This window comes from Thalassophryne amazonica, chromosome 7, assembly GCF_902500255.1.
Source record: "Thalassophryne amazonica chromosome 7, fThaAma1.1, whole genome shotgun sequence".
NCBI classification, from domain to species: domain Eukaryota; kingdom Metazoa; phylum Chordata; class Actinopteri; order Batrachoidiformes; family Batrachoididae; genus Thalassophryne; species Thalassophryne amazonica.
In genome coordinates, this window is record NC_047109.1 from 86,882,690 (window position 1) to 87,155,499 (window position 272,810).

At 42.6% G+C, this 272,810-nt stretch overlaps 2 protein-coding genes across 2 annotated transcripts; one reads left to right on the forward strand and one right to left on the reverse strand.

The window, feature by feature from the left end:
- The first annotated feature begins 12,078 nt into the window (after positions 1–12,078).
- itga8 (integrin, alpha 8) lies at positions 12,079–181,193 on the forward strand. Its single transcript, XM_034174930.1, has 30 exons — positions 12,079–12,592; positions 12,847–12,977; positions 27,785–27,885; positions 34,691–34,814; positions 45,654–45,715; positions 46,093–46,138; positions 57,757–57,882; positions 57,981–58,025; positions 70,324–70,367; positions 74,310–74,366; positions 75,794–75,846; positions 75,921–76,126; positions 97,394–97,591; positions 117,038–117,083; positions 123,236–123,343; positions 134,388–134,443; positions 139,642–139,799; positions 139,897–140,028; positions 140,491–140,558; positions 140,878–141,025; positions 142,430–142,522; positions 159,821–159,900; positions 163,274–163,354; positions 163,907–164,012; positions 166,679–166,837; positions 174,381–174,497; positions 174,591–174,704; positions 176,810–176,911; positions 179,107–179,229; positions 179,325–181,193. The coding sequence occupies exons 1-30, from the start codon at positions 12,399–12,401 to the stop codon at positions 179,412–179,414; spliced, it is 3,168 nt and encodes a 1,055-aa protein (XP_034030821.1). The 5' UTR covers positions 12,079–12,398; the 3' UTR covers positions 179,415–181,193.
- A 19,288-nt stretch (positions 181,194–200,481) lies between these two features.
- LOC117514459 (ataxin-1-like) lies at positions 200,482–222,438 on the reverse strand. The gene is given in 5 exon segments (XM_034174931.1): positions 200,482–201,961; positions 209,194–209,561; positions 209,564–209,605; positions 209,608–211,223; positions 222,112–222,438. Coding segments are annotated over 4 exon segments (2,421 nt in total). The 5' UTR covers positions 210,980–211,223; positions 222,112–222,438; the 3' UTR covers positions 200,482–201,322.
- Positions 222,439–272,810: the final 50,372 nt, after the last annotated feature.

A 272,810-nucleotide genomic window follows, 5' to 3' on the forward strand; every position in this document is an offset into this window, starting at 1 on the left:
TAAGCCTCAGTGTTGAGGATCCCAGTCACTGGAAATGGCCAAGGGGACACCCATGTTTCGCCTGCTGCGGCAGATAGATGGTTATTTTCGAGAGGTGGTGATGGACAGATTACTTAAGTGACTCCATCCATTACCCAAGGTGGTTCTGTAATGTGGTAGATATGAAACCAGTGCATACTTCCCCGTAGTGTTCAGAATAATAGTAGTGCTATGTGACCAAAAAGATTAATCCAGGTTTTAAGTATATTTCTTATTGTTACATGGGAAATAAGGTACCAGTAGATTCTTACAAATCCAACAAGACCAAGCATTCATGATACGCACACTCTTAAGGCTATGAAATTGGGCTATTAGTAAAAAAAAAAAAGTAGAAAAGGGGGTGTTCACAATAATAGTAGTGTGGCATTCATTCAGTGAGTTTTTCAATTTTGTGGAACAAGAATCAGGTGTCCCCTATTTAAGGATGAAGCCAGCACCTGTTGAACATGCTTTTCTCTTTGAAAGCCTGAGGAAAATGGGATGTTCAAGACATTGTTCAGAAGAACAGCATAGTTTGATTAAAAAGTTGATTGGAGAGGGGAAAACCTATACGCAGGTGCAAAAAATTATAGGCTGTTCATCTACAATGATCTCCAATGCTTTAAAATGGACAAAAAAAAACACGCGTGGAAAAATACGGAAAACAACCATCAAAATGGATAGAATAACCAGAATGGCAAAGGCTCACCCATGGATCAGCTCCAGGATGATCAAAGACAGTCTGGAGTTACCTGTAAGTGCTGTGATAGTTAGAAGACGCCTGTGTGAAGCTAATTTATTTGCAAGAATCCCCCACAAAGTCCCTCTGTTAAATAAAAGACATGTGCAGAAGAGGTTACAATTTGCCAAAGAACACATCAACTGGCCTAAAGAGAAATGGAGGAATATTTTGTGGACTGATGAGAGTAAAATTGTTCTTTTTGGGTCCAAGGGCCGCAGACAGTTTGTGAGACGACCCCCAAACTCTGAATTCAAGCCACAGTTCACAGTGAAGACAGTGAAGCATGGGGGTGCAAGCATCATGATATTGGGCATGTTTCTCCTATTATGATGTTACGCCTATATCGCATACCAGGTATCAGGGATCAGTTTGGATATGTCAAGATACTTGAAGAGGTCATGTTGCCTTATGCTAAAGAGGTTTAGTGATTCACAGTATTGCTAAAAAAGCAGTTTGAACATAATAGTTTTAAGTTTTGTAGCGTCACAGCAGATGCTACTATTATTGTGAACACCCCCTTTTCTACTCTTTTTTTTTTTTTTACTAAAAGCCCAATAGTTCATAGCCTTAAGAGTGTGCATATCATGAATGCTTGGTCGTGTTGGATTTGTGGTAATCTACTGAATCTACTGGTACCTTGTTTCCCATGTAACAATAAGAAATATACTCAAAACCTGGATTGATCTTTTAATCACATAGCACTACTATTATTCTGAACACTACTGTAATACAGGTGCTTGAGATCATGCAGATAAATATCTTGTCCAACACACAGACGGATATTCTGACCAGGAATTGAACCCAGGTCTTCATATTGAAGCCCTAGCCTTATCCCACTGCGGAACGGCTTGGCTTTTAGCATTGTTCAAGTAATCAGTACTTAAAGAAATAAAAGAATATGCTGTACCATGTGATGTGACAGATTTACGACACAGAATTACTAGCAGAGCCTCTTGTGATGGACTCAAAAATCACTTTTTTGGCCACTTCCAACCCATCTCATTGCCATTTGTTGAATTTTACTGAAAGAAAAAAAATCTTGCTATTTTGGTATACATGCACCTTGGATTGAATAGCTCATCCAAAACAGCAGTGTGTCTGACGTAAATAGACGTCCACCTCTGCACTAAGTGTTGGAGTATTGACTTGTTGTGTATCATAGAAGGGATGTGACACTGTGTTTATCAGACTGTGTGTAAAAACAGGAGATAGTCAATGCATCAATCAATCAATTTTTTATATAGCGCCAAATCACAACAAACAGTTGCCCCAAGGCGCTTTATATTGTAAGCAGGCCATACAATAATTAGTAAAACCCCAACGGTCAAAACGACCCCCTGTGAGCAAGCACTTGGCTACAGTGGGAAGGAAAAACTCCCTTTTAACAGGAAGAAACCTCCAGCAGAACCAGGCTCAGGGAGGGGCAGTCTTCTGCTGGGACTGGTTGGGGCTGAGGGAGAGAACCAGGAAAAAGACATGCTGTGGAGGGGAGCAGAGATCGATCACTAATGATTAAATGCAGAGTGGTGCATACAGAGCAAAAAGAGAAAGAAACAGTGCATCATGGGAACCCCCCAGCAGTCTATGTCTATAGCAGCATAACTAAGGGATGGTTCAGGGTCACCTGATCCAGCCCTAACTATAAGCTTTAGCAAAAAGGAAAGTTTTAAGCCTAATCTTAAAAGTAGAGAGGGTGTCTGTCTCCCTGATCTGAATTGGGAGCTGGTTCCACAGGAGAGGAGCCTGAAAGCTGAAGGCTCTGCCTCCCATTCTACTCTTACAAACCCTAGGAACTACAAGTAAGCCTGCAGTCTGAGAGCGAAGCGCTCTATTGGGGTGATATGGTACTACGAGGTCCCTAAGATAAGATGGGACCTGATTATTCAAAACCTTATAAGTAAGAAGAAGAATTTTAAATTCTATTCTAGAATTAACAGGAAGCCAATGAAGAGAGGCCAATATGGGTGAGATATGCTCTCTCCTTCTAGTCCCCGTCAGTACTCTAGCTGCAGCATTTTGAATTAACTGAAGGCTTTTTAGGGAACTTTTAGGACAACCTGATAATAATGAATTACAATAGTCCAGCCTAGAGGAAATAAATGCATGAATTAGTTTTTCAGCATCACTCTGAGACAAGACCTTTCTGATTTTAGAGATATTGCGTAAATGCAAAAAAGCAGTCCTACATATTTGTTTAATATGCGCTTTGAATGACATATCCTGATCAAAAATGACTCCAAGATTTCTCACAGTATTACTAGAGGTCAGGGTAATGCCATCCAGAGTAAGGATCTGGTTAGACACCATGTTTCTAAGATTTGTGGGGCCAAGTACAATAACTTCAGTTTTATCTGAGTTTAAAAGCAGGAAATTAGAGGTCATCCATGTCTTTATGTCTGTAAGACAATCCTGCAGTTTAGCTAATTGGTGTGTGTCCTCTGGCTTCATGGATAGATAAAGCTGGGTATCATCTGCGTAACAATGAAAATTTAAGCAATACCGTCTAATAATACTGCCTAAGGGAAGCATGTATAAAGTGAATAAATTGGTCCTAGCACAGAACCTTGTGTAACTCCATAATTAACTTTAGTCTGTGAAGAAGATTCCCCATTTACATGAACAAATTGTAATCTATTAGACAAATATGATTCAAACCACCGCAGCGCAGTGCCTTTAATACCTATGGCATGCTCTAATCTCTGTAATAAAATGTTTATGGTCAACAGTATCAAAAGCAGCACTGAGGTCTAACAGAACAAGCACAGAGATGAGTCCACTGTCCGAGGCCATAAGAAGATCATTTGTAACCTTCACTAATGCTGTTTCGGTACGATGATGAATTCTAAAAACCTGACTGAAACTCTTCAAATAGACCATTCCTCTGCAGATGATCAGTTAGCTGTTTTACCAACTACCCTTTCAAGAATTTTTGAGAGAAAAGGAAGGTTGGAGATTGGCCTATAATTAGCTAAGATAGCTGGGTCAAGTGATGGCTTTTTAAGTAATGGTTTATTACTGCCACCATTAAAAGCCTGTGGTACATAGCCAACTAACAAAGATAGATTGATCATATTAAGATCGAAGCATTAAATAATGGTAAGGCTTCCTTGAGCAGCCTGGTAGGAATGGGTCTAATAAACATGTTTATGGTTTGGATGAAGTACTAATGAAAATAACTCAGACAGAACAATCGGAGAGAAAGAGTCTAACCAATACCGGCATCACTGAAAGCAGCCAAAGATAACGATACGTCTTTGGGATGGTTATGAGTAATTTTTTCTCTAATAGTTAAAATTTGTTAGCAAAGAAAGTCATGAAGTCATTACTAGTTAAAGTTAATGGAATACAGTGCTGAAAAGAAACCTGTGGTTGTTCTATTTTTCTTCAATTAGTGATGATAGAAAGATGTCCTAGCTTTAACGGAGGGCTTTTTATAGAGCACAGACTCTTTTTTCCAGGCTAAGTGAAGATCTTCTAAATTAGTGAGACGCCATTTCTCTCCAACTTACGGGTTATCTGCTTTAAGCTACGAGTTTGTGAGTTATACCACGGAGTCAGACACTTCTGGTTTAAAGCTCTCTTTTTCAGAGGAGCTACAGCATCCAAAGTTGTCTTCAATGAGGAGGTAAAACTACTGACGAGATACTCTATCTCCCTTACAGAGTTTAGGTAGCTACTCTGCACTGTGTTGGTATATGCATTAGAGAACATAAAGAAGGAATCATATCCTTAAACCTAGTTACAGCGCTTTCTGAAAGACTTCTAGTGTAATGAAACTTATTCCCCACTGCTGGGTAGTCCATCAGAGTAAATGTAAATGTTATTAAGAAATGATCAGACAGAAGGGAGTTTTCAGGGAATAACTGTTAAGTCTTCTATTTCCATACCATAAGTCAGAACAAGATCTAAGATATGATTAAAGTGGTGGGTGGACTCATTTACTTTTTGAGCAAAGCCATAGAGTCTAATAATAGATTAAATGCAGTGTTGAGGCTGTCATTCTCAGCATCTGTGTGGATGTTAAAATCGCCCACTATAATTAGCTTATCTGAGCTAAGCACTAAGTCAGACAAAAGGTCTGAAAATTACACAGAGAAACTCACAGTAACGACCAGGTGGACGATAGATAATAACAAATAAAACTGGTTTTTGGGGACTTCCAATTTGGATGGACAAGACTAAGAGACAAGCTTTCAAATGAATTAAAGCTCTGTCTGGGTTTTGGATTAATTAATAAGCTGGAATGGAAGATTGCTTCTATCCTCCGCCTCGGCCCGTGCTACGAGCATTCTGACAGTTAGTGTGACTCGGGGGTGTTGACTCATTTAAACTAACATATCATCCTGCTGTAACCAGGTTCTGTTAGGCAGAATAAATCATATGTTGATCAATTATTATATCATTTACCAACAGGGACTTAGAAGAGAGAGACCTAATGTTTAATAGACCACCTTTAACTGTTTTAGTCTGTGGTGCAGTTGAAGGTGCTATATTATTTTTTCTTTTTGAATTTTTATGCTTAAATAGATTTTTGCTGGTTATTGGTAGTCTGGGAGCAGGCACCGTCTCTACGGGGATGGGGTAATGAGGGGATGGCAGGGGGAGAGAAGCTGCAGACAGGTGTGTAAGACTACAACTCTGCTTCCTGGTCCCAACCCTGGATAGTCACGGTTTGGAGGATTTAAGAAAATTGGCCAGATTTCTAGAAATGAGAGCTGCTCCATCCAAAGTGGGATGGATGCCGTCTCTCCTAACAAGACCAGGTTTTCCCCAGAAGCTTTGCCAATTATCTATGAAGCCCACCTCATTTTTTGGACACCACTCAGACAGCCAGCAATTCAAGGAGAACATGCGGCTAAACATGTCCTCCCGGTCCGATTGGGGAGGGGCCCAGAGAAAACTACAGAGTCCGACATTGTTTTTGCAAAGTTACACACCGATTTAATGTTAATTTTAGTGACCTCCGATTGGCGTAACCGGGTGTCATTACTGCCGACGTGAATTACAATCTTACCAAATTTACGCTTAGCCTTAGCCAGCAGTTTTCATATTTCCTTCAATGTCGCCTGCTCTGGCCCCCGGAAGACAATTGACTATGGTTGCTGGTGTCGCTAACTTCACATTTCTCAAAACAGAGTCGCCAATAGCCAGAGTTTGATCCTCGGCGGGTGTGTCGCCGAGTGGGGAAAAACGGTTAGAGATGTGAACGGGTTGGCGGTGTACACGGGGCTTCTGTTTAGGGCTACGCTTCCTCCTCACAGTCACCCAGTCGGCCTGCTTTCCCGGCTGCTCGGGATCTGCCAGGGGGGAACTAACGGCAGCTATGCTACCTTGGTCCGCACCGACTACAGGGGCCTGGCTAGCTGTAGAATTTTCCACGGTGCGGAGCCGAGTCTCCAATTCGCCCAGCCTGGCCTCCAAAGCTACGATAAGCTACACTTATTACAAGTACCATTACTGCTAAAGGAGGCCGAGGAATAACTAAACATTTCACACCCAGAGCAGAAAAGTGCGGGAGAGACAGGAGAAGCCGCCATGCTAAATCGGCTAAGAGCTAGTAGCTACGCTAAGCTAGCGGATTCCTAAAAACACGCAAAGTGAATAATGTGTAAATAATTTAGAGGTGATTCAGCAGAAGGAGTGCTTTAGTTAAGGCACGTAAAGATTACACTGGGAAACAAATCGTAATCTAGATAACTAGATCAATCTAACTGCACAGATTAAACAGCTAACAGATACAGAAAAACACCGCTGTGCTCCAGAACAGGAAGTGATACAATACCGCAGTGAGAGCCAACCACCAGTAGAGGCCACATAAGTGGACACTGTGTCTGACGTGCTGCTATATATAAAGTGATAAACCCAGAAAGGTCTGTGATTATAGATAAGCAGCAGACTGAGAGGACCCCAGCAGCGCATGTGTGTATTCCAGGTAGATTTCTGTGAGTTTTATTGGCTGTAAAACTCAAGACAGTGATAACAGATGGATGTTCAGCATACACACGCTGAAACTGAGCTGTGTTAAATCACAAGTTACCTGGTGTATGGCGGTGTAGCAGTCTCACGAAAGCCAAATGGTTGGAAAGAGCAGATACATGTTTGCTACCTCTCCATCACCCCTCGGCATCTTTTCCTTCTGAGAAAAAAAAAATCTGCCCCTGCATGCTTGTGATTTATGACGTTTTTTTAATGTCCATTTTTGGTTTAGTAGAAGAAACTGAGAAAGAACAGCCCCTTGTCTTTACAGAATCTACATTTTCTCTTATTCAGTCTCACATACAGATCACATTTAAACTGATACATAAGACAATGTAAAACACCCGCTTCAAAAAGAAGGGCACTCTGAGAGCTCATTCCTCTGCCAATGCCCCAAAGTCCACATTAATTTAAGACCCAATCCTTAGTCCGCTGTAGTCGGCCTCCCCAGTCTGAAAATATAGTTTTGTCCACCAGATCCAGAACATTACCTGGGTTTTGTTCAAAGTGAGAATCATGGGATCCTCAACACTCAAACTTGACCCTACTTGTCAGCTTAATCCTGATTGTTCTACTTTACCACTGATTGCTGACCTCTGCTCCTGATCCTAATCTGTGATACTGAATACTCACCTTGGATCCTGATCATGATCTCTCTCTGTGCTCTTGATCCAGATCTTTGATCCTGAACACTCAATTTAGAATTTTTTGACTACCTCGGTGACTTCCGCTGGGGTGATGGCACTAGATCCATCCGAGTCGTCCATCCCTGCCTCCTTGACAGAGGACATGGCAGTAGGGTTGAGGAGATCCTCAAAATGTTTTTTCCACCACTTGGTGATATTCTCAGTCCAGTTTAGCAGCTCTCCTCCTCTGCTGAACACAGCCTAGGCTTAGAACTGCCTCCCTTTCCTGAGGTGCCTGACAGTTTGACAGAACCACTTTGAGGCTGACCAAAACTCTTTGTCCATGGCCTCTCCGAACTCTGAATGTCTGTATGTTACATATAAGTTTGAGCCTGTTGCACAGACTGGGTAAGTGGACCCAATTGATGTGTCTCAGAAAGCCAGCAGTCTGTGTCATACAGACGTCCATATTTGAACTATGGACGTCTGTATGACAAGTACAACAAAAGGTAAGGTGCACTATATTTCACAGTGCAAATATAAACCTGTGTGAACCGCACACAGACTTGAAAGGTCTGGAGAAAAAAATAAACATAAAATTTCATCACCAAACTGTTGAGACTTTTGAGCTGTTTAAAATGAAACCTCATCCATATGTAACTAAAAATAAGATTTCTATTTTTTTTTTTTTTTAACATCAGAAGACCTTTTTCAAACAAGGACAGTGTGATTTGGATGCTATTTAAACCATTTCATCCTGAATAGAAAAACTTAAAAGCCAGCTTATCACAAAACTGTAAAAGAACAAATCCTTACATGTATGAAGCCAAATCTTTCTGGCAGGTCACGGTTGTTCACCATTTCTCATTTTCAACACTAATTTGTCTCCCTCATGCCTGGTTCTCATCTACGCTTTCCTGACAGCAAATCCACTCCAGGTCCACACTGAGTTTAATTCATTAATACACCAGTGAACAGCACTTTTGAGAGTTTGGACAGAGCCTGACAAGTTGTGCTCGTACATAGACACACCAAGTTTTTGGTAAAGATGAAAGTGAGTGAATGGCTAAAATAAACAAAAACCCAAAACTGACCATTACAGACTGATTATTCATTTATTTTCTACTGCTTATTCCATTTGGGTCACAGGGGAGGTGGGGCCAATCCCACCTATGCCTTCCCGAGCCATAATTATGATATTAAGTCACATTTTGACTTTACAAGTTAATTTACAAAAAAAAAAAGGCAAAATGACATATTTCTAAGTTCTAAAATCAGAGTCAAAATTGTTGGGAACTCTTCTTTCCCAAGTACGTTATTCAGAATATGTTGAGAAATAAATGCAGCTGAATAAGTTTTGTGCTGTAGAAAAGGGGGGCAGCAGAAAACCTGAACAATAATGACATAATAGAAGCATAAAATGGATACTCGATACAACTAGAGATCTGTTTATAAGGTCACAAAATGACCGACGGGTCAAATGAGGGACAATGACAAGATGGCGTAGATGGAGGAGGTTAGAGCCTTGACTTCCTGGTGTGCACCACAGCCTTGGCACTCAAGGGAGCTGCAAGATCATCACGAATTCCATCCATCCCAGCCATTGGCTGTTAGCTATGTTTCCATCAGATAGAACATACCAGATCTTCCTGTCAAGAACCTGTATCTACTCCTAGGCTATTAGATCCCTGAATGTTAGCTGCAGTAAAATATAAGGATTGACCATTATTCTCACAAAATGTTCATACATTTTGTGTATATGTATGTATAATGTCACTGCTGTCTATGCTGCATGCAAGTTAGAAAAAAGTGATGCCCTGCATTCCCAAAGAGTTCTAAGTTGGCTTCATCTACTCATACAGTATTATTCCAGAAATGCTGTGGCTGGAAGGTTTTTCATAAAAATTCACCAGTATTTTCTAAGGTTCTTTCAACAGTGGAGTGTTCATTAGCCTACACTCATGGAGTCCTAATTGGTTTAGGGTTCAGTGGTACTGGATAAAAACCACTCCAGACTGGTTCATGTCAGCCTGGGACTCTATCGATGTCCTGCAATCTGCACCAACCGTTGGACGCTTCTCATCTTGAGTTTCTTGTACCACATCTTACAAACATATTAGCAGGTTCATAGTGAAACTTCTTGGAACCATAATGAACAGAGATTAAGATCCAGGCTTTCAATGTCTTGCTGCATTCAGGCATCAGAAGTGTCTCTGTTTACAGGGAAAATCTTGAACTTTTACAGATGTTCACTTATCCTAGCAGTGACATTCATACACTGTAAACCCAAACAAGTTATAGCAGAACTCAAAAATAGGGCAATCAATTACTGCAAAATTACTGAGTTAAACTTAAAAGTCAATTGTTCCCAGGACTTAAAAGTTTTGATTACATGCTACTTTTACCTCATGATTACAATCACTGTAAATGCTAACATACAAATGAATTAAGTATAAGTGAACCAAACTCAGTTTTCATCAACCTGTTATGAACACTCATTTTAAATAAGTAAGTAATACTTTGAGACTGGAAGACCTGCTTTACTTGATGTTTCCCATTTAAGACAAATTAGAAAAAATTATTTTTCATATCCAGTGTCCTTTGGGGCATTCTTTCAGACATGTGCAGATCTGCCTCACTTACTTTGCGCATTCCCCCCCCACACACGTCCATGGTGAGGCCGTGTTTGGACCACCAGTGCTCTCTCCAACCTGTTTTTCTGGAAGCTGGAATTAGTTTGGTTTATAAATCAAACCATAAGTCAAAACTGCTTTGCTTTTAATGTCCTATGCGACACACCAGTACTGTTCCATGTTGAAAGTAAAGGACTTGTCCTTACAGCAGTGGGCAGAGCGCTCAAAGACAGAAGCTCTGACTTGTTTGTGTTGGATTTGTGATCGCCTTTGTTTTTCCTCAGAAGTGTCAGAGGTGCTTAAACGCAAAAATGGCTTGTGTAGCTGATAGTGTACCGAAGTCAATACTAAAAGTTAGCGGTTAGCTGTAGCTTCAAGAAAATTAAATTGACCTGAATATGAAGGATGAACAAAACTAAAGAGAATTACGCTGTCATTTGTGTACTGGATGCTCACAGTAAATAAGTTACTGTAATCTAATTTATTTGACTACTGTAAACTCAAAATAAACAAGTTACTATAATCTAGGTTTTTAAGTTTATTTGAGTACTGCAAACTCAAAAGGAATAAGTTACTATAATATAATTTATTTAAGTTCATTTGAGTACAGAGAACTAACAAAAAATTAGTTAATCAAATCTAATGTATCTAAGTTAACATAAATTACTTTTTTAAGGCAATGACTTTGCATATTTTTTTTAAAGTCAACTTATTATATTTTGCAGTGATAAAGGTGTTCATGAAGTAAAAGTAAGCCCATTCAGCTGCTCCCTTGTTTTTCACAAGGGGTCACAGCAGATCCGAGGTGGATCTGAATATTGAGCTGGAACAAGCTTCACACCGGATGCAACTCCACATTACATGGAGAAATGTGGCGGAGGTGCGGTTTGAACTGGGAACCTTCTGCACTGAAACCAAGCGCACTAACCACTTGGCCATCACCTCTGCTAAAGGGTTCATTAAGTCAACTCAAATATTTTTATATATAATTACTTTATTCTTTTAAGTTGTGCTTAAGTTATGCTTTGAATTTTTGCCTACTCAATATGCAATTAGTTCAAGTCAATCAAAAATTCTGAGTTTAATTTACTCAAAAAGCAAGCCCATGATACACAAACTTTAAATATTTAAGTAAGTAGAACATCTTAAAACTTTGAGTTTACACTACATAATCTTTTTAATTCATTTGAACATTTGGGTTTACAGTGTACCTCTAGGTCCTCATGCTCTGAAATTGGGAGATGTCTGGGAAAAGCTTATGGAGCTATGGGGTTACTGGACCAAGGTGTTTGGTGAAGCTGATATCTTTACAGGAGAACAAAAGGCCAATAAGTCTTTAGAGCCCTGGTGCTTCCTGTATTACTGTATGATTATCAGTTTTGGATGCAGTGACCTAAGACAATGAGTGGATAGAGCTGGAATGATCTGGTGTCAAACAACTGGTTGCAGTATACTAATATGAAGAGCATCACTTGTATTATGAGGAAAGATCAGCTGCAACATCTGACCAGAACTGATTTATATGAGATGAAAAGTATAAATTTTCTTGTCTTATTACTATAACTTAGAAATTCCAAACTTTGATTTCATTTTTACTTTTTCTAGTTTTGACTGGTTTATTATTTTCCACATCATCTCGTAATTTGTTGTATTTATTTATTTGCGTGGTAACTTAAATGAGGTTCCATAACTTATTTGACTAGTTGTTGTTTTTTGTTTGTTTTGTTTTTTTTTCCACTTCAGGCTGCAGCTCGGAGTTTTTAAGGGGGAGCGCGTGAAACAGCGCCCAAACGCGCACAGTCCACATAATAATTACTGACACAACTCCAAGTGATTACGGAAGGAAACGCAGCCTCGCTTTAACTGCGTGGTTGAGTAAACTGGCGGCCAATAAAATGTAAAAGCTTCTTTGATTTTCGTTTGCGTGCGTACGCGCCAAACACCGGCTAAATTTCCACAACTTCACACATCAGCTGTAAAGGCCACTTTTACATCATGCATTTATGTAACATCCCTCCTCCCCCAGCTTAAAATCATCCAAATCACCAGCGCGAACTTGTTGGTGCCATAAATGGCACAGGTTTGGTGACGCACTAGCGCGTGGCGCGCACAGATGTGGTCTGTGTGCCACCTCTTTTAAGTGTAGGGGATAACGTTTAGGGCGGGTGCGCCTCCTCTGTGATCGTGGCTGAGGTTCTGGACAGACCTGGTGGTTGGAGGTGTCTGGAGACTGTTTCGGGGCGCGCGCGCAAACAGAGCGCAAAGATTCATTGACGGACTTTACGCGGGCTCACACCTCACCTGCGAGAAGGGATCTACTTCTACATCATCCTCTCCCCCGTCTCTCCCATTCTCCCTGTGTCTCACACTGTGGGAGCAGTGCGTAGCGCGCTTTTCTTTGGGATGGAGCGCGCCTGGGACTGTGCGTCCTCTTTTGGGATGTTCACTGTCGGGGTCCTGGCGGTTCTGTGGTCGCTACTAACCGGCGTTTGGAGTTTTAATCTTTACGCAGAACATCCTGCTGTTTACCGGGGACCTGATGGAAGTTATTTTGGTTATTCCTTGGATTTCTACCAAGCAACTCCTAACAACAACACGTGAGTGCATCATGATCAGATCTCTGCAGAAAAAAAAGTCGAATTCCACTCCAAATTTACCTGTACTCTCTCTTAACTCTCAAAAACAACGAGATAAAAGTGATTGGAGCCTAATGTGGCTGAAAAATTCCACAAATTTAACTAGATCATCTCTCAGAGGAGGGAAACTGAAACAGAAACGCAAGGGACTGTGTGTTGCAGACACTGTATATGTACATGCATGCTTCTGTTGGATGTCTCTTCTTTGCTGCCAGGCTCAGTGTGTTGGTGGGGGCTCCAAAGGCGAACACCTCCCAGCCGGGCATTGTGGAGGCTGGTGCTGTCTATTACTGCCCCTGGCCTGGACAAGCAGACAGCTGCAGACAGATACCTTTTGACAATTCCAGTAAGTTGCATGAGGTATTTGTACTTTTTTATTGTCATATCCTGGAACATTGAGCATCCTATGAGTATGTTTACTGAAACCCCTTATAAAAAGTTTTGTATTATTATGGAAAATTCAGATCAACATTTAACAGCTATTTTAAGATGTATACAATATTATATTTAAGTGAACAAAATGCAAGAGGTTTTGCTTTGCTGACATCTCAGTGCAGCTTTTGGAGCAGTGGCGGCTTCAGATGTTTTGTTTGGGGCATGATATTTGGTGTTGAGGTAACAGACACGTTTACACTCATTGGCCACTTTATTAAGTACACCTTGCTAGTACTGGGTTGGACTCCCTTTTGCCTTCAGAGCTGCCTTAATTTTTCATGGCATAGATTCAACAAGGTGTTGGAAACATTCCTCAGAGATGTTTAGAGCATAAAGACAAGCAGTCGACATTCTACCAGTCTGCTCATTCTCCTCTGACGTTTGACATCAACAAGGTATTTTTATCCACACAACTGTCACTGCTGGATGTCTTCTTTATTAACCCTAGAAATGGATGTGCATGAAAATCCTAGATCAGTAGTTTCTGAAATATTCCGTCCAGCCCGTTTGGCACCAGCAACCATGTCACTTAAATCCCCTTTCTTCCCGATTCTAAGGCTCAGTTTGAACTTTAGCAAGTCAACTTCACCACATCTAGATGTCTAAATGCATTGAGTTGCTGCCATGTGATTGACTGTTTAGCTATTTGTGTTAGCAAGCAATTGAACAGGTGTACCTAATAAAGTGGCCAGTGAGTGTATATAGTGTCTATCTAACAGAAGCCAACAGGTGCTGTGCAGTGAGTTATCCTCACTCCCAAACACTAATATATTTTCAAGCAACAGACACTTGAACCCTTAAATTATAGCCTTGTTACAGAATCCAATTCCTATGCCTAAGGTTGTGAGTTCACATTTCGTGTAGGACAGACATAATGCACATTCCACCAACTACACACATTGTGCTAATTCACGCACACAGTACACAACAGACGGAACTAACAATACTTGTGATTTGTTTTTTCTTTTCCAAACTGGACTCAAATTTACCATCTCAGTCTTGGAAAGCAAACACTTTACAAGCAGGCTTAAGTCCAAGACCCTGTATATCTCTACTTCGTGTGTTGATAGAGAGTGATGTGTAACTCACTGCACAACACCCGCTGGCTACCCTTACATTAGGAACCATTGTGGGAAAAATGACAACATTCACCTATCTGACGGGATATGAATGCAAAAAATTTAAAATTTCATGAGACTATCAGGCAGAACAGTAGCTAACAACAAATAACCGGATAGAAGCTGCTAAACTTTAGGTGGTGCTGTTCTCTTTCACCAGGTTGTGGTTCCTGGATATAGTTGTTTGACAAGTCGATTGTTAATATTTATTCATGATAATGTGTTTGTCACTCATAGTCCTACACTGGACTTGATCTCACAATATCAGGCATGACAGGTCCATAGCGTTTACTGCTAGTACATCGGAGAGTTAGGGACTGATGATTTTTAATTCACTTCACATCACTGTACATGCTGGCTACCATTACACTCATGTCAAAGCAAATGGAATAGCAAATTAAATGTATGACAATAAATAAATAAATAAATCAAATCTAGTGACATATATATATATATATATATTGTAACTCCTCACTTGGGGGAGGAGTAACAGGAAGACAGAGGAGGGGAATGAGAGGAACAGTAGTAGCCAGTAAATCAATAGTGATCAGTATGTCTGGTATTTATTTGTGCATTTATATTTGTATTTGCAATTTTTTTTTTGTGCTTCTTACCCTGTGTGCTGCTATACAATGCTGCTGGCACCTCAATTTCCCAGAGGGAGTCTTCCCAAGGGATTAATAAAGTTCTATCTAATCTAATCTCTAATTTAATGTAAACAGTATCTCATGGTTGCTGTGGTAACTGGGAGCACTATAATCCTGAATTAGTTTGAGAATGTGAGAAACTGTGGCTGAACACATAGAAATTTGAATTGCTATTGACGCTTTCCTAGTGGGACTCCTGAAACTATCACTGGGAGTACTGGGGGCTAGAACCCCATCATTCCCAACTCTTGAACTGCCTATGGTTTGGAGTGAGTTTCACAACTTGGGGGTTTGGTAAAACTGTACAAAGGTTGGCACATGGGTCTGTGCATGCAACAGATAGATAAGACATGTGGGTCTCATCAGCATCATTTAACTAAGATGCTTGTGGCGTTACCTCATTATTTTAATATAGTAAGAGCCTGCTCTTGTTTTTATATGCAATATCTCTCATGCACAGTTTTTCCCCCATGTAGGAAGTGTGGGTTAAAGAGATGGCAGTAAAGAGAGGGAACCTGTGAGAAACACAAAGACAGGAGGGGGGTAAAGTGTGTGCACATGGGAATTTAGCTCCCCTTCTTTGGAAGGGAAGGGGAATGGGTGAAGTCTGTTTTTTATTAGAGCTTGAAAATTCATCCTTGTCTGCTAGTTTCCCCTCATCTCTCAAATTGATTTGTTACCATCTTCCTCCCATACAAGTTCGGAGCAACAGTTAAATTTGCAGACGTCGCTGTTGGACACATATAAACAGAAAGTCAGCTGATTGGTGACGAGAAGATGTGTTAATGATCTCAGTGATGCTGATGCGTGAATGAAACCGCTGCTGGTCAGATGATCAGTGTTCCGACTGAACAGCGATTTTTGAAGAAGACGATAAACCTCTGAAATGAGAAGGACTTTCTTGGTCTTTCCTTTGAACAAACTAATTGCAAGTTATTTCTCACGTGTTTGGTTTAATTTAAGGTTTGGGGGTCAGAGGGGTGTAAACAGAAGAACAAAGGCCTGTATGCAGTCTGAGACACACACATGCAGTTCACTCTGGGCCAATAACACGGGACAGAATAGCACGTGTGTGTGTGTGCATGCGTGTGTGTACTGCACTGGTTATTATCCATGCATGTGGCTCATTATGTGCGTGTACCTGTATAGGCACGGTTACAGTGACATTAGACAGATGTGTCACATTATGACTGTGTTGTTGGAGTTCAGACGTGGGTTGACATGGCAACAATGGACACATGACAGATTGCGCAGCAGAACGTAGCAGAGAAATATGATTCATCTTGTACTTGTTTATTAATTTCAACAAGCCAGAAAGTTATACATGCATGAAAAGAATTTAGAAACACACACACACACACACACACACACACACAAAATTATGTTCGCTTTAATTTAAACATTTGTCCTGAATATAATTGTGGTGTCATGGTGTCATATGCTACTCTGGAACCACCCCTAAACCCAAACAGTTCAACTGTCAACCCCACTGAGGTCCTTAGACTGGGTCTCATTAACATAAGATCACTGTCCTCAAAATCATTGTTGATCAATGATCTAATTATTGATCATCACTTAGATATGATTGGGCTATGTGAAACCTGGCTTAAACCTACAGCTGTCTTCCCCTTAAAGGAGGCCTGCCCACCAGCATATACATTTACTCACGTGCTTCATGATGCGAAGCAAGGCGGGGGTGTTGCTCTTATTTATAAATCTAGGTTTAGCTTATTAGCTGTTGGGGGTTACAAATATAACTTGTTTGAGCATCTGATTCTCCGCTCTGCTCAGGATATGACACATTGCCAATGTCAGAAGAATAAAAATCAGTCGTGTTACTTTGTCACTGTACGAGGGCTGTCCGTAAAGTATAGGTCCTTTTTATTTTTTTCAAAAACTATATGGATTTCATTCATATGTTTTTACGTCAGACATGCTTGAACCCTCGTGCGCATGCGTGAGTTTTTCCATGCCTGTCGGTGACGTCATTCGCCCTGTGAGCACTCCTTGTGGGAGGAGTCGTCCAGCCCCTCGTCGGAATTCCTTTGTCTGAGAAGTTGCTGAGAGACTGGCGCTTTGTTTGATCAAAATTTTTTCTAAACCTGTGAGACACATCGAAGTGGACACTGTTCGAAAAATTAAGCTGGTTTTCAGTGAAAATTTTAACAGCTGATGAGAGATTTTGAGGTGATTCTGTCGCTTTAAGGACTTTTCACGGTGCGAGACGTCGCGCTGCGCTCTCAGGCAGCGTCATCAGCCTGTTTCAAGCTTAAAACCTCCACATTTCAGGCTCTATTGATCCAGGACGTCGTGAGAGAACAGAGAAGTTTCAGAAGAAGTCGGTTTCAGCATTTTATCTGGATATTCCACTGTTAAAGGAGATTTTTTTAATGAAAGACGTGCAGGCGGATTGCAGCGTCGGCTCGCAGCCGCCGCGACGCTCCGCCACAGGAAAAACACCTCCGTGTTGATAACCATTTGTAAAATCCAGTTGGCTTTTGATGGCTTTCAGTGGAGTGAGTATATGAGAAATTGTTTATCAGCTGGAGATGTTCCAACTTGTCCTCAAGGCTTCCAACAGAGGTGTTTTTCCTGTGGCGGAGCGTCGCGGCGGCTGCGAGCCGACGCTGCAATCCGCCTGCACGTCTTTCATTAAAAAAATCTCCTTTAACAGTGGAATATCCGGATAAAATGCTGAAACCGACTTCTTCTGAAACTTCTCTGTTCTCTCACGATGTCCTGGATCAATAAAGCCTGAAATGTGGAGGTTTTAAGCTTGAAACAGGCTGATGACGCCGCCTGAGAGCGCTGCGCGACGTCTCGCACCGTGAAAAGTCCTTAAAGCGACAGAATCACCTCAAAATCTCTCATCAGCTGTTAAAATTTTCACTGAAGACCAGCTTAATTTTTCGAACCATGTCCACTTCGATGTGTCTCACAGGTTTAGAAAAAATTTTGATCAAACAAAGCGCCAGTCTCTCAGCAACTTCTCAGACAAAGGAATTCCGACGAGGGGCTGGACGACTCCTCCCACAAGGAGTGCTCACAGGCGAATGACATCACCGACAGGCGTGGAAAAACTCACGCATGCGCACGAGGGTTCAAGCATGTCTGACGTAAAAACATATGAATGAAATCCATATAGTTTTAGAAAAAAATAAAAAGGACCTATACTTTACGGACAGCCCTCGTATATAGGCCTCCTGGCCCACATTCTGAATTCTTAGATGAATTTGGTGCGTTCATCTCTAACTTGTCAACGAGTGTAGATAACATTCTGATCATTGGTGACTTTAACATTCATATAAATAAGCCTTCTGATCCCCTCTGCAAATCATTTATGGAAATTGTGGATGCATTAGGATTTCAGCAATGCATTCGGGATTCGACGCACATTAGTGGAAATACCCTGGATCTGGTTCTCGCACGTGGTATTGCTGTCACGAATACTGACATCATGCCTCTTACATCTGTGGTGTCTGATCACTCACTTATTAAATTTACAGTTTTGCTGCCGTGTTTAGTGGAATAACAACCTTATATCTCATTACGGCGGTGCATTAACTCCTCAACTAAGACTGAACTCGAAGCTAGACTGCCTGATGTCTTAGCTTCACATTTAACAAATACACAGTCAGTAGACAGACTTGTGGCTAGTTTAAACTCAGTGCTCAAAACTCGACATGATTGCACCATCTGTGTTAAAACCACGCTCCCCAAATCACAGTCATCTTGGTTCAATGATTATCTGCGTGACCTCAAGCATAAAGCAAGAGGTCTAGAACGGAAATGGCGTCGTTCAAAATTAGAAGTATTTCACCTTGCGTGGCGTGATGCTATCTTAGACTATAAGCATGCATTATTGGCTATAAAGTGGACCTACTACTCTGATTTGATCAACAAAAACAAGCATAACTCAAAGTTCTTGTTCAACACGGTGGCAACACGTATTCATGGTCAACCACCTGTAGTTCGCTCTCCTTTTACAACACAAGATTTCCTGGATTACTTTGGGAAGAAAATAGAAGACATCAGGTTAAACATATCCCGGCATGCCTTAACCCAGTCACTACACCCTGCTATTGAGGTGGGCGCCACTACTGAGGTATTACCTAGATTTACAGAATTTGATAGTATCTCACTAGGCATGCTGACAAAACTCGTAATGTCAACAAAAAGCACAACCTGTTTATTTGATCCTATACCAACAAAACTGTTTAAGGACCTGTGGCCCACTCTTGGGCTGACTGTGCTGGAAATGATTAATCTTTCTTTAACTTCTGGATCTGTTCCTAAATGTTTCAAATCTGCAGTGATTAAACCATTACTTAAGAAACCTAATTTTGACCCTAGTGTATTGAGAAACTATCGGCCGATATCAAATCTATAATTTTTCTCTAAAATTCTGGAAAAAGTGGGTTTACGGCAGCTCATAGACTATCTTACTGAGAATAATCTCTTTGAGCCACTGCAGTCTGCTTTTAGAAAATATCATTCCACAGAGATGGCTCTCACTAAAGTGGTGAATGATCTTCTGCTTACAGTGGATTCGGACACCACTATGGTTCTGTTGCTGTTAGATCTCAGTGCTGCAGTTGATACAGTGGATCATCATATTCTACTTGATAGGCTGGAAAATCATTTTGGGATTACTGGGAGTGTCCTTGCATGGCTGACGTCATACTTCACCAGTTGTTCTCACTGTGTTTTGTACAGTAACACTACCTCTAACCTTAGTGACATGAAATCTGGGGTTCCACAGGGGTCTGTCTTAGGGCCCCTGCTTTCTCCCTTTATATAGCACCCCTTGGGCACATATTGCGGCGTTTTGGGATTACCTTTCACTGCTATGCAGATGATACTCAGTTATACATGCCGATAACTGCTGGTAATCTCATTCACATCCTTAGAAGATTGCCTTGGAGCAGTGAGAAGCTGGATGTCTAAAACGTCCTACTTTTAAACTCTGATAAGACTGAAATGATGGTTCTTGGTCCAGTGAGACATCGGCATCAATTTGACCAGTTAACACTCAGCCTCAGCTCGTGTGTCATACATCACACTGACAAAGTGAGGAACCTTGGGGTAATTTTTGATCCTTCATTGTCCTTTGGCCTCCACATTAGAAAGATTACGAGGACTGCTTTCTTCCACCTGCGAAATATAGGAACGATTCATCCCATCCTGTCTATGGCTGATGCTGAGACTCTGATCCATGCATTTATCTCTTCTAGATTGGACTACGGCAATGTTCTATTTTCTGGTTTACCGCAGTCTGTAGCATCTCTTCACTGGCTTCCTGTCCCAGTGAGATCAGATTTTAAGGTTCTGCTACTAACCTATAAAATTATTCATGGACTGGCACCTCCCTACCTAGCTGACCTAATTAAACCTTACGTACCGGCCCGGGCTTTACGTTCTCAGGGTGCAGGACTACTTTGTGTCCCTAAGGTGAATGATGATGATACCCAGCTTTATCTATACCGCAGATGATACCCAGCTTTATCTATCCATGAAGCCAGAGGACACACACCAATTAGCTAAACTGCAGGATTGTCTTACAGACATAAAGACATGGATGACCTCTAATTTCCTGCTTTTAAACTCAGATAAAACTGAAGTTATTGTACTTGGCCCCACAAATCTTAGAAAACATGGTGTCTAACCAGATCCTTACTCTGGATGGCATTACCCTGACCTCTAGTAATACTGTGAGAAATCTTGGAGTCATTTTTGATCAGGATATGTCATTCAAAGCGCATATTAAACAAATATGTAGGACTGCTTTTTTGCATTTACGCAATATCTCTAAAATCAGAAAGGTCTTGTCTCAGAGTGATGCTGAAAAACTAATTCATGCATTTATTTCCTCTAGGCTGGACTATTGTAATTCATTATTATCAGGTTGTCCTAAAAGTTCCCTAAAAAGCCTTCAGTTAATTCAAAATGCTGCAGCTAGAGTACTGACGGGGACTAGAAGGAGAGAGCATATCTCACCCATATTGGCCTCTCTTCATTGGCTTCCTGTTAATTCTAGAATAGAATTTAAAATTCTTCTTCTTACTTATAAGGTTTTGAATAATCAGGTCCCATCTTATCTTAGGGACCTCGTAGTACCATATCACCCCAATAGAGCACTTCGCTCTCAGACTGCAGGCTTACTTGTAGTTCCTAGGGTTTGTAAGAGTAGAATGGGAGGCAGAGCCTTCAGCTTTCAGGCTCCTCTCCTGTGGAACCAGCTCCCAATTCAGATCAGGGAGACAGACACCCTCTCTACTTTTAAGATTAGGCTTAAAACTTTCCTTTTTGCTAAAGCTTATAGTTAGGGCTGGATCAGGTGACCCTGGACCATCCCTTAGTTATGCTGCTATAGACGTAGACTGCTGGGGGGGTTCCCATGATGCACTGTTTCTTTCTCTTTTGCTCTGTATGCACCCCTCTGCATTTAATCATTAGTGATCGATCTCTGCTCCCCTCCACAGCATGTCTTTTCCTGGTTCTCCTCCCTCAGCCCCAACCAGTGCCAGCAGAAGACTGCCCCTCCCTGAGCCTGGTTCTGCTGGAGGTTCTTCCTGTTAAAGGGAGTTTTTCCTTCCCACTGTAGCCAAGTGCTTGCTCACAGGGGGTCGTTTTTGACCATTGGGGTTTTACATAATTATTGTATGGCCTTGCCTTACAATATAAAGCGCCTTGGGGCAACTGTTTGTTGTGATTTGGCGCTATATAAAAAAATTGATTGATTGATTGATTGATTGAATAAGAAGTCTGCGGGTCACAGAGCTTTCTCTTATCATGCCCCTGTTCTGTGGAATGATCTCCCTGCATCAATAAAACAGTCAGATTCTGTGGAGATTTTGAAGTCCAGACTTAAGACACACTTATTTTCCCTTTCATATGGCTAGCATACTGGTACAGTTTTGTTTTATGCTTTTTACTCTTTTAATTCATTTTATTAGTAATTGGAACGGGCTGCGGCCTCAACTTTACCTAAATTCTGTCTTTTAGTGAAGTTTAGGGCTAGTGGCTGGCGATCACCTTAGTATTTCTCTGTTTTTCTTGATGTTTAATGCTGACAAATTATACAGTATTTTTTGCCTTTCTGATGCCTGATTCTGTTTTTCTCTCTGTTTAAGGTGCAGCTCCATCCAGAGGTGGGAGTTGTATTTGTGTTGGTGACCCTCCTGTCCTGTGCGCCAATAGCATTTCTTTTATATTCGTCCGTGAATTGGTCTGTGAATTGTTCTGTAATTTATGTTTGTAGCATGGCCCAAGCAGAGGGTCACCTCTTTGAGTCTGGTCTGCTTGAGGTTTTTCCTTACCACTGTTGCTCTGGGGTTGGTAAGGTTAGACCTTACCTGTGTGAAGCACTTTGAGGCAACTCTGTTGTGATTTGGCACTATATAAATGAAAATAAATTGAAATTGAAAAAAAATGGAGAAAAACAGTAAGTTCTCCATGTGATGTTTATTGATCTGGAGTTAGCTTATGATCAGGTGCCACGTCAGAATGTTAGGATGGGTACGAGGAAGAAAGCAGCACCACATGAATGTGGGGGCGAGGAACTGGGCTAGAAGTCATCTCAGAGCAGCAGACAAGATTCCAGTGTGAGTAGGTGCATGTGCACCAGGGATCTTCTTTATTCCCTTACTGATCTGATTATCTCTGTCACAGGGGTTATGCTTTATCTCAGTTGTGTATCAGCAAGATATTTCAAAAAAATAACTTATTCTCATGAAACATAAGCAAATAAAAATCAATAGAAATGGCGTGTGTGTGTGTGTGTGGGGGGGGTGGTGCTGTTATTCTTACTGTTATTCTTTGTTATTCTAACCATTACCTTAACTGTGAAATGCATATTGTGCATGTGCATGAGCATGAAAATTGGTTGGCTTATGCACACATTTTTCAAAAGATATCACATGAACCACTACATAACAATACACAGCAAAAAACAGATGAGCAGACTAAAATGAAGTTTGGTGGAGAGGCAGAACTTTTGTCAAGGAAATGATGGTTCAACATTGAACTAGTTTCACACACACAATAATTCATTAATTTTTTTTTACAAAAATAATCTCTGCCCTGCATTTCAATGTTATTTGCTGTTTGGTAAGACAGAGCTCCCACCTGAAACTTCGACCTAGTTAATCCTTGGTTAAGCCCTAAAGCCTATGGTTATTGTCTTGATTTCACTATACTTTAAGAAAATGCCTTCTTAAGGTCTTAAGGTGTAATGCATATGTGTTGCATCTCAATATGTTCAGAACAATCTTAGCTTTCTGAATGTGAGACATACATTTGTCTGGAACACTACATATAGATACTGAACAGGACACAGGGATAGTGTCATCAAGGCCCCGAGGGTTAAGGACAGATAAACAAGAGGTCTGTTGGACATTGGAAAATATTTATGCTCTTTCAGTTCCCAAGAGTTAAAGATGTGTTGACATCTTCGACTGAATTAAAGTGGCTTGTAGAAATAAGCATCAGTCAGAACCAGACCAAACACAGAGAGCTGGCTACAGAATTAATTCCTGTCTTACTGTATGGTTGTGAGACTTGGATGCTAACCAGTGAATGAAGGTAATGACTGGAAGTCTGCAGTACTAGATCTCTTTAGAGGATCCTTTGGTGCTACTGGAATGACTTCGTGTTAAGAAAGTAGTTACTTGGGGACACTCAGACAAGGAGTATTGTGAGGGAATGTCAACTATGAGACTTTGTCCATGCGGTCTGTGTCTCTGTACATGATCCATCATGCAGGTGCCTCTGTGTTGAAGACCCCAATGGCTGAAGAAGCCCAAGGGGTCACTCATGTTTCACCTGGCTGCGATTGATTGATGATTACTTTGAAGAGGTGCATATGTACTGATTGTTTTCTGTCTGGGTGGTTGCCATCCAGGACCCAAGATGGTACTGTGATGTGGTGGATGTGTTTAGGCACAACATCAAGCCATGCTGCCAGATTTAATTTGACTTACAGTTTAGATGGAACAATTAGAAGTGTGTATCAAGACAGCTGTGTGTTAAAGAATTAAGGTGAGGGTTAAAGTTTGGGTTTATAAGGTAGTCGTAAGTTTTATGTGGTATGTTTACCACTGTATTACATCACCTTTCCTTCTAACAACACCCAATAAGCATTTGGGAACTGAGGACACTAATTGTTGAAGCTTTGTAGGTGGAATTGTCGTATTTTGCACTTCATAATGCGCCACACATTTTCAGTGGCCGACAGGTCTGGACTGCAGGCAGGCCAGTCTCATAACCGCACTCTTTTACTACGAAGCCACGCTGTTGTAACACGTGCAAAATGTGGCTTGGCATTGTCTTGCTGAAATAAGCAGCAAGGTCCCTGAAAAAGACGTTGCTTGGATGGCAGCATGTGTTGCTCCAAAACCTGGATGTACCTTTCAGTATTGATGGTGCCATCACAGATGTGTAAGTTGCCCATGCCATGGGCACTAACACACCCCCATACCATCACAGATGCTGGCTTTTGAGCTTTGCACTGGTAACAATCTGGATGGTCTCTTTCCTCTTGTGTCGGTCACGGGAATTCAGTGTTGGTTTTTGGCCTTGCCGCTTACGTATAGAAAATTCTCCAGATTCTCTGAATCTTCTGATTATATTATGGACTGTAGATGATGAAATCCCTAAATTCCTTGCAATTGAACATTGAGAAACATTGTTCTTAAACTTGTGGACTATTTTTTCACGCAGTTGTTCACAAAGTGGTGATCCTCAACCCATCTTTGCTTGTGAACGGCTGAGCCTTTTGGGGATGCTCCTTTTAGAACCCCAATTCCAATGAAGTTGGGACGTTGTGTAAAATGTAAATAACAACAGAATACAATGATTTGCAAATCCTCTTCAACCTATATTGAATTGAATACACCACAAAGACAAGATATTTAATGTTCAAACTGATAAACTTTATTGTTTTTGTGCAAATATTTGTTCATTTTGAAATGGATGCCTACAACACATTTTAAAAAAGTTGGGTCAGTGGTATGTTTACTACTGTGTTAAATCACCTTTCCTTCTAACAACACTCAATAAGTGTTTGGGAACTGAGGACACTCATGATTGGGTATAAAAGGAGCATCCCCAAAAGTCTCAGCCGTTCACAAGCAAAGATGGGGCGAGGATCACCACTTTGTGAACAACTGCATGAAAAAAATAGGCCAACAGTTTAAGAACAATGTTTCTCAATGTTCAATTGCAAGGAATTTAGGGATTCCATCATCTACAGTCCATAATATAATCAGAAAATTCAGAGAATCTGGAGAACTTTCTATATTTAAGCGGCAAGGCCGAAAACCAACACTCACTGCACATGACTTTCAATCACTCAGGTGGCACTGCTTTAAAAACCGACATCATTGTGTAAAGGATCTTACCGCGTGGGCTCAGAACACTTCAGAAAACCATTGTCAGTTAAGACAGTTCGTCGCTTCATCTACAAGTGCAAGTTAAAACTCTACCATGCAAAGTGAAATCCATACATCAACAACATCCAGAAATGCCGCCGCCTTCTCTGGGGCTGAGCTCATTTGAAATTGACAGACGCCAGGTGGAAAAGTGTGCTGTGGTCTGATGAGTCCACATTTCAAATTGTTTTTGGAAATCATAGACGTCATGTCCTCTGGACAAAAGAGGAAAAAGACCATCCAGATTGTTACCAGACCAATGTTCAAAACCCAGCATCTGTGATGGTATGGGGGTGTGTTAGTGCCCATGACATGGGCAACTTACACATTTGTGATGGCACCATCACTGCTGAAAGGTACATCCAGGTTTTGGAGCAACACATGCTGCCATCCAAGCAACGTCTTTTTCAGGGACCTTGCTGCTTATTTCAGCAAGACAATGCCAAGCCACATTCTGCACGTGTTACAACAGCATGGCTTTGTAGTAAAAGAGTGCGGGTACTAGACTGACCTGCCTGCAGTCCAAACCTGTCGCCCATTGAAAATGTGTGGCGCATTATGAAGCACAACAGACAACGAAGACCCCAACCCCAACAACTGAAGTCGTACATTAAGCAAGAATGGGAAAGAATTCCATCTACAAAGCTTCAACAATTAGTGTCCTCAGTTCCCAAATGCTTATTGAGTGTTGTTAGAAGGAAAGGTGATGTAACACAGTGGTAAACATACCACTGTCCCAGCTTTTTTGAAACATATTGCAGGCATCTATTTAAAAATTAGCAAATATTTGCACAAAAACAATAAAGTTTATAAGTTTGAACATTAAATATCTTGTCTTTGTGGTGTATTCAATTGAATATAGGTTGAAGAGGATTTGCGAATCATTGTATTCTGTTTTTATTTACATTTTACACAACGTCCTAGATTCATTGGAATTGGGGCTGTATACCCACTCATGACACTCACAATTAGTGTCCTCAGTTCCCAAATGCTTATTGTGTGTTGTTAGAAGGAAAGGTGATGTAACACAGTGGTAAACATACCACTGTCCCAGCTTTTTTGAAATGTGTTGCAGGCATCCATTTCAAAATGAGCAAATATTTGCACAAGAACAATAAAGTTTATCAGTTTGAACATTAAATATCGTCTTTGTAGTGTAGTCAGTTGAATATAGGTTGAAGAGGATTTGCAAATCGTTGTATTCTGTTTTTATTTGCATTTCACACAACGTCCCAACTTCATTGGAATTGGGGTTGTAAATATTGATGTATTTTTCTGTTGGGGTGCCCAAATTTATGCACCTGCCCAATTTTGTTTAAAGAATTATTGCACACTTTCTGTACATAATAGAACCTTCATTTCACTTCTCAAGTATCAGTGTGTTTGTCTGCTATATGATATATTTAACTGAAATTTCTGATGCAAACAACCAATGATTTTAAAGGAAAATCATGAAAATTATCAAGGGTGCCCAAATGTTTACATACAACTGTACCTGCCACAGCTTGGTGAAATGTGACGTCCCCTTGGCCTTTTCTCCAACTGCTGGAGTCCTCCAAACTCAAGACACCTGTGTGCTGTATCAAGGTCACAAGGTCACCTTAGGTCACTGGATGCTAACCAGTGAACTCAGGTGATGACTGGATGTCTTTGATACTAGGTCCCTTTGGAGGATCCTTGGGTAACACTGGAATGACTTTGTTTCAAACGAGAGGTTAGTTAGAGAGACTAAGATGAGGAGTATTGCTTTCATTCTGAGGTAACGTCAGCTTTAACATTTTGGCCATGTGGTGCGTTTCTCTATCCAGGAAAAACACAGGTCATTAAACAATAAATAGGTTTATGTGATTTGAAAATTTGATGAGAAGAGCTGATGAATATGTCTGGATAAATATCGATGCATCGTTCCCACATGCATGTGGGAAAAGATGAAGAAAGAAGAAAAATATTCCACAAGCAGTTTTAACTGGAGACAATTGTTGAAGTTGCTTTGAGGAGGGAAAAATATATGTGTATTAAAAAAACAAAAAAACTGTAAATCTGCCTTTATGTCTGTGTCGTGCGTTTTGCGTACATGCATTCATGTCAAAGGAAGACACGGCTTCACGCTTATAAATAAACCCTCCTTCCATACATGTATTCACATGCACAGTCACGCCAAATGTTCACACTGTGCATGTGTGTGTGTGTGTGTGCATGTGTGTGTGTTTGTAGTTTCAGGCTAAAGAGCTTGTCTCTAAAGTGTTGTTCTGTTTTATGGGAAAGGCTCTGACAGAAAAACAGCACCGTCCTGACAAATGTCTCTTTGTGGGGGGCGGGGCAGTGCTGTTTTGATGTTTGTTATTGGCCTGTTAAAGACAATTTTGTTTGTTCTTGCATATTAAGGACAAATGCTTTCCAGCCACATGAGCTGCAGGCCTGGATCCTCATGACCACAGTCAGTCAGCTTTTACTGGCAGCACTATAAAACATCTCTTTCATTCTTTATTTCCTGTGTGTGTTTTTTCCTCTTTGTCTCTTCAGATAACAGAATGCTGAAGGTAAACGGCACCAGAGAGCCTCTGGAGTTTAAGTCTCACCAGTGGTTTGGCGCTTCGGTCAGGACTCACAAAGGAAAAGTGGTGGTGGGTGAACATTATTCCTAGGCTTTGGAAAGACTATCATCTTGTAAACCTCCCATTTAAAATGGCATATAATGAGGATTAATGGATTAAAATTCAGTTAATTTTAATGGAGCAGAACAATACAAAAAGTTGGTTTTGTATATGTAATACCTCATATAGCTGCCTGCCATCTGCTGGACATGCATGGGATTGTTGTAAACAATAATCTTATCATCACATGCATAATGGAAATTAAGAGCAGGAGTAGCTGCAGTTACATGTTGCTTGAAATTTGCTAGATTGTCTAAAAACATCTAGGGTTGCTTGCTTATACGGTAGCAAAAAGGTGTCACATCATTTTCAATTTAAGAGAACACTAGCAACTGAAGAAAATATTTACAAATATAAAATAAATGCAAAATACAAAATGGAATATAATGAGGATTAATGGATTAAAATTCAGTTAACTTTAATGGAGCAGAACAATACAAAAAGTAGGTTTGTTTTGCGTATGTAATACCTCGTATAGCTGTCTGTCATCTGCTGGACATGCATGGGATTGTTGTAGACAATAATCTTATCATCACATGCATAGTGGAAATTAGGAGCAGGTGTAGCTGCAGTTACATGTTGCTTGAAATTGGCTAGTTTGTCTAAAAACGTCTAGGGTTGCTTGCTTATACGGTAGCTAAAAGGTGCCACAACATTTTCAATTTAAGAGAACACTAGCAACTGAAGAAAACATTTACAAATACAAATATGAATATAATATATAACAAACAAAAATATATATAATAATATAATGTATATAAAAAATACATACATAAACTGCATCTATTTGCATTTTTAAAAAGTTGCAAACAGGGAATACAAATATATATGCAACACTTTAATTTGTTATGTCTGCCGCAAATTCACATAACACGTGCAAGCCCAGAAATATTTGCAAAGTTTCATCACGCAGTGGAAGTATTCACAACACAAACAGACCTTTCCTCCTGGAGGACTTAAACTATCTTCTGCTCTTCAGTGCACTGCAAATAAAATAAAAAAAAAAAACAGGGAAATATAGCTACAGTAGCATAAGAGTAAAATAATGACTTGATCTCACCCATATTGGCCTCTCTTCATTGGCTTCCTGTTAATTCTAGAATAGAATTTAAAATTCTTCTTCTTACTTATAAGGTTTTGAATAATCAGGTCCCATCTTATCTTAGGGACCTCATAGTACCATATCACCCCAATAGAGCGCTTCGCTCTCAGACTGCAGGCTTACTTGTAGTTCCTAGGGTTTGTAAGAGTAGAATGGGAGGCAGAGCCTTCAGCTTTCAGGCTCCTCTCCTGTGGAACCAGCTCCCAATTCGGATCAGGGAGACAGACACCCTCTCTACTTTTAAGATTAGGCTTAAAACTTTCCTTTTTGCTAAAGCTTATAGTTAGCGCTGGATCAGGTGACCCTGAACCATCCCTTAGTTATGCTGCTATAGACTTAGACTGCTGGGGGGTTCCCATGATGCACTGAGTGTTTCTTTCTCTTTTTGCTCTGTATGCACCACTCTGCATTTAATCATTAGTGATCGATCTCTGCTCCCCTCTACAGCATGTCTTTTTCCTGGTTCTCTCCCTCAGCCCCAACCAGTCCCAGCAGAAGACTGCCCCTCCCTGAGCCTGGTTCTGCTGGAGGTTTCTTCCTGTTAAAAGGGAGTTTTTCCTTCCCACTGTCGCCAAGTGCTTGCTCACAGGGGGTCGTTTTGACCGTTGGGGTTTTTACGTAATTATTGTATGGCCTTGCCTTACAATATAAAGCGCCTTGGGGCAACTGTTTGTTGTGATTTGGCGCAATATAAATAAAATTGATTGATTGATTGACTTGGTAAGGTTACACCTTACTTGTGCGAAGTGCCTTGAGGCAGCTTTGTTGTGATTTGGTGCTGTATACAAGAAATAAATTGAAAATAAATTGAAATTGAAATGAATAACATAAATAAATAAACTTACTCAGCTCTGCTGACTAAGTAGAGATGAAGAGCGGCGTGCAGTAATGCATTGGATCATCCGTCAGTTTAAGTCCTCTGTGAAGAAGCCAGTGTTCATGTTGTGAGTACTTCCATTGTGTTGTGTTGTGAAGATTTGCAAATCGTTTTTGTGTTTGGATGCATTGTGTGAATTTGCACCAGACAGTAAGTGATATGTTGTGTGGGCCGCTGAAGAGGAGGTACTGCTGGCCCACCACCACCAGAGGGCGCCCTGCCTGGAGTGCGGGCTCCAGGCACCAGAGGGCGCTGCCGCCTTATGGGAGTAGCCTGGGTGACAGCTGTCACCCATCACCAGACACAGCTGTTCCACTCAGCACAGAGGTATATCAGGAGGACGGCGTCTCCACCTCAGTGCCGAGATATCGCCTAAGACTGAGGTAATATTCTCTGCATTTATATTCTGAACAACCAGCTAAACTTGTTAAACCTTTTCAGGACTGTTGACTACTGATAGCTTCATTGCTTGGATAAGTACTCACCTTCCTGCTGTACTTTGACAAGAGGTGGAGGCGGCTTCTCCCCTCTCCGTTACTGGGTGCGGTCGCATCCACACCTGTGTGTTGTTGCTCTCTCCCGCCAGCAGTACCGGATCCGACGAGCGGAGGCAGTGGCCACCTGGGAATTTGGGACTTGGCGGTTCCAGTATTTCCAGGGTCCAGGGTGGGCCAAAATATTCACGTGGGACACACCCACATTGCTACACGACTCCCAGTCACGATCCTGTTTGAGGATTCAACCCTGAAGGCCCCAGCACTGGTGGACACGGGCTCTGAGGGGAATCTGCTTGACAGTAGATGGGCCAGGGAGATAGGGCTCCCTCTGGTGGCTCTTACCTCGCCTGTGCAGGTTCGGGCGCTAGATGGCTCCCTACTCCCACCAATCACACATAAGACACCTCCAGTAACTCTGGTGGTGTCAGGTAACCACCGGGAGGTGATCGAGTTCTTTGTGACTCAGGCCACCTCCCGTGTGGTTTTGGGGTTTCCATGGATGCTAAAGCACAATCCCCGGATCGATTGGCCGTCCGGGGTAGTGGTTCAGTGGAGCGAAACCTGCCATCGGGAGTGTCTAGGTTCCTCGGTTCCTCCCGGCTCCCAAGCTAAGGAGGAGGTCCGAGTCCCGCCCAATCTGAAGGCGGTGCCGGCGGAGTACCATGACCTCGCTGACGTGTTCAGCAAGGATCTGGCTCTCACGCTTCCTCCCCACCGCCCGTATGATTGTGCCATTGATTTGGTTCCAGGCAGTGAGTTTCCGTCCAGTAGGCTGTACAACCTCTCATGGCCGGAGCGTGAATCAATGGAGACCTACATCCGGGACTCATTAGCTGCCGGGTTGATCCGGAATTCCACCTCTCCGATGGGTGCTGGTTTCTTTTTTGTGGGTAAAAAGGATGGCGGGCTTCGTCCATGCATTGATTATAGGGGGTTGAACGAAATCACGGTTCGCAATCGATACCCGTTTCCCCTGTTGGATTCGGTGTTCACCCCCTTGCATGGAGCCAATATCTTCACCAAACTTGATCTTAGGAATGCGTATCATTTGGTTCGGATCCGGAAGGGAGACGAATGGAAGACGGCATTTAACACCCCGTTGGGCCATTTTGAGTACCTGGTCATGCCGTTCGGTCTCACTAATGCTCCCGCGACCTTCCAAGCGTTGGTAAACGATGTCCTGCGGGACTTCCTGCACCGGTTCGTCTTCGTGTATCTGGACGATATACTCATCTTTTCCCCGGATCCTGAGACTCATGTCCGGCATGTCCGTCAGGTTCTGCAGCGGTTGTTGGAGAACCGCCTGTTTGTGAAGGGCGAGAAGTGTGAATTCCACTGCACTTCTTTGTCCTTCCTGGGGTTTATAATCTCCTCTAACTCCGTCGCCCCTGATCCGGCCAAGGTTGCGGCGGTGAGAGATTGGCCCCAACCTACAAGCCGTAGGAAGCTGCAACAGTTCCTCGGTTTTGCTAATTTCTACAGGAGGTTCATTAAGGGCTATAGTCAGGTAGTTAGCCCCCTGACAGCCCTGACCTCACCAAAAGTCCCCTTCACCTGGTCGGATCGGTGCGAAGCCGCGTTCAAGGAGTTGAAACGGCGCTTCTCGTCTGCACCAGTTCTGGTGCAGCCCGATCCTAGCCGCCAGTTAGTGGTTGAAGTGGATGCCTCGGACTCAGGGATAGGAGCGGTGCTCTCCCAGAGCGGGAAGACCGATAAGGTCCTTCACCCGTGTGCCTATTTTTCTCGCAGGTTGACCCCCGCTGAACGGAACTATGACGTCGGCAATCGGGAACTCCTTGCTGTGAAAGAGGCCCTCGAAGAGTGGAGACATCTGTTGGAGGGAACAGCCGTGCCATTCACGGTTTTCACTGACCATCGGAACCTGGAGTATATCAGGACCGCCAAGCGGCTGAACCCCAGGCAAGCCCGCTGGTCACTGTTCTTTGGCCGTTTTGACTTCCGGATTACCTACCGTCCCGGGACCAAGAATCAGAGGTCGGATGCATTGTCCCGGGTGCACGAAGACGAAGTCAAAACGGAACCGTCGGATCCCCTGGATCCCATCATCCCGGAGTCCGCTATCGTGGCCGCCCTCACCTGGGGCGTGGAGAAGACCGTCCGGGAGGCCCTGACCCGTGTCCCGGACCCCGGAAACGGACCAAAAACAGACTATACGTCCCACCAGAGGCTAGGGCTGCAGTCCACTGCCCGTGCCTCATCGCCCCTGGTCCCACATCGGTCTGGACTTCGTCACGGGTCTCCCGCCGTCCCAGGGAAACACCGTCGTCTTCACGATAGTGGACCGTTTCTCCAAGGCGGCCCACTTCGTGGCCCTCCCGAAGCTCCCAACGGCCCAGGAGACAGCGGACCTCCTGGTCCACCACGTCGTCCGTCTGCATGGCATACCATCAGACATCGTCTCCGATCGCGGCCCCCAGTTCACCTCACACGTCTGGAGGAGCTTCTGCCGGGAACTGGGGGCCACGGTCAGCCTCTCGTCTGGGTACCACCCCCAGACCAACGGGCAGGCAGAGCGGGCGAATCAGGAACTGGAGCAGACACTTCGCTGTGTGACAGCCGCGCACCCGACGGCCTGGAGTACCCACCTGGCCTGGATCGAGTACGCCCACAACAGCCAAGTGTCATCAGCCACCGGCCTCTCCCCGTTTGAGGTGTGCTTGGGGTATCAGCCCCCCTTGTTTCCGGTGGTTGAGGGAGAGGTCGGTGTGCCCTCGGTCCAGGCCCACCTACGGAAGTGCCGTCGGGTGTGGCGTGCCGCCCGCTCTGCCTTGTTGCAGGCCCGGACGAGGGCGAAGAAACATGCAGACCGGCGGCGAGCCCCGGCCCCCAAGTATCGTCCTGGGCAGGAGGTCTGGTTGTCCACCAAGGACATTCCTCTACAGGTTGACTCACCGAAACTCCAAGAACGGTACATCGGACCGTATAAGATCCTCAAGGTCATCAACCCCGCCGCAGTGAGGCTCCAGCTTCCGGCCTCACTGCGGATCCATCCAGTTTTTCATGTTTCCCGGATCAAGCCCCTTCACACCTCACCCCTCTGCACCCCGGGTCCGGCGCCGCCTCCTGCCCGGATCATCGACGGAGCACCGGCTTGGACTGTCCGCCGGCTCCTTGATGTCCGTCGGATGGGCCGGGGTTTTCAGTATCTGGTGGACTGGGAGGGGTACGGACCCGAGGAGCGCTCCTGGGTGAAGAAGGGTTTCATCCTGGACCCGGCCCTCCTGGCCGACTTCTACCGTCGCCATCCGGACAAGCCCGGTCGTGCGCCAGGAGGCGCCCGTTGAGGGGGGGGTCCTGTTGTGTGGGCCGCTGAAGAGGAGGTACTGCTGGCCCACCACCACCAGAGGGCGCCCTGCCTGGAGTGCGGGCTCCAGGCACCAGAGGGCGCTGCCGCCTTATGGGAGTAGCCTGGGTGACAGCTGTCACCCATCACCAGACACAGCTGTTCCACTCAGCACAGAGGTATATCAGGAGGACGGCGTCTCCACCTCAGTGCCGAGATATCGCCTAAGACTGAGGTAATATTCTCTGCATTTATATTCTGAACAACCAGCTAAACTTGTTAAACCTTTTCAGGACTGTTGACTACTGATAGCTTCATTGCTTGGATAAGTACTCACCTTCCTGCTGTACTTTGACAAGAGGTGGAGGCGGCTTCTCCCCTCTCCGTTACTGGGTGCGGTCGCATCCACACCTGTGTGTTGTTGCTCTCTCCCGCCAGCAGTACCGGATCCGACGAGCGGAGGCAGTGGCCACCTGGGAATTCGGGACTTGGCGGTTCCAGTATTTCCAGGGTTCGGTGGCAGAGGAGATCTGGGTGGTTCCGGTTCGACTGAGACGGACGTCTCCTACCTTCGAGCCTGCCCACACGACACCAGCGGATTCGACCCCAAATTGTGATTGTTGTATTTATTGTGCTCGTTTCACAATAGTAAACCTTGTTATTTACCTTCTCCATTGTCCGTTCATTGCGCCCCCTGTTGTGGGTCCGTGTTCCTACACTTTCACATGATATTTCTGTTTTTTGTTTTTTTTTTGTTTTTTAATTTGTAAGATGTGTTTTGATGCAGCTCCCTGTTTTGTAATTGATACAAATGGGTTTTTTTTTTTCCAGCATTTGTGATTATTTTGTGTTTTTGCTGGTATTGTGGCCCCTATCGGGTGCCATATGTTCATCACCTACAAGTTGAAATGCTGTACCAATTTTGCATGATTTGCTTTTGAACAAATGTCATTCCCCCTAAATGCCACCTGTGTTGGTTCTAATTTGTCACGTAGGCATGTGCTCCTCTGTACCACTGGCGGACAGTGAAAGTGAGTGGGGAGAAGGATCCAGTGGGGACCTGCTATGTAGCCGTCCAGAACTTCAGTGCTTACGCAGAGTACTCACCCTGCAGGACTAGTGAGTCCCCACAGACCTACTCTGTTTCAGGATGCTTTCAATGCAACTGGGTTTGGTTCAGACTTTCTGACTTTTCTGTTTCATCCAAGAGGTGCGACAAAACAAGCAATTTTTTGGGTCAAACCAAAAAAAAAAAAAAAAATGGCAGGGCCCTTTGTTCTACCCAGTGCAAAACAGTGCATATTGCATCAATGTCTTAGTGCCAGTTTCCACCCAATGCAGTTGCCTTTCTTTAAATAGCAAGTCCCCGTGGACTTATATGTGTGTTCGTGGGTGTGCTGGCCCATTGCTCTCACAAGATATCTGAAAGTGATTGCACCATAGCTCACCAAAATTCTGGTCTAAAGTCCAATACACAATATTTCTGCTAATTAAGGAGTGCAGTTTTTATATCCGTCTTACATAGGTGGGTTCATGACATGTGTACACTCTGACTTACACATAAGGATGCACACTGACACATCACATCTGTTTTCCAAGAATGCTCCCTGTGAATTTGAAGACCCTGGCAGTAATAGGACTGGAGTTATGCTGAGCACAGACGGACAGACAGACACAAGGCTTTCACAATACCTAATGGCCATGTTTTGGCCTCGGGTAAAAAAGAACAAAGTAAACACACACAAAAGGTTACCAATGCTGGTTTGTACCATAGTTTTACACAAGCTTTCTTACTTCCAAGATGTGGTTGGACACATTAGGGTGTAGGTGCAGTGTGGGTGGGGTCTTCGTCTAGAGACTGGGTGGGTGGAGGAGAAGGAGGAGCTACATGAGGTGGAGCTCTGGTGGTTGATGGTTGTTCTCACTCGTGTGCTTTGATGCTTTGCACACTGAATCTTTTCCCCACCAGAAAACCTCTCACTACTGAGTTTTTTCACATTATGATTCCCACTGGACCTGGAACCTAAAGGCAATGACAAGTGACACTCTGATTGGTTTATTTCATGTTATGTCTGAAACCTGCCCATGACTAAATGACTAAGAACAAAACAAAAAAGTTAACCTTCGGGTATGAAATCATCTATAATTTCCATATACACACATTTTACATGCAGCCGAAACAAAAGAACTGATCTATTTTTGTCAGTCTGTCTGTTTGTTTTTCCTACTGTTATGTTCCTGTTTTTGTACTGCACTGATTTATCTTGTTTTGTTGTGTTTACCTTCAAGTTTCCTCTCATGACACACAGTAACATGAAGCAGTAGAGCGCGATACGGAGAAAAGGATGCTATCAGGTGCCCCATTGTATACAGAACATCAAACCCAGTCCTTATCGTCCACTCTTAAATCTGATCTGCATAAATATGCCTCACTGTTTGTTCACACATTCATATTCACATTTTGCACTTTCATGTTTACCCTCTGCTGCAGGGTGATACAAGGGTGACATTTAATCTAAATACTCACATTGTTAAAACACAGGTCTCAGTGAAGCAGAATGATTTCTTGATCTGGTATCATTTTTTTAACTGATTTTTATGAATTCCATATTTTCATCTATAATTCACAACTTATGTATATAATTCATTCATTATGTACACTGACAGTACATGCATGTCGTTATGGTCCATTAAACTTCATTAAACTTTAATCCTCAGGGTGCCTGAACATATGGTGTTCACACACACACACACACACACACACACACACACACACACACACACACACACACACACACACACACACACACACACACACACAAAGCTAAATGCAGTAATTTAGACCCATACACAACAAATAGGCTCTGCATTTCTCCTGTGATATACAAATCACAACAATTTTTTTTTCTAATTTTCCTAATTTTATGTAATGTCAGTGTAATTTGCTTTATCCGATGGAAGTCATGCTCTTTGCACTCTTAAGTGCTGCATTCAAGAAAACAATTTTCAACACTTAGCAAGAGCAATCAGTGATCTACACACACACACACACACACACACACGCACGCACGCACGCACGCACGCACGCACACACATGCACACACACACACACGTACCAATACAGTTATTAGTAACTAATGGCTGTGTTCCTCACGTCAGAATGTCAGAAGTACTCCAGGGGTCCAAATTACTAGTTTTTTTATTATCAAATAATTGTTAAGTTATTTTATTGATTAACATTTTCCCAGATCACCTTTAAATTGCTTGTTTGTTGTTGACCTGCACTTCAAAAGTGCTTTAACACAGAGGAAAGCACTAAATTTTCCAACTTAAGAAGTGATGACAAGTCAAAGACAAATGAATGAAGCTTTAATCCATCATTAATTTGGACTACAAAGCAAAAGTTTTGGGTGCTTTTATTGCACCCAATGCCTATAAAATTCTTTACGGACTGGCACCTCCCTACCTAGCTGACCTAATTAAACCCTATGTACCGGCCTGGCTCTGCGTTCTCAGGGTGCAGGAATACTTTGTGTCCCTAGGGTGAATAAAAAGTCTGTGTTGTGTGTGGGCCGCTGAAGAGGAGGTACTGCTGGCCCATCACCACCAGAGGGCGCCCTGCCTGGAGTGCGGGCTCCAGGCACCAGAGGGCGCCGCCGCCTGATGAGAGCTGCCAGGGTGACAGCTGTCACCCATTACTGGACACAGCTGACTTCACTCAGTACGGAGGTATATCAGCAGGACAGCGTCTCCACCTCAGTGCCGAGATATCACCTTGAGTTTAAGGTAATCACCTCTGCAACATATATCTGTGTTCAGATAAGTACTCACCTTTCCTGCTTCAGTGTGACAAGAGGTGGAGGCGGCTTTGCCCCTCTCATCTACCGGGTGCGGTCGCATCCCACCCTGTGTGTTTGTGTTCTTTCCCGCCAGCAGTACCGGATCCGACGAGCGGAGGCAGTGGCCACCTGGGAATTCGGGACTTGGCGGTTCCAGTACTTCTGGGTTTCGGTGGCAGAGGAGATCTGGGTGGTTCCGGTTCAACTAGGACGGACGTCTCCTACCTTCGGGCCTGCCCACAAGACACCAGCAGATTTCGGCTTACATTTCCAAATTGCTAATTGTTGTATCAGTTGTGCTATTTTCACAACAGTAAAACTTGTTCTTACTTTTCTCCATTGTCCGTTCATTGCGCCCCCTGTTGTGGGTCCGTGTACCTACACTTTCACAACAGGATATCTCGGCCAGCGTCATGGATCCCGAGGGGCGTCAACCGGCTGTTGAACGGCCACTGGAAGACCAAGACGTGGCGGAGGCTTCGGGAGGGGTAATCGGTGAGTTGCAGCGGATCCTCACCGCTTTCACCTCTCGGATCGATTTAATGACCGAGCAACACGTTCTCCTAAACCGCAGGGTGGAGGCTCTCGCCGCACAAGTGGAGGCACGCCCTTCGGGCGCCGCTGCGGCTCTCCCTCCCGAGGACCCTGCGCGCGAAAGTAACGTTCCACTGGTCGTTCAACGGTCCCTCCCTCCGTCCCCAGAAGCATACATAAGCCCTCCAGAACCGTACGGAGGCTGTGTGGAGACGTGCACGGACTTTCTTATGCAGTGTTCGCTCGTCTTCGCTCAGCGTCCCGTGATGTACGCGACGGATGCTAGCAAAGTAGCTTATGTGATAAACCTGCTTCGCGGGGAGGCACGCGCTTGGGCTACAGCGCTCTGGGAGCAGAATTCTCGGCTCCTTCATACTTACGATGGGTTTGTACGGGAGCTCAGAACGGTGTTCGATCATCCCAACAGAGGAGAGTCCACTTCAACCGCACTACTGTCCATGCGACAGGGACGTCGGAGCGCAGCTGCCTATGCAGTCGCCTTTCGCATCGCGGCGGCGAGATCCGGCTGGAATAGCACTGCCCTCCGCGCTGCCTTTGTAAACGGACTGTCTCTGGTCCTAAAAGAGCACCTGGTGGCTAAGGACGAACCGCGAGATTTAGATGGGCTCATTGATCTAGTCATACGACTCGACAACCGGTTAGAAGAACGCCGTCGGGAATGAGGCGAAGGGCGTGGCCAGGCAGCGTCGTCCCTCTCCCTTCCGGGTCCGATCGAGCTCCGCCCTCCCCACGCTCCTCTGTTCCTGCGCTCCGTGCGCTTACGGCTCCCCCTGCTGACGAAGCTATGGACACGAGCAGGGCAACATTTAGGGCACCTGGAGCACAAAGGAGGCGGGCCCACGGAGCTTGTTATGTTTGTGGCTCGAGTGAGCATATGGCAAACGACTGCCCCGAGCGGTTAAACTCCAACGCCCGCCCTTAGAGACTGGGCCAGGGGTGGGCCAAAACATTCACGTGGGACACACCCACATTGCTACACGACTCCCAGTCACAATCCTGTATGAGGATTCAACCCTGAAGGCCCCAGCACTGGTGGACACGGGCTCTGAGGGGAATCTGCTTGACAGCAGATGGGCCAGGGAGATAGGGCTCCCTCTGGTGGCTCTTACCTCGCCTGTGCAGGTTCGAGCACTAGATGGCTCCCTACTCCCACCAATCACGCATAAGACACCTCCAGTAACTCTGGTGGTGTCAGGTAACCACCGGGAGGTGATCGAGTTCTTCCTGACTCAGGCCACCTCCCGTGTGGTTTTAGGGTTTCCATGGATGCTTAAGCACAATCCCCGGATTGATTGGCCATCCGGGGTAGTGGTGCAGTGGAGCGAAACCTGCCATCGGGAGTGTCTCGGTTCCTCGGTTCCTCCCGGCTCCCAAGCTAAGGAGGAGGTCCGAGTCCCGCCCAATCTGAAGGCGGTGCCAGCGGAGTACCATGACCTCGCTGACGTGTTCAGCAAGGATCTGGCTCTCACGCTTCCTCCCCACCGCCCGTACGATTGTGCCATTGATTTGGTTCCAGGCAGTGAGTTCCCGTCCAGTAGGCTGTACAACCTCTCACGGCCGGAACGCGAATCAATGGAGACCTACATCCGGGACTCATTAGCCGCCGGGTTGATCCGGAATTCCACCTCACCGATGGGCGCAGGTTTCTTTTTTGTGGGTAAAAAAGATGGCGGACTTCGTCCATGCATTGATTACAGGGGGTTGAACGAGATCACGGTCCGCAACCGATACCCGTTGCCCTTGTTGGATTCAGTGTTCACCCCCTTGCATGGAGCCAAGATTTTCACCAAGCTGGATCTTAGGAATGCGTATCATTTGGTTCGGATTCGGAAGGGAGACGAATGGAAGACGGCATTTAACACCCCCTTAGGTCATTTTGAGTACCTGGTCATGCCGTTCGGTCTCACTAATGCTCCCGCGACCTTCCAAGCGTTGGTAAACGATGTCTTGCGGGACTTCCTGCACCGGTTCGTCTTCGTATATCTAGACGATATACTCATCTTTTCCCCGGATCCTGAGACTCATGTCCGGCATGTCCGTCAGGTCCTGCAGCGGTTGTTGGAGAACCGTCTGTTTGTGAAGGGCGAGAAGTGTGAGTTCCACCGCACTTCTTTGTCCTTCCTGGGGTTTATCATCTCCTCTAACTCCGTCGCCCCGGATCCGGCCAAGGTTGCGGCGGTGAGAGATTGGCCCCAACCCACAAGCCGTAGGAAGCTGCAACAGTTCCTCGGCTTTGCTAATTTCTATAGGAGGTTCATTAAGGGCTACAGTCAGGTAGTTAGCCCCCTGACAGCCCTGACCTCTCCAAAAGTTCCCTTCACCTGGTCGGACCGGTGCGAGGCCGCGTTCAAGGAGTTGAAACGGCGCTTCTCGTCTGCACCAGTTCTGGTGCAGCCCGATCCTAGCCGCCAGTTAGTGGTTGAAGTGGATGCCTCGGACTCAGGGATAGGAGCGGTGCTCTCCCAGAGCGGGAAGACCGATAAGGTCCTTCACCCGTGTGCCTATTTCTCTCGCAGGTTGACCCCCGCTGAACGGAATTATGACGTCGGCAATCGGGAACTCCTTGCTGTGAAAGAGGCCCTCGAAGAGTGGAGACATCTGTTGGAGGGAACAGCCGTGCCATTCACGGTTTTCACTGACCATCGGAACCTGGAGTACATCAGGACCGCTAAGCGTCTGAACCCCAGGCAAGCCCGCTGGTCACTGTTCTTTGGCCGTTTTGACTTCCGGATTACCTACCGCCCCGGGACCAAGAATCAAAGATCGGACGCATTGTCCCGGGTGCACGAGGATGAAGTCAAAACGGAACCGTCGGATTCCCCGGATCCCATCATCCCGGAGTCCGCTATCGTGGCCACCCTCACCTGGGACGTGGAGAAGACCGTCCGGGAGGCCCTGACCCGTGTCCCGGACCCCGGAAACGGACCAAAGGACAAACTATACGTCCCACCAGAGGCTAGGGCTGCAGTCCTGGACTTCTGTCACGGTTCTAAGCTCTCCTGTCACCCAGGGGTGCGAAGGACCGTGACAGTCGTCCGGCAACTCTTCTGGTGGGCATCCCTGGAGGCCGACGTCCGGGACTACATCCAGGCCTGTACCACCTGCGCCAGGGGCAAGGCTGACCACAAGAAGACCTCAGGGCAGCTACAGCCACTGCCCGTGCCTCATCGCCCCTGGTCCCATATCGGCCTGGACTTCGTCACGGGTCTCCCGCCGTCCCAGGGAAACACCGTCGTCTTCACGATAGTGGACCGTTTCTCCAAGGCGGCCCACTTCGTGGCCCTCCCGAAGCTTCCAACGGCCCAGGAGACAGCGGACCTCCTGGTCCACCACGTCGTCCGTCTGCATGGCATCCCATCAGACATCGTCTCCGATCGCGGTCCCCAGTTCACCTCACACGTCTGGAGGAGTTTCTGCCGGGAACTGGGGGCCACGGTCAGCCTCTCGTCTGGGTATCACCCCCAGACCAACGGGCAAGCAGAGCGGGCGAATCAGGAATTGGAGCAGACACTACGCTGTGTGACAGCCGCGCACCCGACGGCCTGGAGTACCCACCTGGCCTGGATCGAGTACGCTCACAACAGCCAAGTGTCATCTGCCACCAGCCTCTCCCCGTTTGAGGTGTGCTTGGGGTATCAGCCCCCCTTGTTTCCGGTGGTCGAGGGAGAGGTCGGTGTGCCCTCGGTCCAGGCCCACCTACGGAGGTGCCGTCGGGTGTGGCATGCCGCCCGCTCTGCCTTGTTGAAGGCCCGGACGAGGGCGAAGACACATGCAGACCGGCGGCGGGCCCCGGCTCCCACGTATCGTCCTGGGCAGGAAGTGTGGTTGTCCACCAAGGACATTCCCCTTCAAGTGGACTCCCCCAAGCTCCAAGAACGATACATCGGTCCCTTTAAAATCCGCAAAATCATCAATCCCGCCGCAGTGAGGCTTCAGCTGCCGGCCTCGCTGCGGATTCACCCAGTGTTCCATGTCTCCCGGATAAAGCCCCATCACACCTCACCCCTCTGCACCCCGGGTCCGGCACCACCTCCTGCCCGGATCATCGACGGGGAACCGGCTTGGACCGTGCGTCGGCTCCTCGATGTCCGTCGAATGGGCTGGGGTCTTCAGTACCTGGTGGACTGGGAGGGGTACGGCCCCGAGGAACGCTCCTGGGTGAAGAGGAGCTTCATCCTGGACCCGGCCCTCCTGGCCGACTTTTACCGTCGCCATCCGGAGAAGCCCGGTCGTGCGCCAGGAGGCGCCCGTTGAGGGGGGGGTCCTGTTGTGTGTGGGCCGCTGAAGAGGAGGTACTGCTGGCCCATCACCACCAGAGGGCGCCCTGCCTGGAGTGCGGGCTCCAGGCACCAGAGGGCGCCGCCGCCTGATGAGAGCTGCCAGGGTGACAGCTGTCACCCATTACTGGACACAGCTGACTTCACTCAGTACGGAGGTATATCAGCAGGACAGCGTCTCCACCTCAGTGCCGAGATATCACCTTGAGTTTAAGGTAATCACCTCTGCAACATATATCTGTGTTCAGATAAGTACTCACCTTTCCTGCTTCAGTGTGACAAGAGGTGGAGGCGGCTTTGCCCCTCTCATCTACCGGGTGCGGTCGCATCCCACCCTGTGTGTTTGTGTTCTTTCCCGCCAGCAGTACCGGATCCGACGAGCGGAGGCAGTGGCCACCTGGGAATTCGGGACTTGGCGGTTCCAGTACTTCTGGGTTTCGGTGGCAGAGGAGATCTGGGTGGTTCCGGTTCAACTAGGACGGACGTCTCCTACCTTCGGGCCTGCCCACAAGACACCAGCAGATTTCGGCTTACATCTCCAAATTGCTAATTGTTGTATCAGTTGTGCTATTTTCACAACAGTAAAACTTGTTCTTACTTTTCTCCATTGTCCGTTCATTGCGCCCCCTGTTGTGGGTCCGTGTACCTACACTTTCACAACAGTCTGCGGGTCATAGAGCTTTCTCTTATCATCCCCCTGATCTGTGGAATGATCTCCCTGCATCAATAAAACTAATATGCTGCACCTCCAAACCCATATTTTTCATTGTTCCTTGAAAGCATGCCAATTACTCCCGATGTTCCCAATTAGCTTGAGGCTCCCCTGCAGCTTCAAAGCATCTATTATCATGTCACTTTTCATAGTTTGATTTACTTCATATAGTTTGTGACTCACCGCAGATTTTTGTTTATTCAGTTGTTTCAGCAACCTTTTCTTCATCTTGATCTACATCTTCTTCCACAGTTAGTGTTTTGCAGTCTGTTAGTGCATTATACACTGACTGGACAGGAGTGTGTACTACTACCTTTTCTTCCATCTTACCACATGTTTAACTGACGTCTAGTGGTCAGAATTCATCCATAACAAAAGCAATCTGAGATTTCTGATGTCTGCCAGTCCGGATCACCTCCAAAATTCAGTGGAGTCTTCCATGCCCAAATATCTATCTGTGGTGCAAATTTGGTGAGAATTTGTGAAGTTATCAGTTTATCAAAATCTGTGCATTAGTTTTGACGTAATCCTGCTAACAGACAAATAACTAAATAAATAAATATGTCAGAGCAGAGCTGTTCACTTGTAAAGCACATACAATGTACTGACTTTAATGTACTTGCCATGTGCAAATATAATATCGAGGAAAATGCAAGTATCAGACTGGGATTCGGATTGGCAGATACTCAACATGACATGACCAGACGTGGTTAATACTGGATTCACTGAGTTCACTCAGTGAGATGCCTGAATAGTTGAACTAATGAGAATCAGCTGGTTTAGTGGGTGAATGGAACAAATATGCGGTAGGACTTTTAGTTATGGAAGCGAGGGTTACCCACCTCTGGACATGAATAGGATTGGAATCGGTAGCAGAAAGGAAAAAAGGTAATAGAGCATTTCTAAATTGCAATATCATGCAGTTTAGAAATTTGTCAATTAATGTCCCTTTTAATTCCAATTTTTAATTAAATATTCACTCACTCACACTCATCTTCAACTGAATACCTGGGATGAGGCCGTGGGGGTGAAGTATTCAATCAATTAATTAATTTAATTCATTCATTTTCTATATTAGTTTATTCTAATTTAGAGTCATGGAGGAGCTGGAGCCTATACCAGTGGTCACTGGGTGAGAGGGGGTATATCCTGGGCAGGACCACAGTCTATCATAGATAGACAGGGGCACATACAGACAAACACATTCTCACTCATGATAAATGGACTGCATTTATATAGCACTTTTCCATCTGCATCAGACGCTCAAAGCGCTTTACAAATAATGCCTCACATTCACCCCGATGTGGGGTGCTGCCATACAAGGCTACACACCGGGAGCAATAGGGGATTAAAGACCTTGTCCAAGGGCCCTAGTGATTTTCCAATCAGGCTGGGATTTGAACCGCGGACCTTCTGGTCTCAAGCCCAACGCCTTAACCACTCGACCATCACCTCCCCTAAATTGATGATCAATGATCAATTTAGAGTCACCAGTTCATCTAACACGCATGTCTTTGGAAGTGGGAGGAAGCCGGAGCATCTGGAGACAACCCATGCAAATACAGGGAGACCATGCAAACCCCACACAGAGCGAGTCAGTGGGGAAGGCGATCCCAGGACCTTCTTGCTGTGAGACAACAGTGCTAACCCCTACAGCCCACCAGATACATATGTCAAAACATATTAAAGCAAAAAAAAATAAAATAAAATAAAATAATAATAATAATAATTGGTTCCATGTCTCTTTGTCAAGAAATACTTAGGGCCCCTTCACACATAGTGCAAATTTGGTTGAACAGTACATGAAGTGCACATGAAGCAGTAATAGCATGCAAAATGTGTGAATAGCATGCAAAATGTGTGAAATCATAGCTGCCTCCAACGCCTTGTACAGCAACATCTAACACCGCTTGCATGGCACTTAGAAAATGTGTGGCCATTCGCACTATTAACACGACAACATTCAGCAGATAATCACTGTCGAGCTGGATGTGAAATTTGTCTAAGTGCCCCAATGACTGTGGCTTTGCAAACAGACACAGTGACACATTGGTGTGTGCGCTGAACTGACAGGGGGTGTGGCCACTGACAGGAGCAACTGTGGAGATCTGTGGTTCTGGACGTCACGGCTGGAGAACAAGTACTGTGTTTGGACAGACATGAACAAACAAATGTCCACTGTGACGCGCGTGTGTCTGCTTGCTGTCATCATGTGGATATACATAAAAACATATATTGCTGTTGCAATGGGCTGCAGCAAGTGTGCACACACCGGGCACATTAAGAGGCTACCCCAGGTGAAACAGACCATCAGATCATAACACGTGGTGGGCGATCTGAATGTCACGTCACCCACGTGAGCTCTGTTCCACATGACACGGTGTCTGTCCTGCGGCACGCCGTCCACAAGACACGTGTGTCGGGCAGGACACACACACGGAGCCGGCTGTACACGCCACCAACAGATGTGGACATGAAAAGAGCACACTGCTTCTGTGTAAGGTTTAACAGTAAGAGTCTTAATAGAATATTTCACTCTGATCAAGTTTTTGTTATTTTCCTCTGTGTGTTCCAGACAATCCAGATCCAGAGGGACAGGGTTTCTGCCAGGCTGGCTTCAGTGTAGATTTCACCAAGGTAACGATAAAAGCAACAACCGCACATTGTCACCATAGTAGCCAGCTATCCTCTCTCAAAACGCTAGTGGAGATGTTCCTACAGACACACAACACTCTATGGAGATTTATAGACGCGGGGAAGAAGATGACAGTTTGTCCCAAGAGGAGCCTCTAGTCCTAATTTGACCTTTAACCTCTGGACACAACAGACCAACCGCACATTCTTTAAAGGCATAGTCAGAGTGATCTTTGACCTCTGTCTGATGGTTCACCTCAGTCCTTGAGTACAGGAAGCCGTCGTTCTCCACAGGAAGTCAAGAAGTAAAAGAGTGCGTGCATAAATCTAGATTGGATTTTGTCAAGGCTCATCCAAATCTCTTTTTTTTGGTCTTCTAGGATGGAATGCTGGTCGTAGGTGGACCTGGAAGCTTCTACTGGCAAGGTAACTGTCTAAATGTGTTATTTGGTCTGTTTTATGATGTCATAGATGGAAAGCTCTTCAAATGGGAAGCAAAGTGGAGATGAATTGAACAGAAACACAAACATACGTGCAGACGCACACCATCCAGAGCTGACGTTTCATCCCTCGAGTCCAATGGATAAAATGGAAAGAAATGTGTCGCTTTTGTCTCCTTTTCCCCGCTCATTCCTCTCGCACCCGTCTCTGTCTGTAACAGTGTAACAGGAAGTGGGTGTTTAGGCTTCGTAATGAGCTGATCGCAGGGTAATGGAGCGTGGAGGAGCTGCCTCTCTGCCACACACACAAAAAAAAACTCAGAGTGACGGAATGTGTTTGGATGAGAGAAAGGGGTTGAAGGCTGCAGGGTGCAAAGGACAGCGGGCTGACAGAAAGAGGACGGTGGGCGTGAAAGAGGAGATGATAGAAATATGTGGCAGCAGGGACACGGAAAGATGGAAGGGAGTGAGTGTGATGGATTCCTGCTCAATAAAAGCAGCTTATAAAGCTGTGCAGTGATCAAATCACACAAAAGAGGCACCGTTCCCACATAGGGACAGAGTGTCTTAGGGGAGTTCTGGAGACAATTAGTTTGAAGTGTAGCATAATTCCCAAAGGTTCCGTGTTTAGATGTGTTTACTTTCTAACTGGAGAGGCAAATGTGGCGAAAATGTAAAAAAATTTAAGTCAACTAACTGCACAGATTTTTTTTTTTGAGTTGGTACAACTGAAGACCATTGGTTGAATCAACTTAGATTTCTATGTTTAATGAATGGCCCTGTCACACCTTGACGATTTAGCCAGCATATGCTAATTGCATTTAGCTCATTGCATTAAAAACTCTGGCATAAGTCTAATAAGTTAAGGGTACATTTTTTTAAGTTAAGAGCACGATGAAGCACGCTGAAGCTTGCTGATGTACGTCCTAATAGGATGAGCTCCTTGAAAAATTTTGGGCATACTAAAAATTTTCAACGCATGCCAGCGTGTGACTTATACGTCCCGAACATGCGGGACATACGTTGTAGGTACGTTATGTGATTGTTGGCATATGTTTCTTGCAATTTACTCATAAGTTTAAATACATCCATTAATGCTGGCCATGAATGGCTGAAGCCTGCAGTCCTCATGCAGACAGGCTGTTTCATTCACACACGGAGTAAATCTGACCTGTTCATTTCAGTCCAACTCACCATCACAGGCAGACATGAATCCACATAAAGCTCCTGATTTTTGAAAATGACGTCTGAAAATACTTTAATTCGTGGCTGGAAACGTAGCGTTTTAAAGCAAGTCCCTCTGTGGGTTTTCTTCCCCCGGTGCATTTCTCATGCCGGTGTTGTGCTCTGAACACACAGAAGTGCTGTGATGATTTAAACTTTTAAAGCGCCGTCGCTGTCGGTGTGATCATCAGACGACCTCATCGATCAATCAGGGTGATCACACCTGATTAAAGCGCTGTAACTCTTTAAAACGCCATCGCTGTGGTGTGATCCTCAAATGACCTCAAATGATCAATCAGGTGTGGTCACACACCTGATTGGAAACGGGCAGAAACGGGTGGAAACGGGCTGTTGGCATACAGTAGTTAACCGTCAGTGTGTGACAGGTGCATTAGTTTATTAGACGTGCGCCACTGTATGCCAGCATTTTTGATATGGTTGACATAAGCAGGCTAAATTGTCAAGGTGTGACAGAGCGTTAAGACTGTGATTCAGGCCACTAACTCAAGTCACATTAAAACATCGTTAGTAATTAGGCTTGACTCATTTTAGATTGTGCTGTATGTAAGAAGCACAGATTTCCACAAAGAGTAAATGCACTGCAATAATTATAATAACAACAATAACAATAATAACTTGGAATATCAGAACTTGCATGGATTTCTACATGTAAAAACTGATTTTGTGTCTGAAAGAGCATCTGGTGTAAAACTCCAAATTCCAATGCGGCTCTCTGCCAGATCTGCTGTGGCAATGCTTGAGTAACTAGGGCATCCAAAAGTGATTAAACAAACAAAAAAGCTTAACATAATAAAACGTCTATCCACAAAAATAAAACAAAATTCTAAATAAACCAATAAAAGCTGTGAAAACATAAAAAAAATCAGCAACTTGTTACATAGACATTTTACTAACATCTTAATAATCTTGTTAAGTTGAATGAACTCAAAAATGATTGTAGCCAGTTACCTTGAGTTTTAAAGTTTTCTAAACTTTTTATACATTGAATGGTGCCTGTACAGCTACAAATACATTTTTTCCTGAACCTTCAAATTGCATATGATTTACTCCATATACTGCACAGCAGGTGGCTTTGTGGCATAATTACTTTTGCATCCCCCTTCATAATATTAAATATTATATATTATAATATTATATAATAATAATAATAATAATAACAATAATATAATAAAAATATAATAATATTATAATAATATTATATATATATATATATATTTTTTTTTTTTGTCTTCGAACAAACACATAATTTCAAGTTTAACAAGTTTATTATTGTAAGTACCCTGAATTTGTGATTGTTCTGGTTCAAAACTAAGATGCAGGTTTCCAGTGACTTCCCAGACTCGGCCATCAGAAGCGCATCTGTGTCCAGTGAAAGTGTCAAACTGGTAGAGACATTCATTTATTTTGGCAGTGGCATTTATATCTGTTGGTCCTTGACCTTTGAGATTAAAAGATGCCTGGGAAGAGCTTATAGAGTCATGAGGTGTTTAGTGATTCTGATAACTTTGCAGGACAACGTCCAAGTATTTATGGTCTAGTTGCTTCCTATGTTACTGTATGACACCAGTGACCGAAGACAACAACTGAATGTCCTTAGAACTAGGTCTATTCAGAGGATCCTAAGGTACTACTGGAATGGCTTTGTTTCATATGAGTTTCTTGCATTTTGGTGATGAGGCCCATTTCTCTGGCCATATTTCAAGCACCCACCTCTTTCAGTGTTGAGGACCCTGGCAACTGGAAAAGACAAAAGGGTTCCCAAGTGTGGGTTGGCTGCTGAGGCATCCAGGACCCAGTGCAATTTTGTAGTGTGGAGGACCTAAATCTGACCTGAACTTCAGCTTGTGAGGTGATTTCAATCATAGTTCGAAGTTGGTCAAACCTAAAATATTAGTTAACGTACTGTAACAACGTGCCCTAACTAACGTCCTTAGTGCTGAATGAATTGAAAAAGGTTGTGCAGCTGCAGGTTGCAAGCTAATTTTTTACTTTTCTCATCTTTTATTTTTTACAGTGTAGACCCTGTCTCATTTTCACAAAGAAAAAAGTAAACTGGAATAAAATAGGAAAATCTGCACGTCAAAACTGCAACTCAGATTATTGGTTTTACCTGTATTCATGTATTCGCACACAGAATTATACATGTATAGCTCTGTGTGTAGTTAATAGATGCTCCGGCATAGAAAAGACACACCAGACTAATGCATGGCTCCCTTTTTCTGTTTAACTATGCCCTCTGTCTGGTGAGGCTGGCTGCCTCCAGTTAAAACACTTCCTCCAAATGTTTATAAAAGCACTCAGGCTGGATTTTATGGTCTCTAATATACAACGATTATCTTCAGCCTTTTCGAAAGAGTCATTATAAGAAAGTTCCTCTATATACAACCCTGTTATCTCTGGGTGTAAAGGACACTTGAAATTAGTGGCAGTGGCATAAGAGATAAACAGTACAGTCTCATTAGTCAAATGGAGGCTTAATAACGAGTTGATATATTTCCTTCAGACAGATAAACTCACAGCACAGAGTCAGGGGGATGGATAGGGGGTGAGAGAGAGGAGTGGTAATTGTCCTCCTCACACATTAAATAAGGATTTATGGGAGGCTTAGAGCAGGCACAGATAAAATCATTTGTTTGTTTGACCTCTTGTTCGCCAGCAGAGGAAGGGTGCTGTTTCTGTGTGCCACCTATCATTTAGAAACCTCACTGTCGAGCGAATGCACGTTTGCTGATGACTTTTTGTATGACACGTTTTGGCTGGTCCTCACTGCTTCAAAGTGCTCCAGAGGGCTGTTTGGGGGTTTTAGTACTTGTTTGTAAGGTTAATTTTAGGGTATGGGTTGCGATTAGGCATTTTAAGGTTAGGCTCGAGAATAATGTTCTCTGTTTCCAGAGCTACTGTCTGTTTCAGGGCGGAGGTGCAGAGGTTCCACATTGTGCTCAGAAAATGTGTAAAAGTTCCTTTTTTCCACCGTCGATCTGTTTTTTGAATCAGAGGGGGGAGTACAAAGATTTAGAATCAGCATGTTTCAGCCTCTTTCGTGTCTTTTGTCAGCGGTTACAGTTGTGTGTAAAATTGTGTAACCCTGCGCAAATTACATGTTTTATTTTTATGATATCAAATCAAATTTCTAAAAGCTGGACTTCTATATACAAGCCCAAATCAGAAAAAAGTTGAGGCATTATGGAAAAAGCAGATAAAAAAAAATCTGCAGTGATTCTTACAATAAATTTGACTTCTGTTACATTGCAGATAGTATGAACCCAAGATATTTGTGTTTTGTGTCATCGAATTCATTCCATTTGTTAATATGCATCCATTCCCATATTTCAGGCCTGCAACACATTAAAAAACTGGCATGGAAGTAATTTAGAGCTAGTAATGAGGTAATAAATATTTTATAATGATATTACTACAAACAGGTGACTCAACAAGTGATTTTAATCATGATTTGGTACAAGAACAACATCAATGAAAGTGTTGGGGAGGTGTCGTAACACGGACCCGCAACAGGGGGCGCAAATGAACGGACAATGGATAAGACAAAGAGTAACAATTTAATGTTGTGAAACGCACAACTGAATACAGACAAAGATAATACCAATTGAACACAAGGTGACGTGCGGGCAGGCTCGAAGATAGGAGACCTCTGGCGATCGGAGAGCCGGGACCCACACAGCTTCCACCACCAACGGCCTGAAGAACACCGGAGCCGCCAAGTCCTGAGTCCCCAGGTGGTCACCGTCTTCTGTTGCAGACCCTGGTACTGCTGGCAGAAGATGAAAAAACAGTTAATGGTGAGTGTGTATCCACACACCCAGTAATCCTTTTTCTACAGATCTTCAAGGAGGGAAAACCTCCACCTCCAGACACAATTTCACCCGTGCAGCTCCTGTTAGTCTCTTTCCTGGATGGAGTAAGAGGCGAAGAACGTCGCACTCCCACTATCCGCCAATCCAGCTTCAGACTCAATCCACAGGAATACGGCTGCACACAGAACAATGTTAGATACAACAATAATTCAGCAGAGAAGGTTACCTTCACGGTAGTTGATTTCTCGGCGAGGAGGTGGAGTAATGATCCGGCTTTTGTAGAGATGCAGGTGATTGGTGACAGCTGGTGTAAATGAGTGACAGCTGTCACTCTCTGTCTCGGTGCCCTCTCATGCTTGAAGCCCGCACTCCAAGCAGGGCGCCGACTGGTGGTGGTGGGCCAGCAGTACCTCCTCTTCAGCGGCCCACACAACAGGACCCCCCCCTCAGGCCCGACCAGGCTTGTCCGGGTGTCAGCGGTAGAAATCGGCCAGGAGGGCCGGGTCCAGGATGAAGCTCCTCTTCACCCAGGAGCGTTCTTCGGGTCCGTACCCCTCCCAGTCCACCAGATATTGAAAACCCCGGCCCTTCCGACGGACGTCCAGGAGCCGACGAACAGTCCATGCCGGCTCCCCGTCGATGATACGGGCAGGAGGTGGTACAGGTCCAGGAGTGCAGAGTGGTGAGGCGTGGTATGGTTTTAGCCTGGAGACATGAAACACTGGGTGAATCCGCAGTGAAGCTGGGAGTTTCAGCTTCACTGCGGCCAGGCTGAGGATCTTGATTATTGGGAAAGGTCCGATGAACCGGTCTTTGAGTTTTTGTGATTCAACCTGCAGTGGGATGTCCTTAGTTGATAACCACACCTCCTGCCCAGGCTGGTAAGTAGGGGCCGGGGAATGCCGGCGATCTGCATGGGCCTTAGCCCTCGTCCGGGCCTGCAACAGGGCAGAACGGGCGGTCCGCCACACCCGGCGGCACCTCCGCAGGTGGGCCTGGACCAAGGGGACCCCAACCTCTCCCTCCACAAGTGGAAACAATGGGGGCTGATACCCCAAACACGCCTCGAAAGGGGAGAGGCCGGTAGCAGATGAGACTTGGCTATTGTGGGCGTACTCGATCCAGGCCAGATGGTCACTCCAAGCCGCCGGATGCGCGGAGGTTACGCAGCGGAGGGCCTGTTCCAACTCCTGGTTCGCCCGCTCTGCCTGGCCGTTCGTCTGTGGGTGATACCTGGACGAGAGACTCACGGTGGCCCCCAGTTCCTTACAAAAACTCCTCCAGACCTGCGAGGAGAACTGGGGACCACGATCCGAAACGATGTCCGATGGTATCCCATGCAGACGCACGACGTGATGGACCAGGAGGTCTGCTGTCTCCTGGGCCGTCGGGAGCTTCGGGAGGGCCACGAAGTGGGCCGCCTTGGAGAACCGGTCCACTATCGTGAGGATGACTGTGTTGCCCTGGGATGGCGGGAGGCCTGTGACGAAGTCCAGGCCGATGTGAGACCAGGGGCGATGAGGCACAGGCAGGGGCTGGAGGAGGCCCCTGATCTTGTGGTGATCCGCCTTGCCCCTAGCACAGGTGGTGCAGGCCTGGACATAGTCCCGGACGTCGGCTTCCAGTGATGCCCACCAGAAGCGCTGCTGGACTACTGCCACGGTCCTACGCACTCCGGGATGACAGGAGAGCTTGGATCCGTGGCAGAAGTCCAAGATGGCAGCCCTGGCTTCTGGTGGGACGTAAAGTCTGTTCTTAGGACTGTTCCCCGGGTCTGGGTTCCTTGCCAGGGCCTCCCGGACGGTCTTCTCCACGTCCCATGTGAGGGTGGCCACGACAGTGGACTCGGGAACGATGGTCTCGATGGGGTCTGACAACTCAGCCTTGGCTTCCTCTTCGTGCACCCGGGACAGTGCGTCGGATCATTGGTTCCTAGTCCCGGGACGGTAGGTGATCCGGAAGTCAAAGCGTCCGAAGAACAGGGACCAGCGGGCTTGCCTGGGGTTCAGCCGCTTGGCGGTCCGGATGTACTCCAGGTTCCGATGGTCCGTGAAAACTGTGAAAGGCACCATAGCTCCCTCCAACAGGTGTCTCCACTCTTCAAGAGCCTCCTTCACCGCGAGGAGTTCCCGATTGCCCACGTCATAGTTACGTTCAGCGGGGGTCACCCTGCGGGAAAAGTAGGCACATGGATGGAGAACCTTGTTGGACTCCCCGCTCTGGGACAGAACGGCTCCTATCCCTGAGTCAGAGGCGTCCACCTCCACTATGAACTGGCGAGTAGGATCAGGCTGCACCAGAACTGGTGCAGACGAAAACTGGCGTTTCAACTCCCTAAACGCGGCTTCGCACCGATCCGTCCAGGTGAAGGGGACTTTAGTGGAGGTCAGGGCAGTCAGGGGGCTAACAACCTGACTGTAACCTTTAATGAACCTCTGGTAGAAATTTGCAAAGCCGAGGAACTGATGCAGCTTCCTACGGCTTGTTGGTTGGGGCCAATCTCTCACCGCCGCAACCTTGGCCGGATCCGGGGCGACAGAGTTGGAGGAGATGATGAACCCCAGGAAGGACAAAGAAGTGCGATGGAACTCACACTTCTCGCCCTTCACAAACAACCGGTTTTCTAGTAACCGCTGCAGGACCTGACGTACATGCTGGACATGAGTCTCAGGGTCCGGAGAAAAGATGAGTATATCATCCAGATATACGAAGACAAACCGGTGCAGGAAGTCCCGAAAGACGTCATTAACCAATGCTTGGAACGTCGCGGGGGCATTAGTGAGGCCGAACGGCATGACCAGGTACTCAAAATGACCTAACGGGGTGTTAAATGCCGTCTTCCATTCGTCTCCCTTCCGGATCCGAACCAGGTGGTACACATTCCTAAGATCTAGTTTGGTGAACATTTTGGCTCCATGCAGGGGCGTGAACACCGAATCTAACAGGGGCAACGGGTATCGATTGCGAACCGTATTCTCGTTCAGCCCTCTGTAGTCAATGCATGGACGGAGTCCACCGTCTTTTTTACCCACAAAAAAGAAACCCGCACCCATCGGGGAGGTGGAGTTCCGAATCAACCCGGCGGCTAAGGAGTCCCGGATGTAGGTCTCCATCGATTCGCGTTCCGGACGTGAGAGGTTGTACAATCTACTGGACGGGTACTCAGTGCCCGGAATCAAATCGATGGCAAATCGTACGGTCGGTGCGGGGGAAGAGTGAGTGCCAGATCTTTGCTGAAGACGTCAGCAAGATCGTGGTACACCTCGGGCACCGCCGTCAGATTGGGGGGGACTTTGACCTACTCTTTAGCTGTGATTCCGGGTGGAACCGAGGATCCAAGACACTCCCGGTGGCAGGTTTCGCTCCACTGCGTCACCACCCCAGATGGCCAATCAATCCGGGGATTGTGCTTCACCATCCATGGAAATCCCAGAATCACTCGGGAGGTAGAAGGTGTCACAAAAAACACGATCTCCTCCCTGTGATTCCCAGACACAACCAAGGTCACTGGCTGTGTCTGATGTGTAATTAACGGGAGTAGAGTGCCATCTAGTGCTCGCACCTTCAATGGTGAAGGCAGAGCCACCAGAGGAAGCCCTACTTCCTTGGCCCATGTGCTATCCAGCAGATTCCCTTCTGACCCCGTGTCTACCAGTGCTGGGGCGTGAAGGGTTAAATCCCCACTCAGGATTGTTACTGGGATTCGTGCAGATTTATGGGTTTTCCCCGTATACATATTATGACCCACCCTTAACCCAGTTCCTAAGGATGGGCGTTGGAGTTTGATCGTTTGGGGCAGTCTTTTAACCTGTGCTCACAAGAGCCACAGAAAAAACACTCCCCGCGGGCCAGCCTCCTTTGTCTGATATTTGATTTTAATTTGGCCCTGCTCATGTCCATAGCTTCGTCAGCAGGGGGAGCTGTTGCCACACGGAGCCCTCTGGCAGTGGATCGTGGGGAAGACGACACCCTTTCGGACCCGGAGGAGAGAGGGACGGCTTGAGCCCAACCACGCCCCCCGGCCTGCTCCCGACGGTGTTCATTCAACCGGTTGTCTAAGCGTATAACCAAATTGATAAGCCCGTCGAAGTCTTGCGGTTCCTCCTTAGCCAGTAAATGCTCCTTCAGAACTGGAGACAGTCCGTTTATGAAGGCGGCGCGGAGCGCAACATTATTCCAGCCGGACCTTGCAGCCGCGATGTGGAAGTCGACTGCATAATCAGCTGCGCTTCGGCGCCCCTGTCTCATTGACAGCAGCACGCTCGAGGCGGTCTCGCCTCTGTTGGGATGATCAAACACCTGTTTGAATTCCCATACAAACCCAGCGTATGACGTCAGGAGCCACGAATTCTGTTCCCAAAGCGCCGTAGCCCAGGCGCGTGCCTCACCTCGAAGCAAATTAATCACATAAGCCACCCGGCTGGCATCTGATGCGTACATAACTGGACGCTGTGCAAAAACGAGCGAACACTGCATTAAGAAGTCTGCGCACGTTTCGACACAGCCTCCGTACGGTTCTGGAGGGCTTATGTAAGCTTCAGGGGACAGTGGGGGGGTTTGTTGAACGGCCAGTGGAACGTCTATCTGTGGCCCAGAGCCAGCAGGAGGAGTCACTGCAGCAGCACTCGAGTCGCGCGCTTCCACTCTGGCGGTGAGAGCCTCCACCCTCCAATTGAGGACTGCATTCTGCTCGGTTACCAGATTTAACTGAGCAGTGAAAGCGGTAAGGATTTGCTGCAGATCACTTACCACGCCTCCTGCTGACGCCTGCGCTCCTTGTTCTCCCATTGGCTGTTCAAGCTGTGGTTGACGCCCCTCGGGATCCATGACGAATGGCCGAGAAATCCTGTTGGGGAGGTGTCGTAACACGGACCCGCAACAGGGGGCGCAAATGAACGGACAATGGATAAGACAAAGAGTAACAATTTAATGTTGTGAAACGCACAACTGAATACAGACAAAGATAATGCCAACTGAACACAAGGTGACGTGCGGGCAGGCTCGAAGATAGGAGACCTCTGGGGATCGGAGAGCCGGGACCCACACAGCTTCCACCACCAACGGCCTGAAGAACACCGGAGCCGCCAAGTCCTGAGTCCCCAGGTGGTCACCGTCTTCTGTTGCAGACCCTGGTACTGCTGGCAGAAGATGAAAAAACAGTTAATGGTGAGTGTGTATCCACACACCCAGTAATCCTTTTTCTACAGATCTTCAAGGAGGGAAAACCTCCACCTCCAGACACAATTTCACCCGTGCAGCTCCTGTTAGTCTTTTTCCTGGATGGAGTAAGAGGCGAAGAACGTCGCACTCCCACTATCCACCAATCCAGCTTCAGACTCAATCCACAGGAATACGGCTGCACACAGAACAATGTTAGATACAACGATAATTCAGCAGAGAAGGTTACCTTCACAGTAGTTGATTTCTCGGCGAGGAGGTGGAGTAATGATCCGGCTTTTGTAGAGATGCAGGTGATTGGTGACAGCTGGTGTAAATGAGTGACAGCTGTCACTCTCTGTCTCGGCGCCCTCTCATGCTTGAAGCCCGCACTCCAAGCAGGGCGCCGACTGGTGGTGGTGGGCCAGCAGTACCTCCTCTTCAGCGGCCCACACAACAGAAAGGCTAAGTGTTTCTATGAGGAGCAAAGCTGGACAGAGGATCTCCAGTTTACCAACAAATACTTGAGACAGTTATTGAAATATTTAAAAAACAATGTTCGTCAAAGAAAGCCCAGAAGGGATTTGAATATTTCTCTCTTTGCAGTGCATAATATCAATAAATGATTCAAGGAATCTGGAGGGATTTCGGTGTGTAACAGGCAAGGTCACAAGCCTAAGCTGAACACCCATGATCTCCAATCCCTCAGAGAGTACTGCATCAAGAGCTGTCATTCATGAATAGGTGATATAACCACAGGGACAAGGGATTCCTTTGGGAAACTTTTGCTAAGTGCTACAATATGGAATTACATTCATAAATGGCACTTAAGACTTTGGTGTACTAAAAAGAAGCCTCATGGTAACTTTGTCCGGAAGTGGTATTGACGTATCTAGGCTCAGAGGCATCTGGGTTGGACGATCACACAATGAAAACATGCACTACAGTCAGACAAATCAATATTCCAGATCTTTCTTGAAAGAAACTGGTGCCATGGGCTCCAGACCAAAGAGGGCAAAAACAGACATCCAGACTTTCATCAGCAATAAGTCCAAAAGCCAGGATCTGTCATGGCATGGGGTTGTGTCAATGCATTGGCAAAGCTAACTGACACTTCTGCGATGACATCATTCATGCAGAAGTGTCAGGTCTGCAGTCAGTTCAGTTTGATTTCTAAGAAATCAAAATCTAACTGATTTTGCATTTGATCAAATTCATTAGGACACCTTCACTGCATTTTTTTTTTCCAATTTTTCCTTGCACACCTGGTTAGATGCTCCTGACTGGCTAAATCAGGAGGGTATATAGCAGGGGAAAATGCAGAAAAGGGGCTCCACCAAGATCATGATTAGGAACCACTGCATTATGTCAATTCTGGTTGTCCACACAGGTCAGGTGATGACAACAGGCATTGCAGAGATACTGAATGGCTACTCTTTGAAGGCAGTGCTGAGACGGATTCCAGGAGAGAAACACACCAGTGCTGCTGAAGACACACACGATGACAGCTACCTTGGTACTGGACACACACAGGCGTGCATGCTCTAGAGAACATAACATTTTACACAAGAATTACGTACTTTATGTGATCGTGTGAAACTGGCTTTCCACCAGGTTACTCTGTGACAGTGGGAGAGTTTACAGGCGACTCAGAACAAGGTGAGAAATGCAAAGATTCATTCCACATCTCGATACCTGGTGCCCACAGAAAGTCCCTCACCAACATTAGGGTCCTTACCTTCATGGTGTGGTGTAAATGTGTGGAACAAATTTGTTTTGGGTGTTTGCAAGTTCTTTTTGCTATCTAGATTGCTCATTGTCACAGGCACGTACTTGCTGGTGCACGGCAGGGTTTTTTCTGGTGGTGATGGTGGTGGTGGGGTTATTCTCAGTTTTATCCCACTCCACCTCCATGTTTTCCTCCTTTGTGGAGAACTGTTGTTTTCTGGTTGTGTCCATTTCCTTGGAGCAACCTTGTGGTTTCTCTGTGTGGTTTTAGTGTCCCCTCGTCACTCCTGTGTCCTTTCCTGTGTGAGAGTTGTGACAGAGTGAAAGATTTAGAGTGACAGTATCTGGATCTGACCTCTGAAGCAATAATGAGAACTGTCTGTGTATGTCTGGGTCATGACCTCGAGGGGACAGGTCTTCATTAAGCACTGATAAAAGGGATTTCCTCTTCTCTTTTGTATCTGAAAAGAGACAGACTCTATAGATTCTTTAAGTTTCCACAAATCTGGAATTCCTTATAGCTTTTAAATATTAGGTGGAGTGAGTGACAGGAATGTCTCACTGCATCACTGTGGTAAAGATACGCAACTGGAAAGTTTCCAGTGAGTACTCCAAGGAGATATCACTGTCCAAAATACATCATGCAAGTTACAACTAACCTTATTTCATATTTGCTAGTCTTTATTTATGTTGGCCTTTTCTTCATCTTTATAAACACTACAAGTTTCACTATCATTTTGATTAACAACTTTAATGAACCTAATTTTTCACTTTCTAATTATGCAAAAGAAAGTAAATTACCAGCAAGACATGTGTCAACATGCTACAAGTTTGTTCATAATGCAAAATGTTATAAAAGCAATTTCTTTAAGATTTAATACCAATAAAAATGAAACTAGATAGCTATAGTTGAAGGTATAAGTTTGCATTCACCTTGCCTAAAAAGTTTAAAAGACAGTTTTCTCCAACTTGACAAATTTTATGTCACCAAACACTTTGTGTGTTAAGTCATTTAGAATGCCTACTTCAGTTCCATATAAAGGTATTTAAAAATAATTGTTTCAAGACTAATATCTTTAAAATTATATTCAGTATGTTACATTTACACTGGGCTACCAGTTTACACATACTAAGTTGACTGGCTTTCCAAAGAGTTTGGAAGATTGCAGAAGATTGGAGAAATGTATTTAATTAATTTGACAAACTTTTAATTTACTAATTGGCATAAATTCATGGGTTAAATTAGCCAAGGATTCTGAAGCAAAATTTTGGCTTTTCACATGTGTTTCCACTTAAGGAGTCATCTCAAAAAGCTTCTTGATATCACATGCAACCATTACAGAGCTGCCAACCATCCGCATTTGGCGGTATTTACCCCCATGTCCTGTGTCCTGCATGAGTGTGTGTGGGACGCCCATTAGTCCCGCAGTTATGTTGTCTGGGCCCCTAGTTACACTTCGCACCGTTGGCGCCCGTGGCCATGCATGGGTGTCCCGCATTGGTACAGTCAAATGTTGGCAGGTAGGCTATTATACAAAACTAATAAAAGCCATACAGACTTTACATGATAGGAGAAACAGGTTCAAATTAACAAGGAATTTAATGAACCTTTCTTCCAAAGTGCCTCACTGTCATCCTGCAGCTCTGTTCACTATTGAGTCATTACAAGTCAACTGATGAGAGGCTTGGACCTAAAGAAAAAAGGTTCAAAATAGGTATTTCTGTTATCCGTAATTGGTTCTATCTGGTAACTCAGTGGTTCTAACTGGTTTGAATGCCGAGCAGTTGGTATAGGAGTTGGACTATATGTAGACTTGGGTTTGAGTTATAAATGAGTACGAGCACTGGCTGAAAAAGTAACCTATGATGGACTCACCTCCCTTACAGGGGAAGTCGGAGACTGTCATTTCCTTGTGACTACATTATGTGGGGATCATCACCCATACCAATGGGCCTCAGAGACTGTATAGAACTTACTTCTCTTTTTCTCTTGCCAAAGAAACCAGCATGACCTGCCATGGCAGAGACAAAGTGTAAATAAATTAAAACTCAGTGTTTTGCTCAAACTAAGGCAAAGCTCCTTTCTCATTTTATATCTTTTTTCTTCAAATACAGCCACTGCACATGCACTGTGCACCACGTGCACCACATCCAGCTTGTCCTTCATTGAAGAACTTCATAATTTCCTGACTGTCAGAGTCTCCTTGTTAATTCCCTTTTAGTGGTATTTTTATGGGACAACATTGGGTTTACATGCCCCCGCCTCCATCCCCACAAAGACCCTGAACCCCTTCAGGCACAACACGTCGCGGAGTCCTAAGGTTTTAAGAGGTTACACATGCTTGTTGATGGGTTTTGGTGTTACACATGCCTGTTGATGTAGTGGTGTGAAGCTTGTTTATTCCATCTTGGGTTGGGATTTAGACCTAAAACCCAACCCGGGTCTAAAATCTGGTTTTGCCAGGATGCCAGCCAAAACCGGTCTAAAACCTGTCTTAGCCAGTTTAATGCATCTAAAACAGGCAAAAACCTACAAAGCCCTTGGTGAAAACCACTGAAATCCTGGTATGAACTTGCATTTAAATGTCATATATTGACTCCGTACCCCTTATTCAGTGTATTACTATCTGGACCTGTTGTTTGATAACTGTAGATTGATTTACAGGCTTGTCATAATGAGGCCAGAACTTAGATAATAGGGCAGTAACATTTGTTTGGTTGCAAAGTATGGAGAATTTGGGTTATGGGGAGGGAGAAAAAAAATTTGCAATATAAATAACATGCAAATTGATTGATAACACTTGTTTGAGAATGTTTTGTTAAACCCTTTTTATACAAGTAATGCAATCACATCATAATCACCAACATTCCAATTTGATTTATTACCAGTGCGATTTGTAAGAAATCACCAATTGAAAATTGTAATGCTAAATGATAATAGCAATATATACAGTGGGGGAAATAAGTATTTGATCCACTGTCAATTTTGCAGGTTTTTCCACCTACAAAGAATATAGGGGTCTGTAATTTTTATTGTAGGTACACTTCAACTGTGAGAGACAGAATCACATTGTATGATTTTTAAATAATTAATTAGCATTTTATTGCATGAAATAAGTATTTGATCGCCTACCAACCAGCAAGAATTCTGGCTCTCACAGACCTGTTAATTTTTCTTTAAGAAGCCCTCTAATTCTGCACTCTTTACCTGTATTAATTGCACCTGTTTGAGCTCGTTACTGTTGTGAAAGTGTAGGAACACGGACCCACAACAGGGGGCGCAAATGAACGGACAATGGAGGAAGTCAAATAACAAAGCTTTACTGTTGTGAAACTCGCACAACAAACACAACAGATTACAATTTCGGGAACAAGCCGAATTCCAATGGTGTCGTGTGGGCAGGCTCGAAGGTAGGAGACGTCTGTCCAAGTCGAACCGGAACCACTCGATTTCCACCGCCACCGAACCCCGGGAATACTGGAGCCGCCAAGTCCCGAACTCCCAGGTGACCACTGCCTCCGCTTGTCGGATCTGGTACTGCTGGCGAGGAACAAAAACAGTCAGAGGTGGGTGCGTTGCACCCAGCAACACGGACGGTGGTAACACCACCTCCCCCTCTCGTCAAGTAAACACTGAAGTGCAGGAGTGTGAGTACTTATCCAACACTGTCTCCTGCTGCTCTTCTCTCTCTCTGTATAAAGGCAAAAAGTATTCAAGGTTGATATAGTCGGCTGGATACGTTACCTCCTCGGTAGAGACAATATCTCGGCAATGAGGTGGAGATGCCGTACTGCTGATATACCCCTCTGATGATTGCTGTCAGCTGTCTCAGGTGATGGGTGACAGCTGTCACCCTGGCTGCTCCTGTGAGGCGGCAGCACCCTCTGGTGCCTGGAGCCCGCACTCCAGGCAGGGCGCCCTCTGGTGGTAGTGGGCCAGCAGTACCTCCTCTTCAGCGGCCCACACAACAGGACCCCCCCCTCAACGGGCGCCTCCTGGCGCTCGACCGGGCTTGTCCGGGTGGCGGCGGTAGAAGTCGGCCAGGAGGGCCGGGTCCAGGATGAAGCTCCTCTTCACCCAGGAGCGTTCTTCGGGACCGTACCCCTCCCAGTCCACCAGATATTGAAAGCCCCGGCCCATCCGTCGGACATCCAAAAGCCGGAGCACAGTCCAAGCCGGCTCGCCATCGATGATCCGGGCAGGAGGTGGTGCCGGACCGGGTGTACATAGGGGCGAGGTGTGATGGGGCTTGATCTTCGACACGTGGAACACTGGATGGATCCGCAGTGAGGCCGGAAGCTGAAGCCTCACTGCGGCGGGATTGATGACCTTGAGGATCTTGAAAGGACCTATGTATCTATCTTGCAATTTTGGGGAGGCCACTTGTAGTGGGATGTCCTTGGTGGACAACCACACTTCCTGCCCGGGACGATACGTAGGGGCCGGGGTTCGCCGACGGTCTGCATGGGCCTTTGTCCTCATCCGGGCCTTCAGCAAAGCAGAGCGGGCGGCACGCCACACCCGACGGCACTTCCGTAGGTGGGCCTGGACCAAGGGCACACCGACCTCTCCCTCAACCACCGGAAACAACGGGGGCTGATACCCCAAACACACCTCAAAGGGGGAGAGGCCGGTGGCTGACGACACTTGGCTGTTGTGGGCGTACTCGATCCAGGCCAGATGGGTACTCCAGGCCGCCGGGTGCGCGGCTGTCACGCAGCGCAGGGTCTGCTCCATCTCTTGATTGGCCCGCTCTGCTTGCCCGTTGGTTTGGGGGTGGTATCCGGACGAGAGACTGACCATGGCCCCCAGAAGCTCCTCCAGACATGCGAGGAGAACTGGGGACCGCGATCGGAGACGATGTCTGATGGAATCCCATGCAGCCGGACGACGTGGTGGACCAGGAGGTCTGCCGTCTCCTGGGCTGTTGGGAGCTTCAGGAGGGCCACGAAGTGGGCCGCCTTAGAGAATCGGTCCACTGTCGTGAGGATGACGGTGTTTCCCTGGGACGGCGGGAGGCCCGTGACAAAATCCAGGCCGATGTGGGACCAGGGGCGATGAGGCACGGGCAGCGGCTGTAGCAGTCCCGGAGCCTTGCGATGGTCGGCCTTGCCCCTGGCGCAGGTGGTACAGGCCTGGATATAATCCCGGACGTCGGCCTCCAGGGACGCCCACCAGAAGCGCTGCCGGACAACTACCACGGTTCTTCGCACCCCTGGATGACAGGAGAGCTTAGAGCCGTGACAGAAGTCCAGGACTGCAGCCCTAGCTTCTGGTGGGAGGTAAAGTCTGTTCTTCGGTCCAGTCCCGGGGTCCGGGCTTCGTGCCAGGGCCTCCTGGACGGTTCTCTCTACGTCCCAGGTGAGGGTGGCCACGATAGTGGACTCCGGGATGATGGGTTCCGGTGGATCCGACAACTCCGTTTTGACTTCGTCTTCGTGTACCCGGGACAAGGCATCCGATCTCTGGTTGTTGGTCCCTGGCCGGTAGGTGATGCGGAAGTCAAAACGGCCGAAGAACAGTGACCAGCGGGCTTGCCTGGGATTCAGCCGCTTGGCGGTCCTGATATACTCCAGGTTCCGGTGGTCAGTGAAAACCATGAATGGCACAGACGTTCCCTCCAACAGATGTCTCCACTCTTCAAGAGCCTCTTTCACCGCAAGGAGCTCTCGATTGCCGACGTCATAGTTCCGTTCGGCCGGGGTCAACCTGCGGGAAAAATAGGCACACGGATGAAGGACCTTATCGGTCTTCCCGCTCTGGGACAGCACAGCTCCTATCCCTGAGTCCGAGGCGTCCACTTCAACCACTAACTGGTGACTAGGATCGGGCTGCACCAGAACGGGTGCAGACGAGAAGCGCCGTTTCAACTCCTTGAACGCGGCATTCCAACGATCCGACCAGGTGAAGGGGACTTTTGGTGAGGTCAGGGCTGTCAGGGGGCTAACTACCTGACTGTAGCCCTTAATGAACCTCCTGTAGAAATTAGCAAAGCCGAGGAACTGTTGCAGCTTCCTACGGCTTGTGGGTTGGGGCCAGTCTCTCACCGCCGCAACCTTGGCCGGATCAGGAGCGATGGAGTTGGGGGAGATGATGAACCCCAGGAAGGACAAAGAGATGCGGTGAAACTCACACTTCTCGCCCTTAACAAACAGCCGGTTCTCCAATAACCGCTGCAGGACCTGACGTACATGTCGAACATGGGTCTCAGGATCCGGAGAAAAGATGAGTATGTCGTCAAGATATACGAAGACGAATCGGTGCAGGAAGTCCCGCAAGACATCATTAACCAATGCTTGGAACGTCGCGGGAGCGTTTGTAAGACCGAACGGCATGACCAGGTACTCAAAATGACCTAACGGGGTGTTAAATGCCGTCTTCCACTCGTCTCCCTTCCGGATCCGAACCAGGTGATACGCATTCCTAAGATCAAGCTTGGTGAATATCTTAGCTCCATGCAGGGGCGTGAACACCGAATCCAACAAGGGTAAGGGGTATCGGTTACGAACCGTGATTTCGTTCAGCCCCCTGTAATCGATGCATGGACGTAATCCGCCATCCTTTTTCCCCACAAAAAAGAAACCCGCACCCATCGGGGAGGTGGAATTCCGGATCAACCCTGCAGCCAAAGAGTCCCGGATGTAGGTCTCCATTGATTCGCGTTCAGGTCGTGAGAGGTTGTACAGCCTACTGGACGGGAACTCAACACCTGGAACCAAATCAATGGCACAATCATATGGGCGGTGCGGGGGAAGGGTGAGCGCCAGATCCTTGCTAAACACCTCCGCAAGGTCATGGTACTGCACCGGAACCATCCCTAGATTGGGCGGGGCTCTGACCTCCTCCTTGGCCTGGGAACCGGGAGGAACCGAGGAACCTAAACATACCCGATGGCAGGTCTCGCTCCACTGAACCACTACCCCGGATGGCCAATCGATCCGGGGATTGTGTTTCAACATCCAAGGGAACCCTAAAATCACACAGGAGGTGGCCGGAGTCACAAAAAACTCGATCTCCTCCCGGTGATTCCCCGACACCACCAGAGTTACTGGTGGTGTCTTGTGAGTGATTGGAGGGAGTAGGGAGCCATCTAGCGCCCGTACCTGCACAGGCGAGGTAAGCGCCACCAGAGGGAACCCTATCTCCCTGGCCCATTTGCTGTCTAGCAAATTCCCTTCTGAGCCCGTGTCCACCAGTGCTGGGGCCTTCAGGGTTAAATCCTCATACAGGATGGTAACTGGGAGTCGTGTGGCAATGTGGGTGTGTCCCACGTGAATGTCTCAGCCCACCCCTAGCCCAGTTTCTAGGGGCGGGCGTTGGTGTTTAACCGCTCGGGGCAGTCTCTTAATTGATGCTCAATCGAGCCACAAACAAAACACGCCCCGTGGGCCAGCCTCCTTTGTGTAACCAGTGCCCTAAATGTTGCCCTACTCGTGTCCATAGCTTCGTCAGCAGGGGGGGCTGTAACCGCACGGAGCGCAGGGGCCGTGGAGCGTGGGGAGGGTGGAACGCGGTCGGAACCGGAAGGGAGAGGGACGACGCGTGCCCGGCCACGCCCTTCGTCTCGTTCCCGACGGCGCTCTTCTAACCGATTGTCTAATCGTATGACAAGATCGATGAGCCCATCTAAATCCCGCGGTTCGTCCTTAGCCACCAGGTGCTCCTTGAGGACCAACGACAGTCCGTTTACAAAGGCGGCGCGGAGGGCAGTGCTATTCCAGCCGGACCTCGCAGCCGCGATGCGGAAGTCGACTGCGTAGGCAGCTGCGCTCCGGTGCCCCTGTCTCATTGACAGCAGCACGGCTGAAGCGGTCTCTCCTCTATTTGGGTGATCGAACACTGTTCTGAACTCCCTCACAAACCCATCATATGTCTGAAGGAGCCGTGAATTTTGCTCCCAGAGCGCTGTAGCCCAAGCACGTGCCTCACCACGAAGCAGATTTATCACATAAGCTACTTTGCTAGCGTCGGTCGCGTACATGACGGGACGCTGTGCGAAGACGAGCGAACACTGCATAAGGAAAGCCGCGCACGTCTCCACACAGCCTCCGTACGGCTCTGGGGGGCTTATGTATGCTTCAGGGGAAGGTGGGAGGGGTCGTTGAACGACCAGTGGAACGTCACTGTTACACACAGGGTCGACGGGAGGGAGAGCCGCAGCGGCGCCCGGAGGGCGCGCTTCCACCTGCGCGGCGAGAGCCTCCACCCTGCGGTTCAGTAGGACGTTCTGCTCGGTCATCAAATCCAACCGAGTCGTGAAAGTGGTGAGGATCCGCTGCAACTCACCGATCACCCCTCCTGCGGACGCCTGTGCGCCCTGTTCTTCCATTGGCCGTTCAACAGCCGGTTGACGCCCCTCGGGATCCATGACGCTGGCCGAGATATCCTGTTGTGAAAGTGTAGGAACACGGACCCACAACAGGGGGCGCAAATGAACGGACAATGGAGGAAGTCAAATAACAAAGCTTTACTGTTGTGAAACTCGCACAAGAAACACAACAGATTACAATTTCGGGAACAAGCCGAATTCCAATGGTGTCGTGTGGGCAGGCTCGAAGGTAGGAGACGTCTGTCCAAGTCGAACCGGATCCACTCGATTTCCACCGCCACCGAACCCCGGGAATACTGGAGCCGCCAAGTCCCGAACTCCCAGGTGACCACTGCCTCCGCTTGTCGGATCTGGTACTGCTGGCGAGGAACAAAAACAGTCAGAGGTGGGTGCGCTGCACCCAGCAACACGGACGGTGGTAACACCACCTCCCCCTCTCGTCAAGTAAACACTGAAGTGCAGGAGTGTGAGTACTTATCCAACACTGTCTCCTGCTGCTCTTCTCTCTCTCTGTATAAAGGCAAAAAGTATTCAAGGTTGATATAGTCGGCTGGATACGTTACCTCCTCGGTAGAGACGATATCTCGGCAATGAGGTGGAGATGCCGTCCTGCTGATATACCCCTCTGATGATTGCTGTCAGCTGTCTCAGGTGATGGGTGACAGCTGTCACCCTGGCTGCTCCTGTGAGGCGGCAGCGCCCTCTGGTGCCTGGAGCCCGCACTCCAGGCAGGGCGCCCTCTGGTGGTGGTGGGCCAGCAGTATCTCCTCTTCAGCGGCCCACACAACAGTTACCTGTATAAAAGATACCTGTCCACACACTCAATCAATCACACTCCAACCTGTCCACCATGACCAAGACCAAAGAGCTGTCTAAGGACACCAGGGACAAAACTGTAGACCTGCACAAGGCTGGGATGGGCTACAGGACAATAAGCAGCCAGCTTGGTGAGAAGACAACTGTTGGCGCAATTATTAGAAAATGGAAGAAACACAATATGACTGTCAATCTCCCTTGGTCTGGGATTCCATGCAAGATCTCACTTCGTGGGGTAAGGATGATTCTGAGAAAGCTCAGAACTACACAGGAGGACCTGGTCAATGACCTGAGGAGAGCTGGGACCACAGTCACAAAGATTACATTAGTAATACACAGTGCTGTCATGGTTTAAAATCCTGCAGGGCAGCAAGGTCCCCCGGCTCAAGCCAGCACATGTCCAGGCCCGTTTGAAGTTCACCAGTGACCATCTGGATGATCCAGAGGAGGCATGGGAGAAGCTCATGTGTTTTGGAAACAACTCCACTTGCCATGTTTAGAGGATGAGAACAACCCCAAGAAAACCATCCCAACCATGAAGCATGGGGGTGGAAACATCATACTCTGGGGGTGCTCTTCTGCAAAGGGGACAGGACCACTGCACCATATTGAAGGGAGGATGGATTTGCAAGATTTTGACAAACAACCTCCTTCTCTCAGTAAGAGCATTGAAGATGGGTTGTGACTGGGTCTTCCAGCATGACAATGACCCCAAACACACAGCCAGGGCAACTAAGGAGGGGCTCCATAAGAAGCATTTCAAAGTCTTGGAGTGGCCTGGCCAGTCTCCAGACATGAACTCAATAGAAAATCTTTGGAGGGAGCTGAAACTCCAAACCTGAAAGATCTGGAGAAGATTTGTATGGAGGAGTGGACCAAAATCCCTGTTGTGGTGTGAAAACGTGGTCAAGAACTACAGGAAACATCTGACCTCTGTAATGGCAACAAATGTCTCTGTACCAGTTGTTAAGGACTGTTTTTATAGGGGGTTAAATACTTATTTCATGCAATAAAATGCAAATTAAATATTTAAAAATCATACAATGTGATTTTCTGGATTTTTATTTTATTTTTTTTAGATTCTGTCTCTCACAGTTGAAGTGTACCTACGATAAAAAATACAGACCTCTCCATTCTTTGTAGGTGGGAAAACATACAAAATTGACAGTGGATCAAATACTTATATCCCCACTGTATACTCAAGGTGTATCATAGCAGATGTGTCTGCTCTATGTAACCAAGTGAAACTGATTTTTGTCATCCAATTAACCTATGTTTATAACCAGATCAAACAACGACAACTCTTTTAATGTAGGTGTTAAAGTAAAATGACAGACCAATTTTGTTTTTCACACCTTTTGAAGTAGCTCCCCCAGAATGCAATCAAAGAAAGTTGAGTTTTGACACCTCTTTTGAAGTAGGTGTAAGAAACTTATAGACAAGACTTCCGGACACTTTCATAATCTTTTCCACAATTATATTGTGCCCCATTATGTTTTTACCACATACTGAAAAATAGAGAGTTCCTAAATAGGTGCATCTAAAAATAATTGAATATCATGAAAAAGTTCAATATTTTTTGTCAAATATTTTAGAGAGTGAAACTTTTACACATTCTAGTTTCAGTACATATAAACTAAATTATAAATCCTTTTTAAACTGATCTTCTGTAATATTCTACTTTGAGATATGCATTTTTTTTTTTTTTTTGAGCTGTGGCTGTAATTATCAAAATTAAATAAAAAAATATTTAAACATTTAGGGAATAACCCTGTTGTGTCTGATGATTTGCGGACATTCATGCTGGAATTTATAGTCGCAATTTGAGTTTTAATGGTGACGCGTTAGCTGAACCGGTAAAAAGGAGTTAAAAAGGACTGTAATCCAGCGTGAACGTCCGCAAATCATCAGACACAACAGGGTTATTCCTATTCTAATCCAGTTCCATCGTTTGCACAGTTTATTTTTCTGTAAGTAATTAGTCCGTTGTGAAAGAGTGTGGCCGGCTCGTCAAAGCTTACCGTAGCAATAGCATCTTCATGTGAGCAGACCCACACATCCATCTCGTCAGTTGCATTGAGTTAGTGGAAAGTGTCCACAAGTGTCTTCTGGACAACTGTCACTTCAGCAGTCTTCCCCATGATTGTGATTGTGCGTACTGAACCAGATTTGAAAGATTCATGGTATTCATATTGCATAAATAAAATATTCTAATATTGTGAGATATACATTTTCTATTTTTTGGATCTGTAGGCCATAATTATCAAAATTATGTTCAAAAAATGATTGAAACATTTTACTTTCTATGCAATGAAATTAGAATATGGAAAATTTTCACTGTGTGAAATACCTGACAAAAAATGTTGAACTTTTTCACAATATTCAAATTTTCTGAGATGCACCTGCCATACGTATGCGGGTCTGCATGTGTTGTTGGTACATTACCAGGCTTACAGAATTTTAGAATATTTAAGTATTCTCATGTGATTATTTTTAGTTAGGTTGCAAATCTATGTTTTTTTCATTTTAGACACATTTTGTGTTTTCACCATCAAAAACAGTCTAAAACCTGTTTTCAGCAGGATAATTTTTTCCAGGTTTTAACTGTGATGCATCTAAAATATCCCAACTCTGCCTCCAACCCTCTTCACAGTAGCAAATTTGTTCTAACTGGGAGTTCTGAGTGAACATGGGGCTGAGAAATGTGGTATATAACCATGTGATTGAGCCTGTCATGTTGGACTGGAGTACGGGAAGCAATGGAGGAGTGTGTGTGTGTGTGTGTGTGTGGGGTCGCCTCTCTCTCTCTCTCTCTCTCTCTCTCTCTCTCTCTCTCTCTCTCTCTCTCTCTCTCCCTCTCAATCTCTCTCGGTGGGTGTCTGATATCATCCCCATAAGTCCACCACAGTCATCAATCACTAACGTGTTGACATCATCTGAGCAGCCCAGTCACTCGGTGTATTCTCAGCAGCGCTGTCAGGGTGGGCTGGGTAACGGTTTAGCCTCTGCTGAATGCTTTCTAACACTCTCATACATGCACACACACTAATTTATATCTTTTTCTTTGTTATCATGTTCTCAAGAACTGATCGCTGGAGTCCCAAGAGGAGCACAAAACTTTGGATATGTGAGTGTGGAGACACATAGACACACATGTCAGACCAAAGCACAAAGAATTATGTTTCACACCAAACTGTTACACCCTGAAAGAGATTTTGAGCCATGTTCAGTGATAAAGATCATGGAAAACCGCATAAAACTGCTTGCATGATCACTCCGTGTTTGTGTGTCCGCCACTTTGTGGTTATAGAGTAGATATAATAATGTAGGTAACACAAATAACTGTGTACTGCAGATGTACTTCAGCAACTCAACAATTTTCACCTCCCTCACCTTTAATATCACTTCGCATGGGTGCCCACTGGGTGCTACGCTTCCTCATACTTCCAAAGGCATGCAAGTTAGGTGAATTCTAACTCTAAATTGACGGTAGATGGGAGTGAGAATGTGTTTGTCTGTATACATGTGGTCCTTTGATAGACTGACAGCCTGTCCAGGATGTACCCCACCTCTCACCAAATGGCCGCTGCTGGAACAGGCTCATACAGCCGTATATGAGTACTAAAGTCCACAGTCACACTGAGATGCGTGCCAGTAAGGAGGCGTGGTCGCCATTTTCTAATTGGGCAACTCGCTGGCCAGCGTGCACCAACACTCATAGATCATGTCAAGAAACAGCTGAAAAATGCCGGTAAAGCTGTGCATGTTGGCACTGCCACAACCAGAGGAAGACAGGAGACAACATTTCCTTCCATAAGTAGTTTTGGTTATTCTTGTTACTTTTTCTATTATCTCCAAAGACATGCAGGTTAGGTGAATTGGAAACTTTATAACTGTCCAAGTCTCCCTTGTAAAAGAGATCTCAATCTCAATGGGACTAACCTGGTTAAATGAAGGTTAAATTAAATTAAAAAATTAGAGCTGAAACTTGTCTCACGAGCGTTGTGCAGTGGAGAATGCATTTGGAATTGTCTGAAAGGTACTTATTTATAACATATATATTATAAGGGATTGGTAAAACAGTTGCATTTTCATTCCTTCTTATGAGTTAGATAAAGTATGTGTAAAATTATGTTTATTATAGCTGTAACATCTCGTCATAATCATTCAGATGTGCTGCGATTATGTTGAGATCTTACATCTATAATAAATATAATTTTACAGATACATTATCTAACTCATAAGAAGGAATGAAAATGCAACTGTTTTACCAATCCAGTACTATATATATTATAAATAAGTACCTTTCAGACTAATCCAAATGCATTCTCTGCTACATGATGTGCATGAAACATTGTAGCTGCAGATAATTTCTCTGTGATTCTGACAGTGATGACAGATGGTTTCATCAGCCAAATTCTGAGAACAAATGCGTCATCGGATACGAAATTATTATTTTATTTTATATAGTGCGGCGTCAAGCAGGACAAAAGCGGGTTGCATTGGCACAACAAATTGTGCAGGAGTGCGGGGATCAAATTTGTCAAGGTGGCTTAACTTGTTTGGATTATGATATCTTCAACTTCGACTTCTGTACCTTGATATTGCCTGGCCGTGCCTGGAAGAAAATGTGACTCATGAATGATCATCCGCAAAGGAACTGATTGAAGCTGGAAAAGATCATATCCGTGTAAACTTTCAACACTAATACTTTGGAGTGTGTGGGTGTGAGGGTAAGTTTAGTACTTTCCTTACATAATTTAACCCTCTGGGGCCAACGCTGTCATATACGACGGCTGAGACCAAGCTTTACTAAATTATAAATAACTTTTTAATGATATGAGATAGAAACTTACTTTTTTTTTTGCTGAAAAGTTAACTCCGCGGACTTTCGAGCCACCATCCACCATCTTTGTACTCCCCATAGAAACTGTGTGATGATGTGAGCAATGTGAGTGTCCAATCAGAATTGGTTCACCGTCACATGGCTTTTCAAAATCCAATCGTAGGGCAGATTCACCTCATGTGACACACCAAAGATTGTTTTTAGGAGGGATGTGTTACCAGTTGGCCTGTTTGAATAGCCCCCTGGCTGCTCCAATGCGCCCTGCACCATTACGCAGACCAGAAGTGAAAGTGAGCAGACGGAGCAGGCGGAGAGCCTCTCATAGAATCTCACGTGCTCAAACAGTGTGTGAGTATCCGGATTGCTCAACTGCTTTTCCTGTGCATGTTACTGGACAAGCCTGTGGCAAGTTCTCTCACTCCAGCGTAAAGCACTGTTTACCATATCAATGGAGCGAGGGGGGAGGGGCTGCTTCTCAAACTGAATGAGCCTCGAAGTGTGAATGTTGTTTTCAGAGCAGGAGAGAACAAACACACAGTCAACTTCATAGTAGAAGTTTGTGATGTGACCTTTGTGTAATAGCAGACAGAAATTGCTTTGAGATGAAGACAAACAAAACGCATAGACGCATTTTGTATATATTGTTCAAAATGTGCATTTGTGTTTATTGTTTGAACCTTTTTGTTGTACAGTTTTTCACACAAGAGCCCAAATTACCTTTATAAAGTGTCAAAACAGTTGTTTATTATAGTTTGCTGTGTGTTTTGAATAAATGTGTGTGGAAAATTATTTTCTGCTTTACTTTTTCCTTTCTTATTTCTGATTGTAAACCTTTATTACACTTATAAAACACAACTATAGCATATATATTTTGAAAGTACAGGTTGTCCTGAAAAAAAGAGACATATACTTGATTGTGGGATGCAGGGAGAGCTGTTAACAGCAATAATAAAACATTTATACCAGGCGAGTGAACTGTCCAAAAAAATCCCCTCGGACCCCAGAGGGTTAATGTAAATTAATTTTACTGACTCAATATCCAGAACAGTATTTTAACACATATTTTGCAGGCTTTTTTCCATGTGTGGTTACTCGCGTATTTACGTCCGCATTGAAATGCACAAGAAACATTTCACATGTGGGCACTTCATCAATATTCTGCCTGGTGTGAAAATGGCAGCTCGTTCTCCATGAAGGGACATTTGTGTTAAGTAGGCAGCATTGGGACTGCAGACTCTAGTACTCATATACGGCTCTATGGACAGGCTCCAGTCCTCATGTGACCCTTAACTGGTTCAGAGAATCAAAGAATTGGTGTATTATTTCAGACAAGTTCTTCTCTGGTTTTACATATGTACAGATATACTGCATTTTCTCATGTTCTCTGTGAGAACGTGTCCTCAGGCCTGACTGTGTCAAATCCTCCATAATGACACTCAGCTTCCGTTCCATGTGGAGGGGAGTGACCCTACCTAACCCCGTCATTCCTCCTCTACACACTCCTGATCCCTAACCCTGACCTGCAGTGGAATCCACAGGACACGTAACATTGTGCAAGCTGCGTCTGTGCATGTTTTTGTGCTAATGCTCTTTCCTGACCCATGTGGGCAGTTTGGCTCAGTGTTATGTGAGATGCAGGAAGACCGTGTTGGAGGTTTCAGGCCAGATTAGCTTTAAATAATGATCAGGTGCCTGCTGCAACCAAACTGAAAGCTCAGAGCAAAGGGGAGTTGGTGTGAAGTTAATGACGTCTTGTATCTTTGGACATCTGTGTGTGTGTCTGTTTTAGTGAGTCTGCTCCAGTCTAGTTTGTCTTTGGACATCTGTGATTGGGTCAACGTGTATCCTCCTGCATGTGTGTACGTGTAGCCCCCGGGTGTCTCCATGTGGTTGTTATTTTAGATCTTATGAAAGAATTCTCAGCACCCCCCCCCCCCCACCCCCACCCCCACCACATGTCTCCCCCACGACTGGGGTTAGGATGGGGGGAAAGCGAGGAAGATGAGGGGGAAAATGGTACAGGCACAAAGAGGGTGATGTTTGGGGGGGGGAGGCCGTACTTAGAACGAGGTTTCAGTTAAATAAAAGCTTTCACGTGTGGTTTTGGAGTTTTTTTTATGTGCCTGTTTCACAGATTGTTTAGTAATGTGTACTCTTGAGTGCTACGAGGACAAACGCTAACCATTTTTGTCATGTTGTTTGTTATTTGTGATGTTATTTCAGGTCGTGATGATCAACTCCACCAATCTGACCTTCATCCAGAACTTCACAGGAGAGCAGGTAGAACTCTGTGAGATTCAGTGTTGCCACAGTTACTTTGAAAAAGTTATCCAATTACTGATTACTGATTACTCCTTGAAAAAGTAACTTAGTTACTTTACTGATTACTCAATTGTAAAAGTAACTAAGTTAGATTACTTTTTTAGTTACTTTCCCCAGCTGCCGACAACAACCCACGTCAACATGACAATGATACCTGTTTTGCCAAAACTCACTTTATAGTCACCCTTTCTTGACTTCAATGAAAATAAATACTTGTTTTATAAAAAGTAAAATAAAGACCTCTTTCTTGACCTTATATTTAACTGTTGACAGCACTGTAACAGTAAAACTTGCAATTTCAAACCTACATTTTTTATAAATGTAACTATTCTAACATTTTTCTAACATTTAAATTCTCTCTAAACATTTTACTTGTCGAAATTATTATTATTTTAAGCAATATTAGTAGTTGTAGTAAAAAACGGCTTCAAAACTGGACCTTTAATCTAGGGGTGTTGTGGGGGGGGCACATCCCTGCCCCACGCCCCCATTCCATCTGGATTCACCCCTGCTTTGGCGTTTGAGCACAAAGAATGGATAACATTTATTTATGCAGAAAACAGGACCAGATTTACAGGTAAGAAAGTTTTATTGCGTTTTCACATCATGTGGTCCTCAGAAAGAGAGTTTAGGTGCATTTGAGTGGAAAATAGTGTTAGTTGTTGACGCGTCGCGGAGGATCAGCTGTTTTTAACGAGACGATACGGAGCAGCCCAGAATTCTAAATAAAGGAGGGAAAAAAGTATAAAAATGTCTCACCTGCTCAGTGCTGGTGTGCTGATCACCGTGCTTTAAGATGCGAGGACGAGTCGAGCAGCTGCAAAAAACCGTGGATGAAAAGCTCACAGCTCGCTTAAAGTGACCAAGTTTAATGCTGCTATCAACCCACAATGCAAAATAATAGTAACGCACAGTGACATGGAGAAGTAACTTTAATCTGATTACTGTTTTGGAAAGATTAACGCGTTAGATTACTCGTTACTAAAAAAAAGTGGTCAGATTAGAGTAACGCGTTACCGGCATCACTGGTGAGATTCTAGTGGTTTCCTGGACTTCAAGTACCCTGATGAGTTACATCTGCTATCTGCCAGCTCTTGATTAGATGAACCCACCTGACTGAGCTAAATAACTGTGGATGTACCAAAAATGGAATATACACAGTTTTGGAAAAATGTAAAGATCAGGACCATCATTTGTCAAACTGTGTGGAGAAAAGGTTTTGTGGGGGGTATTATCTTGCAATATTGCAGCTTGGGTGTTTTTTAAAAGTATTTTTTATTGTTTTTGAAAGTGATGGATGTAATTAAAATGAAATAAATTATCCAGTCCTTGTATTTCTCTCATGAGTACTGAGAAAGCTCTTTGATGTTGCATCTGTCCCTCAGATGGCTTCCTATTTTGGCTACTCAGTGGCGGTCACTGACCTGAACGGCGACGGGTAAGTAGAAAAAATCAACCCATCTGCTGCCCTGTTGTCATTCTGAACATTAAAACTTTACTTTGTGTCTCCAGGATGGATGATGTGCTGGTTGGAGCTCCACTCTACATGGAGAGAGAGATGGAGAGCAAACCCAGAGAGGTGGGAAGAGTGTACCTGTACATCCAGACCGCCCCGCTCACCTTCTCCACACCTGTACCCCTCACCGGAACACACACATTTGGACGATTTGGCACGGCCATTGCACCGCTTGGAGATGTCAACCAGGATGGATACAATGGTATGCCAAAAGGGTGAGACAGAGGATGGGAGCAGAAAATGAAAAAGAATTGGAAAGGCACTCATTAGAGCGTATTGCTCTGCAAAAGTCCAAAATATTTAACATACAACTCCTTACACATAGTACCTGACAACAGCATAGTGACCAAGCAGTTAGTGCGCTTGTTTCCAGAGCAGAAGGTTCCTGGTTCAAGGCCACCCCTGTCCACTCTCCATGTAATGTGGAGTGGCATCAGGAAGTGCATCTGTAGTAAAACCTGTGCCAAGTCAACAAGCAAATCCATGTTGGATCTACTGTGGCATCCTCACGTGAAAAGGGGAGAAGCTGAAAGAACTTAGATCATATTTAATGCAAAACTGCACTTTTTCACAATTTTTGTGGGTGTGAAATATGCTTGTCTATTTTATAAGCATTTGTCTATTTTAATTCAACATCAGGTAGTTGCCAAAAAAAAATACATGTTGCAAATTGAGAAAATACTTGTAAACAAAAGAACACAAATCAAACCAACAGCATTTACAACAACAATGGATAATGTATCTGCAGCAAATTCACACAATGCACACAACGGAGCTCTATTTATCTTTGGACAGACCTGGTCTGAGCAGTGTGATCGTCACATCACTAATGCCCTTACATTCAATGTAGAAATTTTACGCTTCAAGACCACCTGTGCCCATTCTCCATGTACTGTGGAGTTGTATCAGGAAGGGCATCCGGTGTAAAACCTGTGCCAAATCAACCAGCAGATAGACACAAACACACACTCACCTTCAACCACTTAGTCCAATTAAGGGTCGCGGGGGGCTGGAGTCTATCCCAGCAGTCATAGAGTGTGATGCAGGGTACACCCAGGACAGGATGCCAGCCCGTCACAGGGCCACATATAGACAAACAAACACATTCACAGAGAACCCACGCAAACACAGGGAGAACATACAAACTCCACACAGAAGATCTACAGGTGGGACACGAACCCATGACCTTCTCGTGTGAGGCAACAGTGCTAACCACTAAGTCAGTGTGCTGCCCTCAGCAGATACACATACCAACCAAAAAGGGAGAAGCTGAAAGAACCTACATAGTACATACCCATCATCCCAGCCGAGTTGGTAACTTCATTGATACTAGCTTCCAGTTCCCCAAAACTTTACCTTGGAAAGGATGTATTTAGGTCATGCACTTGAATCAAAGTTTTTTTGTGGTGTTATCAGGTTTGTTTTTTCGTTTTTGTTTTTTTTTTCAACTTTTTCCATTTCTGAATTCTTTTTCAGATAATGTTCACAGAACATTGGTTATCTCTGCTATGCACAATTTGTCTTTGCTTTTTGGTACTTGGTTTCAGACTGATACATGAAAGATAGACAAACAAGCATAAAATTGGAACCTCCATCCAATTTCGGTAGTGTTTTGGTAATGAGAGTGATTGAGGCACTTTTGATTGAGATATAATGCAAAATGTACACCAAATGGGCTTTTCAATAGTAAGTCCTTTCGGCTGCTCCCTTGTTTGCACTCGGGGTCGCCACAGCAAATCCGAGGTGGATCTGCATGTTGAAATGGCACAGGTTTTACGCCGGATGCCCTTCCTGACGCAACTCCACATTACATGGAGAAATGTGGCAGGGGTGGGATTTGAACCCGGAACCTTCTGCACTGAAACCAAGCGCATTAACCACTTGGCCACCACCCCTGCTACCAAATGGGCTTTTCAATATTTAATTCAAATGTCCACAAAATCCACAATCCTGATAAGATCCGAATCAAACTTTGTCGGGCGATAGTGAGTGCCAGTCTGAACCTCAGTTTCAAATATGAGAGTGATTGGGGCACATTTGATTAAGATGTAATGTAAAATATACATTAAATGGGGGTTTCAATGTTAAATTTAAATGGCCACAAAATCTGTAATCTGGATCAGATCCAGATCAAACTTTGTCAGTCAATAAAGGACAACATCCTACATAATGCTTTCAAATATGAAATGAATTTGATCTTTTTTGGTAGAGTTATGAGCTTTTGAAAAATCCAGTCAATGTTAAACACAAAGATTTTTCCAAATTTCCAAGATTTTTCCTGACTTTGACCTTTGACCTATGACCTTAAAAATTGAATCAGGATATAAATCTTCAGGAAAAATATAATGATATCTGAAAAATTGTGGGCTCCAGGCTGTTAAAAACAAACAAGTGGGTGAAAACACTGTTACTCTTAAGCAAGCTGTATTTTTGTGTTTTATTATTACATTGATGCATTGATCAGTCTGTCAGTAAAAGTCCTCGGACCAGAAATGTGTTTTTGTGTTGCTTTTATTGCTGCCCTGTGGCGGCTATTTGCAGTGCACCTCTTTATGCATGCATTTTGTGAATTTGCCGCAAACACGTTATTAATATATTCTTGCACCACTGCAGGTTACCGTTGTTGGTGTTTGCAAGCATTTCCTCAATTTGCAAGATATTTTTGTTGTAAATAACTGTCTGTGAATTGATGCAGGTGTTTTTGTAATTGCTATCATTGTGTTAATTTGGAAATATTGTGGCCTCTCTTGGCCACAATAGTTTTGGAATGATCCTGTGAACAACCAAGCGTTACAGAAAAAGTTGAGAATATGTAAAAACTCCAGGTAACTGGCTCCATAGGTGTTTTTGAGTTTACTCAACCTACAGACACAATCTCAAAAATTGCCTTGAGTGTTTTTTTTAACGGTGCAGATCTTGTTTAAAGTGAGAGAAAAATCAATAGAATAGGAGAGACACATCTTTTTCTGTTTCCCAGACATTTTGTTTCAGAATGAGGAAATCCTACCAGAAGTTCCCGCTTTAGTAAAAAAAAAAAACTAAAGCAATCAGGAAGTGTGGCCTGGAAATGCTGTCTGTGTGAACTTATTTCCTCCTCTGATGATGGAGGATAAGCATATCTGTGTATGTTGGGGTTATTTTTAACTCTCCAGATGGGAGATAAAATCATTTGGGAATTTCAGTCCTGCAGGCCGGAATTCATTTGTCTCTCTGTCTGTTTGATCCTCACGTTGATTGGACAAAAACACAAACAGTGCAGCCTGGAGCCCAAATGCTCCGGCCTGTTGCCTTCAAAATGAATGTAGAAGTACATCTGGACCTCTCGTGATATCAGTCAGTCTGCAGCTTGCGTTTTATTTATTTATGAACAGTGTGTTAATGTGTGTGTTTGCAGTTATTTCCCATCTTGCACTGTTAAAGCCTTTAAGCACCGGATCAATAAACAGTCGATCAATACTGAAGCTTCCTGCAGTGCAGAAACATAGATCTCATCAGGGTGTCCCTGAGGATCTGCTAGAAGGTCTGAGAGGGGGGCGGACATGCAGAGTGAAAACTTTTTCACAGTAAATCTAATCAGTGCACATTCACGTCTGCTGCATGGTTTCATGATTCAGCATGAAATTATAAAGTCTCCATGGAAACAGTGTGATCAGTGTGCTAATATTAAACGTTTGCACGGGTCCACCTGCGTGTAATCACTGACGGATCGATGACGCCGAGCCTCGGCCGTCTCACATAGCAGAGGTCTCCTCACTCCATTTTCAAATGCTTCAAAATAATCAGAACCTGGCTCGTCTTCTGTAGTCGCTGTGATTTTGTTGAGTATCGGCTGATAAAAACTGAAAACCAGGCAAAATGCTTTCTACGGTTCATAACCCAAAAACAGATTTTTGGACTGCTTGTAAAGTCTGATTTTGGTGTTAAATCATTTTCAAAATATAAAAGAGTTATTCTTTTTCACGTCTGCATTGGAGTACCACATGTCGAAAGAGCAGCGTTCAGCTGTGATTGTTTGCATTGTTTGAAGTTTATGCTGAGCTTCTGTGAGGGCAACGCCAGAAATTCCAACCAGTTTCAAAAAAATGTTTAAAGGATCCAAGAGAAACGGATCCTGAAATAATTTATGTCATAGGTTTGTTCTCTCACTTCTGGTTATTGAGATACAACAAGGGGCTATTTAATTGAGGTCAAAGGTCAAAAGTAGCATTTCTGGTCATTTTCGGGGGGCGGGGGACAAATGTTCAAATGGAGCAAATGGAAAGTTTGGGTTGCAGAGCAAATTTAGGTACAAAAAAAAAAAAAAAAGACCGAATAGTGATTGAGTTGTGTAGATTTTGCATTACCACGGTGACGCAGTTTCTGACTTTGTACACTCACCGGCCACTTTATTAGGTACACCTTGCTAGTACTGGGTTGGATTCCCTTTTGCCTTCAGAACTGCCTCAGTTCTTGGTGACATATATTCAATAAGGTGTTGGAAACAGTCCTCAGAGATGTTGCTCCATATTGACATGACAGCATCACACAGTCGCCCATTCAACCAGTCTGCTCGGGACCTCTGACATCAACAAGGCCTTTTCGTCACTGGATATCTTCTCTTTTTCGGACCATTCTCTGTAAACCCCAGAGATGTTTGTGTGTGAAAATCCCAGTAGATCAGCAGTTTTTGAAATACTCAGACCAACCCATCTGGCACCAACAACCATACCACGTTCAAAGTCACTTAAATCCCCTTTCTTCCTCATTCTGATGCTCAGTTTGAACTTCAGCAAGTCATCTTCACCTTGTCTAGATGCCTAAATGCATTGAGTTGCTGCCATGTGATTGGATTGCTAATAAGCAATCAAACAGCTGTACCTAATAAAGTGACCATTGAGTGTATAATCAGGTTTAGAACCAGAGTCTGTAAATATACTGGACAAATCTTCTGTGATGTCACCCATAGCTTTTCTGAAGAGACACAAAAAAGCCGTTTTGTAGCTCAAAAAATGCTGCTCTGGGTGTCGCCTTGTTGGCAGTGCCAACGCCTCCTACATCCCATTTCATCTATAAATGGGTAAAAGATGGAGTGAGGGCGAGATCTTGGGTGACCTGGGTGGAATTCCCCGAATTCCCACTGTAGGTAGTCAGGAAATGTTGTGGAATCCCCGGTGACTTCATGGGGAAACACCAGTAAATAAGTAAAACATATGGCTGAATGAATCTTGTACAGCGAAAAGACTAAAAGTGTCCGTTTTATGGTACAGATCACTATGTAGCACTGTAATATCTCAGCAAAATGTACAGTGGGTACTTTTTACTAATTGCCACTTTTCTTTAGAAATAAACAAGAATTATTAGCAAGAATGGTGAAGAATGGGCCTTCTCTCATATATTCTCATCCAACTTCTTTCTCTGAATGTTCATTTGGAATTTGTTAGCTGTCATTATGCAAATTTGTGGGCCAGTGTAACTGCTCAGAAAATGTGGTTGTAGTAACAGGCTTCATATAATTCCATAGATTTGTTTTTGAGGAGGGTCTGTGCGTGACTCCTGCAGTTTATTTAATTTAAAATTGGCTCGTGGATGTTTTGAAATGTTGTCAGTCAGTTGTGACTTTCTGTTGTCTTCACTCTCAGTTTTTGTCTGTCACAGTCTCCTGTCATGTTGATCTCAGTGATCACACTGGGTGTTTCTCCGGCTGTTTGCTGCACTGTGTGGGATGCTGAGAAATACGGTGCATCCGGAAAGTATTCACAGCGCTTCACTTTTTCTACATTTTATGTTACAGCCTTATTGCAAAATGGAGTAAATTCATTTTCCCCCTCACAATTCTACTCACAACACCCTATAATGACAACATGAAAAAGTTTTTTTTAATATGTTAAAAATTAAAAATTATGAAATTACATGTACATAAGAATTCACATCCTTCGCTCAATACTTTGATGCATCTTTAGCAGCAATTACAGCCTCAAGTCTTCTTGAATATGATGCCATCAGGTTGGATGCAGAGCGTCGATGCACAGCCATATTCAGATCTCTCCAGAGATGTTCAATCAGATTCAGGTCTGAGCTCTGGCTGGGCCACTCAGGGACATTCACAGAGTTGTCCTGAAGCCACTTCTTTGATATCTTGGCTGTGTGCCTATGGTCATTGTCCTGCTGAAAGATGAACTGTCACTCCAGTCTGAGGTCAAGAGTGCTCTGGAGCTGATTTTCATCCAGGATGTCCCTGCCACTGAAAAACATCCCCACAGCATGATGCTGGCACCACCATGCTTCACTGTAGGGATGGTGCCTGGTTTCCTTCAGACATGATGCCTGGCATTCACATCAAAGTGTTAAATCTTTGTCTCATCAGACCAGAGAATTTTGTTTCCCATGGTCTGAGAGTCCTTCAGGTGTATTTTGGCAAACTCCAGGCTGGCTGTCATTTGCCATTTACTAAGGCGTGGCTTCCATCTGGTCACTCTACCATACAGGCCTGATTGGTGGATCGCTGCAGAGATGGTTGTCCTTCTGGAAGGTTCTCCTCTCTCCACAGAGGAATGCTGGAGCTCTGACAGTGTGACCACTGGGATCTTGGTCACCTCCCTGACGAAGGCCCTTCTCCCCAATTGCTCAGTTTAGATGGGCAGCCAGCTCTAGGAAGAATCTTGGTGGATCCAAACTTCTTCCATTTACGGATGATGGAGGCCACTGTGCTCATTGGGACATTCAAAGTTTCTGTACTCTTCCCCAGATTTGTGCCTCAAGACATTCCTGTCTTGGAGGTCTTTTTTTTTTTTTTTTTTTTTTTTATAAATTTGAAAAAATCTTTTTTCACATTGTCATTGGAAAGGGAAGTCTTGGGTCCCCTGCCGGAGCTGTTGCCCCTGCAACCTGATCACGGATAAGCAGTCGAAGTTGAGTGAGTGACATTGTCATTATGGGGTACTGTGTATAGAATTTTAGGGAAAAAAATGAATTTGATCCATTTTGAAACAAGGCTGTAACTTAAAAATGTGAAAAAACTGAAGTGCTGTGAATACTTTCTGGATGTACTGTACACGAGTGACTTTCAGATTATCTGGGACAGTTTTTATCTTTTATTTTAATTTATTTTTTTAACATAGCTATTTATCTGCATACGCATACAAATGCATATAGACATACAGACATCACTCGTATGCACTTGTATACACACATGGTTGCATTTATCTGCTCTACCCCACAATCTGCTTCATGTGGAACTAGTTGTTTAGGCTGGGGTGAGGTGGGGGGGGGGGGGGTGTCCCAGAGACAAACAGGATGTCTAGAGGTGTTTGGACAGTTACTTTAGTGCAGGACAGTGCATTCGAGGCCAAAGGTTAAATAATGAAGCATGAATCTTTACAACTCAAATTAGGTGCTCCAGCTCAGTTTCTAACCTGGTGGCTCTGGACCCTCTGCTCTGCATACTTTCACGGATCTGATTAGTTAATAACGAGCAGGTGTCCTTCAAGAGTTGGCACGTTCCAGTTCCTGATTGGATGTATACACCTGCTTTACTTTTAGGTGTGAGTAAAGCAGAGGACAGGGGTCCTGAGGACAGTAAAATGCAGGACAGGGAGCCGTTCCCATGGGTTGGGAAACCCTCTGTGTGTGGGCCTGCTGTTCTGTGACTGCAGACCTGCTTGTCTGACTAAGTTGTTGAGACAAAAACAGACTTGTTGCTATGACACCCTCATAGCCTACCATCCAGTGTTTTGCCATTTCAAGCCGTAGAGTGAGAGTTACCCCACAGGTACCAATGCACAACGCAGAAATAAGTAGGAGATAGAGCTATGACATCACGTGCGCAGGCAAAATGTAACTGGATGGGTCAAAAAAAAAAAAAAAGGAAATATTTTTTTAAATAAATTTTTTTCCAAGCTCGGTGGCATAGCAGTTACCACTGTTACCTCATAGCACAAAGGTCATGGGTTGTCGCATCTCACGGGGTCTTCTTGTGTGGACATTGTGTTTGTGTGGGTTTCTTCTATAGCTCCAAAATGATGCAGTTTAGTTTGAACAATGACTATAAATCGATAACATAATGACGATATAATCAGTTTATGATGTTTTTGGTGCATTTCCAGAGAAAACAAAATGTGACTTCAGAGATCTTTTTAAGTATTGTTTTAGTCATAAAATGTGCCTAGAGGTGGAGACACCGAGAAAATACCTAAATTTACAGAACTAAGCAAACTTTGCTTTCTTTTTGTCTTTCTTTTAGCTGTTTCAACCAAAAAAAAAAAAAAGAAAAGAAGTATTTTAAAAAAGTCTTTTTAACCTCCAACAAGAGGATCAGTTTATTGCCAGCTGTCTATCTGATTGTCAGTATTTCTCAAAAGGATATAAGCAGAGTTCAGTGAAAGTTGGTGCAGAGGTAGGCTGTAGAGCAGAGGTCTTCACCTCAGTCCAGAAAGGGTCACGAGGGTGCAGGTGATTTCACTGATTAACTGATTCCATCTGCTCAAATCACCTGGATTAATGGGTGGTTGCAAAGAAAACCTGCACCCTCACAGCCCCTTCTGGAATGAGTTGAAGACCTCTGCTATAGAGCTCATACATGTTGTCATGGATGTTGGTCATGCACGTAGGTGCCTCAGTGTTGAGGATTCCTGTGGCTGGAGAAGGTCAAGCGTACGCCCATTTTCATGTGGCCCCAGCAGATGTTACTTTCTAGAGGTGGGGATGCTCTGCTTGTCTGCCTTGGTGGTTGCCATCTAGGACACTGAATGCTCTGTGGTGAGGTGGATGTGTCCATGCATGGCACCGACGCATGCCCCCAGAGAGACTTGAGTTTACTTGATCTTGGTCGTGCAATGACTGTTGTTGTTGATATGATTGATTGCTATTCTTTGACCCTGAGTATTTTCGTCCTGCTTACAGGACAAAAATGATCAATGATTAAGATCGAAGATGAGGACCAAGGTTCAGCAATCAAGATCAAAGCTGAGTTTCAGGATCAAAGATTGGAATAACAAAAGTGATCAGGAACAAACATCATGATCAGCTTTCAGAAGGAAAGGGGAGCAATCAGAATCCTATGACTGGTGATATCCCGAGGTGCACTGGTCTGTTTTCACATAATGACCTGGATCTGATGGACAAAAATGCAGTTTTGGACAGGGGTGGCTACCTAGAGTGGACTTTGGAATGGAATTTGGTTTGGGGCTCAGTTTAAACTTAAGTGGACTTTAGGCCATTGGCAGATTTACATTCTTTGGCTGCCATTCTAATAAACCATGTTTTTGTTTTTCATAGAGTGTCCTCACCCAAAACAAACCCCAAAGATCATTCATGCAAGTACCATATTATTACCTGTAGTTACATTTTAAAGTTAGTAATCCACAACTTCTATTGACCATGTAAAAAGAAAGAGGACATCTCTTTCACACTTGATGACTTCATTCTGGTTTAACCATAACCACTCATAGCGTTGGCATGCAGACCTTCTTGTTGCACATCACGTGCACTAACTAGTACGCCACTGTGCTCTTACCACTATTAGAGATATGCTTACATTCATTTTCATTCATTCTCTGCCACTTAACCAGGACCGGGTTGCAGTGGCAGCAGACCAAGCAGTTCATTCCACATTTCCCTATCCTTGACCAAGTCCTCTAACTCTTCCTGGGGGATCCTGAGGCGTTTCCAAGCCAGCTGGGAAGCATCATCCCTCCAACGTGTCCTGGGTGTTCCCCGGGGCCTCCACCAAGTTGGACGTGCCTGGAAGACCTACATAAGGAGACGACCAGTGGGCATCCTCACAAAATGCGCCAGCCACCTTTTCTAGCTCCTTTTCATGTGAAGAAGCATTAGCTCTACTTTGACTTCCCCCTGGTTATTCATGCCTCTCACCTCGTCCCTGAGTATAAGCCCATATACCAGACAAAAGAACGTCATTTCTGCACTTGTATCTGGGACCTTGTTCTTTCAATCATTACCCAAAGCTCATTACCACAGGTGAAGATAGGAGTGTACATCAAGAGCCTCACCTTCTGGCTCAGCTGTTTCTTCATCACCATCCTTCACTGTGTACGCACAACCTCAGATGCAGTTCCAGTCTGTCTGTTGATCTCACGTGCCATCTTACTGGCACTCATGAACAAGAACCCAAGATACTTGGAGCAGTAACTCTCCCCTGATCCAGAGGAAACAATCCACCCTGGTCTCAGATTTGGAGGTGCTGATCCTCATCTCACTCAGGTCAGTGTCTGAAGCCAACAGAACCACAGCATCCACAAAAAGCAGATATGTAATTCTGAGGTCACTGAAGTGGACACCCTCCAATCCCTGACTGTGCCTTGAAATCCTATCCATGAAAATCACGACCATTATTGTTCTAAAGCACAACCCTGGCGGAATCCAACCCCCTTCAGGAACAGGTCTGTAGAGACAGCTACCACTTTGGACATACATGCAGAGACTGGATCATGCGTTGTATCAGTCCTGGTACCCCATACTACCACAGCACCCCCAACCCCCACACCAAGACACCCTGGGGGACTCAGTTGTACACCTTTTCCAAGTACACAAAGCACATGTAGACTTGTTGGCCAAACTCCCAAGCCCCCCTCCAATATCTGTGCAGGGGTAAAGAGTTGGTCCACTGTTTCACAACCAGGACAGGACCCCTATTGCTCCTAATTTTGGGCTAAGTCTCCTCTCGAATATCCTGGCATAGGCTTTCCTAGGGAGGCTGAGTGAGACGTTTGATTCTTCTACGACAGGGGTGGCCAAGTTCGGTCCTCGAGAGCCACATTCCCGACACTCTTAGTTGTCTCCCTGCTCCAACACACCTGAATCCAATGAAAGGCTCATTAAAAGTCTGCTAACAAGTCTTTCATTGGATTCAGGTGTGTTGGAGCAGGGAGACTACTAAGAGTGTCAGGAATGTGGCTCTCGAGGACCGAACTTGGCCACCCCTGTTCTACGAGGTCTGTTAGAAAAGTAACGGACCTTTTTATTTTTTGCAAAAACTATAAGGATTTGAATCATGTGTGATTGCATCAGCCAATCTTGAACCTTCGTGTGCATGCGTGAGTTTTTTCACGCCTGTCGGTTGCGTCATTCGCCTGTGAGCACGCCTTGTGGGAGGAGTGGTCCAGCCCCCTCATCGGATTTTCATTGTCAGGAAATTGGCTGATCGACTGCCGCTTTGCTTCATCAAAATTTTTTCAGAAAGTGTGAGAGACAGCCAAGTGGAAACCATTTGGAAAATTCAGATGGCTTTCGGTGAAGATCTAATGGGGATCACACAGATTAAGGACAATTACAACTGGATTAAAGACGGCCCACAGCGGCGGAGGGCACGCCGCACACCGAGCGGCGATCGACAGGCTCAAAAGACCAGATCATTTCCAAAGTGAACGCTTTGTTGATCCGGGACATCGTCTGACTACCAGATAAATGGCAAAACAGCTGGACATAGCACTTTTTCGGCACATTCCACTGTTACAGGAGTTTTTGTAATGGAAAGAGGAGCGGAGAAATTCTCCACGGAGCCGCTCATGGCGCGGGACGAAAGCACCTCCGTGTTGGTCTCACAGAACAAGCCCTAACATGCCCAGCTCTTGCACCATTCAGAAAATTCTAACGGCTTTCTGTGGCTTTTCAATCGTGTGACTATCCGAGAAATTGTGGACGAGCTGCAGTGGTGTCAAAAATACACACAATTGTTACTTAAGTAGAAGTATAGATACTGCAGTTTAAAAACACTGGTAAAAGTTGAAGTATCAACTTGACCTCTTTACTCAAGTAAAAGTGAAAAAGTATGTGCTCCAAAACCTACTTAAAGTATAAAAGTATAAAGTAACCTTAAAAAAAAAAAAGGTAGATGCCACGATATGAATTGAAAGCTTAATTTAAAAACTGATTTGTTCTACATGTGGCCCAAGACCCAAAACACAAAATTACTCCCCAACACCACCTGCACGAAAATGTTTCAATTCTAGAAGCTCTGAAATGCAATCTGAGACTATTCCAGACAATAAACTGCAGTGAGTGCTGCATCCATTTAGTGAGAAAAAAAACAACTTATTCAGATTCATTTCAGTAGTATTCTGCTCTTACTAGGATGCAGCAGTTTTCTAGTTTGGCAGATAGTTCTGGAGGAAATCACTGAAGAAATTAACACATTGACAATATGGTTTGACCGAAACAAACTGTCATTAAACTTAAATAAGACAGGAAACACTTATTTATTTCTGTATGTATGTATGTATGTATGTACGAGGTCTGTCCGTAAAGTATCGTACCTTTTTATTTTTTTCAAAAACTATATGGATTTCATTCATATGTTTTTACGTCAGACATGCTTGAACCCTCGTGCGCATGCGTGAGTTTTTCCACGCCTGTCGGTGACGTCATTCGCCTGTGAGCACGCCTTGTGGAAGGAGTGGTCCCGCCCCCTCGTCGGATTTTCATTGTCTGGAAATGGCGGAATGAAAAGGACTTTTTTTCCATCAGAATTTTTTCAGAAGCTGTTAGAGACTGGCACCTGGAAACCATTCGAAAAATTTATCTGGCTTTCAGTGAAAATTTTACGGGCTTCACAGAGAATAAGGACTTTAACTACAGGGTTAAGGACCCCTTTAAAGGACGGTTGGTGCGCCGCGCTGCGAGCTGCGACGATGCGGCACAAACCACTGGATCATTTCTAAGCTGATGGCTCTGTGGATATGAGACCGTCGTGTGCTCTTTCTCTGGTTATCACAAGACCTGGACATCAGCCATTTTCCGGCAGATTTCACTTTTAACAAGAGATTTTGTCATGGAAAGCCGAGACAAAGGAACACCTCCGTTTCGGCGTGTTAGAGGACAAGTTGGGACATGTCCAGCTCTCCACAAGTTCTTTTATACTCACTCGACTGGTAAGCACTGAAAGCCGAGATAGACATGTCCCAACTTGTCCTCTAACACGCCGAAACGGAGGTGTTCCTTTGTCTCGCTTCATCAGCGAATCGGTCGTGACGCGCGAGGAATAGAAAGTACAGATACTTGTGTGAAAATGTAATAAGTAGAAGTCAGAAGTAGGCAGAAAAATAAGTAATGGAGTAAAGTATAGATACCTAAAAAGTGTACTTAAGTACAGTAACGAAGTATTTGTACTTCGTTACTTGACACCTCTGACGAGCTGGACATGCCACAACATGTCCTGTGAGGCTTCATCACGACGTTGCTTTTTGTTCTGTGCCCTGTGCCTCCGTCCCGATGCGCGAAGTCCTCCGCACGTCTTTTCATGCCGAAAAACTCCTGTAACAGTGGAATGTGCCGTTCATTTCCAAAGTAAACGCTTTGTTGATCCGGGACGTCGTCTGACTATCAGAGAAATGGCAGAAGAGTTGGACATCAGCACTTTTTCGGCATGAAAAGACGTGCGGAGGAATTCGCGCATCAGGACAGAGGCACAGGGCACAGAACAAAAAGCAACTCCGTGATGAAGCCTCACAGGACATGTTGTGGCATGTCCAGGTCGTCCACAATTTCTCGGATAGTCACACGACTGAAAAGCCACCGAAAGCTATCAGAATCTTTCGAATGGTGCAAGAGCTGTGCATGTTAGGGCTTGTCCTGTGAGACCAACACGGAGGTGCTTTCGTCTCGCGCCATGAACGGCTCCGTGGCGAATTTCTCCGCTCCTCTTTCCATTACAAAAACTCCTGTAACAGTGGAATGTGCTGAAAAGTGCTATGTCCAGCTGTCTTGCCATTTATCTGGTAGTCAGACAACGTCCCGGATTAACAAAGCGTTCACTTTGGAAATGATCTGGTCTTTTGAGCCTGTCGATCGCTGCTCGGTGCGCGACGTGCCATCCGCCGCTGTGGGCCGTCTTTAATCCAGTTGTAATTGTCCTTAATCTGTGTGATCCCCATTAGATCTTCACCGAAAGCCATCTGTCTCTCACACTTTCTGAAAAAATTTTGATGAAGCAAAGCGGCAGTCGATCAGCCAATTTCCTGACAATGAAAATCCGACGAGGGGCCTGGACCACTCCTCCCACAAGGCATGCTCACAGGCGAATGACGCAACCAACAGGCGTGAAAAAACTCACGCATGCGCACGAAGGTTCAAGCTTGGCTGATGCAATCACACATGATTCAAATCCATATAGTTTTTGCAAAAAATAAAAAGGTCCGTTACTTTTCTAACAGACCTCGTATAGTTGGAACGCAATCTCCAGTCCCCCTTTTTTTAAAGATGGGAACTGCCATCAGATAGAGTACAACAGATAGAGTACTTATTCAAATAAGTTCATATCATGTGTGTAGGTAATGAAGATTATCTTCCTTGTGCTCAACAGTATAGTGGTGCACCAGTAGCACATCTAAGTGGACAACATGGGGGATCAGAGGTGAGCACACTTTCCTCACAGAAGGTCTGGGGTTTGATTCCACCCATTCCCAGTTTCTCTATGTATGGAGTTTGTATGTTCACCCCATGTCTCTGTGGGTTTTCTCCGAGCACTCTGGATTCTTCCCATCATCAGAACATGCATATTTGGGTCTGCTCTTTTCTCTGCAGTTGGATTGTGTCTAACTGTAATTAAGATGGATTAAATGCAGAGGACAAATTTCTTGTATCTGCAATGACAATAACAGACCTTCTGAAGCAGGAAGCAACTGTGCAACAAGAACAGGCCAGTTTGAAAGCCATCTGTGTTATATTTTGTGCTGGGAAGCACGTCTTTATGAAACATGAATAAGAACCATCCCTGTGGGTCATATTGGAGAAACAACAAATGACTTATATCATTGTACGTATGATTGAAGAATTTCTTGGTTTCTTGTTTTTTGTTGTTGTTGTTGGTTTTAGTGCAAAATACAATTACGCATAATATCTTTTCCAAAAACACAGCGGTCATTTGACTGTTGAACACAGCTGGTTCAGTGATTTTTTTTTTCAGTAACTGGATGTTCCTATTGGCTAATAATCTTTCCAGACAGTGCGGCGGTATCATTATATCATGACTGACATGGAACTGCTGCTCATTTTGCTGGACTATGACCCAAAAGCTTTGATTCTTTTCCATCTTGGACAACACTGTTTTAACAGTGTTTTTTGGCCACTGGGCTCTTATTGTTCAGTGTGTGCAACAGACATTCTCATTCCACCCAGCAGGTCTTGATGGTTTGTTTGTAGGGGTGCACATAACTGGTACTCATCGTGTTCGTGTGTGCTAAACATCATTGATGCACAGCAGAGGGAAACACTTTTCCTACAATCTGTCATTGCTTCCCTCTTATGAAGCACTTTCCTTGTGTTTTCTGCTGCACATCATTTATTTTTACCATGCACAAGCACCATGAGTACCAGTTATGTGCATGCCTATAGTTGTTCAAAGCAAAGAGAGCCTTCACATACAGGTTGATTTCAACATGGCGATCTGAGCTTACACACCTTGGTCAGTATTTTATGAGTTAAATTGGAATGTGTTTTCAGACCAGTTGTGAGGAGTTTCTAATTCGAACTGCAAGCAAGGCAGTTTCCTATAAAATAGTAACGAGGTAAGTCACAAAGTGTGGGTGTGGCTTGTACTCTTTGATAAAATGACAGTGAACCAGCAACTTTCCATGGCTTGGTATTGAAAAACAATCTTTTTATAAGCAGAATTCTACTATAAATTAAAAAATAAAAAGGAATAAAATACCTGATTTTGTTTTTGCTGCAGTTAACTTTCCCGCATCCTTTTGAAACTCACTTGGTGCTGGTTCTGGCCAACACGGGCCAGAGCTCTGAAGCTTGGTTTCCAAACGAGTACTGTCAAAGAACTCAGCTGGACAATTTCAGGATTAATACCTGGAGTTGTGTTCAGCAACAGGAAACTGAAGAACTCTGGAACTGCTTGTAGTTATAAAAGAGTCCAGAACACTTTTAATAGTAACCTTATATGCCAAGACTGGTAATTCATCTGCTAATGAGTGAGCGAAAATAGAAAGAGTCTCTGATATGAGGAATGGTCCCATAGCTACAGGCTTTCTGCCAACAAACATGTCACACAGGCTCACTCTGGGGTTACTGTTGGCAGTGATGGCAAAGTCGCACAGACAGTAACCCATATAGGCACTACGTAACATCATTCCCCCTTCAGGCTCCATATCAGTTTTATATGGGTAGTGCAAAGTTTATCTTTCCCACAGAAAATGTACATCAGTGTGCTTTCGGACAGCACTTTTTTCCATTCGATCCCCAATTTTTATTCTTTGTAAGTAGGTTAGCAGCTCTTTGTTGGGGCCTACATGTGAGCAGCAAACATCACAAGTGCATTATGAGGCAGAAAGTGGGTCATGATTAAATGTAATTTAACTTTATGGAGATGATACCAGCAAATTATGCTATGTGGGGTCAATGGGGCCCACTGTGGCCTGAAATGGGGACCCCTTTGGCAGCCAACACTGAGCTCACTATTGGTGCAAAAATGAAAAACTACAGTGGGGTCCAAAAGGTGATGCCCAATGTTGGGCTAATTTCATCTACAGTTAACTCCATGGAGTTACTCCACTCGGCTCCACACTGGGTCTATTCAGCCCTACTCTCTGTGACCAGTATGGGGCAGCCCACACCAAATCCAATTTATTTAATTTTCATTTATATAGTGCCAAATCACAATAAAGTTGTCTCAATCCACACTGAAGGGTGCCTTTTAGTGGCTCCATCTGGACTCTGCAAAGTGGCACACATTCATCTCTTGGAGTAGCCATGTGTGGGTTGGTAATATTTCAGCCCGCATTGGGCCTACATGAGCCACAATTGCTTTGGTGGCTGTGGTTATCTTCAAAAAAATGAAAATTACATTTACTTGCTGTCATGACCCACTTTCAGCCTCACAATGCACTGATTATGTTTTTGTCCTGTATTGCCCACATCAGTGGCGGCTGGCCCATAGGGGGCGCTCGGGCGCTGCCCTCCTAGATGTGGAGGGGAAAAGTCATAATATATATTTAAAAAGTATTATCAATGTCAGTTTTACTTAATAGTATGTACATGTAATATGAATGATTAAAACAACACTTCCTCCAACTGACTCTCATTCAACAGTGCATTTCCACCGACAGAAGCAGAGAACGTATCATTCCTCGTCTTGGGCGATCATTCAAAGCGCCCTTGAAGTGCAGCGAAATAACCAATTGTATGTAGTTGCTAGGGAAAATTAATAAATATTTGGCAAATCAACATTGCCAAAATTAATGGCTTTGGGGCGCCGGAATTTTAGCCCTTGCTACAAAAATGCGGGAACGTTAGATTGCTACAGTCAGTGATATACGTGACGCTGCAGCTGCTGCTGTCAGTCAGTCAGTCAGGAAGAGATGATGGTGACGACGACGTTTGGGTTATATTTATTTATTTTTATTTTGTCTCCGTGTGTTTTGCTGGAGTAAGTTGAAGAACTCTTCGGAGGTTTAAAACGGGACAAAACATCAAATCAATGACACCAAATTTTGGCGGGGATCCTTTTGGAGGCGCATGGAGGTGCACACATCAGATCTTTCTCGTGGTTTAATGACAATTGCACATCCCGGTTGGAGGAGAGTTTGTCTGACTCGACATAAACCGTGTCAGGCTTCATTCACACTTTCAGCGTGCACACGTCACGGAGGCTGCTGATCTGCGCTCTTTACTGCGGGGTGGAAAGGAGCGCATCCACCTCTGCCAGCTGCAGACTGACTCCTCTGGATCCACTTCAGCTCAGGTGAGCTGACGAGCTGCTCGGATTTATTCCCGAATGTTGCTCCTGGTGTGGAAACAAGGATGAAAATTTAAGATAAAACGAATGAGTGATGTTTTTTTTTGTTTGTTTTAGGGGGTCAAAGCTGTGATCTTTATTGGGACAGCAGACCAGTTATAATGGTAATAGGGGAGGCCGGGGCTGTTTGTAACAATGTTCAAAGCTGCAGCCATGCTGGTATTTTGATTTCACTTTACACGTTATGAGTTCACAGAAGTGAAATATTCTTTGGAGTATTCCACACTCTAAAACAAATTATTTGCTCAGTTTAAAAACAAAACAAAACCCTAAATAGAAATTTACATTTTTTTAAAGAAATTCTAACTCAGCCACTGAGTACACACAAGACACTTATAGTAAGACAAACCCAAGTTTAACAACGCATTTAATTAAATGGTTTTGTAAACTTAATTTGCTTTGTCCTCTACACTGTTAATTAATTTTAACCAATTTAATTTAAAGGTTTTGGTGTTATTAGTTAGTCAAGTTATTTAATTTAAGTTTTTCAAGCTTCTTTAGTTTGCCTCCATTCCACTCAGTAATGTTCATGCAAAATGTTACCTTAATTTTCTCTTGCTCTCTCTCTCTCACACACACACACACACACTCTCTCTCTCTCTCTCACACACTCTCTCTCTCACACTCTCTCTCTCACACCACTCTCTCTCTCTCACACTCTCTCACACTCACACACTCTCTCTCTCACTCTCACACACACTCTCTCTCTCTGTCTCTCTCACACACGAACACTTTCTCTCTCTCTCTCTCTCTCTCACACACACACACACACACAAACATTCTCTCTCTCTCTCTCTCACTCACTCACACACACACACACACACACATTTTCTCTCTCTCTCGCTCACTCACACACACACACACACACACACACACACACACACAAACATTTTCTCTCTCTCACTCTGAAGGTGGTGTGAACATTGTTGTATGTACATAATGTTCTTTTGTCAATTGAAGAATTTTTCCATATTTTGAAAGAGTGTAAATTTGGTGATATTTTCTATTTTGTTAAGGTCGGTGTCATTGTGAACCCCAGGATCTGTTTGTCTGAAGATAATGGCAGTTCAGTACAGATTGGTGTACTACACTCAACAAAAATATAAACGCAACACTTTTGGTTTTGCTCCCATTTTGTATGAGATGAACTCAAAGACCTAAAACTTTTTCCACATACACAATATCACCATTTCCCTCAAATATTGTTCACAAACCAGCCTAAATCTGTGATAGTGAGCACTTCTTCTTTGCTGAGATAATCCATCCCACCTCACAGGTGTGCCATATCAAGATGCTGATTAGACACCATGATTAGTGCACAGGTGTGCCTTAGACTGCCCACAATAAAAGGCCACTCTGAAAGGTGCAGTTTTGTTTTATTTGGGGGGGATACCAGTCAGTATCTGGTGTGACCAGCATTTGCCTCATGCAGTGCAACACATCTCCTTCGCATAGAGTTGATCAGGTTGTCAATTGTGGCCTGTGGAATGTTGGTCCACTCCTCTTCAATGGCTGTGCGAAGTTGCTGGATATTGGCAGGAACTGGTACACGCTGTCATATACGCCGGTCCAGAGCATCCCAAACATGCTCAATGGGTGACATGTCCGGTGAGTATGCCGGCCATGCAAGAACTGGGACATTTTCAGCTTCCAAGAATTGTGTACAGATCCTTGCAACATGGGGCCGTGCATTATCCTGCTGCAACATGAGGTGATGTTCTTGGATGTATGGCACAACAATGGGCCTCAGGATCTCGTCACGGTATCTCTGTGCATTTAAAAAAATGCCATCAATAAAATGCACCTGTGTTCTTCGTCCATAACAGACACCTGCCCATACCATAACCCCACCGCCACCATGGGCCACTCGATCCACAACATTGACATCAGAAAACCGCTCACCCACACAACGCCACACACGCTGTCTGCCATCTGCCCTGAACAGTGTGAACCGGGATTCATCCGTGAAGAGAACACCTCTCCAACGTGCCAAACGGCAGCGAATGTGAGCATTTGCCCACTCAAGTCGGTTACGACGACAAACTGGAGTCAGGTTGAGACCCCGATGAGGACGACGAGCATGCAGACGAGCTTCCCTGAGACGGTTTCTGACAGTTTGTGCAGAAATTCTTTGGTTATGCAAACCGATTGTTTCAGCAGCTGTCCGAGTGGCTGGTCTCAGACGATCTTGGAGGTGAACATGCTGGATGTGGAGGTCCTGGGCTGGTGTGGTTACACGTGGTCTGCGGTTGTGAGGCTGGTTGGATGTACTGCCAAATTCTCTGAAACGTCTTTGGAGACGGCTTATGGTAGAGAAATGAACATTCAATACACGAGCAACAGCTCTGGTTAACATTCCTGCTGTCAGTATGCCAATTGCACGCTCCCTCAAATCTTGCGACATCTGTGGCATTGTGCTGTGTGATAAAACTGCACCTTTCAGAGTGGCCTTTTATTGAGGGCAGTCTAAGGCACACCTGTGCACTAATCATGGTGTCTAATCAGCATCTTGATATGGCACACCTGTGAGGTGGGATGGATTATCTCAGCAAAGGAGAAGTGCTCACTATCACAGATTTAGACTGGTTTGTGAACAATATTTGAGGGAAATGGTGATATTGTGTATGTGGAAAAAGTTTTAGATCTTTGAGTTCATCTCATACAAAATGGGAGCAAAACCAAAAGTGTTGCGTTTATATTTTTGTTGAGTGTATGTGTGTAATTGGTGTCAAATGGTGAAATGTTCTTTGCTCAAGAACTTGAGTGTTGTATTTGATACTGTTCCTTTCCAAAGTAGAAATGGGACCTAATACAGCTGTAAATGGTTAACTTTATCTGTAAAACTGCTGATTTTGGGAAGGACATGAAATGATTATTGTGGAATTGTAGTAATTTTCTGACTGTTCACTTGAATGCCTGTACTGGACAAGGCAAGGGAATCTATTGGCACAGCAGCCCCACCAAGACTGTTTTTTACCAGCCGCCACTGGCCCACATGTAGGCTCAGTATGCTCTACGACAGGACCCCCAGTGCGATACCCTACATAGCTGATGTTACAGCCCAGTCTCACGTTTTTTTTCATCGTTCCGTCATGAAATGATTCAAATTTTCGTGACGGGGTTTTTTTTTAACTCACTATTACTAACCCTAACCCTACCCCAACCCTAACCTTAACCATCACCTAACCCTACTCCTTCCCCTAACTCTAACCATAACCACCCAACCCCCCGCTGCACGTTTAATTATGTGCACCCGTCACAGAATGAATTAGAATAAATTTGTGCTCCCATGACGAAACTTTTACACTTTTTGTGACAATATGACGAACCAATAGATTAATGTATATTTTGTGCTGCTGAATCACAACATGTCGTGAGACTGGGTTGGATATTATGACCTACTCTCAGCCTCACGATGCATGTGCCACTTTTTGTATTGTGAAAAATGTGTGATAGCTCTGTGTTAGTTGGTGTTGTGGTGTAGGTGTTCCATCCCTCTCTCCCACTGTGTACTGTGATAGACCCCTGAGACCTTCAACAGGATAAGCAGGTATAGCTATCGGATGGACAGATGAAAGCAAAGCGGTAAAAAAACATGTTGACATGCTCCATCGCCAAGCTGTTTTCCATCCCTTCTACCTTCATGTTTTTTTTTTTTTTTTTTTTTTTTGCTTCTGTCCCAAAGGGGCTTTAACTGAGCTGATATCTAAACCACCCTTTTGTGTCATCCTTTAGACGTGGCAATTGGCTGTCCATTTGGAGGAGAAGACCGTTTCGGCAGAGTGTTGATCTACAACGGGAACAAACATGTGACTACATACGGCCTGATGTTAAGCCAAGAGCTGAGAGCAACATGGACCCCAAGAGGCATTTTGCCTGGATACGGATTTACTCTTAGAGGAGGCCAGGACCTAGACAGCAACCAGTACCCTGGTAAAAACTCCATGTTTTTCTTTTTGGCTACAATGCCAGTTTACAATCCAAGTTCTTCAACTATCCTCTAAATGTCTCTCCTTTTGGCCCTCCCTTGACCTCCACATTTCATTGAACCCTTCCACTATTTTCTCCATGTTCTTCTGCACTGGGTTCCTCCTCTTCTCTGGTAAACTCATCAGCCAGGAGAAGGGGGTATAAGGACGAGTTCCAGTGGAATGCTGTTGTGTCCTTTCTTTTGGGATTTACGGCACTCAAGGAGGAGTGAAAATAAGATGAAGAGTAGGAAAGTAAAAGAAGAAAGTACAGTGAGTTATCTTTATGTTTAGTCTGCCTGTCAAACATTCGTGCCACAGCCCACACTTTAAAAAATGTAAACGCACCAGCATTCAATCAAACTCTTACTGGCCTTCAGTGGTAAATATATATTGTGGCTCTTTTCTGCTGCATAGTACCTTCTCAAATCAACTCTACTTAATTCTAATCATGTTTGTTAGGAGGTGCGTCTTCTTCCACTGCCGATTGTAGTATCCCTAATGCATCATAGCAATGCCTCATGAAACTGCAGTGATGTCATCGAAAGAAGAAGAGCGGGACACACACTAATCCATGAATAGCTTAGATTCGTATTGATTGTCCCCTACAGTTCAGCACGCAGATGAGCTGTGGATTAATTGCAAAGTTTACAAAATACAGATTTATTGACAAGGTGACATGTTTTGGGCAAATCTCAATCCTGAGATGCAGTGATATCAAAGAAATTGTGCATTCACATGAATAGAGCAACATAAAAACAGACAACTCCTTCAACAGGGTCCTCTGATAGGCAGTGATACATGCGTCAAAGCAGCGTGATGCAGACTGGCACAAGTATGGAAAGAATCACTTTGAAATATCAGGAGGTGAGGACAGAGTGCATGTCACATTTTTCCTGTGCGATGTTGAGTGTGGGCAGAGCTGAAGTGACTGGGAGTCCACCGTTAGACTCCCTTCTGCTTGGCTAATAGAAAACAAATTCAGGTTTGTTTAGAATGTCTTTTGTCTCCAAACAATTATAACACTGTGGTATTGACTGTTCTCTCTGACCAATCAGTAATTGCCGGTGTTTTCACAACACATGTTGGCATCACCTCAGCTTTCTTTGAACCACAACAGAACTGATACCAAAAACAGGAACAAGGGCCAGGTGCGAGATATCAGGTTTGGCCAATGGAAAAGCAAAAAAGTTAGGTAGAGGTGAGTCAAGTTGAGTAGGTACCATGCATTGGAAAAAAAACACCATTAGTAACATCAATATGCAGACCAGAAGTGAGAGTGATGGTGAACCATTCTCTCAGCATCATACTATAATTTGAGAAACGTGTGTGTGTGTGTGTGTAAAATTGTACTTCTTTGAGGTGAGGTGCTTCACCAATTTCCACCAAACTTGCTACATGCATGGAGGTTGCCCCCAAATATCCCCTAAAAGGGTTTTTTTTTTGACAAAAATTAATGTCATTGGGGTCAAAGGTCAAAATTAATATTCTTTCACTCCGATGTCTACAAAGGGTGTGTTCTGGAATTGCGCAGGCAACATCTAATTTGCCAAAGGTCAATTATTGGCATCAATATTATTGGGACAAGGGTCAAAATTAAAGTTTTTTTCCTTCACTCCAATTAACACCAAACATGGCACACAAATGGATGTGGATCTGTAATTTCCCAGGTGAGGTGAAACTTGTCACACTTGTCACTGGGGTCAAAAGTAAAAATGTTTATTTTTTTATTCACTCCAATTTGCTTCAAACTTGGTACACATGTCCAGGATTGTCCAACAAGGTCAAATTTGCCAAAGGGCACTCATTTGGGTCAAGGTCATGTCTTCCTTTCTGTTTGTTGGCTTACTCCTCCCAGGTTATTTTGCTGATTTCTACCAAACTTGATATGTCAGTGAAGGTTGGGCCCAAAATTGCTGTCAAATATTTGATTTTGGCAAAGGTGAAGGAATCAGATTTTGGCAAAATGTGACACACACTTAGGTGGATTCCAGAACTGTCAAGGTCAGTGAGAGTTTAGTCATTAGGGTGAAGGTCAAGGTCAGTTGTGCCAAATATCAGATTGCTGTTGCTCTTACTGTCTTCATGGCCTTAAGCAGTATTACTGAGTCAGAAAACAAGGCAAAGCTGTAAAAACAATTTTTTTTTTTTTTTTTTTTTTGCTACCTTCATTTCTTCCTAATTTGGAGTCAGTCTGCTGTCAAATTTATTCTGGCTTCATGCTTCCAGAGTATTAACATGAAAATAAGAATCTGTTTAGTTTTTCTTTCCTCCTTGCCCCCACTCCATTTCTCCCTTTCTTTTTCATTCCACTGTAATAACAGTTTTGTTCATTCCTCAAGCACAGTACCTCAGCATGTGCGCACGCACACACACACACACACACACACACACACACACACACACACACACACACACACACACACACACACACACACACACACGTAATGGAGAATGTGCGTAGAGCGTGTGCCATGCTCGAGGTCACATATTTCGACACTGTACAGATTCAGTGCAAAACAGAGACCCTGGTATATAAACGTTGCACAGTAAGATGGGCACACGTGCAGGAGGAGGAAGCTCATGGGTGGCAGAGCCACTGTCTCAACACGTGCAGCACCAGTGCCGTCTGTCATTACTCAGATTGGCTGACGGAAGTGCGCCACGCACACGCGGTGTGTCATTAGCAACGTAGTAAAGTCGCACTGTTCAAAGGAGCCAGAGATGTTTGATCAGCGTTACGAGAGGACTGCTGGAGCCACAGCACGCTCCAGTCGGTGTCATTAGAGACATGACACACATGACAGGAAGGACAGTGTGAAGATCACAAGCTTGAACAGCATCTTTTGCTCTTTTTACTCTCATGTCAAGATTTTAGACAGTATCAGTGTGTCAAAAACATCAAATAAATCTAAATGGAAATATGCAAATATTGCTATTCAGTCCCCCATCACCAATAAAGTCAAAATGCGATACAGAGATGCATTCAGGCAGTGCGTCTCTCAAACATTAACATAACTTGAAGACAGTTAATAAGAATAAAAATAAAGTTTATTTTCCATTTGCACTAGCACATTTAAGTATAAGCACATTGGAATTCTGAAAAAGACACAAACCAGAATACAGAAAACACAAAAGTAAAATAACCACAAAAAACCCACAAAAGTAGAATAAACACAATATACGTCGTATAGATATATGTGCAAACCAACTCTGATTTGAAAAAAACAGAGTAGCTAGTTCCTTGCAAGGATGCATTTGCAGTTTGGCCCATCATTGCAAACGTATTGTTAAATATTGCACGTTTAGTCTATGCAGTGTTGCACATAGTAAATTTACGATATGTCAGATTTTATTGCACACGCTGGTTTTAGGTTAGAATGAGGTACTTCCTTCCCTCTTTGATGTCCTGTGCCAGTAGTCTGACAGCGGCTAGAAAGAAGCTGCTGTGGAGATGATTCCTGTGAGCAATAACGCTCACTGGCCTGCAGTGTCTCAGGCTGTAGCCTGAATCTATCCACTGAAACAGAGAATGAGCTGAGTGATATTTGTCCTTGACAATGATCTGTGCTTTCCTCCAGCAGCACTGGGTGTATATTGTGAGTTTTATTCTTATCCTCATGTGGTTATATAGGCTGTGACATGTACACAGTGTGTGACATATTTTGGGCTGTTTTTTTTTGTTTGTTTTTTGTGGTTATATTTGGCTGTTTCTCAGATGTGTTCTCAAAGGCTGGAAATGAATCAGATCATATTGGAGTCACAGATATTTTAGAGCTTCATATATTCGAGTTTTTAAAAGTTTCTTAAAAGTTTTTTAAAAGTAAAAGTCTATTGTTTCCCAATTTGGATCCATCTTCTTGTTAGATGGTGCAAGTCAGCAGTGTTGCCACAGTTACTTTGAAAAAGTAATCCAATTACTGATTACTGATTACTCCTTGAAAAAGTAACTTAGTTACTTTACTGATTACTCAATTGTAAAAGTAACTGTTAGATTACTAGTTACTTTTTAGTTACTTTCCCCAGCTGCCGACAACAACCCTCTGCCACCTCAACATGACAATGATACTTGTTTTGCCAAAACTCACTTTATAGTCACCTTTTCTTGACTTCAGCGAAAATAAATACTTGTTTTATAAAAAGTAAAATAAAGACCTCTTTCTTGACCTCATATTTAACTGTTGACAGCACTGTAACAGTAAAACCTGCAATTTCTAACCTACATTGTTTATAAATATAACTGTTAAATTCTTTTTTAACATTTTTCTAACATTTAAATTCTCTCTAAACATTTTAATTGTCGAAATTATTATTGTTATAAGTAGTATTAGTAGTTGTAGTAAAAAAAAGGCTTCAAAACTGGACCTTTAATCTAGAGGTGTTGTGGGGGAGGGGGGCACATCCCTGCCCCACGCCCCCATTCCATCTGGATTCGCCCCTGCTTTGGCGTTTGAGCACAAAGAATGGATAACATTTATTTATGCAGAAAACATGACCAGATTTACAGGTAAGAATGTTTTGTTGTGTTTTCACATCATGTGGTCCTCAGAAAGAGAGTTTAGGTGCATTTGAGTGGAAAATAGTGTTAGTTGTTGACGCGTCGCGGAGGATCAGCTGTTTTTAGCAAGTAGATACGGAACAGCTCAGCTCAGAATTCTAAATAAAGGAGAAAAAAAGCATAAAAATGTCTTTGTAAAGCTCAGTGCAGGTGTGCTGTTGTCACCCTGCTTTAAGAGGTGACGAGTCGTAGCTGCTGCAGAAAACCGCGGATGAAAGCTCACAGCTCGCTTAAAGTGGGCAGTGCAGTCGAACCCCGACCTCCTGCCCACAGACCAAGTTTAATGCTGCTATCGACCCACAATGCAAAAATAATAGTAACGCACAGTGACTTGGAGAAGTAACTTTAATCTGATTACTGATTTGGAAAGATTAACGTGTTAGATTACTCGTTACTAAAAAAAAAAGTGGTTGGATTAGAGGCATCACTGCAAGTCAGGCAGATTTCCCCCAAGTCATGTGATTGACAAGAGGTGGTATCAGCTGCCTCTTTTTCATATTAGCCAAAACAAAAAAACAACAAAAAAACCCAAAACAAAACCCAACTCCATCTGGCCTTCTCTATACATGTCCATCAAAACGTCTCACACAAATATGGAATCTGAAGTGCTCCTTATTGACATAAAACCACATCCCTTATGTATCATAACAGTTCAGTTCCAACAAAAAGCAATATTTTTGTTCTTGGTTATAATTGCAAAAGCTTCAGGCACCATACTATTTTTCATAACTTGTTTTATTCATCAGTGGGTCAAGAAAAAAACTGTCCAAACATTCATCTTCCAAAAGTTACATGTAACTATTTTCTGTTTTGTTGTTGTTGTTTTTTTTTTAAGGATTCAAAAGAATTTTATTGTCATATGCACAAAGGAACATGTTCCCTGCACAATGAAATGTGATTACTGCATTTAACCCATCCATTATTCTTGTTGTTGTTGTTGTTGATGTTGTTGTTTTGATTAATGAATTAAAAGGTTACAAATTTCATTTGTAAAATTAAAAGTAACTGATTTAATTAATCTACTGGCAGGTGAACACAAACCAAACCAATCATGGCTTCCAGTGATAGAAATTGCTGGAGAATGCCTTTAAAAAAACCTGTGAAGGTGAAATATTGTCATATATTTTAATTGTATCTTCATTATTTTTTGCACAGTAGTGCATTTTGGCATTTAATAGCTATCATTTGGAAATGAAAAAAAAAGGTTGAAGAAGCAAACACATTTAGTTCAGGAATCAAAATAACACCAACATCACATGACATTGACTACTCAAAAGCAACACTGCAGAACAAACAACTGTAGATATTAAAGTGCGAGAAGGCTGCCGATATGGAAATGAAGTTTCACTGATGCAGTGGAAGCTGGGAAACATAATGTGACTCAGGCTGAAGACTAGAGTTAACGTTAGGCTCGGCTGTGTGTAAGTGAAAGGAGGTCAGATTGCCTTGGGGTGTATTTAGCTTCAACCAAAGGGTCAAATGTCAAAAACTACTAATGTTTTTTACCTGTCACTCACATCAGCTTGAAATTACACACATAGAGTGACGACAGAGTCTGTATCCTCAGTGGTGGCCATTTGAGAAGCAGGAATAAAATATATTACTGCACTCACTTTATTATTTATTTATTTATTTGTATTTGTGTTTTCTGAATTTGCTAATGTTGGCTTCATTTGGAAGTATTCTGCCCTCTCTTGGCCACAGAAAAAATGGCTGTTGTTGGTTTAGGACACTACATTATAAGGGATGCAATCTTGCTTTTATTTTAAAAGATAGTTATATATATCTTAAGTGATATGTCACATTTGGCAGTAGCATGGTTCAAATTATAGGGAGTAACTGAAACTTTGACACTTTGAACCCCCCTCCCCAAACACACACACACACACACACACACACACACACACACACACACACACACACACACACACACACACACACACACACACACACACACACACACACACACACACACACACACACACTCAAAAGAGGTTAAAACAATGGTTTGGAGGGTTCAAAATAATTATATATATATATATGATACATTTAATATTGTTTCAGACAACTCTAAAGCGGGCTATACCATTTCTTAACTTTATAGTTGAATGTCTTGTGTGCCTGCCTTGCAGTGGCTAATGTAGGAAGCTAAAGGATACCATTGTAGGTTAAAGTTGTAGGTATCTAGCTTCTTTAGTACACTTTCTTACCTTTGGAGCTTCCAAATTAGACTGTTAACTGTCTATAGATGAAGACTATTGTTAGCTAGTTTCTAAATTTTGCCTGAAATTGTAGCAAAGCTAACTAACATTAGCCAAAAATACCTAGCAATTCAATTACCTAACGTTAACTTATATTAGGTATGAACCCTCTGACTAGTACAAGTAGTAGTTCTGAGACAGTACTGTCCAGTTTGTTTGTTTTTTTTATTGTTTTTGTTGGGGTTTTTTTTTGCATGGTAATAGCCAGCTTTCATACACAGACCACTGAGGAAATCCACTGTTGATGTCATATATCGAGAATAGGTGACAGGTTTCCAAAGCGGGTTGTAAGTGTACATCCACTTCAAATCAATTACTCGAAGCTTTATTGCTCCATTTGGTGCCCACGCCTCTAAAATCCAGTAGATATAAATGAAAACCAATGAATAACAACAATAATCGATAGCAAACATGAATATATTGGACCACATTAAAGAAAATGGCCTTAATATATTGAGAACTGGTACTGCCATGCTACAAAACATTCACAGTGTCTCGCTGTTGTATTAAAATATTTACCACAATGCAGTTATTTAATAAGTGTCTCTCAAAGGTACACAGTAATTTAGAAGTCGTCCATTTCACTCTGAAACTGGCTGATTTTTTAATGAGTGCCTTTGATCTTTGACCTTTAATCAGTGGGACTGGTTGCCTCCAGACAATCAGGCACTCAGAGCAGGCAGCCAGTGATAACTTGACAGTCTGTCAAATCCCTGGAAGGATGGTGTGTTTTCACAGCCAAGGACAGACACGTTACCAAGATTACCCTCTAATGTACCTGCGAGTGTGCCTGTGTACGCACAGCAAGTTCACATCTACGGCGGGACCGTGCATTTGTGTGCGTGAGGAAATGGGATTGACTTGGAAGGAAAGTGGGGTGTTTGATTTAACCCGAGGTGCAGCCATGTGCATACACGAATATACACACTTAACCCCAAATGCGCCCTTTCCTCAAATCAGCCTCATGTTATGCAGCGGTTCTGAGCACAAACAGTTGAGGCTGAGAAAACCGCTGCGTGAACCACATACATACCATGCCAGAAGTGAAGTTAGGCTTCTGGGTTACTCTGCTCCATCCCTGAGATGGACTGAAGGATTTTAAAATGTGGAATGTGGTGGTGTAAACGTTCTCTCCCAGAGCACACCTCACTCCTGATGGATTTCACAGACTGCATTTTAAAGTCCAAATATGTGACCATCCCCAGTTACTGTTCTGCTCCGGTTTGCACATCTCTACTTGAAATTCTTGAGTCCAGGTCCTTTGTCGTTACAGATTTTTACAAAATATTCCCATTGCGACACCACCCCCATCCCCCCAACCCCCTGCCTTTCCCCATGGGAAAAAGGACAAGGTCTAAATGTTTAATGCTGTGGTTACAGGGGGAATCAGTGACTGCAGCTAAAGGCAGAAACAGATGTGCCAGTTTCAGATTCAATTAGTGCTCTTTTCTTTAAATGCACGAGGCAAGAATGATGCACTGATACTGTCTAAACTACAAAAGCAAGACCTGTACCACAGTCGGGTTGTATAAAATCTGTTTTTAGCCATCTTTAGTATATGTATTTTATCTTTACATTTTAATCATCTTCAAAGTTCTGCAATTCTATCACTGTGCACATAGAAACGTGTGTGTTCTGTGTGACACACCCACTAAACAGGTGTGTGTTCTGTGTGACACACCCACTAAACAGGTGTGTGCTCTGTGTGACACACCCACTAAGCAGGTGTGTGTTCTGTGTGACAGTCCCACTAAACAGGTGTGTGCTTTGTGTGACACACCCACTAAACAGGTATGTGCTCTGTGTGACACACCCACTAAACAGGTGTGTGTTCTGTGTGACACGCCCACTAAGCAGGTGTGTGTTCTGTGTGACAGTCCCACTAAACAGGTGTGTGCTTTGTGTGACACACCCACTAAACAGGTGTGTGCTCTGTGTGACAGTCCCACTAAACAGGTGTGTGCTCTGTGTGACACACACACTAAACAGGTGTGTGCTTTGTGTGACAGTCCCACTAAACAGGTGTGTGCTTTGTGTCACACACCCACTAAGCAGGTGTGTGTTCTGTGTGACAGTCCCACTAAACAGGTGTGTGCTTTGTGTGACACACCCACTAAACAGGTGTGTGCTCTGTGTGACACAAACACTAAGCAGGTGGGTGCTCTGTGTGACACATCCACTAAGCAGGTGTGTGCTCTGTGTGACACACCCACTAACAGGTGTGTGCTCTGTGTGACAGTCCCACTAAACAGGTATGTGTTCTGTGTGACAGTCCCACTAAACAGGTGTGTGTTCTGTGAGACACGCCCACTAAGCAGGTGTATGTTCTGTGTGACACACCCACTAAACAGGTGTTTGTTCTGTGTGACACACCCATTAAACAGGTGTGCGCTTTGTGTGAAATGCGCAATAAACAGGTATGTGTTCTGTGTGACACACCCACTAAACAGGTGTGTGTTCTCTGTGACAGTCCCACTAAACAGGTGTGTGCTCTGTGAGACACAACCACTAAACAAGTGTGTGCTTTGTGTGAAACGCACAATAAACAGGTGTGTGTTCTGTGTGACAGTCCCACTAAACAGGTGTGTGTTCTGTGTGACAGTCCCTCTAAACAGGTGTGTGCTTTGTGTGACACACCCACTAAACAGGTGTGTGCTCTGTGTGACACACCCACTAAACAGGTGTGTGTTCTGTGTGACAGTCCCACTAAACAGGTGTGTGCTTTGTGTGACACACCCACTGAACAGGTGTGTGCTCTGTGTGACACACCCACTAAGCAGGTGTGTGCTCTGTGTGACACACCCACTAAACAGGTGTGTTCTGTGTGACACACCCACTAAACAGGTGTGTGCTCTGTGTGACACACCCACTAAGCAGGTGTGTGTTCTGTGTGACAGTCCCACTAAACAGGTGTGTGCTTTGTGTGACACACCCACTAAACAGGTGTGTGCTCTGTGTGACACACCCACTAAACAGGTGTGTGTTCTGTGTGACACACCCACTAAGCAGGTGTGTGCTCTGTGTGACACACCCACTAAGCAGGTGTGTGTTCTGTGTGACAGTCCCACTACACAGGTGTGTGCTTTGTGTGACACACCCACTAAGCAGGTGGGTGCTCTGTGTGACAGTCCCACTAAACAGGTGTGTGTTCTGTGAGACACGCCCACTAAGCAGGTGTATGTTCTGTGTGACACACCCATTAAACAGGTGTGCACTTTGTGTGAAATGCGCAATAAACAGGTATGTGTTCTGTGTGACACACCCACTAAACAGGTGTGTGTTCTGTGTGACAGTCCCACTAAACAGGTGTGTGCTCTGTGAGACACAACCACTAAACAAGTGTGTGCTTTGTGTGAAATGCACAATAAACAGGTGTGTGTTCTGTGTGACAGTCCCACTAAACAGGTGTGTGCTTTGTGTGACACACCCACTAAACAGGTGTGTGCTCTGTGTGACACACCCACTAAACAAGTGTGTGCTTTGTGTGAAACGCACAATAAACAGGTGTGTGTTCTGTGTGACAGTCCCACTAAACAGGTGTGTGTTCTGTGTGACAGTCCCACTAAACAGGTGTGTGCTTTGTGTGACACACCCACTGAACAGGTGTGTGCTTTGTGTAACACACCCACTAAACAGGTGTGTGTTCTGTGTAACACACCCGCTAAGCAGGTGTGTGCTCTGTGTGACACACCCACTAAACAGGTGTGTGCTCTGTGTGACACACCCACTGAACAGGTGTGCGCTTTGTGTGAAACACGCAATAAACAGGTATGTGCTCTGTGTGACACACCCACTAAACAGGTGTGCGCTTTGTGTGAAACACGCAATAAACAGGTATGTGTTCTGTGTGAAACACCCACTAAACAGGTGTGTGCTTTGTGTGAAACACGCAATAAACAGGTATGTGTTCTGTGTGAAACACCCACTAAACAGGTGTGTGCTTTGTGTGACAGTCCCACTAAACAGGTGTGTGCTCTGTGAGATGCGCCCCCTGAGCTGGTATAGGATCTGTGTTACACACTTTCTTTGCCAGGCTGTGTTCTTTGAGACACAGCCACTGAGATGATGAGTGCTGTGTGTAAGCTAAATATAGTGCATCTATTGAATTATTTTAGGCCAAAAGTAAATTAGAATTTTAGCTACATTCTGAAAATGCTTCATTATAATACATCAAGTTTAGCTCTGTTTTAAAATATTATCACATGGCCACAGAATTGGACCCAATTTAATGTAGTTTCACTTATTTGTGTGTGGTAACTGATGTGAGTCAACACAGTTTGTATATTTAAAGTGCAGAAAGTTTGTGTTTCATTACATTTTTGTCCAAAATGTTATCTAAAAGTCTCACAATTCATGATTCCTTTCTTTTAAATGTGAATTACAGTGTAATGCCAATAGTACATCTTAGTGTTAGCTGACCTAGATCTGTGATTAATAGATCCTCTTGTAAAAACAAAACATTAAATACATCTTTTTAGAGCAATTTTCCTTTTCTTTTACAGTGAAACACATGGTAAAAGATCTGGGGCTTTTATTGGTAAAATCCCAACAAAATTGTTGTTTTCCAAGTCAGTGTTTGAAAGTTCATATATTAAAACTTTCAGAGTAAAAGTGCTACCACTCTGAAATCCTTTTGCTGTGAAACACACTGATGACCAAATACCACATGGAACATTACAACAACCTACTAAATTCTTACATCCACATCTTTATGTCAGTAAAAACCAACATTTAATGGTTTACTTGAGGACAGGCTTAACTTGTTTTCCAAGATCCATGATAATTTTGTCATGGCTTTGTGTACTCTTTCAAACAAACCAACCCAACAATAAACAGTTGCCACTGAAAACATTACTTCTGTGCTGGATGCAACATTCTTAAGGTGGTAAACACTTGTGCCTCACAGCAAGAATATCCTGGGTTCAAGCCCATCCGTGCCCTTTATCCTTGTACATCTGGAGTTACATCAGTGAGGGCAAAAAACGTCTGCCAAATCAAGATGCAGATCCCAACGTATCTGCTCTGATGACTCCATGCCAGTAGGAGCAGCCAAAACAAAGAATAAACTTCCACAAACGTCACCCTACATTTGGTTAGAGCAACATATCCCACTGATCCCCTCTCAGTGGCGGCCCCAGAGGATTTATTTTTTCTTGGTGGGGCAAGGTAGAGTTTGATCTTTAGAATGGTCAGGTGACAGAATTTGTTACAACTGTGCAAATATGCATTTTAAAGTTAATTTCAAGTGGCTACTACATAGTGCACAAAGGGAATCAAGATTATGTAATCAGATTACCAAAATGTAAGACTGTAATCAGGCCAGATTACATGGGAAAAATGGTTAATCACATTATAGTTACACTGTCAAAGAATACTTGATTACATTTTGATTATTAAAATATGGTCATTTAAAATTGAGGAAACCTTATTCAACGGTCCAGTGTTAATAACTCAATCTTCAACCAGCACTCTGTCTTGTTTTTAAAGATCCTAAAAACAAGATGGAAGACTCGATTAGCAGCAGTCTGTCTGCGCTACATGAAAAAAAAAACAAGAAATATCGCCATCGCCATTTCTACATCGCCATTTCTACTCACTCACTTATCTTCAGCCACTTACTCCAATTAAGGGTTATGGGGGAGGGGGGCGCTATCCCAGCAGTCATAGGGCATAAGGCGGGGTACACCCTGGACAGGACACCAATGTGTCACAGGGCCACATATAGACAAACACACACAAACAAACAAACACATTCAAACCCGCATGCACAATTTAAAGTTTCCAGTCCACTTAACCTGCATGTTTTTGGATGTGGGAAGAAGAACCGAAGAGAACCCACGCAAACACGGGGAGAACATGCAAACCCCACACAGAAAGGCCACAGGTGGGAATCGATCCCATGATCTTCTTGCTGTGAGGCAACAGTGCTAACCACTAAGCCACTGTGCTGCCCTTGACATCATTTTGAGTTTAAAAATGTCTTCCACAAGAATGTAAATGTTGAGTCCGATTTGTATTATTTATTTTTAGAAAAAAACTTTTTTTCAGGTGAATGAATGAAAGAGATATGTTTTGCGATACTTTGTTTTAATTTATAATTGAATTGATCATTTGTGATAAGATAAAGAGAAAAAGAATATTTGTGGTTGTGTGTATTTGTTTTATTTTTCTTTATTTTTTGTATTATGTGTTACTTTGTTATTATAGTGGAAATTACAAAAAAAAATGGGCATGTAATCTATTTTGACTAACTGATTACATTTCAAAGTCACAACTGCTTTATTAATTCACATACAGTACATAATAGATACAACTAACATTAGCAATTTACTAAATTAACAATGCCACCTGTTGGTTTATCATCGAAGTATCATGGGAAAGTATCAACATAGGAAACCAGGAAGTGGGTGATCCACTGCATTGCAACATGTTTACAGTGTACGGTAAACATAAACAACTGACCACTGTGACTCCAGCAAATTATTTGGACAATTTCCACGTCTTTTGATAAATTATGTGATAGTTTTCATTTGTGAATTGGCTCAATGCCCAGTCATTGCATATCTACTTACTCTTTGTCGTCTTTACAACACACACTAATGTTGACGATGAAACTGCAAGTACCTCTCATGAGTGACCGATAGTGCATTCTTTAACATCATAGAAGTTACCTTATCATGTAGCTGACAGGACACAAAGAAGAAGTTTGGAATATTTTAGAATATGCCAAATACCAATGCGGACCTGACTGTATCCGCTGTGGCAATCCCAAACAAAAAGGGGAGCAAGCAAAAGGACAGCAACAGCGTTGGAATATTTTAGAGACATGGGGATGGACATGTTGTTTGTCTAGGTGGTTGGTACAGAGTACCCAAAGCATTTTCATGGTGTCTTGGATGTCGAAAAGCACATTGCCAGTGCATGGTCCCAGGCTTGACTTGAATATTTAGGAAAACACACAGGAAAAACAATTTTTAAATATAATGCAATGCTAAAATACCCTCGGCTGTATCAGCATCCCAGTGCAAACTATATATATATATATATATATATATATATATATATATATATATATATATACACTCAACAAAAATATAAACGCAACACTTTTGGTTTTGCTCCCATTTTGTATGAGATGAACTCAAAGATCTAAAACTTTTTCCACATACACAATATCACCATTTCCCTCAAATATTGTTCACAAACCAGTCTAAATCTGTGATAGTGAGCACTTCTCCTTTGCTGAGATAATCCATCCCACCTCACAGGTGTGCCATACCAAGATGCTGATTAGACACCATGATTAGTGCACAGGTGTGCCTTAGACTGCCCACAATAAAAGGCCACTCTGAAAGGTGCAGTTTTATCACACAGCACAATGCCACAGATGTCACAAGATTTGAGGGAGCGTGCAATTGGCATGCTGACAGCAGGAATGTCAACCAGAGCTGTTGCTCGTGTATTGAATGTTCATGTCTCTACCATAAGCCGTCTCCAAAGTCGTTTCAGAGAATTTGGCAGTACATCCAACCAGCCTCACAACCGCAGACCACGTGTAACCACACCAGCCCAGGACCTCCACATCCAGCATGTTCACCTCCAAGATTGTCTGAGACCAGCCACTCGGACAGCTGCTGAAACAATCGGTTTGCATAACCAAAGAATTTCTGCACAAACTGTCAGAAACCGTCTCAGGGAAGCTCATCTGCATGCTCGTCGTCCTCATCGGGGTCTCGACCTGACTCCAGTTCATCGTCGTGACCGACTTGAGTGGGCAAATGCTCACATTCGCTGGTGTTTGGCACGTTGGAGAGGTGTTCTCTTCACGAATGATGCAAAGGAGATGTGTTGCACTGCATGAGGCAAATGGTGGTCCCACCAGATACTGACTGGTATCCCCCCCAGTAAAACAAAACTGCACCTTTCAGAGTGGCCTTTTATTGTGGACAGTCTAAGGCACACCTGTGCACTAATCATGGTGTCTAATCAGCATCTTGATATGGCACACCTGTGAGGTGGGATGGATTATCACAGCAAAGGAGAAGTGCTCACTATCACAGATTTAGACTGGTTTGTGAACAATATTTGAGGGAAATGGTGATATTGTGTATGTGGAAAAAGTTTTAGATCTTTGAGTTCATCTCATACAAAATGGGAGCAAAACCAAAAGTGTTGCGTTTATATTTTTGTTGAGTATATATATATATATATATATATATATATATATATATATATATATATATATATATATATATATATATATATATATATATATATATAGTGAGGAAAATAAGTATTTGAACACACTGTGATTGTGCAAGTTCTCCCACTTAGAAATCATGGAGGGGTCTGAAAATTTCATCTTAGGTGCATGTCCACTGTGAGAGACATAATCCAACAGAAAAAAAATCCGGAAATCACAATGTATGATTTTTTTAAAATAATTTATTTGTATGTTATTGCTGCAAATAAGTATTTGAACACCTATGAAAATCAAAGTTAATATTTGGTACAGTAGTCTTTGTTTGCAATTACAGAGGTCAAACGTTTCCTGTAGTTTTTCACCAGGTTTGCACACACTGCAGCAGGGATTTTGGTCCACTCCTCCATACAGATCCTCTCCAAATCTTTCAGGTTTGGAGTTTCAGCTCCCTCCAAAGATTTTCTATTAAGTTAAGGTCTGGAGACTGGCCAGGCCACTCCAGGACCTTGAAATGCTTCTTACAGAGCCCCTCCTTAGTTGCCCTGGCTGTGTGTTTGGAGTCATTGTCATGCTTGACCCCATCCATCCTCCCTTCAATACGGTGCAATCATCCTGTCCCCTTTGCAGAAGAGCACCCCCAGAGTATGATGTTTCCACCCCATGCTTCATGGTTGGGATGGTTTTCTTGGGGTTGTTCTCATCCTCTAAACATGGTAAGTGGAGTTGATTGCAAAAAGCTCTATTCTGGTCTCATCTGACCACATGACCTTCTCCCATGCCTCCTCTGGATCATCCAGATGGTCAGTGGTGAACTTGAAAAAAGCCTGGACATGTGCTGGCTTGAGCAGGGGGACCTTGCTGCCCTGCAGGATTTTAAACCATGACAGCATCATGTGTTACTGGTGGTCCCAGCTCTCTTCAGGTCATTGACCAGGTCCTCCTGTGTAGTTTTGAGCTTTCTCAGAATCATCTGTACCCCGCAAAGTGAGATCTTGCATGGAATCCCAGACCGAGGGAGATTGACAGTCATCTTGTGTTTCTTCCACTTTCTAATAAATAATCATAACAGTTGTCTTCTACCAAGCTGCTTGCCTGTTGTCCTGTAGTCCATCCCAGCCTTGTGCAGGTCTACAGTTTTGTCCCTGATGTCCTTAGACAGCTGTTTGGTCTTGGCTATGGTGGACAGGTGTGATTGATTGAGTGTGTGAACAGGTGTCTTTTATATAGGTAACAAGTTCAAACAGGTGCAATTAATACAGGTAAAGAGTGCAGAATAAGAGGGCTTCTTAAAGAAAAATTAACAGGTCTGTGTGAGCCAGAATTCTTGCTGGTTGGGAGGGGATCAAATACTTATTTGCAGCAGTAACATACAAATATATTATTTAAAAAATCATAAATTGTGATCTCCGGATTTTTTTTTTTTTTTAGATTATGTCTCTCACAGTGGACATGCACCTAAAATGAAAATTTCACACCCCTCCATGATTTCTAAGTGGGATAACTTGCAAAATTGCAGGGTGTTCTATTACTTATTTTCCTCACTGTGTGTATATATATACAAAAGCCAACAGCTCCTTTGGCAGACTGTACAAATGAGTTTGGAACAACAAAAACTTGAAGAACAAGACAAAGATCCGTGTCTACTGGGCTGTTCTTCTCACCACCCTTCTCTATGGCTCAGAGATCTGGGTGACCTATCGCAGTCACATCCGACTCCTCAAGCGTTTCCACCAGCGCTGTCTCCATCCACTCCATCCTCAACATTCACTGGAGTGACGTCATCACAAACGTTGAAGTTCTGGAGCAGGCTGGGATCCCCAGCATCGAAGCAATACTATTGAAATAACAGCTTCGATGGGCAGGTCATGTCTCCAGAATGGAGAACCATCGCCTACTGAAGATTGTACTGTATGGCAAACTCTCCACTGGCCGTAGAGAGAGAGAGGTGCCCCAAGAAATGATACAAGGATTGCCTCAAGAAGTCCCTCAGCGCATGCCATGTTGACCACCAGTGTTGGTCAGACCTGGCTGCAGACCGTGGTACCTGGCACCACTCGATCCACCAAGCTGTCACTGAATTTGAAGAGGACAGGAAGAATGCACTCAAGGTCAAGCGTGCCTTGCAGTTGAAGCTGAAGGTTTCGGAGGCCGGTGAATATTCTTAATTCATAATTGGGAATATTCTTAATTCATAATTGGGATTTGGCTGTGTGAGTGAAACTGTAAAAAGTGTTTTTCACTGCTCGGCTGCAACACTACAGGCTATCTAGCATCAAGGTCAATTGCCCACTGTTTACCTCCAGAGGAATTTATCCAGGCTCTGGTGAGATTATTCAGCTCCATTCTTATGTCAACCCACAAGGACAATAAACTGACAGACTTACACATGGACCGAAGCATGCTCCAGTTTTCTCCTCTTACCTCTTGTCCTGCCCCTCCGTCCCTGTGGCAGGCCTCCGTCTTCCCAAGCTGGTCAGGCGGCATGACTTGACAGTTGCAGTGGCTACAAACACACTCACATCGCCTCAATTGGGAAACGGACTGTTTCAAGTTTAGGGCACATAAACAGTGTCAAATGTATATGTGTTGTCCTAATTCTGATGTGTGCCATTATTACGGTAAACAAGTAATAATTGTAGATCAATTGCTGTTGTATGTGGAATGTGATTGCGGAAATCTCGTTGTTGTAATGACAATGATAATAAAAGCTATCTATCTATCTATTTAGACAGGCCATATTTTGGCCTCCAAACTACACAGCTAACAACAAATAACAGTGAGACTCTTCTGCTTCAGTTTGGGGTTATTTCTGAATGCTGGGCTCTCGTCCTACTGTTTGTTATTACACCAGCTTCTGCTTCTTGACTGGAGTTGTTTGTCAAGGAAACAATACATTTTATTCAATCAGTGCAGCCATGGCATCTGTGTCATCTAATCTGCCCTAGCAACCAGTACTTTTGGCTACAAATAAAGAATCACCATAGCATTAAGTGTAGTAGCAATTGCTAAACACTTGTCCAGAGAGCGAGAGAGAGAGACAAAAAAATAGTTTCAAAACAGGCAAAAATGCAATGAAATTTATCTGTCAGTAATGTTTTTTTATATAGGGCCAGGAATGGATCCATAAAAGTCAAAGTCAAAGCCAGTATTAACCAGTATTAGCTCTGCTAGTGGTGGATAGGTCAGTGTCAGTTAATCTAACTAGTCAGTGTGTCTTAAAAATAAGTCGTCCAAGTTGTTGCCTTTCTAAGCATTTGAGTAGTAATGCTCGAACCTGGAGGTCTGTGAAACACGGAGCGTCGCTGAGGGAATAACGCCCCACATAACTCCCTCGTCCTACTCGCATACAAAAGCAAATGAATTCATGAAAAATAAATATATTATGTGAAGTTATGTGAATGGCCTGACTTCAATCAGTTGACCCCAGTGCAGTGCATAAACAATATCCCGTGGAAAACATAAAATTTCAAATGTGGTAAATATAAATTTTCTAGTGGGATTATGGTTCTTTCCATCCCCGCCTCCCAACCCCCAGTGCCGCTGAGTTCGTCACTTCCTCCTATTCTTCTTTTCGGCGTCTGGCACTGGTGTCTTGTATCCATTAAGCCGCCATCCACATTTTCAGATTGTTTTAATCAGAACTTGTTCATGTGCACTTCTGTGTCTTTGCATGGTTTTCTTTGGTATGTGTCCCATGACCACAACCATTAAATAACGCCTCTATTTTAATCTCAGAGACCAATTAAAAGTGTGTGTTCATCACAAAAAGCCATGAAAACAAATAAAATCACATATAGATGAGAGCGCTTACTGCTTACAATTAGGAGCTTCTGAGAAATGTTGTTGTTTAGCGAAATGTGACTGGAGCGATGTGATTCATAACGGCCCTGGAATGCACGGTTGGATCTTACAGCGGGTACACACATACGAGCACACGTACACAACACATACATTAATGCATGTTCTGTTTATTCATTTAGTCTGAAACGGGTCAAGTGGAAAGAGCAAAGCATGGTGCTATGCACCAGAAATTCAATGCAACATCACTGTGTGTGTGTGTGTGTGTGTGTGTGTGTGTGTGTGTGTGTGTGTGTGTGTGTGTGTGTGTGTGGTGTGTGTGTGTGTGTGTGTGTGTGTGTGTGTGTGTGTGTGTGTGTGTGTGTGTGTGTGTGTGTGTGTGTGTGTGTGTGTATACATTTGTGTATATTAAATGAGAGAAGGCTGCATTTGATGAAGATTGCTGGAGACCTTGAAATCAGTCCCATCTGTGGCATTCTTTGAAGCTCTTTATTTCCCCCCCCCCCCCCCTCTCTCTCTCTCTCTCTCTCTCTCTCTCTCTCTCTCTCTCTCTCTCTCTCTCTCTCTCTCCCTCTCTCTGTCTTTCCCCAGATCTGATAGTGGGGGCGTTTGGTGTGAGTGAAGTGTCCGTGTACAGGTAAGAATGTGGTCTATGCTCCTTGTGTTTTGTAAAAATTAAAAGAGAAATGTACATTTGAATTTGACATAAATTGTTGTGATTTTGTTCTTCTTTCTGTCACCACCAATACATTTGAAAGTTGTTTTCATTATCAATGAATTTGATCACAGGGAGGTATTCCTTGTCATTGTGTTGGGTAAGGTCTAGACCAGATCTGGGCAAACTGCAGCCCGGGGGCCACATGCAGCCCTTTGCATGTCTCTGTCCGGCTGTCATGAGGTCTGATTATTATTACATATATTAAAAATGTCAAGCTTGTGTGTTGCAAATCATTAGAGAGGTTTATTTAGGTATATTTAAATATTTACATATTATTACAATAATAAAAATTACCTATAAAAGCTATTAAATAGGTAATTTTTTGTAAAATTTGTAATGGGAGACAGCTGAGTTATCGATGGTGTGGCCCTCGGACATAATTCAGGTTCCCTATGTGGCCCCTTGTAAAAATTAATTGCCCACCCCTGGTCTAGACCACCCTGGTCCGAGCAGCTCCAAAGATTGCATAAGTTTGCACGAGGTTTGTCTTCTCTGAGACTGTCAAAATTAGAAGTGTAAATGTTATGTAAAAGTCATAATCAATCCATCCATTTTCTGAAAAAAAGACTGAGCCCTCAAGCTTGTACATGCATGCATGTGATGAGATGTTAAATCTATCATAAACATGCTTTTACAGCTGCTCATAAGAAGGAATGACATGCAACTGTTTTACCAAGCCATTACAATATAAATATTACAAATAATTACCTTTTAGACTGTTCCAAATACATTCTTCACCTCATGAAGCGCAGGAGAGAGAAAGAGAGGACGAAGTGCACAAAAGTGCGGAGCCAAAATGCATGTCAGAGCACTTTAAGAATCAATGACTGTCCATGGACAGGACACCCATTGACTGCAGATGACCCATTTACAGCTGGGTGGACTGGGACAATGCAGATTAACTGTCTTGTCCAAGGACAGACACAAGTAATTTGACCGTGAATTGATCCCAGGTCTACATATCAGTAGCCCAACTCTCAATAATCTACCTGCTCTGCAGCGTGAAACACTTTGGGATCTGATTTGAACTGACAGCGTGTGATTTCATGAAACATTTAATTTTGTCTGACACACCACTGCTGTAATAAAATATTTAATCAATTTCCCAATGAAAATAATTCCCAGTGGAACTTTCTGCAGCTTTTAAGGGTTATGATTGAATGGTTGTTTTATGATTTTTCCTCTGTGAGTTCTCTACTTTATGAAATCAGAAACACAGTATATGTCATTATATGCAGTAGGACAAACTCCAAACTGACAATGATGTTTACAAAAAAATGTATTTAATTTATTGCTGCTAAATAATTCATCATTTTACATAATACTAAATGTTAGTATACTCAAAAAAGTAAATGAGTTGGGTTGTGCATTTTCTATTAACCTTTTGTTTTCAGTTCACAATACATTTGTGTTAATCTAAAAAATCTGGTAAATTCATTTAGTTAGATGAACTTAATATTTTTTCTTTGAATTAGCTTAATCCAATTTTGCGGAACCTGCAGACAAATTAGATTTAATTGAAGTCAGCGTTCAGTTTTTTTAGCATATTTAGTTCATTTCATGATTAAATAATTTATTGTCAGAATTCTGTACCTTTTAATCTTGAGGTTATACAGTACGCTGTTGCTTTATATATGATGCTATGATGTGCTAATTAGGATTCTGTCAAAGCTCAGACATACTCAGTAAGGGGCCAAATGTGGAGATTTTAATATAAACCACAAAGTCCACCAGCTGGTTTCACTAATTAACACTTAAGTTGAGAGGAGTTCATCAGTACAAATTACTTGCTGATGCCATTTGAATGAAACAGTGTGTGTACAGTGGTGATACCTGCAAACCCCCACGCCTGCAAAAAATGAAAAAAAAAAAGTAAATTGCAAAAGGCTAAGGCATATGTACACTTAAAAAATAACAGTAAGTTAACTTACTGTGCCAGATCAGGCCCGGATCCAGACCGGTTTGGACCGATGCAGTTGCATCGGTCAAATTCTTTTACACATCGTTCGTCATCGGTAAAAAAAAAAAAAAAAAAATTGAATAATCGCTAATAGTGCCGAATGTGTCCCAGTGGTGAACACAACTTTTCTGTGGTTTTAATGTCAACCTATTGTCCGTAAATTATGCGGATTTTTCAGAGTCATATGGACGTACAAATAAAGTCGGATATTCAGGGTTTGGTCTGCAGCAGGTCTGTAATCAACTGTTTCTGCAGCGCGACTCCACTTTGAAGCATAAACCGTTGAAGCAATGCTTCGATCCACTAGCTCGTTGGTTCTTTGATTCGCTGCTCTTCAGAAGCGGTAAGTCTGCTTCTTAACCCCTCTCAAAGCCATTAAAATATCATGAGTCACTTTTGTGTGGATTAAAGTCACTAACTGGGACTCTTGTCTTGTTGCCCTCAAGAAAAGAGAATCGTCCTCCGTTCCATTGTCAGAGGCTTCAAACGCAGCGCCGCTCACTGCTGAGACAGGGTCCAGTCGTAATAACTTCAAAACGAATTGCCGCTTTAAATAAAATGATACCTCTTTCCAAACATTGTAATACAGACAAAAAACTACAATAGACTAAAACGTTTTTTTTTCCTCCCAAAATTAAACGTGCTGTATTTCTTTACAAATTCCTGACATACAGCACAGCTATAAGAGCTCAGCTCAGATGTATGGAAAGACATTCATGCCAATAATGTCTGAAAGGAAATGCTTTTGACAAAACTACAGATTTTGTTTATTCCTATTTATGTCCAGAGATCAAGGATCCACCATGTACAGTTTATTATGTCCAGAGTTTAAGGATCCAATGACCAATTTCATATTTATTTACTTTAAGACTCAATAAAATGTTCAATTTCAATTCAATTTCAATTTAATCAGCTTATAAAGTGCCAAATCACAACAAAGTCTAAATATACTAAAACAAATACATCACAATTGTACACATATCACAATTGTGATATGTGTACAATTGTGATGTATTTGTTTTAGTATATTTAGTCATGGACATGATGCATATTGTTACCTGCTGGACTGTTTCTAATTTTGCATGAATGTCTTCTGTGAACTGTCTGTATCTCAATATATTTTTATTAAGAACATATGCAGTCATATTTTTATTGATTAAAAAAAACATATATAGATTCAGGTATAATTGAAATATTTTGGCAATAAATTGAATCCTGTTTACAGTCAGTTTTTGTTATAATGTTGTTTTTTTAGGACATCATATTTATACAAATAAGAAGTGTTCACTATGGTCCATGAAGTACTATATTATAAATATATTAAAAGAAGTGTGACAGTGTATGTTGCACACGAATAAAAGAATGAAGATTATTGAATAACAAGACGTGTACGATTTTTATTTTATCATTGGGCAAAAATGCATCTGTCAGATTTTCACCCTGGATCCAGCCCTGCAGATACATTACACTGAAAAAGAACCAACTTTAAAAAAGCTTTACAATTGGTAAAACCTGAATGAATTAAATTGTTTGAACTTGTTTGAACTCACCAACACTAAGTTGGTGAGTTAGAGTGCATCTAGAGTTGATCTAACTTACAAACATAAACCTTTTCTCTCAAAAAGTCTTGAAAGGGTAGTTGTAAAACAGCTAACTGATCATCTGCAGAGGAATGGTCTATTTGAAGAGTTTCAGTTAGGTTTTAGAATTCATCATAGTACAGAAACAGCATTAGTGAAGGTTACAAATGATCTTCTTATGGCCTCAGACAGTGGACTCATCTCTGTGCTTGTTCTGTTAGACCTCAGTGCTGCTTTTGATACTGTTGACCATAAAATTTTATTACAGAGATTAGAGCATGCCATAGGTATTAAAGGCACTGCGCTGCGGTGGTTTGAATCATATTTATCTAATAGATTACAATTTGTTCATGTAAATGGGGAATCTTCTTCACAGACTAAGGTTAATTATGGAGTTCCACAAGGTTCTGTGCTAGGACCAATTTTATTCACTTTATACATGCTTCCCTTAGGCAGTATTATTAGACGGCATTGCTTAAATTTTCATTGTTACGCAGATGATACCCAGCTTTATCTATCCATGAAGCCAGAGGACACACACCAATTAGCTAAACTGCAGGATTGTCTTACAGACATAAAGACATGGATGACCTCTAATTTCCTGCTTTTAAACTCAGATAAAACTGAAGTTATTGTACTTGGCCCCACAAATCTTAGAAACATGGTGTCTAACCAGATCCTTACTCTGGATGGCATTACCCTGACCTCTAGTAATACTGTGAGAAATCTTGGAGTCATTTTTGATCAGGATATGTCATTCAAAGCACATATTAAACAAATATGTAGGACTGCTTTTTTGCAATTACACAATATCTCTAAAATTAGAAAGGTCTTGTCTCAGAGTGATGCTGAAAAACTAATTCATGCATTTATTTCCTCTAGGCTGGACTATTGTAATTCATTATTATCAGGTTGTCCTAAAAGTTCCCTGAAAAGCCTTCAGTTAATTCAAAATGCTGCAGCTAGAGTACTGACACGGACTAGAAGGAGAGAGCATATCTCACCCATATTGGCCTCTTTTCATTGGCTTCCTGTTAATTCTAGAATAGAATTTAAAATTCTTCTTCTTACTTATAAGGTTTTGAATAATCAGGTCCCATCTTATCTTAGGGACCTCATAGTACCATATCACCCCAATAGAGCGCTTCGCTCTCAGACTGCAGGCTTACTTGTAGTTCCTAGGGTTTGTAAGAGTAGAATGGGAGGCAGAGCCTTCAGCTTTCAGGCTCCTCTCCTGTGGAACCAGCTCCCAATTCAGATCAGGGAGACAGACAGATCTAAAAGAGAGTAGGCTACTCACTAGGTGTTCAAAGGAAACAGTTATTTATTTATATATGTATTTATTTATTTTCATTGTTACATGGTTTTATCTTTTCTGTTGTGTTTGTTTCATTAGGTTCTTTTTGTCTCTTTCTCTAAAAATTGTATTGTAACATTATTAGTCTATTATTATTGACTATTATTGTCTATTATGTAGACTATTGTTGTTGCTATTATTAATCTATAAATAAAAATAAATTAAAAAAATTACAATTTGACTCTTTGACGACAACGAAAGCTGAGCCATTAATTATACAGAAAACAAATCAACACAAACGTGTTGATGCGAACAGCTTAATGCTAACTTTAACATTGAAAACACCATAGACATGCTAACGCGTTAGCATCGGTCCCGTTTTTAAGTTATAAAATACATCTATCAACTATTTCAGAAGACCATAACAGGTCGGTTTAACATAAAAATATTAAATATTACTCACAGACTTATGCTCTTCAGGGTTTTAGTGGGGAAAAATTAGGATAAAGCGAAATTAAACAATGAAGCACTGCTTTGATCTGCGAATCACTGCTTCGATTGGTTCAAGGTTCAAAGCAAAGCCGTGCTGCAGAAAAGTTGATTACAGACCCGTTGCAGGTCTGAAATCAATGTAGAGAAATTATCATTTTCCTGACAAACACCCCCCAAGTGCACAACTGCAAAAAAGCCTATCAGACATGCCTCATGACAAATCGGCCTGACTTGGTTGCAGTCACTAGTTGTCTCTGGGTGAAAACACGACTTTTTCATGTGTGTGTGTGTGTGTGTGTGTGTGTGTGTGTGTGTGTGTGTGTGTGTTTTGTGTTTTTTTTTTTTGGTAACGAGTAACGGCATGGCGCATAGAAAACGTATCGGAGTAGAAGTATGCAATTAACGTCGGAAATGTAGTGAAGTAAAAGTGAAAGTAAGTGAATTTAAAAAACTCAAGTAAAGTACAAAGTCTCCCAAAACGTACTTAAGTACAGTAGTGAAGTATTTTTACTTCGTTACTATACAACACTGGGTTTTACCAATTGTAACGCTTTTTTAAGTTGGTTCAGCAATTCCCTTTTTTCGGTGTACATCATATTATTCATTGTTATTTACTGTTATGTTGTGTGTGTGTGTGTGTGTGTGTGTGTGTGTGTGTGTGTGTGTGTGTGTGCGTGCGTGCGTGTGTGTGTGTGTGTGTGTGTGTGCGTGTGTGTGTGTGTGTGTGTGTGTGTGTGTGTAGGGCCCGAGCTGTTGTGTCTGTAGATGCTGAAATGATCCTGACTCCCCAAATCCTGAATCCTGACGACCGGCAGTGTCTCCTGCCTTACACAAACACAATGGTCACCTGGTAAGTGCACACACACACACACACACACACACACACACACACACACACACACACACACACACACACACACACACACATCATCTGTTGACTCAGATTTAAGTTTGTTTAACACTAATCTACTAAGTATGTTTTATGTAATTCAGTGATTATTATTGTGTGAATGGATTCAGTTTCATTCCATTGGTTTGAGTTTGGAGATGAACTAATCAGGTTTTACAGTGTCTCCGTGTGGGCTCACCACGTGCGTGGAGTCTGTATGGGTCTGGTGCGCTGGTCTCTTGGCAGTGGACAGGGGCAAATGTACACACAGATTGATGGTCAGTTATGGAACTTAACCCCCAAAAATATGATTTAATAAACACACGAATGGAGGTTAGCTGTTAGCTTGTGCTTCAGACTCAGGAGAGGGGGCGTGCTCAGGCTTTTATTGTCACACGTGGTTTATGTATTAATGAGCTTATCGTGAATCAGTGCGGGCGGGGCTCTCAGCATGGCGACGCCCAGGAAAGAGGGTCATTTCAGCTTTTCCAGGTCTCTGTAGAAAACCAGTGGGTGATGTCAAACAGGCTCTGTGCAATATATATATATAAACTGTGTGATTCAGAATCAAAGATGGGGGGGATGTTCAGCCTTCATCGGTCTTGTGAGTGTGAGCTCCACCTCTTTATCCAAATATCGGTTGGTCATTTTGATTTCTTAGAAGCTTGAACTTCAAACATAAAAAGTAAGACCCTTCGGCTGTTCTCTTGTTTTCACTCAGGGTCGCCACCACTAAGGTTGGGTAGGATTACTTTGAAATGTAATCCAAAAGTAATCAGATTGCAAGTAATCCAAATGTATGTACATACATACATGTAATCCACATGTATTCTTTCAAAGTAATCCTACCCAACCTTACCATCGCAAATCCAAGATGGACCTGCAAGTTGAATTGGCACAACTTTTACACCGGGTACCCTTCCTGACTAACTCCACATTAAGTAAATCCCTTCGGCCGCTCCCTTGTTTGCACTTGGGGTCGCCACTGCAAATCCAAGGTGGATCTGTATGTTGGATTGGCACAAGTTTTATGCCAGATGCCCTTCCTGACTCAACTCCACATTACATGGACAAATGTGGCAGGGGTGGGATTTGAACCGGGAACCTTCCACACTGAAACCAAGTACATTAACCACCTGGCCGCCACCCCTACCTTTGAACTTTAAGCATGATTTATAAAAAAGGATAAAAGCATACTTTCACCTGAGCTCACAGATGCATCTCCAACGTGCTTGCAGAAGTTGAAAAATAAGTTTTTAAAAGGGGAGATTACAGACTTTTTTGATAGGAGCAGAATAGCACTCCATCATGTAACTTTTTTTCTTCTAGATTTTTTTAAACTATGGTCAGATGGGACCATGGACTGCCGCTAGCTTCCTCTTTTTCTGTCTTCCATCATTACGGTAGTGTCAGTCCAAAAGCAAATGTCTCCAACCAATTTACAGCACACTGGTTTAATGAAGGCATTACACCAAAGGTACTTAATTAAAAGCGTAGATTACTGACTCAAAAAAATTACACGAGTATGAATATAGACACAGATTTTAAAAAGGAACATGAAAAGTGCTTATTCCTATAAAAAAAAGCAATTTATTACTTGTTTTCTTTACTTGTAGTGTGTTACCACACCCCCTAACGTGGACACATAATCCAGCCAGTTTGTGCACCACGCACTGGTTTTACTGAGATTTCACACCATGTAAACAGTAATATGACAAAGGTAACATGTGACATGCTTGCCTTCAAGATAGGACCCCAAGTGGTTTGCATACTGATGCTGACGGACCTAGGGCCTGATACTGAATCACAGACCCGGCTTTGGAGACTTTGTAAATGTACCAGAAGCTAAATAGATCCTAGTCTTACATAAACACGACACTAATGAGCTCTGCTGTTGCACAGACCACGGGTTTCGTGTGAGAAATCCTGCTGCTTATAAGATATCGTAAAATGGCCTGCTGTATAAATACGTTCATATTATAACACACAAATTACGTGCAATTTGCCGGCTGTGACAAATATTTCATTCTTATGTCCTGGACTCCTGCTGTTAGCTGTGGTTTTCATTCATATCTACAATAATTGAGCTCCACACTGAAAAAAACCCCACAAAGTTCTCACATAACCTGAATGTTTCCATTTTTGGGACTCTGCAATTAATCTGAAAGGGTATAATGTTATTTTGATTATATTATTGCTCCGGTGGGTATTGGTCTGGCTTTGAACCACCTGGGGGTGAGCTGTTTGAGGAAAACGGCTCACGCTGCTTCGCCACGCTGTATTGTTGATCCAAAGTGGACTCACTGGAGGACTATTTGAACAGGAGACGTGTGCCTGGTGAGCAGCTATCAAGTGTCTGTGTTTGTGTGTAATAGTGTGTGAGTGTTGGCAGTGTCTAAAAAGAACATAGGGTTTTGGACAGACTGACTGAAAGCACTGAACTGTGGAATTCTGTCAAAACACCACTTGGTTTGTTTAAACAAACCACCCTAAATTATGGCGAGAAGAACAGAATGGGATGGGATAGAACACAGAGTCAAGGGGTCGCGTCGTGCAAAATGTGTTTTTATCCACTTTGTACCGTTAAATGCGGTCAGGAGTCATGTTGAACATCCTCAAGCTGTTACGATTCTGTGACTGTGGATGTGGACATTCTCCCGCTGTAAGCAAAATTTAGGCCTGAAACACCTTAAGTTTGTACACAGTAAATGGAGCAGAGTTAAAATAACTCTACTACAGTTAATCTCAACACTTTCAGGGTGTGTATACAATGCATGAATCCATACAACACACAACATCCACACAACAAATTCAACTGTTTAAAAAATGTGTATAATGTATATGGGTCCATACCCAAAAGTGTTATTTCAACACTTTTTAAATTTAACACTTTTTAAAAGTGTGAATGCTGCATATGAATCTACACCCTGCAGTGTTATTTCAACAGTTTTAAAAGTGTAGTGTATATGGGTCCATACCCAACAGTGTTTTTAAATACTTTTTAAAAGTGTTTGAAAGGGTGTGTATGAATCTACACCCTGCAGTGTTATTTCAACAGTTTTAAATGTGTGTATAGTGTATATGGGTCTATACCCAACAGTGTTATTTAAATACTTTTTAAAAGTGTTTGAGTAATGTGTATGAATCCACACCCTATAGTGTTATTTCAGCAGTTTTAAAACTGTGTGTATTGTATCCAGGTTAACACTCTGTAGTGTTATTTCAGCAGTTTTAAATGTGTATATAGTGTATATGGGTCTATACCCAACAGTGTTATTTAAATACGTTTTAAAAGTGTTTGAATACTGTATATGAATCCACACCCTGTAGTGTTATTTCAGCAGTTTTAAAACTGTGTGTATTGTATCCAGGTTAACACTCTGTAGTGTTATTTCAGCAGTTTTAAATGTGTATATAGTGTATATGGGTCTATACCCAACAGTGTTATTTAAATACTTTTTAAAAGTGTTTGAATACTGTATATGAATCCACACCCTGTAGTGTTATTTCAGCAGTTTTAAAACTGTGTGTATTGTATCCAGGTTAACACTCTGTAGTGTTATTTCAGCAATTTTAAAAGTGTGTATAGTGTATATGGGTCTATACCCAACAGTGTTATTTAAACACGTTAGCACTGTTAACACTGTAAATAGCATACATTATCTCTGCAGAGTTTGGATTTAACTCTGACAAGTGTTAAAATTATCAGTCACTCACTGACATCTCAGTGCTGCCATGCGACACAATGCGCTCAAATGCAAAAAGAGAGCACCCTGAGGATTTAGGACTTGGCTAAAAGTCACGTTATCGTTACCTTACCCTCCCACATTTTTCCTGTCTGACTGAGGGACTGAACCTATGACCCTCTGGTTATAAGTCCACTTTCCTAACTTCTTGAATATGACGTTAATGTTTTTTTTGTTTTGTTTTGGGTTCTTTTTTTTTGACAATATAATTCAAAGATCCATTCAGTTAATGTAAGAAGTAGCAGGTGCAAACTAGAGGCTGAGTGATGTTCATAGTTGAAAGGTGGTATCATCATCAGGATTCATCATCAAATCAACACTGACAGTGTTGACAAAAATGACTTTAACTCCCAATTTTGACAGTTGTATTTCCAAATGTATTTCCAACTACAGATAGAGGTGAAATAATACTCTAATATTCCATTTTTCATTAATAATAGAATTCTTTGTGTGCACTTGGTCCATTCAGACCTCAGCAGTGAAACAGAATAAGTCCTAATTAGTATTTGACCAGGAGACCGCTTGGGAACACCAGGGACTATGTGTGTTTCAACACAAGGAGCAGCAGTTGCAGCACCCGGTGTATAACTTGTGCCAAATCCCAATGCAGATCTGCACTGGATCTGCTATGGTGCCTCTGAGCAACCGGAATTAAATTCCCTGTGTATGATCACTGATGTCTGGATCTGGGTTCCTGCTTATTCTGTGCTCATTTGATGCAAATGCATTACAACAGCACCCAGGTTTTTCCAGAGCCACGAAATATTAAACACATCCTCTTATCATCTTAGGCCACTCACTGGATATAGCACTCAGTTCTCATAACATAAGACCCTAAACAATTAGACATTCATGCATTTGTAAATATATTGGCATTACTACACATCTCTTTCTGGATGAGTCAACCTCATAGACTGAAACATGAATGTCAAAGTTGAGATCAATGAATCTCTCAACAATTTTGACAAATTCGCCACATACAGACACACTGCTGATGACAATCCAGAAAGTCATTGGAAGCTTTATTTTTAGCCTTGATTCTGGAGAGGCATAAATCCAGGCATGATGACCAATGAATCAGCTTCTCAGGAATCAGGGCATCCACTGATTCTCCACAGATCACAGCATCAGCAACAAAGTGAACCTTTCTTCACAGGAAAAAGCACCTCAGTCACTGGTCCCCAACGACTTCCATGCAAAAATTCAAGAGAGGAGTCAGAACACATCCCTGAGGACGGCCAAAATTCACTGGGGGGACTCACTCTGTGCCTCCACTCCACCCAGCTCTTATACGTACTACTACCTGTGTATAATGCGGCTGTGATGTTCACCAACTTAGTGGACATTCACCAAATTCTCATGCTGTCGCGCGAAGCAATCCAATCAACAGAATCACTGTTTTTGCAAAAATTAGCACACATTGCTAAGAAATACTGGCGATATTCAGACCTGCATTTTATGAATCTCTGCAGAGCTGTTACGGCATATATTGTTACCATTATATATTGTCACTGATGACAATACATGCTGACATTCACAACACAAATTGAAATCAAATTCAAAAGAAGTTTATTTTTCCATGAGGGAACTCCATTTGTGGCCAAGACAACCTGGTTTCACGGCAAGTCGTGATTCAGCAGCACGAAATATACATTAATATATTGGTTTGTGATATTGTGACGAAAAGCGCCTCATTTTCGTCACGGCAGCATGAATTCATTCTAATTCATTCCGTCATGGCTGCACGAAATTAAAAGTGAATTTGGGGGGGGGGGGGTGTGTGGTTATAGTTAGGGTTGGGGTAGGAGTAGGGTTAGTAATAGTGAGTTAAAAAAAAACCCGTCATGAAAATTTGACTCATTTCGTCATGAAAAGAAAAAAAAAGTGAGACTGGGCTGTTTATTTATTTATTTTGATAACAGAAAACATTTTTTAAAAACTATCCATTATCTGATTTTCTTTATTGTTTTTAAATTCAAATCACAATTCAAATACCTGTGTGGAAATCAGTTTTCTTTATTTTGGCTTGATTTTTTTTTGTTTGTTTTTTATTTTTATTGTGAACAGATACTCTGCAGAGTTCTACCCACATCACCTCTGCAGGAACACACATAAAGTGAAACGTAGCAGATGTCAGAGTGATATTTAAAGCTGTACAGCCTTTGGGTGTTTTTAAGATTTAAGTCAGAAAAATAATTTTCTTTGGTACCACTGTAATTTTATTTCTTAGCATTTAGGGATTCATAATATGATATTGCTAATATGGTCAAAATTTGCACTGTCCATAAACAATTTAGAATTTCTACCCCTGAAGGGGAGAAAAATGAAGCGATTAGACGCCATGACCTACATTTGGTAGCAATGTCATAGATCACATGGGGGTGGGGGCCGCTTCCTCTGATCTACATGAGGAATACTGGGAAGGACACAGTGACCAATCAGAGTAAAGAAAGGCTGCTTGCTTGAACAAAATTAACTGAGCTGGAGGAAAAGACTCCAAAACAGTTGATTTATTTATATGTTTCCCATATCTTTTGTGAAAGTTAATGAGAAATAAACACTTCTAAATCTAAAAACACTGCTTTTGAAACCAGATAACACCTCTGAAGTGATTTACAAGACATCTTACAAATGTTAGCGTGCACACCCCGGGAACGCACATCAAGCAAGTGGGTCAGATCACAGATAATCTTAAAACCTCAGGCACGCGCAGACGTGCTTCATCCTGCAGTCTGTCTGCAAGATGGTGTAAGAAGTAAAAAAATAATAATAATTCGCTGTGGAATTCCCCCAGGTAAATATGTTATTTTCATTAAAATGAGCTGTAATTTTGCAACATGTTACAAACATAAACCTACATTATAATGCTTAGATTGGATGCTTTAAGGCAAAGTGCAGCTTTGAACCAATGTAACCTAATTACCAACAATAATAAATTATAAAAGCCTAGAGTTTATGAATGTTCACAGTGATTTGACTGAGAATTCTAGATGCACTTGTAAGCGGATGCTTTTCAGGTATTGATCTGTGTGTTTTTAAGTATTTCTGAATGTTTATGAGTTCAATGGTACGAATATTTCAATTAAATATTCATTCCATTGAAAGAATGTAAAAACATTAATTATTTGTTTTATGTGACGGTTAAAGTACATCCTTGTCATTTGATATTTTATTATTTTATAAACAACAGAAAAGGGACTTACATTTTGGTGTTCCACTGCTGCTAAAGTCCAAATTGTGATGTGTAGTCCAGTGACGCTGTGCACTGACTTCAGACTTTCATAAAAAAAAGAAAAAAAAAAGACTTTGTGTAGTTCCTCAGTCCAGCCAAAAATCACGTCAGCTTTTCATCCTAACAGTTCTTCATGCATCCAGATGGCTTACAGCGGAGTGGATTTTATTTGTGTATGTGTGTGTGTTACAAGCATAAGCAGCGTCAGTTAGCACAATCAAATCGTCGTCTCGGTAGAATCATTGTCCCCCACGCACACGCACAACCAGCTCGGCGCTTGTTCACATGTGTACTACCAAAGAAAGACTGTGCACATCCTCAGTGCACCAAAAAAAAAAAAATCACGTCAGAAATTAGTCCAGCTTTTCATTCTAACTTCCTGCTAACAGCCTCCAGACAGTGCAGTGGATTTGTTTTGTGTGTGAGTGTGCGCGTGCGTTGTGTGTGTGTGTGTGTGTGTGCGCGTGTGTGTGTGCACGCGTGTGTGTGTGCGCGCACGTATGTGTGTGTGGGCACACGCGTACATATGCATGCACGTCCATATGCGAGTAAAGGTGCGTGCATGTGTGTGTGTGTATGCGTGCGTGCATGCGTGCATGCGCACACACGTACGTGTGCAGAGTGCAATGGTACCAAACGTATGGAACCAAATTTGCACTCTAAATGCAATGCAACACAAATGGGACGAATTAATCCATGTCATGTGACATACAAAGCACCAATCAAATGACAAGGATCCACTCAGCCGTTATATAAAATACATGCCGTTTCTCAGGCATGGATTCAGACTGCTTTTGACACTGAGCAGCAAGGAACTGAGATTGACCTTTGCAAGCACCTTGCCCAGGTCAAAGAGTGGAGTAATACCTTTGTACTTGTTCCAATCAGGTGATCACTCCGTCCTTTCCACAGAGGGGTAACAAGTCGTTTTTTAGGGAGGGAAATAAATTTTTAGCTATTCAGATGTGTCTTTGCAGTGTCTAGAGGCTTCAGAGGGGAATGTTGGAAAATAAGGCCCGGCTCTTAATGACCAGCCATAAATTGGACACCATTAGTCACTAAGCCAATGCTAGGTCTTGCAAGAAAGGCTTTATGTGCGAATGTTTGCCGGAAGGGCAACCCTGTTTCTGGTTGGTGAACCACAGATGCGTTTTTGGGGAAAATTACATACAGTAATGACTAACCAAGAGCCTGAACTGTTGTCAGTAAAACGCAGGTCATTTCCACGCTGTGTACTTAACTTTGACCCACGGTGCTTATTACAGTTACACATGAACACACCCACATGCTGACAGAGAACATATTAAACATGCATGAAACCATCTGAGGAGTTCGAAATGACTTCAGGGAATGACTTGAACGAGCCAGACCTATAGTTTATCCAACACACACACACACACACACACACCCGCACACACATTTACGATCCAGAAACACTAGCTTATCATTACTGTGTCATCTAATGGAGGTCCTAATTATTAACAAACACAACCGGCGTGCACAACATCTGCATCCTTGAGTTGTTAGGGCACGTGGAATGAAAGCAAACAAGAATCATCTGAAGTCATTTATCTCGTGCCTGTTGTATAGTCGTCAGTGTTAAATCTGTGAGCGTGTTTGCATTTTAGTATATTAATAGTGCACGACTCCATGTGCGGGGGAGTCCACTTCCTGTTCCTGATTAGAGACACGATAACGCACACGCCTGCACACATGAGTAGCGTGTAAATAAACACAAATAGAGGAAACTCACAAATGTTTCCAGTCTCCCATGTCTGTGTGTCCAGTGGATTGGATCATACAGTCCTTAGCGGGATTTGCCTCTGCCCTGTAAAGTACAGGAAGGAATTAATGCCTTGCTTATGAGCACTGGTTAGAATGGTGTCAACTAGCCGTGTAAAGATTCAATCAACAAAGGTGTCAAATTTGTATCTACGATTGAGTGCAAGTCATTTGATACATCTATAAAAGCTCTAGAATTAGAATGTTCAGTTGCATAATGGTTTGATAGTCAGCTGATAACTTTGACTTTGATAAAGCTGCATTTGAAAACATTAAATGCATGTTCTTACCCACATTGTTGGCCTTACTGTAAACATTCACAGCTTACCAGTCCATGATGTTATCCTGCCCTGACCATTTAATGTGCATGATTGTAAACAAATGTACCTTGAATACTATAAATGGATAAATCTTCCATTTAAATGTTGGCACTTGTTCACTGTATGTATTTTCTCATAAGCAACAGGTTACATTTGCAGAAACCAATCGACCCAGTAATGGCAGAAATTCGACAGTTACATTGTTACCTCGACGTGATGCATTTGACTGCTTACGGTGGAGAGCATAACGAGATGCTGTCACGCTAACTCGGGTTGACACTAATTGTGGACGATGCCAGCATCCTCATTCTGATCATGTGCAATGGATGTACATATTTAAAGAATGTAAATCCAAAATCCACAGCAAGAAGGTCATGGGATCGCTTCCCACCTGGTCCCTTCCATGTGGAGTTTGCATGCACTCCCCATGTTTGCATAGGAGTCCTTCCGGGTGCTCTGTCTTCCTTCCGCTTCCAAAGACACATTAGGTGAAGTGGTGACTCTAAATTGGCTGTAGGTGTGCATGTGTGTGTGAATGTGTTCTTCCATCTATATGTGACCCTGTTATAGACCTGCGCCCTGTCCAGGGTGTATACCGCCACATGCCCTATGACTGCTGGGATCCCCCTCCCCCTTCTTGATTGGAGTAAGCATGTATAGAAAATGAATACCATACCAACTTTATTTATAAGGCACTTCATCACAACTGCTGCTGACACAAAGTGCTGTACACTAAATCATCCATTAAAATATCCATTTAAATAAATTAATATTAAATACAATTTAAGCAGGGGTGGTGGCCAAGTGGTTAATGCGCTTGGTTTCAGTTCAGAAGGTTCCAGGTTCAAATCCCATCCCTGCCACATTTCTCCACGTAATGTGAAGTTGCGTCAGGAAGGGCATGCAGCGTAAAACTTGTGCCAATTCAACATGCAGATCCACCTTGGATTTGCTGTGGTGACCCCAAGTGCAAACAAGGGAGCAGCCGAAGGGACTTACTTTAATATTAAATACAATTTAAAATTAAGTCTCGCTGGGACTGAAAGCCAAGGAGAACAAATAGGTTTTTAAACAAACTTTAAAAATGGGCAGTGAAGGGGCCTCTCTAACATACAAGGGCAAGCTGTTCCTTAATTTCGGAGCAGCAATAGAGAAGGTCCTGTCCCCTCTAAGCTTTCTTCTGGATCTCAGTACTTCTAGGAGCAGCTGGTCAGCTGACCTGAGAAACCGACACGGTCGATCAGGATGCAGAAGCTCAGAGAGGAAAGGCGGGCCAACAATGTGAAGAGATTTAAAAATGAATATAAGCATTCTAAAAATGTGCCCTAAAATATACAGGCATATTCATGTACAAGTATGTATAAATCCAACAGACCTTTTTTTTTTTCAGTGCCCTCTGTTGACATAATGTATATCGTTTGTGGTTAGATTCCCTATCAGACTGGAAAATCACTACCATACCTTGGACAAGGTTCTTAATTCCTAAATTACACCCAATGTGCAGTTAAGCACCGTGCATGGCAGCACACTGACGTGTGTGTGTGTGTGTGTGTGTGTGGTTTGGGGTGAATGTGAGGCATCATTGTAAAGTGCTCTTGTGTGTAAAAGCACTACAGAAATGCAGTCAATGTACCATTTAATGCCAGATCTCAAACTGGTTGAAATCCAATTTGAGCAATTTTCGGGACAACACAGAATGCTCAAGACATCAACAGAATAATGAGGACGTCAGATGAAATGCTTGTGTTGCTTTATATGGAACAGTGCAGTACTACAATGTCACATTTTGTGCATTTTGCAGCATTAATGCAAGAGAATTTCAACAGAAATGGGAAAGTAGTTTTTGTCTGAATACTGGTGTGTTTTTTTGCCACGTATTATTTTAATTATTTGTTGTCTCCTTCTCTGCATTTTCCTCTGTTTAGTCTGAAGGTGGATGTGTGTGCGATGGTGAGCGGTGTCGGCATCCCCAGCTCTGTAGGTAAGCAGCTGTGCATATTGAGGAGGAGGAGGGGATGGAACAGCACAGTGTGTGTGTGTGTGTGTGTGTGTGTGTGTGTGTGTGTGTGTGTGTGTGTGTGTGTGTGTGTGTGTGTGTGTGTGTGTGTGTGTGTGTGTGTGTGTGTGTGTGTGTGTGTGTGTGTGTGTGTGTGTGTGTGTAACAGCTGATTTGTCCCACAGCTCATCAGGGGGTTTTTTTCTCTCTGCTGTTCTGCTGCACTCATCAGAGCGATGAACAAAGAAAGGGCGGGCACAGCAGACACACAGGGCAGACAGGTGTAATGTGCTTTATTTCTGCTCTGCAGAACACACACAGACTTCTTAAAGCTACAGTGTGTAGGATTTAGATAGATAGATAGATAGATAGATAGATAGATAGATAGATAGATAGATAGATACGCTAAACATACATACGCTAAACTTTAAGACAATCCGTCATCCAAATTGAGGCAATGTGAGTAGGGGGTAGCCGCAGCAGTATCCTGCACAGCCGTGAGCTCGGGGGGAGTGGCAGGGTGGAGGCAACGTGGGGGTGGGGGTATGTGCGTCATGTGCGCAGATGAGATGAGTTTGTATCAGTTTCAGAAAGATAAGAGGGGCAGCCAAATAGTTCACCAAGGCCGTAGAGATTCTTCTGGAGGAAAACAGCGGGGCGTTTTCACCTTCGGAAGCTGATAAGCCTGCCATGTTTAGGGTTAAGCAGAGAAACACCATTTACAGCTCCTCTGACCGACCAAATCCAATTTATGAGTATTCCCTGGTCTCTGACATCTTCCTTTGCAAGGCATACATTTGCTCCAAGATGTTTTCCCAACTTACATCTGAGTTGAAGGGTTAACGCAGTCTGAGACTGTATTGCCTTGCCCACTCATTAATCATGACGGACAGGTGAGGGGACTTGTTTCTGGTAGCAGCCGTCTTGCCGATTCTCCAGTAGGTCAGGGCAGCACATAAACCAATAAGCACCAGCCCTCCCACTATAAAACCAAATATAAATAAATCTTTGATGTCCTCCACAGAGTGGTACCAAGCACGTAATGCGGCACTTCTCCCAGGCGTCGAGAACATAGCCTGTAGGGTAGGTTCCATCTGGGCACGCAGGGTCCCCCAGCCCTGATTTCCTTGTTGAAAAAATGGTGTCAATAACATTCAGAGACCAGCTGATCAATTCCATCATTAATCCAAATATAGTTTGAAGAATTCACAGTCCGGTGAAGTAAGGACTTTGAAGGTTGGAGCAGAGATAGACGAGAGAGGAGGAGATGCGACTGCCCTCACCAGATCCCACGCTACTGTTGCTTTTTTATCAGAAACAGCTTCATAACCATTTGTTCATTCATGTGTAATTACCTTTAACAACAAACCAATTGGTGCGTTTTCATGAGCTTAAAATGAACCCTTCATACCTACTTCAGAGCGGGCCCCCTCATGCAGGCTGCCATGATGCAGTGAGGTACAAACTTCCTCTGCCATTCACATTTTGCAGCACAGCTGGAAAACTGAAGGAAAAAGAAGAAGAATCAGTTGTCACTCCCCTGTACACTGCTGGTTGATGGTGATGGTACAATGCCATCCAGATCCTTACTCTGGATGGCATTACCCTGAGCTCTAGTAATACTGTGAGAAATCTTGGAGTCATTTTTGATCAGGATATGTCATTCAAAGCGCATATTAAACAAATATGTAGGACTGCTTTTTTGCATTTACGCAATATCTCTAAAATCAGAAAGGTCTTGTCTCAGAGTGATGCTGAAAAACTAATTCATGCATTTATTTCCTCTAGGCTGGACTATTGTAATTCATTATTATCAGGTTGTCCTAAAAGTTCCCTAAAAAGCATTCAGTTAATTCAAAATGCTGCAGCTAGAGTACTGACGGGGACTAGAAGGAGAGAGCATATCTCACCCATATTGGCCTCTCTTCATTGGCTTCCTGTTAATTCTAGAATAGAATTTAAAATTCTTCTTCTTACTTATAAGGTTTTGAATAATCAGGTCCCATCTTATCTTAGGGACCTCGTAGTACCATATCACCCCAATAGAGCGCTTCGCTCTCAGACTGCAGGCTTACTTGTAGTTCCTAGGGTTTGTAAGAGTAGAATGGGAGGCAGAGCCTTCAGCTTTCAGGCTCCTCTCCTGTGGAACCAGCTCCCAATTCAGATCAGGGAGACAGACACCCTCTCTACTTTTAAGATTAGGCTTAAAACTTTCCTTTTTGCTAAAGCTTATAGTTAGGGCTGGATCAGGTGACCCTGAACCATCCCTTAGTTATGCTGCTATAGACGTAGACTGCTGGGGGGTTCCCATGATGCATTGTTTCTTTCTCTTTTTGCTCTGTATGCACCACTCTACATTTAATCATTAGTGATCGATCTCTGCTCCCCTCCACAGCATGTCTTTTTCCTGGTTCTCTCCCTCAGCCCCAACCAGTCCCAGCAGAAGACTGCCCCTCCCTGAGCCTGGTTCTGCTGGAGGTTTCTTCCTGTTAAAAGGGAGTTTTTCCTTCCCACTGTAGCCAAGTGCTTGCTCACAGGGGGTCGTTTTGACCGTTGGGGTTTTACATAATTATTGTATGGCCTTACCTTACAATATAAAGCGCCTTGGGGCAACTGTTTGTTGTGATTTGGCGCTATATAAAAAAATTGATTGATTGATTGGTTGCTAGTTCAGGCTAACACATTTGAGAACACTAATTTTTGCAGGATCATACATATTGTTTATCAGAAGCGAAGGCAAGGGAGCAAGAATCCCCTTCACCAAAGAAGCAAAAACATGAAGGGAAACAAAATCATAACTGGTGCTGCAACCTCACCACTAGATGACATTAAATTCTACATACTGTATATGCTTTCAAAAGCACAGGAAGGAGACAGACTGTGTGGTGAAAGCAACCTCTGCCAATGAAGTTGGGAGGAGCTTATGTTTTCACTCCTGTTTGTTTCTTTGTTAACAGCATGGAGCCCACAATTTTTCATATACCTGTTGTGAAAGTGTAGTGACACGGACCCACAACAGGGGGCGTAAATGAACGGACAATGAAAGAGTCAAATATGAACACTTTACTGTTGTGAATGAGCACAACACAGAGGAATGTGAAATTTTACAGTCAATCACTAGGGTGACGTGTGGGCAGGCTCGAGGATAGAAGACGTCTGTCCTGAGATGAACCGGAACCACACGATTTCCTCCGCCACCGAACCCGGGGAATACTGGAGCCGCCAAGTCCCGAGTCCCCAGGTGGCCACCGTCTTCGAAGGTCGGATCTGGTACTGCTGGCAGGGAGCAGAGACAATAAGATATGGGTGTGTGCACACCCAGTAGCAACAATGGTGGGAATTCCACCTCCACCTCTAACACACACTCGTGCAGCTCCTGTCTACCCACCTATCTGGTAGAGGTGTGCAGCGATGCCGTCGCTGGTCACACCGAACGCCGATCTCACAGATAAGGAACACTTCAGGAAAACGGCTGCAAAACAGAGTTCAGACTGATACACAGTTCACTTTCAAGGCTGAGAATACTACCTGAACGGTTTGACGATATCTCGGCGATGAGGTGGAGATGACGTCCGGGTTTTATGGAGTGAGATGATGAAGCATGAATGAGTGACAGCTGTCAGGAGATAATGAGTGACAGCTGTCACCCCCGGCTGTGTCCGTGGCGGCGGCGCCCTCTCATGCCTGAAGCCCGCACTTCAGGCAGGACGCCCTCTGGTGGTGGGCCAGCAGTACCTCCTCTTCTGGCGGCCCACACAACAATACCATTATGACATTTTTACTGAAGATTCATTTCCTGATAGGCAAAAACTGATTCAGTTTTCAAGGCCAGAGGTCAAAGTTCAATGTCAGGAAGAATCTTGGAAAACTGGAAAAATCCCTATCTGTAACATTGAAAAAAATTTTAAAAATTCATAACACTGTCAAAAAAGATCAAATTTCTTTCATATCTGAGAGTGTTCTGTAGGATGGCATCCTTTTTCGACTAACAAAGTTTGATCCAGATCTGATCCAGATTACAGATTTTGTGGCCATTTAAATTTAACATTGAAAACCCCATTAATGTATATTTTACATTATATCTTAATCAAACGTGCCCCTCTCACGCTCATATTTGAATTTGAGGTGCAGACTGGCACTCACTCTTGTCTGACAAAGTTTGATCAATTTCATTTTCAATTTATTTTCATTTATATAGCGCCAAATCACAACAGAGTTGCCTCAAGGGGCTTTACTCAAGTAAGGTCTAACCTTACCAACCCCCAGAGCAAGCACACAGGCAACAGCAGTCAGGAAAAACTCCCTCTGATGAATTGAGGAAGATCATTCCACAGAACAGGGGCACGATAAGAGAAAGTTCTGACCCGCAGACTTTTTATTCACCCTAGGGACACAAAGTAGTCCTGCACCTTGAAAACGCAAAGCCCGGGCCGGTACGTAGGGTTTAATTAGGTCAGTTAAGTAGGGAGGTGCCAGTCCATGAACAATTTTGTAGGCTAGTAGCAGAACCTTAAAATCTGATCTCACAGCGACAGGAAGCCAGTGAAGAGATGTCAAAATGGGTGTAATGTGGTCAAACTTTCTGCTTCGTGTCAAAAGACTGCTAGCAGTATTTTGAACCAATTGGAGATCCCTAATGCTGGACTGCGATAATCCAGAAAATAGAACATTGCAGTAGTCCAGTCTAGAAGAGACAAATGCATGAATCATGGTCTCAGCATCAGCCGTAGACAGGATGGGATGAATCGTCGCTATATTTTGCAGATATATGATCCAGATCTGATTCAGATTGTGGGTTTTGTGGACGTTTGAATTTAATATTGAAAAGCCCATTTGGTGTACATTTTGCATCATATCTCAATCAAAAGTGCCTCAGTGACTCTCATTTGTGACAATGAGGTGCAAACTGGCTCAGGCACCTATGTGCGGGATCATATACAGAGTGTTGAGGAACCCTGTGGCTGGAGAAGGCAAATAGGACTCCTATGCTTCACCTGGCTGCAACAGATACTTTCAAGAAGTGGGCATGGACCAGTTGTCTGCTTGGGTGGTTGCCATCCAGGACGTGGGTCGGTTCAATGGTGTTGTGGATGTGGTGAAACGCGACACATGCTTCCAGACTTGGCTTAATAATGCTGATTGTCTCCAAACCTCTCCCTTCTGTCTCACCTGTCTCCTTCTAGACCTGACAGCAGAGCTGCAGCTCGATTGGCTCAAAGGCACCAGGGGTGGAGTCAGGCGAGTTCTCTTCCTCCATACCCAACAGCCTCATGACACAGGAGGTCTCACACTTGGGCATGAGCATCCACGTGCATGCCTGAACTATAGCATTTACCTACGAGTGAGCAAATCACACAACGTCTCTCTGATGGTGTTATTTTAAGCTCAATATTTAAACTAAACATAAGCTAACTGGACATTTTCTGTTATTCCACCAGGAAGAGGATGAGTTTAGGGATAAATTAACCCCAATCTCACTGGCTCTCAACTACAGCTTGGCCCCTCCCCAGCAAGGAGAATACCTCCCACCTGTTCTTAACTATTACAGCAGCACCTTCCTCCAAGAACAAGTGAGTATATGTTTGAACATTACGTGTGCCGTGTGGTGGTGGAGCTGGAAGTGATGGCTGGACCAAGGCCATAACCAGTCGTTCTTTGACTTACACACACCAACACAGTCACATATGTATACTGGGACAGGAAGTAAGTGGGTGGGTTAGTCCATCCCAGTCAGTTTGTGTAATCAATAACTCAAAAGCAATCAACTCTATCTTATCTTTTAATTCACCACATTAAAAGAACACATAATGAGGATTAACTGATTAGTTTGTGCTGAATTTTGAAGTTATGCATATGTAATATCTCATAGATGCCTCTGCCACCTGTTTGATGCTTAGTGAATGCTGGATGGATTACGGAAAATTACAAGCAGCTGTGGTTGACCTCATGTCAGTCCACCCTTTTTTATTAAATTTCATGAAAATCACTTCATTAGTAACATAACAATATATATCCTTTGTCCTTTCTCTCAGGCCTACATTCTGGTGGACTGTGGCGAAGACAATGTGTGTGTCCCCGACCTCCAGCTTTCTGCCAGCATGTAAGACTGGCACAAACATGACCCCAACCTGCAAACGCTCCACATTACAGCCTTCCAAACAGTGACAGACATTCTGCATGTTTGGCATACATGTATGTACAATGTCGTCTACCTTCGATGGCGTTTCCAGCTGTGGGATATCGGTAGATTCCAACACAACACCTTGATCTTAATGATCCTTATACATATTTTAACATATTTTATTTGAGTTCTTCTGTAATTGAGGTCCAGTTGTTGTCAGGTTTAAATTACTTTTGTTCCTCTTATTTTTGAAATATTCCTGATGTTTTTTCTTTTTGTTTTCTTACGTAAATCACAGGGATCACTCAGAGCTGGTGATCGGAAACAATAATCTCCTCTTGTTGACCATCAGTGCAGTGAACCATGGAGAGGGAGCGTATGAGACGGAGCTCCACGCGCTGATACCAGCAGAGGCTGATTATATCGGAGTTGAACGCAGGATGGAGGTAAGTGTGCCGCCGTGGACTAAAAATACGAAAAAGGACAGAATGGATGAATGACTGGTGCATGGGCCAAGTGACCAGATGAAACCAGGAAGTGATCTTCTTGAGGCTGCTCTTATGTGTGACATCACATCCTGTTGTTGCCATTGTGTGTTTGTGGCGTGATTAAGGAGAGGCTATCAGTGGCGTACCATTTACCAGCACCGACCCAACGACCTCCATTATGATTTACAAGCGGCATTAGTGACTACGGAAACCGATAGGGTCAACTGGTGTGTGTGTGTGTGTGTGTGTGTGTGTGCACTAATGATGGTGTAATGAGGGTGTTTGATTGATGGCGTTCTCACTGTCAGAGCATTCATCAGTCTTTTCTCCTGCCTTCCCCCATCCTCCTCCCCCCCTCTCTCTTTCCGTATCATTCTATCACTTCCTCCCTCCACCCATCCATTGTATTTGCCTCCTTTTTTCATTACTTTCCTCCTTTGACATTTTGCTTGTTAATTTTTCTGTATTACTCACATGCTGCTCTTCTCTTTTTTGTGTCTTTTCCTTTTGATTTTCTCATAACTTTGCTCCTCTGCTCTCGTCTTTTATTTCTCTCCTCTCATCTTGTGTTCACTCTCTTGCCCTCGCCGCCTCTGTTTTTAATTTTCTTTCTTGTCCTCATCTTTAATCTCATTTTTGTCCTTGGTTCACTTTTCCACTCCAATTCTTCTCCACTGTTCTCTTTTCTCTTCTCTTTTCTTCTCTCCTCATTACCTCTCATAATCTTCATCCTCTCCTCTCATCTGTTGTTCTCTCATCTTCTTTCTCATCATCTCTACCTTCCTCATTTAAAACTTTTCTCCCTCTTTTGTCTTTTTTCTCTCCTTCCATCATCTCATCTTCTTCCCCTCTCCTCTCACCCTGTTTCTTCCCTTTTTTAACTCTTGTTTTCTGTGTTCTATTCCTTCTTTCTTTTCCCCTCCTCACATCTTATCTTCTGTCCTGTGTTCTTCTCTCCTCACCACCTCTCATCTATTCTTTTTTCTCCTGATTTCTCTTCTTTGATCATCTCATCTCATCTCAATGTGTTTTCTCCTTTCCCATCTTTTCTGCTCCTTTCATCCTCTCCTCTCATCTGTTGTTCTCTCCTCTTTTTTCTCATCAACTCTACTTTCCTTTTTTAAAACTTTTCTCCATCTTTTGTCTTTTTTCTCTCCTCCCATCATCTCATCTTCTTCCCCTCTCCTCCTTGTCTCCTCTGTGCTTCTCTCATCTCATCTCATCTCATCCCATCTCATCTCATCTCAATGTGTTTTCTCCTTTCCCATCTTTTCTGCTCCTTTCATCCTCTCATCCCATTCTCATTTCTTGTCCCCTCTCCCCTTCTCTGATTTCTTATTCTTTGTTCGCTATCTCGTCTAGTCTTTGTCTCAGTTAAACTGTGAGTACACCATGATTAACGAGTCCAGGATGGTGGTGTGTGACCTGGGAAACCCGATGGTAGCCGGAGCAGAGGTGAGTAAAAACCTCCCACTCTGAAGGGAACTTTTGACAGAGATACAATTTACTGATGGAAAATGAGAAGTGAAACAAATGATGAATAAAAGTCACAAATCAAAGCTGCCAGTTTAATTCAATTTATTGAGGCAGGAAAAAAAAGGTGAAAAATGAGCTTATAATATTACTTAAATTAGAAAAGCACACAGGTAGCACACGCCAGAGTAATCACAACTATAACAACACTCAGTTCCATTACTGGCTCCAATGACCGCTGTTTTTTAACCCCATCCAACCTGCCAATATCGACAGTACTTCTTTGCAGCCTGTCTTGATGTTCACAAAGCATTTGAGTTTCAGTTGAAATCCAGACCATTCTTGGTCTTCCAACTAGTTGCGGGATATCATAACCTTTACATGGGTACTGTGAGTGCTGTGTGGAGCAACTTCTTCCGAGTGAGTTCCTGAATGTGTGCTGGCCCTTGGGTGGGGGTGGAAACCAGCGGCGTACCAGATGCCTTTGTTGGCAAGGAAAGTTTACAGACTGTGACTTTGCATATGATGCTGTGATCATTGGGGCATCCATGGATACTGATTTTAAAAACTAGCAGTTCATCAGATTTTTTTGCAACCCACTTCTTTAAATCTGGTGTTTTGCAAAGGCAACTGGTCACCCTGACTCTTACTCTGCTCATTAAAATTCCCTTGACTGTGCTTCACATATTTTGTGTGCAGTGGCACATGTTTGTGCACATAAATCTGTGCCGACACAGCATAATAATCAATTTGGCCAGTGGGCGGCTGACACATGCAGGAAGCCATGGCTTTGTAAAGTAAAGAGTGGACCTTTCCTACATGAAATTCGACCACGACGGTGTATGTGTGCCACAAAGAATGCACCGAAAGAGTCTGTGTGTGTGTCTAAGTGAACACGTTCGGGGTAATGCTGAAGGTGTCAAGGGCAGTGGCGAGGTGTGAGCTGTGGAGGTGACACACGGAATCCTGATAAATCAATTATGTGTTCATGTTACACCGATGGGGGAAGGGAGGTTAACACAGCTCATGAAAGGGACAAAGCATGCAAACCTGTGTGTGTGTGTGTGTGTGTGTGTGTGTGTGTGTGTGTGTGTGTGTGTGTGTGTGTGTGTGTGTGTGTGTGTGTGTGTGTGTGTGTGTGTGTGTGTGTGTGTGTGTGTGTGTGTGTGTCTCCCAGTCGTCCAGATGTTTCCCATATTTAACTCTCTTTGCCCCGCTGGACCTTCAGGAATCTATGAGCTTGTGCAGAACATACCTCCCACATACAGACTGGGTTATATTGTGCAACTAAATAGTTCTGATCACTGGAGTTGTCTGTACCTCATGTCACAGCTGTTGGACTGTAGGAGTAATTCAGTATAGTAACTCTGCCTGCATCCATCCCATGTTTTAATCTCTCTGGATTCTGTTAAGCTTTGATCTTTTGTGGCATGAAATACAATTTGGTAGCTTTTCCTGAACATTTAGTTTTTAAAAAATGCTCTAGATGCATTCATGTATAGCTGAAGTAATCCATTCAGTTGTAAATAGTGGAGTAAAGTCAGTTAATTTAATTTTAGTTTATGACATGTTAAAGTGCTATATGCAAGTAAGCTTTAGACCTTACCCACCACACGAGCAAACCCATTGGTGACAGTGATCAGGAAAAACTCCCCAAAGATTTTTTTGATTGCAGGGAGACCTTAAGCAGAACAAACTCAGTGGGGTGGCTACAACTATAAAAACACAATAAAATCATTGCATGAGTGTGCGTGCATGTGTATGGCTTTGATCACGCAAAAACCTGAATAGCTGACATTTGCCGTTTGGTGTGCTTATGAATTTTGGGTCAAAGACAAATGCTGTAAAAACAGAAACTTCATAAGACAAATATTTTTGGAGAAATTAGCCATTTTAGCTAACCAGTAAACAATGGACACAGCATTGCAATGCACCATGGGAGTTTGGACATTTGAGGTTTTAAATGTTATTATTGTGGTTCATGTTAGTTGACCCTCTGGGGTCAGAGGGCATTTAAAATGCCCAGTTCACTCGCCTAGCATAAATGTTTTATTATTGCTGTTAACAGCTCTCCCTGCATCCCACAATCAAGTTTTATGTCTCTTTTTTTTCAGGACAACCTGTACTTTCAAAATATATATTCTGTAGTTGCATTTTATAAGTGTAATAAAGGTTTACAATCAGAAATAAGCAAGGAAAAAGTAAAGCGGAAAATAATTTTCCACACACATTTATTCAAAACACAGAAAAATATAATAAACTAGTAACACATCACTGCTAAAAACAATCTTTGGTGTGTCACGTGAGGTGAATCTGCCCTACGATTGGATTTTGGAAAAGCATGTGACAGTGAACCAATTCCGATTGGACACTCACATTGCGCACGTCATCACACAGCTTCTATGTGGAGTACAAAGATGGTGGACGATGGCTTGAAAGTCCACGGAGTTAACTTTTCAACGAAAAAAGTAAGTTTCTATCTCATATCATTAAAACGTTATTTATAATTTAGTAAAACTTGGTGTTAGCCATCGTATACAACGGCGTTGGCCCCAGAGGATTAAGCGGTGTTGTTATTGTTACTGATTTATTGTGAAATTGGAATCCAAAACTTCCTGTTGTGACACCACAAAAGGAAGTTTTGGGTTCCAGTGTAGCATTTTGTTCTTATCCTCATTGTCATCTAAAAGGTCATTTGACCTCCACAGCAAACAGCTGAGCACACAGATGCCAGTGTACATGCTCGATTTTCATTATGTGCTGTTTTGGTTGTTCGGACTCACATGGATTACAGTTTTCTCACACATCTGCTTGTTCACATGTGTTCACTTGTCTGTGAACCATCCTCCAAAAATCAGAACTGATGTCAAGAATGTGTAATCTGACCACTTTGGACAGAAGGTGCTGGTGACGCGCTAAATGGTGTTGTTGATGATGGATTTATAAAGATCTACTTGAAAAATGTTTCATGTGTCATCTGTTCATGTTGTTGCCCAGTATGAGTTCAGACTGACTTCATAACCTTTCTGATGATGAAGTTACACACTTTGAATAGCATGCATTCAAATTTATAGTGTGTGACATTTTTAGACTTGAAACTCAAATTTTAAAAGATGCAGATGGACTTATCATTGACTTCCACTTCTAGCTTTTTTTTCTGTAATGTCTGTCCTCTTCATGCCATCTCTGTGAGACTGTCATCACTGATAGCGACATCCACCAGTCTCTTTAGAACTTTCCTGCCTCTTCTCCTCTCGTCTCTCTAACATGCTCCTTAAAAAACTTAACTGCTGGTATGCATGTTGTCATTTTCAACACAGGACCAAGTATTTGACCTGATGTGCAGTAGAGCTCTCTCTCACACACACACACACACACACACACACACACACACACACACACACACACACACACACACACACACACACACACACACACACACACACACACACACACACACACACTGTGGTTGGACAGCTGCACTGTAAAACTCAATGAGTTAGTTGAACTCAAACCATTTGAGGAAACAGATTGCCTTAAACCATTTGAGTTTGCCAACTTAAATAAAATAATTTTTAAAAATGTAATTGTTAAAGTTTTAGTAACTTAACAGTTTATAATTAATTAAACTTATGTACATCTAGTTTATGTTTTTCAATAAAAAAGTGGCAAATAAATTTCTGCCTAAAAAAATTTGCATTACATTTTTTTGATGCATTCTTTGGTTTGCTTGTTGACGCTCCCCTCGGACGCAAACTCGCAATCTCCGGCATGGAAGTCAGACTCTCTAACCAGAAGGCTAAAACCCAGGGCTCTGTCCTTGTGACCAAAGAATTCTTTTGAGCTGTTGGGAGTGAGGTTTACTAACTACATCTGCACAACGACACCTGCTGGCCTCCGTTACATAAACTCAATTAAAACTAGAAGCACTCAGAGAGTGCAAACCTCCGCCAAGGCCATGGGGTCACTGACGCCATAACATCTACATGCCGTGGAATCATTGAACCTAGAAAGTCTAACAATGATGTTTGGTCAGTAGTAAAAAAAAGTTTAATCTGCTGTGACTGGATAGCATGTATCCTTAGCGCTTGGCATCACAGTTTATTGCAACTTGCACCTTTCCCAGAAGCTACTGTCATCTGAGCACTGATATTGATATTGCATGTGCTTATAGACAAAAACAAATAAGAGACAAAATTCAATTTATTATTCAACTAAACTGCAAATATATGAATTTTTTAACATTTATGAAACACTTCTCTAAACAAGGCCATAGGGTCACTGACCCTAAAGAGATTCCCTCCTTGGCACAGTGATCTATTCAACAATTCAGTGTTACAACCAAAACTATGATACATACACTTTTCTTTCCTTTATATTTGACATCCTTGACCATGAAAACATACCACTAGAACTTGGAATCACTTTTATGCCTTTATTAGTTCAAACATTATTGTATAAAAATGATTTTTTGGTAATGGTGGTTTTCTTCTTTCTCCATAACATTTGAAGCTACATCAAATCTGATGACACCTTACTGAATCAGTACAGATTCAGCTATAATTTGGTGTTAGTTGTGCATCTCTAGCTTCATTTGTCACCTCACACTGACACATTTTCTATTTTCCCTATATTTTTGCATATTCTGGATCACCAGATCCAGAATCCGGATCCGATCATCACCAAACTTTGTTGTTTGATAGAGCATTTAACTATGTTACACCCTAATTTTTTTCAAGCCTTTCTGCCTTGTTTTTGTGGAGTTAGAAACTAGAATGTCAAAATTCCCCCTATCCCGCAATGGTGAAGAATCCTTTAAAAACATTCCTGGATCCGGATCGTGATCCGGATCACCACTAAAATTTAATCACTTGTTCCTCTTGTCATTTCCAACCACTCCACAAAATTTCATTAAAATCCGTTCAAAATGTTTTGAGTTATCCTGCTGACAGACAAACAAACAAACATGACCGAAAACATAACCTCCTTGGTGGAGGTAATGAGTGAAGTGAATGCACTGGAAATACATCACCAACACTTAAATGCCCCAAAACTTTAAATGCACTTAAAGGAACTGAGCTGTTATGACAACAATTCATTTTGAGTTAGTTTAATTAATGGAAAAGAGTGACTATAACTTTTTTCAAAGATTGAGTTACATTAACTTAATTATTGTATTAAAATAGAGTGATCAGTTTAACAGTGTGATGGTGAGCTAAATGCTCCACATGTTGTGAGTCAGCCCTGAAGATGAGGTTCATAGTGGGAAGAGAGCTGAATGTTTGTGTCTCTGTCTACAGTTCAGCTGGATTTCCACAGCTTAGACATCTGTTGATGCCAGTGTCAACGTACGTCTATTAGCAGTTTAAGCAGAAAACCCATGGAGCAACACAAAAATAGGACTTTTACTGACAGACCACCAGTTTATTGTAACTAAAGTAATAGAACATGAAACTATAGTTAATGTAAGAGTAGTTTACTGTTGTTGTGTTGGGAAGAGTGCATGGTCACCCGTCTGGTGATTTGCAAATGTTGGACCTTGCTCTTGTGAAACACCTTCTGTTATGATTTGGTGTTATATAAATATATTGAGTTGAATTGAAATAAAGTAAATAAATAAACTTACTCAGCTCTATTAACCAGGTAGCGAAGGACTGAGTGCCTGCAGTGATGATATCTTCTGTGATATGAAGTCAAATGATATGAAGGCCCTGGGTCCCAGTGGTGCTGACGCATATCCCCGGATTCCAAAGCATGAAGCTGATCAAAGTCTATGACTCCTCCTGGACAGGGTGCCATTTCAATGCAGGTTACTTCCCCAACCATGGCTGGTACCCCTTTTTACAGCTATGTTTTACTGGGACAATGCAGGTGAGCGCCTGGACAGGAATCAAATCCATGTCTACATATTGACTCCTTATCCCACTGAGCTCTCTGCTCTGTCACTTGACGTGATATAAGATTAAATTAATTTGATTTGAGTTGGTGAGATAGCACAAGTAGCAATTTTATGTAAGGTAAATGCTCCACAAAAATGATGAATCCTCACATCTTGATGCAGCTCCATCACAAAACATACTGTACGGTACACTGCATCCAGAAAGTATTCACAGTGTTGCACTTTTTCCACATTTTTTATGTTGCAGCCTCATTCCACTGATCATCACCTTGCCAATACCATCCCTACAGTGAAACATGGTGGTGGCAGCATCATGCTGTGGGCATGTTTTACAGCAGCAGGAACTGGGAGATGAGTCAGGACTGTGGGAAAAATGAATGCAGCAATGTACAGAGACATTTTGGATGAAAACCTGCTCCAGAGCACTCTTGATCTCAGACTGGGGTGACGGTTCATCTTTTACCAGGACAGTGACCCTAAGCAGACAGCCAAGATATCAAAGGAATGGCTTCAGGACAACTCTGTGAATGTCCTTGAGTGGCCCAGACCTGAATCAGATTGAACACCTCTGGAGAGATCTGAAAATGACTGTGTTCCAACACTCTCCATCCAACCTAATGGAGCTTGAGAGGTGCTGCAAAGAGGAATGGACAAAACTGCCCAAAGATTAGGTGCATCACGTTTGTGGCATCATATTCAAGAAAACATGAGGCTGTAATTGCTGCTAAAGATGCATCAACAAAGTACTGAGCATATATACATATACATCTTCAACCGCTTCTCTGAGATCAGGTTGGGGGGCAATTGCTCCAGCAGTGGACCCAAACTTCCCTTTCCTGGGCCACATTAACCATCTCTGACTTGGGGATACAGAGGTGTTCGCAGGCCAGTGTGGAGATATAATCTGTCCACCTAGTCCAGGGTCTCCTCCCAGCTGGACATGCCTGTTCCTGGCATGTCCTTACCAGATGCCCAAACCACCTCAGCTGACTCCTTTCAACGCGAAGCAGCAGCAGCTCTACTCGGTGCTCCTTATGTATGACCAAACTTCTCATCCTATCTCTAAGACAGACACCAGCCACCCTCCCAAGGAAGCCCATTTCAGCCGCTTGTACCCGCAATCTAGTTCTTTCAGTCATGACCCGACCCTCCTGACCATAGGTGAGAGCAGGAACAAAGACTGACCAGTAGATCGACAGCTTTACCTTTTGGCTCAACTCCCTTTTTGTCACAACATAACAACATAGTGAATGCAATACCATCTCTGCTGCTCAGTTCTCCGGCCAATCTCATGCCACATTGTCCTCTCACTCGTGAACAAGATCCTGAGGTACTTGAACTGCTGAGAACCATGGCCTCAGATTTAGAGGTGCTGGTCCCCATCCCAGCCGCTCTACACTCGGCTGCGAACCCACCCAGTGAGTGTTGGAGGTCACAGGCTGATGAGGCCAACAGGACCACATCATCTGAAAAAAGCAGTGATGAAACCCTGAGCCCATCAAAGTGGAAACCCTCCTCCCCCTGACTACGCCTTGATATCCTATCCATGAATATCACAAACAAGACTGGTGACAAGGCGCAACCCTGGCAGAGGCCAACCCCACTGAAACGTGCCCAACTTACTGCCAAGCACCTGAACACAGCTCTCGCTTTGTGAGCACAGAGATTGGATGGCTGAGAAGGGACCCCCTCACTCCATACTCCCACAGCACCTCCCACAGTATCTCCTGGGGTACCCGATTATGCACCTTCTCCAAGTCCACAAAGCACATGTAGACTGGATGGGCATACTCCCAGGCTCCCTAAAAGAGCCCTGTGAGAATGAACAGCTGGTAAGTTGTTCCACAACCAGGATGGAACACGCATTGTTCCTCTTCAATCAGAGGTTCGACTATCAGCCGAACCCTCCTTTCCAGCACCCTGGCGTAGGCTCTACCAGGGAGTCTTAGTAGTGTGATGCCCCTGTAATTGGCACACACTCTCTGGTCCCCTTTTTTAAATATGTGGACCACCACCCCAGTTTGCCACTCCTTTGGCACTGTCCCAGACCTCAATGCAATGTTGAAGAGACATCTCATCCAAGACAGTCCCTCCACACCCAGAGCCTTCAACCTTTCTGGAGAGTTGTTAGACTACCTCAGTGACTTCCACCAAGGAAATTGATGACCCCATCATAAGGGGGATCATCATCAATAAGACTGGAGTCAAGGCGAATACGGCTGTAACATAACAAAATGTTAAACAAGTGAAGCACTGTGAATACTTTCTGGATGCACTGTAGTTTGTATTCCAGTTGAGGCCACTTGGCTTTAAGTCTTTTGATAAGTGGTTCAAGTAGATTTTGAGGAATCCACCAAATAAACCAACCACCAGCAGCAGGCATGGCAGAGACAATACCAGAAGATGAAGTTTACTGTTTATTGAAACTTTTCACTCTTTTTATTCAGATTTATATAATTCAGTGGTCACCCTTGATAAATGCAAAATTGAAACTTATATTGATAGAATTAATTTGCCACACTTGTCAGAAGATGATGCTAAGCAATTAGCTGCACCCATTACTTTAGATGAGCTTAAAGAGACAGTCTCTGAGATGAGGCATGGTAAGGCACCTGGATGGGATGGTATACCACCTGAGTTCTACCTCACTTTCTGGGATCTGATGGGCCACTCAATGATTCTATATTCAGTGGAGGAAGGTTGTTTTTCTAGGGACATCAATTTAGCTCTCATCTCTTTGTTACTTAAGAAAGGTAAGAACCCGACTGAATGTGGTAGCTATAGACCGTTAAGTTTGCTCTGTGCAGACCTTAAAATCTATGCCAAGATGTTAGCCCGCCAGTTCCAGAACTATATCAAATCATTTTTTATTTATATAGCGCCAAATCACAACAACAGCTGCCCCAAGGCGCTCACTATACTATATGACACATGATATAACTATATGACATCTTTGGTTCATTGTGATCAAACTGGTTTCATAAAAGGCCGTTTGGCAACAGATAATCTTAGGCGTTTGCCACACATTATTGATGCATGAAAAGATAGTGGGACTCCCACAGCTATCTTGTCTTTGGATGTCATGAAAGCATTTGACAGGTTAGAATGGGCATATTTATGGTCAGTTCTTGGAAGGATGGGTCTGGGAGAGAGGTTTATTCATATGATCAAAGTCCTTTATACAGGCCCTTCAGCCATGGTTCTTACTGGTAAGATCTGCTCTTCACCTTTTCCTGTTTCAAGGTCATCTAGACAGGGCTGTCCCTTAAGTCTGGGCCTTTTTGCCCTATCCATGGAACCATTAGCGCAATTTATTAGACAATCTCAAAATATTTCCCCTATTCTTATTAGTAGTACAGTTCACCACTTGAATTTATATGCAGATGATGTGCTCCTTTTTCTGCAAAATCCTTCTGTTTCAGTCCCACACCTTTTAAGAGCTGTGTGTTGTGAAAGTGTAGGAACACAGACCCACAACAGGGAGCGTAAAAGAACGGGCAATGGATAAGCCAAACAGTAACAATTTAATGTTGTAAATTGTGCACAATGGAATACAGACAACAACAAGTTTGGAACTACAGTCAATTACACGTTGGGTGACGTGTGGGCAGGCTTGAGGATAGGAGACGCCCGTCCAGAACCAAGCCGGATCCCACACGGCCCTCACCACCAACGGATCTGAAGAACACCGGAGCCGCCACGTCCTGAGTCCCCAGGTGGTCACCGTCTCCAGCTGTCAGACCTGACACTGCTGGCAGAGAACAGAAACAGCACAGGTGAGTGTGAGTACGCACACTCAGTAATCCCACAGTCTGTGTTCTTTTGGGAGGGAGCACCTCTCCACCTCCAGTCACACACTCGTGCAGCTCCTGTCTAACCACTTATCTGGTTGGGGTGTGAAGCGAAGCCGTCGCTGATCACACCAAATGCCAATCCCACAGATAAGGCAACACCACAGGAAAAGGGCTGCAAAGAAGTTCAGACTATTAGTCAGCGTTAAATACAGCAGAGAATATTACCTCCAAGGTAGCTGATTTCTCGGCGGGGAGGTGGAGTTGCAGTCCGGCCTTTAAGGTGGTGGTGATGTGGATGAGTGACAGCTGGTGCTGATGACGAGTGACAGCTGTCACTCACGGTTGCTATGACGCCCTCTCGTGCTTGAAGCCCGCACTTCAAGTAGGGCGCCATCTGGTGGTGGTGGGCCAGCAGTACCTCCTCTCCTCGCCCACACAACAGGACCCCCCCCCTCAACGGGCGCCTCCTGGCGCCCGACCAGGCTTGTCCGGGTGCCGCCGGTAGAAGTCGGCCAGGAGGGCCGGGTCCAGGATGAAGCTCCTCTTCACCCAGGAGCATTCGTCAGGTCCATACCCCTCCCAGTCCACCAAATACTGGAACCCCTGGCCCTTCCGACGGACGTCCAGGAGCCGGCGCACGGTCCAAGCCGGCTCCCCGTCGATGATCCGGGCAGGAGGCGGCGCCGGTCCGGGGGCACAGAGGGGTGAAACGTGGTGAGGTTTGATGCGTGACACATGGAAAACCGGGTGGATCCGCAGCGAAGCTGGCAGCTTCAGCTTCACTGCGGCTGGACTGAGGATCTTGAGTATGGTGAAAGGTCCAATGTATCTGTCCTTTAATTTCTGGGATTCCACTTGCAGGGGAATGTCTTTTGTGGAAAGCCAAACCTCCTGCCCAGGCTGACATGTAGGGGCCGGGGCACGCCGGCGGTCTGCATGGTTTTTGGCCCTCGTCCAGGCTTTGAGCGGGGCAGAGCGGGCGGTACACCACACCCGACGGCACCTTCTCAGATGGGCCTGGACCGAGGGCACCCCGACCTCTCCCTCCACTAGCTGGAACAATGGGGGCTGGTACCCCAAACACACCTCAAACGGGGAGAGGCCGGTAGCAGACGATACTTGGCTATTATGAGCGTACTCGATCCAGGCCAGATGGTTACTCCAGGCCGTCGGGTGCGCGGAGGTCACGCAGAGGAGGGTCTGCTCCAATTCCTGGTTCACCCGCTCTGCCTGTCCATTCGTCTGAGGATGGTACCCGGACGAGAGACTCACGGTGGCCCCCAGTTCCCTGCAGAAACTCCTCCAGACCTGAGAGGAGAACTGAGGACCACGGTCTGAGACAATATCCGATGGAATCCCATGCAGACGCACGACATGGTGGACCAGGAGGTCTGCAGTCTTCTGGACCGTCGGGAGCTTTGGAAGGGCCACGAAGTGGGCCGCCTTGGAGAACCAGTCCACTATCGTGAGGATGGTAGTCATGCCCTGGGACGGCGGGAGGCCCGTGACAAAGTCCAGGCCGATGTGAGACCAGGGGCGATGAGGCACGGGCAGAGACTGGAGGAGGCCTTGGGCCTTGTGGTGGTCGGCTTTGCCCCTGGCACAGGTGGTGCAGGCCTGGACATACTCCCGGACGTCAGCTTCCATAGACGCCCACCAGAAGTGCTGGCAGACCACTGCCACGGTCCTTCGCACCCCTGGATGACAGGAGAGCTTGGAACCATGACAGAAGTCTAGGACCGCAGCCCTGGCCTCTGGTGGGACGTACAATTTGTCCTTTGGACCTGTCCCCGGGTCCGGGCTCCGTGTCAGGGCCTCCCAGATGGTCTTCTCCACGTCCCAGGTGAGGGTGGCCACGACAATGGACTCGGGGATGATTGTTTCCGTCGGGTCTGACAGCTCGGTCTTGACCTCCTCTTCGTGCACCCGGGACAGGGCGTCAGATCGTTGGTTCTTCGTCCCGGGGTGGTAGGTGATCCAAAAGTCAAAACGCCCGAAGAACAGTGACCAGCGGGCTTGCCTGGGGTTCAGACACCTGGCGGTCCGAATGCACTCCAGGTTCCGATGGTCCGTGAAAACCGTAAAAGGTACCGATGCTCCCTCCAACAGGTGTCTCCACTCCTCAAGAGCCTCCTTCACCGCAAGAAGTTCCCGATTGCCGACGTCGTAGTTCCTTTCAGCCGGGGTCAACCTGCGGGAAAAGTAGGCACATGGATGGAGAACCTTGTCGGACTCCCCGCTCTGGGATAGCACGGCTCCTATCCCTGAGTCAGAGGCGTCCACTTCAACTACAAACTGGCGATTGGGATCGGGCTGCACCACAACTGGTGCAGTCGAGAACTGGCGTTTCAACTCCCTAAACGCGGCTTCACACCGATCCGACCAGGTGAAGGGGACTTTTGTGGAGGTCAGGGCTGTCAGGGGGCTAACTACCTGACTGTAGCCCTTGATGAACCTCCGGTAGAAATTTGCGAAACCGAGGAACTGTTGCAGTTTCCTACGGTTTGTTGGTTGGGGCCAATCTCTCACCGCCGCAACCTTGGCCGGATCAGGGGTGACGGAGTTGGAGGAGATTATGAACCCCAGGAAGGACAAAGAAGTGCAGTGGAACTCGCACTTCTCGCCCTTCACAAACAGCCGGTTCTCCAACAACCGCTGTAGGACCTGACGTACATGCTTGACATGGGTTTCAGGATCCAGAGAAAAGATGAGTATATCGTCTAGATATACGAAGACAAACCGATGCAGGAAGTCCCGCAAGACGTCATTCACCAACGCTTGGAACGTCGCGGGCGCATTGGTGAGGCCGAACGGCATGACCAGGTACTCAAAGTGACCTAACGGGGTGTTAAATGCCGTCTTCCACTCGTCTCCCTCCTGGATCCGAACCAGGTGATAAGCATTCCTAAGATCCAATTTTGTGAAAATTTTGGCTCCATGCAAGGGCGTGAACACTGAATCCAACAGAGGTAACGGGTATCGGTTGCGAACCGTGATCTCGTTCAGCCCTCTGTAATCAATGCATGGACGGAGTCCGCCGTCCTTCTTGCCTACAAAAAAGAAACCAGCACCCATCGGGGAGGTGGAGTTCCAGATCAACCCGGCAGCTAACGAGTCCCGGATGTAGGTCTCCATTGATTCGCGTTCCGGACGTGAGAGGCTGTACAACCTGCTGGACGGGTACTCAGCGCCTGGTATCAAATCAATGGCACAATCGTACGGACGGTGCGGGGGCAGCGTGAGTGCCAGATCCTTGCTGAAGACGTCAGCAAGGTCATGGTACTCGGCTGGCACCGCCGCCAGATTGGGGGGAACTAAAACCTCCTCCTTAGCTGTCACACCGGGTGGAACCGAGGATCCTAAACACTCCCGGTGGCAGGTTTTGCTCCACTGAACCACAACCCCAGACGGCCAATCAATCCGGGGATTGTGTTTTAACACTCATGGAAAACCCAAAATCACTCGGGAGGTAGAAGGTGTTACATAAAACACAATCTCCTCCCTGTGATTTCCAGACACAACCAATGTCACTGGCTATGTCTGGTGTGTGATTAGTGGAAGAAGGGTACCATCTAGTGCCCGCACCGACAATGGTGACGGTAAGGCCACTAGCCCAACCTCTTTGCCCATCTGCTATCCAGAAGATTCCCCTCCGACCCCGTGTCCACCAGTGCTGGGGAGTGAAGGGTTAGATCCCCACTCAGGATCATGACTGGGATACGTGCAGATTTTCGGGGTCTCCCCGCGTGGGTATTGTGACTCACCCTTAGCCCAGTCTCTAAGGACGAGTGCTGCTGTTTTGACCGTTTGGGGCATTCTTTCTGTGTGTGCTCGGTTGAGCTGCAGAGAAAACACTCCCCACGGATCGCTTTTTGGCCCTGCTCGTTTCCATAGCAACGTCAGTAGGGGGAGCTGTCGTCACGTGGAGTGCCCTGGCTGTGGAGCGTGGGAAAGTCGGCTCCCTTTCGGACCCGGGAGGAAGAGGGACGGCTTATGCCTGACCACGCCCTTCGTCTCGCTCCCGTCGGTGTTCTGTTAATCGGTTGTCTAACCGTATAACCAGGTCGATAAGCCCGTCTAAATCCTGCGGCTCGTCCTTCGCCACCAGGTGCTCCTTAAGGACCAGGGACAGTCCGTTTACAAAGGCGGCACGGAGCGCAACAGCATTCCAGCCGGCTCACGCTGCCGCGATGCGGAAGTCGACTGCATACTTCGCTGCGCTCCGACACCCCTGTCTTATCGACAGCAGCACGCTTGAAGCGGTCTCGCCTCTATGAGGGTGGTTGAACACCTGTCGGAACTCCCTCACAAACCCAGTGTAAGTCATTAGGAGCCGTGAATTCTGCTCCCAGAGTGCTGTAGCCCAGGCGCGTGCCTCTCCTCGAAGCAAATTTATAACGTAAGCCACCCGGCTAGCGTCTGACGCGTACATGACGGGACGCTGTGAAAAGACGAGCGAGCACTGCATCAAGAAGTCCGCGCACGTCTCCACACAGCCTCCGTACGGCTCCGGGGGGCTTATGTATGCTTCAGGGGAAGGTGTTGGGGTTCGTTGAACGACCAGTGGAATGTCTGTCTCTGGCATTCGGTCAGCAGGAGGAGGTGCTGCAGCAGCGCCCTGAGCATGCGCTTCCACCTGGGCGGTGAGAGCCTCCATCCTTCGATTGAGAACAATGCTCTGCTCAGTAACTAAGTCCAACCGAGCAGTAAAAGCGGTTAAGATGTGCTGCAGCTCACCTAACACGCCTCCTGCTGGTGCCTGTGCACCTCGCTCTTCCATTGGCTGTTCAAGCGATGGTTGACGCCCCTCGGGATCCATGACGCCGGCCGAGAAATCCTGTTGTGAAAGTGTAGGAACACGGACCCACAACAGGGGGCGTAAAAGAACGGGCAATGGATAAGCCAAACAGTAACAATTTAATGTTGTAAATTGTGCACAACGGAATACAGACAACAACAAGTTTGGAACTACAGTCAATTACACGTTGGGTGAGGTGTGGGCAGGCTTGAAGATAGGAGACGCCCGTCCAGAACCGAGCCGGATCCCACACGGCCCTCACTGCCAACAGATCTGAAGAACACCGGAGCCGCCAAGTCCTGAGTCCCCAGGTGGCCACCATCTCCAGCTGTCAGACCTGGCACTGCTGGCAGAGAACAGAAACAGCACAGGTGAGTGTGAGTACGCACACTCAGTAATCCCACAGTCTGTGTTCTTTTGGGAGGGAGCACCTCCACCTCCAGTCACACACTCGTGCAGCTCCTGTCTAACCACTTATCTGGTTGGGGTGTGAAGCGAAGCCGTCGCTGATCACACCAAACGCCAATCTCACAGATAAGGCAACACCACAGGAAAACGGCTGCAAAGAAGTTCAGACTATTAGTCAGCGTTAAATACAGCAGAGAATATTACCTCCAAGGTAGCTGATTTCTCGGCGGGGAGGTGGAGTTGCAGTCCGGCCTTTAAGGTAGTGGTGATGTGGATGAGTGACAGCTGGTGCTGGTGACGAGTGACAGCTGTCACTCCCGGTTGCTATGACGCCCTCTCATGCTTGAAGCCCGCACTTCAAGCAGGGCGCCATCTGGTGGTGGTGGGCCAGTAGTACCTCCTCTTCAGCGGCCCACGCAACACTGTGGAGGACTTTGGGAATCTTTCCGGCTTTAGAGTCAACTGGTCGAAATCTGCCTATTTGCCTCTTACTGATGTTGCTAGAGCTACCCTCCCTGCTAACATCCCCATGATTGAGCATTTCAGATATCTTGGCGTTGAAATATTTCCCACTATAAACCAGATTATAAAGTATAATTATTCTAGATTGTATTAAAATGTTCTTCGGGACCTCAACAGATGGTCTGGGTTACCTAACTCACTACAGGCCCGGTCTTCAATCATTAAAATGAATATATTACCAAGGGTTCATTTTATCAGTTCAATGCTCCCTGTGTCTCCCTCTGTTCGTTACTGGCAAAAACTTCAATCAGCAACATACAGATTTATCTAGAACAATAAGCGGTCAAGGTTAAAGATGTCCACTGCTCAGAGGATGAAAAAGGCTGGCGGTTTGGCGTTTCCAAATTTTAAATTATATTTTTATGCATTTTTACTACGACCTCTAATCACTTGGTTTGACCCAAAGGCAAAGGTTTCTTGGCGGTCTTTGGAGGAGGCACTCGTGTCTCCCCATAGGCTCCAAGATATTGTCTATGCTAACATTTCTGTTAAGTAATGCCAGTTGCGGTTTGGCCCCCTGATCACGCACGTTATTCAGGTATGGCGTGACGTTCAGAAATCTTGTGCTGTGAGATGTGAGTGGCACTGTAACACCCTGCTGTTTAAAAATAATAAACTACTGGTAGGTCATCGGCCTATCTTTTTTCCTCAGTGGGAAAAGAAAGGCATTCATACCTTAGGTGATATTTTTAACACTACTGGTCTGCGGTCTTTTCAGGATCTTTCAAGCTGGTATGAGCTCCCTGGTATCTCTTTCTTCTTTTTTCTTCGACTTCGGACAGCATTGAAAGCTTATGGGATACCTTGGGATAGATCGTTGCAGCGACACCCATTTCATAATTTTTTTATGATAAGGATACGTCAAGGGGTTTTGTCACTCAGATCTATTGTCAATTACTTGAGTCCTCTTATACCAATCTTCCACTGGACTCTGTTTGGAGAAGGGATGTCCCAGAGCTTCACCCTGAGTTTGACTGGGATTTGGTTTGGTATTATATACAGCTTTCCTCACATAATCCAGATCACCAACAAATTAATTTCAATTTTGCTCATAGAACTTATCTGACTCCCAGAAGTTTGCACATGATGGGTCTTTTACCAGATTCCTGCTGTACCTTATGTCCACTTGGTGTGCCTGGTACATTTATTCAAAAGTTCTAGGGGTGTCCGCCTGTTATCTGATATATTTGGTTTGAATGTTCCTCTATCTGTACCTGTTTTACTGTTAAATGACTTATCCAAAATGTCTGCCCCTCTACATAAAAAGAAACTTGTTCTGGCTGGGCTTACAGCAGCTAAAAAAAAAACTGGTTTCTTCAAGATGGAAATGCCCAGATAAACTTTCTCTGACCAATTGGTATCTCACATTCCTTGATGTCATCTACCTAGAGGTGTCCACTGCCCGTGTGATTGGTGTGATGGAGTCTAAGATTGCTTTATGGTTGTTAGCAATTGAGCAATTGAAAGAGCTAGTATAGATCACTCAACGGTCCTGGGGTGGGTGGGGCGGGATATGGTGTGTGTTTGTTGCAAGGTAATTTTTGATTTATTTTTTTTGGGGGGGGGGGATTTGCTTTGTTTTCTTTTATGTATATGTATATATTCTGATAATTGATGATACATGCGTATTTACCATTGGCTATTGTAATAGATTTGACTCATTATAATGTTTTTCCTTCTGCTTCAAATATAATATAATTTAATAAAATATTTGATCAAAAAGAAGTTTACTGTTTATTGCTGCAGTTTTTTTCACATGACAGCTTTTCTCTGTCTTTTTCTTTGCAGCTCTGTTTGATCTATCTTCTCTCACTCCATCATTTCTCATTTTTATCTTTTTTCCACATTGTTTTGCCCAGTTGTCCGTTGGTCTGAGGTTTTCAGTCCAAAGGCTGGAAGATGCTGGACCAAAGATCAGCTTTCAGCTCCAGATCCACAGGTAACACCTACACATATATACAGCATACTTCTGCACGCACACGCACAAAGAGCTGTTTGTCTCTCTTCTAAACCATGTAAATAAGTTCTGCGGCTGTGCTGATCCTGTCAATGTTTGCGGTTTGATGAAACAAACCACAGAGACAGAACCAGACAGATAGCCCGGAGGAGCTGTGGAGATGAGACAAACGCAACACAACAAGTCCACTGTTTGCATCTTAGAAAAGATGTTGACACATCACATCATCAGATACAGGCACAGACAGTTAAATACTGGCCACTGTCTTAGAAGTCCTTTTGTTCAGACAGCTGCTCATAATTTTATCTTTGTGAGGTTTTTTTCTTACATCATGTGATTTCCCATTTTCCAGTACGACAACTGTTGTTTTGCAGCTTGCGTGGTATTGGATTTAATTTGGTTAGATAAGCACATTGGGCCCCATGCAAGAACATTTTTATATTCATATCATAAATTTCTCATACTTTTTGTGTACAAGGCGTTTGTATGAGTATAATATAAATTGGCGCACATCAGCCCAGTTGCACACTTTTTTCATCCTCCCATCATGGTTTATTTTTACCGCTGCCAACTAAGTTGGAGGAGGTTATGTTTTCGCCCCTGTTTGTTTGTGTGTTTGTCCGTTTGTGAACAGCCTTTAGCCCACCACTTTTCATATACTATGTTTTTTTGTTGTTGTCGTTTTATAAGATTCGTATCCTGATAGAGAAGAACTGATTCAATTTTCAAGGTCAAAGGTCATAGTCAGGAAAAATCTTGGAAAAATCCCTATCTTTAACATGGAATGAATTTTCTAAAAATTCATAACTGTTAAAAAAGATCAAATTTGAAAGCATTATGTAGGATGGTTCAAATGACAAAGTTTGGTCCGGATCTGATGTGGATTGTGAATTTTGTGGAAATTTGAATTTAATATTGAAAAGCCCATTTGCTGTACATTTTGCATTGTATCTCAACAAAAGTGCCTCAGTCACTCTCATTTTTCTCTTATGGATTTAGCTACACCACCAATATTGGATGGAAGTTCCAATTTTATTCCTGTTTGTCTGTCTTCCAGTTATCAGTCCGAAACCAAGTGCCAAACAGCAATGACAAATTGTGCATAGCAGAGATAACCAATGTCCTGTGAAAATTATCTGAAAAAGAATTCAGAAGCTGAAAAAGTAAACAAACAAAAAAGAAATGACAACACCACAAAAAAAACTTTGATTCAAGTTCATGAACCAAATACATACTCCTGACACTTGATCACATCTAATTTAGCTTATGAAAGTCCGCTTCTAACAGGACTTTGACCTTGAAAATGTTTTCCAGAATTTGTGGAATTGGAAAATAATTTTGGCATTTACTTCCATAGAAATGGAAGTAAAAAAAAATAATAATAATAAAACAAATAAAAAATTCTAGCAATATCAAGACAATCAAAGACTGTGATGGATAGGGTCGAGGGTACGTCTCCATATTCATCATGGAGATGTCTTAAAGAATATGTGCCGTCAGTGGGTTTGTCGTTTGAGACTCTCATATATATTTTGTATTATTACACAATAATGTTTAACAGCCATTTGCAATTAATGACACTATTATGCTATACGAATAAATTTTGAATTACTTTACAATTCAGTGTTATCATGAAGTGCAATTTACATAGGATTTTCAAACCATTTGAAACCATTTTTGATTCATTGGAATCTGGTTTCTTAGTTTCATATGATCAGATTTGTTTTTTCACTGTACACTACATAACCATTTGTTTATTCATGTTTCTTTGTTTTGTAAAAGTACAATGAAATAAAATAAATAAATAAAAAGCGTGAGAAACAGGGTGAATTGATAGATTTTTTTTTTCTTTTTAATACATGGCAGAGTTGTTCAGTCATATAAAATGTATTAACTTTCAGTTCAATTCAGTTTATTTATTTACCGCCAAATCACAGCATAAGTCACCCAAAGCACTTTCCAAGGGTAAGGTCTAACCTTAGCCACTTCCTGAGCAGGAATATTGGCAACAGCAATCAGGAAAAACTGCCTCAAGCATTTCTGGATTGTAAGAAGAAACCTCATATAAACCCAACTCATACTACCAATAACAAAACAACAAATAAAGCACAACAAATAATCATCGCATATGCAAGGAGAGAAATTGGGCAGATAAGCAACCAAATACATATGGAGTCCAGGGGTCACATTAATCACATGTCTAAACAACCTTTACTATCAAGTGGTAAATATCATGGACCTGTGAAGTATAACACAATTGGGATCATCATAGTTAGTTGACAGATGTGTTCCTTGGAAACATCCCCCAAAGGTCCATATTATCCCTCAGAATCCTCCAAATGTCAGTAGCAGGCCACTGAGCTGTACAGTCTTCCTGCTTCCTCACAGTCCAGTGAAGGTATGACCAGTCCATATGATCAATACATCCCACCATCATGAGCATCCACACCTCTCAAACAACGCAGCAATATGTGATCCAAGCCCAAGTGTGGATGGGCTTGGAAGTCTGACAAATGTCAGTTTTCCTTTTAATGTGCTTGAAGTGTGATCTGTGCAAGTGTAATATCAGAAAATATAAGTATGTGATCAGTATACCTTATCACTTGTCTGTTCGGACTCGGGCTGATACAGATACATTGGGGCAGGATACAGGGTGTGAGATATAAACAGACATGTAATAAGATATTTATCACGTATTACAGCAAAAATAAAGAACAACAATCATTATCAGAAATTATCAGGATCCTGCACTTGTCACCAGGGTAACACAAAATGGGTGTGTGTGATTGGTGGGGCTGAGAAATGGGGGTTCCTGATTGGATAAAACAATTCCAGGCTTTTTGTTGCCCTGTTTTAAGATTTGTATTACCCTGATTTTATTGCCACAGTTTCCAGGGCAGTAAAATTGATAGGTAAAGTGTTTGATTTATCAGCCCGATTTTCTTGTATCTCATGAGGGCTGGTTTACGAGTATAGGGCAGATTTTTGTTGTAATATCTGATAAGGATGCGGTATCAGCAGAAACTCAAAGATGAATGACTCATACCAGGATTGGAGGCAAAAAACACTTGATCGGGACATCCCTACAATTAGCTACTAAAAACACTGGTTTAGATGACATCAGAGTAATTGCACAAATTCTATGATGGGTCTGGATCACTCATAAATGTTGTTCGTGCCTATGAAACACTCAACACGCAAGGGAATTGGTACAAATTCTCTTAAATCACTCGTACAAGCCACGAGTATTTCTTGCATGAGTACTACTGTTAACAAATGTACAGTGTAGCCATTGCAGATTGTTCTTATTTAAAATTCCCTTTTATATGTCAAATTCATCTGGATCTCTCCACAGTTCCAACAAAGACAACTCCAACAGCAACTCGGTCAGCTTGAATCTGTCCATTGTTGCCAAAGCTCAACTCGAGTTACGTGGGTAAGTCGAATGCATGAAAGTGACGTGTCTTCTCAACAAGACTGTGACAAATTCTTAGTTCCTGCACCTCCTCCGCAAAGATACAGCTGATCTGGTTTCAGTTGGGCAATGTCAGGATATTACTGTTCCTTTTGTACTGTTTAAAAGTGTGGACTTTGTTTATACACAGCCGGAACACTCCATAACAACTCATTTACAGAAATAAATTTCAGCTAATCATGTGCACATGGGCTAGCTGCCGGCATTTGACAAGCGTACAGACCCGCCGATGTGCTCAAACACTTCAAAGTTTGTGTGCCCATGGTCGGCAAACAGAGGAACAAGCACTCTGTGAAGTAGCTCTTTTTCTCCGAGAATTGTCTGTCAGGCTAAATGGACATGACACCAACATCAGCTTTCCACACACATGCGTAAAAATCTTTAAAATGAAGTGTTGGAAATAAAAGTATGGCACTACTTGATATTGCAGACTCATGAAATGTCAAATCTCTGAAATAACATTTTACTTTATGGCTGTTAATATGTCACATTGATGTGTTTTAATCCCTTCAGGGTGTCTCACCCATCTCAGGTGGTCCTGCCATTCCCAAACTGGGAACCCAAAGAGAAGCCTGTCAAAGAGGATGACGTGGGGCCACAAGTAACACACGTTTATGAGGTAACACAAGGAATTTTATCCACAGTCTCGCGGAGGGGGAGGGACTATAGCTGTGGTTGCTGTGTTGTCACTGTGACTAATCTTCATGTGTATCTCAGTAAGCTGTTTGGTAAAATCACTTACTGGAATTCTGGCCGATGTTTCACAATGAACATATTTTAGCAGAATCCATTATTTGTTTGCAAACATGCTCAAAAAGCTTGTTTTTGAAACTGCTACCTTGCCACAGTCACCCTACTGTGGAATCCCCACACACACCTCCAAAGCAAGCATCTATATATTGTAGTGTTGGTAAAAAATTGCCTAAAAACCCTCTGATATACACAACAAATGAGACACCAAGGAAGCAGGTTTCAACTTTGAAGATTTTTTTGTTATTTAAAGCTTTAAAGTACACGTTATACAGAGTGCAAGTCTGAAGACAAGTACCCAGAACATTCAGTTTCTCGCCACGTATATACACTCCCAAGGTGTGCCAAAGTTCATTGAATGAAATTATTTGATAGCATAAGACAGTCACTCTCAGAGTCCGTTCCTTCTCCTTCATCATGCACTGATGAAAGAATGTCTCGCCTCATCAATCTTATCTATGTTGTTTGCACACTTCTCTCTTCCTTGGCATTGTCCTCCTTTTGTTCTCTGGACCATGACCGAATGCTATCTAAGGATAAAAGTGTTATTGCAATGCAACCTTTGACACATAAAGCATTTCAATACACTGAGTGTTAAATGCTATCACAGCAAACCTAGGAACAATAAATGGCAACCTATTAGTTACAATCAATTATTAAGACAATTCTAATTGTAAATATATTTGACAGAGCATTAACAACATTAACTTTTGTAACATGTTGTCAGGTCAAACGTGGTCATGTCCTTGGCCTTCTCCAGCCGTCTTCAACACTGAGTAACCTGTGTGCTGGATTGTACAACACAACATGTCCAAAATGTCATAGTTGACACTCCCTCATGATACAAATGTGACTTATCTGAGTGTCCCTAAGTAACTGTTCGTTTGATCTAGTCATCACTGGTTAGCATCCGAGTCTCACAGCCATAATAAAAGACACGAAGCATCAAGACCCTAAAGACATGGACTTTTTTCTTCTACAAACACCTCATGACCCCATAGGCTCTTCTCAGGAGTTTCCTGATCTTAGAGGCCAACGACCCAGAAATAAGAACGTCACTGTCGAGATAAGTTCAACACTTTCACCACATACAGATACACTTGCGAATGCCTGGATCATGTGAAACATGATGCCTTGTATTCACCCATTCACTCTCAGACACGAGTGCTGCTATGCAAGATGCGCAACTGCACACCGGCAGGAACTTAGGGATTAATGACTTGAAGGGAAATTGTACCAAAGATCCTCTTGTCACCTATCTAACCTCTAGACCATCACCCCTCCTACAGTCCATCATACATCCACTAACCATCCAGCAGGTGGCAGACACATCTACAAGATATTACTGAGGGATAAGAAAGCTGCTTTGGGGATTGCTCTGGTGTGTTCGAGTTAACCGTGAACTCATCATTTCATCCTCAATAGGTACTCGTTTTAATTTGGTGGGTTTTAAGATGGAAGCATCTATTGTTTTTGAGTTACTGTCTACACATAAATTGGCCGGTGTAGACTGACTCACTCATTCACTCAACTCTTTGCACAGTAAGGTCTTGGTGGGACGTTCAGCAATTCAAGTATGCCTTATTTTTGTTGTTGTTTTTCCTTTTTTTCCAAAACAGCTGTAGAAATAAACAGCAAAGCACACACACACACACACACACAGTAGCCCCATGAAGAACTGGGCTCTGGCTGATCAGCGTTGAGCAGCTCAGGAGTAATTACTGGCGGAAAAGCGGGACAAGAAGGGAGAACTCTGAGAAGAAAATAGGGAAAACTCGGCTGGGAAGGAAGGGTGTGTGTGTGAGAGAGAGAGAGTGGACACGGTGTAATGAGAAATAATTGTTGAGAGGAACAAGAGGGTCAAACAGAGTTAGAGGAGAAAGAGATAGAAGGCAGGAGGATGTCAGACAGAGTGGCGGCGGTTTACAATAGACATGCATATGCCTGCCTGCATGCATGTATGTCCGTGTGTGTCCGTGCATGTGCTTCACACGAGTACGTTTCGTTTTAGAGGCACGGCTGCTTGTCTGCGGCATCTGGTTTGTCCTGCAGCTGATAATGATTTTCATTTGTGGTGCTTTTTCCCATTTGGCAGCTGCTTTGAGTTAAGAGAGGACGCAGTTTTTGCTCTGGCACAATTCCTGCCCTGGAGTGCCAGGATCATGTCTTATTTGGATGACTTGCTTCGGTGTTAACGACCATGTGTGCATGTGAGCGTATATGAATGCCTGTGTGGAAGATGGTGAGAGAGAGAACACAGGTTAGATTAACGCTGACAGTTCATTGAATTGATGGTTCATTTAAGCCCATGACTCTTTTTTTGTTGTTTTTTTTTTGGGAACGGTGAGCCGAATAATCATGTAGGTTTTACGCATCTCTAATTCCAATCTTCTCTGCATTGGACATTATCTCTAAAACACAGGTGGCTGGTGTCTTCATCCCACAGTTATGATAACCCCATTTTGGCCTCAGTCCTCTGAGATTGAGAGGTGTACGATAGCTAAAATCCTTCTTTTTCCTCCCCTCTTTTTGCAGCTGCATAACTCCGGCCCCAGCAGTATTCTGGAAGCTGTACTCCAGGTAGGCTGGCCTTCTCGTTTCCATGATGAGAACCTGCTGTATGCCATGGAGATTCAAACTGATGGGCCAATCCGCTGCAAAACAGACACCAGCCTCAATCCACTTGGGCTTCAGGTAGCACAGAAATACTGCATGAACATACACAAACAAGTACTCAAACATGTTCAAGAGCCTGATCTATATTTATGGACAGAATGACTCCAGACAGAATGAAAGCAGGAGCTTATACTAGACCACAGAGTTTATAATGTATTTCAGACCTCCATGTTTACTGCAATCCCAAACAATATAGCTACCAACTGAAGACTTTATTTTACTTATTGTCTTGATTGCTCCCCAGTATTGTTCTGCTTATGAGCAGAAATAACAGCCAGACTCAAGATTCATCATTTCAAACTAAGTATTTTAACCCTTTATGACCTATGAATGTTTTGGAGCACTTTCAGTCTAAATGACATGCACAAAAATAAAGTATTATTACTCTTGAAAATACAATAAAAGAGTCCTTTACTTTCTATAAATTGACAGAAAACTTTTAAAAATTTCAAGAAAACATGTTGGTATCAGGTTTAGACTTGAGGTGACATCCCATTGTAATCAGTGGTAAAAGTACCACTGCAGAACATTGTGAGAAATCATGAAAGTCTTGCTCATGTTTCAAACTTTTCTGACATTGGGACATGCCATGATCCACACAATGTATATAGTCAGATGTTGTTTGTGCAGATAGGGGTAATATGCATTTTTTCTATTTTAATTTTACATATGGCTTTGTTTTTTATGTTATTAATGTATCTTGCTATAAAGTATTTCTGCCTGAATGTGGATTTAGCTGCTCAGTTTTGATGCCAGGCTACAGTCCCTAAAATTAAAACACAATGCAGATTGTTTTCTGTTTTGGAGTGACTTGCTGCGATTTCATTGCAGCAAGGTGAAAATTAACTAGAACAGACAGCCATCATGAGTGCACTCCAAGTGATCTGCATCGCTCTGCTCATCACTGTCAGACTCAGTGGTGCTAAGTGATAAGACACAGTTGCAGGCTTCAGATGTACGAGGTCTGTGAGAAAAGTATCTGACCTTTTTATTTTTTTCAAAAACCATATGGATTTGAATCACGTGTGATTGCATCAGCCAAGCTTGAACCTTCGTGCGCATGCGTGAGTTTTTTCAAGCCTGTCGGTTGCGTCATTCGCCTGTGAGCAGGCTTTGTGTGAGCAGTGGTCCACCCCTCTCGTCGGATTTTTCCTCCGCACGTCTGTCTCATTGTGCCGAAAAAGTGCTGATGTCCATGTCTTCCGCAATTCCTGTGCTAGTCAGAGGATGTCCCGGATAAAACACAGCATCCAGTTTGGAAATTAATGGCACATTCCACTGTTACAGGAGTTTTTGTCATGGAAAGAGGAGCGGAGGAATTCCGTGCGTCGGGATGGAGCCGCATGGTGCAAAGCAACGCCGTGATGAAGCCTCACAGGACATGTTCTGGCATGTCCAGGCTCATCCACAATTTCTCAGTTAGTCACACGACTGAAAACCCACTGACAGCCGTCTGAAAGCCATCTCAAAGCCGTCCTGTGAGACCAACACGGAGGTGGTTTTGTGCCGCGCCATGAACGGCTCCGTGGCGCATCCGTCCGCTTTTCTTTCCATGAAAGAAAACTCCTGTAACAGTGGAATGTGCCGAAAAAGTACTGATGCCCACATCTCCTGCCATTTTTGTGTAAGTCAGACGACGTCCCGGATCAACAAAGCCTTCACATTGGAAATGATCTGGTTGTTTCAGCGGGGTTTGAGCCTGTCGATCGGCGCTCGGAGCGTGGCGCCTCTCAGCAGCTGTGGGCGGTCTTTAAACCGGCTGGATCACTCCTTAATCTGTGTAATCCCCATAAAATCATCCCTGAAAGCCATTTGGATTTTCCGAATGGTTACCACCCGGAGGTCTCTCGCAGTTTCACACAAAGCCTGGTCACAGGCGAATGACGCAACCGACAGGCGTGAAAAAACTCACACATGCTCATGAAGGTTCAAGCTTGGCTGATGCAATCATACGTGATTCAAATCCATATGGTTTTTGAAAAAAATAAAAAGGTCAGATACTTTTCTCACAGACCTCGTACGTTTGACAGGGTTTAATGACAGTTCGAGCAGTGTTCGGTACACAAAAAGGCTGCCCATTACAAGTAACAATATCTGAAACATTAGGCAGCGAACAGGGTCCAAAAACAGGCAGGCAGGTCAAAAACACAGGTACGCAAAAACAGGATTGACACTCAGAAGATACACACTCGAAAGAGGCACAAGGCACAACAATCTCGTAACCAAGTGAGGGAAAGGTGCAGCTAACAAAGAGGGAGTGATTAGGAGGAAAGGTAGGACAGGTGTGGAGGAAGGTTCTGGAACAGGGCGTGGCCAGCAGGAGGGAGGACAGGAGGAAAGCACCAAACACCAGACACCAGACAAGAAAAATCCCCAACACAGAACCCAGGCAAGAATAAAACAATAGAAAAATAATACAATAACAAAACCCCCAATAATCCCCACAAGCCCAATCATGACAATCACTGGCAAATGAGTGGATATTATACACCTTTATGTGGTAAAAGTATATGATGGTGGTATCCTAGAAGATCATTACTGTCTCCATGACAAGCATGTCTTTGGTGGAATGGTGTTCAAGTGGTTAGTGCACTTGATTTCGGGAACAGAGGTTTCCCAGTTTAAGACTACCTGTGCCTATTCTCTGTGTAATGTGGAGTTGTGTCTGGAAGGACATCTGTTGTAAAGTACGTGGAGCAGATAAAAGTACAACAAGTATGTTGCGCTCCTCGACAGAAAATAGTTTTCAGATGCTAACATTTCAGCTTTGTGGAAAAGTGTGGTAATAACCACCACAGAGGTTAGCGCATATGTCTGTGCATGCCCACAAGTGCGCGTGTCATGGGCTGTGCTAACTGGTTATCATCAGTATACAATAGTATGAAACACGTTTTACCTGCTATTGTAATAAATCAGGCCTGATATCCTCATTGTTGGAATCAGGATGCAAACTCAGGCCAATTTAGGTTAATTAAACTTAACTCCAACTAAGCTTTACATCACTATCCATGTATTGCCATTTTGTTAAGAAATAGCTGTTATTAAACACTGATAATGTGAGAGCAGTAGGGCTGCCCAGTGAGAATTAAAGAATCAGAGAATTAAAAAATATGCAAAATTGGAAAAATTGTAATAATTTATTCAAACCATGTAAGACACAAATAAAGTTAAACTTTTTTTATTATTATTATTTTTCTATTAAACATTATTTCCTAGATTGGCCATTGCTTGTTTCCTCGTTTTTCCTGTGACAGCTGATCCCCCGTTGGCCTACAGGAAAATACAGATGTTTACATACACTCCTGATGAACACGAACGGCATGACATTATTGGGTTATAGATGATTTGTCAAACTGTTCTTATTCTGGGACAGAATGGCTGCACAACATACAGTTTTAATTTCAAAATTATTCTGGGTTTTATGAAACCATCATACATAGAGCAGATTTAATATTTGGATGAATGTTTCTGATTAACCAAACACTTCTTGTAGCCATCGACAAGCTTCTGGCAGAATTCTGGTTGGATGTTTGACCAGAACTTTGTCAGAATTGGTAGAGTTCAATTTGTTGTTTTAATTTACTGGATTCCTGGAATGGATCTGACTTTTAAGCACAGTCCATATATTTTCCATAACATTGTGATCAGGATTTTAGGAAGACCATCCCCAAAAAGCTCATTGTTAGCTCATTCTGTCCATCCCACAACCAGCTTCAATGTGTGTTTTGTCAGAGTCTGGCCTGCGTGGTGGGGTTTTTTTCATGTGCTGTTGTTATGTTTTGGTATGCGTTTTTGGTTACAGCGTCCTTGTTTTATACTTTTGGCACATTTTGAGTTCTGCTTTAGTTTGCCTAACTTTTCATCCAGTGTTACGGTTTTTCCCAACTCATCACATCCCATCAGTCAGGTCATCATCATGTCTACATTCCTTGTTTACTCCTCATGACACAACAAACAGATCTGCTTCAGATCTTCTGTCCACACCCGCTCCTCACAGCAAGTCACATCAAATGCCCTGACTTCATCACATCTTAATCCTTGGTCTCCATACCACCACCTCTCATCTCCAAACCGCCTTCATTTTCCCCCAAATAAACTGTTTCACTTTGTTCAACGTGTGCATTCATGCTTCTGGATGAACTGCAACACATGGTCCTGCTGGAACACACATCTAGCTGCTGGTTTGAGGTTTTGCTGAAGAATTTTGAGGTCATTCTTTTTCATTATTCCATTCCTCACCTTTCCAAACATACCTCTGGTCATTGTAGCCAAACATCTTAAGCTTTGTCTCGTATGACCATTAAGCCTTTCTCCACATCCAAGCTGTCAGCTGCCAACTCTACTTGAGCTTGCAGGTGTCTGTTTTGGAGCACCGGCATTTTTCTTGGACAGCAGCTTCTCAGTCTGTGGCAACGCAAATCTAATTTGACTCGAGACAGTGAAACCGGTCTTCTAGCAGCTTCCAATTCCTTCTTGACCATCCAAACCAGTGTCCTCTGAACCAAGAGGTAACAGTTTGGGTTTTCTTCCAGACCTTGTCAAATTACTACACTTCTCAGTAACTTGTCATTATGTAGAATTGCTTGAGCAGACGATCTTGGAATCTGTGATTGTTTATAAATGGTTCAAACAAGTATTCCTGATTGGCCTTGCGGCTGACTGGCATCCTGTCCAGGGTGTACCCTGCCTCATGACCCATGATTACTTGGATAGGTGGATAGGCTCCAGCACTTCAGCATTTCAGCCTCACTGGGTTTCATTCATGGAGCCAGCAGGAAGAAATAGTTACTATGCTGTTTTTCCAAAATTAGACAAGATGAAAATGTAATATCACCCTGAAGATTTTTCATAATTTATTTAAAGCTTTTGCAGTTCAATCATCCTGGTCTCAATCACAGCCAGGCCTCATGTCCAAACTCCAAAAATAGAAGTACAATAAGTCACCGCTATGGACGACTCCACCTGGCACCTGTTTTGTTGTCAAATCTGGACATTCTCAACATCTGTTGTCCTGCAAGGAATTTATGTTTTCACCCACATCTGGATTTGGTGGAGAAGAGACAGAAATGACTTCTACTTAATGAAGTAGAAGTCATTAAATTTGTGGCACATCAACCTAAAAGAACAGAGCCAGGACAAATACAAAATAGGGCGTTCTATTAATAAAAAAAAAAGATTATTACCAGTTTTCATAAAAGGTTTGGCTCTAACCCACTGGATCTTTTGAAGCCATGAAGCAGTCATACCCTTTTCTACCTTTCTGATTTCTTTTTCTCAAGTCACATGGTTAAACTTGTTACAGAAATTCAGCTCTGACAACAACTGATCAAGACTTGGAACCAGTTCAAGGAGCTAAAAGGAAAACCCAAAACAACAGGCATATACATACAAACAAAACCCAGAACGTTTCTATATATATATATAATATATATATATATATATATATAAAATATATATATATATATATATATATATATATATATATATATATATATATATATATATATATATGTATATATATATATATATATATATATATATATATATATATATATATATATATATATATAAAATATATATATATATATATATATATATATATATATATATGTATATATATATATATATATATGTATATAAACAACAATCTGGATGGTCTTCTTCCTCTTTTGTCCGGAGGACACGACGTCCATGATTTCCAAAAACAATTTGAAATGTGGACTCATCAGACCACAGCACACTTTTCCACTTTGTGTCTGTCCATTTCAAATGAACTCGAGCCCAGAGAAGGCGGCGGCGTTTCTGGATGTTGTTGATGTACGGCTTTTGCTTTGCATGGTAGAGTTTTAACTTGTACTGGTGGATGTAGCAACGAACTGTGTTAACTGACAATGGTTTTGTGAAGTGTTCCTGAGCCCAAGCGATAAGATCCTTTACACAATGATGTTGGTTTTTAATGCAGTGCCGCCTGAGGGATTGAAGGTCATGGGCATTCAGTGTTGGTTTTCGGCCTTGCCACTTACGTGTAGAAAGTTCTTCAGATTCTCTGAATCTTCTGATTATATTATGGACTGTAGATGATGCAGTTGAACATTGAGAAATATTGGACTGTTTTTTCACGCAGTTGTTCACAAAGTGGTGGCTGAGACTTTTGGGGATGACAAAATAGAAATAATAATAAAATAAAATGTAGTAATAATAATAATAATAATAATAATAATAATAATAATAAGTGTGTATATGATAACAACAACCTAAACAATTTAGAGAAGAATTAAGACAATAAATTAACATAAAAAATTACATAATTAACAGGAAATAAAAGGGTTGAGTTCTTCCTCTAAAATTTGTTGAGGTCTAACATTCTAAAAAGATTCTGGACTCACACGCCATTTCAACTCAGTATACAAGCTTTGCTTAAATGTCAGCTCCCTATTATGTAAACACTACCCAATCTTGAGCTCGTGGATCCACACAGGCAGCATGCTAGTATATATTAAGCAGCATTCAATAACATGTCACAAAGATTGTTTACATAGATAGATGGATGGATGGATGGATGGATGCAGACAAAGGCTAATATGATAGTACCAGATCATCCAGACTCAAATGAGCAAGATTTATCCCAGTCAAACACTTAAAAACATTTTAAGTCATTCATAAATAGTATTTATGGAGTCGTGGTCAGAATGACTGGTGCCCCTATATTTTATGAACACATTTTAATATGTGGTCAAGAATAAATGCAAACAAAGCAATTTTGTTTTATCAGAATATTTAAAAAATGTTTAACGTTATTTGGCAACAATAACAAAACAAAATGCTTTCATAAAGTGAAACAAAAAATCCTGACATAAAATGTATGCTGGACACAAACAGTTGCCATCGCCCAAAGGCGTCATGCCACACAGGAGCAGACCAACACCCACTTTGAGAATCAATCTATCATAAACTACAAACTGTTATATTTCACAGCAAATCCACAAAATGATTTTTTAAAAATATTGTATCATGAGGATCTTTTGGGCTTTGGCAGAAGTATGCCCTCAGTGCCCTCCTAGTTTATGCTGTCAGCTTGTCCTTCTAACTGACTGTCTGGGTGAAACCAGAGCCCTAAAACCACAGAGCTCACTCTGCTATGATGATTCCACCCAACACGTTATAAACATTCTTTAAAAACACCTACAAGTTTTTCATGAAGTTTTTCTTCATGAAACAGAATCCTGCTGTCTGACTAAACATCAGTTAATGACAGGATTTAATGCCCAATTGGCACTATATAGCTCAAATGAAAGAATAATTATGGCAAAAAACCCAAAGACAGAGATTAGGACCCAAAATGCAGAAAGCAAACCAGAATAAGAAGTAATGGTTTATTGTTATGAATAATTATAATGAACAAATGTACAAGGCCTGGGAGGCAGGCACTGGAGGAGGGAGACGTCAGTCTATGCTGAAGGGGGAAGAAACTGCTGCCGAAACGGTGAATAAGGACTTAATACTTTGTTCAGCTTTTTCACTTCAGATTCCTCATTTCTGATAAATACTCTATCTGTGTCAGACGTCTTCCCTCCCGGATACACCGGAGCTGTTGGGTTTCTTAACAAATGGCACTTCTCTTCCTTTCCGCCACAAACGAGCCGTCATCGCCACACAGAATTATCGCGGTAAAACCCTGGTGAGTATTGCACCCTGCTGACAAAATAAACCAAATGTTCAACAGTGACTCACAGGTGTGTAACATCTCTCCTCCATCTCTGGTGCTCTGCAGAATTGCACAAATATCTCCTGTCTCCAGATCACGTGTGTGGTCGGATGGTTAGATCGTGGACAGAGTGCCGTGATCAAGATCCGCTCCAGACTGTGGGCTCATACTTTTCTGCAGGTTAGTGTCGTCATTTCATTTTCAGTGGAAATGAATCATTTTATTTCCAACCTGATCTCACGCCAGTTCTTGATGGCATCACAAAAAGTGATTTAATCTATTAGTTCACAATATGGTCACAAAAATGTAAGACATTTCATGAAGGTATCATGAAATAATTTTATGTGTCATCACTGCCAAAAATAAATAAATAAGTAAATGTATTTATTTATTTTATTTATTATTTATTTATTTTAAATAAATTATTTATTTATTTTAAATAAAGAAATTTCCATAAAGGGCAAATTCATTCACTTTACTTTTTTGTACTTCTCACTATATATACAGTGCAAGCCAGAAAGTACTGACAGCACTTCACTTTTCCCACATTTTATGTTACAGCCTTATTCCAGAATGGAGTAAATAAATGTTTCCCTCAAAAGTCTACTCACAACACCCCATAATGACAACATGAAAAAAAGTTTTTTTTGAAAATGTATTAAAAATAAAAACTAAGAAATCACATGCACCTATCTTTGGGCAGTTTTGTCCATTCCTCTTTGCAGCACCTCTCAAGCTCCATCAGCTTGGATGTGGAGCATTGGTGCACAGCTATTTTCAGATCTCTCCAGAGGTGTTCAACCGAATTCAGGTCTGGGCTCTGGCTGGACTGCTCAAGGACATTCACAGAGTTGTCCTGAGGCCACAACTTTGATATCACGACTGTGTGCGTAGGGTCATTGACCTTCTGAAAGATGAACCGTCACCCCATTCTGAGGTCAAGAGCGCTCTGGAGCAGGTTTTCATCCAGGATGTCTCTGTACTTTGCTGCATTCATCTTTCCCTCAATCCTGACTAGTCTCCCAGTTCCTGCCACTGAAAAACATCCCCACAGCATGATACAGCCACCACCATGCTTCACTGTGCCTGGCATTCACACCAAAGAGTTCAATCTTTGTTTCAGAGAATTTTGTTTCTCATGGTCTGAGAGTCCTTCAGGTGTCTTTTGGTAAACTCCAGGTGGGCTGCCATGTGCCTTTTACTGAGGACTGGCTTCCTTCTGGCCACTCTACCATACAGGCCTGATTGGTGGATTGCTGCAGAGATGGTTGTCCTTGTGAAAGTTTCTCTTCTCTCCACAGACTAATGCTGGACCTCTGACAGAGTGACCATCGGGTTCTTGGTCACCTCCCTGACTAAGGCTCTTCTCCCCTGATCACTCAGTTTAGATGGGCGGCCAGCTCTACGAGGTGTCCTGGTGGATGCCATCTTCTTCCCTTGATAGATGCTGGAGGCCACTGTGCTCATTGGGACCTTCAAAGCAGCAGAAATGTTTCTCTACCCTTCCTCAGATCTGTGCCTCAAGACAGTCCTGGTGGTGATGGTCTAGTGGTTAAGGCGTTGGGCTTGAGACCAGAAGATCCTCGGTTCAAATCCCAGCCTGGCTGGAAAATCGCTAAGGGCCCTTGGGCAAGGTCCTTAATCCCCTAGTTGCTCCCAATGTGTAGTGAGCACCTTGCATGTCAGCACCCTGACATTGGGGTGAATGTGAGGCATTATTGTAAAGCGCTTTGAGCGTCTGATACAGATGGGAAAAGCGCTATATAAATGCAGTCCATTTACCATTTACTATTTATTTACTGGCATGCCAGATTGGGTGCCAGTGCGTGAATCAAATTTGTGCATGTGTCAAGGTACCTTAAGAGTCATAAGTTAAAAGCTAAAAGATTCACAAAGCTAGATTCATGTGTAAGGTTGGTGGTAAAAAAAAAAAAATTGAACAGCGCTAACTTGCCCAAGATTGATGCAAACCAATGTATCAGATAAGAAAATACAGCATGCCATATTCCTCAAGATGTTGGTGTACCAATAACATCCTGACATTTCGAAAGTATGTTGTTGTTGTTCATTTTTACTATTTTGAGTGTATGGCAGATTTTTTTTGGATCCTGTTCACTGTCATGCATTCTTTCCAATACTAATTTAAAAAAAAATACTTATGTGGTGCTGTCATACTCTTGATTGTGAATATTGTTTTGATGTGATTTCAGCGGTAAAAAGGTGAGCTTGTCCAATACTCAGTGACTGCATTATCACAATATATTGTATATGTGTGTGTGTTGCAGCGCCGTAACGACCCCTACATTCTCAATTCTACTGTGTCGGTCGTGGTCACAGCTGTGCCTTACCGCATCCAGCCCCCGGCCCTGCCCCAATGTTTAACCTCGGTAAGTCCATGACTGACGAGTGTGCTTGTTTCAGGACTGCAACCAACAATTATTTTTCAATATACGTTTGTAAGTAATGATTTAACCTCTAAAATGGCATCTTAAAATGACTTGTTTTTCTCAACACTCTAAAACCTAAAGATATTTGATTACCAAAGATCATTTTAAAGTAGCAAAGAAAATCAAATTTTCATATCGCACCATCCATGTACCAACTCGACTAATTCACTGACCCATTTTTTATTACATGTATTATACTTTATTCCATTTGTATGATCCAAGAAATGAAAGTGTTGCCATGGTTATAGTTAGCCCAATGGGTGGTGGCATGGAATCTGATTGATGTCACCCCAGGTGCCCACTCCATTATTATTAACTGTGAATGGCTACATTTGTCTATGTGCCAAGTCAGAGGCAGGACTTAGATTGAATTCTTTGATCAGTAAACCTAACTTTCATTTCAAGTTATACTGCACTAGATTAGTGTCTGTCCTGCACCATATGACTATTATAGCATGAAAAGAAATATGAATATTAAAGATTTCTCCCAAAGAAAGACATCCGACAGAGCAGTTAGCAGTACTAGTCTGCAGGATGAGATCTATCTTGATTCTGGTACATGTTCTGATAGTTCCAGATTTCTCAGTAAGCACTTTTTGGATCCCCTTGATAATATCAAAGACATCCTGGTTAACCGCCAGACATTGAAACTAAAGCTGCAACCTGTCAAGTATATGTGTAGAGGTACAAATACACTGGTCAAAAAAAAAAAATGTCTTCCATGGACTATGAGAACTGATTTAGGGTAGTTTTGGGTGCTGAAACCGAATCTGAGCTCAGATTTCCTCTATCACACTACGTTTTTTTGGAATCTTTATGTTCCGTATTGATGGATTACACAGAAGTTGCTCATTCACTCAGGAGTTTGAGGCCACTAATCATGCACAAAACCAGGTTCACGAAATGTGAATAAGAGCCGTAATATCATAGTAGAGAAGCTTGAATCTTCGATTGGACTAGGTTGCTTGACACGAGGACGTTTTGCTTCTAATCGCAGAAGCTTCCTCAGCTAAAATTTCTTTCTCTGGTAGTCTGACTTCTATCTTGACTCTTGTAGAGAAGAATAACAGAAGCCAGCAAAGGCTGGAGTTTTAAACCTAACCAGACCCCTCCTACCGAGAGGCAGATTGCTATTGGCTAGTGACTAACAATTGCTCTAATTAGCGCCTATTGTGCTCTAGTTAGCACCCTCCTAATGACAGGGCAGCTGTCCCTCCTAATGATGGGACTGATGCCTCTCCTGATGACTCATTACCATGAACAAAAGACTGAAACTGCTTTGACCTGAGTACCCCATTGAAAACAGCAGACAAAGCATGTCTCAGACCCCCTCCCCAGTTAAGGCTGGGTTTCAACTGAAACAGTTGAAACCCATTGTTGTCCCATCAGTAGGAGGGGTCTTGTTAGGTTTAAAACTCCAGCTTTTGTGGCTTCTGTTATTCTTCTCTACAAGAGTCAAGACAAGAAGTCAGACTACCAGAGCAAAAAATTTAGTTGAGGAAGCTTCTGTGATTAGAAGCGAAACGTCCTCGCATCAAGCAACCCAGTCTAGTCGAGGATTCAAGCTTCTCTACTGTGGAAAACAGCTGGACAACTGAGAGCCTTCACAGAAGCCGTAATATCATTTATGGTGCTGAAGAGGTGTGTGAGACCGCGGCTTTTGCTTCCATGCTTGGTGTGAGAAATATGTTTTCAAATGTCAAAAATGCGATGTGACTGGCAAAATCTAACACCAGATTCAGATTCAGTGCCCCCAAATTACCCAAAATCCTTTGAAAAACTCCATGCAAGAAAAATGGTGTTGACTAGTGTTATCATTATCCCACTTTGATCATCTGGATTGGGTATCATCGCACTTAGCCTACTTGCGAAAAGGCTTACTTTTAGTGGTATAACAGATCACAGTTGAGTCATAGTGTGCACAACCCCACCCCACCCCCCTGCCCCCCACAAGGGCCACCCCAGTCCATTAAACCTGGACATGCCACTGACCGTGATAATAGCTAAGAACCTCAAAATCTGCCCACTGTTCAGCGCTCAGTAACCACCGAGGCCTGAGAGCAGACTGTGGCTTTAGTCTCACATCATGCGCGAGACATTTAGGAACACTTAAAGAGCCCACACTCTGCCTTTAGATGGGGACGCTGGTCTTGTGGGGTACTCCTGATGTGGCGTTTGCTGTTCCACTGTGGGTTATCATCCTGGCCATACTGCTGGGGCTGCTGGTGCTGGCCATGCTAACGATGGCGATGTGGAAAGTACGTATACACACACACACACACACACACACAACACATCCTCACAGCTGCTTCTGAGTGTAAACGACAGTAATCGGTGAATGTGACTCTCTCAGTGCGGCTTCTTTGACCGGGCACGGCCGCCGGCTGATGACGACATCTCCGACCAGGAGCAGTTGACATCTGATCAGTCTGCAGACGCTTAAAGACAACACAAGACAGGTCCTGACTGGAGGAGAGGGATGCTCACCTTCTGACATAAATCAGATCTGGGATCTGTAGCCGGACGCAATATTGTTTTGCTGGAAGTCTTCTGCCTGAAAGGAACTGAGAGTAGAGACTGAAGGCCGCAGCGCCCCACACACACAGTGGCACCAAAGAACGAGGTTTAAACCACAGAGTGCGACCAAAACACTCCCAACAGACTCAGTCGCTCACATCCATCCGCCTTCTTTATCTTTCTGGGATATTGTGACGAAGGGCCGGAAATGTAGACAGAAGAATCTTTGTTTGCAAAGACAGTGCTTTAACTGTTTGTCAAACAGCTGAACGTTCTTACGCACCCGTCTGTAAGCGAGACACAGAAAAACTTGAGATTTATGCACGAGCGCTTGTTTGTGTGCGTGCGTGCAGGTATTGTGAGTGTATGTTTATTATGTGTGCTTCTTCTATTTAATGAACACATTTTCCCTGTCAGACTGAAGTCATTCCAGTTTGAAGTCAAACTGGATTGTATAAATAGATTTCCATTATAACACAGATGACAGCTACACACTTCAACACAAAGGCACAGTTAACATGTTCGTGTTAATGTATATATTTATAAATGTATGTGCAATATTTGGGTGTTGATACTAAAGCTTTTTTACACTGGCATTATTTTATTCGGGGTTGTACATATAAATAAGTTGGTATATTAGTTTTGAACATTGCTGAAACTCCCAAACATAACTGCAATAAATGTAAGTGAGAAGAGCACAAATAAATTACTTTTTTTTTTTATTATTTTGAGTTAATAATGCTTTGGTGGCCACCATACCAAGGCTTTAGAAATTTACTGGTTAACAACTTCATTTTCAAGCTACAGTGTGTAAGATTTAGTGCCATCTGGAGGTGAGGTTGTAGATTGCATTATGCTTTTTTATGTTTTTTGCTTTTTTTGTTGATCTGGATTCATGCTCCCTTTCCTCCTCCTGCAATAAGCCCATTTCTCAAAAAATGATGCTTCTTAGACTTGTTAGCCTGCACTAGCAACCAGTAGACTGTGCATAAGGAAGAAACTACTGATTTTCTTTTCTTCAGTCTTCCTGCTGTGCAGCAAAATGCAAAAGATGGAGTAAGTACGCAATAAATTTTGCAGAGTAAAATATACTCTGCCAGGACTATATTTGGTCCCAGTCCAAATAGAGTCTACCACAGTGCTAAATCAATTCTATAACAGTGTAAAATCAACTCTATCACACTGTGAATGACTCTTATTGGAGCTGGCAAACACAGACGGTAAAGCTAATTTCACTCTATAATAGAGTGTATTTAACTGTATTTTATCCTGGCAGAGTATATTTAACTCTGCAAAATGTACTGTGTACATTCTCTTTGGGCTACTGTATTAACATGGCGGTGCAACATGGCGTCCTCCATGAAGTGGCCCACTCCTCTGTAGATATAAAGAGTTCATTGAAGAGCTTATGGAAACGCATCGATTCATGGTTTCAGGCAGTGTTATATTAATGAATGATGGTTATGAATGCTATATTCCATTTCCGCTAACAACTTTAAATCCTACACACTGTAGCTTTAAACTATGTGTCAGTTCAACACTGCACATATGTTGAGAGAGCTAGAGAAAGAAGGAACACTCATCTGCTTCATGTACATTCATACAAAATCCTTTCTGCTGGGTTGTGTGGACTTTTGACTGTACGTTGATTATTAAAGTGGAACTGCTGTGAAGCAATCAGAAATTAACGGTTTATTTCTCTGATGTACGACATATATATGTGGAAGCGGTTTTACACATCATGATTTTATTCACTCCATACCTCACATGGCCACCTCCCTCGCTTTCTTTTCCATTCATGGCTAAATTCATATATAATCCTTTCCTCTGGGTTGTGTGGAGGTATTATTAACATCTTTATTTGAGAAATATTTCACATAAATATAACATTCATTCATTCATTCATTTCATTTATTATACAGGAAAAAGGTTAAAAGCACAATTGCACATTACCCCAGGACTGACTGACAGCAGGTTCCTGTTTTACACATAAACCTACACACAATCATTTCATTCAATCATGTGGACAATAAACCTAACATGTACAGCACACATTCATAAAATCATAAATACATAAATAAAAAGATAAAAAGATCAGACAAGTGAGAAAGGTAGATGAGTGGTTACACGAATAACTATTCAATAAACCGTCTCTGTAAGTTTTTTTAAATAGTATCTCTGAGCTGATAGTTCTAGTGCCCAGAGGGATATCATTCCACACCTTAGTATAGATGTAGAAGAATGATCTTTGTCCATAAGTGTTTTTATAAGAAGGGACTTGGAGCTGTTCCGCCGATGTTGATCTGGTGCTCCTTTGAGAGTTTGTAGTTGGTACCAGAGCCAACAGAGCTGGTGGCAGGTTGAAGTTTTTTTAACTGAAAATAGAATCTAATAGCCATACCACTTATATAGCTGTTGAAGGTCAGAGCATTTGATCTGGACAGAGCTATACAATGGTGGGTCCAACCTGGAAGTTGACAGTGAATTTTAAAAGCTCTGTTGTACAGTCGAGCCACAGGATCAAGAGCATCATTTGTGGTGAGAGACCATATAGGCAAACAATAGGAGATAGAGGAGAGGACTACAGCATGGAGGTATGTATGAGAAACAGAGGTTGTCAAATATGGTCTGATTTTGTTGTAGACATAGAGTTTTTGTTGCAGTTTCTTGGTCAGAGAGTTGACATGTTCTTTGTAATTAAGATGAGAATCCAAGAGCACACCAAGATATTTATAGGTTGTTGTTATGTGCAGTTTGTAATCGGAGAACATGATTGTGTTGCACATTTGGAGTTGCTTCCTGGGGGAATGAAAATACATACATTGTCTTTTTCATGTTAATACTAAGGTGGTGATCCGTTAGCCAATTTTGGAGTGTTTTGAGATCAGATGACAATTTAGCATTTACAAAATTGGGGTTTGAGTCGGAGTAAAAGAGTACAGTGTCATCTGCAAACGTTAGAATAATTGCATATAAGTGGAAGATCATTAATATAAAGAAGAAACAGTAATGGACCAAGAGTACTCCCTTGTGGTACACCGATATTGTATTTAAGAGGACGAGATTTAGTTTGACCAATTTCGACTATTTGAGACCTGCCACTCAAATAGGATGTAATCATGTGAAGCACACTTTGGGACAGCTTAAAGGACTGAAGTTTACTTAGTATAATGAGATGATTTACTGTATCAAATGCTTTACAGAAATCTATAAAAACTGCACCTGTAACCTGTCCTTTGTTTAAAGCAGAGTGTATATGTTCAGTGAACAGTAGAAGAGCAGACATAGTGGAACGTTTGGACTGAAAACCATACTGAGAGTCACTGAGCAGGTGGTTGTTCTCCAGGAAGTTGATAAGTTGATTATAGAGTTTTTTCTAGTAATTTTGATATTGTTGAAAGTATAGCTATTGGTCTGTAATTTGAAATGCATGTAGGATTGTCTGATTTAAATATGGGAATGATCAGGGCAGTTTTCCAGGAAGATGGAAACACAGACAGTCTAATACATAAATTGATCAGATGGTGAAACAAAGGTAAAGCTTTCAGAGTGTGTCTTCGGGAAGTTCGTTGTTAAGCCAGTGCCATCCCGTGTGTGAGAGTTGTTTAAGGATTGAAAAGTGGCAGATATCTCTTGTTGGGAGACTTCTGTAAAGGAGAACAATGGTTGAAGACCTGTCTGCACTGTTGTAATATCAGGAGATGTGAAGACATAACTCCTTTACAGAGGATATAAAATAATCATTAAAAGCACTTGCAATCCTTTTGTGTTCCGTGACGAGGTTACCATCGATATTCATTTGAATTTTATTTAAGTTATTCTTTTTATTGTTTCCTGTTATGTTGTTAAGTACTTGCCATAGCGTTTTAGGATTTGAGCCAGCTTGAACAATTAAGTTTGAAAATATGTCATTTTGGATTTGTATAATTCAGCCGTGCATTTATTTCGAATTTGCCTGAATTGATATTTACTCTCTGGCGTTTTGGTTTTCTATATTGTTTTAAAGATGTAGTTTTTTGTTTAAGAAGTTTAATTATTTGAGAGTTAATCCAAGGTAATTTATTTTGCCGTTGTTTTATCGTTCGGACAGTTGTATATTTTGTAATTACAGTTTCGATTTTCTCATGAAAATTAATTAAGATTTGATCAGGGTTTCTAAGTTGCATTTCATTTGACCAGTCAGTATTGTCAATCTCTTTGTTTAATCATGGTAAATTAGAGTTTAGTACTTTGGTCACAGTTGGATGACTAGCATGACCTTTTGTATTCTTGGCTTTTTTCCTGATTACATATGTAAGGAAATGATCAGAAATAGCAGTTTCTACTATACCAGAGAGAGCGAATTTGGAGGGTTGAGAAGTAAAGATGAGATCAAGCACAGAGCTGCGTGTTTTTCCAATTCTAGTTGGGTTTTTGATTAACTGAGTAAGTCCAAGTTTGGTTGCAAGAGCTTTTAATGGTTTAGATGAGCTGTCATTCCAGTCCAGATTTAGGTCTCCAAGTACAATCAATTCCTTTGTATTCACTAATTTTAATATATCAGAGAGCTGAGACACATATAGGTTTGGATTTACATTCGGAGGTTTATACGTTACTATAATTGTAATTGCGTGTTGATTTGTAAAATTTATAACTAGCTGCAGTGACTCCGAAGCAGTTTCCGTTTTTGATATGGAGTGCGCATAATTTTGACTTACATAGAGCGCCACTCCACCTCCACATTTACCAGTACGGTCTTTCCGATATAAACTATAGTTTCAATGGAGAGAAAAGAATCAGGAATTTCTGGTGTTAGCCAGGATTAACTGATTGCCGTTACATGGGCTTTAGTTTGTGCAGATTTTGAGACCTTTGCTTCTACTAAGCTGCTATAAAGTTTTTGGATTTTTCCTGGAATGACAAACTCGTTTACCCTTCTTTGGATTGGGACCTGGTTCTGTACTATAAAAAAAGGGAAGTACAGGAGCAGAGTCCAGTTTTATGAGGGGGGCACGGTGGTGCAACAGAGTGGAAGTAGGAAATGATAGGTTTGGAGGTGTACATTCTGTGATAGATGTGTACATTCCAGCACTAGTAAGTGTATAAAAGTTGACATAATAACTTAAAAAATACATAAAAAGTGGGATAAATACATTTGAGTCAGGACCTGGGTTAATTTCAACATTTCCAATAAATAACAAGATAAATAACAGTAGTCTAGAAGCAGTTGTATTGCCTACCAGCGACATTGAAATATGCTTAGAATTGTATGACTTACTATGTTTAAGATCAGTCACCCACTGCTGAAGTAGAATAGTGTGTGCGGAAAGGGATACTGCCGGGAAAGAAGAGGTTAGTCCGAGTGTAACCCGTCGGCCTTTGCTGCAAGCTCCGGGCCATAGCAGTGATTGAAAAGACTGATAGACTAGGGGACACATAAAAAAGAAAAGAGCAGAAAAACAGTAAAATCAAATAAATAAAAATAAAATAAAAACAAATTTAAAAAATATCCTCAGGAGCAAGATAGATCATTAATAATCCATTGCAATTCTTGTTTGTTAAAAAAAATCCATCATTTACATAATTTACAAATGTATGATCATGTTATCTGGATTTTCAAACATATCCCATGTGAAACAATCACGAAAACAAGTACTTCTCTGTATTAGTACATTTATGTGCAGAAATGGTTCATCTCTCTCTCACAGTCACAAACTGTGTACAGCAGGTGGAAGGCAGGTCTATGAGATATTACATAAGCAAAACACAGTTGCTTCCTCAGTTGATCTGGTTCATCAAAGTCCACCATATTTAAATGGGTTTGTCCTCATTATATGACGTTTTGGTTTGAAAATGTACAAGATGATATCAGGTGGTGTTTTGGAGTTGTTGTGTTCACAAACTTGAGCAGATGGGCTCTCCAATCTATATATTTATTCACTGTATTTTACAGAGTACATGTCTAAGCCTTTCAAAAGCCTAGGAATAATGAGTATTAATGTGGACCTCACTTTTGGAGTGTGAGATTGACAGATGGATTGGGGCGGTGTCTGATGTTTTATGGACGCTGTACCAGACCATCGGAATGTGAGGCTCTCAATTTACCAGTCAAATTACGTGCCTGTCCTCATCTGTGGTCATGAACTTTGGGTAATGACTGAAAGAATAAGATCATGGATACAAGCAGCCAAAATAAGATTCCTCTATCGGATATCTGGGCTTACACTCCCGGACACGGTGAGAAGCTCAACTATCCAGGAGGGACTCGAAGTAGAACCGCTGCTTCTTTGCATCAAAAGGAGCCAGCTGAGATGGTTCGAGCACCTGGTCAGATCTCCCTAGGGAGGTCTTCCAAGCACATCCAACTGAGAGAAGGCCCCGGGGGAAGACCCAGGACACACTGGAGGGATTATATTTCCTAGCTGGCTTGGGAATGCCTCGAGATCCCCCAGGAAGAGTTACAGGACTTGGTCAAGGATAGGGAAGTGTGAAATGAGCCGTTTGGTCTGCTGCCACTGCGACCTGAACTCGGATAAGTGGCAGAAAATGAATGAATAACGTGGACCTCTAACGCTATACTGTATTGGTATTAAATCTATCTGTGGTACAGTTTGATTTGCACGGCCAAAAATAAATAGAAAGGAATGTGAAGACTGAAGACACAAAGGAGAACATACCAACTCCAGACAGGACACCACCGTTACACTTCTGTTGTTTCATTTGACTTGTTGTCAGTTGTTCATGTGGCAGGTATTCCTTCAAAAATTAACCAGCCAAGAAATGTCCATGTTGAATTTGGTCAGCAAAACAAAGATATCAAACAAAACGTCTCATATTTCAGTCATAATTATTTATTGTGTGAGGTATTACATTTTTTACTCTCAAAATAAGGTGTTGCTTGAATACCAATGATGGTATATCTAGTTATTGTTTGTTAACACTGACACATTCTCTGACATATTCTGTCCTTATAGTCTGTCTGTTGCTGAATCAATCTTCAGTGGTGTCATCCAGAGGTGGGACAAAGTGACTGTCAAGTCATCAATCTGCAAGTCCCAAGTCAAGTCTCAAGTCAGCTTGCAAACAACTGGTGGTCATTATGACTTGAGGCTTGACTTGGGACTTGCAGACTGATGACTTGAGAGTGACTTGATGGTCTGCTGCCACCGTGACCTGGACCTGGATAAACCCTGGTGTCATCATTGTTTTGTTTTTTCTTTGCATTGTTATAAATACATTCAGATGGTTCATTTTTAATGAAAGCATTCTGCACATTTCTAAATTTAAATATTATGATTGTGTAATTACATGGTCATAAAGTTTGGACACATACAGAAAAACCCTTCTGAAAAATCCTCCACATCAGGGAAAGAACTCTTCCACCACCTGGTGGTGTAACGTGGAAATCTTTTTGGTTTTTTTTGGTTTAAGATAAATAAATAAGTAAATAAATAAAATCAAGTTCCATAAAGGGTTTTTGTTGTTGTTGTTTTTTGTTTAAAAAATGGTAGACATAATTCCAAGTTGAAGTACATCACAGCATATCTGCAGTGGTCTAATTAAGATGTAATTTCCAACACAAACCTGACAACATTCACTTTGAGTGTCTTGTTCTTGTTGGAAAAAAAATATGTATGTAGTTATAAGTATTTTGTTGCCGTACCAGTGCAGGACAGCCACACACTCCCAGTGTAGTCTGTCAGAAAAATACTACATAACTCAAACCAAAGCCACATGCCCTTTTCACAAATTATACATTTTTGTATTCCTCTCACATTTGCTGTGATATTGAAAGCCAAACAGGTGTGGACTAGAAAACAAACAAACAAAAAAAACTTGCCCCAATTTTACTGCAGTGTATTAATTTTAAATTTAATTCAAGTGAGATTTTAATCAATTTTTGTGACCCTGTTACAAAGACCTGAAGTGGCTTGTTTTACACTTTAGTGACATATGTCACTTAAGTCATGTGACACCTGTCTGCTCTGTAAGACACGCCCACTGAGCGAAGCTGTACTCCAAAATGACAGTGTACTCCATCATGTTGTACTTGGAACTCAGAAAGGAAGAGCTCTGACTTGGAAAAGTGCAATGGAATGGCTATTCAAGTTGGAATTCCAAGTTGAAAACTCGGCAAGATCAATGTAGTCTGAGTTTGGTGATTTGATGCCACAGCAATATGGCACCACACACGAGGAGCATCCACTGATCCTTTGTTTAAACCCACTTATTTCGGTTAAGGGTCATAGGGGGCTGAGAGGCAGGGTACACCCTGGATACACAATGAGCAGTAATCACAATGAATGTTTTCACAGATTTTTTTACTTGTATGTTGTATCTGATGTTGGGTTTTATGCAATAAATTTATCTTTACTTTAGTCATGGACCTTGGTGTTGCTTATGAGTTGAGACAACCGTGGGTCACAAACATGAACAAATCTCTCTCCCAAGATGATGGATGAAAATATTCCTAAAAGGTGCTCAATGTAGGGAGGGGTGTTATTTCAAAAAATTTGGAAATCTATATATGTTTGCATGGAATATGGAAATATACACGGAATAAACCATAGCAGGATAAATTTTGGGTCATTTGGTTCCAAAAACCCATATGGACGGAGTGTTTGAAAATTTCAAGTAACACGTGTGTGGTATATGTGCTGTTGACATAGAAAACCACTCTGTTGCTTATAATTAGTTCATTGTGGCCATGTCATTCTTTACATGTGATGATTTTACTCAACTGATGTTCCTGAAATACTCAACAAAAATATAAACGCAACACTTTTGGTTTTGCTCCCATTTTGTATGAGATGAACTCAAAGATCTAAAACTTTTTCCACATACACAATATCACCATTTCCCTCAAATATTGTTCACAAACCAGTCTAAATCTGTGATAGTGAGCACTTCTCCTTTGCTGAGATAATCCATCCCACCTCACAGGTGTGCCATACCAAGATGCTGATTAGACACCATGATTAGTGCACAGGTGTGCCTTAGACTGCCCACAATAAAAGGCCACTGTGAAAGGTGCAGTTTTATCACACAGCACAATGCCACAGATGTCGCAAGATTTGAGGGAGCGTGCAATTGGCATGCTGACAGCAGGAATGTCAACCAGAGCTGTTGCTCGTGTATTGAATGTTCATGTCTCTACCATAAGCCGTCTCCAAAGGCGTTTCAGAGAATTTGGCAGTACATCCAACCAGCCTCACAACCGCAGACCACGTGTAACCACACCAGCCCAGGACCTCCACATCCAGCATGTTCACCTCCAAGATCGTCTGAGACCAGCCACTCGGACAGCTGCTGAAACAATCGGTTTGCATAACCAAAGAATTTCTGCACAAACTGTCAGAAACCGTCTCAGGGAAGCTCATCTGCATGCTCGTCGTCCTCATCGGGGTCTCGACCTGACTCCAGTTGGTCGTCGTAATCGACTTGAGTGGGCAAATGCTCACATTCGCTGGCGTTTGGCACGTTGGAGAGGTGTTCTCTTCACGGATGATGCGAAGGAGATGTGTTGCACTGCATGAGGCAAATGGTGGTCACACCAGATACTGACTGGTATCCCCCCCCAATAAAACAAAACTGCACCTTTCAGAGTGGCCTTTTATTGTGGGCAGTCTAAGGCACACCTGTGCACTAATCATGGTGTCTAATCAGCATCTTGATATGGCACACCTGTGAGGTGGGATGGATTATCTCAGCAAAGGAGAACTGCTCACAGATTTCGACTGATTTGTGAACAATATTTGAGGGAAATGGTGATATTGTGTATGTGGAAAAAGTTTTAGATCTGTGAGTTCATCTCATACAAAATGGGAGCAAAACCAAAAGTGTTGCGTTTATATTTTTGTTGAGTACTGAAATTAGTTTTTTTGTCAATTACTCTTAAACAAACACCAGATAGGCTTATTGTTACTGTAAAAGTTGAATATAAACTTGGGGTCAAGCAACATTTGGAGCCAAATTTCAAGTCTCTAGGTGCAGCAGTTCTCAAGATATGACATTTTCGTCGATATTTTTGGCAATTTTTGAACCCAATATCTTCACTGGCTCCGCCCATATGGGTTTTTGGAACCAAATGACCCAAAATTTATCCTGCTATGGTTTATTCCGTGTATATTTCCATATTCCATGCAAACATTTATAGATTTCCAAATTTTTTAAAATAACACCCCTCCCTACTCAATGTCCACTCTAGTGTTTATTCCTCTCTATGGGCTAACCATGAGTTTGCTGGGGGCATCCATGTTTTCCCAAGCAGATGCACTAGAACGCATTTAGATCGAAAGTTGGAAATACCGGAGTTATCGACTTCTGACTTGCAATGGAAGATCGTTACAGTGTGTTCAGACCATATCTAGAAGAAAAGACTAGCTATAGTCATTGGCTAAACCAAGCAGTCAGGAGTACCTTGAGTCACCATCTCATTAAAGCTATTGAATAAAGTTGTCGCTGCCCGATTTGCAACTCTACCCAGTTTTCGCAGCATCTAGGGGGCTCATTCTGCCGTCTTGGAGAGCTAGGCATGGCACAGTATGTGGACAAACCACACTGGAGTTGTTTGTTGTCATGAAGTGTTTGTCTAATCATCACTCCGTCATATCTCAAGCAGGCATCGTGGGGGGTGATGATGATGATCGGAGCCCATCTGCCAAACTTAAAGCTGTATGCTGCTGTTGTAATAAATATTCTTCTTCTACGTGAGTTGTGTAATTGAAATGTACTTGTAGACAAAGTCACATTTATGGATGGTCGTCTTGGATTTGCCTATGTGACTTTGCTCCCATATAGAGGATCTCTTGGCACTGAAAGTGTGTATTTAGCCACCGGGTTCAAGATCCTCAACTACAAACAGAGATATTTCCAAACAATTCTAAGCTTCCATTTTAAAAAAATACAAGTTGGAAAATGGAATCATCCATTTTCCGAATGGCTACTTTATGCACTTTTCAGGACTGTATACTTTAGACAATGTCCACAAAATTCCAACAAAAGTGTCTTAACATAGTGAACCTGGTTATTTCAGGTTTTTCCTATTTTAAGCACATGAAGGATTGAGCTGGATTTCCACACACAAAGAAAAACTTTAAAAAAAAGCAAGATGCATATTTCTTTATACTCTTTATTTCTTCGAATATATTTGCTCAAATGTAAAATCAAACATCAGAGAAAAAAGTTAACAGCTTCCGACTAGCAAACACCAGCTTTACACCATCAAAAAAATAAAGGAACATAATTGATACTTACTACATACTGTACGTAGGACATACTGTATCTAGAGATTCGCCAAGAAAGAGACCCAATGGTTTTTTGTGGGGGGGGGGGGTCGTTTACTGTCATTATTTCCTGGGTTTTAAGCTGGTGCAAATAAAAAACAATATCCTGTGCTCCTGTAAAATAAAACACATATCTGAAAGTGAATCCCACTTCACACATCTGCTGTAAATGGGGGATCGCTTATAATTCTCTCCACTGGCAACGAGTTGACCAACGTTATAATGGAAGACTCTGACTATTTACAAAAGTGCCCACAAGTTGTACATTACTCCTTTATTACTCCAACTACCCGCCATACATCAAAGTGCAACCATTATTTCTCAACAAGGTGATGTCACGTTTAGAATCTACAGTGTTAGAGAGCGTGCAACGCTTCCGAATTAAGACAACATGAGCAAAATGAAATAACATAAATCCAAGAAAAAAGAAAACACCTGCATCAATTCAGTAACAGGTAGTCACTTCATGCAATTTTAGAAACTGCCCGCAAACTCAAAGAACATACACAAATATAACATGCACATTCAGGTCATGCTCCTTTAACTTAACTGCAGAGAACAAATTTCATTTTATTTATCTATTTATGTTTGATGACAATAAAGGCCCGACTTCTTGTTTTCCGTGTAATCGTATGTGCAACAATTTGTTGACATCTGCTGCAAATTCACACAATGCATGAAAAAAAATATGCACTGTAAATAGCCATAACACAACAGAAGTATGAGCAACACAAAAAGAGGTTTCTGCCCAGCAGACTTTTATTGACAGATTGTTCAGTGTATTCCAAATAGAATAATAAAATCTCAAAGGGTTATCTTCCTTTTCTAAATATGTTTTTAGAATTTTTGATTATAAATACACTGAAAAAAATGATACTTTGAATCAACTTAAAAAAATTAATGTATTTTGTTACAGCTTTTTTTTTTTTTTAGTTTTTCACAATGTATATTTATGATTTGGTAAAGTGATTCCAGCAAATTTAAACTGGAAACCACAATTTTCCATTAGACCAATGTAAATAAGTACTTTGAATGAAGTGCACTGATATTTAACTTTTTCAATGGACTTGCCAAATTCTATATTGTATAAATTCAGCAATTGTAAACCTGTCTTTGTAGTTTTCAAAATGTACCCCTAAAGAATTTCAAGGAATGCAAAGGCCATTAAAATATTGCATTTATTTGAAACTTTTAATAAAGTCTGTGAAGTATGTTTGTAATACTTGTTTGCTTTATTATTGCGAAAGCTTTGCGTACGTCCGTCTGTCCGTCTGTCCATCTGTCCGTCTGTCTGTACTCAGCACAAGTCCAGTCCTATTTCTGCCAAAGTCTTGAAATTCACAGGCAGGGGCCGCCGCCAGGGATTTTGGGCCCTATGAAAAGAAATCTTACTAGGCCCCCCCCATATTATTTTGTCAGTATTGTAATTGTATTAGGGGCCTCTCTGGGCCCCTGTCAATCATGGGCCCCTAGAATGCGTCTCCTTATTCTCCCCTTTTTGGCACTCCTGTTCACAGGGAACATTCTTGGGACACAGACCTTAGTTCAAAGATGACCTATTGACCTATTTTACGAGGTATTTTAGGAGGTTAAAAAGTCACATTCTGTTTCAATCTGTTCCGTTTTTTTTTTTGTTTTTTTTTTGTTTTTTCTGAGTGGCGGGGGTGGCAGCCAATCAGAGTAGATCTGCACCATGCTATCAGTGGCTGGTCTGTCTAAAATCACTTCATTTATGTGTTTATATAACATGTCTCTCATATATTATGTAAAAGCTAGTGAGAAATAAACATTTCTAAAAGTGAAAATGCTGTTTTTGGAACCTAATAACATCTGAAGTGATTTAGAATTCATTATTAGACAATTCGACATTTTGTTGACATTAATGCGACAACATCACAGGCTGGTTTAGCTAGCTGCAAAACTCTGTTTCATTTGTGTGTTAAAATAACCTCTTTGTCATTTATTATGTAAAAGCAAGTAAGAAAAAAACACTTTTAAAATTGAAAAATGCTGTTTTTGGAACCCAATAACACCTATGGAGCAAAATTGCTGACGTAGGCATGCACGCTAACTTTTGCTAACTCAAAGCTAACTTCCTATGGCGTTACATTTGTCTCATTAATACCTACACATGCACAGAGGGTGATCTACAAATACAGTAGTGATCAGAAAAATGGTAGTGCTATGTGACTAAAGAGAACCAATCAATCAATTTCAATCAATCAGTTTTTTTATATAGCGCCAAATCACAACAAACAGTTGCCCCAAGGCGCTTTATATTGTAAGGCAAGGCCATACAATAATTATGTAAAACCCCAACGGTCAAAACGACCCCCTGTGAGCAAGCACTTGGCTACAGTGGGAAGGAAAAACTCCCTTTTAACAGGAAGAAACCTCCAGCAGAACCAGGCTCAGGGAGGGGCAGTCTTCTGCTGGGACTGGTTGGGGCTGAGGGAGAGAACCAGGAAAAAGACATGCTGTGGAGGGGAGCAGAGATCGATCACTAATGATTAAATGCAGATTGGTGCATACAGAGCAAAAAGAGAAAGAAACAGTGCATCATGGGAACCCCCCAGCAGTCTACGTCTATAGCAGCATAACTAAGGGATGGTTCAGGGTCACTTGATCCAGCCCTAACTATAAGCTTTAGCAAAAAGGAAAGTTTTAAGCCTAATCTTAAAAGTAGAGAGGGTGTCTGTCTCCCTGATCTGAATTGGGAGCTGGTTCCACAGGAGAGGAGCCTGAAAGCTGAAGATTCAGTAGATTCTCACAAATCCAACAAGACCAAGCATTCATGATATGCACACTCTTAAGGCTATGAAATTGGGCTATTAGTAAAAAAAAAAAAAAAAAAAAAAAAAGTAGAAAAGGGGGTGTTCACAATAATAGTAGCATCTGCTGTTGATGCTACAAACTCAAAACTATTATGTTCAAACTGCTTTTTTAGCAATCCTGTGAATCACTAAACTAGTATTTAGTTGTATAACCACAGTTTTTCATGATTTCTTCACACCTGCGAGGCATTAATTTTATTGGTTTGGAACCAAGATTTTGCTTGTTTACAAGTGTGCTTGGGGTCATTGTCTTGTTGAAACACCCATTTCAAGGGCATGTCCTCTTCAGCATAAGGCAACGTGACCTCTTCAAGTATTCTGACATATCCAAACTGATCCATGATACCTGGTATGCGATATATAGGCCCGACACCATAGTAGGAGAAACATGCCCATATCATGATGCTTGCACCACCATGCTTCACTGTCTTCACTGTGAACTGTGGCTTGAATTCAGAGTTTGGGGGTCGTCTCACAAACTGTCTGCGGCCCTTGCACCCAAAAAGAACAATTTTCTCTCACTAGTCCACAAAATATTCCTCCATTTCTCTTTAGGCCAGTTGATGTGTTCTTTGGCAAATTGTAACCTCTTCTGCACGTCTTTTATTTAACAGAGGGACTTTGAGGGGGATTCTTGAAAATAAATTAGCTTCACTCAGGTGTCTTCTAACTGTCACAGCACTTACAGGTAGCTCCAGACTGTCTTTGATCATCCTGGAGCTGATCAGTGGGTGAGCCTTTGCCATTCTGGTTATTCTTCTATCCATTTTGATGGTTGTTTTTCATTTTCTTCCACTGTTTTTTTTTTTTTTTTTTTGTCCATTTTAAAGCATTGGAGATTATTGTAGATGAACAGCCTATAATTTTTTGCACCTGCGTATAAGTTTTCCCCTCTCCAATCAACTTTTTAATCAAACTACGCTGTTCTTCTGAACAATGTCGTGAACGTCCCATTTTCCTCAGGCTTTCAAAGAGAAAATCATGTTCAACAGGTGCTGGCTTCATCCTTAAATAGGGGACATCTGATTCACACCTGTTTGTTCCACAAAACTGACAAACTCACTGACTGAATGCCACACTACTATTATTGTGAACACCCCCTTTTCTACTTTTTTTTACTAATAGCCCAATTTCATAGCCTTAAGAGTGTACATATCATGAATGCTTGGTCTTGTTGGATTTGTGAGAATCTACTGAATCTACTGGTACCTTGTTTCCCATGTAACAATAAGAAATATACTCAAAACCTGGATTAATCTTTTTAGTCACATAGCACTACTATTATTCTGAACACTACTGTATTCCTTCTGCTCTTGTCAAAAGCTCATGTACACACATGTAAGGCCTCCTGCAGACACTGTTAAAATGTAACTATTGTTTTTGATTAACTAATTGATTGATTGATAGAGGGGATTTATTGAACATGTAAAAATTGTACGTAAGACAATCGGATCATAATAATTAATTAAACAACTGCAAATTATGAAGAACACATTGCTCATATGGCTGAGGGTATTTTAGCATTGCGTTATATTTTAAATTGATTATTATAATTTTTCATATGCATGCCTTCTGTTTCATATTTGTTCTTAAGCTCAATTTTAAAAACTCAAAAAGTAAATAAAATGTAATAAAACACAAAAATATAGCTGTTCAATCTTGAGTCAAGTAGATAAATAAAGTGACAGCTGTACAATGAACCGAACAGCACGTCAGTAAAAGCCGTCTGGGCAGAAACGTTCTTTTTGTGTTGTTAGTACTGTCACTGTGTTGTGGCTGATTGTATTTTTTGTGTGCGTGTTGTGTGAATTTGCAGGTTATTGTGTTATTTGTGTGTGCTGCAGATTAAATTTGCTTGCATTCTCTGCAGCTGCAAACGCTTTCTCAATTTGGAAAACTGTATTTAGTACAACTACCCGTTGCTGAGTTGATGCAGGTGTTTGCTTATTTGTTTTTCAACTCTTAATTTGGAGGTGTTGTGGCCTCTCTCAGCGACTGTAAAAAAAAAAAAAGAGCCTCACATTACGATTAATTCACTTTTTCCCCCTTCTTTTTTATGGAATTGTCTGCATCATTATATGGTGTCAGGTCTTTTTTTAAAAAAAACAAATACGTTATTCGTAAAGGAAAATACAAACATAGGCCAAGCTTAAAGACTGATATCTACACAAACAGCTAAACTGTTATATTGTTCGAGTGGAGAATATCAGACCACTTATTTTTTATTTTCATTTGTTTTTTTTTTTGTTTTGTTTTGTTTTTTTTGTTTTTTGGAGGAGAACAGTCACCGGGCAGTGTTTTAGCCTGAGAACACAAACACAAGAGAACAGTCTGGGTTTACGATAAACACCTTTTAGGAGTTAAATGGCTATATTAACAAACTGCAGTTCATATCCACATATTGTATAACACAGTGTGCAAATGAAATCAATTTTGGCCAAATGTCGTATGTTCCCAACTAGTGTTGCACATTCATGTACATTAGCTCACTACCTGAACATGACAAAAACAAGAGCAGGACAACATGATATTGGTGAGCTAACGGAATGACTGAAGGAGGTGCCGCGGCACGTACAGTACATAGGCTACATAAGGGGTTAAAATATCTATACACACTGTACACTGCCTACACGTTACTGTACATGATCAACGCTATAACAAGCTCACTCTACAACGCTCTCTTTGAATAGACATATAGCTCTGTCGGTAATCAAAATAAAGTTGACATAGTTTGTCTAATGTGTGACTGCACCCCTTGTCGGGCACTGACAGTAAACCTGCAGGACACGATGTGATGACAAAACAGTCGGCTGATGATTCTCAGAAAATCTAAGAGCTGAGGACTGTCAGTAAACACGGGGACGCCGCCACACTCGCAAAGTGCTGCTGCTCTGGACGCATGCATACATGTGACTGTGAGCACTCGGATACTCTCTTGGCCCAACACACACACACACACACACACACACACACACACACACTGTTCCTGAGTATGAAGTGAAGCATATTTCGACTCTAAAAATGACATGCATGCATTACCCGCTAGCACAAAGCAAGAGAATGCTGTTTTAATCAAACGCAGTTCTCTAATTTTATATGTAATGATTTACCGTCACAGAAGAAAAGAGGTTTAAAGGGGTCATACTGTGCTAAATTTATATTTATGTACATTTTGCAATGACATGTTGAGGTTTCGTCCCAAAAGTCCAACAGTCCTATTAGTGTAGCAGATAAGAGAATATTTAGAGCAGAATCCTTCAAATGGTGATATAAGCATCAAATTCAGCACCAATACTCCTTAGACATTCCTCTTTTGAAAAAAACGACTGGCCACTTGAATTTTCAATAGGCAGCCAAATAGGGGTCAATTGAAGAAATTACACAGGGGACAAAATTAAAAGATGCTCTAATCATATTGAAACCTACACCACATTATTTGCCTAATCATAAAGATTCCAAAAAGGTATAGTTTGGACTATCTGTGACTGAATGTTATGGAGTTATGAGGTAAAAACAGCAAGAATGGTGACAAAGGTCAGTTTCAGTTTACACAGGGGTCAAAAGTTAAAGTTGCTCCAATTCTGGTGAAAGGTTATGCATTTATTAGTTGAGTTAACAGGGTTTTAAAAAGGAATAGTGTCATGCTGAGTTATCATGTTACTTTACTTTGGAGACCAAGCAACAACACAGTCAGAACTATTCCATTTATTAATCCTATTAGCTCAACCATTGATTTGCATCACTTTTTACCAAAACTGGAGCAACTTTAACTTTCGACTCCTGTACAAACTGAGATTGACCTTTGTCACCATTCTTGCTGTTTTTACTCCATAACTCCAGAACATTCAGTCATAGATGGCCCAAAATATACCTTTTTTGAATGTTTATGATGTGACAAGTAATGTGGCATAGTTTTTAATTTGATATGCAATTTTTTTAAGTTTGACTCCTGTGTAATTCTTCAATTGACACCTACCTGGCTGCCTATTGAAAATTCTAATGTCTAAGTGCATTGGTACTGAGTTTGGTGCCTGTATCACCATTTGAAGGATTGTTTTCAGTTATCTGCTGCACTATATGAATGTACGTCTCTTGCAAGTCTTGCACATCTATGGATCTCTCTTGTCATAAACAAAGATTAGACTTAGAACTGCTGGTTTAACATTTCGTGACCTATGTAACACTGCTACTTGCTCTGTAAGACACGCCCACTCATATGGTCTCTGGCAAAAAAGATCAAGGTGCCCCCTGTTTGGGAACAAGGGCGCAGCAAGCAGAAACTCCTTTCCACTTAGAGACAATCACGCAAACAGGTGTTTCCTTAAAGTTCTCTCAAATGTGCAACAAAAAATGCAGCTATTTTGGATATAAACCAAAAATTACCACAAATTGCTTGTTGCAGGTAATCAGCTACATTGCATTGAAGTTGAGGTTTTTGTAAGATTATTGCTGAGTTTTGGAAATGGTCAAAAAATGTTGATAATAACCGCAAGCTGTTCCTTCCAGTTCATAATAAACGCAAGTACGCTGTTGCAAAATAACCACACTTAATTACAATACTAATCTTACATTGTTGGCTTGACTGCACTTTCAGATTCCAGAGTCACAGGTTTGTCTCACACAGTCGTCCATTATAGTACTGCAGTTATTTGCAGTTGCTTTGGTTAGCTATTCCTTCATCCAACCCACCCTCTTACACCTATCATAATTCTACTGCCTTTTGTAACGATGTGTGAGACATGAAGTGTTACAAAACTTATAGATGATTCTAATCTTCATCCAAGTCTCCAACATATGGATGGCAATCCATTTCAAGTTCAGTCCTTTGAAATTCTAGGGTAAAGTTCTGGAAAACGTTCATGGAAACCTGACCTTGTGTACGAATGACACAACAAGAGTATGACATCACATTTTATGTCCTATGCGAGCATCAGGGTGGTATTTTTCCTCAGAGACTGTTGCATGAACGGACTGCGAGGCCGCCAGTCCATAACAGGTTACTTCCCCAGCCAAGGACAGTACCCATTGACAATTGGGTGGACTGGAACAATATAGATGCAGTGTCTTGTTCAAGGATTCAGACAGATAGCATGAAGACCAGACCTGGAATCGAACTCAGGTCCACTGGTACTGGTACTGGTACTATCTAGTCTATCCTAAGTTCAAAGAGCAGGTGGTGTGAAATAGGTTCTTTCCTCTTTAAGGCTGCATCACCTCTGTGAACATACACTTTGTTATTTTTAAGACATCAGGGGCCTCATGTACAAAGACTTGCATGGATTTCTTACTGAAAATAGCGTAAGCTAAAACCCAGAAACTGTCATTCCACTTTTGAAACATCTGAACATTAGCATGAAGAAGGACGTACACCACGTTTTTGTGCATATGTAGCCTTTGTACATGAGGCCTCAGGTCAAATCCAGGAGCATGCACTGGTGCCACGCATTGCTCCATCCACCACACCTTGGAAGTGCCCCAGTTCATGGACAGCAACCAGCCTTTTGTACTTGCTGAGGTCCTCAGCACTCAGGCACCTGCATGCTGGATCATGAGAGAAATGCGCCACATGGCCAAAATGTGGTACTTGATGCTCCCTCACCATGTGACACTCCTCATCTGTCTCCCTAAGCAACCGTTTAATTGACACAAATTCTTTCCAGCGGTACCCAAAGATCCTCTGAACACCTAGTACCAAAGAGCCTTTCTTGAAGAGTGGTGTGTGGACTACTGGTAGTCCATGAGCAACCTCTAGTGGTTGCTAAAATATCACATTTTAAACTCATATATTCTAACTAAAACTGTTTCTCAGACTGTTTAAAAACAATTACAAACTCTAATAGATAGTAATATACCATTGGAGTGGTAAGCAAAACTATTATTTTTGGATCTATGGGGAGTTAAGTGGTCTGCAAGATCTTTTTTTAATTGGTTAAGTGGTCCTTAGTCTGAAAACATTTGAGAAACACTGCTGTATGTCAGCAATTAGCATCCAAGTCTCGCAACTATACAGTAAGACAGGAAGCAACAGGACTATAAAGACTTGGAACTTCATTGTCCTGCAAAGATATCAAACACCTTGTCATCAAACACCTTTGTCCAGCCTGAAGACCCAGAGACATGAACATCTCAGCCAAAACACGAGTCTCTCTGCAAGTTCAACATGTTCACTGTGAAGAGATACACTTCTGTTGGCCAAGTCCAGGAAGTTGTTGAAATCCTTGATCTTGGTTTTGATCTAGGACTATCACAAACCCAGACACTCTGACTCCTCACACGCCTTCTCAAGTACTGCAATCTGGGCATATGCATTGATTTCACAAAGATCACAGCATCATCAGCGAAGTCAAGGTCAGTGAAAGATTCCTCACCAACAATGGCACCTAAACCACTGATATCCACGACCCTACACAGCACCAAGATCATGCTGAACAGGGTAGGAGCCAGAACACATCCCTGACAAATGCCAGAATTTACTGGTAATAAGTCAGAGATTCTGTCCCCGCTCTGCACAGCCGTCACAATACCTGTGTATAAGCTGGTTATATTGCATGGTAACTAGTTTGGGATCCCATAAAGTTTCAGCATGTCCCAGACAGCAGCCTAGTCAACCAAATCCAACACTTAAGACACCTAGTGACCTACATTAACTTAATGTAAAAGTAATATGACCCCTTTAAACAGTGAAACCCTAACATGGTGTGATGCCGTGTGCTAGTTTTATCTAAGGCCATACATTGTGCAGAATAAAGCAGTAAATATGATGAGTGTCTACTATCTTTGTGTCAACATGTAAATGTTGAACTATGTTTCTGTGACGATGTCTTTGAATTTCAACCACTCAGCTATGTTTTATATTGCAGTCTGATTAAACACACACACAGTTTGGCTTTAAAAATAATGTAACATTGTGTCTTTTATAGCAATACCTTGAGTTGTACTTATTTGTGCAGATTTGAAATGCTGCACACATAAGCCAGCACATTGCAAAACGCTGCACTCGACTTTCAAGGTAAATTTGACTGAAGAGCTTCATCGGTGAAGTGCAGCCAGGTGCAACCCGGATATTGCAAATGCATTAGTATCAAATTCTCAGCATATAGTCAGTATTAAAGAGAAACTCAGTGGCTTTACACACATACTGCATGACTCCTGTGCTCCACCTTTAACAGTTCACAGCAACGCAGAAAAACACTGAGACACGAGGCACCTGCACTAAATGGAAAGATGCAAACATCTGCAATGCTTCGCAGCTGAAAGAAAGAATATTAAAACAAAATGAAAAAAAAGGTATGATGCACAAAATGCAGCAGAACATGACGATCCAAAGACAAACGGGATGAGTAGTCACATTTTGGTTACTCGTTTTCCATCATGCACTCGCTGCGCTTCGTTCGTATGCGAAGACGAAAGCAAAAAACAAAAAAACTTGATTGGTCTGAGTCCAGCAACCAGCTTCTGAAGGGTGATGAACCATTCAAACATCTCCCAGGTGCCTTTCACGCTCAACATTCACTGCATTCGTTTTTGCTATCAGCATTGATTGCACTGATCTCGTTTGTGATATCACGCATGAAGGTGCTCTGTGTACTTCATTCTAGATATGAGATTCATCTGAAAGAAAAAAAAATGTAAATACTGTGTAAACTCTATATTACAGTAGTCTGGATAGAGAGGAAATAAGACGGCGATAAACACAAAAGGATAAGCACAGGTATTTGCCATTCTGGACGGCTCTTTCAGCTGTCTACCCTTTTGTTGGAGCATCTTTTCGTCCCGTTACTGGAGTGGCCCTCTATGCTGATTTTAACCTCCTGAGGGATGAAGGAAGGTTTGGGCAGCGTCAGAGGAGGCTCTTCCTCGCCTCTCTCAGTCTGGTTTCGCTCTGGAGCCGACCAGCGCCTCTTACGGACTGTGGGCCTCTCTGGATCAGCACACTGTACTTTGGGTATGTCAGCTTTTGTGGGTCCCGTTGTGTAGATCCCCTCTCTTTGTCCTGGAACTAACACAGGGTCTCCTTTCAGTCCCACTGCTGGTTCAGAAACCTGCTCACTTATCGGCCGGTCAGAGCTGGAACCCCTCATCAAGAGGCCGCCGTTGCTGTTTGCGGTGTTTGGACTTGTACTGTTCCTTACAGTAATGTCCACATTGTGACAGGAGTCTGAGCGGTTCCCAGGCTTCAGCTTGGTCCCCAAAATCTGTCCTTCTGTCACCGAGCCATTTCTCAGGCCTCTGAGGGTCAGGGACACGCACACGTCACCCACACACAGCTTAGCGCAGGACAGCTCGAACAGCTGGGTGGTCCGGTCTGGGCAGCAGGATGACCAGCCTTGGCCAAATACGAAGAAGGGATACTCCATCAGGACCTCGACACACACCTGGATAACAACAACACACATAAGTTCTGCTGAATACAGACTGACAAAATATTCACCCCTTGAGCACTAAGGGCATTTTCTACCCTCTTAAGGTATGGTACTTTCTTTTAATATAATGCCCATGTGTTGCATATCAAAATGTTCAGAATAATTACACGTTTTTGAATGTGAGACATAGGTATTTGTCTTGCTCAATGTGTTAAGATATGATCTCGGACATATGACATTTGTTATCCCATAACACCATAACCCTATAACATTCAGTCATAGATAGCCCAAACTATAACTTTTTGGAATATTTATGATCAGGCAAATAAGGTATTATACTTTTCAATATGACTGGAGCATTTCAAAATGTTGACCAGTCTATAATCATTCATTGACCTCTACCTGGCTACCATCGTCACATTACAGTAATGAAATGCATTACTGTTGCAAATTCAGTAACCACACTACAGGTCCTAAGATCGCATGTGAAAAATACTCATACTGAATGCATCACAAACAGGTAACCTGACAACTCGTCCGACTAGTTATAAGTATTTACGCTCATATCACAGTGGCGTACCAGAGAACTTTGTTGCTGTAGATTCTAGTCAAGGGATGGCCCATGCTTCCGTGGAATAAGTCATATAAAATTGGGTTCTCATAAGCAAAACAAAAACAGAAAAAAAAAAAAAAATCAAATTATAAATCACTCACAGCCAGCGCAGGATTTTCACTCACCCACTGACTCTGCCTGGAAAAATGATTGGCACACTGACAACTTCTGGGAATATGCAATTTTATCTAAATAAACCCAATCAAAATTCATTCATTTAATAACACAATCTGACAAGCAGCCTGAACAGTTTATAGCAGGTCAACGTCGTGATTGTTCAACACATTAATTATTGGCATCCAATGACAGGTGATACTGTGTGTGTGTGTGTGTGTGTGTGTGTGTGTGTGTGTGTGTGTGTGTGTGTGTGTGTGTGTGTGTGTGTGTGTGTGTGTGTGTGTGTGTGTGTGTGTGTGTGTGTGTGTGTATATGAAGCTAGGTAAACAGGGTTGGTGCTAAAACGCTCCGTAGGCCTTAACAGTGGTTAATTAAACAGCCATGGTCCTCTTAAATGTTGTAAAACTGCAAAAATGGAAAGACAGACAGACAGACATTATTTCCTTATAATAATAGGAATTTGTGTGCATGTGTGCAGTGTGCATGGGTTTAAGCAGAGCCGGCCCAAGGCATACGCCAACTACACGGTCGCTTAGGGCCTCCACGCCACCAGGGGCCCCCGAGAGCACCGAGACGTTGTGATAAAAAAGTAAATATCCATCCATTCATCCATCTTCTTCCGCTTTATCCGGTACGGGGAGTACGGGTCCGGGGTCCTTTGCTAAGGGCTATCCGGTCCCTGTACGACTGCAGCAGGAGCTTGGTTCGCATTGCCGGTAGTAAGTCAAAAAAGTAAATATATACATGAAATTAAAATAATATTGAATAATTTAAACGAAATTGTATTACACCCGAAAAAAATTCATTTTGACAAAATACCAATACTAGGTTAATTGATGCCTCCTGTTGGCTGCTGCCACCTTTGGGTAAATTTAGATGCACCACTTGGGTCAGGAGGTCGATGACTAATCGTGAGGAATGAAGTGAGTGCAAGTCAGGTCTCAGAAAAGAAATTATCCCTCTGGAGCGGAGAAAAGAAAAAAGAAGTTGGAAGATGAGGAAAAAACAACAAGACAAAGGTAGGTTTGCATGTCCAATATTACAATTTTTGTTGTCATTATTTGCGAAATGCTCCGTTCGTTTAGTGTAAAGTGCTTTAGGTGTCTTAAAGTCAGAGGCGATTGCTCTAAGACTGCAAGGGAAGCTCAGCTTCCCCTAAAATGTCAAAAAATAAGTAATCAAATATATACTGTTGTGTGTACATGTCACTGACTAAATATGCGCTACAACGCGCTCAACTTTTGTTCAGAATCAACTTCTTGTCACTGGTAACGACGCGGCTTTCCTCTCACTCAAACCCGCAGCTTCACAGTGCTTTAAACAGTGTAGACGCTCAGCGTCCACAGACTTCAATAGCGACACAAAGCATGCAGTGAAACGAGACGAGTCATTGGATAAATGCTGGGCTTTGTCCCGCCCATCGGACACTCAGCATGTCTGGGGGTCTATGGGGCAGTGGGCTGGCCTCGGCTGGCCCGGACGCTCAGCTTCTGCATGATGATTGGATGATCTGTCTGAGGCTGAATCCCTTTTTGATTGACAGCGAAATGAGCGAATCAGCGATCTTTTGGTGTAAACATCCGTGGGAGCATTTTCATTCTGTTCTGAGTTGAACCGGAGACTTTCCTAATCCTCTTAGCGGCATTTTCTTTGTTTAAAAACGACTAGCGACAAATTGAGCTTCTATTTCTGTTTTTTTTTTTTGTAGCTGCTTGTGTTTGGAGACTGACTTCTATCGCAGTTTCTGTCCGTACCGAGCAGCGGGTACTCACAGGCGGACAAACTTCACACGAGCCTCGTGCCAGTCCCAGCTAGCGAGCTAGCTAGGTAGCAAGCTGCACATAATGGCAGACAATTTGAATGTTGTGGACCGGATTTTGGCGAAGCCATTTGATAGTCTTCCTTACGAAGAAAAACTTAGAGTTAAACAGCAGGGCAGATCAACTCCTCAGATTAATTTGGTGCAAAAGGCGGGGAAAAGTAGCTCAGCTCTCAATGGTTTGCAGGCTAAAGTTAAAGCAATAGCCCCCAGTGTAATGTTTGTGCATTGCTATGCACACACATTGCTGTTATGTTGTGGATTTCTATGTTCATTTTGGAGATTAAGTATTGTATTTATTATTTAAGTCTTTAATTTTGATTACAACTTTATTTTTCTGTAAGATAATATGAATGGCATTTGGTTCTATTTTGTATTTGGATATTGAACATTTCGCACACCATTGCACATCTGAAAGAAATTAAACTATTTAACATGTTTACTATAAATGCAGTCTCCTGCCTGCTGATGTTACTTTCAAATAGTTAAATTAATGAGCCATACTTATACATCACTGTATGTAGAAGTTAATTAAAACATATTTATGAGTTTGCTACCCCTTTAAGGTTAAAAACAAGAATGACACCTGTATGATGTAAGATAATTACAAATAATGCTAATGATTGTGGGTACGTTACACACATAACAGTGTAGCCTATGGAATAATGAGGCATCTGGTGCTGAGGTGATGGTAGGGGGGCCCCCAAATGAAATTCTGCTTAAGGCCCCATAAAGGCTTGGGCCAGCCCTGGGTTTAAGGCTTGGTTACTTCTGTTTCTGAGTAATGTAACGAGTTACTTTCCGCAGACAGTAAAGAAGTAAAGTAAGGCTTTACATTTTTTTAAAAGTAGTGCATGATGTCATGTGTAATATGTTATTTTTTTGAGTAATGACCCCAACAGCTGCCACCCTGTGATGAGTGTTTGGCTGTATGGTTTTTGTGTGTCACTGTTGTTACCTAATATCCATAGTTTCTCCAAAAATATTAGTCCTATCAATGTTCCGTTTTGGCGGCGTTCATCCTTGACCCAAAATACATAAACATACCAAACGGCACATGTCAGCTCTCCCCAGTTTCTCCATGATTGAAGCCATACACTCGCACACACACATGCACACACACACGCACACACAGAGGCCACTTGGGTATTAATATGTAGATGTTACAATTCCAATTTTATGATCGATTATTTTAAAACCATTGTCAACCTTTATCAAACTATTTGTATTTAAACTATGTCCAATATACTAACATCTTCTAAGCTTTCACCTTACTAAAATGTGAACATGCAAAAACTTAATTTATTTTATGTTGAAAATACTCTTCACTTCTTCCTGTTGCATATGTCCCATTCACACAGAGGCTGGCAATTCTGTTATATTTTTCTGTCTACAAAAAAGCTGCGCAAGTTTATCAGATTTTACAAGCATATGACCAGGAAGGTTTGGAGACAGTGCAACGTTGAGTTACAATGCAACCCAAAGTACAGCTGATTGCAACTCTCAGCAAAATAAGACAATAATAACAGTGCGCCCTGTACCGTGGCTCGTATGTGTCTCTATGCAGTAGGAAGAATTTAACCACTTTGGATTTGCTGTGGCAATCCCAAGTGCAAACAAGGGAGCAGCCGAAGGGACTTACGTACACAGCTGTTTGTCCCTCTGTGGGAGCCGTTATTTGACACATACATATTGCACACAGGAAACCATGCCTCTTACTAGGGATGGGGCCGATCCAGTCCAGTATCAGTATCGGGTTCCGATACCAACGTAATTCATGGATCGGAAATTTCGGATATAACCTGCAGAGTTTTCCAATCTGGGAACCGTGTGTGTGTGTGTGTGTGTGTGTGTGTGTGTGTGTGTGTTTTTACTGAAACGTCTCCACAAGTGCTGCTGACAGCTCTTTAGTCTTGGTGGATAGGTTTAGAGGAGTAGCAGCAGGGATGAAAAATCACCAAACGGCACGTCACAAGATGTATTTGGTATCAAAATTTCCGTACTGAAACGTCTCCACAAGTGCTGCTGACAGCTCTTTAGTCTTGGTGGATAGGTTTAGAGGAGTAGCAGCAGGGATGAAAAATCACCAGATGGCACGTCACAAGATGTATTTGGTATCAAAATTTCCAGTAGAACCTCTACTTTTCAGATCTGAGGTTGTACTTTGAGAACGTTTATTACATCATGGTCAATTAACCCTTTTTTTGTTGAATCACACAAAGAATTGAGCCCGTCATAGGCGTCATTTCGCGCTATTGATAAAAAAATGTGTTAAATGCCCATCTAAACATGTTTCCACATCAGCAAGGGTCTGTAGACATCATTTTGACAGATTCAGGGCTATCCAAGGTTCAGGGGGTGGTCTTAAGGCCCCCCAAAATAAAATTTGTAACCCTTTTTCGTCTATGTATCTTTCATGAAAGGACCCCTTACCGCCCCGAATTTTGTTGGAAAAGGGGGCAGTCATCAGTTTAATAAAGGCAGAGGTGACCTGTCTGGAAAAAAGTCATTTGAGAGCTGTAGACAATAAAACATGTCACTTTAACCTTTTCACACTTAAAGATGACCACCACCTTAACCCTCTGGGGTACGAGGGCATTTTTTTGGACAGTTCACTCGCCTGGCATAAATGTTTTATTATTGTTGTTAACAGCTTTCCCTGCATCTTACAATCAAGTTTTATGTCTCTTTTTTTTTTTTTAGGACATCCTGTTCTTTCATAATATATATGCTTTTGTTGTGTTTTATAAGTGTAATAAAGGCTTAAAATCACAAATATCAAAGGAAAAAAGTAAAGTGGAAAATAATTTTCCACACACAGCAAACTATAATAAACAACTGTTTTGACACTTTATAAAGGTAATTTGAGGTCTTGTGTGAAAGACTTTACAACAAAAAAGTTCAAACAATAAACACAAATGCACATTTTGAACAATATATACAAAATGGTCTATGCGTTTATGCTCCAAACCTAACTCACTTGTACTGCCAAGACACAAGCTGCAATGATGGGGCTAAATGCCACTGAATCCAGGTTGGCCTTCCATGCACTGATGCATGCAAATGCAGTGACTGCCCAAATAATCTCCATGTGTCAATGTGTAAAAATGATGTCTACAGACCCTTGCTGAGGTGGGCATTTAACACATTTTTATATCAACAGGGCGAAATATTTTGTGGGCCTATGACGGTCTCAATTTTTTGCGTGATTCGGCAAAAAGGGGGTTAATTGACCATGCTGTAATAAACTTTCTCAAAGTACAACTTCAGATCTGAAAAGTTGAGGTTCTACCAGAAATTTGGATACCAAATACATCTTGTTATAACTCCGGGAGGGGTATCTTGAAAAATAGAGCCCTTTTTGGCTGTCTGCTACTCCTCTAGTTGAAGCGTGATTGACTGAGTGTGTGGGTAGGTGTCTTTTATACAGGTAACCAGTTCAAACAGGTGCAATTAATACAGGTAAAGAGTGCAGAATATGAGGACTTCTTAAAGGAAAACTAACAGGTCTGTGAGAGCCAGAATTCTTGCTGGCTGGTAGATGATCAACTACTTATTTCATGCAACAAAATGCAAATGAATTAATTAAAAATAATACAAAGTGATTTTTTTTTTTTTTTTTTTTTTTTTTTTTTTAGGTTTGGTCTCTCACAGTTGAAATGTACCTACGATAAAAATTACAGACCTCTCCGTTCTATGTAGGTGGAAAACTTGCATAATCGACAGTGGATCAAATACTTGTTTGCCTCGCTGTATGCTATTATTATAGTCACGCAAACATGCTATGGTACAGGGTGCTCAACTCGACAGGAGAGCTAATCTTTCGTGATCTGGCTGTGAAAAGCTTGATTTTTTTCACGGGGGCGCCGCAAAAATTGCCTACGAGTATAGTATGTATGGTTTTGACTAAGCAGCATTTCTGCATTTCCAAAATGCCACAAGAAACCACCAATAAATAAATAAAATTACTTAATTCTTTCTTCAAAATATCAAATCTAGGCGTGCATCTTAGATGTACTTTCTGGCAAACTAGCTGAACTTTCAGGTCATCTTTTTAAGAAAATCCTCTATACCACTTCACCATGAAGCTGTATAACTGGGGATACAACTATCCTCATATAAAATCAAGAATTATGATAATAATAATAATATTAAAGCAAACAGAGCTCTGGTATTGGAATAGTATCGGTATCGGCAGATATCCCAAATCAGTTATTGGAATCAGATCGGAATTGAAAAATGTGACTCGAAAGGTGATAGGGCCACTGACCCATCAAATTAAATTCTCTGCTAGCCTACTGTCAATTTATAGTGAACAACTTTAAAATTTAAAGCCTTCCCAGAAGTGTCATCATCTGGAACCAAAGAAACTATGGTTTAGTCCAGACACTTTCTTGTGTTTTAATGGATTTTACTCATAATTGTGGGATTCGAAAACACTGTACTTGGGATCATTTTGTTCAACACAAAGTAAGCTTTCCATAGATATCAATGTACTGCCATTTTATTAAAATTTGCAAACACAACATACTATAGGTCACTGGGCCAACCCATGGACCACACCAGTTTTCAACAGTTAAACCACAGTTTCTGATGTCTAAACAATAGTATGTAACAAACAGCCACAGCTTTACGACAGAGTAACAGACTCTTAAAATGTAGTTGCTATTCGACAATAAATATGGAATACCTTACCTGGGCTTTGAGCTCTCCCACAGAAAACTGTATGACCACAGCATTAGGTGTTTGTCCACTGTCAATACGTTCCACAGTGCTGGAATCGATTTTCAACTCGCTGCTAATCTCAGCGCTCTGGATGAAGTCTTCTGTCTTCAGGTCCTCCACACGCTTCAACTCACCATCAGCCAGCTGGATGATTGAGCCTCGCATAAAGAATGGAGGAAGTGCCACAGGAGAACAAGAAGAAATCAAGGGGGAGGCTTGGATAGAAACAGGGGCAGGGGTGGAGACAGGCACCGGAGAAGGGGGTTGTTCTGCCACCTCTGCAGGAACTGGGTTTGAGGCCAGGACCGGCAGCGCTGGAGCCTGCGCAACAGCAGGGGTGGCTGATTTCCATCTGGCCCAAGCGTATCACATTTGGACAGGCTGTTGCCAGATAGGCATGTGGCATGGAAGTGGATATTTGAGGGGTGGTGGTTGAAGTCAAGCCACTGACAGTACGACTTGCATCCATGTCTGTGACATTACTGGAGCCACTAACTGGGATGAGGAGGGACTGGCCACTGGGGATGACCAGGTGCTGGGACAGTGCCGCGTGATAACTGACAGTATGCTGGTTTGCATTGGTGATATAGCCAATGATTGGTGGCTGCGTAGAAGAATACAGGCTGGGTGGGAGCTCCTCAGTTGGTAAAGTGGTCTGGATGACTGTATGAGGGACAGCAGACTTAACCACCTCTGAGGAAGATGGTGAAGTAAAAGAAGAGGATCTGGACATTGGTTTGCCTAGACAGATACCCCCCTTTTCTGTCTGCACAAAGGAGATCTTATTTGAGCCAGGTTCATGTTCAGTGTTCGGCTGGGCCACCAACACCAAGGAGGTCTGGAGTCCTGAGGGGTTCTGGCCATAGTCTGCAGGCAAGAGTATGTGTCTGGCCTCATAGCTCTGGATTTGCTGCTGATTTGTAGGTTTACTCTGTTTGACAACTTCCAGTTCACCATTCAGAATACTCTTACCATGTCCCTCTACTTTCTTCCCAACCGAGCCATCTGCATATTGAACAACCAGCTGGGAAGGAGCGAGGGAAAACGTCTGAGGGAGGACAGTGTGTGTGTGTGGGTGGAGTTGTAGGTGCGCTGTCGGCGAGGTGATGGTGCTTCCACTAACAGTCAGAGGTGCTCGGCTGTCCAGGTGGATGTACTGACTCGTCACCTGGGGAGAACTTGGTAGAGACACAGGTGTCAGATCTGTGGGAGAAAGGCCTATCTGAAAATGCTGCTCCCCTTTTGGATTGGGGGAGATGAGTGTAGTCATGTAACCGTCCACCTGGGTACGCTGTCCTACTATGGTGGAACTGTTGGGAACAGAACTGGCATTGGTGGTGATGATGTGAGAGGAAATGTAGCCGGCATACGGTCCAGAGCTGATGAACTGAACGTTGGGCCCCAGCTGAGCAAACTGGATAGTTCCAGCCTGCTGGGGAAGGGCTGTGGGGTAAACAGTTGGCAGAGAGGTTAGGGGCACGGCAGAGAGAGGAGTGGCTGAGGAAGGGAAAGAAGACGAGGGAGGAGAGTTTGACATGGAGGAGACAGGACACCTTGGGCTTTCAGTGTCTCTCGATTTGCAGCGTTCACTGGCTACACTCGCGAGCCACGCTAAATTCTCTGTATGAGGGCTATCGCTAGCCACTGCAGCTGGAGGTGTTGCTGCCGTGACCACTACTGGCCTCTGCTCCAATGCCAGAATCTCACGCTTCTTAGGAGGCAGGCACCCATTGCTTCGCTCCTGGTTGGACTTCATTGTACCTTCTTGGCTTATGATATCCCAGTACTTCTAATTTCCTCAAAGTCGCTTTCTTTACTAGGTGGTTAAGAGAAGGACCAGCCTCCCCGCGCGCTGTGTGATTCTGGTTCTGCCTGTGGTCACTGGTGGGCAGCTCCTGGTCTCAAATCGTAGAAGATGGAGGCATGCCAGCTCACAGAACCATAGACTTCATGAGGAATCATCTCTGGCGACCCACCTCTTCCTCAACCTCAAGGGAAATCTGAGGCAGAGAGAAATTTAAATTAGATCCATCTTTTCCAGGAAATTAAATTTAGAAACCCAAAAATGCCAAGATGTGCCAATTATCAAACCCTGCAGCAGAAATTTGTGATTTTTATTTACTTAATTTTGGATGGAAATACATGACTAGTCGTTAGTATAATTACAATTCATGCAGAGTAAGCACTGCTGCTGTTTATGAACCATATTCATCACAAAGTAGTTCTACGGAGCTACAATACAGCAAAACTGCCTGTGTTTTCATGTTTGCAAAGATGGAGTTCTTTACTTTGCCACTAGATGGCGGCGTGCATAACTACAATATCTGGTGCAGTTCTGTCCAACATGAAGGCCATTCTCCAAATATTTCCAAAGATTCTCCTTGAAAAACCACACAGAACAGCCTGTTTGTCACCATCTGCATGATGTGAAAAAAGCTTTTTTTTTTTTTTATGTTTTGAGCACAAGAAATTACTTTCCCGTAGTGCACATGTGTACAACAGGCTCAGTGTCAGCATGTTACTATTATTTATGCTGCTTCAGGCTCTAAGTAAAAACAAAAACAAAAAAAGAAGCAATGTGGAATGATAGCAGCCTCTACTCAGTCTCCGACTCTGAGGCCGTGCACTGAGTCAGTGGGGCAACTGTAAATATAACCTCCAGACAGGAACTCTGAGTCTGTGGGCATGGCTCCAAAAAGTGGCAAGAACAGTATGGGTGAATTTTGATTGTGGTTGCAAAAAAAACAGCAACAATGACAACAACAAAAAACTACAAACAACCCTTTGTTTGAATTGCTTTAAAAATTCAACAATGGCTTTCCGCTTTACTACTTTTGAGCAGTGTTTCAAAATTCAAGGGGAAAATAGACAGCAACTCCAGGCAGTGAACTGGGCCTCCTGGAGTTTGATTTAGGTAGATACAGCCACAGATGAGGTCGCCCACAGCTTTACTGATGAGCGGATTTGAAGCTCAAATGAAGCAGCTGTAAATGTCGCTATCTTGGCAGTGCCCAACTCTGCGTAACTCCCAGACAACCCATAAATGGTTACAAAACCAGCACGACCTGGGCAGGTCGAATGAAGCCCAACACATACCCCATTCTCGGCATTACCAAAAATGCTAACCTAACCTTGGTTCAGGTGTTATATTTATGCTAGCTTTTTGGGGACTGGGTGGTGGTTTGTATAATGAGTGGCTTGAGTGCGTGTATTTAAAACTATGACCGGTATATTGCCTCAGTAACTATGAAGTAACAGTGGAGATAACCGCACCAAGCTCTCGATACCTGTGGTACTAATTAATGCTAACAGTGTTAATATACAAATTAAATAATGTTAAAATTTCATTCTGTGAAAATACTGGGGCACAGACTTCTTAAATAGTTAATTTGATAGATAGATGGATACACTTGGGTGGTAGCTCTCAGGCCTGGGATGACCAGCATACATTTTTGTGTAAGCCATAGTATACTGAGGCTGGATTGTAAGTGTTGTTTAGTCCCCTTAATTAGTTCCAAAACACTGCTTGGCCCATGGAGTATACAGCATGTGTGCTGCTAAAGTGTCATGAAATATAGTTTGTTCAATACCTAACACTGATGTATCATCAGGAACGAGGTTCACTGTGCTGGCCAGATTGTCTATAAACACAGAATACATCTTTTACTGTAACCTGTTGTATACTTTCCTTGTTGCTTTTCATGAACAAATTCATTCATTCATTCATTCATCTTCTGCCGCTTAGTCCAATTAAGGGTCACGGGGGGCTGGAGCCTATCCCAGCAGTCATAGAGCGCGAGGCGGGGTACACCCCAGGACAGGACGCCAGTCTGTCGCAGGGCTCATGAACAAATTATTTGTCAAAAATAACATTTAAGGAGGCAGTTTACATCTGTAGAGCAGACAGGTCTCTGGGACAAGGCATTGGGCTACTAATATGTAGTCCTGGGCAGTGTTGCCACAGTTACTTTGATAAAGTAATCCAATTACTGATTACTCCTTGAAAAAGTAACTTAGTTACTTTACTGATTACTCAATTGTAAAAGTAACTTAGATTACTAGTTACTTTTTTAGTTACTTTCCCCAGCTGCCGACAACAACCCACGTCAACATGACAATGATACCTGTTTTGTCACCCTTTCTTGACTTCAATGAAAACAAATACTTGTTTTATAAAAAGTAAAATAAAGACCTCTTTCTTGACCTCATATTTAACTTTTGACAGCACTGTAACAGTAAAACTTGCAATTTCAAACCTACATTGTTTATAAATGTAACTATTAAATTCTAACATTTTTCTAACATTTAAATTCTCTAAACATTTTACTTGTCGAAATTATTATTATTTTAAGCAGTATTAGTAGTTGTAGTAAAAAAACGGCTTCAAAACTGGACCTTTAATCTAGGGGTGTTGTGGAGGAGGGGGGCACATCCTTGCCCCACGCCCCCATTCCATCTGGATTCGCCCCTGCTTTGGCGTTTGAGCACAAAGAATGGATAACATTTACTTATACAGAAAACAGGACCAGATTTACAGGTAAGAAAGTTTTATTGCGTTTTCACATCATGTGGTCCTCAGAAAGAGAGTTTAGGTGCATTTGAGTGGAAAATAGTGTTAGTTGTTGACGCGTCGCGGAGGATCAGCTGTTTTTAATGAGACGATACGGAGCAGCTCAGCTCAGAATTCTAAATAAAGGAGGAAAAAAGTATAAAAATGTCTTTGTAAAGCTCAGTGCAGGTGTGCAGATCACCACGCTTTAAGAGGTGAGGACGAGTCGAGCAGCTGCAAAAAAACGCGGATGAAAAGCTCACAGCTCGCTTAAAGTGGGCAGTGCAGTCGAACCCCGACCTCCTGCCCACGGACCAAGTTTAATGCTGCTATCGACCCACAATGAAAAATAATAGTAACGCACAGTGACGTGGAGAAGTAACTTTAATCTGATTACTGATTTGGAAAGATTAACGCGTTAGATTACTCGTTACTAAAAAAAGTGGTCAGATTAGAGTAACGCGTTACCGGCATCACTGGTCCTGGGTTTGTTTCTCGATCAGTCTACCTGACTGTTTCCTTGGACAAGACACTTCAAATGCATTGTTCCAGTTAACCCAACTGTAAATAGGTATCAGCTTTGGCTGCTAATGTAAGCTGCACTGGACTTTTGTCCATGCGGCTCCATCCCGACGCACAAATTTCTCCGCACGTCTGTCTCAATGTGCCGAAAAAGTGGTGATGTCCACGTCTTCTGCAATTTCTGTGGAAGTCAGACGATGTCTCGGATCAACAAAGCCTTCACTTTGGAAACGAACGGCACATTCCACTGTTACAGGAGTTTTGTGTCATGGAAAGAGGAGCGGAGAATTCGCGCGTCGGGACGGGAGCCGCATGGTGCAAAGCAACGCCGTGATGAAGCCTCACAGACATGTTCTGTCATGTCCAGCTCATTCAAAGCTGGCGCCACGAGGGGGGCGTTTGGGGGCGACGCCCCCTCACGTCATCAACCTCGCCCCCTCGGATGTTAGTTATCAAAAAAATAAAAAGAAAGAAAAGAAATACTGGAAAATATAGTAAAATATTAGTTATTCAATAATATCACATATTTAACAAATAAACCAAATTAACTAACTAAAGTAATTAATTTTAAAACAAACGGATATGGCATGTGTCTGTGTTCAAGGGATTTGATAGGTTGAGGGTTGCGCTTGTCAGTGCGGCAGAGGGCGGTGCGTTTCCAACGCGTCGTGACGTCAGACGCGTCGCTTCGGAAGCGGCAAGGGGGCAGAGATTGCTACGTCACACTCTGGCTGTTTCCACAATCTGAAAAAAGTTGAGCGATCGGTGTCTTGAACTTCGGTCGCCTGAACCACAAAAAAACCTTTAAAAAAAGCAGTAGAACGATTCTCCCATCACGCTGGGAGAAGCTTTTTTCAGCTACTTTTCGGAGTGACACCGACCGAGGGAGGACCGACGTCTTGGTGGAATATCGATTGAACCGCGACAGCGGGCCGACCCGCACGGAGAAGCCGGCCTTCAGGCATCATCACTGGGCAGAGCGATCCAGGCCGCCGGGGTGATGGAGCAAACCCACTCAGTCCGAAATCTCCCACTTTTTGGATATATGCGAAGTCCCAGTTTGCCCAACGGAGTTTAGTTCTGCAGCTTTATCGAGGTGAGAATAATGTAAAAATAAAACGTGACGTTTACTGAACTGTGAAGGTTTAATGATCGGCTAACGTTAGCTTAGCCTTTTAGCACAGTTGATCTGAGTGAACACTTTAATTTGTAAATGGTTGTCTTTTTTATTTTTACCAAATAAAGCTACAGCTTTTTTCAGACACCACAAAAGCTCAGCTTTAAATAACTTATTTTTTCGGGTGTTTTTTTTTCCATCGTTTTTTGCAGTTTTTCCCCCTTTTTATATATATATATAAACTGTTTAGTGTTTCTTTATATTTAAAGAAATATTTTTATTTGTCCCAATCAGGAACATTTGCTGTGCAGACAGCCAAACTTCCATTGATAGCTGAACACCACGAAGTCCAGTCCGAAAGAAAACATCTCTGCTTTTCAGCAAGATCACCAGAGTTCCAAAGCTGCAGAAGAGACCTTCATCTGGTCCCGAGAATCCAGCAGAACATCACCTGCTTCTAAATAAAAGGCTCTTTAGAACAGCAACTTATTTATATTATTTTTTAAAAAAGCTGGTTCATTTTATATTTTAACAATGAACTGATCTTAAAATGTTCACGAATCAAAGTCAAAAGACATTTGCACAAGTAGAAGCTCTCCACTTATTGTGCTCAAATTCATATTTTTAGAAATGACTCTGTCCTGATAACAACATTAAAGGCAGTTACATATTTTGATGAAATGTACAAGTTTAAATGACTATAAAAAAAATTCATCATGAGGAAATTCATCATGAGGTTTATGTCACAGAAAGCCTACTTACAATCACACTGCAGTCATTGTTTAAATTATTTCCGTTTGCATTTATAATAAACATTTGTATTTAGTGTTTGTTTTTCTGGTTGAAATAAGATATAATACTCTACCAAGACTTAAAAAAATATACAAGTTTCCATGTTATTTTATTTGTCTAAAAATAAATGTCTAGAGGTTCCTTATGTTAAACAAGAATTATCTAATATGAAATAACAGGTGGTTTTAATTTACAGATGAAAGGTTTCTAAAGAACCATTTATTGATTTATTTAGCCATTTAATTACAAGTGTTCTAAACTTTTTTTACAGTAATCAGAAATTTTGAGGGTAACAAACACAACAAACAAAAAACATTTCCAATGCTTTTTTCTTCAGAAAACTGCTCTATAAATGAGCAGTCCTGCTCACACGTTGTTTTGTACAGATCAGTGGTTTCTGCACCAGTCGGATTGTCCATCCATTTTGTACAGATCAGTGGTTTCTTGCCACGAGTCTTCCGTGTTTTGGGCCCGACGCGTCATTCCTATTGGCAACACGAAGGTACGTCACAGCTCAGAGTGTCGAAAGTTGGAGCACCTCATCTCGACAGAACACCGGCTCTGTGGTATGCAAGAGATCACTTGACCGAGGGTCTATACGTTCAAATAATAATTTTAAAAAATACTGTCATCACTCTTTACTCTTAGTCAGTCTCTTACAACGGTGTAGCCTAAATACACGAGCTTTCCAGGAGCGCACCCAATTCATTAGGCATGCTCAGAGGCACGTCTCCTACGGTGCGCACTTTTTTGTGGGGGGGGGGCGACCCCGCCCCCTGTGATAAACTCATCGCCCCCTTAATATTTTTTTTTCTGGCGCCAGGACTGAGCTCATTCACAATTTCTCGTATAGTCACATGACTGAAAAGCCACCGAAAGCCGTCTGAAAGCCATCCTGTGAGACCAACATGGAGGTGCTTTTGTCCGCGCCATGAGCGGCTCCGTGGCGCATCCCTCCGCTTCTCTTTCCATGACAAAAACTCCTGTAACAGTGGAATGTGCCGAAAAAGTGGTGATGTCCACGTCTTCTGGCCATTTCTGTGGAAGTCAGAAGACGACGTCCCGGATCAACAAAGCATTCACTTTGGAAATGATCTGGTTGTTTCAGCCTGTTGATTGGCGCTCGGAGTGCGCCATGCTCTCAGACGCTGTGGGCTGTCTTTAAACCGGCTGGAGCACTCCTTAAATCAGTGTAATCCCCATAAAATCGTCCCTGAAAGCCATCTGAATTTTCCGAATGAACTGGTCTCTCACAGTTTCTGGAAAAATTTGATTGCAAGCAAAGCTCCAAATCGTTCAGACATTTGTATTCGCAATAAAAATCCGACGAGAGGGGTGGACCACTGCTCACACAAAGCCTGCTCACAGGCGTATGACGCAACCGACAGGCGTGAAAAAACTCACGCATGTGCACGAAGGTTCAAGCTTGGCTGATGCAATCACATGTGATTCAAATGCATATGGTTTTTGCTAAAAATAAAGAGGTCGGATACTTTCTAACAGAACCTTGTATCCTGTCTTAACATGGTTTGAGACACTTGGGGCACACGTTGACTTCAATGAACTTTAATGTCCTAATGTGAACTCTGTTGGATTGTGCTGCCTTGAGAGCTGCATGTGGCACATTGCGCTCTGTGGTGGAGGTATACACTCAAATATCAGGTCAGTGTCACAGACGCCCAACCCAAACGCCCACCCTCACAGACTCACTGACTTTGAAGTTGCTTTCCCACTACGTGTGTGAGGGTTTGGACTGTCCCACTGTTAAATCATCAAGTGCATGAGGGACTGCAGACATTTTTGAGCTGTTTTTGGTCACTTTCTATAAGTCAGCATTCTGCAGACTTTGGTTAAGGGAATTAACCATGTCTCAGAGAATTGTGGACCATCAAACACAGGGTTTACCAGGGGAAACCAAGACATTAGAAACGCAACAGTAGGGTTCAGCTGCAGCCACAGGCCCACTACAAGCTACACCACCTTCAAAAACACAAAAATAAGGAAAAACGTGGCATACTATGTGCACCATGTGCCTAAATGCATAAAAGAAAAACTATCAATAAGGGTTAAAAGGTCATTAAAAAGTGAAATCAGAAGAATGCAAACATTCTGTGTTCAGTTTTTGAAAAATAAAAAATAGGAAATTAATTATTTTATAATTATTGCTCTTCCATTCTGTACGTCAAGAACCTAGAACATGTTAAACTCTGCTCCTTAAATGCCTTGGCATGAAGAAAGTAACAAAACATACAAAACAAAATAAATGGTCTCAAACCCACACTCAAAAAAGGCCAACAACTAAGATTTATGCATTTTAATTACATTTAACTTTACATATAACTTGGGTTTTAGTGCTGAAGCTGCCCAATGTCAGACGCCCACCCCTGCCACATTTCTCCATGCAATGTGGAGTTGTGTCAGAAAGGCCATCTGGTGTAAAACCTGTGCCAAATTAAGATCAAGAATCTTTGCTGTCATTGCACAGTCGTATAGTGTAGCACAATGAAACTGGGGCATTGTCATCCTCCTCAGTGCAAAAAAAAATTATAAAAAATCTGATAAATAATAACTAAACAAGGCAAGCAAAGAAAGACACTATGTACAAATTGAAGGGCTAAAACCATAGAGAAATAAAAAAGATTATTGCACATGTTCAGCATATAAAAATTATTGCACATGATTGTGTCAGCTGTTTACATTTATGGCCAGTGATTTTTTTGTGCAGTCTTAATGATCCTCTGTAGAGCCTTTTTGTGTGCCATGGTACAACTATTGAACCACACAGAGATGCATACATTAGCACACTCTCAGCGGAGCAATGGTACGTAGAAGACGGCCAGCAGTTCCCTTTTCAAGTTGATCCTCCTGAGGGTCCCCAGTAAGTGGACCCACTGTTGGGCCTTCTACACAACCACTGAGGTGTTGGAGCACCATTGGAGGTCTGCATCCATTTGCACACCCAGGATGCAGAACTCCAATGGCGCCCCAGCACCTCTGTCATGAAGAGGGACCTTGGCGGTTGTGAAGAAGGCCCAATCAGACCATGCAGACCAATCAAAGGGTGACCCCAGGTGAAAACAAGGGAGCAACCAAAGGGACTTATTTATAGGCTACTAATAAACTCAATCTGTTTTAAATACATCACCAGAATTACGTATTTTTCATGAATCAGTCTAATTTGTATCATATTGTATCAACAGCGTTACGCTGTTCAACACCGATAAATAGCCCTTAAAGTACTTTTATTAATTTAGGTTAAAACTGCAATCCAAATGGATGTAAATCCTGTATCCAGTTAAAATGGCACAACAGTAAGCAACATGAGTGCCAAAGTTATATGATGGTTCCCATTCTTATTTCTACACTTACAGCCTCTTTCACTCAGTCACTTTCCAGGTGATGTCATTTAAGTCTATGAGGGTTCAGGGGTCAGAGAGGACAATGGGACTGGGTCAGAATCTTAATTTCAGGGGACTCTGTGATGTCAAGTCATCGGACTCTATAAGTGCCAACAAACCACAAAGACACACACAAAATAACACTTTTGATTGTGCATTAAACACAAAAACTAAATATAACATTGAATTTCATCCTTTAATTCAATGGGATTCCTGCTCTCCATTAGCTTTTAAGTTTCTTTTTCAGATCAGCTGCTCTTTCCTGCGGGTTCATGTGTGTGGGTCAGTGCACAGCAATCTGAGTTGTTCATTAGCCAGAGGTTAATTTAACACTCCTAATTTTACTCAGAAGATCGTGTAGCCATGCTGCTTTGTGTGCCCCTGATCCCATCAGGTCTTAGATCTCAGAAGTGAAGCAGAGTAAGTTCGGACTGGTATTTGGTTGGGTGAATTCTTGGGTTTCTCTGTGTAGAACTGGAGTTGCATCAGAAAGGGCATCTGGCACAGAACTTGTGCTGAATCCCTAATGCGGATCTGTACTGGATCTGCCGTGGTGACCCTGAACAATAGGAGACAGGCGAAAGACGAACAAGATTTCATTCAGAAGATCCAGGCTGTTCGTATTACAGAAGTAGTGGCCATAAACCTGACACATAAAGACAGGGTGAAGGAGCACTGAAGCTGGCCTTGATCCAATCTTATTTGAGCACGTCGACGTTGCTTTAGACAAAAGCGTAGCATCGAAGGCATCAGGACCATCATGCAGTTTATTTTATAGCCACAGATCGACCACTAACAAAGGAGAAGCAGACCTGCAGAAAAACAAACAGAGGGGATGCGGAGAGGGAGATGACAGAACCATGTAGAGGGAGCAGAAAGGAGTGGAACCAAGAGGGCAAAGAAGATTTGGAACAAGAAAGAGGGACAGAGAGAATGGGCAACGGGGAGAAGACAGGGTACTGCTTCTCCTGACCCACATTGAGCAGCGCCTGCAGCATCAGAGCGCCATAGTCCTCGCCTTGCCGAGAGATTCCCGATCAGCAGTGCTGCTGCCTGAGCTACACTGTGCAGCATCACCACGGTGCCACTCACTGGCGACAGCCCCACCTCAGCAACACCATGTCAACACCGTGATGACATCACAGCACAACTACCACTTATGATGGAGAGTTACGACATCACCAGAGAACAAAGCCGGAGCGCTCCAGTTTCTCAGTGCCACGGAAACGCACCATCACCAACACTGTCAAAGAGAAGCAGGCAGCGTTGCTGGCACGGGCATGTTCGGCACACACGGCAGCAGCCTATTATTAGAAAGGTGACTCGGACAAACATATGGCTTGTGTGATAGTACGGAGAACAAAGGTGGGGTTTGTGCACAGATCCAGTGGCCCACTGTCACCTTTTTGACGGAAGACAACAGAGAGGAGACGGGCCACTGTCTGTTCAGGTCATCACGCTGATGCATTCCAGCCCAGACGTAGTAACAGAAGCAGGCCGGCATGTGAGCTTCTTTCAAACTCCCACACAAAAGCTGAACAAACCACAGAAATAGGTTTGCGTAGCAGTGGGTGTCTGCCGTCACCGTGTGCACGCAAGTGCCGATGAGGTGATGTTTTCATTCAGCCTCCGCTCTGTTGTCTGTATGGCAGAGTTACACCTCTTGCACAGGAGTCCTAGTTCCTCTCTGAAGTCCTCGCATTGATCCACGGCTTCACAGCCAAATCATTAAGGGAGAGGATTTCCTGATTTGATGAAAATGATTCATGCCGAAAGCAAATACTTCGCCCAACGCACCCGTCGTAGATACGCAGTGATTACTCCGGCTATATATAGAAAACAAATACATCATTATTAATCTGAGCCTTGGCATAAAAATGGGGGGGAGGAAGGAGAAGGGGGGGGCACTATGAATGAGTGTACGTGTAATTCTCCGAATACTCGAACATCACGTCCACCTAATATCAGTCATAGTTGCTTTACCACAGAGCAGATCAATACAGTGTTGGTGCAGCTCCTAAAACCCCAGAGAGCCATTTTTACTGGCCGGTTTCTGCACAGCAGTGGCGCCTGTCGCTTTAAGAGGCGGACCGAGCGTGTGGCAGACTACAGCAAACGGTAAAGAGCACGCAGAGGGTTCAGGCTGTTTGCCTTCACAATGACTCCAGAGTTCTGCATTAGTGCGCGACGTGCAAATGACTCCAGAGTTCTGCATTAGTGTGCGACGTGCACGGATCGGCGCGGAGATATGGCATACTTGCGAGCAAGACTCTGCAGCCCAACAAGACGGGGTGTCGGTGGGGTGCCAGTGCTGCGGAATCCCTGAGGCTCATCCACAGATGCTGTGGCTGTAGGGGAATGACAGTGAGAGTGCACGAGTGGAGTAGCAGGGTAGAAAATACTACTATGCTGCAAATCAAGAAGGAAAAAAAAAAGCACACCCCCCACCCGCACCCCGGACTCCCCACCCCTTCCCCCCCCCCCCGGTTAGAGTACTAAGAATAGCTCACCAGTCTCTCCACAGCCACTGCTTCCACAGCATGTCCACGGCTCACCCCTGAGCGCGCCGTCTCCGTTCCAGAGGACTCCTCTTCTTGAGGTCTCGCTTCTGTGTGTCTCCTCCACCCGACGTCTGTGCTGTCTTGGCCTTCCTGTGAACCTCGGCACAGTCAGTTTTCTCTGCAACAGACTGACGTTAAAGGAAGTTCCCCCGCTGCTGAGGCTCACACCAAGTCCTGCATGCAAGGCAGGCTGCTCCACCGTGTGTTATGCTAGGCCACCAGACCGCCAGCTCCTCTCTGCCTGGCTGCCTCCCTGTCTCTGTTCCTCTCTCTCTCTCTCTCTCAGTACTCCACTGACACAGCTCCTCCCCCAGCCAGCCTCATCAGCCGCATCAGGTATTCATTCAAAAAAACACACTCTACTTGGCTCGCCGCCCAGACTACGCTCACATGGAGACGGGCACGGGAGGGGGAAGAGAACAGACACAGAGGGAGGGAGGGAGAGGGAGCTGGAGATTCAGAAAGGGTTTGCTCAGACTGACATAAAGTATGCCTCTGTGGATTATCCATATTCAATTTGTTCACTTTGTTCCAAGTCAAAGTTCTGTCAGCATTTCCTTCTGCTCCTAATCTGACCCCTACAATTACAGAGCCTCTATTCAGTTAGGATCCCACAACCCCTCTCATCTCAATTCATACCCAAAATGCGTCTTTTGGTCCAGGCAGTCAGCACGAATCAACACCCCCAACCCAGCCACTTGGCACCCAGGCCCCTCCTCAGCCAGAGGCCTCCTCAGAGCCAGGCTGCAGACGGCCAGCCGACTGTCTGTTCCCTCTGCAAGAGAAACATGCGGATGTCCCCTCACCTAGATCACACACCGGGAAACACAGCACTACCCACAGTCGACAGTGTTACTGCTGCAACAAAGGCCTGCTGAGTAGCGTTACAATCCACAAAGACTCTGGAAAGGTGGGGAGGGAAGCGATGGCCCTTCCTGGTGCAACTCTACATATATGGAGAAATGTGGCAGGGGTGGGATTTGAACCAGGAACCTTCCACACTGAAACCAAGCAGCCACTTTTAACATTTTATTTTTCCCAGTAATCTTAGCCCTGTGCTGAGCAATACAGGTGTTGAGCAGTTTAAAAGAAATCACAGCAGGAGAATAAAGAGCAATTGGTTTTTGCAGATCCTTATAAATTGGTTCAGTAACCATAAGGGCACCAGTGAGGCTTCTGCTGTTTTATCTATCCATCACAGGATGGTGCAGTATGAGCACAAAGTACAAATAAGCTCTCATTGACTGTATATTTGCATCTCCATTAGGTGGCCACTGTGTATGAATTACACAGGTACGAGTAGTGTGCTCATGCTGCAGTTAATCTTCTGATACAAATTTGTACAAAATCTGATCTCAGGGGTGAAACACATGATTCATATGGACCAGTACTCTACAAATGTATCAGTCTGGGTTGTATAATAATCACATAGATGTCATGTTTGATATCAAACTGTTTGTCTGTCTTTGGAATTTCTTCCCTCAGCCATCTTCTAGTCATAAATTTCTTACATACCGCTAGCAGTATTCTTAATAGGTAGTTTGTCGTACTTCATCCGTTACAGTCCCTTCAATTCGTGCAATGTTTAAAAGCAAAAACTTATGTGTTGGAGTGTTTTTCAGTCTTTATTTTAGAGGTAGTGAGAAGAAATAATAAAAGAAAAATGGTAAGAGACATGCAGCAAAGATCATCCAGTCCAGGGTTTGAACCTCAGAACCCTGCAAATCACATGTGGTGTGTGGTGTGTCCATCTAATGGGATCATGGTGGGGGGGTGACACCACCTGCCCCACGTGAAATTTTGTAAAAATTTAAGTGAAATGATGCAATCAGACATGTTACAGTATTTGGACCATTTTTTGTGACTGTGCATGATCAATTTTCAGTATTTTTCAAATAGCACACTTGTTTGCTCAACCTGAACATGTCTGGCAGAATTTTCAACTTGCAATTTGTTTACACCTATAATTGATGTGCAACATTTCCATATTGCACATTTTAAATTATCTCAGAGCCTGTCTTGATGAAATGTTCAGAAATCTTTTTTACTGTAATATATGCACTTAGTCTAACTCTATGAATTATTTTACTTAATAAACAATGTATTATAATGGTATATAGTATGTGCATGTTGTGGCTGTGGGTATACCTGGGGGTGTAACTTCACATCCTACCAACATGGTTTGGATTGGATACATTTTTTTAAGCCATGGATCACCAAAAAAAAAGACAAATAACTTATGAGTAATGAAAATAAATACCGTATTTTCCGTAGTATAAGTTGCACCAGAGTATAAATCGCACCTGTCAAAAAAAATGCCCTTGAAGAGGAAAAAACATAAAGTGGCACCTTTTTCTGTTATGAGCTCTTTAATTTGGGATTTTTGTGCAATGTTACAGTGTATTTTTTTATTTCTGGCATTTATTCTTTTATTATTGGAGTTTATTTTGTTTAGTGCTTTGATTCTTGGTAATATTCTATATAAATAGTCATTATATTTACTTTTATTAACAAGACACCTGTGAATGTTCAGTATATAAGTCACACCAGAGCATAAAGTCACAAACTAGTAAAAAAAAAAAAAAAATTTGACTTATACTCTGGAAAATATGGTAACTGTTGCCTGTGGTCCTGAAAGAAAACAAGGTGTCCAGTGTTTTACAGAATATTTTTAAATAAAATAGTTAACAGCAAATTGCAATGTGAACAGTAGCAGTGAATAAAAAAAACTGCATTTGTCAAAATCATGAAAAGTATTATTTAAAAAAAAAAGAAAGAAAAACAGCAAAACTGTTCTGAGTTTATTACCATGAAAACATGTTAATAAACTCTTCTGGCCATAGCTGTGGAGTTTCAGCCAGCTTGGCTGTGCACACTTGATTCAGTAGGCTCAGACAAAATAAGTCAAAATGCAATCTTGGTTTCAAAGTCATCATGGTTCAAACTGCACTATTGTATTCTTAAATATTACAATTAGTAACTCAATAACAATAGTAATAATAATATATTAGTAAATATTTTTCAAAGTAGCAGAATCTAGTTATTATTATTTGCAACTCCAGACATTCATCAAGAAATGCCCTGCGTGCAGTATTATTTTCCATGCAAAGTGTAGTAATATGTACTTGTATGGGGTGGGTATTTGGTTGAAGCCTTATGTGTTTGATATAAACTGGGATATACAATGAAAAAATTGGAGATTGGCATAATATTTATTTAGAGGATGTGACAAACAGTGACCATAAAAAGTTGGTCACGGTCACCAGCCTTCAAAACAAATGTAACCACTGGTGACCTTGAAATGGAGGTCAAGGTCATTGGCCTTCAAACCCATGCGAAGTACTCCTCCAAGGCATGTACCCACCAAATATGAGGTTTCTGTGAGCAATAGGTGCGTAGCTACATTGTGGCGAAGGATTTTATAGTTGTGACCACTGGTGACCTTGAAAAGTAGGTCAATGTCAAGGTTTTTTATGCGGGGCATAAAAAATATCTTTAAAATGCCTTCAAAAGTGGACCTTTAAGGGGTTTTTGGAGGGTGGGGGGCTTTCCCACCTCTCACCAGTGTGAGTCTGCTCCTGCACCCAACGTGTGCACAATCTGTGATGTGCATAACAGACAAGAAGAGAAAGCAGGTTCACTAGTTGCTTTTAATGACTTTTATCGAGTCAGCACTATCAAACAGCAAGACAGACACACACATGATCTAAAAGAGAATTATTCTCTTTTAGATCATTTAGTGTATTTAAAGTGAAGCAATATGTTTGAGTATTTATACAAAAACAAAACACAGAGCTGTGTTTGACCCCGTGGCTGCTCGCTCCACCTCGCACATGGAGCGAAAGTGCACTTTTTCTTTCTTTTTTTTCCTTTCTTAACAAGTTTAACTGACAAATCAAAAAATGCCTGTATCGGGCTGAATCTTATCACATTCAATCAGAGTTTTCATCTATTTATCAACAGGGCCCACAGTGTGGAAAAGCTTCACTTGAGCCCCTTGAAACCCAGCCTTAACCGGGGAGGAGGTCTGAGACACGCTTTATCCCCTGTTAACAATGGGGTACTCAGGTCAAAGCAGTTTCAGTCTTTTGTTCATGGTAATGAGTCATTCACGTCATCAGCAGAGTCGTCAAGGGAGCCATCAGGAGAGGGTCTGTCCCATCATTAGGAGGGACAGCTGCCCTGTTATTAGGAGGGTGCTAACTAGAGCACAATAGGTGCTAATTAGAGCTATTGTTTAGTCACTAGCCTATAGCAGTCTGCCTCTCGGTAGGAGGGGTCTGGTTAGGTTTAAAGCTCCAGTTTTTGAGACTTCTTGATTCTTCTTCTCTACAAGAGTCAAGACAGAAGTCAGACCACCAGAGCAAGAATTTTAGCTGAGGAAGCTTCTGCGACTTGAAGTGAAACATCCTCACGTCAAGCAACCCAGTCCAGTCGAAGATTCAACTTCTCTACAATCATTAGAAAAGGAAATAACTGACCTAGAAAAAATTTTGGCAGAATATGATGAGGAACATTTTCAGAAAATTTATTGGCTAAAATCTGAATTGCATGAAATATATAATAGAAAGACAGAATATTCATTATTTAGGCTTAAAACAAATGTTTATGAAAATGGAGAGAAGACAGGGCGGTTATTAGCAAGACAGTTAAAATCCCAGGATGCAAATAACACTATTCCATTAGTGAGAGAAAATGATGAGCTAATCACATCATCTGCAGGCATCAACTTAGTTTTCAAAAAGTTCTACGAGAAGCTATACACATCTACAAATACAACAAATGGTGAAAACATATCCTCTTTTTCCCAAAAGATAAAGCTGCCACAGGTTTCTCAAATGGATAAAAATAGTTTGGATATTCCCATAGTGGATGCTGAAGTAAGAACTGCTATTGCATATGCTGCATATAATAGCATATGCTAGCCGGAGGTTGAGGAATGCAGAGAAAAATGACAGAAACTACAGCAATATGAAGCTAGAGCTTCTTCCTCTCAAGTGGGCTGTGTCTGAAAAATTTAGAGGGTACCTGTTGGGCTCTAAATTTACTGTGAGAATGGATAACAACCCGTTGCGCCACTTGAATTCAGCAAAACTAGGGGCTATTAAACAGCGCTGGGTTGCTCAGTTAGCGCCCTTGGTTTCGAAGTGCAGTACCGCCCTGGTCAGTGTAACATCGCCACAGACACCCTCTCTAGGCAGCCATTGGCAGGGGAGCCACAGCTCCTGTTGCCAGCGTGTTTGAAGGATGCTGTATTGAAGAGTGTGCATGACCTCATGGGACATCAGGGGATAGAACGCACACAGAACCTACTGAGACAGTGGTGTTTCTTGGTCGGGATGTATGTGGATGTGGAAAAGTGGGATAAAGAGTGCCAGAGATGTGTGCTCACCAAGTTGCCCCAGCCAAAGATACATGTTCCCAGAAAACGTTTTCTAGCCACGAGACCGCTTGAAGTTGTTGCTGTAGACTTCACCATGCTAGAGCCTGCTTCTGATGGGTGAGAAAATGTGTTAGTGGTTACTGATGTGTTGACTAAGTTCACACAAGCTTTCCCTACACGTGATCAAAAAGCGGATGCAACTGCTAAAGTTCTCCTTCGTGAGTGGTTTATGAAGTATGGTGTGCCTAAGAGATTATATTCAGACCAAGGCAGGAACTTTGAGAGTGAGGTGATGCAGGAATTGTGCAAGTTGTATGGTGTTAAGAAAACTCGCACCACTACACATCACCCCCAGGGAAATGCACAGTGTGAGCACTTCAATAGGACACTCCACGACCTATTACGTACCCTGCCACCAGAAAATAAACGTTGTTGGCCGGAGCATTTGCCAGAACTTATTTATGCCTACAATGTCACCCCTCATGCCACCACAGGACACTCACCATACTATCTCCTGTTTGGAGTGCACCCACACCTTCCTGTGGATGCGTTGTTAGGCCAGGAGCAGGTGCTGGACAGAAAACATGACTGGCTAGTGGTTCATCAGGAACGATTAAATGAGGCCCATGACAGAGCCAGACAGCAGGCTGAACAAAAAGCTGCGGAAAGATTGGAGTTTGACCGGGGGAAGGAGTATTGTCCCCCTGTTGAAGTGGGTCAGTTTGTTTACCTACGTCACTGGCCACAGGGCAGAAACAAAATTCAGGATGCCTGGAGTCCTGCTGTACATAGGGTTATTGGTGTGCAGGGCAGCACACACACGGTGGAGCCAGTGGAGGGTGGCCCCGCAAAAAGGGTCCACAGAGCAAACCTTAGGCCATGTGTTGGTCCGGTTCCTGCACCCAGGAAAAGGGAAGTGAGTGGTCCCCCTCCTCCAGTACCCTTTTCGACTGAGGTTGCTCCAGCCAGATTTGAATCAGAACCGGAGTATGTGGTGATAGAGGAGACATCCTATGCAGGGTATGATCAGGAAGGAACAGAGCGAAGTGATGCTGCTGCTGGGCAGGACAGTGAAGCGTTACAGTCTGTAAATGCTGATCTTCTTTGTCTTTCAGCTGTTCCCGTTAGGGGTCGCCACAGCAGATCACTCGTTTCCATCTCACCCTGTCCTCTGTATCTTCCTCTGTCACACCAACCACCTGCATGTCCTCTCTCAGCACATCCATGAACCTCCTCTTTGGTCTCCCTCTTCTCCTCCTGCCTGGTGGCTCCATCCTCAGCATCCTTCTCCCTATATACCCTGGGTCCCTCCTCTGCACATGTCCAAACCATCTCAATCTCGCCTCTCTGACTTTGTCTCCAAACCGTCCCACCTGAGCTGTCCCTCTGATATGTTCATTCCTGATCTTGTCCATTCTTGTCACTCCCAAAGAGAATCTCAACATCTTCAGCTCTGCCACCTCCAGCTCTGCCTCCTGTCTTTTTGTTAGCGCCACTGTCTCTAAACCATACAACATAGCTGGTCTCACTACTGTTTTGTAAACTTTCCCCTTCACTCTTGCTGATATTCTTCGGTCACAAATCACTCCTGCCACCTTTCTCCACCCACTCCACCCTGCCTGTACTCTCTTCTTCACCTCTCTACCACACTCTCCATACTTTGAACAGTTGACCCCCAATATTAAACTCATCTACTTTCACCCTTCTAATCCTTGTAACTGCACTATTCCACTGGGCCTCCCTCTCATTCACACACATGTACTCAGTCTTGCTTCTACTGACTTTCATTCCCCTGCTCTCCAAAGCATATCTCCACTTCTCCAGACTAGACTCAACTTGCTCTCTACTCTCACTACAGATCACAATGTCATCTGCAAACATCATAGTCCATGGGGACTCCTGTCTGATCTCATCTGTCAACCTGTCCATCACCACTGCAAACAAGAAAGGACTCAGAGCTGATCCTGTGGTGTAATCCCACCTCCACCTTGAATGAGTCTGTCATTCGACTAGCGCATCTCACCGCTGTCACACTATTCTTGTACATGTCCTGTAATACCCTAACATACTTCTCTGCCACTCCAGACTTCCTCATACAATGCCACAACTCTTCTCTTGGCACCCTATCATAAGCTTTTTCTAAGTCCACAAACACACAATGTAACTCTTTCTGTCCTTCTCTGTACTTTTCCAACCAGTATTCTCAGAGCAAACATTGCATCTGTAGTGCTCTTTCTCGGCATGAAACCATATGCTGCTCACGGATCTTCACCTGTTTTCTAAGCCTAGCTTCTAACTACTCTTTCCCATAACTTCATGCTGTGGCTGATCAACTTTATGCCTCTGTAGTTACTGCAGCTCTGCACATCACCCTTGTTCTTGAAAATAGGAACCAGCATACTTCGTCTCCACTCCTCAGGCATCCTCTCACTTTCCAAGATTTTTAAACAATCTGGTTAGAAACTCTACTGCCATCTCTCCTAGACATTTCCATGCCTCCATTGGAATGTCATCTGGACCAACTGCCTTTCCACTCTTCATCCTCTTCATAGCAGCCCTCACTTCTTCCTTGCTAATCTCTTTTACTTCCTGATTTACTCTCACCACATCATCCAGCCTTTTCTCTCGCTCATTTTCTTTATTCATCAACTCTTCGAAATATTCCCTCCACCTTCTCAGCACACACTCCTCACTTGTCAGCACATTACCATGTGCATCTTTTAACACCCTAACCTGCTGCACATCCTTTCCAGCTCTGTCCCTTTGTCTGGCCAATCGGTACAAGTCCTTTTCTCCTTCCTTACTATTCAACTTCTTGTACAGCTCGCAATATGCCTTTTCCTTTGCTTTTGCCACTTCTCTTCTCGCCTTACGCCGCATCTCCTTGTACTCCTGTCTACTTTCTTCATCACTCCGACTATCCCAAAACTTTTTCACCAACCTCTTTCTCCTTCTGCTTTCCTGGACCTCTTCATTCCACCACCAAGTCTCCTTGTCTTCCTTCCACTGTCCAGATGTCAATCAATCAATCAATCAATCAATTTTTTTTTATATAGCGCCAAATGGCAACAAACAGTTGCCCCAAGGTGCTTTATATTGTAAGGCAGGCCATACAATAATTATGTAAAACCCCAACGGTCAAAACGACCCCCTGTGAGCAAGCACTTGGCTACAGTGGGAAGGAAAAAACTCCCTTTTAACAGGAAGAAACCTCCAGCAGAACCAGGCTCAGGGAGGGGCAGTCTTCTGCTGGGACTGGTTGGGGCTGAGGGAGAGAACCAGGAAAAACCATGCTGTGGAGGGGAGCAGAGATCGATCACTAATGATTAAATGCAGAGGTAGTGCATACAGAGCAAAAGAGAAAGAAACAGTGCATCATGAGAACCCCCCAGCAGTCTACGTCTATAGCAGCATAACTAAGGGATGGTTCAGGGTCACCTGATCCAGCCCTAACTATAAGCTTTAGCAAAAAGGAAAGTTTCAAGCCTAATCTTAAAAGTAGAGAGGGTGTCTGTCTCCCTGATCTGAATTGGGAGCTGGTTCCACAGGAGAGGAGCCTGAAAGCTGAAGGCTCTGCCTCCCATTCTACTCTTACAAACCCTAGGAACTACAAGTAAGCTGCAGTCTGAGGAGCGAAGCGCTCTATTGGGGTGATATGGTACTACGAGGTCCCTAAGATAAGATGGGACCTGATTATTCAAAACCTTATAAGTAAGAAGAAGAATTTTAAATTCTATTCTAGAATTAACAGGAAGCCAATGAAGAGAGGCCAATATGGGTGAGATATGCTCTCTCCTTCTAGTCCCCGTTAGTACTCTAGCTGCAGCATTTTGAATTAACTGAAGGCTTTTTAGGGAACTTTTAGGACAACCTGATAATAATGAATTACAATAGTCCAGCCTAGAGGAAATAAATGCATGAATTAGTTTTTCAGCATCACTCTGAGACAAGACCTTTCTAATTTTAGAGATATTGCGTAAATGCAAAAAAGCAGTCCTACATATTTGTTTAATATGCGCTTTGAATGACATATCCTGATCAAAAATGACTCCAAGATTTCTCACAGTATTACTAGAGGTCAGGGTAATGCCATCCAGAGTAAGGATCTGGTTAGACACCATGTTTCTAAGATTTGTGGGGCCAAGTACAATAATTTCAGTTTTATCTGAGTTTAAAAGCAGGAAATTAGAGGTCATCCATGTCTTTATGTCTGTAAGACAATCCTGCAGTTTAGCTAATTGGTGTGTGTCCTCTGGCTCATGGATAGATAAAGCTGGGTATCATCTGCGTAACAATGAAAATTTAAGCAATACCGTCTAATAATACTGCCTAAGGGAAGCATGTTATAAAGTGAATAAAATTGGTCCTAGCACAGAACCTTGTGGAACTCCATAATTAACTTTAGTCTGTGAAGAAGATTCCCCATTTACATGAACAAATTGTAATCTATTAGACAAATATGATTCAAACCACCGCAGCGCAGTGCCTTTAATACCTATGGCATGCTCTAATCTCTGTAATAAAATTTTATGGTCAACAGTATCAAAAGCAGCACTGAGGTCTAACAGAACAAGCACAGAGATGAGTCCACTGTCCGAGGCCATAAGAAGATCATTTGTAACCTTCACTAATGCTGTTTCTGTACTATGATGAATTCTAAAACCTGACTGAAACTCTTCAAATAGACCACTCCTCTGCAGATGATCAGTTAGCTGTTTTACAACTACCCTTTCAAAGAATTTTTGAGAGAAAAGGAAGGTTGGAGATTGGCCTATAATTAGCTAAGATAGCTGGGTCAAGTGATGGCTTTTTAAGTAATGGTTTAATTACTGCCACCCTTAAAAGCCTGTGGTACATAGCCAACTAACAAAGATAGATTGATCATATTTAAGATCGAAGCATTAAATAATGGTAGGGCTTCCTTGAGCAGCCTGGTAGGAATGGGGTCTAATAAACATGTTGATGGTTTGGATGAAGTAACTAATGAAAATAACTCAGACAGAACAATCGGAGAGAAAGAGTCTAACCAAATACCGGCATCACTGAAAGCAGCCAAAGATAACGATACGTCTTTGGGATGGTTATGAGTAATTTTTTCTCTAATAGTTAAAATTTTGTTAGCAAAGAAAGTCATGAAGTCATTACTAGTTAAAGTTAATGGAATACTCAGCTCAACAGAGCTGACTCTTTGTCAGCCTGGCTACAGTGCTGAAAAGAAACCTGGGGTTGTTCTTATTTTCTTCAATTAGTGATGAGTAGAAAGATGTCCTAGCTTTACGGAGGGCTTTTTATAGAGCACAGACTCTTTTTCCAGGCTAAGTGAAGATCTTCTAAATTAGTGAGACGCCATTTCCTCTCCAACTTACGGGTTGTCTGCTTTAAGCTACGAGTTTGTGAGTTATACCACGGAGTCAGGCACTTCTGATTTAAAGCTCTCTTTTTCGAGGAGCTACAGCATCCAAAGTTGTCTTCAATGAGGATGTAAAACTATTGACGAGATACTCTATCTCACTTACAGAGTTTAGGTAGCTACTCTGCACTGTGTTGGTATATGGCATTAGAGAACATAAAGAAGGAATCATATCCTTAAACCTAGTTACAGCGCTTTTCTGAAAGACTTCTAGTGTAATGAAACTTATTCCCCACTGCTGGGTAGTCCATCAGAGTAAATGTAATGTTATTAAGAAATGATCAGACAGAAGGGAGTTTTCAGGGAATACTGTTAAGTCCTCTATTTCCATACCATAAGTCAGAACAAGATCTAAGATATGATTAAGTGGTGGGTGGACTCATTTACATTTTGAGCAAAGCCAATAGAGTCTAATAACAGATTAAATGCAGTGTTGAGGCTGTCATTCTCAGCATCAGTGTGGATGTTAAAATCGCCCACTATAATTATCTTATCTGAGCTAAGCACTAAGTCAGACAAAAGGTCTGAAAATTCACAGAGAAACTCACAGTAACGACCAGGTGGACGATAGATAATAACAAATAAAACTGTTTTTTGGGACTTCCAATTTGGATGGACAAGACTAAGAGTCAAGCTTTCAAATGAATTAAAGCTCTGTCTGGGTTTTTGATTAATTAATAAGCTGGAATGGAAGATTGCTGCTAATCCTCCGCCCCGGCGAGTGCTACGAGCATTCTGACAGTTAGTGTGACTCGGGGGTGTTGACTCATTTAAACTAACATATTCATCCTGCTGTAACCAGGTTTCTGTAAGGCAGAATAAATCAATATGTTGATCAATTATTATATCATTTACCAACAGGGACTTAGAAGAGAGAGACCTAATGTTTAATAGACCACATTTAACTGTTTTAGTCTGTGGTGCAGTTGAAGGTGCTATATTATTTTTTCTTTTGAATTTTTATGCTTAAATAGATTTTTGCTGGTTATTGGTGGTCTGGGAGCAGACACCGTCTCTACGGGGATGGGGTAATGAGGGGATGGCAGGGGGAGAGAAGCTGCAGAGAGGTGTGTAAGACTACAACTCTGCTTCCTGGTCCCAACCCTGGATAGTCACGGTTTGGAGGATTTAAGAAAATTGGCCAGATTTCTAGAAATGAGAGCTGCTCCATCCAAAGTGGGATGGATGCCGTCTCTCCTAACAAGACCAGGTTTTCCCCAGAAGCTTTGCCAATTATCTATGAAGCCCACCTCATTTTTTGGATACCACTCAGACAGCTAGCAATTCAAGGAGAACATGCGGCTAAACATGTCACTCCCGGTCCGATTGGGGAGGGGCCCAGAGAAAACTACAGAGTCCGACATTGTTTTTGCAAAGTTACACACCGATTTAATGTTAATTTTAGTGACCTCCGATTGGCGTAACCGGGTGTCATTACTGCCGACGTGAATTACAATCTTACCAAATTTACGCTTAGCCTTAGCCAGCAGTTTCAAATTTCCTTCAATGTCGCCTGCTCTGGCCCCCGGAAGACAATTGACTATGGTTGCTGGTGTCGCTAACTTCACATTTCTCAAAACAGAGTCGCCAATAACCAGAGTTTTATCCTCGGCGGGTGTGTCGTCGAGTGGGAAAAACGGTTAGAAATGTGACGGGTGGCGGTGTACACGGGGCTTCTGTTTAGAACTACGCTTCCTCCTCACAGTCACCCAGTCGGCCTGCTTTCCCGGCTGCTCAGGATCTGCCAGGGGGGAAATGTCATACCCAGTACTGCCCTAGCTGTCTCCCTCACCACATCTGCAGTACTCTTCCAGTTGTCCAAAATTGCTTCCCCTCCAACTAGTGCTTCTCTCACCTGCTCGCTAAATTTCACACAACAGTCTTCCTCCTTCAGCTTCCACCATCTGATCCTTTGTTGAGCTCTCACTCTCTTCTTCTTCTTTACCTCTAAAGTCATCCTACAAACAACCATCCTATGCTGTCTAGTGACACTCTCTCCTGCTACCACCTTACAGTCTGTGATTTCTTTTAGCTTGCATCTCCTATAAAGAATGTAGTCCACCTGTGTGCACGTTCCTCCACTTTTATATGTTACCCTGTGCTCCTCCCTTTTCTTAAAGTAGGTATTCACCACAGCCATTTCCATCCTTTTTGCAAAATCAACTACCATCTGTCCTTCCCCATTCCTATCCTTGATACCATATCTACCCATTACTTCCTCATCACCTCTGTTCCCTTCACCAACCCATGCCCATTGAAGTCTGCTCCTATCACCACTCTTTCATGCTTGGGCACACTCTCCACCACCTCATCTAACACACTCCAGAAATCTTATTTCTCCTTCATCTCACAACCTACCTGGGCATATGCACTGATGATGTTCATCATCGCCCCTTCAATTTCCAACTTCACACTCATCACCCTGTCAGACACTCGCTTAACCTCCAACACACTTTTAACATACTCTTCCTTTAAAATGACCCCAACACCATTTCTCTTTCTGTCCTCACCATGGTACAACAACTTGTACCCACCGCCGATGCTCCTGCTCTTACTTCCCTTCCACTTGGTCTCTTGCAACACAATATGTCTACCTTTCTCCTCTCCATCATATCAGCCAGCTCTCTCCCTTTACCAGTCATACTACCAACATTCAAAGTCCCCACTCTCATTTCCACCCTTCTAGTTTTCTTCTTCTCCCGCTGTTCGTGGCAACGTTTTCCTCCTCTTCTTCGTCGTCGTCTTCGCCCAGCAGTAGCCCAATTTCCACCGGCACCCTGTTGGGCAATAGATGCTGATGAGTCTGCATTTAGGGAACCAGCTGTTACTGACCATGAGCCTGAGCCAGAGGCAGCTGTTCCTCTGACTCGCCGCAGGTCGGCTAGGGATACTGAGGTTACTGTACCCACTCCAACACCACGCCGGAGCCAGAGAGCAAATGCTGGGGTACATTCAAACCCTTACAACATCCCAAGGTCAACATGTAATGCTATTACTTTGAGTCCTGACATGCTGTCACATTTACTGACCCAGTATGGGTGATGTGTTCTTCAGAGAAGCAGTGAATGAAGTGAAGAGTGTAAATTAAGTCACCGGGACTTTGTAGCAGGGGAGAATGTAACCGGGTGGAAAACTTAATGCAGTTTACCTTTAATGCCACCAGAGGGCATTTTGTATTTGGGATACTCTCTTGGATTTGGAGCCCTATAAATGGGGACCACGAGATTTGGGACGTTCTCTCGTCTTCCTGGTTGTGACATGCAGCAGCTGTCAGGGAGCAACGTCTGAGTTTTTGAGATGACTGTAGCCGGCGGATGGTTCTGGGATACACCGAGGACTGGTGGTGGCGAGGCGCACACTAGAGTCTGACAAATAGGCCGCAGTTGAGGGCCCACGTTATTGGAGAGAGCCACTGCAGTTATTTTCTTTCCTCCTTTCGTTTTAGTGTTTTTTTTTTTTGTTTGTTTTGTTTTTCCTATTTTGAGTACACAGCTATTTTGTTTCATGAAGCTGTAGACTTTTGAGAATGTGACCGGTTGTGGCTGCATTCCTTTAAATTTGGATTAAAGGGGGCAGTTAGTGTTGCAGGGTAAAAAAAAAACAGAGAACCCTGGGTCTTAGTGGCCACTTTCTGGTTTATTTCTATTTTAAAGATTTTGTATTTTTATTTTGTAAAAAAAATTGTAACCCAAATCACTAATTTATTTTGTTCAGAATTAAAGAACCCCAAAAAGACAATTCTTGTGTCCTGTGCATGGTAAATTTTGCCAGGCTACACAATTAAAAGGTAATTTGGACAACTGGAGCAGGCTGAATTTAACACTTTGGGGGAAAATAAATACAATTAAAATGGTTGCTGCCCCTCAAATAAATTATCTAACCGAAATGATACCTATATGCATCCCTCAAGAGCTATTGTTAAGATATAAAAAGATGATAAATTGCTTTCTTTGGGGAGGAAGGAAACCCAGAATTCACACAGAGAAACTATATCAACCAAAGAAAGAAGGGGGCTTGGCCTTACCAAACATATTTTATTACAGTATCGCTTTTGAAATGGCAAAACTTGCAAAATATTGGGGTGGAGCAAATTGTGATTTGGATTGGATTTTGATTGAGCAAGAGCTTACCTGGCCTTTTAAACCCACTGAAACCCTTGCCCAAATGATAAAATAGAACAATAATATGATGAATCCTATTCTAATACACTCCAGGAAAGTTTCGCAGGAAGTACATAGGAAATGCAACATTTCCCACAACACCCAAGCATACAAGGTCTGTTAGAAAAGTAACGGACCTTTTTATGTTTTGCAATAACCTTATGGATTTGAATTATGTGTGATTGCATCAGCCAAGCTTGAACCTTCGTGCGCATGAGTGAGTTTTTTCACGCCTGTCGGTTGCGTCATTCGCCTGAGCAGGCTTTGAGTCAGCATTGGTCCTCCCCCCCTCGTCAGATTTTCATTGTGAGGGAAATGTCTTAATGGCTGGAGCAGCGGTGCATCAAATATTTTCAGAAACTATGAGAGACAGCCAGGTGGACACCATTTGGAAAATTCAGATGGCTTTCGGTGAAGATCTTATGGGGATCACACAGATTAAGGACCATTACAACCGCATTAAAGACGGCGCACAATGGCGGATGGCGCGCCACGCTCCGAGTGGCTATCGACGGGCTGAAACGACCAGATCATTTCCAGACTGAATGCTGTGTTGATCCGAGATGTTGTCTGACTAGCAGAGAAATGGCAAGAGAGGTGCACATAGCACTTTTCCTGCACATTCCACTGTTAAAGGAGATTTTGTCATGAAAACAGGAGCGGAGGAATTCGCCACAGAGTCGCTAATGGCGCGGAAACGAAAGCACCTCCGTGTTGGTCGCACAGGACATGCCCTGACATGCTTAGCTCTCGACAATTTCTCAGATACTCACTCGACTGAAAAGCCACCCAAAGCCGTCTGAATATTCCGAATGGTGGAAGAGCTGGGCATGTCCCGTGAGACTTCCAACACGGAGGTGCTTTTGTTCCGCGCCATGAGCGGCTCCGTCCTGACGTGCGAATTCCGACGCACGTCTTTCATTACAAAATCTCCTTTAACGGTGGAATGTGCAGGAAAAGTGCTATGTGCACCTCTCTTGCCATTTCTGCGCTAGTCAGACGACGTCCCGGATCAACACAGCATTCAGTTTGGAAATGATCTGGTCGTTTCAGCCTGTCGATAGCCGCTCGGAGCGTGGCGCGCCATCCGCCATTGTGCGCCGTCTTTAATCCGGTTGTAATGGTCCTTAATCTGTGTGATCCCCATAAGATCTTCACCGAAAGCCATCTGAATTTTCTGAATCGTTTCAACCTGGCTGTCTCTCACACTTTCTGAAAAAATTTTGATTTAGCAAAGCGGCAGTAGCTGGCAGGGGGCTGGACCACTCCTCCCACAAGGCGTGCTCACAGGCGAATGATGCAACTGACAGGCGTGAAAAAACTCACGCATGCGCACGAAGGTTCAAGCTTGGCTAATGCAAGCGCACGTGATTCAAATCCATAAGGTTATTGCAAAACATAAAAGGTCCGTTACTTTTCTAACAGACCTCGTATGCATCTATTTGGCACAATACTAAAATAAAAATAGGAAAACAGACAATTTTTTGGGCCCAGTGGTTGAGAAAAGGTATCAGAATACTGGATGACCTGTTTGTGAGGGGTAATTTTCTCTCTTATGAGAGATTAAGAGAAAAATTTAATCTGGATGGAAGAGGTCATTTCTGGAAATACTTACAGATTAGACATTGCATTAAAGAAAAGGTCTCTGTAAATAGAGATATACACATAATCAGGCGTTACAACTGCCACCGATATCCCAAAATGCATCCAAGTGGTATGAGATATGTCCGTGGAAGACTAACCAGGGCTGTGGTTATTTAAAGAAAATATGGTAAAAAGACTTGAGTTGTACACTGGATGAAAAAGAACATGGGAAGGGAGTCTTTCCAACACTGAAGAGTACATTAGAGAAGCCAGGAGTAAATTTATTCAATACAAAATAATACACAGATATTATTATACTCCAACAAGACTGTATAAAATGAAGCTAATGGGGGACTATTTATGCTGGAAATGTAAGGGAGAAAGTGGCACATACATGCATGCAATGTTTGAATGTCCAAGGGTTTTTCCTCTGTGGGAAATCACTTTGGACTATTTAGGAAACTGGTTGAACTATAAACTCTCAAGGTCACCGAGATTGTGCCTCCTAGGAGACAGAACAGTAGTACCACACTTAAATACATTTAAATTTCGAATATTGAAAGCTGGCCTATTAACCTGTGCATGTCTGATCCTAAAATGTTGGAAGGAACCACAGACTCCCACACTGGCTATTTGGAAAGTTCAAATGATGGAAACAGCTGCATATGAAAAAATGCTGATGAGATTGAATGGAGGCAATACAGCGGTTGATGAACAATGGGAAAGTTTTAAAGAATATGTATATAGAAGAAATAATGTAAGTATGTGAAAGTTGGGGAAATGTCCTACACTCAGTGACTGCCTTCCCTACAGTATAACGTCTACCCTTTTTTTTTTTTTTTTTTTTTTTTGATAGTTTGTGACCGACACTGCCTGTTCCGTAATCTGCCTTTTTTTTCTCTCACCTTTTCTTTGTTCAAGGATATTGTTTTAATGTTTGATAATTATCAGAATCTAATAAAAATTTGAATTATAAAAAAAAAAAACTTTGCAAATAATCCATGGTTTTTGAATCAGTGGGGTCCACCATTATTGTCTGCTGCCATTGCCAACGCTTACGGAACTCCATGTAAGCACCTTAATCTTCAAACACCAGCAACAATTACAGAGGATTTGTCCCTTGAAGATTTTTCGAGGATTCTTTGGATTTTATCCCATAATGGAACCACAGAAGGGCCAAAAAATGTTATTTTTAATGATTTGCTGTCAACGACTGCTTGAAATCTGGAGCCCACAGACATCACCAGATGCTGGGCTGTTTTCCTGCCAAGCTTCTGCCAGGCTTCCAATGCAGTTATCTTCTTTTCCTGATTGTCGTTGGGGCGTTGGGTTGCTTTCTCCATGTTGCGCTCAAATCCATTCAATTCATATAAACAGTGCCAAATCACAACATAAGCCAACCTAAGGGGATCCACATGAGCAAGGTTTAAATCTCACCCATCACATCAGCAAGCACAATGGCAAAAGTGTGATAAGGAAAAATACTAGCGCCTGACCGATTTACCAGCTGGCCGATAATATCAGCTGATATGAGCTTTTCACCAGCATATTGTGTTGGCGTTATCTTTGCCGATATAAAAACTTTTATTTTAATGAAAAAAAACTATGCTGAAATACACTTTGGCTGTTGAAAATGGTGTCATTATATACAGCACCAGTCAAAGGTTGGGACACACTTAAAGGTGTGTCCCAACCTTTGACTAGTGCTGTAGTTTTTCCAGCGGAGGGCACTCCGAAAGCATTGTTTACATGGCTGGGACCCCATCACCCCTTGGTCACATTCGGTACAAGACACAGAGCCAAAGAAACCAGCTGCCATTCATTTTCAATCAGAGTGTGTTTTACAGCAACAACAGACAAATGTTCAGCTTTTGTGTCGGCAATGAAATAAAACTCAAACATAGGAATCGCTGCATGTTTTTGCTTGTTTCCTTGTTGTCCTAGCTTTCCCATACTGTCTCAACATGTTCTGATTTGAGGTTGTGTGTTGTTCAATATGTCCTTATTAAAGCGTGGTTTTGACAAGTAATCCAACAGTCATCCAAAATACAAAGTACAAATATACTGCACATGTGGCACATGCAGGTTTGTACTGTGCATCCGGAAAGTATTCACAGTGCTTCACTTTTTCCATATTTTATGTTACAGCCTTATTCCATATGGATGAAATTCATTTTTTTCTCAAAATTCTACACACAGTACCCCATAATGACAATGGGGAAAAAGTGTGTGTCTGTGGGGGGGTGGTATTATTTTTGCAGATGTATTGAAATTAAATGTAAAAAAAAAAAAAAAAAAAAAACACTAGGAAATCACGTGTATACAAGTATTCACAGCCTTTGCCATGAAGTTTAAAATTGAACTCAGGTGTGTCCTGTTATCATCCTTGAGATGTTTCTACAGCATCATTGCAACCTAAGCACACAGCCAATACATCAAAGGAGTGGCTTCAGGTCAACTCTGTGAATGTCCTTGAGTGGCCCAGGCAGCCTCCAGCCCTGAATCTAATTGAACATCTCTGGAGAGATCTGAAAATGACTGAACACCGATACTCCACATCCAACCTGATGGAGCTTGAGAGGTGCTGCAAAGAGGAATGGGCAAAACTGCATAAAGATAGGAGCACCAAGCTTGTGTCATCATATTCAAGAAGACTTGAGGCTGTAAATTGCTGCCAAAGGTGCATCAACAAAGTATTGAGCAAAGGCTGTGAATACTTACATGTGATTTCTTAGTTGTTTTTTATTTTATTTTTAATACATTTGCAAAAAAAAAAAAAAAAATCATTATGGGGTGTTGTGAGTAGAATTTTGAGTGAAAAATGAATTTACTCCATTTTGGAATAAGGCTGTAACATAACAAAATGCAGAAAAAGTGAAGCGCTGTGAATATTTTCTAGATGCACTGTACACACCCACACACACGTATTGTGATGTGTTTTTCACAGCTGTGGAACCTTAGGAAAAAAAACTATGTTTCTTCTTTGCCAAAGGCCTGCAGCCTTGTCTTCCTGCTGTGACTCACATTTGTTCAAAAGACGCCACCAAGCCAATGTTCACCTCAGGAGATACACAATCCCCAAAGCAAGGTAGTGGAAGGAAGGAACCTAACAGAACCCACTGTGAAGGATAAGTTCATCAACAAGAGATTGCAACGTCTCTGCCTTCAAGTCTCTGTGTAAACTGAAGGTCAGAATTAATGCCGGCGATGTAAGATGACATCAGGTTTTCTGTGAGAGCAGCACGCTGCAAAGGTTTGCTGTAGATCAAGTGACAGTCACATTTCTGTTGCAGTTTGTTCCTCAACCAAAGCAAGTTGTTTACTGGCATTATTAGATAGTATTGGATTGGGATTACTGCAGTCCAAGGTGAAAGAGGGCTTTTGTTGGCATGCTGTTCCTTTATATGTCAGCCCTCACAGAAATGAACCCTTTGGTTCAAGTGTTACACTCTGTGCCTTGGTGCGCACACAATTAGACAGAAGTGCTACAAACCATAGAAACATCATGTCATCTTTATCAAATGAAACCTAAGGTGGCCATGACAAAATAAACAGCATTGGCCATGCAAAAAACATAAATGCTAAAAAAAAAGTATAACAGGTAGTTGTACTGAAGAAGCAGCTTGCAATTTGAGAAAAACATTAAGCCTACAGCACTTGGGCGAATTGGAGGCTCGGCTCCGCACCGTGGAAAATTCTACAGCTAGCCAGGCCCCTGTAGTCGGTGCGGACCAAGGTAGCTTAGCCGCCGTTAGTTCCCCCCTGGCAGACCCCGTGCAGTCGGGAAGGCAGGCTGACTGGGTGACTGTGAGGAGGAAGCGTAGCCCTAAACAGAAGCCCCGTGTACACCGTCAACCCGTTCACATCTCTAACCGTTTTTCCCCACTCGACGATACACTCGCCGAGGATCAAACTCTGGTTATTGGCGACTCTGTTTGAGAAATGTGAAGTTAGCGACACCAGCAACCATTGTCAATTGTCTTCCGGGGGGCCAGAGCAGGCGACATCGAAGGACATTTGAAATTGCTGGCTAAGGCTAAGTGTAAATTTGGTAAGATTGTAATTCACGTCGGCAGTAATGACACTCGGTTACGCCAATCGGAGGTCACTAAAATTAACATTGAATCGGTGTGTAACTTTGCAAAAACAATGTCGGACTCTGTTGTTTTCTCTGGGCCCCTCCCCAATCAGACCGGGAGTCGCATGTTCTCCTTGAATTGCTGGCTGTCTGAGTGGTGTCCAAAAAATGAGGTGGGCTTCATTGATAATTGGCAAAGCTTCTGGGGAAAACCTGGTCTTGTTAGGAGAGACGGCATCCATCCCACTTTAGAGGGAGCAGCTCTCATTTCTAGAAATCTGGCCAATTTTTTGGGATCCTCCAAACTGTGACTGTCTAGCGTTGGGACCAGGAGGCAGAGCTGTGGTCTTATACACCTCTCTGCAGCTTCTCTCCCCCTGCCATCCCCCTATTACCCCATCCCCGTAGAGACGGTGCCTGCTCCCAGACCACCAATAACTAGCAAAAATCTATTTAAGCATAAAAATTCAAAAAGAAAAAATAATATAGCACCTTCAATTGCACCACAGACTAAAACAGTTAAATGTGGTCTATTAAACATTAGGTCTCTTTCTTCTAAGTCCCTGTTGGTAAATGATATAATAATTGATCAACGTATTGATTTATTCTGCCTAACAGAAACTTGGTTACAGCAGGATGAATATGTTAGTTTAAATGAGTCAACACCCCCGAGTCACACTAACTGTCAGAATGCTCGTAGCACGGGCCGGGGCGGAGGATTAGCAGCAATCTTCCATTCCAGCTTATTAATTAATCAAAAACCTAGACAGAGCTTTAATTCATTTGAAAGCTTGTCTCTTAGTCTTGTCCATCCAAATTGGAAGTCCCAAAAACCAGTTTTATTTGTTATTATCTATCGTCCACCTGGTCGTTACTGTGAGTTTCTCTGTGAATTTTCAGACCTTTTGTCTGACTTAGTGCTTAGCTCAGATAAGATAATTATAGTGGGCGATTTTAACATCCACACAGATGCTGAAAATGACAGCCTCAACACTGCATTTAATCTATTATTAGACTCTATCGGCTTTGCTCAAAAGTAAATGAGTCCACCCACCACTTTAATCATATTTTAGATCTTGTTCTGACTTATGGTATGGAAATAGAAGACTTAACAGTATTCCCTGAAAACTCCCTTTTGTCTGATCATTTTTTAATAACATTTACATTTACCCTGATGGACTACCCTGCAGTGGGGAATAAGTTTCATTACACTAGAAGTCTTTCAGAAAGCGCTGTAACTAGGTTTAAGGATATGATTCCTTCTTTATGTTCTCTAATGTCATATACCAACACAGAGCAGAGTAGCTACCTAAACTCTGTAAGGGAGTTAGAGTATCTTGTCAATAGTTTTACATCCTCATTGAAGACAACTTTGGATGCTGTAGCTCCTCTGAAAAAGAGAGCTTTAAATCAGAAGTGTCTGACTCCGTGGTATAACTCACAAACTCGTAGCTTAAAGCAGATAACCCGTAAGTTGGAGAGGAAATGGCGTCTCACTAATTTAGAAGATCTTCACTTAGCCTGGAAAAAGAGTTTGTTGCTCTATAAGAAAGCCCTTCGTGAAGCTAGGACATCTTTCTACTCATCACTAATTGAAGAAAATAAGAACAACCCCAGGTTTCTTTTCAGCACTGTAGCCAGGCTGACAAAGAGTCAGAGCTCTATTGAGCTGAGTATTCCATTAACTTTAACTAGTAATGACTTCATGACTTTCTTTGCTAACAAAATTTTGACTATTAGAGAAAAAATTACTCATAACCATCCCAAAGATGTATCGTTATCTTTGGCTGCTTTCAGTGATGCCGGTATTTGGTTAGACTCTTTCTCTCCGATTGTTCTGTCTGAGTTATTTTCATTAGTTACTTCATCCAAACCATCAACATGCTTATTAGACCCCATTCCTGCCAGGCTGCTCAAGGAAGTCCTACCATTATTTAATGCTTCAATCTTAAATATGATCAATCTATCTTTGTTAGTTGGTTATGTACCACAGGCCTTTAAGGTGGCAGTAATTAAACCATTACTTAAAAAGCCATCACTTGACCCAGCTATCTTAGCTAATTATAGGCCAATCTCCAACCTTCCTTTTCTCTCAAAGATTCTTGAGAGGGTAGTTGTAAAACAGCTAACTGATCACCTGCAGAGGAATGGTCTATTTGAAGAGTTTCAGTCAGGTTTTAGAATTCATCATAGTACAGAAACAGTATTAGTGAAGGTTACAAATGATCTTCTTATGGCTTTGGACAGTGGACTTATCTCTGTGCTTGTTCTGTTGGACCTCAGTGCTGCTTTTGATACTGTTGACCATAAAATTTTATTACAGAGATTAGAGCATGTCATAGGTATTAAAGGCATTGCGCGGCGGTGGTTTGAATCATATTTGTCTAATAGATTACAGTTTGTTCATGTAAATGGGGAATCTTCTTCACAGACTAAAGTTAATTATGGAGTTCCACAAGGTTCTGTGCTAGGACCAATTTTATTCACTTTATACATGCTTCCCTTGGGCAGTATTATTAGACGGTATTGCTTAAATTTTCATTGTTACGCAGATGATACCCAGCTTTATCTATCCATGAAGCCAGAGGATACGCACCAATTAGCTAAACTGCAGGATTGTCTTACAGACATAAAGACATGGATGACCTCTAATTTCCTGCTTTTAAACTCAGATAAAACTGAAGTTATTGTACTTGGCCCCACAAATCTTAGAAGCATGGTGTCTAACCAGATCGTTACTCTGGATGGCATTTCCCTGATCTCTAGTAATACTGTGAGAAATCTTGGAGTTATTTTTGATCAGGATATGTCATTCAAAGCGCATATTAAACAAATATGTAGGACTGCCTTTTTGCATTTACGCAATATCTCTAAAATCAGAAAGGTCTTGTCTCAGAGTGATGCTGAAAAACTAATTCATGCATTTGTTTCCTCTAGGCTGGACTATTGTAATTCATTATTATCAGGTTGTCCTAAAAGTTCCCTAAAAAGCCTTCAGTTGGTTCAGAATGCTGCAGCTAGAGTACTGACGGGGACTAGCAGGAGAGAGCATATCTCACCCGTGTTGGCCTCCCTTCATTGGCTTCCTGTTAATGCTAGAATAGAATTTAAAATTCTTCTTCTTACTTATAAGGTTTTGAATAATCAGGTCCCATCTTATCTTAGGGACCTCATAGTACCATATTACCCCATTAGAGCGCTTCGCTCTCAGACTGCGGGCTTACTTGTAGTTCCTAGGGTTTGTAAGAGTAGAATGGGAGGCAGAGCCTTCAGCTTTCAGGCTCCTCTCCTGTGGAACCAGCTCCCAATTCAGATCAGGGAGACAGATACCCTCTCTACTTTTAAGATTAGGCTTAAAACTTTCCTTTTCGCTAAGGCTTATAGTTAGGGCTGGATCGGGTGACCCTGGACCATCCCTTGGTTATGTTGCTTTAGACGTAGACTGTGTTTCATAATTATTGTATGGCCTTGCCTTGCAATGTGGAGCGCCTTGGGGCAACTGTTTGTTGTGATTTGGCGCTATACAAGAAAAAAGTTGATTGATTGATTGACTTGCAAGGATTCAAGGATTCAAAGGATTCAAAAGGAGTTTATTGTCATATGCACATAGGAACATGTTCCCTGCACAATGAAATGTGTTTACTGCATTTTTACCCATCCTAATTGCCAGTTAGGAGCAGAGGTCGCCTTTTTTGGCACCCGGGGACCAGCTCCAGATGTATATCCCTGCCCTAGGTCATGAGCAGGGCTGAGCAAACCTTGACCGGCCTCATGACACACTTAACAAACAACAACACACATAAGCCGGTCCGGTACATGAACACATATAAAAGCACACACAAGGAAAGAAAATCCTTGTGTGCACTTGCAAGAATTTTATATAATAATGTAACAGCTGCAAAAACAGATGCAAATAGCCGCAACACAACGGATGTACTCACAACACAAAAAGAGGTTTTGCTCTAATACTTATGTTTTTGTATTATTAGTTCTGCTGTGTTGTGACTATTTGCAATGAATGTTTTTTGTTTTGTTTTTGAGGAATATTAATAATGCTGGGAATATTTACAGCACACACTTCAATTAAATTGATGCATTTGCTGTAGGTTATATTTATTTGTGTTCTCTCTGTTTGCAGGTGCTTTCTCAATTTGAAAGGCATTTTTTTATGCAGCTTTGTGTTGTACAATTGATGCAGGTGTTTTTGTATTTGCGTTTTCTGCATTTGATAGTATACAATTAATGAATGTTTATGAGTTCAATGGTATGAATATTTAATTCGGCAAAAGCATCTTTCACCAAATTAAATATTTGTTCCATTGAAAGAATGGAAAAACATTCATTATTTGTTTTATATAATGGCGAAAATAGATCCTTGTCATTTGATATTTTATTAATTATTTATCATTTATATATTTTTAATAACCAGTCAGTGGAACGTTAATGTGCAGAGATCAGGTGATCACTGTTTATTGCTGCAAAAATGATATACATTTCATTCACGTCACTGAATGGTTGCTCCAGCTTTCACATTATGAAATATTAGTTCCATTGAAAGAATAGATAAACATCCATTATTTGTTTTATATAATGGCAAAAATAGATCTTTGTCATTTGAAATTTTATTAATTTCTAAACAACAAAAAAGAGACTTACATTTTGGTGTGCATCACTGGTGCTTAACAGCCCAACACAAACTTTAAATAGGAGTCCAAAATGGTTTTCAGTGGTCCGTGATGCCATGCACTGACTTCGTGTACAGATTGCCGTCTGCTTTCCTCACTCCAATCAATCAATCAATCAATCAATTTTTTTATATAGCGCCAAATCACAACAAACAGTTGCCCCAAGGCGCTTTATATTGTAAGGCAAGGCCATACAATAATTATGTAAAACCCCAACGGTCAAAACGACCCCCTGTGAGCAAGCACTTGGCTACAGTGGGAAGGAAAGCAAAAAAAACTCCAGCAAAAAATCGCATCAGAAATTTCCTAACAGTTCTTCGACAGCTTACAGTAGGGACGAGACAAAAAAAATGAAAGTCCATAAATTGTTCTTTTTACAGGTGCAATTGATAGAGCATGAAAAAGCAAAGAAATTGACACCAAGATTGTCAAGATTGGTGAAGAAATAAGGAAGTTCTGGTAATTTTAGTCTAAACAAATCTGTATATCTTTTCCTATCGATCAATTACGCATGGTCATTTTTGTGTTCTCAAAAACCACGTTCTCAATATTGGATTGTCATGAAATGTCATCATTATGTCGACAAAATATTATATTTCAGGGCTACTTACCTTTGAATGAGTGCTGTAAAGGCGATTGTGGTTTTTACGCTTGGTAAAGTTGAGCAAAATTTTCAGCACGAACGAAGTACATGAAGAACCTACCATCCCTGGTTCTCAAGACCAGGCACCTAAGTGGCTCTACTCTACTCTTTTCTACTCTTCCTTTTTAGATATACCTTAGTATACTAGCATAGTTCCACCTTAGAATTGGAATATAATACATAAGATATAGCATACTGAATTTTCATGAAAGAAACAGCAGAATTGAACCGGACAAAAACGAGGTCAAAGAGGAACTTCCTGCCCACGTCAATACAAGGAATTCCATGGAAAATACCCCAGCGAGACAATGAAAAAAGTGATCTTTGTGGGGAATCCTCTGCACACTGCTTACAACGATAAACACGCATCGATGGAATGCGCATGCAGGCCTCGATCGGGAAATTGTCTCGTCCCTACTTACGGCATGGTGGATTTGTTTTTTTGTGTTAGAAGAATTAGCAGCGTCAATTAGCTCCTTCAAATTGTCGTCCACCAGCAAAACAAACTCCGCCATGTTTAGCTAAACAACCCCCCCCCCCCCCCCCCCCGGCAGTGTGAGCATGCGTGGTGGTCAGGGCGTGGAATGGCGCATTTCATATAGCACCAGAATTACACCCTAAAAAAGAACTATTGCACAATCAATGAAACACAATGGCAAATGGTCAAATATTCCACACCACGTGACATACAAGCCACCAATCAAATGACATGGATTCACTCAGCCGTTATTTAATATTGTCTAAATTTGGAAGTGTTGTGACCTTTCTTGGCCACCATACCACTGCCACTCAGTCACACTATGGTAGCAGTAATGTAAGAAGTGAGGTTATATTACAATAGCAAGAGCCCAAATTGAAGCTTATTTTTCATTTAATGACTATTTAAATACACAAATCTGACTAAACACAGTGGCTCTCACACTTTTGAATACAGTCAGACATTATATTTAAGTTCTGAGTCACACAACTTAAATCTGAAGATATGAATGACGTTACCTTAATATTTGTTCTCGTCCGTGAAGCAGTTACACAGGAATCACAACCTTAATCCAGTTCTGTGTCCTTACTAAAGCCTTACTGTGGCAGAATGAGCCTCTTCTCATGGACCAGACATGTCCAGACATGTACCGATAGTTCATAAAAGCACATGACAGGGCTGTGTGTGTGTGTGTGTGTGATGTAAATACTTGTGGGAAATAGTCAGTTTCCATCCTCACATTGTACTGTTACTTATATTATTCATCAAAGGCATTTATTCCATTTGTTTTTCCTGGAAACCTTCCTGGAAAAGTTCACTTCAGGTAGTAACAGCAGAACACAGTTTATGAAGAAGGAAGAGTTGCAGCAAAGCCTGAAGAAACAGCAGCTAAATGTGGGAGCGCAGCCCGTGAGAACTACTCTGCATTGATAACAGAAAGTTGAGTGTGGGTGGTGGAATTTAGAGGGCATCTGTTCTAGAAGGTGACTAACCCTGGTTAGTTATGTCTTTTATGGAAGATACATTAGGCATAACTGAATAAAAATGAGAGAAATTTAATGGAGCATATGTTTTCATTTGTATTCCTTCTAAAGACATTCTATCATGCAAAACAGTTTGAATCTACCTTATACTGTTATATAATGTTGAGAATTCACATTGATTTTTAACGGTAGATGCAAAATTTTGCATATTTCAACCAAATTTTGACATGAAAGGACCATTTTAAATGTCTGTAACACGGGTAACCAAACCACGATAGGCTGGCATCCTGTGCAGGATGTACCCCACCTCCTGCCCTGTGTCTGTCTACTGGTGCATCCCTTGATTGGAGTAAGCGGTTATTGAAAATGAATGAATAAGGTCATATCTGGATGACTGTGAGTCACATAAACCTGATTAGAAGGGCAGAAGAGCTGGTTTCATTTGCTCAAAATGCACATCTGTTGCTATCGGAATGCAAAGCACAAACCCAGATCTGCCTCTCTCTAAATACACTGAATATTTATATAGTGAGGTTAAGAAATAATATGTAGCAAAATGTTCACCAGCTGGAGTGCAGGAACCGTCAGGGGTGGATTGGCCATTAGGGGTACCGGGATTTTGAATCAATAATGGGCCGATGGCTGCCCTTTTTTTTCTTTTTTTGCTGTGCCGTACCATAATAACTCTTCCGGCTAAGGGAGAGAGACATGCACCAACCCACAGAGCTCAGCTGCAGCCTGCAGACACAATATAGACCTCGTGGCTTGTCTGTCAAAAGAAGGAGGTTCTGCCCATGCATGTTCTAGAACCCAATCACCTTTAATGATGAGCAATGGGGAGCATAGAAAGTAACAATAAAATCCCCAGAGGTTTTCTCACACACCTTGTAATCTTAATATGCTCTATATGTATGTGTACGCATAAGTGTTGCACTGTAAAATTGAAGAATTTGTTTGCACTGGTGTTATGTTATATTTGTATGTATACCTTTGTTTTTATTTCACTTATTTTACTTATAGTTTCACAGTGCTTGACTAGATGACAGATTAAAACAACTGCACCTGTTATGGAGACTCTGCCTTCATTGTTGACACCAAGGGCCGTATACAGTGAGGCTCCCACTGCCATGGAGGTGGTAGAGGAACAGGAGGAAACTGGTGGTGGTGGCGATGATAGCAGGTGTGTGCCAACATGGTGTGAATAAACAAAATTCATATAAATGTTTAACCTTTCATATAAAGAAAAAAAAGCACCCCCCCCCCCCCCCCCTTGTTTCTGGTTGCACCTATGGGTCTAAGGGGATATTGTTCAGTATAGCAGTGTTATTAAGGGTATCTGTACGCGGATTATAGTGGCGGGCCAGTCTGGAACAAAAGTCCAGGGCCAAATTTTTGTCCTAGTCCAGCCCTAGGAACCAGAGTTATTTTGTACAATTTAACACACTGGTTTTCCATCAAAAAACTCCACAGTGATGTAAAACTGGCTTAACTTGTCACCACATATGTTACAATGAACTACAACTAAATAACACAAATCAAAGTTTGGCCTCATGCATAAGAGCTGAGTCCTAGTGGTGCAAGTACTTATTCCAGCCCGGTCTCACTTTTTTTTCGTGCTCCCGTGATGAAATGAGTCAAATTTTCGTGACAGGGTTTTTTAAACTCACTATTCCTAACCCTACTCCTACCCCCAACCCTAGCCTTAACCATAACCTAATCTTACTACCTCCCCCCAACCTAATCATAACCACCCCTGACCCCCCGCTTCACTTTTAATTTCGTGCAGCCATCATGGAATGAATTAGAATGAATTCGTGCTGCCGTGACGAAAATGGGGCACTTTTTGTCACAATATCACAAACCAATAAATTAATGTATACTTCGTGCTGCTGAATCACGACTTACCGTAAGAGCAAGTTTATTCCTGGATTCCATAGCATGAAGACAAGAGTCTATGATGCCCTTTAAATGGGATGCCAGTCTGATGCAGGTTACTTCCACAGCAAAGACGGACACCCATGTCCCTGACAGGGACATGGACACAGACAGGCCTACATATTGGTAAGGTAACTCCTGTTAGTTTGGTACCAAGCCAAAATAACCAATAATGTGTCTGTCCAAACCCAAACGCTTCACTTCTAAAAATACAGAGCCAGACCAAATGTAGCCCAACCATAATGAAATCCAAAATAGCCTGAGACTAAATAGATCAGGTTAAAATGAAGAACAGAGCCAGATGAGGATGTATAATATGCTTATTATTAACAAGCTGCTCATTGACCAGTAGTGGTTTGATATTTCACTGATAATTTAGCTAATCAACCATACTGCAGAGAAATCAAATCAATTTTATTTATATAGCGCCAAATCACAACAAACAGTTGCCCCAAGGTGCTTTATATTGTAAGGCAAAGCCATACAGTAATTACGGAAAAACCCCAACGGTCAAAACGACCCCCTGTGAGCAAGCACTTGGCAACAGTGGGAAGGAAAAACTCCCTTTTAACAGGAAGAAACCTCAAGCAGAACCAGGCTCAGGGAGGGGCAGTCTTCTGCTGGGACTGGTTGGGGCTGAGGGAGAGAACCAGGAAAAGACATGCTGTGGAGGGGAGCAGAGATCAATCACTAATGATTAAATGCAGAGTGGTGCATACAGAGCAAAAAGAGAAGGAAACACTCAGTGCATCATGGGAACCCCCCAGCAGTCTACGTCTATAGCAGCATAACTAAGGGATGGTTCAGGGTCACCCGATCCAGCCCTAACTATAGGCTTTAGCAAAAAGGAAAGTTTTAAGCCTAATCTTAAAAGTAGAGAGGGTGTTTGTCTCCCTGATCTGAATTGGGAGCTGGTTCCACAGGAGCGGAGCCTGAAAGCTGAAGGCTCTGCCTCCCATTCTACTCTTACAAACCCTAGGAACTACAAGTAAGCCTGCAGTCTGAGAGCGAAGCGCTCTATTGGGGTGACATGGTACTATGAGGTCCCTAAGATAAGATGGGACCTGATTATTCAAAACCTTATAAGAAAGAAGAAGAATTTTAAATTCTATTCTAGAATTAACAGGAAGCCAATGAAGAGAGGCCAATATGGGTGAAATATGCTCTCCCCTTCTAGTCCCTGTCAGTACTCTAGCTACAGCATTTTGAATTAACTGAAGGGTTTTCAGGGAACTTTTAGGACAACCTGATAATAATGAATTACAATATTCCAGCCTAGAGGAAATAAATGCATGAATTAGTTTTTCAGCATCACTCTGAGACAAGACCTTTCTAATTTTAGAGATATTGCGCAAATGCAAAAAAAGCAGTCCTACATATTTGTTTAATATGTGCATTGAATGACATATCCTGATCAAAAATGACTCCAAGATTTCTCACAGTATTACTAGAGGTCAGGGTAATGCCATCCAGAGTAAGGATCTGGTTAGACACCATGTTTCTAAGATTTGTGGGGCCAAGTACAATAACTTCGGTTTTATCTGAGTTTAAAAGCAGGAAATTAGAGGTCATCCATGTCTTTATGTCTGTAAGACAATCCTGCAGTTTAGCTAATTGGTGTGTGTCCTCTGGCTTCATGGATAGATAAAGCTGGGTATCATCTGCGTAACAATGAAAATTTAAGCAATGCTGTCTAATAATACTGCCTAAGGGAAGCATGTATAAAGTGAATAAAATTGGTCCTAGCACAGAACCTTGTGGAACTCCATAATTAACCTTAGTCTGTGAAGAAGATTCCCCATTTACATGAACAAATTGTAATCTATTAGATAAATATGATTCAAACCACTGCAGCGCAGTGCCTTTATTACCTATGGCATGCTCTAATCTCTGTAATAAAATTTTATGGTCAACAGTATCAAAAGCAGCACTGAGGTCTAACAGAACAAGCACAGAGATGAGTCCACTGTCTGAGGCCATAAGAAGATCATTTGTAACCTTCACTAATGCTGTTTCTGTACTACGATGAATTCTGAAACCTGACTGAAACTCTTCAAATAGACCATTCCTCTGCAGATGATCAGTTAGCTGTTTTACAACTACCCTTTCAAGAATTTTTGAGAGAAAAGGAAGGTTGGAGATTGGCCTATAATTAGCTAAGATAGCTGGGTCAAGTGATGGCTTTTTAAGTAATGGTTTAATTACTGCTACCTTAAAAGCCTGTGGTACATAGCCAACTAATAAAGATAGATTGATCATATTTAAGATCGAAGCATTAATTAATGGCAGGGTTTCCTTGAGCAGCCTGGTAGGAATGGGGTCTAATAGACATGTTGATGGTTTGGAGGAAGTAACTAATGAAAATAACTCAGACAGAACAATCGGAGAGAAAGAGTCTAACCAAATACCGGCATCACTGAAAGCAGCCAGAGAAAGAACAAATGATCACATATGAAGATGAGAAGACTGCACATTTCCTCCATTGTACGCTCAGAAATACACAGACAGAGAGTCCTGCAGACTCTCCTGAAGTGTAAAAATGAGAAATACCCCTTTTCCAGCTTTAACTAAATTACCTGATACTAAAAAACAAAACAAAACAGAACTTACCATTCGGGAAATATACAGTAAATATACTGACAATGTTGAAGGCAACATCCCAGCTCATACTATATACTATATTAATCATTATCTTGCCTTTCTGGGTCCAGTCCTCGTTGCAATCCCTCATTGGCAAGGAAGCTTGTCTCTTGATCAATTCCTGTATGTGACGGTGGACTCAGAGGTGACTGAACAGCAGGGCCGTTTCAACGCATTTGGAGGCCCCAATCCAAATGAACTTCGAATCCCCCTATGCCTCACCCCCCACCCCGTCTGCCCAAAGCCTACATGAACCACAGCATAGACACGGTATTTAAGCTCAAACTTTATATCAATAAAATATTTGACAGTGCATTTGAACATTTGCAAAAACCCCACCACCATCCCATAATAACCAACATATAAAGAGAGTGCAAATTGTATAGTAACTACAAAATCCAAAATACTTGAAAAAATGTGCACAGTAACGAAATCAAACTTACTTTACAACTGTTATTAACAAAAGCAATATTTAAATGTGAACAGGTGTAAGTTGTTAACTTAAGGGGGAGGAGATGTGGTATCGTAGATATTATGTTTGTATGTCTACATATGAGTCCTTGGGTGTTATGCTCATAAGAGACCAGCAGAGGGCAATGTGAGACTGTTGAGTTGCCAAGTGTACATGCTAAGGTTACAATGAAGTTGTCTATCGTGGTTCAGTAGATCACTTTTTGGGAAACTCAGTTCACACGTGGACATTAATCATCTATGAAGATGCAACACTATTAATATAACACAGCCAGGAAGGTAGCTAACATAAACATTGTATTTTGTTGACACGAAGAGCTAATTTATCCAATATAAATTATCATTTACCACTGTCCTGTTTTTTTTCCTCTTCCTTTCTCTTCTTTCTTTTCTGGCTTCCTGACAGATAACTCTGCTTCATGATTGCTGAAGTTTTATATTTTGCCGGTGTCCCAAGTCCCGCTGAAATGAACTAGTACCCATCGAGATGAGCTCCACCGCGCAACTGTGCTGCGCATGCAAATTCTCTCTACCCCTGACTTTTCACCTCACCTGCCAAGTTGAGCTACGTCACATGGTTGGCTACTGTGGGAGGGAACCCCTTGAGGGAGATTCCAATAACAGTTCTGCTGCACTTTCCTGCATTGACTGTCACAGAATTTAAAAGGGCGCTCACACAATTTGTCGTTACATAAAATTCATAACCAGTCATTGTCTGAGGTCCCCAGGCCAGATAGGGGCCCCAGACAATTGATTGGTTTGCTTGCCTTGTTGTAACGGGCCTTTTTGAACAGGCTCAGACTGAACAGGTTTCTGACTGACGGTGCACATGGTTGGTGCAGGAAGCTTCTGCCGGTCAGGATCTTACTGCAGTGGCACAAACACCCAAATGACTACTTGTTTATTAACATTTTAACAAAGACTTCCAGTTCCATGTGGATTATTACTTGCCAGCTGACTCTGTCCCTCGCTTGTTCTTCCAGTCGATGTAGCAGCTTTTGAGGTTGTACTTCAGAAGATCCTTGTAATATTTTTTCTACCTTCCTCTGAAATGCTTTCCTTGAGCAGCCATTTATATAACATGAACCCATTTTGTTTCCTTTGAGCCAGAACGTTCAAAATGAGACCATATTGGAAAAACTGGGTGTTTGCAGTTCATGGCAGTTGGAGTAAGCTTTGTCACCCTCGCAAATGGTGATCACATGATTTCATGACATCAGCTGCATCTTGCCTATGAAAGACCAAGGCATAAGTATTAACTGCGATCTGATTTTTTTTTTTTTTTTTTTTTTTCTTTCTAGGATACGTCACCTCAATTTGTATGGGAAATCTTTGGTTCCACACTTCAAAAGCGTGCTGAAAGGTGACTAGTAAAAGGACCCCTTTAAATACATGCAGTTATGCTGTTTAAAGGGAAAACATACATTTTTAACAATCTTTTCTGCTAGTTTGTAACAATAATGTTTCCTGGCCTTCAAATCCTTAATTAAGTGGTTGAAGAATGAACTAGTCTGGTGTGTTGCACGTCTGTGTTATCCCATCCTACAGGTGGAAGCAAATGTCAGCTAAAACTAAATGCTAACCCTTAACAGATTTAATGGAGAATGACCCCATTATGTACTTTATTATTTTGTTTATAAATATGCACAAAGATTTGTGCTCAGAAATTCTTGTTAATGTTCGTTATCTGATGTGAATTCACCGAAAATAAAAAGGGAAAATAATGCAATCAATGCAACTTCAGACAAAACAAAGAATAAGCCCCGCCCCCACACTATGATTGGACTGTTGATTGTTTATCATTGTGGCTTTATTGCTCATTATAATCTCAGTCCTCTTTTAAAATTAAACATGTTTTACATTTAGTTTTGGCATATATGTGCTGATCCTCAATGGACAACATTTATTGCCAAAACATCTACGTATTTAATCCCCATTCATTTGATGGTATTTTTGTCATGAAAATTAAAATCACAAATTAAAAATTAACTATTCATATAAATAAACAAGAAAAAATGCATTTGTATGTACCAGATCTTTTTTTTGTTATTTAATTTTACAGGAAAGACACTTAATTATATTTAAAAAAATTTTTAATCTCTGTCTTTCTCTTTCTGATTTATAATCAGCGAGGCCTGATAAATCTTCCATAGTTTGATAGTCTCTGCTGCAGCGTGCTCCAGTTTTGGAAGGAACAACATGCACACTCCACACGATGTGGGGAGAATGTGAAAACGCTTGCTGCCATGGCAACAAGGCAGCTCCACAGTCTCCAGTCCCCATTAAGAAAGATGGGTGACACCATGGCTCCAGTTCAGTGGTGGTGTAGCATGACACACTGAAAGAGCCTATTGAAAGCCGGTGCATTCAGCGAAGCGCAGGTGACACCAGCCTCACCTCTCAGCTTGGGCACATGTGCTTCAGAGGCAGTTACTGGATATTGCATCCACTCAGTTTTGCTGTTTTTGGTCAACAGGCAGCGGATGCCAGCTGTATTATTAAAGGTAAAAATGATGACATTAAAGCTCTGATATTGTTGTACTTTTAAAGGGTATTTTAGTATAGGGCAGGGCTCCCGCTAGGCTGTTTTTGTAAAAATCAGTAAACTGATGTTTTACCCTCAACTGATTTTACCCCAATCACACACTCAAATGTGTAATGCTATTGGGTAAGGCTCAGCAATGATTGGTCGAATTCATGCAAGAGAAGACCATAACAAACACTAATAGACCCCGTTCAGATTGGGGTTGGCAGTCCGTCTTGAGTCTGATTTGAGCCAAATCCACCTCAGCCGAATAGGTTTTTTTCTGAATCTGAATGGTGCTATTCAAATTTAATGTATATTCTTTTCTATCCAAGAGGTGGGTTGAGCCAGATTGGAACTGGATTTGCCAAGGTCTGAACCGAAATGTGGTTTGAATCCGGCTAGCTGAGGGATCATGATGTCATACTTCCAAGTTTGCTAGGGGTCAGCATTCAGGTCATGTGCAAAACTTGTGCACAAACTCCCGCCAAATTCTGAAGCTAACTTTGTCCAAACTTTGTATTGCGTCTTGTATGTCTTTGGTTGATAAGCAGTTGATAATGGCCGCGAAAAAATCTAGAGACCAGGAAACAAAAATCCGTTTGGGCAGAATGTATCAAAATCAGAACATTTTCAAAGACATCACAGCCACACTACCAGCGCATGGGTATGAGAAGACAGCAAACCAGTGCCATGGCATGATTAAAAAAAAGACCTCAAGGCCAGGTATAAAAAAAACTGAAGGATGACAATAAGAAGCAGAAGAATATGACTGTAGCCAGATTGAGTTTGAATGCATGTGTAGAGTGGGCCAGATTTAAAAAACAGGTCCGAATGCTATCCGATTAGGAAGCAATCCAGATTGAATCTGACTCAAACCAGATTGCAACCCCCAATCCCAATGGGGTCTAAGCGGCATTTGTACAAGTGAGCAGAATAAAATGAAAAAGAATGGATAGCAGAGGCAACAAATGGATTGACAAGGAGGTACAAGCAATGGATGAGATACGGGCGATGGACAAGCTACAGGCGAAGGATGAGGTCCAGGTGATGGATGAGGTACCAGCAAAGGACTAGGTACAGGTGAAGGACAAGGTACAGGCAACAGACGAGGTACAGCGATGAATCGAGTCCTCCAGAAGGAAAGAGAAAATCTATGTCAGTGCACTTGGGTACCCGCAGAATTAAACACTGCAAAACAGTGCAGAGAGAAAAGAGAGATGAAGCATGATGACAAGCATCTCAAAGAGCACAACAACAAAAAATACCTGCAAAAACCATCACAATACTGGGTCACAGACAATCATGCATCAGTCAAAAGGGGCACAAAAGACTTGACCTTTTTTTCGATGACGGGCGTTGCAGTGGAGAGGATGTTGCCATCAATGAGTGTAGAGTCACGGAAATGAAATACAGACTTTTTAAGGGTTTGCATTACCTAGCTCTATGCTAGCAAGCTAATGGGAGGTCAGATTTTAAAAAGCATAAATTACTCCCACTTTTGCTGTCTGACAAGTCCGCAATTGTTGAGTGCTAGCATTAGCTAGCAAGCAAACCATGTGTTACCCTGCTTTTAACGTGAAAGTTTGCTTGCTAGCTATTGCTAGCATTAGATGCTTGCTGTCTCTGCGAGCCTGGTGGGTTTTAGTGGGCTGTTCCTGAAAACATTTGTGACATCTGAGCAGTAGGTTCCTCCTCTGGAAATGGGGCTATTGAGCAACAAGTTAAAATAGCTGACTCCAGATGCTGTTGCTGAGACTTTTTGTTTGCTGTTCTGAAGGATTTTCATTTTACTGTAGATATTTAAGTATTGTAACACATTCTTAGCCAGCTGTTGAGTTGAGAATAAACCTTTACGAGCAGAAATTCAACCTGTTTCTGACTGCCAGCGAGTTTGCCGAAAAATTGGATGCCGTGGGAAAAGAGGCGGTAAAAGTATAAAATAAATTTGAGTTTGCTCCAGAAGAAGCTAATGAGTTGGCGTTACTAAAAGAGATGTTTAAACACTGTTGTGAGTTAAGAAAGAACCTGACATATATCTATCATCTGTTTTTCATGAGAGCTCAGGCCACAACAGAGAACGTTGATTCCTATGTGACCGACCTCAAGAACAAAGTGAAAGACTATGAATTTGGTGACCTCCATGATTCACTAATAAGGGACAGAATTGTCTGTGGTGTTCGTGAGGACCAGGTGCATGCAAGACTGTTAAGAGAAATAGATCTCACACTGAAAGAGCTATCGATATCTGCTGTGCTAATGAAATTGCTTCAAATCAAGTCAAAGTGCTCAATGAAGAAATTGAGGTGAACAAGATAAGAAGTATAAAGCATTCAAAAAAAGCTGAACTACGGCAAAGATGAGTCCATTTGAACACAAAACCAGTATTAAAATAATCCAAAAGCACATTCAACATGTTCCAGATACGGTCACAAACATGGACCAAAGCAATGTCCATATGGTCAGACATGTAACGTGTAATTAGTAAAACCATTTTGTGAAAAAGTGCCAGCTAATCAAAAATCAAGCTAGCAAAACGAGGAGACTACATGTGGTTGAAACAGGGGAAGATTTCTTCGTAGGAACTATTTGTCAGGCTCTGCCCCAGCCCGGGGTTCATGTCTGAGTTTTCCCCTTATTTGGGTCTAGGCTTTCTCTGATGATTTTATTTTCATGTGTTATCATTTAAGTCTTGGTTTTGGTCTGTTAGTTTCTTTACTTTGCATAATGCTTTTGTTACCGATATAAATCGCTCTTTTTCATTTATTTGTAGTTTAGTCATTCATAACATTACCTATGTATATTCTGTAGTCTCTGGTTTTGTTTTTGTTCATCATTTATATCCAGTTCATTCAATAGTTTTTGTCATGTTTATTGCATTCACTTGCCTGTATCATGTCCTCTTGTTTTAGTTATTATCTTTAGTTTTCTGGTTTTCCACTCTCGGTCACGCCACCTTATTTCTTAGTTTCGCCCCTCTGTTTTGTTCGTGTTTATTATGGTTAGTCAAGCACGTCACGTTTTGCACTGTTGGGTTTTCTGTCAATTATCTTGCCCCAGTGCACTTTGCTTTTGTCTTACAGCACTCTCTTGCATCACCTTTGTCTTCCCGGGTTCCAGCACTTTCTACACACCTGATCCTCATTTCACTCCCTGATTCTTCCACTAGTATTTAAGCCCTCACAGTCCCTCGCCAGATTGTTGCATTTTGCACTTTCCAGCCTCACACCTTTGTCCTGTTTTGCCCTGTAGTATTTCTGACCTTGCCAGTGTTATCGACCTCCGCCTCGTCTTATCCCTGAACTCTGCTCGTTTTTTGACTTTGCCTCTGCCTCAGCCCTGTGAACTCCTGTCACCGTGTATTTGGAGCTGTGCTTGTTTTTTGGACTCTGCCTCAGCTTGCTACCTGCCTGTACCTCCACTACTTTGACTGATTTCCTGTGTCCCGAACCTATTGCTTGCTTACCTGATAAAGCTATTTTCCTTAATCCAACACCTGTGTCTGAGTCTGCATTTGCCTCCTACAACCTTGAGGGGTCAAGCCACCATGAATCACACTATTAAGAGACTGAAGAAACAAGAAAAATCAAAACAGTCAATGCAAGAAAGCTTATTGGACTGAAAAAATTGATAATAAATGGAAAAGATGTGAGCTTTAAGACAGACACAGGCGCAGAATGTAATTATTCTCGCAGAAAAAAGCTTCTGGTCTGATCAAGCTACACAGTCTTCGTGCAGTCTGTACATTACAATATTTACAGAAACACTTTTTACCGCAAATTATCACTCATATACTCTCAGAATGGCAGTTTTGAAATCAGAAATGTAAAAAATTGTCATGCCACATGTGTATGTGTGTGTCAAGGACATTCTGGCGGACATTCCCCCACCCTGGCGTGCAGTCTGTTAGGTCAAGGGCTCATAATCACAGATTCCAGAAAATTGTCATGCTTAAAACCCTGTTTAAAAAAAAATGGCTGTGATGTAATCAGTGTTTTTCAGTGTGGATCATATTTCTTTGGTTAACTGTAGAGGTGGGCGATACCGGGAAAAGTCTCGCCAGCGTCCATGATGAGAGGGACAATTTGCGGAGGGCTAAATGTTAGCTGTAAATTTGTCATTTTCAAATGAAGATTTCTCCGTTGAATGACAGATCTGGGCTAGCAGATTTACTTTACTACATTCAGAAGGATCTCATGTGTAAATGTAAGTCATTTTTTGTTCAAAAAATCTGACTGCATTTTTGTCAATGCAGGTCTCCTTTAAGCTTCATAGAGCCAAAGGATCCAAAAGACCTAGGACAGAATTTCGCCAAACATTGAACATGACAACAAAGTACTTTCGTATCACAATCAACATTTTTGTTTAAAAAATATCACTCAACACAACTTAAAACAAAATCTCCTGAGGTAGAGGGCTGACAAACCACAATACAAGGGTGCGCTGCTCCGTGTTGTGTGACACAGTGCAGCGCTGCTCTTACAGAGAGTAGACTTTGATGAATCTGCGTGCGCAGCAGTCAGTGCGTGCGGGAGAGGAAAAAGCTTGAGTATTGATCTTTTTACACGAGGATCGTTCAATATCAATACCAGCATTGGTATCGATATTAGGATCAATCCACCCACCTCTAGTTAACTGAAGGAACGGCTGTTTAATGAAAGAGAATCAATGCATTAACATCCACTTAATCAATGAATTGTTCCTCTTTTTCTGCAGATATCCTGCAATCACAAAATGAAACATTTGCTGCTGCAGTTTGTGTACATGCGATCAAGAGCAACAGATTTTGTGAGAGCGCTTGTATTTTATCATGATAAACAGTAACCAGTTACGTCCATGCTGTGTATGTGCTCAAAATGATTCCAGAACAGAAATGATTTTATTTATTCCATTTCAACAGATTTCAGTGGAAACCAGAGACCAAGTGCCAAGACTCTTTTCATTCGGCTGAAAATAGAAATCCACTGCTTACGCACATCTCCAGAACATAGTTGAGGCAACTGAAGGATTGGGTGGGAGTGATTTATGGAGGAGGAATATAGTTACTGGAGGGACTCAGAAGAGTTTGTTCATATATGAAGCAAATGAATCAGAAAGACACTAAATAGTGTCGAAAAATGGGCACATTGTGCAGCCAGAAGCAAATGTTATTGATAGTTATTTATCAAAGCTGTTTCGTAACTGGTTCAGTAAGTACACAGAGTGTCTGATAAAGCATTTAGTCAAACAGAATGGCACCCACTTAAAAGTGTATATGTCTGCCAAGGTAGAATAATCTGAGAAAGTTCTGCATAATTCTTCTCCTGTGCTGAAAAAATGAGGCAATGTGGAAATGCCAAAAACCTGCAGTTCCTTGAATGGCCACTTGAGGCTAGCGCCAAAGGTGAGCCAAAAGTGTATGTTAAAATCTTCAACTTTCCAGCGAAAATAAACATGTATATGTTTCATGCTTTTGCTCTCCACAGCTAGTTTCCTCATTCATGACAACTGTACAGGGGGCAAACTTTTATATCTTTTATCTCATCAGTTTTTCTTTTATCTCATCTTATATCTCATCAGTTTAAGCTATTTAAGGCATTAAGTTATGAATAATTAGGGGCATGGTCACTTTGTGTGACAGCTAGTGTGGGTTGAGGGCCTTGCTAGCAAAGGCTGTGAACAGCAACTGGTATCTGCTGTGGACTCAACAGTGCTTGTCCTCTCTAAGCATTTTAATAATTATCTTATATATATATATATATATATATATATATATATATAATATAGCTTGTGCTGCATTCTATTCATGGTTTTAGAGTATCCCAGAATCCTTCACGTGCGCGCTGTGGAGGGAGGCTTGATAATGGCTCAGCTTAATGCTAACTTTAACACTGAAAATGCCATAGACATGCTAACGCGATAGCATTGGTCCCATTTTTAAGTTATAAAATACATCTATCAACTGTTTCAAAAGACCATAACAGGTCGGTTTAACATAAAAAGGTAAATATTACTCACAGACATATGTACTTTAAGGTTTTAGCACAGAAAAATTAAGATAAAGCGAAATAAAACAAAGAACCAACAATATATATATATATATATATATATATATATATATATATAGCCTTTTGTAGCTGGTATAGCCTTTTACACAAAAGGCTATATCAGCACTGCAGAGAGGGTGCCGGTGGACCTCAGTTTGCAGTTCATCTCCACCTTAAAAACACTAACCACACGTTTGAGGACAAGGAAGTTAAAATCTTAGCTAGAGAAAAGAAATGGTTTGAGAGAGGAGTGAAGGAGGCATTGTATGTGAAACAGTTGAAACCTAGCCTTAACCAGGGAGGGAGTCCGAGACACGCTTTTTCCCCTGTTTACAATGGGGTACTCAGGTGTAAGCAGTTTCAGTCTTTTGTTCGTGGTAATGAGTCATTCATGTCATCAGGAGAGCCATCAGGAGAGCCGTCAGTCCCACCGTTAGGAGGGACAGCTGCCCTGTCATTAGGAGGGTGCTAACTAGAACACTAGCCATTAGCAGTCTGCCTCTCAGTAGGAGGGGTCTGGTTAGGTTTAAAACTCCAGCTTTTGTCGCTTCTGTTTGTTCTTCTCTACAAGAGTCAAGACAGAAGTCAGACTACCAGAGCAAGAATTTTAGCTGAGGAAGCTTCTGCAATTTGAAGGGAAATGTCCTCACGTCAAGCAACCCAGTCCAGTCGAAGATTCGAGCTTCTCTACTATGGAAACCACCTGGACAACTGAGAGCCTACACAGAAACATTGGGCATGTTCAGGCTTCATTTGTCCACTCCTTTACCCATTCAAGGGTGGGCCGGGACTTAGACAGAGTCAGGAACCAAGATGGTATGTGTATGCTAGTACACATACAGTCTACAGTACTGATGAGTACACTCTGGCGGGTGAGTGAAAACGACACCATTGTTTCTGAGGCAATCAGAGCCAAAATCCTCTTTACTTTTAGACTCATTTAACAGCTTAATTTACTGACATCTAGTGGAGAAAATTAGTTATAGCAAGAGAATAATGAAAATCACATCCAATGCTTAAAATTAACATAATGATGAGTATGGGTAGCATCAACACACTTTCACTGCAATCAATACAGAATATTGCTTTATATATAAAAATCTACTCATGAAAATGTTTATTCTGTCAAAGTTTAGTGCTTAACCATTTCAAAATATATGTTTTACTATGAGCTTTTGTTTATATTATGCTCCATATCACTTCATATAATGTACTATATAAATAATATAATCCTTATATTTCATTTGTCGTTGTTCTGCCTTGACAGTCAGCAAAGTTCCATCATATTATTATGTTTTAGGACAAAAATTAAAGATACAGCCTCATAAAAAGAATGACAAAAACTTAACAGAAGGTTTTTATAGATTCATTCTAATAATATAAACAATATGGTACAAATGGTTGATAAACATGTATTTGTACTTCACATGTAAGTTTAAATCTCAAGATCTGCACCAAATTGTATTAAATATAGCAATTTCTTTTTTTTTTAATCAACACAGTATTTGTTGATCTTTTCATGTCATGGGAAATGTATTTTCTTGCAATGTTAAAGAAATTAGGATATTAGAATGTATGGGTGGGTACCTTAATCTGCCAAGAATCATTGCAAAATTTCATAATTACTTATGCTATACAAAGCTCAATTTTGAGCTGTGAATACTTACTTTTTTTTTTTTTAATAAATTTGCAAAACCATTTTGAAATAAGGCTGTAACATAAAATGCAGTCCTTCTAATTTCGATACCAGATCCAAACACCAGAGGGCAGTATAAGTGTCTCACGCTGCTGCAGTTTTGAACAGAAATGTTTGTAAAAATATGCTCATCTAAAATTTATATCTTAAAAATAAAAAGGGCGTTTCTGAAGAAAGGCTATGAGCATTTCAACATATATTGTGATGAACATAAACTCCAGAAAGCAGCATAATTATGACCAATATTAAACTTTGATGACTGAAAAGCTTCATTCCAGGCTGTCTGCATTTGGCTCTGTGTATCTCTGAAAATACATCCTGCAGATTGTTGTGTAACTCATGTGGCTGTTGCCAAGCAAATGTATTCTGCACCTCATTAGTCCAAATCAGTGAAGAGAAAGACCAAAGCTTCCCAGATGATGGCAGTCAAAATGGATAATAAAACATTGTCATTCTTGGCACTTGTCAAAGACAAGAAGAAAAAACATTTATCAAGAAGGAAAAAAAGCTCTTTTTCCTTTCAGTATTCATATTTCTATTGTCTTTTATTGATTTTTTTTTATATTTGTCATTTGATTTTGTGTAGTGCAGTGCAACAACTGCTTGAAAGCACCATAAATTTTTATTTCCTCCAAAGAAGGTTAGTCAAACTTGTCTACACTAATTTGTACATTGTTGTAGAAAATTATTTTATTCTTAATTCATGGCTGTTTTATATGACAAATTCAAATGTGGACATCAGAGGGCACTGGGATATGTGCAAAATACCTGCAAAAACATTGATGCATGTTGAGATATGAAGTTGCCATGATGTGTGTCGTGTTTCAGGAGCTTGTGCTCAGTCAACAGGTCTCCTCTTCACTCAGAACAGTCTCTACTCGACTGTATCTATCATTTTGTAAGTTCAAATGAACAAAGAAGCTCTTCAAATGCTGTCCGTTGTTGCGTTTCAGACCAGACTGTTTGTGTTCATTCTGTGGCCTGTTCTGATGCACACACAAGGCCATCCCAGAAAACTGTGAGGCGCCCGTGATGAGTGCATTAAACTCAGTTGTTCAAAAAGCCAAAGAGGGTTTTTAAAACATGTCAGTGCATTTATTTGGAATGCTCAGTTAAAAAATACAAAATGTGACAGGATGATTTCTCGTCTTTCAGTGTGATTTTACCTTGTTTAATTAAAAGGTTCTGCTTCATAGATGCACTGCAGACGCAGTGAGGAGTCATGTTAAATATCCTTTAACGTGCACAAACAATTATATATTCATCTTTTGTATTTTTCATTGCAGCTGGAAAACTTAAGAGCCTGGTCACACGGCACACTCCAATAACTGAATGAAGGAAAAAAGTCACAAATCATCAAGAAAAAGTGGACGAATGAGCCGGCACTTCTCCCATCACCAAAAAACCTGCGAGTCCAGAGCACAAAAAAGAACAAAACAAAACCGAAACTAGCAAAAGAAAAATGAAGTGACTGGCAACTTTCACGCTTTAAATAAAATAAAAATGAAACATTCATGATGAAGTGACTTGACAGCGGGTATCAGACTGAGTGCCAGCCTGTGATCATTTCTGCAGCCAACCTGCACTCTCCACTGCACCTGTAGGCGCGAGATCTGGTTGTCTTGACAACAGCTTTGTCTTCACTACAACGTGTGCGCACGCACGTTTCCAGCCAGAGAAGGCTGCAACATGTGTAAATAGTTAAAGTAGTTGATCAAACGTTCTTGCCGCTATAGTTTCTGTATGAAAAAGTTGTTTTTCATCCCACACATGTACGAGTCACATTCAGCTCGTCTGAGCTTTAGTTATTGATCCATTCAGATATCATCAATGTTCGTGCAAGATGTTGGACTTGGGAGGTTGGACTAAGTTGAACGACAATCAAACAGAACGCTGATGGTACAGGAACTACACAAACGGAGAGGAACCGTCAACACAGAAAGTAAAACGAAATACGGACGAACTGAAGCTGTCGTCAGGAATCGTTCGCGTTTTTCAAGTTTGAAAATTCTGAAGCACCAGCTACAGAAACGAAGCTGGACGACGGTTAAATGATGTCTGTGAATGTCAAAGTAAGTCCAGATTTCTTGTTTTGTTTTGGCTTCGGTGTCCTTCGTTAGTGCCGTGTGACCGGGATTTAAGAAAGAAGAAGAATCAGTGGTTGCTCCACTACACACTGTCGACTGGTTGCTAGTGCAGATGAACAAGTTTGAGAACCCTTATTTTTGTGGAATAGAGGACCGTATGTATTACTTATCCCAAGAGAAGGTAAGGGAGCATGAAATCACCTTCACCACAGAGGCAAAAACTTGAAGGGAAACGAAATCATGACCGGCAACAGCATAATGCAATCTGCAGCCTCACCACTAGACGAGACTAACACTGAAGCTTTAATGGAACACAGAAACTGAAGTGTTACTATGGTAACAGCCACTGTATCTAAAGAGCAAATATGGGCTTAAAATTACTCAGAAAACCTAAGTTTCTATTTGATTCTATTTAGGGGAGGTGATGGTCTAGTGGTTAAGCGTTGGGCTTGAGACCCAGAGGATCCTTGGTTCAAATCCCAGCCTGACCAGAAAACCACTAATGGCCCTTGGGCAAGGTTCTTAATACTCTAGTTGCTCCCAGTGTGTAGTGAGTACCTTGTATGGCAGCACCCTCACATCGGGGTGAATGTGAGGCGTTACTGTAAAGCACTTTGAGCGTCTGACGCAGATGGAAAAGCGCTATATAAATGCAGTCCATTATCCAAATCATTTTTCTTAAACATGTTTTAGCCAAATGACACCTTATGTTATTTAATATGTCAGCAAAATTGTTCCATTGAAGAGCTCAGTCAAATGCAAAGAATCACTGTTGATTGTCCATCATTCAGTATAAAAGCAAATTTTGCCTGGTAATACTTTTTCTTGCGTGAACAAAAACAAAAAGCAGCAGTTTGACAGTCTAAGAAAATATCCTTTTTCATAATAAAAAACTTTTCAAAAGGTCTAAAGGCATGGACACATGGTGCCAAGGTCAGGTCTGGTCAGGAAGTGTGTGCCGGTGCCATGCATCGCCCAGGTACACAACCGGTCATGGCATCCTATTCATTTTAATTGGGAAGTGTATTATGATTTGGATATGTTCGCATGCAGAGGAACAGTGGTGGTGTTAAGCAGACAACACTAATACTGCCTAAATGTATCTGGCTCCCAGCGGAGCTCTTCATGGCTGTGAGTTACATTACTGGCTTGGACACCATAATGGAATGGTGCACGGCAGCATGTGGGGCAGTTCTCTGTGTAATCTAAGAGGACCATCTGTGGCTGTCAGATGAAGCTGCCTCTTAGTGGACCACAGCATCAACAGCTTTGGTGGTCCTCTCCAAATCTAACAGGAAAAACATTTTAAAGAGGATAATTCGTTGTGCCAGTCAATTTAGCAGAGGTGACGGTGTGATTAAATTTCATTAGATCCTCAGAAATTACACTCTCAATTACCAGTGCCACGTGCACACCCACACACATTTAAGCAGATATATTTAATAGCTTATTTTAAAGAAACACAATACCGATCATGGTGGTAGGTACGGTTAGATCTTACCTTTGTGGAGGAGCTTAGGGCAGAGATCAGTAATCAAAATACTCAGCATTTCAATACATGTGTGTGGCACTGTTAATCTGACACAAAAGCACAGCTTATTTATATTTACAAGTATTAGATATTCAGCAGCTTTTTCATATATATATATATACGAGGGCTGTCAATAAAGCAACGGTCCTTTTTATTTTTTTCAAAAACTATATGGATTTCATTCATATGTTTTTACGTCAGACATGCTTGAACCCTCGTGCGCATGCGTGAGTTTTTCCACGCCTGTCGGTGACGTCATTCGCCTGTGAGCACACCTTGTGGGAGGAGTCGTCCAGCCCCTCGTCGGAATTCCTTTGTCTGAGAAGTTGCTGAGAGACTGGCGCGTTGTTTGATCAAAAATTTTTCTAAACCTGTGAGACACATCGAAGTGGACACGGTTCGAAAAATTAAGCTGGTTTTCAGTGAAAATTTTAACGGCTGATGAGAGATTTTGAGGTGATTCTCTCGCTTTAAGGACTTCCCACGGTGCGAGACGTCGCTCAGCGCTCTCAGCCGCCGTCGTCAGCCTGTTCAAGCTGAAAACCTCCACATTTCAGGCTCTATTGATCCAGGACGTCGTGAGAGAACAGAGAAGTTTCAGAAGTAGTCGGTTTCAGCATTTTATCCGGATATTCCACTGTTAAAGGAGATTTTTTTAATGAAAGACGTGCGAACGGGTCCGCGCGTCGGAACGCAGCCGACGCGGTGCGGCGGCACAGGAAAAACACCTCCGTGTTGATAACCATTTGTAAAATCCAGTTGGCTTTTGATGGCTTTCAGTGGAGTGAGTATATGAGAAATTGTTTAACAGGCAGGACATGTTCCAACTTGTCCTTAAGGCTTTCAACAGAGGTGTTTTTCCTGTGGCGGAGCATCGCGTCGGCTGCGAGCCGACGCTGCAATCCGCCCGCACGTCTTTCATTAAAAAAATCTCCTTTAACAGTGGAATATCCGGATAAAATGCTGAAACCGACTTCTTCTGAAACGTCTCTGTTCTCTCACGACGTCCTGGATCAATAGAGCCTGAAATGTGGAGGTTTTCAGCTTGAACAGGCTGACGACGGCGGCTGAGAGCGCTGCGCGACGTCTCGCACCGTGGGAAGTCCTTAAAGCGACAGAATCACCTCAAAATCTCTCATCAGCCGTTAAAATTTTCACTGAAAACCAGCTTAATTTTTCGAACCGTGTCCACTTCGATGTGTCTCACAGGTTTAGAAAAATTTTTGATCAAACAACGCGCCAGTCTCTCAGCAACTTCTCAGACAAAGGAATTCCGACGAGGGGCTGGACGACTCCTCCCACAAGGAGTGCTCACAGGCGAATGACGTCACCGACAGGCGTGGAAAAACTCACGCATGCGCACGAGGGTTCAAGCATGTCTGACGTAAAAACATATGAATGAAATCCATATAGTTTTTGAAAAAAATAAAAAGGACCATTACTTTATTGACAGCCCTCGTATATATATGTGTGTGTGTGTGTGTTAAAAGCCAAGTGGCCTCTGTGTACGTGTATGGCTTTGATGACAGAGAAACTGTGGCAAGCTGACATTTGCCGTTTGGTATGCTTATGTATTTTGGATCAAGGACAAATGCCACGAAAACGGAAATTTGATAGGACTAATATTTTTGGAGAAAGTATGCATATTAGGTAACAATAGTGAACAATGGATGCTGATAATTACATTCTGCACTCACACACCATTCCAAATCATTATGTAGATATACATTATTGCATAATTTACTACCGCCCTTGAAAAGCCAAGTACCTATATTGTAAACACTACCCAATCTAGAGCCTGTGGATCATATATATATATATACAGTAGTGTTCAGAATAATAGTAGTGCTATGTGACTAAAAAGATTAATCCAGGTTTTGAGTATATTTCTTATTGTTACATGGGAAACAAGGTACCAGTAGATTCAGTAGATTCTCACAAATCCAACAAGACCAAGCATTCATGATATGCACACTCTTAAGGCTATGAAATTGGGCTATTAGTAAAAAAAAAAAAGTAGAAAAGGGGGTGTTCACAATAATAGTAGTGTGGCATTCAGTCAGTGAGTTCGTCAATTTTGTGGAACAAACAGGTGTGAATCAGGTGTCCCCTATGTCAGGATGAAGCCAGCACCTGTTGAACATGCTTTTCTCTTTGAAAGCCTGAGGAAAATGGGACGTTCAAGACATTGTTCAGAAGAACAGCGTAGTTTGATTAAAAAGTTGATTGGATAGGAGAAAACTTATACGCAGGTGCAAAAAATTATAGGCTGTTCATCTACAATAATCTCCAATGCTTTAAAATGAACAAAAAAACAGAGACGCGTGGAAGAAAACGGAAAACAACCATCAAAATGCATAGAAGAATAAACAGAATGGCAAAGGCTCATTTATGTCATATAAATAAGTCTCTCGGCCTGGTTCAGTACAGCATTGAAGTTTTAGAATAGAATAGAATGCTTTTTGTCATTATACACAAGGTACAACGAAATTAAAAGACAACTCCCGTAGTGCAAAGGTGTAAAAGTAAATATAAAAAATATAAATATAAAAAAGACATAAGAATATATACATGTATTTACAAGGGAGCCAGTAGGTGTATATAAACAGAAGTCTGTACTATTCATTGCATTCACCTTTATAAAAAATAAATGCAATGAATGGTGCAGACTGAAGGCTAATGTGCATTCAATACTCGTATTGCACTTGGGTAGAACATGCTGTTGAGTCTGAATGTGCGGGCCTTGATGGACCGGTACCTCTTTCCTGAGGGCAGCAGTGAGAACAGGCTGTGCACCATCGAAGCTGATGCTTTTTTCAAGATATTCAAATTTTTAGAGATGCATGAGTGCACACACAACATAGCAATGGCCTTGTTGGAGCCTATCCCAGCAGTCATGGGGTGTGAGGCAGGGCACATCCTGGACAGGACACGTGTCTGTCACAGGACCACATATAAACCATCAGACATTCACATACACCTATGGTCAATATTAAAGCTTCCAGTTCACCTAACCTTCATGTCTTTGGATGTGGTAAGCTGGAGTGAGCCCACGCAAACACCAGACAGACACCACACAGACGCTCAAAGCGCTTTACAATTATGCCTCACATTCACCCCAATGTCAGGGTGCTGCCATACAAAGCACTCACTACACACGGGAGCAATAGGGGATTAAAGACCTTGCCCAAGGGCCCTTAGTGATTTTCCAGTCAGGCGGGGATTTGAACAGAGGATCTTCTGGTCTCAAGCCCAACACCTTAACCACTAGACCATCACCTCCCAGACAGAAAGGACACAGGGGGGGAAGCGATCCAATTATCTTCTTGCTGTGAGGAAACAGTGCTAACCACTAACCCACCATGCTACCCCAGACATACAATGGGCTTTAGAAATTAAACAAACCAACAAACTTAAAAATATAAATGCTACATTTTCACTATTGCTTCCATTTTTTCCATGAGTGCAGGTGAAAGACCTACAACTTCTCAGCACATCAAAGGGTTATTTTCCTCAACTTGTAGTAGATGAAAATAAATGACTTCAGTTTTAGAACTTTACTGCTGCGAAATAATCAGAAAATAATTATTTACTACTTCTGGAGGAAGTAACGAGGTGGTCCAAGGCCATAGCACAAGCCAAACAGGGCCGTTGGACAAGGTGGGAGGGGGTCTAAAAGAGGAAACTTACATGGGGACAACTTTGGGGCATGGAAACCAACAGGCTGAGGTTTATTGTTCAAGCCACCTATGACGTGCTGCCCTCTCCTGCAAATCTGCATCTATGGCTCAGAAAGGACCTATCCTGCCTCCTGTGTGCTACCCCAGCAAACTTTAAGCACATCCTGGTTGGCTGTAGGACCAGTCGTACTCATGGCAGGTATACATGGAGACACAACCAGGTCCTCAGGTGTTTAGCGGAGAAGATTGAGTGCAAGTGGGTAGCCATTAACACCCAACCCTGCCACTAACAGGATGCCCGCTGCCGACAGCAATTGTTTGTCCGGGAGGGGGACAAGCCGTTTGCTGGCCCCTCAACACCTAACCTGGGTCCACTACAAGCAGCCAGAGACTGGCAAGTTGATCTGAATCAGAAGCTTATTATCCCCACTGAGATCATTACAACCACCTTGCGACCAAGACCTTGTACTCTGGTCCGAGTCCTGCCGGCTTGCCTACATCATTGAACTAACAGTTCCCTGGGAGGACGCCATTGAGAAAGCTTACGAGCGGAAGATGTTGCGATACTCTGACTTAGTAGCCGAGGCCGACGACAGAGGCTGGAGGATAAAGTTGTGCCCAGTAGAGGTGGGATGCAGGGGCTTTGTGGCCAGC

Excerpts from the sequence above, each read along its gene's own strand:
- itga8 (XM_034174930.1), top strand. The coding sequence starts at position 12,399 with ATGGAGCGCGCCTGGGACTGTGCGTCCTCTTTTGGGATGTTCACTGTC. Across the intron at positions 58,026-70,323 it reads TACAGGCGACTCAGAACAAG|AACTGATCGCTGGAGTCCCA; the intron begins GTGAGAAATGCA and ends CATGTTCTCAAG. Across the intron at positions 70,368-74,309 it reads GAGCACAAAACTTTGGATAT|GTCGTGATGATCAACTCCAC; the intron begins GTGAGTGTGGAG and ends ATGTTATTTCAG.